Raw genomic sequence first — 288358 nt, 5'->3', positions numbered from 1 at the left:
TTTCAGTAGAATCATTTTTTTGCTCTTTTCTTCTTTGATATTCATCTAGGAGTCTGGTCTTCACAAACTCTAATGTGATGTCTGTTTCAGATCTTGTCTCTAGTGCATTTATTAAAGCAGTGTATGAATCCGGTAAACTGCACAATAATATTGCTGCTACATGGCTTTCCTTAATATCTTCACCAATTGATCTCAGTTGTGACATCACTTCCATCATAGAGAATATATGCTTCTGCATGTCATTGTCTGCACTCAGTCTCATACTGTAAAGCTTTCTTAGCTGAAATAACTTGTGATTTAAGCTGGGTCTTTCATGTAGCTTTCTTAATGCTTCCAACACTCCCTTTGCTGTATCCTGATTCTTTGTGTGGATTAATTGAGAATCTTCCACTAATAGGCTGATAGTAGCTCTTGCTTGTCTATTTTTCTTATTCCATGTCTGATTATAATCATTGGGTTTATCTGTAGTGATTACTTCCCTTAATCATCTTTAGACAATAACATCTTCACTTTGAACTTCCATAACTGATAGTTCTCATTGTTCAGCTTAGCTACTATGAGTTTTAGCTCTGTGCTACTCATCATTTTTAACTCGTCTTACTTGTCTGGAGAAAACTGTACTGAAGAATTCTTCTGCATTCACCAGGGTTTTGCTGGGCTTTCTGATGTCCTGGGTGTCTGGGGTCCTCAGTGCCTGGTATCCTGGGTGCCTGGTATTATAACCTGTTGCAGAGCTTCTAGCTTCCCAGTTGCAGAAGAAACTTCACAGAGCAGATTACATGGGATAACAATCTTTTACTTCTCAGAACATGAGGTAAATATGCACAGTCATTCAGCACTGCACCAGGAAGAGAAAAAACAGGAAGTACAAAAGACTTTTTTTTTTTACAGTACAGTGAGTAACCTGGGTATGGACATTTCAGTCTTCAGCACATACACCTGTGACTGCATGTGGCTAATACTAGACTTAAATATTATATAACCTACTATTTATGTGCAGCTGATAATTAGAAAGCATTTCCTGTCTGTATCTAGAGGAGCTACAAATATTTTAAAAAAAACTGACCTGCACATCCTACAAGTGTGAATAGGAAACATAGCAAATAAAAAATGCATACAGCTGCACACTAAAATGCCATCAATGTATAAGTAAAATATATCTTTGTACCGTGTTAGCTAACATCAATGTATAAGGGAACTCTGGTGAATTGGCCAATGCATGTAGGCCCGGAAACCAACGACAAGGTAAATCTCAATAATCCGGGTACCTAACTAAAATGCCACTATCTAGGTTAAAAACATCCGTGTCTGGACAGCTACACTAAAAAAATCTAACTTGAAATGCCACTATTTGGACTAACTGGAGCAACCAGCGTCTCATTTATTGTTATACCATATAAGGCTATATGCGCACGCTGCAGTTTTAACTGCACCCAAACTGCAATCAAAATTGCACCTTCTCACAGAGAACCTGGAAATGTAAAGAAAAAACGCTTGTAATGGTGGTGCGTTTTTGATGCGATTTTGCCGCTTTTTTGCCACATTTTTGTTAAGGCATTTTTTAAAGGAGAAACAAAATATGATAGGATAATTGATAGATAGCTAGAATAGATAGATAAATAGATAGCTAGATAGAAAGAACATATAGAATAGAGAGAAAGAACATATAGAATAGATAATAAGAAAGAACAGATGGAATAGATAGAAAGAAGTAGCAGAATAGCTTGATAGAGGGATAGCTAGCTTGGCCAGCTGTTTTTTTATTTTTTTTCTTCATTTTTGGGGGTAAAAAAATGATGTGGGGTCCCCCCCCATTTTTCGTATCCAGCAATAGAACAGCACCAGCTGCAAGCTGCAACCCTCAGCTGTCTGCTGTACCTTGGCTGGTAATGAAAAATAGATGAGATGCCACACTTTTTTTTCTGATTATTTTTTTTTTTTTTTAAAAATGATGTGGGCTCCCCCTCATTTTTCTAAAACCAGCCAAGGTACAGCAGATAACTAGGGGATGATATTATTAGGGTGGGAAGGGCCATCATTATTTGGCCTTAATCAGTCTAACAATAGCAGCCCACAGCTGCCCCAGAAGGGGCGCATCCATAAGATGTGCCTATTCTGGAGCTGGACCTGGCTCTTCCCGTTGCCCTGTTGCAGTGGCAATCGGGGTAATAAGAAGTTAATGACAGCCCACAGCTGCCATTAAGTCATAGATTAGTGATGGCAGTTTTCTATGAGGCCTTACCCCCATCACTAATCTATGATAACTAAAGGCCTCCCTGTTGTGAATATCATCAGAGATGGTGCTGTTCCCGGGAGTGTTTCTGCACTCCCTCTGGTGGCTAGTGCTGGTAGTGAGTCTGATTTTGCATCTGTCGCTCAGACAGGTGTTGGAGATGATTGCTGTTTCAGGAAGCCTATGGAGTCCAGTCTGGGGGGGATCTAGGAAGGCAGTCTCTGTCTAACCTTGCCAGTGATAATTGTTTCTGCTTCATGTGAAGATGTCCTGAATTTTGTCCTATAGCCTTTAGGCTTTTGCCTTTCACTTTAATATTTTTGTTTTCCCTTCTTTGCGCCTTTTGGATTCTCCAGGAATGATTTCTACAGAGGTTTTTCGTTCCTTTGCATCGGTTTTGTTCTCATGTCATCCTGAGTCTGCAGCTATGCCTGATAAGTATTTTGTTCTCTTAGTCTGGGCTTGGTTAAAGGCTGAATTTGCACTGATGGGCGTTTCTGCTTAATCTATGTCTTTTTCTAAATTGGTGTTTTAGAATATTCTCTTTGGTTTCTTGCAAGTGAATAAGTGCTTTTCCTACATACACTATTTTTGGAGGGCAATTTATTCCCAGCAAGAAAGGGAGTTTGAACTACCAGTTTGATCAGGAGTTTTGTATTTTTGTTTCTCATGTGTCTTGTAGTTAAGGTCTTTTTTATTATCTTTCCATTTTCTATTTAAATTTATTTGCAAAAGAGTTCCTGATAAAGTGGGAGGAAAGATCGTGTGATCTTCAAGGGAATTTTTGAAAGACATGAACAGTCTATAATTTTAAGGGTAGGTTAATTTTAACAGTAAGAGATAGAATATCCAAAATAAAGTCCAGAAAATCACATTGTATAAATTATATAAATTTATTTGCATTTTGCAGAGAGAAATAAGTATTTGATCCCCTACAAACCATTAAGAGTTCTGTCTCCTACAGACCACTTAAACGCTCCTAATCAACTTGTTACCTGCATTAAAGATGGCTGTCTTAAATTGTCACCTGTATAAAAGACTTGTCCACAGACTCAATCAGTCACTCTAAGGCTATGTGCGCACATTGCGCAAATACATGCAGTTACGCTGCGCTTTGTAGCGCAGCGTAACTGCATGCGTCCTGCGTCCCCTGCACAGTCTATGGAGATTGTGCAGGGGCCGTGCGCACGTGGCGTTTTAGAGCGCAGCGCTTCGGCTACTGCCGAAGCGCTGCGTTCTAAGAAGTGACATGTCACTTCTTCCGTGCGCTTTGCCGGCAGCTCCTGCTCTGTCTACGGCAGGAGCTGCAGGCAGAGCGCATGGAATCGTCTTTTTTTTTTTTTTCACTACGGACATTTCTGCAGCGATTTAAAGCGCACATGTGCTCTGCAGATCGCTGCAGAAATTTCTGCAGTGACTGTACGCAACGTGCGCACATAGCCTAACCTCTACAACATGGGCAAGACCAAAGAGCTTTCTAAGGATGTCAGGGACAAAATCATAGACCTGCACAAGGCTGGAATGGGCTACAAAACCATAAGTAAGACGCTGGGTGAGGAGACAACTGTTGGTGTAATAGTCAGAAAATGGAAGAAATATAAAATTAGTGTCAATCAATATCGATCTGTGGTTCTGTAATGGGATCCACCATTCAGACTGCATCATCAATGTAGAAATGGATTTGAACATTGCTTCAGCACTTGCCCACAAGGGGGCAGTGTCAGACTGTGCAATCACAGACACAGAGTTGGGAAATCCCCTACAGCTGGTGTGTTCTAACCAGGAAGAAAAAGAGCGGGAGGACAGTACAGCCCCGGAGGTCAGCCAGCACAGAGCTACGTGTGGTCTCCCTGAACAGAGGGCTCTTTTGCAACCGGATTCTTGGAAGAATCACCTTGTGAAAGTGGTTTCTGCCATCCCCGGTTTGCAGGACTTTGTTTTCACCGAGGATCTAACCAGACTGCAGAGCATCGCGCCCGGAGTGCATATCCAGGGGCTGTGACAACTTGACTGCAGAGCATCGCACCCTGAGTGCAAGTGCAGGGGCCGTTACCGACACAAGGGAGCCATCCGTGCAACCGTGACCTCCCTTCTTCTGCTCGGTGTGCCCCGGGACTAAGAGACTGACTAGAATCCGTTACCAGCGGGAGAAGATCAAAGGAGAAGACTGAGGAGCTGCATCCCTTCAGCGCTGCACCGGGACCCATTATCGTGAGACCCCAGGCCTGCAACGTGGGAGCGGCATCTTCTTCTGGGATAGACTGGTACGTGATTGTAGGGAAAGTTAGGGAAAGTTGCCGCCATTTCTTTGTGTTTTTCTCTTTTCTTTTTTTTTTCCTTGCTGCGTACCCGGAAGGAGTGAAGATCCGGGGACTCCACCATACACATGTGCGCAGATAGTTCGGTTGACTGTGTTATAAATATGTTTCATAGTAAAGAAATGTTACTACCGGTAAAATCTGAGTATGGGGATTTTGTTGGAATAGAGCATACACACACACCCGCGGCCCTACCACCGGTCGCTTCATGTGGCGTAGTCGGCAGGATGTGTGACCAACAAAATCATCCCCCGGTTGTAACTTATAACCGGACAGCTCCCCCGACGTCTATTGTCAATCAGGTTAGAAAGTTTAACGGACGGAACTATCCTGTAACTGAATGGACTGAACAACTTAAGATAGTGGGGGAAATGTATAACACTGATCCTAAGACCTTAGCAGAAATGGCCATGCTAACATTAGAGGGGGAAGCGTGGACGACAGTCAGGCTGGAGACGGTTAGGGGCCGGCGTACGTTGGATGACTTGGTGCAGGTGCTGGAGAATACCTATGGGCCGACCACATATGCGGGAACATTGCGCTATATGTTCTTCCGGCGTACTCAGCTCGAGTCGGAGGACATTCCTCAATATGCCAATGCCCTTCAAACCGTTGCCCCCAGAACTTTCAAGTTCATCCACGGTCCGATCTACCAGAACCAGCAAGTCATGTCTCACAACAGCGGCCGCCTTTAAACTAGACGCCCCTGCCAAAGAGGCTCACTCGGCAGGGGAGGCCAAAGAGAGGGGTGTGGGAAAACAGAGCCAGCCACGGAACAAACTTGCATCAAATAGCCCCACCCTGGATGTATTACTGGAAGGGATCACCGTACAAGGGTTAATGGATACTGGGTCTCAGGTATCCACCATCTCCGAGCAGTTCTACGAAGAGTGTCTAAAGCCGCGGGTTGCATATGACCCTGATACCGCCATCAAGATCAAAGCAGCCAATAATCTACCCATTCCGGTGACGGGAGTTGCCTGGATCCGAAATCTGTGGCCAAGATCTCGGGAAGAGAGGGATAATTGTGGTCAGGGAAGGCTTTGGATCAGAAACGCCCATGATTATTGGGATGAACATCTTGAAAGACCTGAATCTGGTGTTGTTTACCAAGAGGGGGCCCAAGTACTGGCAAGAAGTGAACGCACATAGGGCCACCCGCCGTGCCTTTCAGCAAGTGGTCCGGACCTGCAACCTCCAGCGAATGACAGAAGAACAACTGCCACTGGCCACGATCACCGTACCCCGCCATACTAGGATCACCTTACCGGCTGGGAAAGAGACAGTTATCTCACTACCCCTTAGCACCACGAGACAGCTTGAAGGCGTGGAGGTGCTGCTTGAGCCGCGCACCCCGAAGGAAGGGAAGCTGAATCCACTAGTCGCTCGAACTCTAGCAGTAGTGAGAAAGGGAAGAATTCCTGTCTGGCTGGGCAACACGGCTAACGTGAGCGTTGACCTAGAAGCCGGGACACAGCTCGCCCGAGTCTACGCTCTAACCGAAGAGGTGAACCCTATGAGCCCCCTCCAGTTTGTACCGTCTACAGAGGGAGATTGGACAGTGACGGTCTCTGCCATGGCCGCTGTCGCGGGTGACACCAACGCGGGGCGAGAACTACGAGAGAAGTGTCAGTTGGACGTATCCCAATACTCCAAACGGGAGGTGTCCCAGGTGGAAGAGCTACTTCAAGAGCATCAGGCGTCCTTTGCCCGGCATGACACCGACTTTGGGTGCACCACCAGTATCAAGCACGAAATCCCCACAGGTGACGCTGCTCGGATCCGTGAAAGGTACCGCCAAATACCTCCCCAGCAATACCAAGAAGTGAAAAATCTCCTGAATTCCATGCTACACGCTGGAGTGGTACGAGAAAGCCAGAGCCCCTGGGCTGCACCGGTGGTGATAGTCAAGAAGAAGGACGGGTCCCTGAGGTTCTGTGTGGACTACCGCCGTTTGAATGCTTGCACCACCCGGGACTCATACCCTTTGCCAAGGATCGAAGAATCCCTGACAGCCCTGAAGAAAGCCAAATACTTCTCTTCGTTGGATCTGACCAGCGGATATTGGCAGGTACCCATGCACGAGAAAGATAGAGAGAAGACTGCTTTCATCCTACCCATGGGCCTGTACGAGTTCGACCGGATGCCCTTTGGTCTGAACAACGCGTCGGGGACTTTCCAGCGGCTGATGGAGCGCTGCTTGGGAGACTTCAACTTTGACTTCACCCTCATCTACCTGGACGACATTGTAGTCTATTCGGCCACATATGAAGAACACCTGCAGCAGCTGGGCCGTGTGTTCAGTAGGTTGAGAGAACATGGCCTGAAGTTGAAACTCAGCAAGTGCCGTCTTCTGCAGCCCGAGATCAATTACCTGGGCCACCGGATCTCAGCCGAAGGTGTTCAGCCGTCTTCAGAGAAGATAGCCGCCGTACGGGATTGGCCACAGCCCACAAACGTCAAGGAGGTCAGGGCTTTCCTGGGGTTGGCCGGCTACTACCGCCGGTTCGTCAAAAACTTCGCCCGCCTTGCTGCACCCTTGCATGACCTGCTTCGAGGGACCACCAACAGCCCCAGAGGACGACCCATCAGCTGGGGACCCAGCCAGGAAGAGTCCTTCCAAGCCCTAAAGGGTGCCTTAACGTCTCCCCCCATCCTGGCATATGCGGACTACAACCTGCCCTTCCAACTACACACCGATTCCAGTCTACAGGGTCTAGGGGCAGTACTTTCACAGGTACAAGAAGGCAAGGAACGGGTCATAGCCTATGCCAGTCGGTCCCTACATGAGGGCGAGAAGAATTCCACCAATTATAGCTCGTTCCGGCTGGAGCTGTTGGCCCTAACGTGGGCTATGGCGGAGAAATTTGCAGGGTACCTCACGGGGACCGAAGTACTAGTCCTGACCAATAACAACCCGTTGGCCCACTTAGAAAATGCGAAGCTCGGAGTCATGGAGCAGCGTTGGATGGCTCGGCACTCCAAGTTCAATTACAAGATCAAATATAGGGCTGGAGCTGAGAATCAAAATGCGGACAGCCTGTCTAGAGTGTCATACCCCTTATTCCCCCGAGACCGGGATGAAGAATTAGAAGGGGACGAGACGCCTGACTTTGCAAAGCTCGCCCAACAGATGATGGATTACCGCCAGTTCGTTGTGGGCGAAGCTGGAACTCCAGTGGGTGTCGCCTTGCCACCCCAGGAGTGGTGCAGGCTCCAGGACCAGAACCCTGAATGGGCTCTACTCAAACAATGGGTGAAGCGGCAGCAGAAGCCTCCCGCCGATATACGGGCACGACTATCTACCGGGACCTTGACCCTGCTCAGTCAGTGGGACCGGCTGATTCTGAGAGAAGGAGTGCTATACCGGAAGGTTCTCTTGTCGCACATGCTGGAGGAATGCACACAAGTTGTGGTGCCTGATCAATTGGCCCGTGAGATTGTGGCCAAAGCCCACAAAAGGAATGGACACTTCGGAATAGACAAGACCTTTCGGTGGATTCAACAGTCCATCTATTGTCCGGGGCTCCGCAAGCTGGTTGAAGACGTCTCCCAAACCTGTCGCACCTGTGAAATACACAGGTCCCCTGAGCAGCGTGCACCTGTCCAGACAATTAAAACATCCAGGCCCCTTGAGCTGTTGATGGTGGACTATCTGCTGATTGGGACGGCGAGCAGTGACTATCAGTACTGCCTAGTCATGGTGGATCACTTCACAAAATTCGCTGTCGCTGTTGCTACCAAAGACCAGACGGCTGAATCGGCTGCACGGGCCATCTGTCGACAGTTCATCCACGTCTATGGGTGTCCGGAGAGGTTGCACTCCGACCAGGGGGCTTGTTTCGAAGGCTGAGTCATCGAAGAGCTGCATCGGATGTATGGGATCCAGAAGTCAAGGACCACTCCTTACCACCCACAAGGGAACGGTGCATGTGAACGCTTCAACCGGACTCTACTCCAGCTGATCCACACCTTGGCCGATGATAAGAAAGACCAATGGCCCCAATTCCTTCCCGATCTAGTATGGGCCTACAACAACCAGGTCCACTCCGTGACTGGTTACACCCCACACACCCTTCTCTTTGGCCGCCCCGGAAAAGGGGTCCATGACCTGAACCTATTCCGCCCTGGAGATGATGTCTGCCATAACTACCCCTCCTGGCTAAATGCTCACCGACAGAAGATGGAGACTGTACACCGGCTAGTGATCCAACAAATCCGGGGCCAGATACATGCTGACCCACTCCCCGTGCAAGAGCACCCCTTGAAGTTGGGACAGCTAGTCCTGCTCCGTATCAAGAAGCCACAAGGGAAACTTCGAGCCAAGTGGGAGACTGAGGTCTACCGGGTAATCGAACGCCCCTACCCCAACGGGCATGTATACCGAGTGCGGGGTGAAGACAGTCGCAGCATCCGCACTGTGCACCGAAATATGTTGCATCCCTGCCGATCCCAGCCTGACTCCCCTACCACAGTACCCGGAGGGGGTGACGCTGCCGACGCGACTGACGTCACGGACGTTTCCCAGCCCAGTGATCACGTCGACTGAGACCGGTGACCCACCTACACAACCCAGTTCTTCCCCCGGAGTGCTGACTGAAGTGGGGCGTGAAGACAGTGACGGGGAGGGGAACAACCGACCCTTGAGACGCACTGACCGCACCACTGCTGGGATCCCGCCCGGGCGGTCTTACAGGGACCAGTATATATGGCCCACTTCTCAACCAACCCCTGTGACATCTGCAGTCATCACTGCCTGGGAACCGACGGTAGTTGACAGGGACTGCCAACCTTTAAGTGGGGGGTATGTAATGGGATCCACTATTCAGACAGCATCATCAATGTAGAAATGGATTTGAACATTGCTTCAGCACTTGCCCACAAGGGGGCAGTGTCAGACTGTGCAATCACAGACACAGAGTTGGGAAATCCCCTACAGCTGGTGTGTTCTAACCAGGAAGAAAAAGAGCGGGAGGACAGTACAGCCCCGGAGGTCAGCCAGCACAGAGCTACGTGTGGTCTCCCTGAACAGAGGGCTCTTTTGCAACCGGATTCTTGGAAGAATCACCCTGTGAAAGTGGTTTCTGCCATCCCCGGTTTGCAGGACTTTGTTTTCACCGAGGATCTAACCGGACTGCAGAGCATCGCGCCCGGAGTGCATTTCCAGGGGCTGTGACAACTTGACTGCAGAGCATCGCACCCTGAGTGCAAGTGCAGGGGCCGTTACCAACACAAGGGAGCCATCCGTGCAACCGTGACCTCCCTTCTTCTGCTCGGTGTGCCCCGGGACTAAGAGACTGACTAGAATCCGTTACCAGCGGGAGAAGATCAAAGGAGAAGACCGAGGAGCTGCATCCCTTCAGCGCTGCACCGGGACCCATCATCGTGAGACCCCAGGCCTGCGACGTGGGAGCGGCACCTTCTTCTGGGATAGACTGGTACGTGATTGTAGGGAAAGTTAGGGAAAGTTGCCGCCATTTCTTTGTGTTTTTCTCTTTTCTTTTTTTTCCTTGCTGCGTACCCGGAAGGAGTGAAGATCCGGGGACTCCACCATACACATGTGCGCAGATAGTTCGGTTGACTGTGTTATAAATATGTTTCATAGTAAAGAAATGTTACTACCGGTAAAATCTGAGTATGGGGATTTTGTTGGAATAGAGCATACACACACACCCGCGGCCCTACCACCGGTCGCTTCAGTTCCATGCAAAATCTCACCTTGTGGGGTATCCAGGATCATGAGGAAGATGATATATCAGCCCAAAACTACACGGGGAGAATTTGTTAATGATCTCATGGCAGCTGGGACCACTGTCACCAAGAAAACTATTGGTAACACATTACTCCGTAATAGATTAAAATCCTGCAGTGCCTGCAAAGTCACACTGCTCAAGAAGGCACATGTGCAGGTCCGTGTGAAGTTTGCCAATGAACACCTGGATGATTCTGAGAGTGATTGGGAGAAGATGCTGTGGTCAGATGAGACAAAAATTGAGCTCTTTGGCCTTAACTCAACTCGCCGTGTTTGGAGGAAGAGAAATGCTGCCTATGGAGTGGCCTAGCCAGTCTCCAGACCTTAAGTTATGGAGGGAGCTGAAGCTCTGAGTTGCCGAGCCACAGCCTCAAAATCTTAATGATTTAGATAATGATTTAGAAATGATCTGCAAAGAGGAGTGGACCAAAATTCCTCCAGACATGTGCGCAAACCTCATCATCAACTACAAAAAAAGTCTGACTGCTGTGCTTGCCAACAAGGGTTTTGCCACCAAGCAATAAGTCTTGTTTGCCAGAGGGATCAAATACTTATTTCTCTCTGTAAAATGCAAATTTATATAATTTATACACTGCGATTATCTGGATTTTATTTTGGATATTCTATCTCTCACTACTAAAATTAACCTACTAAATTTTAGACTGTTCATGTCTTTGTCAGTGGGCAAACTTACAAAATCAGCAAGGGATCAAATAATTATTTCCTTCACTGTAGTACATATACAAAACAAAAAAAAAACCTGTTTGGTTTTCCTTTTGATAGGTCTTTGAAGTCATTTATAATTTGATCAGTAAGGGTAACCATCTCACACACATTAACCTCGTGTGGAAGGGTGACCATATGGCTCCCTGGTGTTGAGAGGTAACCCGTCTCAGGTATGTGTAGCGCCCCTGAACCCATCAGGGTGCTACAAAGTTCTGCATCCCCACCAGGATGCAGGGCCTACCCTCTTAGGGACTCAGAACCCCAGTGCTGGTACCACCAAAAACCCAGGTAATCCCAGTTTTTCCCAACAAATCCCCCATACAATGGTACTTAGCTAGGGTGGGACCAATGGATGGCCGCCTAGAGGTGGAGCCACTCCAGTCCACTAGTTGACCAGGTGGGAGGGGCAGACTGTGGAATGTAGTCAGTAGATAGTGTCTGACAGGCGAGGAGTGAAGGTGGAAGCGAAGTGACACCTTGACTCGGGTTGACGGTTACTTGGTACCCAGGAGAAGTGGTTGCCGGTGGAGTACGGTGGAATACTCCCTAAACTACGCACCAACAGGGTACTGGACCCTAGGACAGGAATGAGCTTCAAGCCGACCTGTTAACTCCTGCACAGCAAAGGGGACCATCAAGGACCTTGCTGACCCTAGAGAATCCAAAGACTCAGTAGCAAAGGGAGAGCTGGGGACAGGACCAGAGACTCCATCCCCACAGGGTTCACACTACCGTCAGGTGGACAGAAGTGGACAAACCACAGAACAGGGACCACCAGTGTTCTTTACCACGGGGACCCACTTACCAGAGACAGGTGCAGGGGAATAAGGTACAAGAGAACCAGACTGGCACTGGGATGACGGGGACCTGGAGGTGAAACCAGCCGACCTCGGGCAACCAGTTAACATCTCAGCAGTGAGTAAACCAGTTGCACTGAATACCTGTCTGGACTCCCTTCTTCCGACACCCACTGCACCATACACCTGCTGGGGCAATACCCTACTTGCGGAGGGACTACCATACTAGCTGCTAATATCACCAGCCCCAGTAGAGACATTCTGAAGTGGTGGCTCCCTACACTTAGCCGCAACACCGCAAGTGGTGTCACAAATAAACTTTATTCAGCAATCCCCTGTAAATATCCCCATTACAAAAAAGGCCCAGGGCTGGATAGTGGTGGCTCCCTACACTTAGGCGCAACACCGCAAGTGGTGTCACAAATAAACTTTATTCAGCAATCCCCTGTAAATATCCCCATTACAAAAAAGGCCCAGGGCTGGATACCGGGTAACGGCCACCATCGTGACATTCCCAAGACGTACGCTGCCCCGGAACCGAGTACCTCATAACCCTGGGTGCTACATTTGAGCCCCTGGTGTGGAGGCATAACCATCTCAGTTGTTGACTCCTAATGTGGATAGGTGACCATCTCAGGTATGACCCCCTGTTGTGGAGGGGTAACCATCTCAGTTATGGAATCCTGGTGGGGAGGGGTTTCCATCTTGGGTATGGCCCCCTGGTGTGGAGGGGTAACCATGTCGAGTATGGACCCCTGTTGTGGAGGGATAACTATCTCAGGTATGACTCCCTGGTGGAGGGATAACCATCTCACATATGACCTCCTTGTGTGGCAGAGTGACCATCATGGTATAACCCACTGGTCTCCAGAAGCATTTATATCTTTTAAGACCCTCTTATGGTAGAGTCCCTGGGTCATGTCAATGATATTTTGCATGCTACCAAATTAATTGGTTCCTCCAAGCCAGAAACAGAGGCTGGAGGGGAGAGGGAGATGAGGTAGGCATGTTGTTTAATATGATCTGTAGCTGCAAAGACCCTCTTTTTTTGTGTGTTTGAGAATTTTGAGGTACAGAGTTTTACTGTTTAAACTGACCAACTTCTGCTTCTTTCAAGGATCTCATTGGGACAAAGCAGTAATCTAGTGCATTAAAATGAAGAGTAATCCACTTAATTTTGGTGCCGTGGAGTCAGTGGGAGTGACTTAGAGGTACTTTTGCATGATGCGACATCGCTAGCATTGGCTAGTGATGCCGAGCACGATAGTACCCGCCCCCGTTGCACATGCGATATCTTGTGATAGCTGCCGTAGCGAACATTATCGCTACAGCAGCTTCACACACACTTATCTGCCCTGCGACGTCGCTCTGGCCGGCGACCCGCCTCCTTCCTAAGGGGGTGGGTCGTGCGGCGTCACAGCGACGTCACACAGGCGGCCAATAGAAGCGGAAGGGCGGAGATGAGCGGGACATAAACATCCCGCACACTTCCTTCCTTCCGCATAGCTGGTGGAGGCAGGTAAGGAGATGTTCCTCGCTCCTGCGGCTTCACACACAGCGATGTGTGCTGCCGCAGGAATCAGGGACATCATCGTATCTCCTATTGGTGCAACATTATGAAAATGACCGACGCTACACAGATCACCGATTTTTGACGCTTTTGCGATTGTTTATCGGCACATCTAGGCTTTACACGTTGCGACGTCGTTACCAGAGCCAGATGTGCATCCCTTTCGATTTGACCCCGACAATATCGCAGTAGCGATGTCGCAGCATGCAAAGTACCCCTAAGAGTAAAGTAATCTAGTGCATTAACACAAAGAACAGTATGCCGATCCCGGGTGCCCTTGAGTCAGTGGGAGCGGCTAAGGATAAAATACTATGAAGTGCCCATAAAATGATTGACAAAGGAGCGTCAGGGTTATTAAGGCTTTAGTAGACTTTCTGTTATAGGTTTATTTTAATTATTATGTCCAAATATTCTAAATGTTATTTAATGGATAGCTATTAATGTTGATGTTATATGTATATAGTTTTCTATGTATGCTTTATTGATCATATAATTCTCTTTACATGTACTCATCATTTTTAAGTTAGCAGTTTGTGGGTTTAAAGAATATGTTACTTCAAAGTGTTTTTTATTATAAAAAAAAACAAAAAAACGTCCATTGGTTCTTATACATAACAGTGGTTTTCTGGAACCAAAAATTGTGAATCGGTGAATTTTTCGAACTGTTTACATTACATGTCACATAATAGTTTTGAGGTATGATAGATGTCCCTATACATGTATTAACACTATGGTTACCTCCTTTATTATGGTTATTTTCCACATTCCCAATTACAGGATTTTAGTGACTTTCTTTTTGCTTTAGTTACCATACACCATCAGTCACAATTTGGAAGAGTTGCATTGTTTAAATTAATCTGTTATTGCTCTGGAATTTTGTCTAAGGCCCCCTTCACACGTCCGTGTCTCCGGTACGTGCTAGGTCCGTGCCCGTATGTACCGGAGACACGGGCACACGTATACCCATTAAAATCAATGGGTATATGTGCATGCACGTTTTCTGCCAGTGGCCTGTGCCTCCGTGTGGAGCAGACGTGTGCCGTGTGCTCCACACGGATGCATGTCAGTGTTTCTCCGGCAGCACGGTCCCGCACACGTACCACACGAAAGTAGTGTGGATGCGGGTGCACGTGACTCGCGCCGGAGAAACACACGTGGAATTGTAAAAAATAAAACACATACTCACCTCCACGAGTCCTGCAGTCTCTGCCACGGCTGTCCCCTGCATCCATCCCCCAGTGAATTTGAACAACGCATCTTCTTCACTGGGGGGCCGGAAGCAGCGTCAGCGGGGCGTGGCCGGTGCCAGACGCTGTCATTCAGCACCACAGACAGCGCCGGATGATGCAGGTAGGCGGGGCTTTCCGTTCTCCGGGTGTTATTACGTATAACACACGGTGAACAGGAATGTGCCACAAACACGGCACACGGGGAGCAAACCACCCCTTTAACACGTACGTGAAAAAACAGATCGTTTTTTTCACGGACGTGTGAAGGGGGCCTAAAACTAAGTCTTTCCATAGCTTTTAGAACTAATTGATGGCTTTGTTAGGCATGGTTGATGGCGGTTTAGTCCATTTAAGGTGTCAAATGGCCTCTTTGGTGGTGGGATAGGAGTCAGGTGGAAGTTGTAGACAAGTTAAGGTGGACTCATTTTTAGGGCTGAGCGGACCCGGACTATAAAAGTCAGGATCCACGCGATTTCAAAGATGCCCTGGTGCCGGACCCGGGCCCGGGATTTCGGGTGTTTGATCCGGATTCGACACTCGAGAAATTTAAAAAAAAAAAAAAAAAAAAGGAAAAATAAAGAAGACTGGAATGAAGCGACCGCTTCATACTCTCCAAGGCTTGGTCTCATGGTGGCACACTGCTTCCGGGTCGCACATTCACTTCCTGTGCCACGATCGCATACGCATGGCTTTTCCTGCTTTCCCCGCCCACCGGCTGTCCTGACGTCTGTGATTGGTTGCAGTCAGACGCGCCACCAGCCTGTGTAATAGTGTTTGACTGTAATCACTGACAGACGCTGTATGCGGGTCAGTATCGAGGTATAAAAATAAATAAAGCAATTGGTGTATGGTCCCCCCGGTATTCTGATACCCAGCAAAGATAAAGCCCATGGATACAGCCCCCCTTATCTTGGCTCTGTATCAAAAGAAGAGAAACAGAAATGCAGTTTTTTGGTTTTTTTTTATGTACATAAATAATTTTCATACCCAGCCATGATAAAGCCAGCTGGGGGCTGGTATTGTCAGGCTGGTGAGAGCCAGCCTAAAAATATCAGCCTCCAGCTGCCCGGAATTGTCGCATCCATTAGATGTGACAAGCCCTGTGATTTACCAGCTCTTCTCAAATGCCCTGATGCGGTGGCAATTGGGGTAATGAAAGGTTAATAACAGCACACAGCTACTACTAAAGCCCAGATTTGTGATGGCACAGGCATCTATGAGATACCAGCATCACATGCGGTTATTCTCAGGCCGGAGTCAAGTCACACTTGCGAGGAACTTGCACAAGTCTTATATCGCATCATCTAGCATGGCCACACACTCTCCTGACAGGGGCGGGTCAGCTGCATCTAGCTCTATGCAGCTGCACGCTCGTGTCTGGAGAGCGTCAGGCCTTGCTGGGTGATGTGATGCGAGACTCACGCAAGTGTGGCTCCAGCCTTAAGGTGCGCTCACAATGACTGTATAACTTGCAGGAGTATTGGATCGCATCACCCGGCAGCCGCACACTCTCCAGACACGAAAGATGCAAGCTCCTGTCAGGAAAGTTCGCAGCTGCCGGGTGATGCGATGCGAGACTCACGCAAGTGTATGACTCTGGCCTTATTCTGTTACACAGGCATTATAAAGCCTGACAGCTGGGGGATTCAGCCTGTAACCGGAGACTTTATATGTGCTGGTATCAGAATATGGGGTCCCTGCGCCGATTGTTTTATTTATTCATTTATTTTACCCCAGGATACTCGCTCGCAGACAGTTGCACTGCTTTCTCCGCCCACCAGCCATCCTGGTGTCTGTTATTGACAAGCTGCCACTCAGGGTGGGGGCGCGTCTAACTGCAATCAATTACACGCGCCGGTGGGCGGGAAGAGCAGTGAATATTCAATGAGGGTTAATTGTGGCTCCGGAAGAGAAAGCTGGTCCCGATTTTCTGTGAGTTCGCCTAGCTCTACTCATTTTATTTAATAGAGGATGCAAAACCTCATAAAGCTGCTTTACACGCAGCGACATTGCTAGTGATGTCACTGGTGAAAGCACCCGCCCCCGTCGGTTGTGCGTCACGGGCAAATCGCTGCCCCTGGCGCACAACATCGCTAAGACCCGTCACACATACCTGCCTAGTGACGTCGCTTTGGCCGGCGAATCGGCCCCTTTCTAAGGGGGAGGTTCGTTCGGCGTCACAGCGGCGTCACTAAGCGGCCGCCCAATAGAAGAAGAGGGGCGGAGATGAGCAGGCGGAACATCCCACCCACCTCCTTCCTTTCTCATTTCGGGCGACTGCAGGTACGGTGATGTTCCTCGTTCCTGCGGTGTCACACATAGTGATGTGTGCTGCCGCAGTAACGACGAACAACCTGCGTCCTGCAACAGCAACGATTATTGCTATTAGAACGACGTGTCAACGATCAACGATTAGGTGAATAATTTTGATCGATAACGGTCGTTCGTGTGTTTCACCCGCAACGACGTCGCTAACGAGGCCGAATGTGCGTCACGAATTCCGTGACCCCAACGACATCTCGTTAGCGATGTCGTTGCGTGTAAAGCCCCCTATAGTGGTGAACAGGCTCGGCTTTGGTGGCCAGCCTGAATGATGTCATAATTGTACCGTCAATCAAGGGCGAACACAGTGGTTAAGCACAGGAGTGAGGATAATAAGGTCATTGGTTGCCTGAATGTTTACTGGCTATGCTTGAATGGCAAGCCAGTGTGTGCTGCCCCCTTTTTGGCTGCCTGGCCTGGTGCTGTATGTCAGACAGTGGGGGATATCACAGTGCTTGTGAATCCTAATGTACGAGCACTTTATCTGACTCCTACTATCATTGTTTGAATCCTGTGATTTAAATAAATCTGTGGCCATTTTTACAACCATTGTAATGTGTTTTGAGTATCTATTCAACTATAGGTTTACTGTAGATATGGTTGATTTAAGGTGGAGTGGGGATCCTTCCCATATCCAAAAGTCAAGAGAGTGCCACATCAGAGGGAATATTTATGCTGATGTATGTGAAGAAGAAATGTGCTAGTTTTGTGATGCTGAGGAGACAAATACCCGAGTGTGAGTAGGCTATTGGACTGCAACAGACTTGTAGACACACTATGGAAGTGGATTGCTGTAAAGATGAAGGACAGCCTGGACTGCTGCCCTGAAGGTGCTCTCAGGATCGCAGCATGACTAAGGAGGGATGCTAAGGCTTAGTGGCAGAGAAGGGGTTAATTTGTGGAGTAGTTTGTGCGGGAAAATTATAGGGTGGAGCTGTAGGGTTAGTTGGGATTGTGGGGCACTCTGATTGGTTATAGGTTGATGCTACGGGGAGCAGTATATAAGGTCAGGTCCCCGGGGGTAGGTCACTTTTACCTTGGAAGGCGACCCGATTTGTTACCACCCACCCGCCCTGTAGCAGTTCGTCAACCAGCATGGAGACATGGAAGGAGAGACTTCGATGCAGCAGCGGGGGAAAGGATGGGGGTATTTGATGGTGGGGTTGTGCACAAAACAGTGAGGGGGGGAACCCAGTCCTGGAACGGATTACCCCTGGGGGGGCATTTGATTGGTAACATGGGTCCTTGCTGGATTGAGTCTCAGCAGACATGGGTTGGGCAACATTCGGCTGGGTGTCTCGAGCCGGTGTGGTGCGTCTGAGGGCAGGTGGTGGAGCCAATGTTGTAATAAAACGGTTTTCTGGTACCTTCATTTACCCCTCTCCTTTCGGGTGTTTTCATCGTGTAATAAAACGTTACTTATGTTCTGGTGTTTTGTTGTTATTTAATAAACGGGGCTGCTGTGGCCTTTTATATCTAACGTCATGCAGTCTTTGTGTTTATTTCAGGTACGAACTGGGGTAGCGAGTGGGGGTGATAGTCAGTTGGACAAGGTAAGGGCCCACTAGTCAGACTTTCTGGAGTCATGACCAAAGAGGGTTTGAAATCAGTACTGAAGTGTACCAAGAGTCAAAACAGAGAACAGGTCTGGTAGATAAATCTGCTTAAAATAATAATAATAATAATAATAATAATAATAATAATAATAATAATAATAATTATTATTATTATTATTATTATTATTATTATTATGTCTTAAAATAATGGCAAATTGGACCTGGCATTTCATTTAACTATTTTATAAACTGTGTGTGGCTTTGTAATATGGCTAATAGAGGCACATCCTGATCAGTAGACATTATTTTTTAACATGCATGTGCCCAAATATGGGTTATCATTGTGAAATTTATGGTTGAAACTTTCAGCTAACAGCTCTCTATATACACTAATAAGTGCAACAAATGATGATATTTAATGGTTTCTGTGATAGTTTCAATTGCATATTTTTCATGTGCATTAGTACTATGAACAGACTCATCTAATCGCCTACACAACTGTTTTATTCCCCATCTCTGCATAACAGCACTTGACAACTGTGGATACTGTAATTACAGGGCAGCCTTTCATGACAGAATATACACTATAAGATATAGATGTGCCGCCCACACGCCTGTAGCAGCCGTGCTTCTCAGATCCGGACCCGCTGTGTGGCTCGAGGGATCCTGCAGACCCGGGGACACGCCAAATGATAAGGGGGGACGTAGTTGTACGAGCTTGGCCGTATTCAGTTTGTGACGCCACCCACGGTGTGTGGTGAAAGATGGCACCACCGCTGCTGTTGTGGGACACCCCGGGGGAGATGTAATGGCAGCTGGATGTTAACCCTTCCGTGGGTAGGGATGGCTGCCCCGGGGTCCAGTGTCTCTGTGCAGGGTATGGCGATGGCAGGGGCCGGCGCCCGGATGTACCAGGGGGTGTTTGGTTACTCACAGTTGAATAAATCACACGAGTGTTTTGGTAAACCAAGGTGCTGGTGGCCGGCCGCTGCGGCTGGTTGTACTCTGTTCCCCCACCCGGGCTGGTGGTCGCCGTCTTTTCCCTCTACACTGTTTTTGCTTGTGTTGGCTTCCCGGTATGGAACACGGGAGTCCGCTCCCGGCTTGCTGTGTACCTGAGGAGCCGTGCCCGCTGACGCTGACCCGTGGGATTTATCGGGCCCTGGTGGTTGCCCTATCTCTCTCTGTGGGTGGTTGTCTGCTTTTGGGACTTTGGTTGGGACAGGACCTAAAATCCTGCCCTCAATTGGTTAATTAGCTAGGCCATTGGTTCCGGTCCTGGCTTCAGGGTCCAAGTACCACCTCTGTGCATGGTTTCCGGATCGGTGCTCCGGTGTCGATAATTGCAGGCTCCAACCCTGTCCCAGTCCACCTCAGATCTCCGGCTGCCGTCTTTCCATCGCCTGCTGACGGGGACCACCATCTGCCACCTAGCCAAGGCACCAAGGCTCCGACCCTGGCGCCTGTCAACTTGAGCTTCAGTTCCGCTGGAGCTACACGTAGCCCCAGCCTCTACTCCTCTCAACTCCTACTTGAACTCTTATTTAAAACTGACTGTTTTCCCGCCCCGGGCTGTCTAGACCCCTGGGTGGGCGTTTCCTAACCACCTGGACCTGCCCACTGGTGTGCCTGTCTTGCCCTGAGGGGGGTGGCTATGGTTTCAGGTCGGCTGTATGTAACCCTGTGAGGGATGGTGTTATGCGGGGGCCTCTTGTGTGACTACCTGGTTTTGCCAGGGCGTCACATACATACAATACAGTTTGGAAAAACAGTGTAGATGTGTAGATTTGCATTAATGTAGGGGTGCCGCCCATATGAACGGTTTAACACGCTACGACTTTAAGAGACAGTGCACCCATGTGGTCTGAGTTTTGTGGACTAGCCGGCAGAGTGATGGGCTGTGAGAGACTTTATAAATAAGAGCCCAGGCCTCTCTGTAAGAAGTAAAAAAATACCTTTATAATACTTACCTCGGGGTCAGTCCAGTCTGATGGGTGTTGCTGCTCTCAGTCCTGCACCTCCTTAATCTTGTGCGATCAGCGTCCTCCTCCCAGCCCCGTGTGCAGAATGTGTCCTGCGTTATTTACAAAGAGGCCTCCATTGCGCATGTAATGCGCAGGCACAAGGAAAGGTCAAAGACCGCCCGTACATGTGCATTAAAGTACTTTCATCTGGCCTCACATGTGGCTGGTCAGGAAGATGGTGATCGCACAAGATGGAGGAGGCGCCGGACCGAGAGCAACAACACCCATCAAACCGGACCAACCCCTAGATGAGTATTATAAAGGTGTTTTTTTACTTTCTACAGAGAGGCCTGGGCTCTTATATACAGTATTGTATAATGCTGTATGTATGGGCTGACTGGTGGTGGCCACAGCTCATAAGGGGAAAAATCTGGTGACAGGTTCCCTTTAAATGGTTTCTTTTCAATAGCCTACCTCCTTCAAAAACCCTAAAATAAAAAACTCATCAGGTCTGGATGGCATAAACTCCCAAGTTCTCCAGGGAATTTAGTACCAAAACAGACCATATTTTTTAAATTTAAGGATTTCATAATCACAAGATATTTTCCTCAGGAATCGGACTGGCACATAGCAATTATGGTGGCAATATTAAAAAAGGGACAAGAACCTGATCCCTGGAAGCTAAAGTATTTTAAGTTTAATCTCTATTGTGGGCAAAATATTTGAAAATTTTCTAAGAGATACCATCATGGATATCTCTAACATAATATAAAAACTCATCCTTCAGCATCAACAAGGGGTTTATGAGGGACTTGTCCTGTCACACTACAGTAGTAAGTTTGAATGAGGAGGTCAGTTCCAAAGTAGACCAGGGTAAGGGCTCATGCGCACGCAACTGCTGATTCTTCTGCAGCGATTTGACAGCACATGTGCGCTTCAAATCGCTGCAGAATGAATGCAGTATATTTCTTAAAAAAAAGCCGATTTCATGCACTATCTCTGCTGCCCCCACCATAGACAGAGTGGGAGCTACATCCAGAACGCACAAATAATTGACATGCTGCTTTTATGAACGCACGGATTTGGGTCAAAATTTTAGCACCCAAATCGCTGCGTTCAAAAAAGCAACGTGCACACGTCTCATGCACAATCTTCATAGATAGTGCAGGGGACGCAGGACGCATGCATTTACGCTGCAGTGCAATACGCAGTGTAAATACATGAAATTCAGCAACGTGCGCATGAGCCCTAATGCTGTCAATGTTGTCTATCTGAACTTTTCAAAGGTGTTTGATATGGTGCCACATAAGTTTAGATAAAAATGAAAATGATGGGATTAGAGTAAAATATAATAAATTTAAAGAAAAAGATGTGCTTATATTTAATGTATTTGTTTTTGTCCCTTTTTGGTCTTTATTTTTCAATAAATATTTGCTACTTTCCATATATATATTTTTTAACTCATTTTTTTTGGGTGATCCTGTATATGAGTGTGACGCCTTGGCCTATCAGGTCGTCACAGGATATTGTGTAATCTGCCCTTCTGTACAATATCCACCTCCTCCTTGGTTACGGGTCCCTGATCTTTGGTGTTGCTAAGAACAAGCTAATCAAAATCCTAGGAACACTCTGCACCACACCCACCAGACACACCAGTGGCTGACCTGAAGGGAATAGGGTTGCCCACTTGGGGGGTTGGTTAAAGGGAGGTCAGGAGTGTTAGGAGCAGGACAGTGTAGTGTTGTAGGTGAAAGTGAGAGGAGGTCAGGAGCTGGGCTCCTTGAGTCTACTAGGTGGCAGACGTTGGTCTGGGCCTGGTAGGAGCTGGACCCCGGTCGCAGGGAATCGTTACAAGGGACACGGACTGTCGAGGAGGACAGCCGGTGGCCTTGTGCCATCACCAGGCAGGGGACAGGGCACGACGGGGTACGTGGTCCCTAGGTCAGGAAGGAGCTTCATGCATCCTGGCAATATACCCGACAAGGACGGAGCCTTCAAGATCCGTTCTACACCCGCTCCAAAATTGGGGTACTAGCGCAATGAGGGGGATACGACTTTTCCAAAACATAGTCCAGAAAATCCCAAGCGTGAACCCTGACAGCAAGCTCACCCAGTTAGCCATACTGGTGAGCGGGACCCGATAGTTGTATACTCAAGGGGCCAACCAGAAAACACAAGGTGCCACGGAAAAGGCCACAGGCTAACAAGCAACACCAATGGGCACGGGATCCAGGTGTGCTCCCTCCCTGCTGCAGCGATATCAAGAACTTTGGTTTACCACGGTTGTCGGTGTCAGCGTTATTGGACTGAGTGAGTACTTAAGTGATCCCTGACCATCCCAACGGCACCTCCTTGTCACCTACACCGAGTCCCGAGGCATCCCCCCTACCCGTGGAGGGGTTAAACATCTGGCTGCCCACACCATCGCCACTGGGTACTCCCCATTGCAGCTTTGGTACTCCATCTTACTGTCGCGGGCGGGGAGTAGGGTGCCGGCACCTCGCTCACCCCTCTGCTCGGGTCCGGCTGCTGCTGCTCAGTGGTGGCTCGAGCGGTGGGCCGGATCCCGGGGGTTCTCGAGCGGCACTCCTCGCCCGTGAGTGAAAGGGGTTTTGTTGGGGAGATTGTCCGTGACGCCACCCACAGTTGTGGTGATTTGTAACACCACCGCTGCTCAATATGGGGATCCCGGGAGTGGTGATGCGGAGCAGCCAGGTGTTGTGTTGCCCCTCCGTGGGTAGGGGGTTGGTGATCCCGGGGCCCGGTGATGGGGTGGAAGGGTGCAGGGCCTGGTGGGCGCAGGGACGCGGGGGCAGCGCCGTGCCTTGCGGCACTGTGGTACTCACTCAGCCTGAGACGTTGACACAGTTTTACGGTAAACCACACGGCTGGAAAGACGGTTCCCACGGACGGCTGCACTTGCTCTCCCAGTAGGTAACGGTGATGTCCCTCTGACCTGCACCTGATGTTTCTAAGTTGGTAGCGATGGGTTCCCACCGGTAACCCGCTCCCCGGCTTGGATATGGGCCGGAGGAGCCCTACTTTGCCCGCAGACGCTGGCCCTGAGGAGCTGGTGCCCTGGCGGTGGCGGTGTTCCTCACTAATGGTTGGACGGTTGTCTTCAATCGGGACTTGCTTGTTGGGGGATCGACGTCCCCTTCACTGACGGATTCGGAAAATTATGGCGACTCCTAGCCTTGCCGGGGTCCGAGAGGTCCCTGCCCTGGTGCTGACTGTCCTTCGTATACTGCTCCAGACCGCCGGGCCACTACTCGACCGCGGTCCTTCCAGCAACCTCCGAGCAGTCCCCCTCCAGACGATCACCGCTGTTGCTGACCTTGCTGACCTGTCCTGCACTTAGCTGGACTCACTTCAGGCCTTTCTACGCTCCCTTTTGTTCCTTTTCTTCTTTTCTCCACTACCACTTCACTTTCACTTAGCTCCTCTACCACTTCCTTCTACTTCACTCCCCCAAACTGCACTGCCTGGTTCTTCCCGCCTCCAGAGCTGTGAACTCCTCGGTGGGCGGAGCCAACCGCCTGGCCCACCCCCTGGTGTGAACATCAGCCCCTGGAGGAAGGCAACAAGGATTTTAGTAGCTTTGGTGTTCCTAACTGGGATGTAGGGTGTGGTGGTGTGATGACCTGTGACCCCTGGCTTGCCCAGGGCGTCACATTACCACGCACCACGGGTGGTGTCACAAACTTTCCACACCATCCCCTGTAAATACTCCCCCTTTATTTCGAGAGGCCGCGCGACCCCAGCCCTCGGGTCTGGAGACCCCTCGAGCCACCGCGGATCTGGATCTGAGCATCCTGGCTGCTGACGCAGGGACGGCACATGAGCACATCTTTTTCTTCTTTGTATTTATTATAGCTTCTTTCCTGTGTTCACAGAGATCCCAGTAAGTGGTGCGCTTTCCCATTAGAGTAAAATATGTGTATTTGGGGGAACAACTTGCTCACTGATGGCCAACAAAAAAAGTGATGGTTAAAAAGTAAGTGCTATTAACGAAAACAGCTGGAGCGTCAATTTTCAACTAAATCACATGACTGTATACTAGGAGTTTCCAACCAGCAGCTCCACACAGTGAATAAGAACAGATCTAGATGGACAAATACTGGTGGGCGAGAGGCTATACATTTAAGCTGTAGGCAGAATGTTGGGAGTGCTTGATGTAAAAATACCGAATGGGGGTAAAGTGGAACCCCTGTATGTAACAATACTGTTGTAAGGGAGAGAAGCACACGGTATTTGTCTGCTTTCTGTGGAGAAGCTTAGGCTGTCATATCAGTAACGGGGGGGTGGGGGGGCTCTAGGTGACACTACTGTGGGGGGAGAGGGGCTCTGGATGTGACTTACAGCCATCTATCAGAGCTGGTTATGACTATCAAGGTAAGAAAGGTTGGGGACAACTGCTGTATACAAAAAGAGCATGTTAGAGAGGCAGTCCCTCAGAAGCAAAGATGGTCAAAGCTTCACCAATTAGTGAACAACTCTCTCTAAAAAATTGTGTAACAGTTTTAGAAAAATGTTTATTATTTGCTAAGCTTTTGCAATATCCCCCCATCTACAGTGTATAATTTCATTACAAGATTCAGAGATCTGTAGAAATCCATGTGTACCAGGGGACAAGACCGATTGGATGCTCTTGCTCTATGGTCCTTCAGACAGCACTGCATTAAAAACATTCATGATTTAGTCATGAAAATCTTGTATGTGTTTAGGAATACTTCCAGAAATAATTGTAAACACCATTCGCCACAAGCCACAAGCTAAGGCACAATCATGCCAACAAAGAAGCCATAAATCAGCACAATCTGACGTCTCTGAGCCAAAGCTTGTGTAAAATGGAATGGGGTAAAATGGAAAACTGTTCCATGGTCAGATGAGTGAAAATTTGAAATTCTTTATGGATACTACAGACTCTGTGTCCTGTAGACTCAAGAGGAGAGAGACCATCTAGCTCGTTGTATACTCATGGACAGTATAGAGATTTTGCATGTACATGTGTGGCGCCCTGGACAAGCCAGGACGTCACAGATACAGCAACAACACACCCCACACCCCGGTTAGCAACACCAGAGTCACACACAAATCCTTGTTGCCTCCCTCCAGGGGCTGATGTCCACACCAGGTGGGGTGGAGCCAGGCGGTTGGCCCCACCCACCGAGGAGTTCACAGTCCTGGAGGCGGGAAAAGGAAGGGAGTTGAGTTTTGAGAGTTGAGGGAAGTGGTAGTGGAGCAGACTGGCCGTGTCCGGGTACGTGGCCCGGGCACAAACAGCAAGGTTGGCAGACGGTGGTGACCGTCTGCAGGCGAGGCCGATTGACGCAAAACCGTAAGGACCGGGGACAGGCGGTGGCCCGCCGGTACCGGACCGGGGAGCGAAGAGAAGCCAGCACCATTCGGCAGGGCCTACGGACCCCGACCAGGCTTGGAGTCACTGTTAAACCGGTCAAATCCATCAGCGACGGGAACCTCCGGGGTTTCCCAGCAGCAAAGACCCGACTGAAGGCAACCGCTCAATCGTGAAGGGAAATACAGCTACCGCCACAGCTAGAGTTCCCAGGGCCAGAGCCTGCGGGCAAAAGGGGCTCCTCTGGCAAATACACCGCTGGGGAGCGGGTCACCGGTGGGAAGCCATCGGGGCCGAAAACACATCAAAGGTGCAGGGAGAGACAGTCACTGCCAACCTACCGGGAGTGCCCACCGCAGCAGTCTGTGGGACCCGTCCGTCCAGCCGTTTGTTTTACCAGAGACTCCGTGTACGTTACTGGCTGAGTGAGTACCACCGTGCCGTCTGGCACTGCGCTGCCCCCGCGACCCTGCACCTCCCCAACTCCTGCCATCCACCCTCCAGTCGCTATCACCGGGCCCCGGGACTACCAAACCCCCCCTACCCAAGGAGGGGCGAGAAACATCTCAGCTGCTCCCTGTCCTCGCTCCCGGGATCCCCGTCCAGAGCAGCGGTGGTGTCCCATTATCACCACAAACCGTGGGTGGCGTCACGGACTGACTTCCCAAACCCAGAAATCATCCCCTTTCACTCACGGGCGAGGGACGCTGCTCGAGTCCCCGGATCCGGCCCACCGCTCGAGCCGCCGAGCAGCAGCGCCGGACCCGAGCGTGGTGAGCGCAGCGCCCTCCCCGCCCGCAACACATGGACAGTACAGAGAGCTTTCTAAACATCTTTTTATACTTACAATAATATCAAGTGGCATTCTCTACATATAGAGGAAGAAAGGTTTAATCATCACAAAAGGCGATCCTTTCCAGTTCGATCAGATTACATTATGAATTTCAAGAAGGGCCTGGATTCCTTTCTTGATAAAAATAACATTACAGATTATGAACACTATACTCTGCGATAGAACGCTGCTTTAAGAAACCAGTCTGATTGGCATGTATGGAGTTGCAAAAAGTTTCCTTTATATGGAGCAATTATCATCTGCATTGTGGGTGATTTACCTTCTTCTGAATCAAGTTAGGTTATAGGTTGAACTTACTGGACTTTTGTCGTCTTCAAACCTTAAAACTGTGATATGTTGCAAACTGTCATCTACAAGAAGAATTAGATTTGTCTGGGTTTTCATCCTTTTGAAGTAAACAACAACATTTCCATTTACACATAGCAAATGTAAACTTTAACACTAGAAGTCCCAGGAATTTCGAGCTCCATAGGGTTCCAATGTTCCAAAGGTCGTCCTAGCTACAGGTGGTGTTTACACAGATCGATCCCCTGGCTGGCTTTAAAAAAAACGGCGCAGGTAGTGGCGCATGCACAGATTGAAATCTTGGCTCATCATTTCCCTGAAGACTACCTGGAGATCAATCTGCACAACCACCGTCCGCAACAAGAACTGCAACAGTGCCAACTTTAAAAAAAAAATAAAAATGATACAGACACTAGATGCAGGTCGGGGCAAAGCAGAAGACCCTACACATATTACTGCTTCATAGTCTTGCCCCAAAGAATCCAAAAGCTTATGAAAAACAATGACAGGTTCTGTTTAAAGGTAATAAATGATCCAAGATTGATTCTGTTCCCTCCCCATAACCCCTTGAAAACCCTGTTATATAATGACATACTTGTAGTAAAACAGTTTTCCAACATTGACTGATAAAGCAAATTAAATTAATACATCTTTTTCCCCTTTGTTATTCATTGCTTTACTACGTACGTTTCTATGCAATAAATATATTTGAAAACTAAATAAAAATTTTAAAAAAATCCCCACATACTTCCTAGACTGGTGCTATTTCAAAGACGTTGACGTTGTGTCTTTAAGCAGTCACATGACACTTTTCTGTCACATGAGCTCTGCAGCCAATCAGTAGCTGCTGATTGGGTCCAGCCTACACTATTCCATCAGAGTGAACGTCCATTGTAACAGAATACTAAGGGGCACTTTGCACGCTGCGACATCGAAGGCCGATGCTGCGATGCCAGGCGCGATAGTGCCCGTCCCCGTCGCAACTGCGATATCCTTGTGATAGCTGCCGTAGCGAACATTATTGCTACGGCAGCTTCACATGGACTCACCTGTCCTGCGACCGTCGCTCTGGCCGGCGACCCGCCTCCTTATTAAGAGGGCGGGTCGTTCGGCGTCACTGCGACGTCACCCGGCAGGTGGCCAATAGGAGCGGAGGGGCAGAGATGAGCGGGATGTAAACATCCCGCCCACCTCCTTCCTTCCGCATATCCTACGGAAGCCGCAGTGACGCTGGTAGGAGATGTTCCTCGCTCCTGTGGCTTCACACACAACGATGTGTGCTGCCGCAGGAGCGAGGAACAACATCGGACTGTCGCATCAGCGTAATCATGGATTACGCTGACGCTGCACCGATGATACGATTACGACGCTTTTGCGCTCGTTAATCGTATCATCGAGCCTTTACACACTACGATGTCGCATGCGATGCCGGATGTGCGTCACTTTCAATTTGACCCCACCGACATCGCACCTGCGATGTCGTAGTGTGCAAAGCCCGCCTAAGGCTGTGTGTGCACAGTGCGTTTTTGATGCTTGTTTTAATTCCGATTTAGTGCAGATTTGTCACCTGTAGCATGTCAATTGTTGGTGCGATTTTGCCTCTGTCTTCAGCCCTTCCACCCATTGACTTCATTAAGAAAAGCGTGACATAATATCACATAGAGGAAAAAGAGGAATTTTCATCCAACGTGATGTCCAAAAGTCTCAGTTATCTTAAAATGTAACTTTTCGCAACAACTTGTCTTTTATAACTCACTGGATTTATGCTGCCTATTTGTAACATGTTTCCTTGTTGTTATGGAAGATAATAAAAGTTACATTTTTAGATACCCAGGGCTATTGGATATCACGCTGGATGAAAAGTCCTCTTTTTAGTCTATACAATGCACTGAGTCCAGATTCCACCCCGATCAGAGCGAACTCAAATGAACATTGACTGCGGTAAGCTGGCAGCGTGGTGCCTTTTATTCATAATATCACATATGCGCCAAGAGATCTGTTGCTGGCGTTGCGGGAACAGTTCCGGTGTGGAAGGTGAATATAAGTTTTTTTCTATTTTCCACGAGAACCTTCAGCATTTAACAAGGGAACATCCAAGTAGTGACAACCCTTTAAGAATTATATTTACAAGTTGTAACACAAATTCAAGACTTTTTTTTTAAAAAAAAAGCGGGTGGTCCTGCAGTTTCTTTTTTTAAATGGACAGAAAGCTGGAGAGGGGAGGTACGCAGTGGACAATTAGAAAGCTGGTAGTTCTGCAGTTTATCTTTTTTTGGGGGCAGGGGAGAATCAGAAAGCTGACGGGCCTGCAATTACTTGGTTGCTGCCCTGCTTTATTGAAGTTCTACCTATCCTACCATCATCTGACTCCTGCAGCCAACCATGGCCTCACTGGTGATGGTGTAAAGTCATTGCAAAACTCCTTTGTGATTTTGCTGCTCACTAAAATAAATAAATAAATAAATAAGAAGACTGATTAGTAATCCAAACAGTTTTATACACATAAAAGGACATTGTGAAGTCATGCTATTCGCTATCATGTGATGTTAAACTTTTGTGTTTAAAGGGATTGTTTCTCTCAAATACATTGTGTTGCCAATAGTGCCTGAGAGCGGTGCTATTGTGGTCCGCTCACCGCCTTTGCATGACCCCTGGGGTCCGTGATCTCTGATGTCACATCAACTGAGGCGGGCCGCAGTCTTCTTGAGTGACTGAGCTGTGGGTGGCATTTCACCACTCATCACTGCCCAGCGTCACAGCGCAGCATCTCCCTACTCTCTGCTTCACTGCACAGCACGCAAGCAGAAGCAACTGCTCAGGAGGAACGTTTGTTGGTTAGAAAATCCAAAGCCAGCCCCTCTTCCACTGCAGCAGAGCTCCAAAAGGCCTGGTCACCTCAAGTCCCTGTGTCAACTAGAACAGTTGTTAGGATTCTGTCTCGAAATGGCCTCCATTGACGAATTAGTGCCCAGAAGCCAACACTAAACAAAACGCAATTAAAAGTCCCACAGCCTGCTAAACAGATGGATGCTGGAAAAGTATCAGAAGGTGGATTTCTCTGATGAATCTTCAGTTGAATTACACCTCAGCCGCTGCAAATACTGCAGGAGACCTACTGGAGCCCATATGGATCCAAAATACACCCAGAAAACAGTTAAGTTTAGCGGTGGAAAGATCATGGTCTGGGGTTACATTCAGTATGGGGGTGTGCAAAACATTTGCAAGGTGGAAGGCAATATCAATAGCCTAAAATATCAAGAAGTATTAGCTACCTCTTACATTCACAATCATAAGAGGGGTCAAATTCTGCAGCAGGATGGTGTTCCATCTCATACATCCATCTCTACAACAAAGTTCCTCCTGGCAAAGAAGATCAAGGTGCTCAAGGACTGGCCAGTCCAGTCACCAGACAGGAACATCATTAAGCATGTTTGAGGTAGGATGAAACAAGAAGCTTGGAAGACAAAACCAAAGAATCTAGATGAACTCTGGGAGGCATGTAAGACTGCATTCTGTGCTATTCCTGATGACTTCATCAATAAATTGTATGAATCATTGTTGAACCGCATGGATGCAGTCCTTCAAGCTCATGGAAGTTACAGAAAATATTAAATATGGCTCTAATAGCACCACAACTTCATTCACCAATGTTATGCAACATATCTTTGTATTAGAAGTTAATTATTTGTTTGAATTTCACATTACTTTCTGTGGGCGACAAAACTTTTGCCTTGCCAAAATCTGACCTTTCTGTGTTCATTAAATGATCAATATTTCAGCTTTGCAGCAACTTTATTTTAATAATCTAAACCAAATTTGGTAGGGTTTCAGCTTTCAAAAGAGTAATTTATAAAACCAATGGATGAATTTAAAGTCAGGTTATATTCAAATTGTCTCTCCAGGAAAGGAGACAAACTCTAGCGCAGCGCCACCTATTGGAAGTAGCGATCCTAAAAGTCAAAAGTGGATTTTTAACAATCCTTTGCATATGACTTAAGGCCGCTTTACACGCTACGACATCGCTCAAGTGATCTCGTTGGGGTCACGGAATTTGTGACGCACATCCGGCCGCTTTAGCGATGTCGTTGCGTGTGACACCTATGAGCGATTTTGAATCGTCGTAAAAACGTTCAAAATCGCTAATCGGTGACATGCCCCCCTATTCCCAATTATCGTTGCTGCTGCGTGTACAATGTAGTTTGTCGTTCCTGCAGCAGCACACATCGCTGTGTGTGACACGGCAGGAACAAGGAACCTCACCTTATCTGCGGCCGCTGGCAATGTGGAAGGAAGGAGGTGGGCGGGATGTTCGTCCCGCTCATCTCCGCCCCTCTGCTTCTATTGGGCGCCCGCTTAGTGACGTCGCTGTGATGCCGAACGAACCGCCCCCTTAGAAAGGAGGCGGTTTGCCGGTCACAGCAACGTCGCTAGGCAGGTAAGTAGTGTGACGGGTCTGAGCGATGTTGTGCGCCACGGGCAACAATTTGCCCATGTCACACAACCGATGGGGGCGGGTACGCATGCTAGCGATATCGGTAACGATATCGCAGCATGTAAAGAGGCCTTTAGGATTTATGCCAGATCAGAATCCCAATTTGCAGACACGGTGTTTTGGGGTGCTTGCCCCTCGTCAGTGCAAAGTATGGGGTGTCTGATCTGGCTCATGAGAAGCTATGTGGGGACCACGGGGGAACACTATTCTCCTTAAGGAGACTTTGCAAGCCAATCTGGCTGCCAGTAAGGGGACTTATAGCTGCCATGCCCCTCGGGAAATATTCAAATTGTCTCTCCAGGAAAGGAGACAAACTCTAGTGCAGTGTCAGGTTATAAGCTTTTATTTACATAACATGGATAAGCGACAGAACTTCTGTCAGGGACTGTATGCTATTTTTCTATTTTCACAACAGCTATATTTTTTGTAGCTTTTATGATTGCAGTTCTACTATGACTATAGTTAAGAAGCTGTCAAAATAGATTGTGTACACAGAAACTAATAGCTGTCACAAGGATCAAAGACTTTGACAGTGGCATTTTTAGGGATGCTGCAAGCAATTTACTTATGGTGAAAGCACCACTGTCAACTCTAGAGGATCGTCGGTCTGGGATACCCTTTAGCCAGTTTCAGGCAGTCATATGAGACTTAAAACTAAAAAGCATCGTTATTGTGATCAAGGTTTGATTCACCAGGACAGATCCGAAAATGTGTCTGTATTAAGGTGTTCCAAACCCAACCTTGGGCTATATCGCTTGTGTATTTATTCTCTTCTGAATACATTTGGTGCTTCAAAAATGCACAAAAGAAAAGTGTAACTGTAATTTTATACTCATATATTTGAATGCAAGAACTAAAATGCCTGATTTAAAGAAAAAAAAACAACAAAACAATTTATACACATAAAATGGGTCTGTATTTCTCTACATTGTATCCACATATAATACAATATATAGTATCCAAATATTATATATCTATTCCACCTTAATTACACTAATTTCTAACAGATTTATTCTATCAATGGCACTCTACTGTAATTCAGAAAAGCAAGAAAAGTTTGATGTTAAGGGTTTGTCTAATGTTAAATATATGCAGTTGAAACCAGAAGTTTACATACACTATCTATAAAGACACATCTGCATGATTTTCTCACTATCTGACATGAAATCAGAATAAGGCCCTGTGCGCACTGGAAAATGGAATTTTCTCAAGAAAATTCCGCAGGTATTCAAAGATTACCGCACCCGCGGTAAAAAACCGCGGCAAACCGCACCCAAAAACCGCATGCGGTTTGCCGCGGTTTGCTGCGGTTTTACCGCGGTATTGTTCGCGGTATTGCCGCAGTTTTGCCGCGTGCGGGTTGGTATGTGCTTTATTTCATTCAATGCAATAAAGCACATTGAAAAAAAAGTCATTTCATTCTGATATAGAGAAATAGACAGAAGAATAGATAGATAGATAGAGGGATAGATAGAGGGATAGATAGAGGGATAGATAGAGGGATAGATAGAAGGATAGATAGATAGAAGGATAGATAGATAGAGGGATAGATAGATAGAGGGATAGATAGACAGAGTCCCTGTGAGCACACTCTGCATTTCTCACGGTCGGCAGTGAGTTCACATTACCGGCCGTGGGAAATGCCCTGGAGTTACCTCTGCTGTCTTGCTGCGAGGCTGCATTCAGCAGTGTCTTTGTCAGTTGCGGCTGGTTGTAAGCCTCGCAGGACGTCGGAGCTGTGGATTACGCCGGAGCTTTGTTTCGGGAGGGGTTAATAAAAGGGTGAACGAGGCTTGTTTGTGTTTTATTTAAAATAAAGGATTTTTCGGTGTGTGTGTGTTTTTTCACTTTACCTACGGGTTGATCATGTCAGCTGTCACATAGACGCTGCCATAATCAAGCCTGGAGTTAGTGGCGGTGATCCACCACCATTAACTCCTTGTATTACCCTGACTGCCACTGCTACACGGCTGCAGGAAGAGCCGAGGACACTCTGGTAGTGCCGCATAATGCATGTGACAGTGCCGGGGCAGCTGCGGCTGATATTCTCGGCTGCGGGAGGGGGAGTCAGGTGGGGGACATTAACCCTGCCCCTCGCCCTCCCCAGCCTGAGAATACCGGGCCGCCACTGTGTGCTTACCTCGGCTGGACGGTAAATATACAGCGGAGCCCACATGTTTTTTTTTTTCTATATTTCCGTTTGATTTCTATGTGTGTTCTATGTGTCTGTGTCTGTGTTCTATGTCTGTGATGTCTGTGTGTGTCTGTGATGTGTGTGTGTGTTTACTCTCTGCTCTGCTTCCTCTTCCTGTAATGACATCACTTCCCTGCAAAACCGCAGGCAAGCGATGTACATTACCGGAGGTAAACCGCGAAATACCGCAGGGAATAACGCAGCAAAACGCAGTGAACCGCACAGAATTTGCTGCCTGCGTTATTCCCTGCGGGATTTCACGATTACATTGGAGTCAATGGAGTGAAATCCCGCAGCAACGTGCGGAAAAGAATTGACATGCAATTGTTTTTGCTGCGGGAATCCCGCAGCAAAACATGCAGCTGTCAAAATCCGCATAGTGCGCACAGGATTTTTTTTCCATTAGGTTTTTCTGGTGATTCACTGCAGAGATGTTATGAACATTTTCTGCAGCGAAACATGCAGCAAATCCGCGGCAAAATCCGGTAAGTGCGTACAGGGCCTAAACCTTTTGCGTTTTAGGTTAATTAGGAACCAAAAGTATTTATATTTGTCAAATGCCAGAATAATGAGAGAGAATGTTTTAAGGCATTTTAATTACATTATATGGCACACAAATCTGCAATTTAATATAAGATCAGTGCTGAATAGATGTAAGCTCAATGCTGGGGATGAGTCATGCATAAAACGTGTGTTCATCAGTAAATCACTTTAGCCTTTGTGCTATCGCAGGAACATACCTATCTTCCCTAGTATAAATAAAACAATAGCTAGAACCTGCGATTGCAGATAAGCAACCTAAAACTTCATAAGACCTCTCAAGACTTTCAAAGATTTAAGGCATATAAAGCATCTGTGTGTAAATGTAAAGTAAGTGACAGAGATGGAAGGCAGATCAGTAAGGAACTTGGTTCAAAGCCATATGCAACGAAAATCAAAAACCATACAAATACCTTTAAGATAAAACATGTAGGGGTTGTTTAAGGACACATATTGCTCAAATATGCTATTAAAGGGAACCTATTGTGTAAAAAAAAAAATGCTATTAACCTGCAGATATGGGGTTAGTCTGGAGGTTAATAGTGTTCTGAGTGACGCCATGTGGCTGCCACACTGAGAGCCCCACTGCCGGGAGGAAGTAAACATTTTCCTCCCGGCAGTCTCGGACTTTCAGTTATAAGGTCTCAAAAGTCCGAGACTGAAAAGTCCTGATGAAGGTGATGCCGAAACGTGCGTGGTTCACATGTGAGCACAGGTCTTCTCTTGTCCAGGTAAAAAACGTTTTCTTTATACCTACCATATCCCCATTTAGGCGGTTTTATATACATCTGCCGTAGTTAACTTTGCACAACAGGCCATACTAATGATTTTTTGAGCTGTGTATGTACACCTTTATAACATTTCTTTACATTGCATAACACAGCCATCATTACTGCACATACTCATGGGAGTGCTGATAACTATGCATATGGTTCTGTCTTTATAACACCCACTATGTCTAGCACTATATGTGTCCATTATTAACCCCTTTTTTATTAAAAAGATACCTGATGGTTAGTTACTGCATATATGCAGTAGACATTATTGTGAACAACTGTGTTAATTTGATATGGTACCATATATCAGATTTTTTCCATAATACAAACCATCAGTTCCAGTATCTCAATACCTGTGCATTGATACCTGTCCTTAACTTTTCAATATTTATACATGTGATGCCTCTGTTTTAGGTTCTCTGCCAGTTGGCATTCATTTTAATAATAAAATTTGTTATACTTTTTGACTAAATCAGTTCTCTTTAGAATTTTTTTGTTCTATATCTCGGTGCCCATCCTTTTCAGTTATAAGGGCACGGCCAGGGCAGCTTCAGTAACTTCTATGTGCACAGTGAGTGGCTGCTGTATCCACACCCCTGACAATGACTGACCATTGGCTCATCATTGTGTCAGTACAAAGGTAGCTGTCAGTCAGTGCTGGGGTATGGTTACAGCTGTTGCTTATTATGCACAAAGCAGTGACAGAAACATGCCCCTATGACTAAAAGCCTGAGCCTGCTTGGAGGAATAAAGACCCCAACTCTTTCGGGCTGTGCTACATGCTAATACTAATAAGCAATGGTGCTATTAAAGAGCTATGTCACTTCATTTTAGGCTGGCCCTACTTCACTTTACTCCAATGGTAGAATGGATGATTATTGACTAAAATGGGCAGACAAACGTAACTCATATATAAACCTTCAAATCATGTATGTGTCTGAGATGCAAAAGTACAAGCAGTGCGCTATATCCTTTAGTTGCACATGTTTTATTTTTTTAGGCTATTGATATTTATACGAATCAATTACAGCAAATTGTTGTTTTACCCCTTGTTATATAATATATATGTGTCTTGCAGGTGGAAGGATGGGTACACTCCTCTTCCTTTATATTGCTGTGTCTCTTCTGAGGACAACTTTCAGCTGCCCTGATGCATGCTCCTGCGTGGACAAATACAATCAACAATTTGCCGATTGCACCTACAAGAAGCTCCAAAAGGTCCCAACTGGATTCCCTTCCAATGTCACCACCTTAAGTCTTTCAGCCAACAAAATCAGCTCTTTAAAGAAATCAAATTTTATTGGTGTGCCTCAGGTGACATCACTGTGGTTAGCTCATAATGATATCAGCTCAGTTGAAAGGGGTACTTTAGCAACGTTGGTGAATCTTAAGAATCTAGATATTAGTCATAACCAACTAGTGGAATTCCCATGGGTGGATCTGTCCAGCCTCCCTTCCCTTCAGCTGCTAAAAATGAACAACAACCGTATGGTCAACCTACCAATGGATGCCTTTGATAATTTAAAAGATCTTAGGTCACTCCGAATAAATAATAATCAGTTCACTATTATTCGGGAAGGAACCTTCAAACCTCTTGTTTCTCTTCTTCACATTCAAATCTACAATAATCCATTCCACTGTACTTGCTCACTCATGTGGCTGAAAAAATGGATAGAAGAAGCTCAAATTACTATAGCAGAGAAGGACTTGATAGTATGTGGCACCCCCGAAGAGCTCCAAGGGAAAACACTTAGTAAAATTCCAGATTTGCAATGTGAGGCCCCTAATGTGCAACTAAGCTACCACCCTAATCTTGATAGCACAGAGTTATATGATGGATTTACTCTCACTTTGCACTGTTTGGTCAGTGGCAATCCCAAGCCAGCAATCCAGTGGAAAGTTCGCAATTCAACCCAAGAGACAGAAATTAAACTGCCCAGTGATGTTGCCAAAGCAGAGTTAAATGGAAATTTTCTGGTTTATCAAAATGGTACACTGGTTATTCCTCACCTTAGCAAGAAATTAGAAGGGGCATATACTTGTATAGCCACAAATGAGTTGGGAAGTAGCCAGAATTCGGTCAACGTCTCTGTTGCAGGCAGTCAAAAATATCCCAAGAAGGTTGAGGATCCAGGTGCAGGAAAGATGCCTACAGACACAAAGAAAACAACAGGTAAAGAATTAGGAAACAGTGTTCTTAAAGTAGATAATCCAGGGGAAAAATTAAATCCTTTAGAAACAACATCAAATGCTGATACTGAGATTAAGAAGATAAATACCTTAGAAAATACAGACTCAAATGAAAAGAAATGTGGACCTAGTGTAGGAGGCCTACATGTTTCCAACCATGCATTCAATGAAAGTAGCAACTTGAAACCTCATGTTTTTGATCTAGGAGTGATAGCACTTGATGTATCAGAGAAAGATGCAAAGGTGCAAATAACTCCATATAATACACATTCTGGAAAACAGAATCTAAAGATGCTATACCTCTGCCAGGAAAGTCCGAAAGGTTATTCTTTGGTTCAGTGGTCTGAAATTGAGGATCGAGTAAACTCCTATTGGTTTCAAGGGCTAACACCTGGCACCAACTATTCTGTATGCTTAACATACAAAGGAGAAGACTGTCAAGTGCAGGTGGTTTTTACCACTAAGAAGGAAGTTCCCTCTTTAATCATTATTGTTATAGTGAGCATTTTCCTTCTGGGTTTGGCCACCATTCCTTTAGTGGGAGCTACATGTTGTCATCTGCTTTCTAAATATCATGGCAAAAATTATAAATTAATAATGAAAACCCACAAACAAGATCCAATGGAGAAGCACATGGCTGCTGATTTTGACCCCAGATCATCTTATGTAGAGTCTGAAAAGAATTTTGACCCTAGTGAAACTGGTGTAGAAGGAGAAGCAGAGGCAGAAACACAACCTGCAGAAGAAGAGGTTGAGAAGGAGGTTGAAGAAAATGTAGTAGATGATGCTCTTCCAAGCTCCCAATCCAAAACCAACCAGGAAGATTTTGAGGTGGGATCTGAGTACAGTGATAAGCTTCCTTTGGGAGCTGAGGCTGTGACCATCTCTGAGGAAATTAACGGTAACTACAAAGAACCTGCCCGCTGATATGATAGGGTGTAAAGAGATCACCTTCATTCAATTCCTTTGATTTATCTGCAATTGTATTCGAGAGTGAGACCTTCTTTAATTCACTAATTCATCAGTATTCCTGTGAAACCCCTGCAAGAACATAAACCTGAACAATCCCTCCAGTCTCCAGAAATGTGAACCTTTTCAAGAATTTATAGGTGAAAGGAGGAGTTTAAAGCAAACACACGAGTTAAGAGGTGCGATGGTAAACTTTACTAACAACCATAATGGCAGTGTTTTCTACCCACTGTTTGCCAGCCGGAGAATATTTCTCACCAGTTCAAAGTCTCATTGACAAGATCCTGCCCACTAGTAGACATCTCTGCTGATGGTTTTGTAACACTGCACATTTGTATGCATGCCCTGTGTGTCGCATATCTGTGTGCATCAAAGTGTTAATGTAGCTATGTCTGTGAATATGCCACAATTTTAGGTTAGTCTATAAAAAAGTGTGTAAGTGTTTTGCCAACAGGTGAGTGCACAGTGCGTATATATTATAGGTAAATGTATATAAAGCAGTTTCTCTGCCGAGAGCACTTATGACATAGCATAGTGTATACCTGTATAAAAACAGCATCTAGAGTATACAGATACCTAGCATCCTAATTATTTGCAAGATACCTTCTTGATCCAAGCATTTACCACACATATACACATTATTTGGATATAATGCGCTACAAAAGATTCTAATGTTGAAAAGATCAAAATGAAATTTTTATTCCATCGATGTCTTGAAACCACCAAAAATAACCAAGAGGATGAAAAAAAGACTTTCAATATGATGAGCTTATAATTCTACACCAGTATCCGAATACTTTCATCTGATCATGACTGCAGCTACCAATCCTAGATGTATAGATAAGCCAAAACTATATATCTTTTCTGTGTTAGCTGATCCGATGCTTCTCCATCACCACTTACAGTAGAAAATCAGATCTATGTGAAACCCAAGGAGATCTAATTACATTAAAGCTGGAGGATTATGGAAGAAAGATGAGTAATACGGCTGCACCTGCTCTGCATCTTCTCTGAGCTATAATACTGTATACAACCGGCTAACAGTGCCTCCCGGGACAACATCAATGTCCCCCGCTGTGAGCCTAAGGGTCCTACAATTAACCGATAACTGCCCTGAAGACATGACAGCACAATATTTCTAATAATCAGTTTTTTGTTATCTAAAGTTTGGGGCTATAAAGTTGTAGTTTGGGGGTCTACATTTTTTAAAGTTATGGATAAATTGAATTAGGAAGTCAGTTTTGGACATTACCTTCAATCTACTAAGGACTTGCAGTTGGTTTTCGTTTCTATTGACTACAAGTATATAACCTTTGTTATAATGTTTTGCGTAGGAATAAGTTACAAATCATAGATTTTTCTTATATGTTTTTTAAACTAATGACGATTTCAGTAATGTTAGATTTTCTATTGCCTCCTGGTTTATATATATATATATATATATATTCTGTAACGTGTCGTTAGCACCTGAATTTAGTCCAGTCCACTATTACAACCAGAATATTCAACAGGGTGGAAAGAATAAATTGAGAAAAAGTTTTAATACAAATTATGATTTACTTTGTAATACTTATTGCTTGACCCATCACCCAGAACTGTAACTTTTTAACACAAACCTAATTAACCTAATTAATTTGACAGTGGCTAGCATCTAAAATGTGAACTTGTTACTACAGGTATATACTATATTTACAGTATAAAAGCATATACATACAATTTGTACAGTGGTGGACGCAGACAAAAAGGGCCTTCGTGAAAAATCAATATATGGCCCTTATAGTCCAACAGTTTTGTCTATGACAGAAGCGGCTTGGTAATTGACCCGCTAACCTCTTGGGCTCCTGTATTACTGCACAGGTTGTACCAATATGTCCCCCCCGAATCTTTATATGTCTATGCTGCACATATTCATGCACTTAATTGTAACGTTCTCAGTGCCTGAACCATTTCCATTGTTAAACATGTACAAGATTTTTACCTTTGTACTAACCTGTTTTTTTGTGGTTTGATACTTTGGATATTTTGGGTGTGTTCTTTTTTATTTTTTATAGTTGTGACTTCTTTGAATACTAAGGAAATATTATAATTCTTACATGGGATAGTTTTTAAAAACATGGTGCTCATTATACTAACTTCTGGAAAACAGAAAAAGAATTGTGAAATCTAGAAGGCCTCAGAAGGTCATTTACAATTATTAAGAGTGTTGCAAAAAATAGCAAGCATGCAATTCATTCTTTTGTGATGTACAGCACCCATTATAGCTATTCAAGTAACATTTTTAATTTGGGCAGAATTACTTACTGGCATCTGCTCAACAGGGTAAGCAGTTTTGTGGATTATAGTTGGCTTAGTAGCATATATACAAAATATTAGGCTTCTGGAGAAAAGCAAATTCAATCTTAGAGGGAACCTGTCACCTGTTGCCTTCTAAACTAAAACTAGCACCTTAAGCAGTGCCTGTGCTGCATTCCACGAAGGTGCACTTTACCCCTTGATCCCTTTTGTAGACCCCAAAAATACCTTTATAAAATCTCCTGCCTGGTATGTAAATTGTCCAGTCTGGTCCAATGGACGTCCTAATCTGCACCAAAATACCTTTATAAAATCTCCCGCCTGGTATGTAAATTGTCCAATCCGGTCCAATAGACGTCCTAATCTGTGCCTACTGTCCCTCCTTTCATCCTCCTCCTGTGCTGATTGACGTGGATGACTCCTCGGACACCATCCGTATAGGCGGGCAAAATCTCCATATTCCCGGTTCACGCAGGCACACTTTGTTCTGCCCTGTTGCGGGCAGAGCCGAAAACAGAGGTGCGGCTGCACAAACCGGAAAGTTCTCTGCACAGGCATGAGATTTTGCCCCGCAATGTGGATGAAGCGGATGATGTCAACTGCGAGAGCCACGTATATGGATATTTTGCCCGCCTACATGGATGGTGTCTGAGGCATCATCCATGTCAGTCAACCCAGGAGCAGGGTGAAAGGAGGGACAGGAGGCACAGATTAGGATGGTCATCGGACCGGACAATTTACATACCGGGCGGGAGATTTTATAAAGGTATTTTTGGGGTCTACAGTGGAGGTCAAGGGGTAACGTGCACCATCATGGAATGCAGCACAGGTCCTGCTTAAGATGCTAGTTTTAGTTTAGAAGGCCAAAATGTGGTGACAGGTTCCCTTTAAAGCTTAGTTTTTAGAGAACCTACAGAATCTAACTTTGTACTTTGTACGTAAATAGACATAAGAATCATATGAGCAGAGCTGACAGGGAAGTTAAGGAAAAGGGAAAAAGTTGACTACAAAAAATCAGTGGTATAGTTTTGGTGGGATTGGTGGAATATATGCCAGGAGTGCAAGGTATCAAATGGGCCATCAAGCCAATCTGTCATGGAAAGGTTTCAGCTTTCATTTAAATAAGAACCTCTGAAAAGTAACCAGTAGAAACTGATTGGTTGTAATGGATAATCGCTCCACATTTTCTCAAGTTTGATACATTGTCTCTAAGGTTTATGAGATGTATGAATATATATAGAGAGATTTATATAACCCTTGGTGCGCTAAGCCCTGTCAAATTCTCATTTTTACAAAGAAAGAACATATGTTGCTTTTTCCTCAAGTTCAACAATAAAAATATATTGCTACTAAACAACACTAAACCATCCATCTTGCTCAAATTAAATCTCGAGTCAGCTCATTTTTCCGTTCCAATGAAAGAAAATTGGCGTGACATGAGTGGAGAAAACGAAGTGCCTCTTGGTATAGGTCATGCATGACTAATGGTAGATCTGGTCCTTATAATAGCTCAATGATCCTCCAATTAACCATGGAATGTCCAAAGTCATACTAGACTGTACTTTGATGTGACATCTCAAGTTCAAGAATCGGTAGAAATCTCAATAAATTATTCATTTGACGAAAGTGCTCAGACAGACAAGAAATGCAGCATGGTGGTATACATCCATTAATTCGCTAAAGGCACAATTGCACCTAATATATATAAAGCACCATCCTTAGAACCTGGAAATAACTGCTATTTCTAGTTTACTATACAATGTACTAAGACTAATTTATTAGAGACTCATTTGCAATTATTCAAATAAGCACAAGTGAATCCACTATTCATAGAATATAAAAATGGCTACCTGTAGATTGTTCCTAAGCGCCTTTATTCCTACATACTGTCGTGCTGTATTAGGGAGTAACCAACCGCATTAGATACATATTGCACCAGAATCTGCAAGACTCTGAATTATGATGCAAATTGTGAATACATTTTTAATCGTTCTTAATATATGGACCAATGACATCAGATTGTTGCTATTCTTGATGAAGTAATGACACTCATTGAAGCTGCTGACAATTTTTTAGAAATTCTTATTGTATGAATCATTGCCTCTCCAATATGATAAACTTATTACAGGGAGCACACTTCTCTAAAAACTGGTAAAAAGTGTTTATTTTTTTTTTCAGTGTCACCACAATGGGCAATTTAATACTTCAAATATCTCCAGCTTCACAAACTTGTGCCCTCCTTTATTCATTCAAATTCTTCCAATAACCGCTCTGCCCAATTTTCAGTAGTTAATTATCCACGCGTTTTGGATAAGGATGCTGCAACATCCGAAAGCGTGGATAATTTACTACTGAAATTTGGGCAGTGCTATTATTGGAAGAATTTTAATGAATAAAGGAGATCAAAAGTTTGTGAAGCTTGAGTTCTTTTGAATTATTGTACACGTCACGGCTAGAGCATTGCTGAGCTCCAAACTACCTCCTGGTGATGCTAACAGTGAGCTGGACATTTTCCTTTGCAATTTGATATTACATAGTTATAATTAGCTTTAAAGGGGCTGTCCGATTACAACACATTATCACCTACTCCAAAAATAGGTGACAACTTGTTGAATGGAGAAGGTCCAACTGCTCAGACCCGCACCGATAGCCTAAACGTTATCTGTTCTCCCTATGTTCTCACAGTGCATCTTTTATTGCATTTTGGTGCATTTTTTGATGTCACAAAGATGCACCCAAATGCATGCATTTCTTTCCCCTAGCAAAGTCTATGAGAATTCTATTTTGCGGTCCACACTGCATCTTTTTTTGGCTGTGTTTTTGAAGATGCAGCATGTCAATTCATTTTGCTTTTTCTAGCATTTTTGAGCCCTTCCAGTCAATAGATTTGACTTAAAAAACGCATTGGGAAAAATGTGGTAAAAACGCGTAAAAAATGCATGCATTTTTTGGTGATTTTTTTGCGTGTTTTTGGGGCCAAAAATGCTGCATTTTTGTGGTTAGAAAAGATGCACTGCGTGAACATAGCCTTAGGGGTACTTTGCACGTTGCGACATCGCTAGCCGATGCTGCGATGCTGAGCGCGATAGTACCCGCCCCCGTCGCACATGCGATATCTTGTGATAGTTGTCGTAGCGAACATTATCGCTACGGCAGCTTCACACGCACTTACCTGCCCTGCAACGTCGCTCTGGCCGGCGACCCGCCTCCTTCCTAAGGGGGCGGGTCGTGCGGCGTCACAGCGACGTCACACGGCAGGTGGCCAATAGAAGTGGAGGGGCGGAGACGAGCGGGACGTAAACATCCCGCCCACCTCCTTCCTTCTGCATAGCCGGTGGAGGCAGGTAAGGAGAAGTTCCTCACTCCTGCGGCTTCATACACAGTGATGTGTGCTACCGCAGGAACAAGGAACAACATCGTACCTGTCGCTGCAGCGAAATTATGAAAATGACCGACACTACACAGATCACCGTTTTACGACGCTTTTTCGATCGTTTATCGGTGCATCTTGGCTTTACACGTTGCGACGTCGTTACTGGCGCCGGATGTGCGTCACTTTCGATTTGACCCCGACGAGATCGCAGTAGCGATGTCGCAACGTGCAAAGTACCCCTTAGTCCTGTTAGAATATTGTGCATGCTCGACTGCCGCTCCTATATCTACAACTTCCCTCGTAATCTTGTAAGGAGGGAAAAAAATTCCACATTTGGAAAAAGAAGTCTCATAGTTGCCAGTCAGTGCAGTTCCCAATGGCGGACGCCCACCGATTAAGTTAAGTTATCATCTATCTTGTGAATAGGTGATGATAAATTGTTTTTTTCCAGTCAATCCCTTTCATGGGTTCATTATATAGAGCTTTATGCCATGGGACTTCCATAGATAGAAGCTCTATGCAGCATGTACAGCCTACTGGCTAGCAGATGAGTCCATTATTCTGTTAGAATTTGCTAACAACTGATAATACTGAGTTACACTCTATACTTTTTACAAATTCACTAGTGAGAAAAAAAGGCTCAGCATTGAAGGAAGGGAGAGGAAGATGTATTTTTGCTTTAAATATTGCTTTTAAGGCAAAAGTAGATAAGTTACAGAGCTGGTTGTAATTAATAGAAAAAGCCAACATTTTGTAATGTTCAAAATTACGACCATTAATGATATTTTAGGAATAACAAATATTGAACAGTGGATCACAATTCACTAGAACATGTCTCCAGATGCTCAAAGAAGCCAATCTTTGACCAAGCATAGTAGTAGTTTGCAAGCAACAAACCTGGGACCATGTATGGTTACAAGTAAACCATCATTTTTGCTAATTTTGCTTACATATTAACTTCTTTCTGCTCAACTGGCCAGAAATCATACAAGTCGATATAAAGGCTTGCTGTAATGCATCATTTACTGATCTCTATTTAGCTCACTTTTTACATTATTTTATTTTTTCATGATTGACTATTTACTATTTCTCTAAAACTGTGTAATGTTATTAGTATGGTGTTTGTCATTGTGAAATGTTGCTTAAGAATACAGAGGCACTGAGATATGTTGTATACAAATCCAATAAAATGCTGTAATAACAGGACGGCTGTGAGCGGACATTATTCTTACCGTGAACTGCAGCATTCACTCCCCTCTCTATTCTTTCTATCCAGCTTTCACCAGTCTTTTATTACCTCCCAATCACACAATGTCATCTTAAAATGTTTTCCTTGTCTCCAGGAGCATTTGACCATATCTTTCCGGTCCAAGTAAATTTACCGCCAACATGTAATTCCGTGTGATTTTCATTCTGTCACACAGTACACAAAGCCAAGTATCAGAATAAAAAGGATAGTGTATAGCATACTGATGTCTTAGCTTTCATTTACACTAGCGGACAATCATTTAAACGATGCGATCGTAACATTAGGACACAATATCACACAAATGTTTATATTGGACGAGAATCGTGAATTAAATAGTTAAATAGCGATCGTTCCTGGTCTAATGGTTGAACGAGCAAACAATATCCATTTACAGAAATTCAAAATCCCATAAATTCAGACTGGTTTGTCAGGTCTCCAAAAGGAGAATTGTCTTCCCCGTGGTCCCCACATAGCTTCTCATAACCCCTGATCAGATACCCACACTTTGCACTGACGAGGGGCAATCGCCCCGAAACACCGTGTCTGCAAATTGGGATTCTGATCTGGCAAATAAATCCTAAGTCTAATGGTGGTGTCACACACAGCGACGGCGACAACAACGTCGCTGCTAAGTCGCCATTTTCTGTGACGTAGTAGCGACCTTGACAGCGACGTCGCTATGTGTGACACATAACAATGATCAGACCCTTGCTGCGAGATTGCTGCTCGCTCTTGAATATCCAAGTTCATTTTTTGATCGCTGCTATCCCGCTGCGCCACATGCATCCTTGTGTTTGACGCCATAGCAACGACAATCATGATGACGCTGAAGGCAGGGACAAGGGCGTGTTTATGCGGTGTATTTTACAACGCCGCCTCGACTCCGATTGGTGGTCACAACAGCGTTCCGATTGGGTAAGTTGCCGAAGACGTTACAGTGATTTTCATTCTTTGTTCCATTCTTTGTTCCACGTAGTAGAGTCTGTGTCGCTAGTGCGTCGTTCTTTGTGGATCTTTCATCAGACCTTGTGATTAAAAAGGTAGGTATGCTTTGTGTTCTTAAATTGTTGTATATAGGATAGAAGTCTTTTATATAGGGGCAGTATTATAGTAGTTATATTCTTGTACATGGGGCAGTATTATAGTAATTATATTCTTGTACACAGGGGCAGTATTATAGTAGTTATATTCTTGTACATAGGGAGCAGTATTATAATAGTTACCGTATTTTTCGCTTTATAAGATGCACCTGATTATAAGACACACCCCCAAATTTGGTGAAGGAATAGAGAATTTTTTAATAAATGGGGTCCATCTTATAATGCCAGTGTCCGTCTAGCAAATCATATAGGGTATATGTCCCTCATAGCCCCCCATCCTAAAATTAACGCCCTTAATCTGGATATGGCCACCTTATATTGAATATAGCCCCCTTGTGCTGGCACACATCCCCCAGTGATGCCACATGTCCTCTATGGCTGGCACACGGCCCCTATGGCTGGCACACGGTCCCCTGTGGCTGGCACATGGCCCACTGTGGCTGGCACATGGCCCCCTATTGCTGGCACATGGCCCACTGTGGCTGGCACACGGCCCACTGTGGCTGGCACACGGCCCCCTATTGCTGGCACACGGCCCACTGTGGCTGGCACATGGCACACTGTGGCTGGCACACGGCCCACTGTGGCTGGCACACGGCCCAAAATTGCTGCACACAGCCCCCTGTGGCTGGCACACGGCCCCCTGTGGCTGGCACATGGCCCCCTGTGGCTGGCACATGGCCCACTATTGCTGCACACGGCCCCCTGTGGCTGGCACACAGCCCACTATTGCTGCACACGGCCCCCTGTGGCTGGCACACATCACCCTGTGTTAGATATCGCCCCCAGGCTGCTGCTTTTAGTAAAATAAAACACTATTTCCTTACCTTCTCAGCGCCGTGGAAGGCTAACAGTAGTTCCATAAGCCTTCCACTTCCGGATGATGCTCCCAACAGTGGAGACTGGTAGGCTCAACTCCTTGGAAAGGGTTTTGTACCCCTTGCCAGCCTTGTGACCCTCCACGATCTTGTCTCTGATGGCCTTGGAATGCTCCTTTGTCTTTCCCATGTTGACCAAGTATGAGTGCTGTTCACAAGTTTGGGGAGGGTCTTAATTAGTCAGAAAAGGCTGGAAAAAGAGATAATTAATCCAAACATGTGAAGCTCATTGTTCTTTGTGCCTGAAATACTTCTTAATACTTTAGGGGAACCAAACAGAATTCTTGTGGTTTGAGGGGTTGAATAATAAATGACCCTCTGAATAAACTTTTCACAATTTAAAAAAAAAAGAAATAACATTCTTTTTTGCTGCAGTGCATTTCACACTTCCAGGCTGATCTACAGTCCAAATGTCACAATGCCAAGTTAATTCCGAATGTGTAAACCTGCTAAATCTGCAGGGGGTTGAATACTACTTGTAGGCACTGTATATATATTTATATATATGTAGACTGTATGCCCTCGCGGGCAGGGTCCTTTCTCCTCTTATACCAGTCTGTTTTGTACCGTTAATGATTGTTGTACGTATACCCTCTTTCACTTGTAAAGCGCCGGAATAAATGGCGCTATAATAATAAATAATAAAAAAATAATAATAATATACACCCCCCGTATATTTGGATTATAAGACGCACCCCCTACTTTCCCCCAAAATTTGGGGAAACAAAAGTGCGTCTTATAAAGCGGAAAATACGGTATATTTATTTATGTACATAGGGGGAAGTATTATAGCTTTTATATTCCTGTACATAGGAATATATATATATATATATATATATATATATATATATATATATATATATTCTCAGCATTGTACTCATGCTGTGCTTTCTCAAGCCGCTGTACTCAATTCTTGTGCGTGTGGCATTTTAATCTTACGTGGCACGCTTGTCAACGGACTGGAACACAGTTTTCCATGACATTCAACATGTACAGTTATAATAATCACGTTATTGTTGAAACTTCTCTCATCTAATTTTTTTTTTGCAGTTTGCACATCATGGATGATGCGCAGCGTGCTGTTATGGTTGCTGCATTGCTGGTTGAGGAAGCTCGGCGACAAGATGAGGCACGGATGTTAGAGAGGCGTTCCAAGCTAAAGCGTTGCATGTGGACCAGATAGTGGCTGCAGAGGAGGTTTGAATTCTCCCACATGCAACTTATAAGAGAGCTGCAGGAGAAGGATCCTCATGATTTCCGCAACTATCTGCAGATGTCTGAGGAATCCTTCAAACTGTTACTGGAAAGAGTTACGCCACTTATTCAACGGAAGGATACAGCTATGCGTGCTGCCGTCCCGACAGATGAAAGATTGGCAGTCACACTGCGATTCCTGGCCACCGGACGCTCCCTGCAAGACTTCCATTTTTCTGCAACTGTTTCAAGGTCCCTGCTCAGCGTTATAATTCCGGAGACATGTAACGTGATTGTTCGCAGTCTACATAGCGATAATCAGTTTTCCAAAATGGAGGAGGCATGGAAAAAAATTGCCAAAGATTTTGAGCAGCTTTGGCAGTTCCCTAACTGTGGTGGGGCTTTGGACGGGAAACATGTGCGGATCACGCAACCACAGAACACTGGATCCTATTTCTACAATTATAAGGGCTATTTCAGCGTCATCATGATGGCCCTTGTTAACGCCAACTGCGAATTCATAAATGTTGATGTGGCGCCCCTGAGGCTTCCGTCGCCACAGGACATTGCACCCCATCCAGCGGTGTGATGCCCCATTCTGGGTGAGGAAAGGAGTGAACGCCGGTCCCCTGGTAAATCTACACAACACCCATTGTTAGGTACATACTGGGACAAGGGAAAGTGGCAGTAACCCTCCCATGCTGCATGCTGGGAGGGGCCGTAAGACCCATCCCTGCTCCTATAGGGTACAGCTTAGCAACTGGGGAGGTGGGAGGATCCACCAGAGAGCAGATAGAGAAAGGAAGGTCAAGTTAGTTGCAGTTTACTTCAGAGAGTGAGAGAGTGAGGAGACAGCATGTAGCTGTGAAAGAGAAAGGAGCTCTGTGAGCTCAGTGTCCGCACAGAGAAAGCAACAGAAGTCTGAGAGAGAGTGGGGAAGGAGGAGGAGGTCTGCAGGAGGCAGGCAAGGAGGAGAGAAGGAAAGACAGCGCAAGTCAGTCAGGAGCTAAGAAGAAGAAAGTGACGCTTCCTGGTGAAGATCCTGGGACTCAGAGGGTCCAGGTGACACCAAGCAGAGAGAAGAAGGGTTTCCAGGGCCACGGATAGCTGTAGAGCTGTGGTGGCCTGTTCCACAGGAACATCGATGGAGGGATCAAGCTGCAACAGGGGACGGTCCCTAGAAACCGGAGGAGTGCAAAATCATCTCCAAACAGTAAAAACCGAGGCCCAGGGAAAGTTGTAAACTCCCCGGGCCACAGCCCACAGCAGAACCTCTAGAAAGCGGACAATCATCCGACAGGTGACCCCCCCAGCCTGGACGCTGTAGTGGAGGCCGAGCAGGTTCATCCTAAAAGAGCTAGGCTTAGGAAGACAGCTGAAGGCAGAGACACCTTTAGAGAGAAGGGTACCGGTTTTTACTCCAAGAATCACCCAGAAACGGCGGAGGTCCCTGACAGTGGGTTCCAGTCGTCTGAGGGCACCAGTGAGCTCCTACCAGGACGTGTGAGTAAAGAACTTGAAACTGCACCCTTGGAGTTGCCTCTGTTATTCCGTCTGCTTAGACTTTCACTACACCATAGACTCTCACAAGCACCAACAGTGCCCCGGGGCATTGCTCCACCTGTGGGGAGCAGTACCATCATTGCTGCCATATCATCACCCCGGAGGCCTTACACAGCAGCGGCGGCTTAATAGCCGCATACCACAGGTGGCGTCACGAACACAAACTTTATTCAAACCCCAAGTCACCAGCCATATTTAAACTGACACCCACCAGGGCCACGGAGTCGGGCCCCGCCACCACTGACTACCCCCGGACTAGTCCGGCCCGGCACCGGGTGTCCCATAGCCCTGGGGTGGGCGAGTCATTGATGTTGGCATGAACGGCAGGGTTTCTGATGGTGGGGTTTTAAAGCACACAATGTTTGGTGAGCATTTGCAGAACGGTGCCTTGCACTTGCCTCCCAACTCTGAGACCACAGGCAACCTTAATTTTGTTTTTGTCAGCGATGAGCCTTCCCGCCTCATGCCAATCTTCTGAAACCGTTTCCACAAAAAACTCTTACGGAGGAAAGACGCATTTTCAATTACCGCTTCTCAAGGGCACGTCGGGTTGTAGAAAATGCCTTCGGGATCATGGCCAACCGCTTCAGAGTTTTCCACACTCCTATTAACCTGAAGCTTGAATCTATAGACTCAGTTGTTTTGGCCTGTTGCACGCTGCGCAACTTCCTTCGTCGGCAAGATGCAAATGCGTACAGTCCACCTGGTTTCGTGGACTCTGTGGAACCAACAAATGGGGAAGTGGTGCTCGGTGACTGGCATGCTAACGATCCCGCAATCGCAGGCCTTCAACCGTTCATACATGGCAGAAACAAGGATGATGCGAAGGCCTGCCGAGACAACTACTGCCGATATTTTAACGGTCCTGGTGCTGTAACTTGGCAGTATCAGATATTATAGTGGCCTACTGAACGCTTTGCTGTCTATACTGTATATAATAATATATTTTTCTTTTAAGATTTTTTTTTCTTTCTGAAGATTATACTGTTTGCATTTGTTTAACTAAATATTGTTATATACTCTAATGGGTGATTACTTTTTTTACACTGACTGTCATTTGTACCAACAACCATTTAGGTCCTCTGTACCGATACCCCATTGGGTATAATCCCATGTGCGCTCTATTCTTCTTCCTATAATAGATATTTAAATCAAAATGGTACCGCTGACAATTTATGCCATCGCTATACCCTGCACAAAGACACTGGGCCCAGGGGCAACCATCCGGTCCGGATCCGAGCAGCGGCGGGTGCTGGCACAGGTGCGGCACAAATGCGTAGTCTGACATGTTAGTGCAACCGCGGTAGTTATAACACTGGCAAAACAGCCCCATCACAGAAAAAAAATATATAGCTTTAAGAATACAGAAATGCAAATCTGCATTGGTCAAAGTGATGATGCTGGAACTTTTATTTGGTGTCATTACAATGACATTTAAAAATATAACAGGCTGTAAAGAACATATACATTTCCACAGTCTTTAATGATATGGGACTGCATATCAACAACAAAATACATAACACAGAAATCCAATAAACATAAATCCATACATTTAAAATACAACATGCACACACCAGCGCTACAGTCAGACCGGAGACGCTATAGCAAGGGAGCGGTACTTTAAGACCGCTGCTGTGACTCGGTTTCAGGCGGGATAGTTAGCATTCAAGTTCACGGACGGGAACGCTGCTGTGACTCGGTTCAAGCGGGTTAGGTGACATTCAGACCGCTAGCTTTGCGAACGGGAACGCTGCTGTGACGTGATTCAGACCGCTTTGCGGACGCTCGTGCGACGCGACGTCATGACGTTTCTCCCGTCTTCTTTGAAGTCTGGTGGGCAGCGTTCATGTTATGTTGTGCTCAGAGGCGGGAACATGGCGGCCAGGAGACGCTGTTCACCCTGGGGGCATGCTGAGGTCCATTACCTCATCAGGATGATTGACAGTAAAGATTATTTTTTTGAGACTCGTCCGATTTTCACGCTCGTGTGAGCGTACCCTTATGAAAAGGCTTGTTTAAAAAGCCACTTATGACTTTTAGGATTGCTACTTCTAATAGGTAGCGCTAGAGTTTGTCTCCTTCCTCTCTGAAGGGATAATTTGCATAAATGCAGTGTCGCTTAATCAATCAAATAAACCATATGAATGCGAAAAAATACGCCTTACATATGGCAATGCAAAAACTCCATGATAACTATGATTGCTGGAGAAAGGCTATGTTCGCACGTTGCGTTTTTTTCCGTGTTTCTGCAGCGTTTTTAGCAGCAGCGTTTTTATGCTAAAACGCATGCGTTTTTGATTTCCAGCAAAGTCTATGGGAAAAGCAGAAATCCTGTCTGCACTTTGCTTTTTTTTCTGCAGCGTTTAATTTGCATATTTGTGGTCAAAAACCATGCTGAAAAAGAAGCAGCATGTCAGTTGTTTTTGCCATTTCTGCAGCGTTTCCTTAACATTGGAGTCAATGAGAAATGGCAAAACGCAACCAAAAGCACAATTCCTGCGTTTTTCATGCTTTTTACCTGCTTTTCCACTGCGTTTTTGGCTCCAAAAACGCATGCTTTTCTGGACATAAATTAATGGGTTCTAATGTTCCTTTACACACACACAATAACCGAAAATTTAAATGTTAAAAAATTATAAATTTCACCTATTTTTCTGATAAAATGTGCATAACCACTATTTTTTCATTAAAATTGATAATTTCCCATATATTTTTATTAAAAGTTAATTTTATACTTTTTTTCTCTTTTTTCATTCTTTTTGACTATTTCAACTTTATTTCTCAGTGTCTTGATCTACAAAACGCATCTGCAGAAACGGAGGTGAAAACGCAGGTAAAAACGCGGTAAAAACGCATGCGTTTTTAGCGCTAAAAAATGGTCAAAAGCCATTTGGTCAAAAACCAAGGGAAGGAAAACGTGCAGAATAAACTGCAGGTACTCCGACGCAACGTGCGCACATAGCCAAAAGCAGTAGAATGCAAAAAACATACATAAAAATATTCAATCAGGAATGGATCCAATATACAAAAAGAGAATAAAAGAAATCCACCACTGAACAGATCATGAAAAATGTCCCTTTGTGGTTATCATTAAGCAAAATGAAGTGCTAGTACAATAATAATTATTGCACTAACTTTATTTTTGTTTAATGATAGCCACACAGGGACATTTTTCATGATCTGTTCAGTGGTGGATTTCTTTTATTCTCTTTTTGTATCTTAGATCCATTCCTTTTTTGTAATTTACATGTGTCAATAAAGATAGAATACTTTTTTTTGCATTCCACTCCTTTTCTCCAGCAATCATAATGTCCATTTACATTACACAGTTTTCAAAAGATGAATGATATTTTTTTTTACTCAGCGAAATGATTTCATGCACAATGAACGATCAACCAATTCACATTGCACAATTATCATGAACGATGGTAGTTAGTGTGGTGCCCTGGACAAGCCAGGACGTCACAGGTACTACAACAACACACCCCACACCCTGGTTAGGCACATCAGTCACACACACAAATCCTTGTTGCCTCCCTCCAGGGGCTGATGTCCACACCAGGTGGGCCGGGGCCAGGCGGTTGGCCCCACCCACCGAGGAGTTCACAGTCCTGGAGGCGGGAAAGGAAGGGAGTTGAGTTAGGGAGAGTGGAAATGGAGGAGCGAGAAGTAGTAGTGGAGGAGCAAGAGCAGACTGACGGTGTCCGGGTACGTGGCCCGGGCACTCAAGAGCAAGATGGCAGACGGTGGTAACCGTCTGCAGGCGAGGTCGATTGACGCACAACCGTGAGGACCGGGGACGGGCGGTGGCCCGCCGGTACCGAACCGGGGAGCGAAGAGAAGCCAGCACCATTCGGCAGGGCCTACGGACCCCGACCAGGCTTGGAGTCGCCGTTGAACTGGTCAAATCCGTCAGAGACGGGAACATCCGGGGTTTCTCAGCAGCAAAGACCCGACTGAAGGCAACCGCTCAACCGTGAAGGGAAATACAGCTACCGCCACAGCTAGAGTTCCCAGGGCCAGAGCCTGCGGGCAAAAAGGGGCTCCTCTGGCAAATACACCGCTGGGGAGCGGGTTACCGGTGGGAAGCCATCGGAGCCGAAAACACATCACAGGTGCAGGGAGAGGCAGTCACCGCCAACCTACCGGGAGTGACCACCGCAGCCGCCTGCGGGACCCGTCCATCCAGCCGTTTGTTTTATCAGAGAGTCCATCTACGTTATTGGCTGAGTGAGTACCACCGTGCCGCCTGGCACTGTGCTGCCGCCCCCGCGACCCTGCACCTCGCCAAACCCCGCCATCCACCTTACAGTCCCCATCACCGGGCCCCGGGACCACCAAAATCCCCCTACCCATGGAGGGGAGAGAAACATCTCGGCTGCTCCCTGTGATCGCTCTCGGGATCCCCGTCCAGAGCAGCGGTGGTGCCCCCAACCTCACCACAAACCGTGGGTGGCGTCACGGACTAAATCCCCAAACCAAGCCACACCCTTTCACTCACGGGCGAGGAGCGCCGCTCGAGGCCCCGGATCCGGCCCACCGCTTGAGCCACCGAGCAGCAGCAGCAGCGCCGGACCCGAGCGTTGGTGAGCACAGCGCCCCGCCGGCCGCGACATTAGCATTAGAATTTGACATATTGTTGTTCAACATGAATGAGCCTTTAATCTTGTTTAGTTGGACTATTTGAGGATGTGGACCATTCTCTAATGATAGACTGTGCATTAGAATTTAGCCAACCAAACCCATTACTATTGTTGATATTCGCTAACTCTCCTATATATATGGGGGCCCTGAAACTCTGCCTCATGAGATGATGTGAGTGAAGATAAGGGGTACTTTGCACGTTGCGACATCGCTACTGTGATATCGTCAGGGTCAAATCGAGAGTGACGCACATCTGGCGCCAGTAACGATGTCGCAACGTGTAAAGCCTAGATGCGCCGATTTACGATCGCAAAAGCGTCGTAAATCGGCGATCTGTGTAGCGTCGGTCATTTCCATAATTTATGGAAGACCGATGTGACGATGTTGTTTCTCATTCCTGCGGCAGCACACATCGCTGTGTGTGAAGCCGCAGGAGCGAGGAACATCTCCTACCTGCGTCCCGGATGCTATACGGAAGGAAAGAGGTGGGCGGGATGTTTACTTACGTCCCGCTCATCTCCGCCCCTCCAATTCTATTGGCTGCCTGCCGTGTGACGTCGCTATGATGCCGCACGACCCGTCCCCTTAGTAAGGAGGCGGTCCGCCGGCCAGAGTGACGTCGCAGGGCAGGTAAGTGCATGTAAAGCTGCCATAGCGATAATGTTCGCTACGGCAGCTATCACTAGATATCGCATGTGCGATGGGGGCAGGTACTATCGCACTCGGCATCGCAAGCATCGGCTAGCGATGTCCCAACGTGCAAAGTACCCCTAAGTGTCAAACAATGCCCAATCCTTTTGTTTCCGGTGTCTGGCAGTAGCTTTCTCTCTTTTTTCCATACAGTATTACAAGCATGCTTGGCAGGGACGCAATCATCATGGTCACACAAGGTGCGACTGCAACCGTGCCTGTGTGGAAGGGGAGCCTGCAATGCCAGTGACTACTTCAGCTGGATGTGTGTCTGAGGAGATACAGTTAGGTCCAGAAATATTTGGACAGTGACACAAGTTTTGTTATTTTAGCTGTTTACAAAAACATGTTCAGAAATACAATTATATATATAATATGGGCTGAAAGTGCACACTCCCAGCTGCAATATGAGAGTTTTCACATCCAAATCGGAGAAAGGGTTTAGGAATCATAGCTCTGTAATGCATAGCCTCCTCTTTTTCAAGGGACCAAAAGTAATTGGACAAGGGACTCTAAGGGCTGCAATTAACTCTGAAGGCGTCTCCCTCGTTAACCTGTAATCAATGAAGTAGTTAAAAGGTCTGGGGTTGATTACAGGTGTGTGGTTTTGCATTTGGAAGCTGTTGCTGTGACCAGACAACATGCGGTCTAAGGAACTCTCAATTGAGGTGAAGCAGAACATCCTGAGGCTGAAAAAAAAGAAAAAAATCCATCAGAGAGATAGCAGACATGCTTGGAGTAGCAAAATCAACAATCGGGTACATTCTGAGAAAAAAGGAATTGACTGGTGAGCTTGGGAACTCAAAAAGGCCTGGGCGTCCATGGATGACAACAGTGGTGGATGATCGCCGCATACTTTCTTTGGTGAAGAAGAACCCGTTCACAACATCAACTGAAGTCCAGAACACTCTCAGTGAAGTAGGTGTATCTGTCTCTAAGTCAACAGTAAAGAGAAGACTGCATGAAAGTAAATACAAAGGGTTCACATCTAGATGCAAACCATTCATCAATTCTAAAAATAGACAGGCCAGAGTTAAATTTGCTGAAAAACACCTCATGAAGCCAGCTCAGTTCTGGAAAAGTATTCTATGGACAGATGAGACAAAGATCAACCTGTACCAGAATGATGGGAAGAAAAAAGTTTGGAGAAGAAAGGGAACGGCACATGATCCAAGGCACACCACATCCTCTGTAAAACATGGTGGAGGCAACGTGATGGCATGGGCATGCATGGCTTTCAATGGCACTGGGTCACTTGTGTTTATTGATGATATAACAGCAGACAAGAGTAGCCGGATGAATTCTGAAGTGTACCGGGATATACTTTCAGCCCAGATTCAGCCAAATGCCGCAAAGTTGATCGGACGGCGCTTCATAGTACAGATGGACAATGACCCCAAGCATACAGCCAAAGCTACCCAGGAGTTCATGAGTGCAAAAAAGTGGAACATTCTGCAATGGCCAAGTCAATCACCAGATCTTAACCCAATTGAGCATGCATTTCACTTGCTCAAATCAATCCAGACTTAAGACGGAAAGACCCACAAACAAGCAAGACCTGAAGGCTGCGGCTGTAAAGGCCTGGCAAAGCATTAAGAAGGAGGAAACCCAGCGTTTGGTGATGTCCATGGGTTCCAGACTTAAGGCAATGATTGCCTCCAAAGGATTTGCAACAAAATATTGAAAACAAAAATATTTTGTTTGGGTTTGGTTTATTTGTCCAATTACTTTTGACCTCCTAAAATATGGAGTGTTTGTAAAGAAATGTGTACAATTCCTACAATTTCTATCAGATAATTTTGTTCAAACCTTCAAATTAAACGTTACAATCTGCACTTGAATTCTGTTGTAGAGGTTTCATTTCAAATCCAATGTGGTGGCATGCAGAGCCCAACTCGCGAAAATTGTGTCACTGTCCAAATATTTCTGGACCTAACTGCACATTCAGTGTGGCTCAGCTCACCACGGGTCCCTACACAGCAATACACGTCATTGACCAATCCAAGGTGTGCTAGTCACAGAAGGCACATAGTAGTGATGTCATGTGTTGCTAATAGCATAGCCATCAAAATCAGCTGCTGGCCTCTGTGTTGGCCATTGAAGAGGACGCTGCACATCAAAGGAGCAGGGCATGGTGCGAGCAATCTTCTTTTTTTTTTTTTTCTTAATGTCTTAGAGAACAGCGACAGAACAGGGAACATTATTACAGAATGGGCCCATAAGGGGAGACATTATAACAGGAAGGGGCCCTGGATAGGGTGCATTATTATTGGCAGGAGAGTGTATGTGGACATTGTACCATTAAACTAGGAAGGGGCCCAGGATGGTGGACATTATGCCAGGATGAGAGACCTTATACCAGGAAGGGACCCAGGCTCATAGCATTACAAAAGGATGGGGGAAAGTATTACTGAATTGGGCTCAGGATGGGGTAAATTATACCAGGAAGGGGAACAGGATGGGAAATATTCTTACTGGAAGCGGCACAGGTTTTTGGACATCACCGACCCAAAGCAGTCACCGACCACTGCTGCCAGTGATTCTACATCTTTCACTGATGTAGCGACAACAGAGCGGTGGCTTCTCATTCGTTGGGCTTTCAGGATGGGCGTCACTGCCAATGTCATGTTGATTGACAGCCGGTTCCCCGCTGCCTAAGGGTACCTTCACACTTTAGCGATGCAGCAGCGATCCGACCAGCGATCTGACCTGGTCAGGATCGCTGCTGCAGCGCTACATGGTCGCTGGTGAGCTGTCAAACAGGCAGATCTCACCAGCGACCAGTGACCAGCCCCCAGCCAGCAGCGACGTGCAAGCGACGCTGCGCTTGCATGGAGCCGGCGTCTGGAAGCTGCGGACACTGGTAACTAAGGTAAACATCGGGTATGGTTACCCTATGTTTACCTTAGTTACCAGCTCACACCGCTTAACTTAGCGTGTGCAGGGAGCAGGAGCCGGCACTGGCAGCGTGAGAGCTGCAGAGGCTGGTAACGAAGGTAAATATCGGGTAACCACCTTGGTTACCCAATGTTTACCTTGGTTACAGCTTACCGCAGGCTGTCAGACGCCGGCTCCTGCTCCCTTCACATTCAAGATTGTTGCTCTCTCGCTGTCACACACAGCGATGTGTGCTTATCAGCGGGAGAGCAACAATAAAAAAACGAACCAGGGCTGTGTGTAACGAGCAGCGATCTCACAGCAGGGGCCAGATCGCTGCTCAGTGTCACACACAGCGAGATCGCTAATGAGGTCACAAAAAACGTGACTCAGCAGCGATCTCAGTAGCGATCTCGCTGTGTGTGAAGTACCCCTAATTGAGGGAGCCAGCTGTTAATCAGCATGACGTCGGCAGTCCTGCACCGTCTACAGAACAGAGCGGAAAAGAAGCCTCCACTCTGTTGACGAAGCCATTGTATTGTCGGCAGTAGTGATCTGTGACGGTGGTGAATGACGCCAGTCACAATATGCAGGTAGGTAGCAATGTTGATTAAGAGGCTGTTCCTCGAAACATATAAACCAGAACAAGGTGTATTTTTTGTCTGTCTCCTCCATGTTCACACTTTATATTTTTAATATGCATTAAATGAGTTAATTTTCAATGCTGGATCTTTCCCTTTTTGTTTGTTCCCTGTTGAGGGTTTTTTCTAATCCATGCACGTCTTGAAGTTGAGCTGGTTTTTCCTTTTTTGCTTTTTAGCAATTACCTACCTGATAGTGCTTAGGCACATTTATTTTTAAGTCATGTGTGACGCCCTGGGCAAGCCAGGGGTCACAGGTCACAACACCACCACACCCTACACCCCAGATGGGAACACCAAGGCTAACCAAAAATCCTTGTTGCCTTCCTCCAGGGGCTGATGTTCACACCAGGGGGTGGGCCAGGCGGTTGGCTCCGCCCACCGAGGAGTTCACAGCCCTGGAGGCGGGAAAACCAGGCAGTTAAGCTAGGGGAGTGAAGGAGAAGGAAGTGGTAGAGGAGGACAGTAAGAGTAGAGACAGTGCAAAGTAACAGTTAAGAAAGCCTGAAGTTGGTCCGGGTGTGTGCCCCGGACTGAGACAGCAAGGTCAGCAGACGGCGGTGACTGTCTGCAGGAGAGGCTGCTTAGAGGTTGCCGGAAGGACCGTGGACGGGTGGTGGCCCGGCGGTACCGGAGCGGTATACGAAGAGCAGTCAGCACCATTGGCAGGGGCCTTTCATATCCCGGCAAGGCTAGGAGTCGCCGTGAATTTGCCAAATCCGTCAGTGAAGGGGACCTCTGGGTCTCCCAACAACCAAGTCCCGATTGAAGGCAACAGTCCAACCGTTGTAGAGAGACACCGCCACCGCCAAGGCACCAGTTTCTCAGGGCCAGCGCCTGCGGGCAAAGTAGGGCTCCTCCGGCCCATAACCAAGCCGGGGAGCGGGTTACCGGTGGGAACCCATCGCTACCATCATCATCTCAGGTGCAGGAAAAGGGACCGTCACTGTCAACTACTGGGGAAAAGCAACAGCAGCCGTCCGTGGGAACCGTCTTTCCAGCCGTGTGTTTTACCGAGAACTGTGTGCCCGTCTCAGGCTGAGTGAGTACCACAGTGCCGTGAGGCACAGCGCTGCCCCCGTGTCCCTGCACCCCACCAAGCCCTGCACCGGCCCTGCCATCCCTCATCCTCCACCTCATCACTGGGTCCCGGGACAACCACCCCCTACCCACGGAGGGGAAAACTAACAACTTTACTGCTCCCTGTCACCGCTCCCGGGATCCCCATACAGAGCAGCGGTGGTGTCCATACAATCACCACAACCGTGGGTGGCGTCACGGACAATAAACTATCCCAAAAACCAATCCCCTTTCACTCACGGGCGAAGAGCGCCGCTCGAGTCCCCGGGATCCGGCCCATCGCTCGAGCCACCGAGCAGCAGCAGGCCGCAGCAGCCGCGGCAGCCGGACCCGAGCAGTGGGAGAGCGCGGCGTCCCCTCCTCCGCCCGCGACAACTTGGCGTCACGAACAGGATCTTACCGCTCTGCCGTTGGGTAGAGGTGCGCCTTGTTACCGCCGGAGGTGTCCGGCCAGAAAATTTCAGAAGCCGCCATCTTTGGCGCGAAAAGTTCCCGCTCGAGCGTCTTCTCGAGTAGTGGAGGCGCGAAGGCCAAGACCCAGAGGAAGGGCCAGAAAAAGGCTAAGGGAGACGGAATGGCGGCCAGCTGCATGTGAGCGCGGTTATAAAAGCAGGGACGCCAGGACCCTGCAGCCATCTTGTTCCTGGGAGAAGCCGCCAGCAACATGTGGATGCCGTCCCGCAGCACCGTAGCCCCCGCGCCTGGAACCGCGGCGTGGGTGGAGATCCGGACCGCGCAGCTCTACCAGAGGCTGCAGGTCAAGATGCAGCTCCTCATGGAGGAGTGGGAGACCGACATGGCGGATGTCATAGCGACCATGCGGAGACGCGAGGAGGAAGCTGAGGAAGGGAGGGTGAGTGACCCACGCCCCGATGCCCTTGAAGGGCCGGTCATCGTGGCTGCGGGACCCGGTCTAAACCCTCTCGCCCTGTTACCTCCCTTGCCACCCGTCTCGGAAGCCGTGACCCCGCCACTAGGCCCGCTGCCACCACAACCAGTAGCGATACCCAGCATGCCCGCCCCGGCGGGCCGACCTGTAGCCGGAGCCCGTAGCAAACCGGAGGTGCTGCCCTGGAAAGCCCCGAAGTCCTGAACCGGAGGCATCCCCCGAGAAAGTCCCCGAGCCGGAGCCGATAGCCCGCTCCGTGCCGAAGGCCCATCCACGGAAAGCCCCTGTGCCCATCCCCCACACCTCGGCTGAGGTTACGCCGGGTTGCCGATGCAAAGCAGCGTCTAAGGCCAAGTCACCGCGGGACCTAACGCCCAGAGTACCAGCAGTGGGCAATGTCTAACAGGTCTCGCGGGGCCCGACCCGTGCGCCGGAGCTCGCAGCAGCGCCATACTGGGACAGGGAGCCGGTACCGTTGAGCCTGGAGATTGAAGAGAGGGAAAGAAAAAAGGCAGAGTTGGTGGCCCGTGCAATCCGGGAAAAAGAGAACCTCCATCAGGCAACTTTCCGTGTCCGGGGCCCGCTGTACGAAGGGCAGGTGAGGCGGTTTGATGTCTGCCGGGGCTATGGGTTTATATATGAACCGGGTCTGGAGGCCGAAGTGTTTATAGCCCGGCGGGATGTGAATGCTCACCTGCCAGAGGAACACCCCGGTCGTAACCTGATGCCGGGCGATATAGTGCAGTACACCCGGCATTGTGGGGAGATTGGGTGGTTCGCGCTGGATGCTAAGTTGAGGGGCAGCCAGGAGACCCGTGTGAGCGCTGCGCCCCCTCCCTCAGGTGAAGACGAGGACTCAGAATGATGGCAGCGGAGCACCGTTGCACAGTCCCCGTTGGGACCACCACTGCGTGTGTTTAAAAAGTTTGAAAGTTGAAATATAAGAAAAATGAGAAAATGATTACCGTGAAAGTAACCTGATTGTCTACTGTGATTGGGAACCGGCCGTTGCCGGCATTGTTGTCCCCGTGGGGACCATCTAGCTGCATAGGAACTCCTATGGACAAGCCCGTGAACTTGCAGGGCAACCACAAACGTTAAGTGGGTTGTAAATAAAAATCTGTTGTTGCAGCTAACCGTTACCGCCTCCGGAGAGGCAGGTTGGAGGGAGGGCCCGCAGTGGAGCAGGCTGGGGCCCAGCCACTACAGGAACCGGTGGCTATCCTCTGGAGGGGAAGGACATATCCCGCTCGGGTAACTGGTTCAGGACTGGGGTCAAGGGGTGCTGCCTGTTTCTTAGGGGCAGCATCAGGGCCAGGTTACTTGGGTGGGAGAGAGCGGCAGCTGCAACCGTTTTAATGTTACCGTTTTGCAACGTTTAAGTACCGAACCTCCCAATGTGGGATGATGTTTTTCTATTTGTATGTGTGTGTTATTCTTTTTATATCTTTTCAGAAATAAAACCGGTGTTGGACGGACAGCCCGCAGACGGTCTGCATTTTGCTAAGGGGGAATGTGACGCCCTGGGCAAGCCAGGGGTCACAGGTCACAACACCACCACACCATACACCCCAGATGGGAACACCAAGGCTAACCAAAAATCCTTGTTGCCTTCCTCCAGGGGCTGATGTCCACACCAGGGGGTGGGCCAGGTGGTTGGCTCCGCCCACCGAGGAGTTCACAGCCCTGGAGGCGGGAAAACCAGGCAGTTAAGCTAGGGGAGTGAAGGAGAAGGAAGTGGTAGAGGAGGACAGTAAGAGTAGAGACAGTGCAAAGTAACAATTAAGAAAGCCTGAAGTTGGTCCGGGTGTGTGCCCCGGACTGAGACAGCAAGGTCAGCAGACGGCGGTGACTGTCTGCAGGAGAGGCTGCTTAGAGGTTGCCGGAAGGACCGTGGACGGGTGGTGGCCCGGCGGTACCGGAGCGGTATACGAAGAGCAGTCAGCACCATTGGCAGGGGCCTTTCGGATCCCGGCAAGGCTAGGAGTCGCCGTGAATTTGCCAAATCCGTCAGTGAAGGGGACCTCCGGGTCTCCCAACAACTAAGTCCCGATTGAAGGCAACAGTCCAACCGTATGAGAGAGACACCGCCACCGCCAAGGCACCAGTTTCTCAGGGCCAGCGCCTGCGGGCAAAGTAGGGCTCCTCCGGCCCATAACCAAGCCGGGGAGCGGGTTACCGGTGGGAACCCATCGCTACCATCATCATCTCAGGTGCAGGAAAAGGGACCGTCACTGTCAACTACTGGGGAAAAGCAACAGCAGCCGTCCGTGGGAACCGTCTTTCCAGCCGTGTGTTTTACCGAGAACTGTGTGCCCGTCTCAGGCTGAGTGAGTACCACAGTGCCGTGAGGCACAGCGCTGCCCCCGCGTCCCTGCACCCCACCAAGCCCTGCACCGGCCCTGCCATCCCTCATCCTCCACCTCATCACTGGGTCCCGGGACAACCACCCCCTACCCACGGAGGGGAGAACTAACAACTTTGCTGCTCCCTGTCACCGCTCCCGGGATCCCCATACAGAGCAGCGGTGGTGTCCATACAATCACCACAACCGTGGGTGGCGTCACGGACAATAAACTATCCCAAAAACCAATCCCCTTTCACTCACGGGCGAGGAGCGCCGCTCGAGTCCCCGGGATCCGGCCCATCGCTCGAGCCACCGAGCAGCAGCAGGCCGCAGCAGCCGCGGCAGCCGGACCCGAGCAGTGGGAGAGCGCGGCGTCCCCTCCTCCGCCCGCGACACATGGATATATATATCTTTTAAGTAATGTGCAGTCTTTCTCTACCACTTTGATTGGAAATTCTTTGAATATGTATATTCTATGACTACACATGGTTTGAGAAAAAGTGCCTGGTACAAGCTAGAGGATTCCTATGATCATATTCATGATTTCTTCATACTTGAAAAAAGCAGTCAGCTATTAGGTATATCGATATTTTCAGATGTGTTATCATTTGCCTACGGGAAATCCAAAACATATTTATTGCAGGATCTGCGGCAGAAACTCAGATCACTACTGTGCAATTTGAGCCTTGTACTGTATATGGCGATTGGCGACCCTCATCTGAATAGGACTTGCCCATTGTCTTTTCAATGGAATAGCCACTAAAGAAAGTAGCATATTTTTTTTTCCTTGGTGTTGACAAAAAATTCTGCAGACATTTTTTATGGTACATATGTTTAGTTACAAAAATCCCATTCATTTGCATTGCATATAGTTATTTAGCAGATTTAATGACAAAATTCTCAATAAATTCTGAATGTGTGAACGGTGCCTTATAGCGTCTTTCTGTTCTTCCCAAACATTCCTTTCCTATTTTCGATTCCTATTGTCAGACCTCATTTTATTGAACACTATTTTCTGTTTCAATATCTCTTGCACATGGGATATGATGTGAATTAAATGTGGAGATAGTTCTGCTCTAGGCCTATGTCTCACACATAGTATTTTCCAGCTTCTTGCACAGAGGCTGAAACCTGTCAGGTCCAGATTGCTATCATGTTGCTCTGTAACTCCAGTCCCACGTGATTCCCAGGGGCACTGTCACTGTACAAGGGCTGGCACTCTACATCCTTTTTTAGGAGTAACCTTGGCTTCTCCCCCTACCTCTTGTCTTCCAATTTCCTTTCACACTGTCTCTCAATTATTCTGTCAAATTCAGGAATGGTGAATAGATGTGTGAAGTCTGCATGTGATACAAGGGTGGCAGATGAACAATTGCTAACAAATCACCTGACAAGAGGCAGAAGGAATTTAAATAAAGACATGGGTGAAGAAGAGATTACAGAGTGACAGATGAACACATCACGTGTCACCTTCTGCGATTTGGTATATTTTGGCTCAGAAAAACAACATTACTATTTCTACTTAATACACACGATGGAGGTTTTTTCAAGACTTAAAGAATACTATCAAGAACGGTATGGATTTCTATCAGCAGGCCTCGGACATTGGTGAGATACTGCCCACTTTCAAGAAACTAACAGGAAGTCTGTGTTTCCATAATCGTACCCAGGTATATACAAAACGTTGGAGGCTTGATTTTAAAAGGAATCTGTTAGCAAGATGAGCCCCCCAAACTGCATATCTAGGTGGATGTAGGTCTTTGAAAAAAATAAAACCATTTACATCTTTATATTGAATTTTTATTATAGCGCCATTTATTTCATGGCGCTTTACGTGTGAAAAGGGTTATATATAATAAAAACAAGTACAATAATCATGAACAATACAAGGTACAGACTAGTTCAGGGGGAGAGAGGACCCTGTCCGCGAGGGCTCACAGTCTACAAATGCTCTATTTGTTGCTTCATTCCTCAGTACTCAGCATTTATATGTGTGGCACCCCTGAGGCTTGAGTCGCCATAGAGGTACTGCAACTCAGCCAGAAGTGTGGTATCCCATCCCTGGGTATGGAGGAGGTCATCCACCGGTTCACACAAAAGTCACAACACCTCAATTAGCAGCTCTCCACCCGTTTAGGGTTAGGGCTTGGTTCCATTAATGCTTTGTAAAGCCACCACACTGCTGGTGATGGTTCCTCCCTCCCCCTACTCTGGCAGGGCCTGGGGGTGGAGTCTAGTGAGTTGGGGACACTGTAGTGTGAGACAGTTAGGAGGAGAAGTGGAGTAGCGAAGACCTGTGGCCTTTAGCTGTTGCAGCTCAACCCGGGCACAAGAAAGAAGGGGTCCTAGAGACAATGGGAAGTGCACTATACTCCCGTGGCCTCGTTCCACATACATCACCGGAGTGGAAGGACTTGGCTGCAGATCGGGGACTAGTCCCTAGGCTAGAGGAGAAGAACCAACGTGTTCCACTAGTAAAACCAGAGGCTGAGGACCATTTAGTACCAAAGCCAAACCCGCACACGAATCCGCTGGAAGGTGACCACATAGGGCCAAGGGATAGAGATTCAAGCCACCCAAAAGGACCCACAGACACCGTCTCAGGGCACTGTGTGCGACGGCGCAGGACAGACGGGAGAGAAGTTAGCGCAGGAAAACAACCAGGGAAGGAACACTAGAAGGGTGCACCGGTCTTGACCTCTGAACTACCCGGGATCAGCTGGAGCACTTCGCAGTGGAACCCAGCACTCCAAGGGCAGTCACTGACATGTCATGTTACGTTTGAACCTGCTACAGTGAGTAAAAACCCTGAGACTGCATCCCTGTGTCGCTCCATTATTCGCCTGCGCCTGCGGCCATGCACCCTCGCCATCGCCTACTGCTACCCCCATCTGCCCTGGGGCCCAGCTCTGCCTGTGGAGAGCTGCACCATCCAAGCTATGTCACCATCTGCCTTAGAGGTCCCCATCTTGCGGCAGCAGCACCTACTTTGCCGCATACCACAGGTGGTATCACAAACTATCATCCCTATCATCTTTGCTTTAACTGACACTGCCTGGGTCACGGAACCGGGCCTTGCCACAGCAGCATCCCAGAAATGGAATCGCGGCCCGTAACCACCATGACACGGCGCAGGCGTGTCATATGCAAATAAAACGTTAAGTGCTATCGGTCTGCCAGAGCACTTCCTGAGCCTTTGTCACCACAGAATGCTTCGCCACCCAACACAAGCCTCTTTAGATTGATTGGCAGCACATTGTTTGATTTCCTTACCAGGCTCCTGGGGTCACAAAGTAAGAACACCCTCCCCCTCACAACGGATATATGAGGATACAGGTCGTTGAAAGATAAGTCAATAAATCCATCGATACCTTTATGTTATATTTGTTGCTGCAATACAGGATACTTAAGTATTTTAATTAATATGCAAATGAGATGTTAAGTGCTATGGGTGTGACTGAGCACTTTCCAAGCCTCTGCTTCCTGAGGTTGCTTCCTCGCCCAGCACAAGCCTCTTTAGCCTGATTGACAGCTCATTGTCTGATTTCCTTGCATAGCTCCTGGTGTCACTCAGACAGTGAGCTATCAAGCTAAATTGAATGATGCTGAGCTAGGAAGCAATCTCAGGATTCAGGGGCTTGGGAAGTGTTCTGTCACACCCTTAGCACTTTATGCCTCATTTGCAAATGAATTAACATGCTAAGTACTCAGAAATGCAGCTAGAAATAGAAAATATAAAGGTACTGATGGATTTATATTCCAGTGACCTATATGCCCATATATGTTGGTTGATAGGTGGAAGGGCAGTTGTCTTAAGGTACTGTCACACTTAGCGACACTCCAGCGATCTGACCTGGCAGGGATTGCTGGAGCATCGCTACATGGTCGCTGGTGAGCTGTCAAACAGGCAGATCTCCACAGCGATCAGAGATCAGCCACCAGCCACCAGCGACCCGTGTAACGACGCTGTGCTTCGTAACCATAGTACACATCGGATTACTAAGCAAAGCGCTTTGCTTATAGTTACCCGAGGTGTACCTTGGCTACGTGTGCAGGGAGCTGGCTGCTAGAAGCTGCGGACGCTGGTAACCAAGGTAAATATCGGGTAACCAAGCAAACTGCTTTGCTTGGTTACCCGATGTGTACCTTGGTTACCAGCGTCCACAGAAGCCGGCTCCCTGCTCCCTGCACATTCAGATCGTTGCTCTATCACTGTTAAACACAGCGATGTGTGCTTCACAGCAGGAGAGCAATGACCAAAAAATGGTCCAGGACATTCAGCAACGACCTGCGACCTCACAGCAGGGGCAAGGTCGTTGCTAGATGTCACACACAGCGACATCGCTAGCAAGATCGCTGTTGCGTCACAAAAAATGTGACTCAGCAGCGATGTCAATAGCGATGTCGCTTAGTGAGACCTGGCCTTTACTGACAGATTCCCTTTAAGGAGTTTACTATTGACCATATATGTATATAGTGGACTGAAATAAATGCTGACACATCTTCTATATACAGTATATCACAAAAATGGGTACACCATTCACATTTTTGTAAATATTTTATTATATCTTTTCATGGGACAACACTGAAGATATAAAACTTTGATACAATGTAAAGTAGTCAGTCTCCAGCTTGTATAAGGCTATGTGCGCACGTTGCATAAATACATGCAGTTACGCTGCGCTTTGTAGCGCAGCGTAACTGCATGCGTCCTGCGTCCCCTGCACAGTCTATGGAGATTGTGCAGGGGCCGTGCGCAAGTGGCGTTTTAGAGCGCAGCGCTTCGACTACTGCCGAAGCGCTGCGCAAAAAGAAGTTACATGTCACTTCTTCCGTGCGCTTTGCCGGCAGCTCCTGCTCTGTCTATGGGAGGAGCTGCAGGCAGAGCGCATGGAATCGGCTTCACTACGGACATTTCTGCAGCGATTTAAAGCGCACATGTGCTCTTCAGATCGCTGCAGAAATTTCTGCAGTGAACTGTACGCAACCTGCGCACATAGCTTAACAGTGTAAATTTGATGTGCCCTCTAAAGTCGGTTTCACACATCCGGCATTTTGCTACTTTGCCGGATCCATCAAACTCCAGTACAGTGCAATACAGTACAATGGCATCTCGGCAAGCTCCAGTCACATGACAGCATGTGACCGGTGCTTGCCGCAATGCCATTGTACTATATTGCACTGTACTGGAGTGTGACGGATCCGGCAAAGTGCAAAATGCCGGATGTGTGAAACCGGCCGAAATAACTCAACACATAGCCATTAATGTTTAAACCTCTGTAAAAAGTGAGTAGACCCCTAAGTGAAAATCATCAAATTTGCCCAGTTAGTCATATTCCCTCCCCGATGCCATGTTATAATCTCTGAATGGAGGAGGTGTGTTAAATTTGATGTTATCGCTGACGCACTCTCTCATACTGGAAGTTCAACATGGCACCTCATGGCAAAGAATTCTCTGTGGATCTGAAAAAACAGAATTGTTGCACTACATAAATATGGATTAGGCTCTGAAAAGATTTCAAACCCCCTGAAACTGAGCTGCAACACAGTGGCCAAGTCCATGCAGAGGTTTAACAAGACAGGTTCCACTCAAAACAGGCCTCGTCATTAGAGATGAGCCATCCCCCTAGTGTTCGAGTTCGGTTCGGTTCGTCGAACGGAGGACAAGTTTGTTGAACGTTCGTCGAACATTCGACGAACCAATTCGAACCCCATTGAAAACAATGGGAGGCAAACAAACACATAAAAACACCTTATACATGTACACATACAGTTAATAAGCATTGCCATTACACTTACAGGTCTCCCGCTGCTTTTCCTTCCGATAATCGCTGCGTCCTCCCGGTTACCAGCACTGATGATAGGACCTTCCGTGATGTCAAAATAGCCATGTGACCAGTCACGTGTCTATTATCTCATTGGCTACAGACTGGTTACATGGCTAAATGTCATGCTAGGTCCTGTCAGTGCATCTCTCTGGTACGCGGTGCTCGTTCCAGCATCTCCGTGTATCGGCGAGATGCTCTGGCACATGGTCGGCTTCCCCGTTTCTGCATGTGGGCGTTCTTTACAGAGTCAGCCCACATGCAAGGACTGGCTGCCACAGCCGGTTAATTGCGACACCAGGAATCACGTGATCGGAGCACCGTTGCTATAGTAACCCACCTGACAGCGGTGACGTCACCACTTACAGCCCGCAGCCTCTGCTCACTCAGTGATTAGAGTGCATGGGAGCAGCAGCGTTCTTCCTCCCATGCAGTGCTGTCTGATGTAGCAGAGCTGCATGGGTTGAAGGAGAAAGAAGACAAAAGACCAGGATCGTGGAGGGATGAGAGGGAGTAATAAACATGGAGTCTCTAAGATGTCTGTGTATTTATTTCTATTAAAGTATTTTTTCTCTGTGTGGTGTCTTTTTTTTAACCCTTTATTGGAGATTCTTAATGGCCGGGTCAAACTTGCCTGACATTAAGAATCTCTGGCTTAATACTAGCTAGTAAAACAAAGCTAGTATTAACTCATTATTACCCAGCAAGCCACCCGGCTTTAGGGCTGCTGGAAGCGTTAGATACAGCGCCAGATTATCGCGCTTCTATGAAAGTGCCATTTTCTGGGGTGGCTGTGGACTGCAATTCGCAGCAGAGGAGCCCAGAAAGCTCGGGCCAACCTGTGCTGAGGATTCCAATCCCCAGCTGCCTAGTTGTACCTGGCTGGACACAAAAATGGGGCTAAGCCCATGTTGATTTTTTTTTTAATTATTTCATGAAATTCATGAAATAATTAAAAACAGGGCTTCCCTATTTTTTTAGTTCCCAGCCGGGTACAAATAGGCAGCTGGGGGTTGGGTCAGCCGTACCTGCCTGCTGTACCTGGCTAGCATACAAAAATATGGCGAAGTCCACGTCATTTTTTTGGGGGGCAAAAAACTCCTGCATACAGTCCTGGATGGAGTATACTGAGCCTTGTACTTCTGTAGGTGCTCTCTGCTCTCCTGAATACACTAGTGAATGGAGCATGCTGAGCCTTGTAGTTCTGCAGCTGCTGTCTGCTCTCCTCCATACAGACAGCAGAAAGCAGCTGCAGAACTACAAGGCTCAGCATACTCCATCCAGGACTGTATGCAGGAGTTTTTTGTCCCCAAAAAAATTACGTTGGCTTCGCCATGTTTTTGTATGCTAGCCAAGTACAGCAGGCAGCTATGGGCTGCCACAACCCCCAGCTGCCTATTTGTACCCGACTGGGAACCAAACATATAGGGAAGCCCTTTTTTTTCAATTATTTCATGAATTTCATGAAATAATAATAAAAAAAAATGACGTGGGCTTCGCCCAATTTTTGTATCCAGCCAGGCACAACTAGGCAGCTGGGGATTGGAATCCGCAGCGCAGGGTGCCCAAGCTTTCTGGGCACCCCTGCTGCGAATTGCCGTCCGCAGCCGCCCCAGAAAATGGCGCTTTCATAGAAAAGCCATCTTCTGGCTCTGTATCCAATTCTTCCAGCTGCGCTGGTGACAGGTGGCTGGCTGGCTAATAATGGGGTTAGGGCTAGCTGTATATTATCAACTGGCCCTAAGCCCGAAATTCATGGTGTCACGCCAATATTACACATGGCCACCATGAATTTCTAGTACAGATAAAAAAAAACACAACACACAGAAAAATATTTTATTAGAAATAGAACACAACACAATTAGTGACTCCATCTTTATTGAAAAAAGAACCCCCCTCCGCAGTAATCCTGGGTCAAGGGTCCTGCACCGTCCATTCTGGATCCAATATCATCTGATCGGTTTGCTGGAAGGCAAAGTGATCTGATGACGTGTCAGGTTCAAGGGCCGGAATCACATGACACAGCAGCTGATTGTATAAACGGCTTTTATACAATCAGCTGATGCACCAGTGCAAAAAAAAAAAAAATAAACTACACAGTTCTGTGCAGAATCCTGTCCGACAGCAGCAGCTGATAGTTTAGCCGGCCGGGCAGTAAAAAGCCGGCCTCACCGCTTGACTTTTAGTGTCAGCTGATGCCGTCAGGTGGCCACATCAGCTGATCATCGCCAGGTCTGAGAGAGAAAAGTGAGAGAAAAGAGAGAGAAAAGAGCGAGAAAAGAGAAGTGAGAGGGAGAGAGAGAGAGAGAAGGGAGAGAGAAGAGGAGAGAAGAGGAGAGAAGAGGAGAGAAGAGAGAGAGAGAAGTGGAGAGAGGAGAGAGAAGAGAGAGGGAAAGAGAGAGAAGAGAGAGAGAGAAGAGAGAGAGAGGAGAGAGACAGAGAAAAAGAGAGAAAAAGAGAGAAAGAGAGAGAAAGAGAGAGAAAGAGATAGAGAGAGAGAGAGAAAGAGAGAGAGAGAGAACAAGAGAGAGAGAGAACAAGAAAGAGAGAGAGAGAAGAGAGAGGAGAGAAAGAGAGCAATGCAGCGTCATTCCGTGAACTGCTCCAATTTTAGAGGTGTTGGCCGCGGCTGACAACTGATGTCCGGCTCCTCCCCTCAGTGCATAATTAAATTAAATTAAATTATAATTATAAATAAATAATAATTATAATTTAAAATTAAATTAAATTCTTTACCCGGGTGGCCAGGACTTGAACTCGTGAACTAATAGCTTCCTAGGCAGTAGCTCTACTCATTGAGCCACTGCCTCTAATGAGAAACATAGGAGGATTTGGTACTCTTGACCTCTGCAATGCAGAGTGAAGTCTCCGGTGACAGCGCGACTCACTTCAGGTGCTGCGTGGAGAGGACACAAAGTGCTCGTGTTCTACGGGGCTCCCTGTCATCTTCATTTAGCAGAGCTGACAGTGTCATGTGGATTACTTCGAACCTGGATTGTTGCTTGGGGATTAATAAAGAGGTAAATGAGGGGTTTTTTTGTCTTTTATTCTAAATAAAGCATTTTTTGCTGTGTGTGTTTATTTCCTTCCACTTACAGGTTAATCATGGAAGGTATCTCGGGGAGACACTTGTCATAATTAACCCCGTTATTACCCCGATTGCCACTGCACCAGGGCAATTCGGGATGAGCGGGGTAGAGTCCCAAAACTGCCGCATCTAATGGATGCGGCAATTCCGGGCAGCTGCTGGGTGATATTGTTAGGGTGGTGGGCTCCCCATAACGTGGCGCTCCCTATCCTGACAATACCACCTTCAGCCGTGTGGCTTTATCCTGGCTGGTATGAAAATTGGGGGGGGGGGGGGGGTACCGCATTTTTTTTTTAATTATTTATTTATTTACTGCACGATATATAGACCCGCCCGCCGGCAGCTGTGATTGGTTGCAGTGAGACAGCTTTCACTCATCGTGGGGGTGTGTCTGACTGCAACCAATCATGGGCGCCGGTGGGCGGGGAAGGCACGGAATATCTGATTGAATAATGAAGCGGCAGCCATTTTCAAAAGAGGAAAAGCCGCCGGAGATTTGTGACAGCCGTGCAGTGAGGCGCCCGTGATTGGTGAGTAGGAAAGAGAGAGGGATTGTGCTGGGGATGCAGGATGCATGCATATACGCAACGTGCGCACATACTTACTGTGAAAAGCCACGCTTTTGGTGATCGAACCGCTCTCGAACGTAACTCGAACTGCCAAACTTTTAGTAAATCGTTCGAGTTCGTCGAACGACTCGAACACCCCCCAAAATCACTCAAACATGAAATTGGTGAACCGTTCGACTCGAACATCGCTCAACTCTACTCGTCATGGTTGACCAAAGACATTGAGTGTATATGCACAGTGTCATATTCAGAGGTTTTCTTTTCAAAATAGATGGGTGAATGGTTCCAGCATTACTGCAGAGGTTAAATAGGGGGGTCAACCTGTCAGTGCTCGGACTATATTCCAAATTCGTCTGCATGGCTAACATCCCAGAAGGAAGCCTCTTCTAAAGAAGATGCATAAGAAAACAGTTTACTGAAGACAAGGACATAGGTGTGTGGGGGCAACCAGATGAGGAGTACAAAGACAATTGTCTTACCTACAGTTAAGGTTTGTGGTATGAGTGTCATGGTTTAGGGGAACATGTGTACTGAAGGCTGTGGGAAACTACAGTTCATTGAGGGAACCATTAATGCCAACATGTACGATGACATACTAAAGCAGGGTAGTAATCCAACATGATAACAACCCCAAACACCCCTCTGAGATGACCACTGCCTTGGTAAAGAAACTGAGGGTAAAGGTGATGGACTGGCCAAGCATGCCTCCAGAACTGAACCCTATTGAGCATCAGTGGGGCATCCTCAAATGGAAGGTGGAGGAGCACAAGGTCTCTAATATCCACCAGCTCTCTGATATCATCATGGAGGAGGATTCCAGTGGCTCCTGTGAAGCTCGAGTGAATTCCTTGCCCAAGAGAGTTAAGGCAGTGCTTGAAAATAATGGAGTCACACAAATTATTAACATTTTTGGCACAATTTGGCCATTTTCATTTCAAGGTATACTCTTGTTGCCAGCGGATTAGACATTAATGGCTGTGTGTTTAGTTATTTAGAGGGCACACCAAATTTACATTGTTATACAAGCTGTACACTGACTACTTTACATTGTATCAAAGTCTCATATCTTCAGTGTTGTTCCATGGAAGGATATGATAAAATTTAAAAAAAAAATGTGAGGGGTGTACTCAGTTTTTGATATTCTGTCATACTCACAGAAATATCATAAGTGTAATCAGCTTTAAGTAGCCTTTTTTATGCGGGGAGTAACTCTCCTAGGTAGTTTAGCCTTTATGTTTATTCATAGTGAAATCTAAACGCCAGCAGATTGTTCTCACCACTGGCACTTATTCAATCTGAAAACTGGCAACGACCCATCAGATATTCAGAGTTTCTTATCTACTCAATAAATCCTGAATGTAGCAAACTTACTATCAAAATTGAACATATTCGATTGTTCCACTTAAAATGATCAATACAGATGCATAATAATCCACAAAAAAACCCCATGAAAATGGTGAAAACGGACCGTATTAGGCTACACCACTGGATCATTTATCTGATATCTGATAAAGTAGTGAATCATTTGCTCTTTATTCAGAATGATTTGTGTGTCTGAACAAATTTCTGATATTACTCTTTACATTTCATGCATTCCAGTAATATTTTAGTAGACGATATTCACCCGGGTTCCCGCTCTATTCCATATCATGATTTCCTCTGTTAAATTAGTCGTCCTCTTCTAGAATTTGCACTGCTGATGTATCAGATGACTCACGCAGTTTTCATGGTTTGGGTAATGGCCTTAGTCATGGCACTTATGTCTTATTTTCTGTCTCTGTATCCCTCCCTTCATCCCTTCCCTCCCATGCAGTCTGGAGTCTCTCATTCCAGTGCCAGTGATTTCAAGCATTGCTCTCCATGTCACTGCACACATCTCTCCTTCTCTTTCGCTTCCTGCATATCAAGCTGGTTTTCCCCACCACTCTGTCAAATCCCCCAGGCTGTGATACTTGGAAAAGCTTTTATCGGAGGTGTGATTATTATCTGACCTCAATCTGACAGCTGAAGAAGGGGAGTGTGGTGGAGTGAGTAGGGGGGATGCTAAGGCCAGGGATGGGTTAAAAGGACAAAGATGAAACATACAAAGATGGAAAATGAATGCAATTAGAACAAAAAAAATGAAAAGCAGATGTTAAAAATGTGAAATATAATAATTTATATAAATAAATTGCTAAATTATATTTCTTTCAGACTAGAGCATGTATGTAATAAATCATGATTGACTTGGAGGCTGCATAAAGCCTCATGTGAACTTTTCAAGTTCCATATTAGACAGATACAGTTGAAACCAGAAGTTTACATACCCTATCTAAATATACACATCTGCATGTTTTTCTCACTATCTGACATGAAATCAGAATAAACCTTTCCCGTTTTAGGTCAATTAGGAACCAAAATTATTTAGATTTGCCAAATGCCAGAATAATGAGAGAGAATGTTATAAGTCATTTTTATTACTTTTGGCAAAGTCAAACGTTTACATACACTAAGGGGTACTTTGCACACTACGACATCGCAAGCCGATGCTTGCGATGCCGAGCGTGATAGTCCCCGCCCCCGTCGCAGCTGCGATCTCTTGTGATAGCTGCCGTAGCGAATATTATCGCTACGGCACCTTCACATGGACTTACCTGCCCTGCGACGTCGCTCTGGCCGGAGACCCGCCTCCTTCCTAAGGGGGCGGGTCGTGCGGCGTCACAGCGACGTCACACGGCAGGCGGCCAATAGAAGCGGAGGGGCGGAGATGAGCGGGACGTAAACATCCCGCCCACCTCCTTCCTTCCGCATAGCCGGCGTGAGCCGCAGGACGCAGGTAGATGTTCCTTGCTCCTGCGGCTTCACACACAGCGATGTGTGCTGCCGCAGGAATAAGGAACAACATCGTAACATCGGTCCTTCCGAAATTATGGAAATGACCGACGCTACACCGATGATACAATTTCGACACTTTTGCGCTCGTTAATCGTATCAAAAACGATTTACACACTCCGATATCGACAGCGACGCTGGATGTGCGTCACTTTCGATTTGACCCCACTGACATCGCACCTGCGATGTCGTAGTGTGCAAAGTACCCCTAAGAGTACTATGCCTATAAACAATATGGGACAGCCCATATGATGATGACATATCTTTGGAAGCTTCTGATAGGCTTATTGGCAACATCTGAGTTAATTAGAGACACACCTGTGGATGTATTTTAATGCACACCTGAAACACTCTGCTTCTTTGTGTAGCATCATGGGAACAGTAAAAGAAATCAGCCAAGATCTCAGGAAGAGAATTGTTGTTTTGCACAAGTTTGGCTCATCCTTGGGTGCAATTTCCAGTTACCTGAAGGTGCCTCATTCATCTGTACAAACAATTATATGCAAATACAAACAATAAGGGAATGCCCAGCCATCATGTAAGGAAATGGGTTCTGTGTAACAGAGATGAATGTGCTTTGGTCAGACGTGCATATATCAACCCAAGAACAAAAGCAAAATAACTTGTGAAGATGCTGGTGGAAGCTGGTAAGATGTATCATTATCTACATTGAAACTACTTATCATTATTATTAGTACTAGATCAACATGGGCTGAAAGGCCACTCTGCCAGGAAGAAGCAATTACTCCAAAAGAAACATGATGGCAAACATTGAGTGTGCCTCAACTATAATGTGCTATTAAACATTAAAGGGGGCTTTACATGCTACGATATTGTTAATGTTTTATCGTCGGGGTCACATTGTTAGTGACGCACATCCGGCGTCATTAACGATATTGCAGCGTGTGACACCAGCGACCTTAAGCAACCTCAAAAATGGTGAAAATCGTTCACCGTGGAGAGCTCGTGCCAAAACCAAAAATCGGTAATGGTTGATTATCGATGTGGTTCGTCGCTCCTGCGGCAGCACACATTGCTATGTGTGACACCGCAGAAGCGAGGACCGTCTCCTTACCTGCCGCCGGCCGCAATGCGGAAGGAAGGAGGTGGGCGGGATGTTACGTCCCGCTCATCTCCGCCCCTCCGCTTTGATTGGCCGGCCGCTTAGTGACGTCGCGGTGACGTCGCTGTGATGCCAAACGTCCTTCCCCCTTGAGGGAGGGATTGTTCGGCAGTCACAGCGCCGACGCCGACCAGGTAAGTGCGTGTGACGCTGCCGTAGCGATAATGTTCACTGCGGAAGCAATCACACGAAATCGCATGCACGACGGGGGCGGGTGCTTTTGCACACGATATCGCTAGCAATTGCTAGCAATATTGTAGTGTGTAAAGCCCGCTTAAGTCACTAAGCCAACCAACTACCAAATATATATGTCTTTATTCATTAAATGACATGGGTTTAACAATGTGTCGCACATGGATATGGCATCACAGAGAAAGCAGGCTCAGTACAGGATTTTATATCACACACTGAACAGCATAGTGACTATTAAGCAAATTACATGTATAATGCTGTGCCAGATGGGACAACTGACAGCACATATACTTTGGTTGGCTTTCAATGTGGTGATGCTTTATGTACTTTTGCTGTCATGGATATTGCACATGGGTAACATTGAGAAGACATTTGAAATGCCAGAGCTCATAGCCTAGGCACACTGAGAACTGTAGTACCATGTAAAGTATACTTGTATAAACACTATTAGGCCGATTCATCAATCAATTTGCTCCAGAAAACTGTGTTAAAAATGTTGTGACGATATTTTTTGCAACCATTGGTGCTTTTATACCAGTTTCAACAACTCTTTTAAAAGTGGGCAAGCCTAAGTGAATAGGGTGCGTGGCTGATCGTGGCCAACACATTCACCACAATCAACGTTATAATAGACATTTGGTGCATTTTACTGCACTGGATTTTTCAGCATGACTTGATTACTAAATGCCAGTCTTGATAAATCGACAGCTAAGTCATGAGGATTGCATCCTCTAAAGAAGAGCATAGCACATGATTCACCATGAAGATGAAGTGCCCCCATAACTGGAAGTCACCACTGCACAGGATCACCAGGATCCCGGATCTCACAGTCTATCACCCCTGGAACTGACGTAATGTCACTGCAATATGGGTGATTCATTTTTGAACACTTCCATCCCTTTTGTGCCCCACAACATGGGCGGACATATACCCACTGCAGCCGATTCAGCTGCATCAGGACCCAGAGGTGGAGGGGGGCCCACACCAGCGACATTCAGCTGTATTGTAGAACAGGGAACCCACTAGCTCCCTGTGTTGCAGTACATGCCACCAGCCAATCAGAGGCTGGCAACTGACATCGACCTGCCACTGGCTGTGGCAAATGATTGTGATGTCATGTGCTGCTGTTACTTGTACATAGTCGTCAGCTGCCGGCTCCAGCTCCAGCTGTAGAAAAGGATGCCACACTGCATGGGCTCAGAAGAAGATGAGCAGAATCTTTTTTTTGTATCTGTGTGTTGGACATAAACAAAGCACATTATCCAAGGGATGGGTCCAGGAGGAGGATGGGGCACATTATACCAGGAAGGATACCATGATGGGTTACAGTATTCAGGAAAGGAACTAGGATGGGGCACATTATGCAAGATTGGGCACATTATACCAGGTGTGGACTCCTGATGGGGTACATTATATCAGAAAGGGGACCTGGATGGGGCAAATTATACCAGGGATGGACTCCGGATGGGGCATATTATACCAGGAAAGGGACCAGGATAGGGCACAATATACCAGGAAAGGAACCAGGATGAGGCATATTATACCAAAAAGGGGAACAGGATGGGGCACATTATGCTAAATAGGGGGCCAAGTTGGGGCATATTATACCAGAAAGAACTCCAGGATGGGACATATTATTCCAAAAGGTTACCAAGATGGGGCATATTATATGAAGAAGGAGTCAAAGTTGGAAGACAATATCCCAGGAGGGGTCCAGTATGGGGAAAATAATTACTGGAAAGGGCCCATAATAGGGAAATTTATACCAGGATGGGATAACAACACCTCCGTTACTAACCACATAATTATAAAGACAGTAAAACACACCAAAAATATTTTATTTTAAAAAACACTCCCTGATTCTTGCCCTGGTTCACCAATTTATTTTAACAAAAAAAGTCATGAAGATCCAAAGTAGTCCTCCGAATCCGACGTAGTCCACAAATGAGAGCCTGAAAGACATAACTGTAGAGAGGTAAAGATAAAGAAATAAAAAAAGAGACAGTCCCTCGTTCATCAATTTATTTAAAAAAAAAAATCCCCACAGCTCCTAGATAGTCCATGTCGTTCCCACAACATCCATCAATTCTGTATTACAACCTATGGAATCTTGTTCTGAGATTGACACTCCATAGGTCGCTCCTGGTTAGATTGTGCTTTGCACATTCTGACCAGTAGTGACTTATGAAGCGTCGTTCTCAGTTGTAATACAGAATTGGTGGATATCATAGGAATGCCATGGGCTACGTGGGAGCTGCAGAATTTTTTTTCATAATAAATTGATGAACGAGGGACTCTTGTTTTTATTTCTTTAAGTCTTTTTGTGTCTTTCAGATTTCCATTTGTGAACTATGTCTGATTCAGTGGACTACTTCGGACCTGCATGGCTTTTTTTAATAAATTCGTGAACCAGGGCAAGTGTCAGGGAGTGTTTTTTTAAAATAAAATATTTGTATGTATGTTTTATTGTCTTTACACTTACTGGGTTAGTTTGATAGACACCTCCCATTATTAAACCCTAAGCTTTATGCCAGCTGTCATTGCATAACTGACATCAACCCCCCAAAATATTGCCACAGCACCAGAGCAATTGGAGAGAGCCTTTATGAAGTGCCATAATTGGCTCATCTAATGTGATGCGCCATGTCCGGGGCTGCAGGCTGGTATCAAAAAATGTTTTTAGCGATGTAAAACCTAATAAATAAATGTAAAAAAACGGTGTGGGGTCCACCTTTTTTTGATAATAAGGCAAGGTAAAGCAGTCAGCTGCGGGCTGGTATTATCAGGCTGGGAAGGTCCATGGTTACTTGGCTCTTCCCAGCCTAAAAATGCAATCCCGTAGCCGTTTCAAAATTGGCGCATAACATTAGATGAGCCAATTCTGGCATTTTAACTAGCTCCTCTCAATTGCCCTGGTGTGATGGCAACCAGGGTAATATTTTTTGGGGGTTGATGTTAGCTATGTAATGTCAATGGTTAGTAATGGAGAGGCATCTATCAGACACCTTCATTACTAACCCAGTAAGTAAAAAGAAAAAAAGACACACTAACAAATAGTATGTTTGAATAAAGTCTCCCCCCACACTATACCTCAATCAACAACTTATTCTAAAAATTGTTCCCTCAAAGTTCCTCTGTCATAGTCCACAATCCACGAAAGCAGCTCCCACTGCTCTGAATAGCTGTAAAGTACAGCTATTCACAGGTGCCGTGTAGTGATGACAATTCTAATCAGTGTCATCAGGTCTCGCAGCATTGAGCTGGCAACTTTGCAAGTTACTAACCGACACCTGTAAATAGCTGTACTTTACTGTTATTCACAGTCGCCTGAGCTCAATTCAGAGATCGTGGACTTCAATGGAGGAACTTCATGGGAAAATTTTTGATAATAAATTGGTAAACTAGGGATAGTGTAGGGAAGTCTTTATTCAATAAAACTATTTTTGTATCTGTCTCTTTTTCTTTTAACTTACTGGGTTAGTAATGGGGGTGTCTGACAGGCGCCTGTCCTATACTAACCCCTGGGCTAGATGCCAGCTGACATTACACAGCTGCCATCATCCAAAAAAAAAAAAATTTATTTAGTTCCCGGCAGTGAACATGGAGTCAGAGATAAATCCAGGTATCTTTACCATCCTGTTACCATTCCAATTCAGCACTGTTTCCATCCATTTCAGTGATTTTCTTGCTTGCCCCCCAGCCTTCCTGGAGGGTCTTCAGGAAAAATGCTCAAGTTCCCCAATGGCTTCCATTAGACTCATTACTTGAATCGAGCCCAACTGAGCATCCAACCTGCTCGAATCAAGAAATGATCATTGGAGCATTTTAGTGCTTGCTCATCATTAACAATGAGCTATCAGAGACTTTTAATAAATGTGTGGGGGAGAATACTGAACAGGGACTAAAGGTATGTGCACACGTTCAGAAAATTCTGCTGCAAATCCTGATATGTTGGCAGCAAAAATGCTGCATAAAATACACGTTTTTACCAATTTTTCTCCACAAAAATAAGCAACGTGTGTATGAGTTTTCAGGAATCTTGTTCATGTTGCTTATAGTGTAAAATTGCATATTTTTCACAACAAATCCACGTGGACAAAAAAAAAAAAGCAACAAAAACACATGTGCACATAGCTTTCCAATGAATTGGGCAGGAGGGGAGTCACAGGGAGATTGATTAGTTTATACAGTAAATATAGGATGGCAGAAATTACAGTTAATGTCGGGCACAAAGCTGGCTTGTCCATTTATATTTTGAATGGTATGTGGCTAATAGTACATTAGATTTTTATTTATAATCAGGAGCGCAGTGTAGTGGATTTTTTATTCAGAGGACAAATGTATATATACAGTACAATATATGTGAGCTTGTAATTTTCGGGGCTGTGGTGATCAAGGGGACAAGATGAGTCATTGCTGAAAGATGCCGGCATAAAGGTCTGACCAGATGGAGAAGAAACAACTAAAAACCAATCAGATGAGACGCCAGCGGTAAATCCCTTTATGTAAAAATCGGGCGGCACAGTGATACTTCACACGGATACAGGAATGTAGCTTTATTATGTATAGCACAGTCTCTTAGTATACTCTCGTAATATATACAGTACTGTCCTTATTTACATAGCTTCCTCCTTTATTATAATTTATATAATATATATATATACAGTGGGTACAGAAAGTTTTCAGACCCCTTTAAATTTTCACTTTGTTTCATTGCAGCCATTTGGTAAATTCAAAAAAAGCTCAAATATTTTTTTTCAGTAATGTACACTCTGCACCCCATCTTGACAGAAAATAAATGTAGAAAATTTTGCAAATTTATTAAACCAGAAAAACTGAAATATCACATGGTCATAAGTATTCATACCCTTTGCTCAGACACTCATATTTAAGTCACATGCTGTCCATTTCCTTGTGATCCTCCTTGAGATGGTTCTACTCCTTCATTAGAGTCCAGATGTGTTTAATTAAACTGATAGGACTTGATTTGGAAAGGCACACACCTGTCTATATAAGACCTCACAGCTCACAGTGCATGTCAGACCAAATGAGAGTCATGAGGTCAAAGGAACTGCCCAAGGAGCTCAGAGACAGAATTGTGGCATGGCACAGATCGGGCCAAGGTTACAAAAGAATTTCTGCAGTACTCAAGCTTCCTAAGAGCACAGTGGCCTCCATAACCCTTAAATGGAATAAGTTTGGGACCACCAGAACTCTTCCTAAACCTGGCCTCCCAGCCAAACTGAGCAATCGTGGGAGAAGAGCCTTGGTGAAAGAGGTTAAAAAGAACCCCAAGATCACTGTGGTTGAGCTCCAGAGATGCAGTAGGGAAATGGGAGAAAGTTACACAAAGTCAACTATCACTGCAGCCCTCCACCAGTCGGGCCTTTATGGCAGACTGGCCTGACGGAAGCCTCTTCTTAGTGCAAGACATATGAAAGCCCGCGTAGAGTTTGCAAAAAAAACGCATGAAGGACTCCCAGACTATGAGAAATAAGATTCTCTGGTCTGATGAGACGAAGACAGAATTTTTTTCTGATAATTCTAAGCAGTATGTGTGGAGAAAGCCAGGCACTGCTCATCACCTGCCCAATACAATCCCAACAGTGAAACGTGGTGGTGGCAGCATCATGCTATGGAGGTGTTTTTCAGCTGCAGGGATAGGATGATTGTTTGCAATTGAAGGAAAGATGAATGTGGCCAAGTACAGAGATATCCTGGAAGAAAACCTCTTCCAGAGTGCTCTGGACCTCAGACTTGGCCGAAGGTTCACTTTCCAACAAGACAGTGACCCTAAGTACATAGCTAAAATAACAACAACTTTGTGACCATTCTTGACTGGCTCAGCCAGAGACCGGACCTAAACCCAATTGAGTATCTTTGGAGAGACCTGAAAATGGCTGTCCACTAACGATCACCATCCAACCTGACGGAGCTGAAGAAGATCTGCAAGGAAGAATGGCAGAGGATCCCCAAATCCAGGTGTGAAAAACTTGGATCATTTCCAAGAAGACTCATGGCTGTACTAACTCTAAAGGGTGCTTCTACTCAATACTGAGCAAAGGGTCTGAATACTTAGGACAATGAGATACTTCAGTTTTTCTTGTCTAATAAATTTGAAAAAATTTCTACATTTCTGTTTTTTTTCTGTCAAGATGGAGTGCAGAGTAGGGATGGTCAAACCCGAACTGTAAAGTTCGGGGTTCGTACTGAAAACATAGTGTTCATGCACAAGGTCCCGAACACGAGTTTTGTGTTACAGTTTGGGTGCAGTTCGGGTCCAGGGGCTGTAAAAAAAAGCCTCTGACGTAGTCCAAAGGTGAGCATCTCTTCAGCTACATTTCTTTTCTGCTGCATCTGAGCGAGGAGACAAACACAGGTCTGCTCACACAGATGAGCAGCTGACCTAGGTAACCACCACTGACTACAGAACCTTCCATGACATCATAGCCATGTGACTAGTCTGGTGTGAATGTTGTTACCTCGTAGGGTACAGGACCTTACATTACGTCATAGCCATGTGACCAGTGTGGCGCCCTGGACAAGTCAGGACGTCACAGGTACTGCAACAACACACCCCACACCCCGGTTAGGCACATCAGTCACACACAAATCCTTGTTGCCTCCCTCCAGGGGCTGATGTCCACACCAGGTGGGGCACATACAGCAAAGTTGGCAGACGGTGGTGACCGTCTGCAGGCGAGGCCGATTGACGCACAACCGTAAGGACCGGGGTCGGGCGGTGGCCCGCCGGTACCAGACCAGGGAGCGAAGAGAAGCCAGCACCATTCGGCAGGGCCTACGGACCCCGACCAGGCTTGGAGTCACAGTTAAACCGGTAATATCCGTCAGCGACGGGAACCTCCGGGGTTTCCCAGCAGCAAAGACCCGACTGAAGGCAACCGCTCAACTGTGAAGGGAAATACAGCTACCGCCACAGCTAGAGTTCCCAGGGCCAGCGCCTGCGGGCAAAAGGGGCTCCTCTGGCAAATACACCGCTGGGGAGCGGGTCACCGGTGGGAAGCCATCGGGGCCGAAAACACATCAAAAGTGCAGGGAGAGACAGTCACCGCCAACCTACCGGGAGTGACCACCGCAGCTGTCTGTGGGACCCGTCCATCCAGCCGTTTGTTTTACCAGAGACTCCGTGTATGTTACTGGCTGAGTGAGTACCACTGTGCCGTCTGGCACTGCGCTGCCCCCGCGACCCTGCACCTCCCCAACTCCTGCCATCCACCTCCCAGTCACCATCACCGGGCCCCGGGACCACCAAATCCCCCTACCCACGGAGGGGAGAGAAACATCTCGGCTGCTCCCTGTCATCGCTCCCGGGATTCCCGTCTAGAGCAGCGGTGGTGTCCCAACCTCACCACAACCGTGGGTGGCGTCACGAACCAACTTCCCAAATCCCAAAATCTATTACCCTTTCACTCACGGGCGAGGAGCGCCGCTCGAGTTCCCAGATCCGACCCACCGCTCGAGCCACCGAGCAGCAGCAGCAGCGCCGGACCCGAGCGTGGTAAGCGCAGCGGCCCCCCTCCCCGCCCGCGACACCAGTCTTGTGTGAATGTGGTTGTGATGTCACTGCAAAACTGCCAAAAATGAGCACTTGTCAGTGGTGGAAGCGGTGACGTCACCTGTGCCCTCGGCTAACTCTGACTCTGACGTCAGCGCTCTCACTGCCGACAAGCGCTCACTTTACAGCAGTGTTGCAGTGCCGTCAGTCAAGGTTACCCGAGGGCACAGCTGACCAGCCTGAGCTGTGCACTAGGGTGAAGTCTCTGACAGCTCTCAACTGAGTCTGTACGACCAGACCAATCTGTCTCCTCACACAGATGTAGCAAACCTGAAGATGCTCACCCGCCTTTGGACTACACTACTTTGGAGGGTTTTTTTTGGTGTAATAAAAATGGAGTTCTAAATGTCTTCTGTTTTATTTCTAATAATTGTTTTTTTCTCTGTGTTGTTGTTTTGTTTTACTGTTAAAATAACAGACAATCTCAGACGCTGTCACAGAATGGGCATCTGTGATTGGATGCTGGCGTAACCTAAAACCAGCCCATACATTGTATCATCTAGAATGTATGGGCAAATCCAGGTTACTTGATTCTGCGTGACAACGTATGTGATTGGCTGTTGGGTCCCTCACACATATAATAGTGTAAAAAATAAACAATTAAAAAAAAGACGAAGCCCGCCGCGGTACTTTTGATTATCAGTGCAGATTAAGCGGACGGGCTGCCACCCCCATCTGCCTGGTTTTACCTTGGCTGGCAATCAAAATACAAGGAATCCCATTAATTTTTTTTTTTAATTATTTAAAAAAATAATTAAAACAAAAATGCGTGTGCTCCCGCCGTATTTTGATCACCAGTCAGGTAAAACCAGGCAGCTGGGGGCTGGGATTCTCCGCAGCTGCCTCTGGAAATGTTGCATTGTTTCTTAGTGCCATTTTCAGGCACTTTGCCTGGCTCATCCAGCGGCCCTGATGGCAGTGGCACGCTGGTTAATAAAGGGGTTAATACCATCTTTGTATTCTCAGCTGGTACTAAGCCCAAAATTCATGGTGTCATGCCAATTTAGACATGGCCACCATGAATTTCTAGTAAACAGTAGAAAGAAAAACACAACACATAGAAACATTTTTTTTATTAAAAATAAAAAAAAAAATTTAGAGATTCCATCTTTATTATAAAAAAAAATCCTTTGTCCAACGTTGTCCACAGGGAGAGCAACGTCAGCTTCACTTCTTCGCTCTGTACCGACAAACATTTATACAGTGCGAGGAGCAGGCTGACAGTGACAGCCAAAGTTCAATCCATGGCTATGCCATGGACTCGGGTGAACCCTGACGTCACCGCAAACACAGCCGAAAACAGCTGAAGACTACCGAATGACGAGCAGTGCAGTGAATACGCAAGTTAATGATTTGACCCGGAAGACAACGGTTGAGCGGGTCTGCAGGACGCATCGCTGGAGCGGTAAGTATAATGACAATGTTTATTATTAACTATATTCTTTATTTTACAGACCCCCCCGCCCCATCCCATAACTTTAAAGTCCAAGTTCGGGGTTCGGATGCAAGTTCGCGTTATCTCAGAACCCGAATTCGAACTTTACAAAAAAATTCGGGCGAGTCTCCCAAACACGAACACTGGGGGGTTCGCCCATCACTAGTGCAGTGTACATTAATGAGAAAAAATGAACTTTTTTAATTTACCAAATAGCTGCAATGAAACAAAGAGTGAAAAATGTAAAGGGTCTGAATACTTTCTGTACCCACTGTACACTGGGTGCAGACTTATTAGGCAAGTTGTATTTTAGCGTATTTTTTTATTATTGATCAACAACTATGTTCTCAATCAACCCAAAAGACTCATAAATATCAAAGCTTAATATTTTTGGAAGTTGGAGTGTGTTTTTTTTTAGATTTGGCCATCTTAGGAGGATATCTGTTTGTGCAGGTAATTATTACTGTGCAGACTTATTAGGCAACTTAATAAAAACCAAATATATTCCCATCTCACTTGTTTGTTTTCACCAGGTAAACCAATATAACTGCACAAAATTTAGAAATAAACATTTCTGACATGCAAAAACAAAACCCCAAAAAATGAGTGACCATCATAGCCACCTTTCTTTATGATGACACTCAACAGCCCACCATCCATAGATTCTGTCAGTTGCTTGATCTGTTTACGATCAACATTGCATGCAACAGCCACCACAGCCTCCCAGACACTGTTCCGAGAGGTGTACTGTTTTCCCTCCCTGTAGATCTTAATTTTATGAGTGACCACAGGTTCTCTATGGGGTTCAGATCAAGTGAACAAGGGGGCCATGTCATTATTTTTTCATATTTTAGACCTTTACTGGCCAGTCACGCTGTGGAGTAGTTGGATGCATGTGCTGGAGCATTGTCCTGCATGAAAATCATGGGGTTTTTGTTAACGATACCGGCTTCTTCGTGTACCACTGCTTAAAGAAGTTGTCTTCCAGAAACTGGCAGTAGGTCTGGGAGTTGAGCTTCACTCCATCCTCAAACCGAAAAGGTCCCACAAGTTCATCTTTGATGATACCAGCCCATACCAGTACCCCACCTCCACCTTGCTGGGTTCTGAGTCGGAGTGGAGCTCTCTGCCCTTTACTGATCCAGCCTCTGGCCTATCCATTTGGCCCACCAAGGGTCACTCATTTCATCAGTCCATAAAATCTTTGAAAAATCATTCTTAAGATATTTCTTGGCCCAGTCTTGACGTTTTATCTTATGTTTCTTGTTCAAAGGTGGTCGTTTTTTCAGCCTTCCTTACCTTGGCCATGTCCCTTAGTATGGCACATCTTGTGCTTTTTTATACTCCAGTAACGTTGCAGCTCTGAAATATGGACAAACTGGTGGCAAATGGCATCTTGGCAGCTTCACGCTTGATTTTCCTCAATTCATGGGCAGTTATTTTGCGCCTTTTTTGCCCAACACGCTTCTTGTGACCCTGTTGGCTATTTGCCATGAAACACTTGATTGTTCGGTGATCACGCTTCAAAGGTTTAGCAATTTCAAGACTGCTGCATCCCTCTGCAAGACATCTCACAATTTTAGACTTTTCAGAGCCTGTCAAATCTCTCTTCTGACCTATTTTGCCACAGGAAAGGAAGTTGCCTAATAAGTATGCACCCCTTATATGGGGTGTTGATGTCATTACCCCACACCCCTCCTCATTACAGAGATGCACATCACCTGATTTACTTAATTGGTAGTTGGCCCTCAAGCCTATACAGCTTGGAGTAGGACAACATGTATAAAAATTATCATGCATTTAAAATACTCATTTGCCTAATAATTCTGCACACAGTGTGTGTGTGTGTATATATATATATATATATATATATATATATGTGTGTGTGTGTAAATAAAACACTGTCTCTTATTATCTAGCATTCCCTCTAGTTATATATGACACTGTCCCTTATGATATAATGACCTTTCTTGTTATATATACGGTAGCACTGCCTCTTACATAACATATTCTCATTATTTTTGTTATTCACAGCATCCCCTCTGTTATATAATCCTCTCCTGTTAGATATAAAATGAATGCTGATGGAGTAACATCTGACCAGTCCACCAGCTTTCTTCATTAGAAAAGAAGCTTTTCCATGTTTTATCAGTAGTAATTTCCTTTTGTTTCTAACAAAAGAAGACACTATGAAATGAAGACAGGTTGGTATAAATAACAATAATAACAAGAGAATCCGATATGTAAGGTACGGTGATATACATAACAAGAGAGTGCACTATGTAATAAGGAACGGCAATATACGGAATGAGGGGAGAGTATGTAATATGTTTAAACACACACACAATATTCATAAACTGTAGCTTGGTCATCACAAAAGAAGAGGTCCAGATACTGTACTCTAGAATGCAGATACATTTCTTGTACAGGGTAGTATCATAGTTTTTAAGGTTGAAGGGAGACTTCAAGGGCGGCTTTGCACGTTGCGACATCGCAAGCCGATGCTGCGATGTCGCACGCGATAGTCCCCGCCCCCGTCACGATATCGTGTGATAGCTGGTGTAGCGAACATTATCGCTATGCCAGCTTCACATGCACTCACCTGCCCTGCGACCGTCGCTCTGGCCGGCGACCCGCCTCCTTCCTAAGGGGGCGGGTCGTGCGGCGTCATAGCGACGTCACACGGCAGGCGGCCAATAGCGGCGGAGGGGCGGAGATGAGCAGGATGTAAACATCCCGCCCACCTCCTTCCTTCCGCATATCCTACGGAAGCCGCGGTGACGCCAGTAGGAGATGTTCCTCGCTCCTGCGACTTCACACACAGCGATGTGTGCTGCCGCAGGAGCGAGGAACAACATCGGAAAGTCGCATCAGCGTAATTATGGATTACGCAGACGCTGCACCGATGATACGATTACGACGATTTTGCGCTCGTTAATCGTATCATCTAGGCTTTACACACTACGATGTCGCATGCGATGCCGGATGTGTGTCACTTTCAATTTGACCCCACCGACATCGCACCTGCGATGTCGTAGTGTGCAAAGCCCGCCTTAGTCCATCTAGTTCAACCCGCAGCCTAACATGTTGATCCAGAGGGTCCCAAAGCAATCAGTGTCTGCCCCTGCCCGAACATCATAAGACTACCCTGAGCAATACGATAGTCCTTTGCTCCCTGCTTAAATGAAGTATGACCGCTCACCTCATCCAACTTCATGATCTTGTGCCAGCTAGAAAGCATCAAACCTTGCACTTGGCCTGTGGCATAGTTGTCTCCAGAAAGTGAAAAAGGAATGCAAAGTCATCATCAGGCACTGACTGGCCAGCCTCAGTACCTTATGTGGGGCCTACTTCAACTTCTGCAACCTCTAAAGTCATAAAACTGTGTTTATGCTTCGTGAACCTAAAGAAACTCACAATAATTGCCATTTCAATACGGCGTAGATAAATGTCTTTGTTAAACATTAAAGTATTGTCAACACTATGATCAAAACATACTATATAGGATGAAACAAAAGCAAAATAGTGTCTGATCAGTGTGGTATGGTGAACCTACAATTAGGATTTCCTCACCGTTGGGGGGTTGTGTCTGACACAATCACTGGAAAAAACCTTGGAAAACCAGCTGCTGCGGACCCAGTATTGAGGATAATTCGTGACAGCCGGTAGGAGTGGAAAGTGTTAATTGCCTCGCTACTGTGCAATAAAGATGAGTGCTTTATCTTCAAGATGGGACTTTATTCTATGCGTTTCGGAGTTGCCCTTCTTCATCAGGATTGATAAATGTGATGATCCTTATGAAGGAGGGTAATTCTTAAATTCGTAGAATAAAGTCACATCTTGAAGATAAAGCACTCATCTTTATTGCACAGCAGAGTGGCAATTATAACCCTTTCCACTCCTATCTATGATCAAAACATAGCATGAGCGCAGTGTCAGTACCATGACATGGCATGTACCCTCTGGAGTAAATAGACCACAAATTTAGAACCAAGGCCTTCTTATAAAAGGAAGATATTGAGAGTATCTTTCTAGTCTTTTGAATATAAAAAAAATGAACATGGTACATAGCATATCTATTTGTATAATTGCTGTATACATTGTCAAATGCCACGTCCTTACATTTTATGTTTTTTCCCAATGAAGTCCTATGAAAAATCCAACTCCAATTGCAGATCCTGTGACTGTTTATCGAGGATATAATTTGGCACAACCATTGTGAAACTTTACTGCAGTTTAGCTATAATTCTTCAAGTACTGAATGTGTAGATATAAGCTTTTGCATTACAACAGCCCTTAGTTATTAGTGTGAACTGCTAAGTTAACATTTTATTGCACTTTAAATTAATTAGAGTCAAGGGACTAAGGGGCTGACTTAATTATTGCTGCTATTTAGTATCACTGGTCAATATTGGCCTATAAATGCACTTTGGGATATAAGCAATAAAAAATGAGAATCCCACTGGAAATGTCAGCAGCTAGTTTATACCGTCCCAAAGGTAGTATAATAAATGCCGTTTCATAATGAATATGCCAAGAGCATGAATGTTACTCGCTTAGGTCTTTTTTGTAAAACACATTCAGCAAAAACAATCCTCATGTTTCCAACTGAGGATTTGTATTATGGGGAGCGCTCCATTTCTAGCAGGAGTTGCTCTATTTGATTTCATCTCCACATTTTGACCCTATGCAAATGGTGTGTGCTGTATGTGTGACGCCCTGGGCAAGCCAGGGGTCACAGGTCACAACACCACACGCACCCCACATTCCCTGCAGGTACACACAAGGTCAAAACTAAAATCCTTGTTGCCTTCCTCCAGGGGCTGATGTCCACACCAGGGGGTGGGCCAGGTGGTTGGCTCGGAGTTCACAGCCCTGGAGGCGGGAGAACCAGGCAGATAGAGTTTGGAGGAGGAAGTGAGAGGAGTTGAAGTCTAGCTGAGGGCTAGAGTGGAGTTGAGCTCAGGCAGAGCTTGAGTGAGAACTGAGAACAGTGAGGGAAGTGAAAGGAGAAGGAAGTGGAGTAGTAGTGGAGCTAAAGTAAGAGCAACAGAGAAAGTGACAGAAAGAAGCCTGAAGTTGGTCCGGGTGTGTGCCCCGGACTGAGACAGCAAGGTTGGCAGACGGCGGTGACTGCAGGCGAGACTGATTGGAGGTTGCCGAAAGGACCGTGGACGGGTGGTGACCCGGCGGTACCGGAGCGGTATACGAAGATTAGTCAGCACCAGGGCAGGGGCCTTTCGGATCCCGGCAAGGCTAGGAGTCGCCGAATTTGCCAAATCCGTCAGTGAAGGGGACGACTGTCTCCCAACAACCAAGTCCCGTTGAAGGCAACAGTCCAACCGTTAAGGTGAGACACCGCCACCTCCAAGTCACCAGTTTCCCAGGGCCAGCGCCTGCGGGCAAGAGTGGAGCTCCTCCGGCTCATATCCAAGCTGGGGAGCGGGTTACCGGTGGGAACCCATCGCTACCAAACAACAACACATAGGTGCAGGGAAGAGACCGTCACCGTCAACTGCAGGGGAAGTCAGCACCGTGAACCGTCCGAGGGACCCGTCCAACCAGCCGATTGTTTACCGAGAACTGTGTCGTGTTTACTGGCTGAGTGAGTACCTCCGTGCCATGCGGCACAGCGCTGCCCCCTGCGCCCCTGCACCTCCACAGGCCCCATACCCGCCTGTCCACCATCCCAACCCCATCACTGGGCCCCGGGATCACCAACCCCTACCCACGGAGGGGCAACACAACAACTGGCTGCTCCACACCATCACTCCCGGGATCCCCAGCCAGAGCAGCGGTGGTGTACATTCAATCACCACAACCGTGGGTGGCGTCACGGACAATAAACTATCCCAAAACACCAATTCCCCTTTTCACTCATGGGCGAGGAGCGCCGCTCGAGTCCCCGGGATCCGGCCCATCGCTCGAGCCACCGAGCAGCGGCAGCGGCAGGCCGCAGCAGCCACAGCGGCAGCCGGACCCGAGCAGTGGGAGAGCGCGGCGTCCCCTCCTCCGCCCGCGACATCCCCTCCTCCGCCCGCGACATATGAATATAGGTAATACATAATGCACTGCGTGAATCGATCATGCTTATTAAAAAGTTCAGCTACAAATGTTTAAATTGTTCAGGATCTATGCGTAAATGTAAAAATAAAAAATGTATGTAATATAAATAAGGATTACATTGTTACGGAGAGACTGGCAAATTAGGATAAGGTGGTATATATCCGTATCACCAGTCGGGGCCCACCATGCTCCAGATGAGAAAGGAGCTGCTGGCAACCCAAAGGTTAGGCAGAGAATACAGAGCTGCGTGGCTCTGAAATAACACAGGAGGCCTGGGAACCGGTCACGTGTGTAGGGACACGTCAGACCGGACGACAACCCTGCTAGTGTTTTGGTGTACCTGTGGCTCTACACTGACCACGTGTGCAGAGAACACATCAGGCCGGGTGGTGACCAGGTAGCGTTGACCGGAAGACCGACGTGAAAGCACCCTGTCGGCCACGTATGTACGACACGTCAGACCGAGCGGTCCCCCGATTAGCATTTCTGACTGGGCTCTCAACTGGCCACGTGTGTACAGGACACGTCAGGCCAGGTGGTCACACCAGTAGCGTTGACTTTACGAAGAGAACAGGTGGCGGATCAGCCGCAGCCCAGTTGACTCCACTGAGCTGCGCTAGCAGGACTGGACAGTAAGAGGTAGAAGCCCGGCGCCTGACCCTACCGTGCTGAGCCATGGGTGACAAACATCGGATGCCTAACCCTGCCTACCATTTCCAACCTAGTGGTTATGGCCGCAAAGAGACTCAGTGCATGGAGGTATGCACAAAGCAATGGCATAAGTAAAGACTGCGCACCTCCATGTTGTCTCCAACCCCATTTATAACCTAGGTCCGCCCCAAACACAGGGTGGACCACAATGGTACCTCCAGGGGCCAATAGCGGAGTGCCACGTCATCAGTGACATCACCAGAGGCCTATCTGGAACCGCCACATCACTGATGATCTCATGGCAGCCATGCCCCAAACACCTCACCAGTCATCGTCTGACGACCAATAGTGGGGTGCTAGGTCATAGGGGCGGGCCTCTGTGAGCCAGTCCGGAGTGTCCACATCAGTTGGACATCTGATGCCTGCTGGCCTATCAGGGCCTGCCACCTCACGGACATGCCTAGTGAGGGCCTTACCGGACCTAGCCTCTGATGCACTAAGTGCCTGAGCATGCTGAGTAGCCTGAACAATAGTCTCAGAAATCAGACTATCTGCCTGACCATGCTCAGTAGGCACAACACAGGACTTAGAAACGGCACAATATCGAAGTACCTGTGCAAAGAGGCTTTTCGCACTAAGTGTAGGAGCATGCTCAGTAACCTGAACCAAGGACTTAGCCTCAGAAATGGCACTATCAGGCTGAGCATGCTCACTAGGCGAAACACTGGACTAGGCTCTGGCTGGGGTAAATCGACACACGCATGCGCACTAGCCGCCTCTTCACACTTAGCCGTGGAGGAGAAAGCAGACAGCTGTATGACCCGAGGCACGGGCCAAAACGGCGGCCGGCGTGCTGGGCGCACCTGAAACCACAGCAGGCTGCTTGCAGGTACAGCAGTTCCGATTTGTAACATACATATACTGTATTTTCAAATGCATCACAACAAGGAAAATCAATGTAAATGATGGCCACTACTTTTTTATAGATTAGTGGGAGTGTAACACCCGAAACATCAGCAAATCAGTTGTTTCCGGTACTAATGGTGGTCAAAGGTTCTCAGATGGTGGCGGAACACAACAGCTCCACCAAAACTCTTGTGGCTGCAGCCAGGTACTGAAGATCCACCCTCTATTCCTTTGAATCGGCAGTGTTCCAACCCTTTTAAAGGGAACCTGTCACTAGATTTGTCGACTATAAGCTGCGGCCACCACCAGTGAGCCTTTATATACAGCATTCCAGAATGCTGAATATAAGAGCCCAGGCTAATGTGTAGAAAGTAAAAAACACTTTTCTAATACTCACCTAAAGGGCGGTCTGGTCCGATGGGTGTCGCTGCTCTGCAGTCCAGCACCTCCTCTCTGCAGCGATCACCATCCTCCTTCTGTGACGCCCTGGGCAAGCCAGGGGTCACAGGTCATCACACCACCACACCCTACACCCCAGTTAGGAACACCAAGGCTAACCTAAAATCCTTGTTGCCTTCCTCCAGGGGCTGATGTTCACACCAGGGGGTGGGCCAGGCGGTTGGCTCCACCAACCGAGGAGTACACAGCCCTGGAGGCGGGAAGAACCAGGCAGTTGAAGCCAGACTAGAGTCTGAGGAGGAGTAAACAGTGGAGTTGTAGTGAGAGAAAAGTGACAGTAGTAAAGCCTGAAGTTGGTCCGGGTGTGTGCCCCGGACAGTGACAGCAAGGTCAGCAGACGGCGGTGATAGTCCATTGATGAAGCGTGAGAGTAGAAAGAGACCGCACTCAATCCGCTGTGAAGGATTTCTTTATTCAAACACGTGCAGAGTGGAGGGCTGGAGTCACACTGTGAGCTGGCTCCTCAAAAATGGACGACAGCTGTTTCGCCCAAATTGGGCTTCCACAGGTCCACATGTGGAGCTACGGCTACACCCCTTTTAAAGGAGTGCTCACAGATTGCCCCAGACCACATAAAAACAAAATAGGAGATTTGTGTATGCATATAAAATACATGTATCCATTTCCATGCATGAATTTACAACAAATTTTAAACATATAAAAGAACACACTTGAATAAAATGAAGCAATGGGTGATAGACAGGCAGAACTATCATAGGAACACAGATAGATCCACACGATCGTTTAACCCTTGGGGGCCCTGTGCCCCATAATTAATAATTAACCTAGCCTCCTCTTGTAGCAACAATTTGTGCAGGTCGCCCCCCTTCAAAGGGAGGGAGACCTTTTTAAGGCCGGCAAAACGCAAAACGTCGGGGTCACCATCATGACAATCCTGGATATGGGAAATTAATCTGGGAGAACCTTTCCCTGATGTTATTGAACTGTAATGTTCCCTGAATCGCACATATAAGCATCTTATAGTCTTGCCTATGTAGAACCTGCCACAAGGGCAGAGCACCACATAGACCACAAACTTGGTTTTGCATGAGATGAATTGATGGACAGTGTGCAAGTGCGGGCCGACTTGTACGGAGCGACCTTTTAAATGCTGGCTGCAAAAACGACACTGACCGCATCGGTAATTCCTTGGTGGGCAGCATTTGTCTAGCCAGGTTGTCGAATTGGTAAGTCTGTTCCTCACAAGTCTGTCCCGCAAATTGCCGCATCGTCTAAACGATACCAAAGGATTGGACATTGTCCTATCAGATAAAGCCGGATCATTCTTCAAGATGTGCCAATTTCTGCAAAGAGCAGTTCTAATGGCATGCTCCAGAGGTCCAAATTTAAAATTAAAGACAAACCTACCCAAATTGTCAACACATTTTCTGGTGCGGTTTTTACGGACAGACGTGGCGCCGTCTGATCTAGCTCTCTCACAGGCTGAATCAATCAGTTTTTTTGGGTAACCTCTTTGATGCAATCTAATCTTCAACTCCTGAGATTGTTGAAAAAAAGATTCCTCTGAACTGTTTGCTCTACGTACTCTCAGGAATTGACTGTAGGGCAAACCCGTCTTAATGTGGAGGGGGTGGGCACTTTGATAATGAAGAAGGGAGTTTGATGCCGTCGGCTTTCTGAACAACCTTGTACAAATATCGCCCTCCTTGATAGAAACCTCAATATCTAAAAAATTGAGAGTATCGCCACCATATGAGGAAGTAAAGGACATATTCATGGTGTTACAAGTGTTGAGATAGGACACGAAATCTGCAAAAAGGACCTCAGTGCCAGCCCACACTATGAATATGTCATCCACATACCTCAAAAAATGGCGAATATATTTCAAAAAAGGGTTGGTGTCAGAAAAAACATATTTGCTTTCAAAGGAGCCCAAAAAAATATTGGTCATGGCACAAGAGACAGGGGTACCCATAGCGGTACCCCTGCACTGCAAGTACCAACTGTCCAAAAACATGAAAGCGTTTTTAGATAAAACGAAATCAAGGGCTTCCTCAATGAAACTGCAAAACAACGCATCTTTTCCAGTCTGCGCCACCAAATCCCTAACAGTCTGTATACCCAAATTCTGAGGAATGCGGGTATACAGACTCTCCACATCAATCGAGGTTAAAGCAAAGCCCTCCTGCCATGTCATACCCTTTAGCAGTGTTAAAAAATCACTGCTATCCTTGACATAAGAGGGGATATGACTCATAATTGGTCTTAACAGCCAGTCCAAATAGTGCGACAAAGGCTCTGTTAAAGAGCCGATGCCGGCCACTATTGGGCGACCAGGTGGATTATCCCTGCTCTTATGTATCTTTGGTATGCAATACCAGTGGGGCTTTGTAGGAAAAGGAGGAATTAGTTTATCAGCCTGTGAGCGAGACAGAAAACCCAGCCCCACGTATTTGTCCAGCAACCGCACCAAAGATTTCTTAAAATCTTGAATAGGATTTGCAGAAAGAGGACAATAGGTAGATCTGTCCATTAATTGTCTATTGCATTCCTTTTTGCAGATTTCGTGTCCTATCTCAACACTTGTAACACCATGAATATGTCCTTTACTTCCTCATATGGTGGCGATACTCTCAATTTTTTAGATATTGAGGTTTCTATCAAGGAGGGTGATATTTGTACAAGGTTGTTCAGAAAGCCGACGGCATCAAACTCCCTTCTTCATTATCAAAGTGCCCACCCCCTCCACATTAAGACGGGTTTGCCCTACAGTCAATTCCTGAGAGTACGTAGAGCAAACAGTTCAGAGGAATCTTTTTTTCAACAATCTCAGGAGTTGAAGATTAGATTGCATCAAAGAGGTTACCCAAAAAAACTGATTGATTCAGCCTGTGAGAGAGCTAGATCAGACGGCGCCACGTCTGTCCGTAAAAACCGCACCAGAAAATGTGTTGACAATTTGGGTAGGTTTGTCTTTAATTTTAAATTTGGACCTCTGGAGCATGCCATTAGAACTGCTCTTTGCAGAAATTGGCACATCTTGAAGAGTGATCCGGCTTTATCTGATAGGACAATGTCCAATCCTTTGGTATCGTTTAGACGATGCGGCAATTTGCGGGACAGACTTGTGAGGAACAGACTTACCAAGTCGACAACCTGGCTAGACAAATGCTGCCCACCAGGGAATTACCGGTGCGGTCAGTGTCGTTTTTGCAGCCAGCATTTAAAAGGTCGCTCCGTACAAGTCGGCCCGCACTTGCACACTGTCCATCAATTCATCTCATGCAAAACCAAGTTTGTGGTCTATGTGGTGCTCTGCCCTTGTGGCAGGTTCTACATAGGCAAGACTATAAGATGCTTATATGTGCGATTCAGGGAACATTACAGTTCAATAACATCAGGGAAAGGTTCTCCCAGATTAATTTCCCATATCCAGGATTGTCATGATGGTGACCCCGACGTTTTGCGTTTTGCCGGCCTTAAAAAGGTCTCCCTCCCTTTGAAGGGGGGCGACCTGCACAAATTGTTGCTACAAGAGGAGGCTAGGTTAATTATTAATTATGGGACACAGGGCCCCCAAGGGTTAAACGATCGTGTGGATCTATCTGTGTTCCTATGATAGTTCTGCCTTTCTATCACCCATTGCTTCATTTTATTCAAGTGTGTTCTTTTATATGTTTAAAATTTGTTGTAAATTCATGCATGGAAATGGATACATGTATTTTATATGCATACACAAATCTCCTATTTTGTTTTTATGTGGTCTGGGGCAATCTGTGAGCACTCCTTTAAAAGGGGTGTAGCCGTAGCTCCACATGTGGACCTGTGGAAGCCCAATTTGGGCGAAACAGCTGTCGTCCATTCTTGAGGAGCCAGCTCACAGTGTGTCTCCAGCCCTCCACTCTGCACGTGTTTGAATAAAGAAATCCTTCACAGCGGATTGAGTGCGGTCTCTTTCTACTCTCACGCTTCATCAATGGACTTTGCCTTATGACCAGCACCCCGCTCTTGGATTGTCGGACCCTCCAGGCTCTCCACCCGAGCACAGGCACAGGCGGTACCGCAAGCGATATTGCAGGTAATCTGCGGTGGTGCAGGACTTTGCTTCTATCCTGCTTTATTAGACGGCGGTGATAGTCTGCAGGGGGACTGCTCGGAGGTTGCTGGAAGGACCGCGGACGGGTAGTGGCCCGGCGGTCTGGAGCAGTATACGAAGAACAGTCAGCACCAGGGCAGGGGCCTTTCGGATCCCGGCAAGGCTAGGAGTCGCCATAATTTGCCAAATCTGTCAGTGAAGGGGACGTCTGTCTCCTAACAACCAAGTCCCGATTGAAGGCAACAGTCCAACCGCAACGGAGAGACACCGCCACCGCCAGGGCACCAGTTTCTCAGGGCCAGCGCCTGCGGGCAAAGTAGGGCTCCTCCGGCCCATATCCAAGCCGGGGAGCGGGTTACCGGTGTGAACCCATCGCAACCATTGTCAATTTAGGTGCAGGACAGAGGGACCGTCACCGTCACCTACTGGGGAAAGCAAGTGCAGCCGTCCGTGGGAACCGTCTTTCCAGCCATGTGTTTTACCGAGAACTGTGTCATCGTCTCAGGCTGAGTGAGTACCACAGTGCCGCAAGGCACAGCGCTGCCCCCGCGTCCCTGCGCCTACCAAGCCCTGCATCTCCCACCTCATCACTGGGCCCCGGGATCACCAACCCCTACCCACGGAGGGGCAGCACAACAACTGGCTGCTCCATACCATCCTTCCCGGGATCGCCATACAGAGCAGCGGTGGTGCCAACAAATCACCACAACCGTGGGTGGCGTCACGGACAATAAACAATCCCCACACCCAAACAACCCCTTTCACTCATGGGCGAGGAGCGCCGCTCGAGTCCCTGGGATCCGGCCCATCGCTTGAGCCACCGAGCAGCGGCAGCAGCAAGCCGCGGCAGCCAGACCCGAGCAGTGGGAGAGCGCGGCGTCCCCTCCTCCGCCCGCGACACTTCTTCTGAGGCCTATGTGCATCACTCGTCCTACGTCATGCACACTAGCCGGCACTGAGGTCCTGCGCAGGCGCAGGAGGCAGATCACAGTATTGTAGTGCGCATGCATGGTCGGTCTTTAACCTTTCCTCGTGCCTGAGCACTACAGTACTTTGATCTGCCCAGATCAGGGCAGATCAAAGTTTGCCTGCGCAGGACCGCAGTGTCGGCCTATGCTGGATTGAAGGAATGCGGAGATCGCAGTAGAGAGGAGGTGATGGACCGGAGAGAGGAGGCGTCGAACCGGAGATCAGCAACACCCATTGGACCAGACCGCTCCCTAGGTGAGTATTATAAAAGTGTTTTTAACATTATACAGTGCAGCCTGTGCTCTTATATACAGTATTCTGGAATGCTATACATAAGGGCTAACTGGTGGTGGCCGCAACTTATAGTCACCAAATGTGGTGACAGGTTCCCTTTAAGTATTAAGTAGTGGTCAACTGCTTTAAGTATTTTGTAAGAAATGTTGTTGTAATCTATAAATTATATTTCGATGGTTCATACTACTTCCAGAATCCCGTGTTCTGTTCTGATGAGACTCTAAAGGTCAAATCAGACTTGTGCACAGATGGAAGCTGCAGTTTAGACATTTCTGTGAAACTATGTAAACAGTATTTTGGAATCAGTTTGCTTCCTTTTGAAGCATAAAGTAATTGTGGACTACAGGCATTGACAGACAGCAGACAGTGGAGGAGGGACAAATACAACAGGCTGCAGAATTTCTGCTTTAACTCTGGATAAAGAATTTTGGGCTGTCCCCAGTCTGCTAGAGGAAGAGAAAAAGAAGGGCTGAGTTTATTTTTGTTATCCGAATAGCGTGGGAGAAAGCTGTATTCAGGTAAGAGGAGTAGGATTGTGCACTGTATATTGTATGACGGTATTGCTGGGAAAGACGTTAGAAACAGATAATTAGGATATAATAAGCCAGAAGTGTGAACAGATTGTACATCAATGTAAACATTCCTTAATAGAGCAAGTGAAGAATAAACTAAATTATTAGCAGTTTCAGCAGGACAGCTACATATATATAGTGATGATCGAGAAAGGCTAAAGGATCAAAGTCTTAGAGAGGTCGTTGTTGTTGAGCGGAAGTGCGAGCTTTCATATCTTCTACTCACAGAACATTTGGTTGTGTCATGTGAAAGGAAAGTGTGCGAACAGGAGTTGGCAAAGATCCTACAGCTCTGTTGCCAAGCCGAGGAATTATTGTACAGCGAAAGACAGACTGAAAGAGAGATGGTTAATATGAAAAAGGGGATAGTTTGAGAAATAAGAAAGAGAATGTTGGTACAACAAATATTAGGACTAGGTTATAGATACTCACCGATAAAACATGCATGGAAAGCGTATGATGGTGATCAAAAGCTTCCGTGTTGTTTGCCATCAAATACACCATGGTACAAAGGCATCTTGAATGTGTGAATGTAGTTAACCTCAAGCAGTCATATATTGCTCTTACCTGACCATTTTGTCCCAAATCTTTTTCACAATTTGTTTTTTCCAGATCATGGCCATCTTTATTTTTTTATTTGCCATTGTTGGATACCCGTGTCTGGTGCCAAGCACATCTTGTCCGGCCACCTGCCAGTGCATTACTACAGCCCGTCCTTCAGCAGACTGCTCATACAGAGAACTATTGCATGTACCAGTAGGTTTCCCTGAGAACCTAAATCAGCTCTCCCTATCCGTTAACAACATCAGTAGACTTAACAGAACCTCATTTGCTAATATTTTAAGGCTGACATCACTGTATCTCACATATAATGAGATAACAACTATCCATCCTGGCACATTCCAGTTTCTAACCAGTTTAATTAGCCTGGACATAAGTCATAACCAGCTTGATGAGTTCCCATGGACAGATCTTTCAACCCTTGAAGATCTTGAGCTTCTAAATCTCAACAACAATCAACTGGTTACTATTCCATTTGGGGCATTCCACAATTCTAGGCGATTGAGATCTCTGCAACTCAGCAGCAATCACTTATATTCTTTGCCCGAAGGTCTTTTTGATCCATTGACCTCTCTGACACATGTTCAGCTTCACAGAAATTCCTTCCATTGCTCTTGCTCCTTGGAATGGCTAATCATTTGGATCCAAAGAACATGGACCACGATCGATAGAAAAAAAGAAATTATCTGCTTATCGCCTAAGGATTTAAAGGATATCTCATTAGACAAGGTGCCTGACTTACAGTGCAGAAAACCACTGGAGATAATTAGTGATAATCCCGTTTGGGATGATACTTTGTTGCTTTGCAAAGAGGTTGGAGAGCCTTACTTCATGATTCAAAAAGATGGAGGCAATCCAAACTACAATGACATTAAGGTATCAATTAGAAAATTTAAGAATGGAAGTGTTGCAGTAACTCCTACTAAGCAGGATACAGCCTATATTTGCCGTGTATCCAACTACACAACAGAAAATACTGGAGAACTTTCAGTCACTTTAGCTCATCATCAAATTTCAGGTTGGCAAGTAGATCCAGAAGAGAAACTTCTCCTTTTTCTGGTGTCTGGAAAAATGGGGTCAATCACAAATGCAGGGTCATCAATAATGGACAGGTCCAGGTTATTATGTCAGGCTTTGGTTATGGTATTATGGCACAAAGTTTCTTGAGAACGATAAAAAAGAACTGTCTTTTTTGGAAGTTTTGGGATATTATGTGATATTACATGTGCAACAGAGGAAACATAATCTCCATATAAACTCCTGTAGTGTATAAACTTGCAGCTTCAAATTCACAATTGGTATTGTGAACACCAGAGAAATATACAAAAGACATAGGAATAATAAAGTAGACAACGCACACATTTAGTAGTACATATAAAAGATATAACAAGGAAGCATAATAAGATTACCGGATGCCTAAATCACAAATGAGGTCATCAGAGTCATGTAAAGCAAGTTATTGATAGAAGCAAATGAAACAGTGCTCTAAAGGAGAAATATATTTTACTAAACTACAAAAATATAGGGGGCCACCATCCCCTTATAAAACCCCACCCTGTCCAGCAGTGCTTCTAGGGGATAGGAGGGAAGTGAGGTCGGAGGTAGACTATGTTACTGGAATGTCACTGGTTGTTGTCCGGGTGCTATTTAGAACGTGTGGGAGATCCATTAATAGTTCTTGATCCTCGATGACTGGCAAGAGATGGGTTGTGGATTAGAGTATATGCAAGACCCCAGCGGGCTCGGGCTACATGAGAACGTGCTCCTTTCAGTGGTCGACCATCTGCTGGCATCAGATGAATTCCTGGACAAAAACAAAAAGTTCTCAGTAATTTGTGATGTGGAATTTAATGGAAAATTGCTGATAGAATTAAGCAAAGAAATCTATTTAAATAACGACTAAAGAGTAGGCTAATTACGGTATGGTTGAAAATGTATTGGTAAGTTGGTATGAATATGGAAATGTTTACTCTCAGGGATAAGATATCTTACATTATATGTATTGCAATATTCTTAGGTGGGAATGCAAAGTTGGCATGAAACGGTAGATGAGAAATATAAAATGAAAGAAATAAATACAGTTGAACAAAGAAATAAAAGTATGATGTCTTGATATTGACAGATATTGTAAATGATTGCGTAGAAAAAGACTGCAGTTATTCATAGAAAAATGATGAGAAAATTAATGCAAATAACCACCATTAGAGAGAATATACAACATTTCCTGTAAGGATCACTAGTAGGGATGGGCAAGTGTACTCGTCACCAGGGCCGGATTAAGGTTGGTGGGGGCCCCTGGGCAGAAAATCTGGTGGGGGCCCCATAACGTTAACATTTTTAGCTATAACAGTAGAGCGCGAACCGAAGCATTTAGATATAAATCCAATGAACATTTATCTTATCCTGTTCTGCCACATTCAGATTTACAGTACTACAATACAGACACAGTCCAGGATAACTCACAGCAGTCACTTATACACAGAAAGTAGAGTTAGGCTATGTGCGCACGTTGCGTTCTGTCCCTGCAGAAATTTCTGCAGCAATTTGAACAGCACACGTGCACTTCAAAACGCTACAGAAAGAGTCCGTAATGAAAAGCCAATTTCATGCGCTCTGAGTGCAGCCCCTCCCATAGACAGAGCAGGGGCTGCATCCAAAGCACATGAAAGAAGTGACACGTCACTTCTTAGAACGCAGCACTTCAGGCAGCAGCCGAATCGCTACACTCTAATACGCCACGTGCGCATGAAATCGGCATTTTTTGTAAAGAAAAACTGCATCCATTATGCAGTGTTTCTGCAGCGATTTGACGCGCACATGTGCTGTCAAATCGCTGCAGAATATTCAGCAGTTACGTGCGCATGAGCCCTTACAGGTATTAATATGGAGAAGTCGCCAGCAGCCTCACTCACCTCTCCCGCTTGTTTCCGTCCAGCTCCTTCAGGACATGTGGCTGTGTTTCACGATGGCTGTCACTAACAGACATGACTGCACACTGACAGCACTGCTGTATATACATCACAGGAGGGGCTGGGGGCTACAATATGTACATTACAAGAGGGGCAGGGGGCATAGACGTTACTGGAGTGGCAAACAGCTCTGGTGGTGTACTCATTACTGGGATGGGTGACATAGCGCTCTGGGGGACCCATATAGTTCTGGGGGGCTGCATAGACTGCTTCTTACACACACAGCTCTGACACACACAGCTCCGACACACACAATGCACCCACCCATCACCCCCTACACACACACACAATGCACCCCCCTTTACCGCCTACACACACACACAATGCACCCCCTATCACCCCCTACACACACACAATGCACCCCCTTTACCCCTACACACACACACACACAATGCACCCCCCATCACCCCCTACACACACACAATGCAGCCCCCATCACCCCCTACACACACAATGCACCCATCACCCCCTACAAACACACACACAATGCACCCCCCATCACCCCCTACACACATACACACACACTCAAATACAATGCACCCACCTTTTCTCCCTACACACACACACAAATACAATGCACCCCCCATTACTCCCCCCACACAAAACACACATACAATGCACCCACCCATCACCCCCTACACACACACACACAATGCATCTCCCCATCACCCCCCCCACACACACACACACACTCAAATACAATGCACCCACAATTACTCCCCCCACACAAAACACACACACAATGCACCCACCCATCACCCCCTACACACACACACACAATGCATCTCCCTTTACCGCCTACACACACACACACACAATGCACCCCCCCATCACCTCTACACACACACACACACACACACAAACACACACACACAAGGCACCCCCCCATTACGCCTCCCCTCACACACAATACAATGCAACCCTCATCACCCCCTACACACACAAATCACACTGCCCCATCCCTACACACTCCTGCCTCCCCCCTCCCTCGGAATACAGTGCTCCTCCTCTGCCTGTCACAAAGCTGTGTTCCACTTCCTTCACAGATGTTCCCCTTTATGTGTCCTCAGCCCCTCCCCACTCATCATCATTAATTAAACCTGTCTCTTCGGCTCCTTCATGGAGCGCTTACCATCTGATCTCCCCTGTGTGCCGGCGCCCGCAGCACTGTGATGACGTCAGCAAGGTGCTGATTTCAACACGTTACTGCACGTCGGGGGCGGGGCCCAGTCCCGGCGCGCTGTTCAAATGTATTTACGTCTGAAAGATGCAAATACATTTGAATAGGAAGAAGGAGGAAGCTGCGAGCACCGGCACTGGCTCCGCTGCGCTCCTCTGCATTGTGTGCATGCCGGGCACACAGCACACAGCAGAGCCGGCACAGCGCTGCCTCCTGCTCCTGCTGCAGCTAGTGTGTCGGGCCTGCATGCACACACTGCGGAGGAGCGTGGCTGCACATACAGCGGCCCATTACACCGTGCCCCTGCTTCTAGGAAGGGGGGGCAGGTGTCCCCCCGCCCCTCGCTGGGTACGCCCATGACGGCCGCAGCACATAGCAGGGAGTTCATTGGCACACCTCTGACCCCGGAAGTACAATCGCTGGTACTTCCGGGGTCATTCAGCGTCCTGTGCCCGCAGTTTGTTTTTGCGTCTTAAAGACGCAGATACAAATAAATGCCGGTGCACCTCCCCCCCCCTCCCCTCCGAAAACACAGCTGATTTATTAGACTGTCTTTACGGAGGGGGAGAGGGTGTGAAGAAAAAAAAAATGCTGACAAGTATGGCCCTGGTGGTGGGGGCCCCCTTAGAAGCTCTTTTGGTGAGGGCCCCTGGGCTGGAGCCCCGCTTGCCCCGCCTATAATCCGGCCCTGCTCGTCACTGCTTGTCACTCGAGCAGCATGCTCAGGTACTTGCATAACTCAGCCGAGTATCGCAAGTGCTCGGATGTGTAGCTCGTGAAACAACGACCACAACGCAAAAGTTTGCTTCACCCCATGTGTGCAGACACCCCAGGGAGAGCCAGTCACAGTCTCTAAATAGCTCTCCTGGGGAATAAAGCGGGCTTTACACGCTGCGACATCGCTAATGCGGAGTCGTTGGGGTCACGGATTTTGTGACGCACATCCGGCCGCATTAGCGATGCCGTTGCGTGTGACACCGATAAGCGATTTTGCATCGTTGCAAAACAGTGCAAAATCGCTAATCGGCGACACGGGGGTCCATTCTCAATTATCGTTACTTCAGCAGTAACGAGGTTTTTCGTCGTTCCTGCGGCAGCACACATCGCTGCGTGTGACGCCGCAGGAGCGAGGAAGCTCTCCCTACCTGCCTCCCGGCCGCTATGCGGAAGGAAGGAGGTGGGCGGGATGTTACGTCCCGCTCATCTCCGCCCCTCCGCTGCGATTGGGCGGCGGTTCAGTGACGTTTCAGTGACGTCGCTGTGACGCCGCACGGACCGCCCCCTTAGAAAGGAGGCGGTTCGCCGGTCACAGCGACGTCGCCGGACAGGTAAGTATGTGTGACGGCTCTGGGCGATGTTGTGCGGCACGGGCAGCGATATGCCCGTGTCGCGCAACAGATGGGGGCGGGTACCCACACTAGCGATATCGGGACCGATATCGCAGTGTGTAAAGTAGCCTTAAAACAATATTCTCGGACGTAGTGTGACTAAAGAAAAAAAGCTGCTGTCCCTCCCCCCCAAAAATGCTCTGTTTATGGCTGGGCGGAGACCCAAACAGGCCAATCATTGACTTTCCATAATGCTCGTTACTCGCGTCAAGCTCTTCTGAACATCTGACCAACTCAAATCGAGTAGCGAGCATTCGAGCATTTTAGTGCTCACCCATCACTAATCACTAGGGATCACTGCCTATTTATGATAATAATAACACTTTTTTTTTATAAATTGCTCAAGTGTATTCTCTACAAATATGGAAACACTAACTCAGGGGTAGAGAATTACAGGGGTTGTCCATTTTAGTCAATGTAGTGGCACATACTAATATATGGGTATTACCTTTTGAGAAATGCTACCCACGTGTTAGTGCAATTTTCTTCACAGACTGTAAAGCTTTTGTTCTCAAAATGGCTGCATGTGACCAGACCTGTTCACCAACCTTCTCCAGTTGAAAAACACTGAATGGGAAAGCTGTTTATCCATTGGAGGAGATTGATTGACTGGTCTGGTCACATGCTCCTCCATCAGCAGCCATTTTGAGAGCAGAAATGCAGCCTGTGAGGAAGGCCGTACTAACAAGTGTATAAGGAGATCCTGTAATACTTGTATATTAATAAATACATTTATTAAAAAACAATGGCTTAGCATATTTCACCTTTAAATAATAGCTAAACTTCCCGATTAAAGTAATTGTTGTACCAGAATCCATAGATACGGTGATACCGATGCTGTGTGCCTTATTTGACTCTAAAACCAGAATATTTTTCATACTAGTAACTATCTAATGGAATAGAGTAGTTCAAATCCTAATCAAATTAGTCTTTTGTAAATGGTTTATTTTTTCGACATGAAGTTAAGACATAACCTCAGCACTGGGAGGGAACGCAGAAGCCCTGATCTCATTTCTAGCTCCATGCTCACAAACTACATTAGTAAGAACTTGCATTAAAGCCGGGTCACTTCTCTTCAAAATAAATTGTTTCTAAATGTAATTTTTATTTTTGTAATATTAAAAAAGTCAGGATACAAGCAAATTAAAACATTGTCCAACAAAGAATACGTCTTCAGCAATGATGTATATGAGGTTTTAATCCTACTGGTTCTATGCTAGCAGGATCCAATGAATGATCTTTCTTTGGTAAATCCACTATGTTTTCTTTTGTTATCCTGTATTGATTTACAATGAGTCTGTTACGTTTTATGTAGACCTCAGTACAACAAAAAGTACAACAAAAACTATGCAAATATATACTATACTCTGCTATAGGTATTTATAGGGGTAATGCGAACAGTGAACATTTCCCAGATTTATTTATATTTTTATTATGATTACTTTAACTGTTAGGTGATGTATCCCAAAAATGATGTTATATTTGGCTAAAATGAGCTCTTAAAGAATACAGAGACCTTTTCTGCCTCCTCCTATGCTATCTTCTTCCAGCAATGATTGACAGGCTTCAAAATCTGCTTTAGGCCTCTTTCCCATGTCTGTGCAAAACACACACGTTTTTCACGGTACGTGTGAGGCCCCCTTCACACGTCAGTGATATACGTGCGTGTTTGGTCCGTTTCCTTATATACCGGAGACACGGCCAAACGTGTACCAATGTTATTTAATGTTTGAGGACACATGTGCGTTTTTCATTAAGGTCCGTGGCGTTTGTGTCTCCGTTTTGCACGGAAGCATGTCCGTTTTCCGCACGCAACACGCAGCACGGACCCAATGGGTCAATGGGTCTGTGCGCACGTCCGAGTGACACGGACGCATCTCTGTTTGCTCCCTTTACGTTTTGTGCTTATTTCATGTGATGTCGGTCTTTTTTCTTTTTCTGTGTCGTTCTCTCCCTCAGTCCGTCGGTTGATTGGTCTCTCTCTATGTCTGTCGGTCGGTCTCTCTGTCTTATCTGTCCTTCTCGCTGTCTGTCGGTCAGTTCCCCCCCCTCTCTCATACTTACTGTTCCCCGATCTCCGGCGCGGCGCTGCACTGCTGTTATAAAAGCTCCGGCTGCTTTTCCTCTTTTGAAAAAGCCGGCCGCTCATTAATCAATCTCGTATTCCCTGCTTTCCACGCCCACCGGCAAATATGATTGGTTGCAGTGAGACACGCCCACACGCTGAGTGACAGCTGTGTAACTGCAACCAATCACAGCCGCCGGTGGGCGTGTCACTATGGAGCAGAGAAATAAATAAATAAATAATTTTAAAAAAAACGGTGTGCGGTCCCCCCTATTTTAATACCAGCCAGATAAAGCCATACGGCTGCAGGCTGGTATTCTCAGGATGGGGAGCCCCATGTTATGGGGAGCCCCCTAGCCTAACAATATCAGCCAGCAGACGCCCAGAATTGCCGCATACATTAGATGCGACAGTTCTGGGACTGTATCCGGCTCTTCCCGATTTGCCCTGGTGCGTTGGAAAATCGGGGTAATAAGGAGTTAATGGCAGCCCATAGCTGCCACTAAATCCTAGATGAATCATGTCAGGAGTCTCCCCGAGATACCTTCCATGATTAATCTGTAAGTTACAGTAAATAAATACACACACACCTGAAGAAATCCTTTATTTGCAATAAAAAACACTAACACATACCCTCATTCACCACTTTATTCACCCCTTTAAAGCCCTCCATGTCCGGCGTAATCCACGGAGTTCCAGCGTTGCCTCCAGCTCTGCTACATGGAGGTGACAAGAGCTGCAGAATACACATCCGCTCCTGTCACCTCCACGCAGCAAATGAGGTGAGTAGTGCGATCAGCTGAGCTGTCACTGAAGTTACTCGCGGATCTGGATCCAGCGGTGGCCGTGAGTTACCTGACTGACCGCAGCTGATTGTGCTACTCACCTCACTTGCTGCGTGGAGGTGACAGGAGCGGATGTGTATTCTGCAGCTCCTGTCACCTCCATGTAGCAGAGCTGCAGGCGACGCTGGAACTCCGCGGATTACGCCGGACATGGAGGGCTTTATCGGGCTGAATAAAGTGGTGAATGAGGGTATGTGTTAGTGTTTTTTATTGCAAATAAAGGATTTCTTCAGGTGTGTGTGTGTATTTATTTACTGTAACTTACAGATTAATCATGGAAGGTATCATCTGACATGATTAATCTAGGATTTAGTGGCAGCTATGGGCTGCCATTAACTCCTTATTACCCCGATTTGCCAACGCACCAGGGCAAGTCGGAAAGAGCCGGGTACAGTCCCAGAACTGTCGCATCTAATGTATGCGGCAATTCTGGGAGTCTGCTGGCTGATATGGTTAGGCTGGGGGGCTCCCCATAACGTGGGGCTCCCCATCCTGAGAATACCAGCCTGCAGCTGTATGGCTTTATCTGGCTGGTATTAAAATTGGGGGGACCGTACGGCGTTTTTTTTTTAATTATTTATTTATTTCTCTGCTCCATAGTGACACGCCCACCAGCGGCTGTGATTAGTTGCAGTTACACAGCTGTCACTCAGCGTGTGGGCGTGTCTCACTGCAGCCAATCATATTTGCCGATGGGCGTGGAAAGCAGGGAATACGAGATTGATTAATGAGCGGCCGGCTTTTTCAAAAGAGGAAAAGCCGCCGGAGCTTTTATAACAGCAGTGCAGTGCCGCGCCGGAGATCGGGGAACGGTAAGTATGAGAGAGGGGTACTCAATTCAGTCACTCTGGGGATTAGCGGTCACCGGTGAGTCCTTCACGGGTGACCGCTAATCAGGACGCGACACAGACAGAGCCGCGGTATGACAATGAAGTCGGGTGAAGTTCACCCCAGTTCATTCTCTCCGCGCGACTCTGTCTGCTGTCAGCGGGTATGTATCTACGACATTGTGCATCACAAACACACATAAATTCACACGGACAACACATACACATGTCCGTTATTTCTCTCACGCATAAACGGACAATCAACATGCACACACAGCTAGCATACGGCATTCACACAGATGGCACACGGACACAAAAAAAGGACACAAAAACGGAAAACGGACCCGAAAAACGGACGTAACACACGTGCGTGTTTTTTCACGGACGTGTGAAGGGGGCCTGAAGGTGCATATGGCCATCTACGTGCCATGAATTTGTCACATATGTGTTCTCCGTATCCTATCCATGATAGCACACGGAGAGCAGGAACCTTTTACTCACCTGTCCCCTGCACTGCTGTCTCCGGTGCTGCTGTTTCTGGGTCTGCGGGGCAGTGAATATTCATGAGCATAATGAGCAGGCTCGGAAGCAAGTGACAGCAGCGCTGAAGACAGCAGCACTGGTGACAAGTGAGTATAAAAAAATCATTTTATTTCAAAGATACGTGTTTTCTCTGATATGTGTCACACTGATGTCACACGGATCACATCAGTGTGCGGTCTTTGTGACATTAGTGCTGCTGGAGAAAAACGGACATGTTGCCGTGTAGAGCACATGGATACGCATGTGCGCCACACGGACACATGTCCGTGAGAAAACATGGATGTGTGCACAGATCCACTGATTTTAATGGGTCTGCGTATGTCCGTGTCTTTGGTACGTGTGAAAACAGACGTCATAGAATTACGGACGTGTAAAGGGGCCTTAAAGTGTTTCTATATTGCCTTGCACAAGTTCTTTAACGGCATTCATGTAATTTCATATTAGAATTGCAGAAATTGTAAATATAGAGGAATTTTTTGTGCCAAACCACAACTTTGAAAAAAAAACATGGATTCCCAGCTTTACAAAAACTATAACGTATGCAGTGGGTCCATGGACATTGTTTAGCATAACATATTTATACAGCTGTTACCTTCCTATTATCAGTTTGGGGGCTAAATGGAAACAGTAGCAAAATGCAAAATTATGTATAAAGTGGAACCTTGGTTAACGAGAACAATCCGTTCTGGGAGTGTGCTTGTTAACCAAGTTACTCGTTCAGCAAAGCAAGATTTCCCTTAGAAAATCATTGCAATGCAGACAATTCGTTCCACAACTTGTTAAATGTTCCATCGTGGTCCCCTATTGTACCATTCCACACACGTACAAACACACACAAACACGCACGCACACACACATATTATGCTCACCTTACCTTCCGTTCCATCGCCGGCCTCCTGGAACTTGCAGTTTGTCGGTACAGAATGTGTATCGGGTAACCATCGCGACGAGGGAGGAACTTCCTCTGCCAGAGCAAGTTCCTCCCTCGTTGTGATGGTTGCTGATACACATACTGTACCGGCGAACTACAAGATCCATGAGGCCGGCGATGGAACGGAAGGTAAGGTGAGCATAATATGTGTGTGTGCGTGCGTGTTTGTTTGTGTGTGTTTGTGCGGACTGCAAGAGTGGGTCAGAGCGTGGTGGATGTATGGAATTGGAAGTGTGTGCGGTGAGCATTTTGCTCGTTCAGCAAAGCTTGCTCGTAAACTGAGTTACAAATTTACAGCAAGCTTTGCTCGTTAAGCGAAATACTCACTAACTGGGTTACTCATTAGGCGAGGTTCCACTGTATTAACATTTGCTTCAACCTGCCCATATGATCACAGGATACACCAAGACTACACAATGACTAAAGGGCACTTTACACTCTGTGATCTCGCTAGCGAGATCGCTAGCGAGCGTACCCGCTCCCCTCGGTTGTGCGTCATGAGCAAATCGCTGCCCGCGGCACACAACATCGCTTATACCTGTCACACGGACTTACCTGCCCTGCGACGTCGCTGTGGCCAGTGAACCACCTCCTTTCTAAGGGGGTGGTTCATGTAGCGTCACAGCGACATCACACGGTAGCTGTCCAATAGAAGCGGAGGGGCAGAGATGAGCGGGTGGAATATCCCGCCCACCTCCTTCCTTTCTCATTGCCGGTGGATGCAGGTAAGGAGATGTTCGTCGTTCCTGCAGTGTCACACATAGCGATGTGTAATGCTGCAGGAACGTCGAACAACCAGCGGCATGCACCACCAACGATATTATGAAAAGGAGCTACGTGTCAACGACCAACGATTTTAGACGTTTTTGCAATCGTTGATCATCGCTCCTAGGTGTCACACGCTGCGATGTTGCTAACGACGCCGGATGTGCGTCACTAACGACGTGACCCCGACGATATATCGTTTGCGATGTCGCAGCGTGTAAAGCACCCTTAAGAATGCTACATGCATCCAAAATGCATCAGTAGATATGGAATATGCACACCCTTTCTTTTTATAATATAATATAAATAGATTTGGGATTTTAATTATGTAGGTGAGGTGCACCTTGTGGTACTTTTTCAGTGGGGCCAGGATGTATTGACTTGCTGTAACAACAAGTCAGTAAACAGGTTTAACTAATTAAGGCACAACCTAGGATAAAAACAAAAGAGCAAATACCCTGCAGTAAGTAAATAAATTGTAATAATACATGTAAATAACTTTTGGGGTACTTAGTTGACACTACTTTGATCAAAAGTGCATAAAAGCTAACCTACCGCAACAAGGTATACCCAATCAGGGTGGTCCCTCCTTTTGCTCTTTGTCATGGTGGGATGGCTATTACACTTTTTTCATCAACATAGTGTCAACTAAGTACCCTATGTTATTTACATGAACTATTTATTTACTTACTGCAGGGTATTTGCATATTTTTTTTCATCCTATGTTCTGTCCGTTAATGGCCACATTGTGAATGTGCACCAACATATTGCACTTGCATTTGGTTCAACTAAGCCATAAGTGTAATACATTATTTTTTTCAGCTTTATTAAAGGGAATATATCAGCATGTTTTGGTATGTAAGCTAAGGACAGCTTTCTGTAAAAGTAAAAACACAAAAAGCAACTGTGCTTCTCTTATCAGTGTGTGAGCAATTGTTTACGTAAACTAAGGGGGTTTCTTACCCTGTGATTACCATTGTAGGACTGCAAACTCACATGCATGCTAGTCAGACACACCCCTTGCTGTGATAGACACCTCATAGTGAATGCACAATCTCTATTGGGAGCCTGGTGTGGGCTGGGGCAGCTCCCTAGGCTCAGCTGTGTTCCTTAAGCCCCTGTCACATTTAACGACTTTCCAGTGATCCTGACAACGATATGACCTGATAAGGATCACTGGTAAGTCACTATGTGGTCGCTGGTGAGATGTCAAACAGTCAGATCTTCCCAATGACGCAGCAACAATACAGCGACCGTAGCGACCTGTATAACGATCTCGGTGGTCGTTGGGACCTGTATGTGGCTGTACGTGTCTGAGCTCTGAGTCGTCAATGAGGTCGTTGGTATGGCGTCAAACACACCAATGCATCCTGAAAAGCAGGACCTCGACGATCAAAAAATGGTCCAGGCCATTCCGACACGACCAGCGATCTCACGGCAGGGACCAGGTCGCTGCTATGTGTCAAACGAATCTGTGACTCAGCAGCGATCGCGCTAGCGATCTCGCTATGTGTGAAGGTACCTTATCTCTACATTCTTTGATTGTATCAGAACGGCTGCACCCAGTAATCTATGTGATACACCACTGTATTTAGAAATCTCATTGCCTACAATCTGTTGCTGTCAGATGAGATAGCAAAACCTGCTGACAGATTCCCTTTAAATAGAAAATAAAATTAATAAATAATTTGCACCCAAAGAATAGTGCAATTTATAACCATGCCAAAGAAATTGGTCTCAATCTTTCAATTTTATTTTTTGGAAAGTGAAGAGAGTGGAGAGTGCAGACATGTCTCACCTTCCTCCAGGTCAGGCTTCTTCCAAATAGGGGGCTTCAGGAGCATACAAAAAGCTGTAACCAGTGGATGACACTCACTGACCTCCAATAGTAAGAAATTACAGTAGTTCCTGTAGCCTGCCATAGCAGGTAAACAAAAATATGGATAAATTGAATAAATTAAGTCAACGAGGACACAAAGAAATAATGAGATTCTCAATATAATAGTATTAATTCTTTCTAATGAGGAACTAGGAAAGGATGCAATGATTTCTAATAATATTGTAAATTAAAAAAATACAACATTTTAGAGCAGTAATCTGTGAATATAACGGCACTTTATACTGCGTTGGGGGTTTCCAACTAAATTTCTGAAAAACATGATTCAGACATAATCCCTGACGCTGTCATTATCACAATGGGGAGTGACTTGGGACTTTGTTTGGTCTCCATTTTGGCAGTGTCTGTCATTTTTAGGAGAACACAAAAGTGTGAAGAACAACAGGCATCTGGATATAGGATGCTTAACACTTGCCTGGATCCCAGCCTTGTACGCTGTGTTGCAGTAAACTCAAGTCCAGACGACAGAAATGGATGATATTAAAAATAACTGAGACCACAAGTCGTGCGAGTGAGAGCAATCCACCTCGTAAGATATTCACCGGCAGGAAGATATATGTCAATATGAAGAGACTTCTCCTAAATTAATGATGGAAAACGTATTTAATGTGCGTATTTATAATATTAAATTATTGTCATAAATCACAACTAGTTATTTTACCCAAATGATTATTGATAAACTTTACAGATGTAGAAGTATAACCAATCCAAACTAACAAACTATTTCCAATAAGTGATAATGCACATGCTAAGCTTCCACCATCACTATCAATATAATAATGGTAATGGTGATTAGGAGTCCAAGAAAGGAGGTAAAGTCCTGTTTTTTTCACGCCGTTCATCAAATGTTTCTTGTAAGGTGATGCTGTCCGCTGCACACACTGTGGTTTTATAGTAAATGAAGGTGAAGTCATTGAGCATTTACATCTGTGCGAGATCATGCAATTTATCATTACCTTTAGGAGATTACTAGGGTTTATACTTATGGTTAAAGGGAACCTGTCATGTTGTTTTTTGATATCAAACTGCCCCCAATGTGTTTTATATGATGCAATGTGCATCACTAACATGGTTTAAAAAAAATATTCCATGTATTTATCTTAAAAAAGACTTTATATTAATGACGTAAGAAAGTATTCATTACTATTCACAGAATAGTACGGTATTCGGGCTATTCGTTATATAGCGAGTAATGGTGTATTCGCCTCGCTATATTCAGATGTCCCGCCCAGCTGTTTTGGCGCCTGATTTACAGCCACTAAACATGCTGAGCGTCTTAACCACTCACAGTAATGCCGCAGCCATCTTGGCTGAAGCATTACTGTGATTGGCTGGCTGCCACCATTTTGTGCACATTACATTGCCAGCGTCTCTCTCTAAGCAAGCGCTTCATACTCACCAATTATGGTGCGGCACAGCTGTCACACTGCTATCGTGGCCTCTCATTCTTCTTCCCTACCAACTCATTAGCCTCATTACATATTCAGTGCTTCCCCCGTACACCGGTGGCCGTGATTGGTTGCAGTCAGACCTGCCCCCACGCTGAGTGACAGCTTTCTGACTGCAACCAATCACAGCCGCCGGTGGGTGGGTCTATATTGTACAGTATAATAAATAAATAATTTTTAAAACATGGCATGCGGTCCCCCCTATTTTGATACTTAGCCAAGGTAAAGCCTCTCAGCTGAGGGTTGGTATTCTCAGGCTGGGGAGACCCACGTTATTGGGAACAACCCAGCCTAAAGGTATCAGCCAGCAGCCGCCCGGAATTGCCGCATCAATTAGATGTGACTTTATCCAGCTCATCCCAAATGCCCTGGTGCAGTGGCAATTGGGGTAATGAGAAAGTTAATAGCAGCCCATAGCAGCCACTAAGTCCTAGATTAAACATGACAGGTATCTCTGAGACACCTCTCATCATTACTCTGTAAGTGAATGTAAATGAATACAAACACCTAAAATTTCCTTTATTTGGAATAAAATACAAAAAACACCCCCTTTCACCACTGTATTAGCCCCCCATACACACCTTCAGGTTGAACATTACGGTGTGTTCAGCCGACCATTACAAACGAACACAGCCAGTCTGAAACATGACAAGGGGTTTCGGAGAGTCATGTATGATTCCACCACCAAATCTACCAACCCCCCTTTCCTAAAAATTACAGACAAGACACCTGTATAGATTACATTGGCCACAGCAGCCTTTTATTAACAAACAACCAGCATAACAATTATTTTAACAAAAAGGAGAATGGTCCTTGACCTGTTACCGATGACATATAAACACCTGAGCTCAGGCTGAATTTTCCTCTAGCCATTTAAGCACCAGCTCAGAGGCACCTGTTAGCCAACCTGGCTCTGTCACCTTAATCCAATTCCCTTGGGCCGTTTTCATTCTTTCATCCTTCACTCGAGAGTTCCCTTACTCGCAGCCAATGGATTGCATTCTGCTTGAGGGGTCCAGAACCTTGTGGGCTCCCCCCCAACGAATCCACGAATAACCACATCCACCAACTTTGAGGACCTTCCCCCTTATTCCACGCGGCTATGACAATAGCAACACATTTCCATTCCTAAATCCAATTCCATCCACTTCAGAAGCAAATATTGAAGCACGTCCTACCATATAGTTGCCGCCAAAAAAAACAACAAAAGAAAAAGGAGGGTGGGTGGGAGACTCCTAAACTGGTCGTGTCTAAAATGGCCTACAAGATGGACGTCAATTTATAAACTCATTACTTTCTCCTCCTTTAGGAATCACCCCAACCCCATAATGACGTCCCCTTATCTTCCTACAATTTTTTAACCCTTGCCATGTCCATATTCCGTTAATCACATAATTTCCCGCCCCAAGCCTTTTATGCCTGTGCCCCAGTACAGCCTCACATGATGTCAGCTGGTTTTTATCTTGCAATGCTGCTATGATAGAATACCATCATAATACGTTTTACAATGGAGCATGTCAAGATGTTTTTTCTTCTGTATTTTGTATCAGTTTGTGCAGTAGGGGGAACCATGTACATAAGGCTTACAGCTATTATTTTGTTAGAGAATAGTAATGTTGTTTTCTGACAATAATCATCTAATAAATAGGAAGCACTTCAAGGTTAAAGGCATTGATGTTATTAATTATATGGTTGAGGTGGTATCTCATGCAGAGATTGGTGTGGGATTCACACATGACCATCTGTACAGAGCAACCTGTCAAAGCATAGACATGGACGTGAAACGTTTTTTTGTCCCATCAATCCTCCCTCAAGCTTCAGTGTGTGTGCACTAAGGAAATATATATTTTCTCTTCAAATATAGCTGTCAACAGTACTGTACATTGAGACATAGAGCTATCAAATACAGTATCTCTATCAGTGAACGATATAGGTTTCCTGACTGAACTGTGGCAGGCGTGTCAGCAGGACATCACAGTCCACGTACTGTATATTTCTAGATGCAATATATTCTGCAGCGCAGTATGGAGAATATAGATGTGTACGGTACCTGTTAGTGGTTTGTCGTGGACTTCCTTGCAAGAAAATGAACCGTGTACAAAGGTGCTGAATTAACGTGACTAGAAACAACAGTAACCAGAATGGCCTGAAACACAAGAAATAAGAGATGATAGGATCTGAAAAGATTGAAATTCAGGAAAACTTGTGAATGTATCAGGGAAATTTGATTTGGATCACATATATTTGATTTAGAGAGACCCCATAGCATATTAAGTAATTATTATGCTATGGGGTTTCCTAGACCACAGAGTGTAATAAATGTAGCATGTTAAAACAAAAAACCTCACCGCTCATCTGTTGCGTTGCCCCCTTCAGCTTTCTTCACTCTATGCTGCAGCTTCCACCTCGACTAGGCCTCTGATTTCCCTTCAAGTTGTGTCATTGCTGCACATGAAGTGACATCATAAAGTGCATCACTCAAAGCCTAGTCAGTGTTCTGGTCCGGCACACAGGGATATCAGAGGCCTAGTAGCACCAGAAGCCACAAACCAGAGAGATGCGGGCCAAAGAAAAAGTACAGGAAGGGGGAAGGTGAAAAGAAACACGAAGGATCAAACATTGAACTGTGGGGGTGGCGGGACAGGTGAACAGTGATGTGGGCATTACATGTATTTTATAACCATTTGCCGACTCTTTAAGGTATAACAAAATGGCAGATAGCTGGCAGCAGATATTGCTGAATTCGTATAGACCAGATGGCAAAAATAAAAATCAGTATTCTAGAGAATAAGAATGTTTGTAAAATTGGCAAATTCAATTCCATTTGAATATATTCACTCATTAATACAAAATATGCAAGTTATGTAAGTGATCATATATATTTAGCTTTCTTAATCTTAAAAGATGTTTCTCTAAATCCACAGTTAACTCCTACATCAACAATATCTCTAGCAAAGTACCATGTTAGCCTATATGTATACAAGCAATATTGAATATAATCTTTATAGAGATATCGTCTTTTAATATTGATGACCTACAGTATCTTAAGGATAGTTCAGAAATATCAGATTGGTGAGGGTCTAACACTTGGTTCCCCAATCAGTTGTTATAGGTGGCATTCGGATGTCAACGGTGAATTATATAGCCCTGTTCACTGTGTAGACGAGAACTGCAGCTCAACACCTTTCCAGTTGCAGTTCTTGCCAGTAACAGTGTACGGAGCTGTGCTATACCGCTCAGTAAACTGTATATATTCACCCACAGCTGATTGGTGGGGCTGCAATGTGTCAGACTGCCCCCAATCGCATATTAATTGCGTATTCTAAGCATAGGTCATCAATATTAAAGTGGACAACCCCTTTAAATTCCTGCTTCTTATGGACTCATGAATAATATGGAAGGTTCTACTCAAGGACTGCCAAGTATTTCTGTATGAACACTCATCTAAAAAATGCTGTCAATCACTGAGAGATTCGCCCATGGGACTACTAAACCCAGAAAGGATCAAGGACTTAGGCGGGCTTTACACGCTGCGACATCGCTAGCATCGGCTAGCGATGTCCAGCACGATAGCACACGCCCCCATCGTACATGCGATATCTGGTGTTTGCTGCCGTAGCGAACATTATCGGTACAGCAGCTTCACACGCACATACCTGCTCGGCGATGTCGCTGTGACTGCCGAACAATCCCTCCTTCAAGGGGGAGGTGCCTTCAGCGTCACAGCGACGTCACCAAACGGCCGTCCAATAGCAGCGGAGGGGCGGAGATGAGCGGTACATAACATCCCGCCCACCGCCTTCCTTCCGCATAGCTGGTGGACACAGGTAAAGAGATGTTTGTCATTCCTGCAGCTTCACACTCAGTGATGTGTGGTGCTGCAGGAGCGACAAACAACATCGTATCTGCAGCAGTAACGACATTATGGTAATGAACGACGTGACACAAATCAGCGATTTTTGTCACTTTTGCGATAGTTCATCATTGCACCTAGGCTTTACAAATTGCGATGTCTCTACCGGCGCCGGATGTGCGTCACTAACGATGTGACCCCGACGATATATCAGTAGCGATGTCACAACGTGTAAAGCCCCCCTTAAAGGAATAAAATACGTCTTTTATGGATTCTTTTCCTGCTCCAAAACATGCTAAACAAAATTTTTAATGTGATACGTTTACTTTGATGGCATTTGCATAGGAATGTTTCACTCAATGGTTATGTATCTGACTGTCATTTTTAGCAGTGCAAATATCGGACAACAGCTGCCACTTGTAAATATTTTATTGTTGCTTTTCTGCTTTTTATGCATGATTGCTAGGAAATTAAGACAATGAATAATTAAGGGGGCTTTACACGGTAGCGATATCGCTAGCAATTTGTTGCGATAGCGAGTGTGTAAGTACCCGCCCCCGTCGCGCATGAGATTATTTGTGATCGCTGCCGTAGCGAACATTATCGCTACGGCAGCGTCACACATACTTACCTGGTTGGCGGCGTCGCTGTGACTGCCGAACAATCCCTCCTTCAAGGGGGAGGGACGTTCGGCACCACAGCGACGTCACCGCAACGTCACTAAGCGGCTGGCCAATCAAAGCGGAGGGGCGGAGATGAGCAGGATGTAACATCCCGCCCACCTCCTTCCTTCCGCATTGTGGCCGGCGGCAGGTAAGGAGACGTTCCTCGCTCCTGCGGTGTCACACATAGCGATGTGTGCTGCCGCATGAGCGATGAACCACCTGGATAAACAACCCTTACCGATTTTTGAGTTTGGGACAACCTCTCCATGGCGAACGATTTTCACCATTTTTGAGGTCGCTTAAGGTCGCTGGTCAGTGTCACACACTGCGATATCGTTAATGATGCCGGATGTGCGTCACTAACAACGTGACCCCGACGATAAAACATTAATGATATTGTAGCGTGTAAAGCCCCCTTTACTGTTTGAAGTAGCAACACATCTCCATAGAACATAATTTTTCATAAAAATATAAATTATTGTGCATACATTACACCTACCATGTTTTCTCTAGCATGCGAAGAATAATCTGGAACTTTCCGTATGCGATTGGAATAATGATAAGAAAGGTAACAACCAGATGAACAAGAAACAGCACCACATGCTGTAGGATAAGACCTTTAGGAACAAGAAGTACAAACACTGCTCATGTAGTTACTTTTACCGAATCATTATCATTAGTTGTTAATGCATTAACTAACAACACTAGGACTAGCCATTACAGTCAGAAAAAGCTACCTGTACAGGTCACCGCAGCCTGGTAACTAATGTGACTCATCCAACTGGCAAGAGCTGGGGGAGATGGATGGAGAGAACGCAGCTTTAGGAAGACCTGAGAGACCTGACCAGCACACAAAGACTGCAGCGCCCATCTATAAAGACAACAAGTGAAGGTAAAGGACAACATACTGTATATGGGAAAGGACGTGTAAGGTCTTGCTCACATCACCATATTAGATGGACAAGTGCTATCTGATGTTTATTGAATAGTACACGCTCCAGTGTTATATTATGGTATGGTGCAGTGCTGATCACTGTGTTTTTCTCATGACGATTCATTCTGAGAAAAATAAAATCACTGCATGCAAATCTTAGATCATGCGCACCCATTCAAGACTATGGGTGCATGGAAAACATTGCACTGATTACATCCAATTGCAGATATATGTACGCTGAGACAGGAAGTTGAGAAGATGGAGAAATTAAAGCGTAACTGTTAATTTAATTTTTACTTCACTGTGAGTGTGCATGGGGCGACAGTTGTGGGAGAGGCACCATTTTCATGAGGCACCTCATGGGGGGTTGTAGTGCTGGCTCGGTGTGTGGACTTGTGAAGAGCAGGTCATGCCTTTTGGCAAGCTGCTTGTCGCCGTTGCATCTGATGAGCCAGTGCCAATCCGAAGTGAAGACACTAGCAGAGGCTAAAAGTTCATAAACAATAGTCTTTTACTGAACAACTTGCAGAAATTTCCAATACAACTTTATATGTGAGACAGTGGGCATATAACATAAAGGGGTTGTCCACTAATTGGGCAACCCCTCCTCATTCCCTTTGCTCGCCCTCATAAAAATAAATAAGACCATACTCACCTCCAGTCTGGCCGCAGTTCCAGCGATGCCTAAAGCCACGTTCCCACATGCCATGTGACATTGTTATGACACGCAAGTCCCGCAACCAATCAGCACCTGGCGTCTATTTCTCCGCTTTCGGACATTTGATCAAGATGTGAGCATTGCGCTGACTTCCTGCTGAAATGTCCAAAGGCTGGGAGAAGGAAGCTAGTGCTGATTAGTCGCGAGGCTCGTGTGTCATAACAATGTCATGAGGGCCCCAGTAACATGGCTTTAGACATTACTGGAACCGAGACCGCACCAAGGTTGGTATATGGTTATATATTTTTATGGGGCAAACATGGGGAATGAGAAGGGTTGTCCAAGTAGTTGACAATACCTTTAAGCACAGTTTCCAGAGTACAAGGCACCATGGGATTCACATCCTTCTCCATCTCCTTAGGTCTTACTTTCCCTGGTATCTCCATTACTTCCTCCATCAACCACCTTTGCATCACAGTACCGTACACAAAAATCATCCTAGTCCACACACGGTTCTGTCTCATCCCATTAACAGGGAGTTGCAATAACCTCAAATCTGCCATCCAGGACTGCATACTCAGTTCACGTATGTCCCCATCTTGGTCTGTTCCCACAGAGCTGTAAGCTACACTGGGCCCTATGCTAAACAGGTGGCAGTTGGGATTAGCCCATGTTGGAGGAGCTAGTGCTGAGGGAGAAAAACAAACTCCATCTTAGAGTTCAGTTAGGAAACGACCATAGTTGAGTGCAGATGTATGGGTATGTCAGGTCGCTTTGGTCACATTATTTGGGTGACGTGTGGAGGTTGCAATGTCAAGACTGAATTAGAATAGCTTAAGGGAGTGAACAGACACACAGAGTGGTTGTAACCCAGAATGAAAAATAGTAGAAAAATCTAGGTTGGTCGAAGGCCGAAGAACCCGTTGTGGGTAGGGTCTGGAGTTTGGACACAAGAGAAGTATGTAGTCCAGTGTAGCAGATCCGAGAGCATCGCTATTCCCTGTTGCTGGGAGAATGCGGAATTCGATTGACTCTCAAGGACAGCTCTGTTGTGTTAAGACGGACTGTGGTAGAAAGTGTGGGAACATCCATAATAATAACTGCTGAGATGAACTTAAAGGAAATGTGTCTGTTGATTATTGATACTAATGAGACGGCGTTATGATATCTGCCCTCTACTTCTCATGTACAGTTGCCATCCAGATACTGTGTAGTAAAGAACTGTTGTTTAATAAGAACTATCAGTCTCTGTCTCCTTTTCCTCCATGATCTGGTCCTTGCCTGCCCAAGACAATGGCGAGAAGAGGCCTCCTGAAAGGTATGAACAGCACCCTACTTATCCCGTGACCCTGCTCTACTTTACCAACATGGCTACATCTATACATTACACTACACCTAATTATACCTTACAAAAATATTACTTATCACATTTACATAGCATCCTACATAGCAATCTTATATATATTTCATGTTATGCCCTATATAACGATCCTATAATTTATCACTATGTATGACAATTCACATTACAAGACATAGACAAAATTGGTGTCTTCAGGGGCAGGAACACACAACCACCTATTTTAATGGCCAGTTCATGTCATTCTCCGCATGTCATTAAAAATATTCCGCTTGGTGAACTTATCAGGTTAAAGCGCAACTGTTCCTGTCCAGAGGCTCTACAAGTGGAAATGGACTGTGCTGTTACCAAGCTCAAACACAGGGGCTACCCGAAATGGTGTCTAGATCGGGCAAAAATTATAGTTAATGAAATAGATAGATCGGATTTATTTAGAGATAACAACAAAAATAAGAACAATTTTAGTAGGAATAATGGTGTGACGTTTAAAACGAATTTTTCTCCCCAATTCCATGATATAGTAAAAATAGTACAAAAACATCTGCCTATTTTACTTAGTGATGATTTATTAAATCGGATTTTCACTAAAAATAAAATTAATTTTGTGGCCAGAAGAGCACCTAATCTTGCCAATATTCTATCCCCCAGTTTGGTTGTAAGCAGCAAGGACAATGCCATCTCTAAAAATTGGTTATCCTGCACAGGTTTTTTTGGCTGTGGGCACAATTTTTGCATCTCGTGCAAACATGCAAAAAAATGCAAATCATTTACATCTAATTATACAGGACTTTCTTATAACATTAACAGCTTTATAAACTGCAATACCCCAAATGTGGTTTATTTGATTGAGTGTATTTCCTGTCACGTTCAATATGTTGGCTGCACGAGTTGTCCCCTCAAACAAAGAATACGCAGACACATGTCAGACACATTAAATACATCTGCGGTAAATGTGTCTGCTGTTTCCAGACACTTTGCCTCTGTTCACAATAGATGTCTGGACAATCTTGTTTTCACAGGCATTGAAAAAGTTTCCAGACCTAAAAGGGGTGGGGATCTTAGAAGAAAGATTCTTAATAGAGAATCTTTCTGGATCTTCAAATTGGGCACGAGAATGCCGCATGGTCTGAATATGAGGAGAGATCTTGTTATGCAGTATACTTGAATTCCAGAATTATTTGTTCTTTATAGGACATACCTTTTCAGTACCAATAACTATATTATATTATACTGTAGTAATTATTGGATATTTGATGGTTTAAGGTTATTCCTTTAGCATTTGAATTGAAATTTTCACTATATAGCAATTTGGACATTAATAAATGTTTTTTTTTTTTGTTTTTTTTTTTTTCTTCCCGTCCTTCTTTTGTCCCTGTCAGGAGGAAAAAAATCTTTCTTGTCTCTAAAGAGCCCCTTCACTATAGATTATACCGGGCATATATATATATTTCTTATCATGTGATCTCTCTGGTTGCTTCTGTTTTTAATCAGTTTATGTATATATATTTTTTGGTGTTTTTTCCTTTATTTTCTGTTGTTGTGCTGACTTTTTGGTGCAGTGTCTCAGCTTCTATTCTTTCACTTTTTTTTTTTTTTTTTTCTCTTCTCTGTGCTCTCCACACTAAATGGGCTGGGTGGTAACAAATCCAATTAATTCAACCTGTTCTTGTTGTGCACAGACTTTAAATACTGTCTTAGAGATTTCCTCTGCGCATTCCATGATTAAGACCTATTCAGGTTGAAACGCGTAGGAAACAGCTCCTCTGTCTTGCCTCTCTATTTTTGTCTTGCTTGGATGGAATATTAATATTTTTATTACCAATAAAGAAACTGTTTTTTAAGAAAATTCTACTTTCTCCTGAAGTTGCTGGAATTTCTTCCTTTCTTCACACAACCACCTAGGCCACCCTCTTACATTATCAATGAATAGTACACATGAAAATAAGTAACTTTGTAATATATCTTATCAGACAAATTTGCTTCTTTTCTGCCAGAATAGATCAGTCATTATTAGAATTATCAATTCTGAGGTAAAATCTGTATTCAGTGAAGACTTTCCTATTGCTGAGATAGGAGATGGCAGCTGTTACTGACGAGATTTATGTAGATAGAAGAGAGAGGAGGGGGAAGAGCTCTGCATCTAGCTCCTCCCTCTGTCTCTAGCTCCTCCCTCTACCTCAAGCTCCTCCCTCTTTTTGTCATCATGGAATCTCATCAGTAACATCTGCCATCTCCTATCTCAGTAATGGGAAAGTCTTCACTGAATACAGATTTTACCTCAGAATTGAGAATTTTGCTAAGATATATTACCAAGTTGCAGTGTAGTATTGATTTATGAAATAAAAATTAAAATGACAGTTATACTTTAAGGGGGTTTCCCACAAACAAAGTTAAATTTAACGTTCTTTTAAATCAATAAAGCCTGGAATAATAATAAGTTCTACAATGGTGTGGTATGATCAGACCATGTCCCTGTACGGTCAGACACGGCCATTACACAGCACATAGCAGGGGCACATATATAATATCATCTCAGCATAGGAAATATTTTTCTAAACACATCCAATTGTGGAAGTTATTTTTATTCCAAGATCTTTTGATTAAAATTAACTTTAAAATTAACTTTGTGTGTGAGAAAACCCCTTTAATCTCTCCATCTTGTCCTGCGCTCAGATTATCGCATGTGAGAGAATCAAAGCAAAGTTGATGACCCTCGGCTCACGCTCGCAGCAGAGTTTGAGCCGATTGTCATTATCATATAGCATCTGATTCTCTCTGATCGGATGTTATACACCATTGTGACCCCGGCCTAATAGGCATGTCATAACCATAACATGAGGGCCTGGTTAAAGAAATTAAAATAGCGGATCTCAATCTCAGATTATATCTCAGTATTCACACAAAGCTTCTGTACTTATAGTTGAGCTCAAAGAGGTTTCACTTTTACTTTTAGATGTCATTATAGCTCTCACATAAGATGAGAACAATTCTTTCCAGTTCACGGTTTTGGGCTTGTAACGGGGTGCCAAGGGCGCCTCTGGGCTTGTAGTCGTGGCCCCTTCTGTCAGGCTTACCCCTGGCTCCGCCGTCACTATCGGGACGGGAGATGTCTTGGTGGGGCAGAGTGTGGTGGTGCAGATGTCGTCCGACGTATAAACACTCTCCAGGCATGGTTCGATGCAAATAAAAGACATTCTTTATTTCACAACTCTTTCCAAAAACCGGCAGTTACAGATGACTTCACGTTCTTTTCTTAGCTGGGGAAAGCCTGCCCTGACGTCTCCTCCAGTGGGGATGTGCCCGGCTACTCTACTTCACCTGGCTCCCACTTATGGCTACCCACAGCCCGGACCCACACCGGGACTGCTTCGCACTATGAGGTTCCGCCCGCTCCTTTTCTCTCCGGCTTCCCTGTTCTTCCAGCTCCCTTCTTTCTTTCTTTCTTTCTGCCCACTCAGCTCCACACTCTGCCCCTGGCTGTTTCTTCTCTCCCGTCCCGGACACAACTGCCTTCAGCACACACTTCCTTTCCCCCTAAGCTGCCGGCTCCTCCTCCCTCCTGTACAGTTTCTATGGGGACAGCATTAACCACTTCAGAGAAAACCTGTGCTTCCTTGTAAGGGGTCTGCCCACCCCTTACATACCTCCCCTCTTTAAGCCTAAGCCTCCCGGCAAGGCACAAATCTAAAATCACATTTTAAAACTAAACAAAGTCATTATAATGAAACTGCGAACATGTTCACCTGAGGGCACCCGCAAGGGCACACCAGTCCAGTGCCCGGAGTTCCTCCTGGAAGCTCCCGGTCTTAGTCGTGCCCGGAGGCCGTCGGCAGGCACTCCCGGTCTTAGTGGAGTTTCTGCCCGGAGGCTTTTGCAGCACTCCCGGTCTTAGACGTTAGCTGGCAGGAACACAACTCGGCAAAAATCTTCTTAACGACGCGGAGGGAGCCCCTGGCTCAGTCCAGCATCAGGCTCTCTTCCGGGCTCAGCAACTTGAATGGTTACAAACAACACACCTTCTTCCGGCTCAAAACAACGCCGGTGTTGAACAAAAACAGGCCCGCCATCTTCCGGTCTTGAAAAGTCACTCCGGATGATATGCACGTTGCCATTCGGCTCATTGGGCCTGCACGTACTCCGACAGGGACTGTCCGGGCAACCGGCGCAGCCTCCGGAAGGGCTCGTAGTTGGCGGGTTGCTCCAATGTCTCGGGTGGGAGAGTTCAGCTAGCACCGGTCTTTGCTGCGACCGCCGCCGGTATTGGCATTCCTCCCACTCGATTTCCTGTTGCCACTGTGCGGCCTCTTGTGTAGTGGGCCGCTCCGGTCCTCCTGGCACAGCCGGTAGGTTAAGGGTGGGTCCTTCCGCAGCCGCAGTCTGCTTCGGGCGTCCTCTGCCCAGGCTAGTCGCTACTAGTGCGGCTACCGCAGCTTGCTGTCTTCCTGGAGTCTCCATCTTGCTCGGAGTCAGCGTTTCTGGTAATGGCGTCGGGGTCAGTGGAGATGCTGGAGGAAGTGGAGGCGGGCTTACTTTTCCCGCTCTTGGGTATACTCCACCCCCAGTCTCACACATCAGGTCGACCCCTACGCGGCGGTTCTTCTTTTTCTCTGGAACACCGCCCACTTCACATATCTTCCTTCGTGCCCTGGGACCGGCACCTCCCCTGTTTGGGCGGAGTACTCCGAACTTCTTTTTCGGCACCGGCCAGCCCCAGGCTCTTCTTTTGGCGTCAATTCTGCGCGCGCTTTCTGTGTCTTCACAGACAACGGCCATCTTGCCGCCATCTTGTGCCCGGTCCAACGCCTTAGGCACTTCTTCCTCTTCCCACCATGGGATCGGGACTCTTTTCCAATAATCTGGATCCAGTGTCCTCGGCATCACTTGATCTCCTTCTTCTTGGAGCGGGACCCTTTGCATGTAATTCGCATCCTGCCGACTACGCCACATGTAACGGTGTGCCAGGGGCGCCTCTGGGCTTGTAGTCGTGGCCCCTTCTGTCAGGCTTACCCCTGGCTCCGCCGTCACTATCGGGACGGGAGATGTCTTGGTGGGGCAGAGTGTGGTGGTGCAGATGTCGTCCGACGTATAAACACTCTCCAGGCATGGTTCGATGCAAATAAAAGACATTCTTTATTTCACAACTCTTTCCAAAAACCGGCAGTTACAGATGACTTCACGTTCTTTTCTTAGCTGGGGAAAGCCTGCCCTGACGTCTCCTCCAGTGGGGATGTGCCCGGCTACTCTACTTCACCTGGCTCCCACTTATGGCTACCCACAGCCCGGACCCACACCGGGACTGCTTCGCACTATGAGGTTCCGCCCGCTCCTTTTCTCTCCGGCTTCCCTGTTCTTCCAGCTCCCTTCTTTCTTTCTTTCTTTCTGCCCACTCAGCTCCACACTCTGCCCCTGGCTGTTTCTTCTCTCCCGTCCCGGACACAACTGCCTTCAGCACACACTTCCTTTCCCCCTAAGCTGCCGGCTCCTCCTCCCTCCTGTACAGTTTCTATGGGGACAGCATTAACAACTTCAGAGAAAACCTGTGCTTCCTTGTAAGGGGTCTGCCCACCCTTTACAGGCTGCTCTACCAAAATGAAGGTCTTTGATCCAATAAACCATAGTACAGTTAGTTTATATACTTGAAAAGACGCCATTTCGGCATGGAAACACATTGTGGAATAACAACCACTTCTTGATCTTCATTTCGGTAGCACAGCCCAAAATCGTGAGCTGTCTTTTCTATCAAGCATCCTGGTGGAGTTCATCCCCCAGCCACCGGGCAGCAGCAACCATTATTGAGCTTTCACAGGCGTTGTGCCTATACAACTCACTCAGGTGAGCATATTACCTGAATTTAATATATCTTTTTATAAGGGTATCACCCTATAGTCTGGTGCGCTCTGTTTCCACAGTTTTTTATCTATTCTTTTCAGACTCCTGACAAGCAAATTTTCTTATTTATATGCTCATTTAATATCATACATGCACTGTTGCATGGCCAGGCAATCTTGCCGGTTAGTGGCCTGGAAATGTAGAATCCCATGGAAAAAGGTATGGCTGCATTTAGGTTATCACCTTGCCTTTCATGATAGAACCAAGAAATGAATGTCAGGGACACAGAATGAGACAGCCCAGGGGGTCACACAGATATCCTGCTGCTACCACCAATAAGTCAGGGTAATAGACTGGGACAGCCCAGGAGATCACGCAGATATCCCTCTGCTGCCACTAATTTGTCACGAAAAGCATTCTGCTGTCTTCAATCAACAAGACAATTATGCAATTTACCAATGATTAATGGACAAGGCCCATTATTGGTGAACTGATAGTGAGTGTATAGCATATACATACCTCGGTACAGTCACTGCCAAGCTCCACAATAACACAAGAAAATACTAGCTGCCACCAGCAACCACTTTACAGGTCGATTGGATACCCGTTACAGGTAGTCTATGGCTTTGGGGATGCAGTTTATAGAGCAAGAGGAACAAAGCTATTAAATTTTATATATTTAATACGAAAGTAGGCAGTGTTTATAAAAATATACAAAAGATGTTACAGATGGGACAAAACAATACAATATATACAATGACATAAAATAAAAACTGGATAAACAAAAGAAAATGACTAAACCTGATGTCACTGCAATAGCATCAAAGTTTTTGGAGAAAGAGAAATTCTTTATTAAAAATGAACAGAACCCACAGTAAGCTGTACCTTGCAAGGACTGATAAAAGACCAAACCCAATTTCTGCCTTTTGTTAAAACAAAGTTACACCCATATACCTCCCTCTGATGTGGGGTGTTCTCAGTCTTCAGAATTTTATGAGATCCCTACTTACAAGATATCTTTGCCTCTCGTGACGTAAGTGAATGCTTCCTGTTCGCCCCTTGACTACAACACCAAAAATCTAACTCCCATAAATATTGGATCGATGCAAAACCCCAATATTCATATCTGAACCCTGGAGACAGAGTGTTACCAATGATGCTTTGATGAGAGGAAGCGTATGCCTGGGAAGACAATTCTCCTCCTCTGTGTAAATGAATCTCAGTCTTGCTGCCTCTTTCCCAGCAAATTAAACCTGTTGTAGTTACCTGGCCACTGGAGGGGGCAATATCTGACCCTTGCAAGAAGCTGCTACTTTAATGGAGATCGAGGGGTTATATCTCCCTCTCTCTTATTTTAATTAGTGTCTTACTTCACTAGTTATAATTCCCCACATTAATGTTAGTATAGGGTAAAGAAGTCTTTTATACAGAGATGTACAATTTTGCTCTATGACATTGAACAACAGCGTTTTAAAGGGAATCTATCAACAGGTTTATGAAATGAAGTCCGAGATCAGCATGAGGGTATGATGTAGGGGCTGACAGCCTTATTGTAGTGATGTGCCATTTATTAGGCTTTGTGTTGCTGTTTTAAGAAAATCAGTGTTTTATCACTCTTAGATTATCAATACAGGACTAGTTGTCTCATGCTTCCTAGTGAACTGTTCTGTATAGCCCCGCCCCATCACTGATTAGCATCTTTCTGTCAATGTACACTCTACAGAACAAACTGACAATTAGTGTAGTGGGCAGGGTTATATAGAGCTCAGCATTCTTAAGCACTGCTAGATTTGCAACACAGAAGACAGTTTGTGTATCTAGATGACAACATGTAGACCAGCAAGTGACAGTCATCCCTAGAATTAGGGTATCAGCACCTACATTATGTTGCTTTCAGAATATATAGCAGAAACCTGGTAATAGATTCCCTTTAAAAACTTGACAGAAAAAAAAATCAAAATGAATATATGCCCATTCAGGGGTATGGTGCAAAGCTTTAAATTCCAGACCAACACCAAGAACAAGCAAGGTGCTATTACCAGAATAAGATGAATCCTCACCTGTGTTGAACCAGTGATCGCAGCAGCATTGCTATTGTAACAGCACAGGACAATACCAGGGCAGCAATGTAACAAACTGTAGGTGCAAAAAAGCAAAGATGTCACATTTACTCACAAAGATAAAACATTATCTACAAATCTCGGAATATAACACAAAGCAATGGTTCTTAAAGGCGTTATCGGGTAATGACAAGTGTGCAGTCACGTTATGTGAATTGTGAGGACTTGTGCACTGTGAGGATTCGCCAATGTCAGAGCCAGGGATGGTGGTCACATGGCCACAGCTATACGATATAGATACGCCTGGCAAGAATCCGACAAGATGAGTGCAGTCTCGCTCGAGGAAAGTTTATAGAGCGAGGCTGCGCCAATCTAATGTGTGTGATGGAAGGATGCACAAGTTAGACTGGACTTCCCCTTTAACACAATCCTTATAACATCCAATAAGTACATGTTTTCTACTTGACTAGTCATGAGAAATTACTTTACTGGGCAGAAAGTAGAAGATCAGCCATTTGTGCTATTATATGTCACAATTGTTTGCAAGATATGCCCTAGTATGTGCTGCAAAAATCACATGTATTACATTCTGTCATTATTATATGAAATCTCCTGGAGATGCATGTAAACTCCATATAAAAGCACATTTATGTAACACTGTTGACAATTCGCACTCAAAAAATTGCAATTGGTCTGTAAAAAAATATGATAAACTTTTATGTAGACAAAAAGAGTGACTTTGACTTATATATACCGTATGAATAAAATGTTTCAACTGGCAACAATATATGCATCATCTTTCATTACCAAACATTTTATTATTTTATTAACATAATATTAAAATGTGCATAATATTAATAATAATTATAAAGTATATAAAGTGTGCATTTACATAATGTCAACATAAAAAATGGAATAGATTTTTTATTTGATCCTGTGGTACGTCCATTATAAAGTCTGGAACAGCATTCAGCTTTCTTCTGGTTGCTAAGAGGTTGATGTCTTGTGAACATACATCCACTAAGGCTATGTGCGCACGTTGCGTACAATCACTGCAGAAATTTCTGCAGCGATCTGAAGAGCACACGTGCGCTTTAAATCGCTGCAGAAATGTCCGTAGTGAAAAAAAAAAAAGCCGATTCCATGCGCTCTGTCTGCAGCCCCTCCCATAGACAGAGCAGGAGCTGCCGGCAAAGCGCACGGAAGAAGTGACATGTCACTTCTTAGAACGCAGCGCTTCGAGCAGCAGCCGAAGCGCTGCGCTCTAAAACGCCACGTGCACACGGCCCCTGCACAATCTCCATAGACTGTGCAGGGGACACAGGACGCATGCAGTTACGCTGCGCTACAAGGCGCAGCGTAACTGCATGTATTTACGCAACGTGCGCACATAGCCTTAGGGGTACTTTGCACACTACGACATTGCAAGCCGATTGCTGCGATGCTGAGCACGATAGTCCCCGCCCTGTCGTAGCTGCGATATCTTGTGATAGCTGCCGTAGCGAACATTATCGCTACGGCAGCTTCACACGCACTTACCTGCCCTGCGACATCGCTCTGGCCGGTGAACCGCCTCCTTCCTAAGGGGGCAGGTCGTGCAGCGTCACAGCAACGTCACACGGCAGTCAGCCAATAGAAGTAGAGGGGCGGAGATGAGCGGGACATAACATCCCGCCCACCTCCTTCCTTCCGCATTGCAGCCGGGACGCAGGTAAGGAGATGTTCCTCGCTCCTGCGGCTTCACACACAGCGATGTGTGCTGCCGCAGGAACGAGGAACAACATCGTAACATCGGTCCTTCCGAAATTATGGAAATGACAGACGCTACATCGATGATACGATTTCAACGCTTTTGCGATCACGTATCAAAAACGATTTACACACTACGATGTCGACAGCGACGCCGGATGTGCGTCACTTTCGATTTGACCCCACCGACATCGCACCTGCGATGTCCTAGTGTGCAAAGTACCCCTTAGTCCTGTTCAATTGTTAGGTTACTGTCACACAGAGTTTTGCACAAAACTCGCCGACTGTCATGGCTTCATCATGCTTTGTTCACATAGTAGAGTCTGACACTCCGTCAGATGGTTTCTCTGGTGTTTCTCATCAACGAAGGCAAACCCGGACGTCGACTTGCTTCTGCTCCTTCATAGACAAGCTAGCAAGAGTTAATCTCTGCTAGCATGTTCATTAGGCTTCATTGATCACATGTTGTAAGAAAGCCAATCACTTCTACTCCTAGTATTTTTAGGCTGGAGGAAATCTACCTACGCCAACTATAGTTTATGCTATGTTGTTTTGTGAGTTTTTGTGTCCCAGACTTGCTGAAGAAAGAGTTATTTTGTGCTTGGTGTTCTTGTAGAATTATCTGACGTCTTATTGTTTCCCCCTGCTCTTGTTTTCCTCCTAGTCTCTTATTGCTTACTAGATCTCTATGTGTGCATGCTGTGTGACAGAGTTTTGGCTTCCCCTGTTTGTCTATTTCTGTGTGTTAAATCACTCTCCTGTCCTGGCCCCCCTCTGTGGGGGTATAAGATCAGGGCTGATCAGAAGCAGGGCCAGGAAGGAGACTCAGACATCCCCACAATTAGGGGTATCTTTGAGAATAGGGATAACACATGGCCCCCTAGTCTGAGAGTCAGCTTAGGGGTCCCACTATTTCCATAGTCTCTCATGACATTTACTTATCAGATGGTCACATTTTGCATTTAACACCTTCAGTGTTTGCCAAACATATTATTTATTATTAGTTGCATTTTTAAGCCTCCTTATTAATATATATTAAGGCACTGTTTGTATTTACACTTTGTTATTATTTATATATTATATTCAAGTGTATTGTTACACTACTATACTCTGTATGGCAGCCATGTTTGCACTTTTATACCCAGCTGTCAGTCAGGATTGTTGTCACACTAGATACAGGGAAGTACTAAGCGAGCAGCAAAAGGTAAGGGAAGGGGACCCCTGTATCTAGGGAAGGGGAGATGGGTATCCCTAACCAAACCTACTGCTGGTCCCGCACCACCCTATAAGCAGATACCTGACCCTAGGTATCGATAGTACAGGACCCTAAATAGGAAATGGGTGAGATGAGCTCTTCGAAAACCCCACTAAATGCTAAAGGAAGACACAAGGAGGTCACACAGGGGAAAGTGCATAATCTAATTATCCACAGATGACTGAGACAGGAGTTCAGCAAAGCTTCAGTAACGATACCACAGATGAGAGCAAGCCACCTGCTTGCAACCAGAGCTAGAATGAACTGAATAAAATCACCAGCACCAGACCAAGGAAGAAGGGAGTATTTAAGCACCAAGGGAGTATTGATGATCAGCAGCTGGGTGGAAGATGAGCTCCTGCTGGGTCCTTAAGGGGGAAAAGTCAAAATCCAGCATGAAACCTACCTATTACAATGAATACTAACAACAAGAACAATAGAAGGTCAGGGAAAATGTTTTGCAGCCAAACATTGTGACTTTCTATTGTCAGAAACCACTAGACTGTCTGTCACCCGTGACAGACCCATGACAAATGTACTGTCAAATTTTACTCAACAATTATGGAGTCTTAATTGATAGGCCAAATGCCTGTAATAGCCTGCATTATATTAAGTGTGACACCTCTTTATATTCACATGTTCTCAGTGTTTTTGGTCTCCTTAACCCATGATGGGGACTCTATCATAATGTGTATAATACTTTAACATGATTGCATTGCAGTTAATAAAAAAATACATGATTTTTAGTTATAATTGATGCCCCTAATTTTCCTTTGCATGTGTTTATAACATAAATTCCACCAGTACAGAACATATTCAGACACTGTTTCAGTTCCATCTAGATTGTTCCTGTTCTTCCTTTCTTGTTCGTTCCAACACAACCCAACCTAACACCACAGTCCAGTCCATGACAATCATGTTCCCTTTCCATTGCTCTATTTGCCCTTCTACATAGAGAAGTATATTGAATTCTGCTCTTCTTTACATTGTAATAAAATAACGTTTTGTTTTTTTTTGTTAAAATACATTATCTCTCACCTTCCACTGCCCAGATGTAGTAAACAATGTAGTCCACTGCTTTTTTCTTATCTTCATCAACAATCACACCAAATCCAGCAAGCATGAGTATAAATTCATCATCAATAGATCTACGTATCTTTTGCACTGTTGGGAGGAAACCTGCCAGAAGAAGTAGCGCCACCTGTAGGTTGCATGGATGAAAGGTAAGTTACATAGTTTGCCCTCCTCTCCAGACAACAAAAGCGTATAACACGTCTGAGTGCTTTGCACTGTTATATCAGATAGCACAACGAAAGCATATAACACGTCCGAGTGCTATGCAATGTTATATCAGATAGCACTTGGATCAGTGTTATATTATGGGGCAGAGCAGATCTGTGATATGTTTCTCATGCCGATTCAGCAGGAGAAAACAATTGGAGCGTGCTGCGAGTGGCTCCGATAATTGCATCACACGCACCCATACAAGTCTAGGGGTGCACGTGAAACATCAGTTGTCTTCCGAGTGCAGTCCGATTACCAAGGACAAAAGCAATGGAGAAGATGGAGAAATTAATCTCTCCATCTTCTCCACACCTATGATCTAATTCTCATATATGAAGGAATCGGATTACAATGAATGATACTCGGGATCACACTCACAGCAAAGTTTCAGCCAAGTGTCATTAGCATGTCACATCCGATGCTCTTGCATGAGAAAATCATTGGATGGTATACATCAGTATGACCCCGGCCTTAAGGCCCCGTCACACTAAGCAACATCGCTAGCAACATCGCTGCTAACGAACAACTTTTGTGACGTTGCTAGCGATGTCGCTGTGTGTGACATCCAGCAACAACCTGGCCCCTGCTGTGAGGTCGTTGGTTGTTGCTGAATATCCTGGGCCATTTTTTAGTTGTTGCTGTCCCGCTGTGAAGCACAGATCGCTGTGTGTGACAGCGAGACAGCAACAACTAAATGTGCAGGCAGCAGGAGCCGGCTTCTGCGGAGGCTGGTAACCACGGTAAACATCGGGTAACCAAGAAGCCCTGTCCTTGGTTACCCGATATTTACCTTTGTTACCAGCCTCTGCCGCTCTCACTGTCAGTGCCGGCTCCTGCTCTGTGCACATTTAGCTGCAGTACACATCGGGTAATTAACCCGATGTGTGCTGTAGCTAGGAAAGCAGGGAGCCAGCGCTCAGTGTGCGCTGCTCCCTGCTCTCTGCACGTGTAGCTCCGTGCGCTGGTAACCAAGGTAAATATCGGGTTGGTTACCCAATATTTACCTTAGTTACCAAGCGCAGCATCTTCCACGCGGCGCTGGGGGCTGGTCACTGGTTGCTGGTGAGCTCACCAGCAACTCGTGTAGCGACGCTCCAGCGATCCCTGCCAGGTCAGGTTGCTGGTGGAATCGCTGGAGCGTCGCAGTGTGACATCTCACCAGCAACCTCCTAGCAACTTACCAGCGATCCCTATCGTTGTTGGGATCGCTGGTAAGTTGCTTAGTGTGACTGGACCTTTAGAAACACCTAAGCCAAATATAACCCCTGCATTTTACCTGATAGACAGATAATACAGATACAGTGACTGCCAGTAAGGATCTTTGTGATAAGCGAACACCTGTGGGAAACAAAAAACTGTAAAGTAGGATATGTTTAATATATTTTTTTTTTATTAAACTTTTTTAAAGATTAAGGGGAATCTGTCATCAGGTGTTTGCCACCTAATCTGAGAGCAGAAAATCCAAGAAAAACTGGAGTTTCCTTAGTATGAAAATATGAATGATCTTTATTTAAACTCAAATACGCATATAAATAATAGTAACCAATAAAAGGGAGAAGACCACAGGTGAAGAAAGAAAGTGGAAAGTGCTTACCAAAGGACAAGGTGAAGGATCGGTAAAACAGCATGGATCAAAGTGAAATGAAAATATATAAGAATTGCACAATGCTGTAGAGTATACAGAGAGAAAATTATATATATATATCAGTTCAGTATTCAAAAATGTATATCTGTATTCTTGCACTATGACCTCACTACATATAAAGCACAGCCCCATAGCACAATGTTCTGATGTAACAAAATGCAGCTGAACAGCCCGTCTACAGTACGTATGACCTCTGTTGATTTGTGTGTCACACCAATTCACATATACAATCTAGTCAATTTAGCAGCAATAGTAGCCTATAATGTGAGTATAGGTTGACAACACATATATCTACAGTAATGAAATACCATCAGATATATAGAATCGCAAAAATAAATAAGCCAGACATGAAAGTTCAGAATCGCAATAACTAATTCAGTCACTAGAGGGCTAAATAACCTTGTGCAATCAACAAACTACGTGTAGCTATGATCCAGCTTACCCATATTGCTCCGTCCTGTGGTAGGGGCAGTCCACGAGGCCCCGACGCACGTTTCTACCTTTTATTGATTACAATTATTTCTGTGTGTAATTTGAGTTTAAATAAAGATCATTCATATTTTCATACTAAGGAATTTGACTCTAGTTTTTCTTGAATTTTATGTGCTTTAGGAGTTTTCTAAAAATTGTCCTTGATGTTACTATGATTTCTTAGATGATATTGATTTCACTAATCTGAGAACAGCATAATGTAGGGGCAGAGATCCTGATTCCAGCGGTGTGTCAGTTAGTGAGTTTTTTGTTGTAGTTTTGATAAAATTATTGTTTTATCAATAGGAGATTATCATTCGAAGACTAGTAAACCTGCAGCCATGTAGTCCTCCACATTCACTGATTGGTAGTTTTCTGTGTACACTGCACATGGGCAGAAAGCTGCCGATAAGCTGTCTGAGAGGGGTTACACAGAGCTCAACATTGGGAGAACTGAAAGATTTACAGCAGAGATGCCTCCCAGTAAATTCACATGTCCTGTAATCATCAGTTAGATGATCCCTTTTTTTAACATGGGAGTCTGTGGAGAACGGATCCGTTAACAGATTGCTATTTATCTTCCATTTGAAAAGGATCTTGTAAGAAAAAAAATGATCTGTTACAAATGTAAGAATCACGGATGACTAAATAGCAATCAGTTGACGGATGAGTTCCCCATAGACTACAATGTTTAAAAAATGGATCCAGCAGGCAGCAGTTATTTAACAATTGACAAAAATGTTGTGTTTGACGAACCTTTATCCAACGGATCTCTGCAGGATCTGTTCTAACTAATGATTACAGAAATTCAAATTGTCTCTCCAGGAAAGGAGACAAATTCTAGTGCCACCTATTGGAAGTAGCAATCCTAAAAGTCAAAAGTGGCCTTTTAACAAGCCTTTTCATATAACCTAGGATATATGCCAGATCAGAATCCCAATTTGCAGACACTGTGTTTTGGGGTGATTGCCCCTCGTCAGTGCGGGTAAGTGTGGGTAACTGACAGGACGTGTGAACTCAGCCTAAGTGGAATCAGGGTCTCTGTCTCCACATAAAACTGCTCCCGGATAGTAGAGGAAAAACCTGGTGACAAGCTGTGGCCGCTGTGTATTTTTTGTGTGGAAGATCTACTGCATTTAACATTTTAAGTAAAGTGGATGGGATGTCATGAAAACTAATGCCTACTATGTGTCTAAAAATGCACCAAAAACATTAGCTTCTATGGGGAGCCTGAAACAAATTGAAAAAATATATGTAAAGGATGCAGATGTGTAAAATAAAAAAACTCACACAAACAAAAATGCTGTGTCAAATATGCCCCTAATACCCATAAAAAGGGGGGGGGGGGAGTAAAAATTATAGCTGATTGTTAAAGCGTATTTTTGTGTTGACACCTGTAGAAAACAAACCGTGGCAAAAAAGTTGTTGCCAATGGGCTTAAAATGATCAGAAAAAAATTGAACCTCTATTATCATGTCAGCAAGTTTATCCCGCATATACATATCGTCAGTATTGTAAGACTATGAAGGAGACATGAAATATTGTACCTGTGGTGGAAGAACAAAGATAGGAGCAGAGGTTAAGTGCCACCTGTGAGCCAATACTCACGGAGTCTTTGCTATAAAACACACAAAAAAGGTAGATTAGTAAGGCATAAATACTTCTAATATTTATTAAATAAAATAAATTAAGAAAAATCTGAAAATTCACACAAGATATACACTGTAATTAGATCGTAAGTTGAAAAAATCGGCAGCATATCTAAAACCATTGTTCTGCAGATCAGATGTGGATTTTGCACCAACCCCTTCAAATCCCCCCGGCGATTTTTCACTTTTCGTTTTTCCACCCCTTCTTCCAAGAACCATAACATTTTTTATTTTTCCGTCAATATAGCCATACGAGGACTTGTTTTTTTGCAGGACGAGTTGTACCTTTCATTGAAACCATTACCTTTATCATATATCGTACTAGAAAACAAGTTCCAAGTGCGGTGAAATTGTAAAAAAAAGTGCAATTGCACGATTGTTTTGGGGGATCTTTTCTTTACCACATTCAGTATATGGTAAAAGTGATGTGTCAGTATGATGTCTCAGGTCGGTACAAGTTCGGACATACCAAACATGTTTACTGTTATCTAAGGGGTGAAAAAAATTAAAATGTTTGTCCAAAAAAAAATTGCATTTTTGTCGCCATTTTCTGAGACCAGTAACGTTCTCGTTTTTCAGGATCTGGGGCTGTGTGATGGCTTATTTTTTGCGTCTTGAGCTGATATTTTCAATTACACCATTTCTGCTTAGATGCGCTGTTTTGATTACCTGTAATTGCATTTTAATGCATTGTTACATTGACCAAAAAAACGTAATTTTGGCGTTTGGAATCTTGTTATCTCTACTCTGTATACCTGTCGGATTAAATGATTTTAGATTTTGATAGATTGGACATTTCTGAATGTAGCAATACCAAATGTATGTATTTTTGTATTATTTTATTTTCAATGGGGCAAAAAGGGCGTGATTTGAACTTTTAGATTTTTTAAATTTAATATTTTTTAAAACCTTTTTTTCATTGATTTTTCTAGTGCTCCTAGGAGACTTAATGACTGTATACTGCGATTGCTTGTTCTTTCATTAGCAGAAATGCAAGTGTTCCTGCGAGCACTGGCGCTCTGTCGGCTCTCACAGGAAGTGAGTCATAGTAGCGTCAGGGGCCATCAGCTGACCCTGCGCTACAATGGCAACACCATGGCACTTCGTGATCACATCATGGGGCCGGGGAACAGTGCAATCTCTGCCATGGCCATTTAAATTGCGCTGTCAGATTTTGAGAGCGCGATCTAAATGGTTAGCATAAACACAATTTGCCGAATCAATTAGAGGTACCCTAAATCAAACCATTAAAACTTAACGTTTAATCTATAATTAATTATAATAGTGACTAGGTATTTTAAAACATTTCTGGAAGAGGGAGCTTATTGACATTCCTATATCATGTGAGGTAACAGGCTGCGAGCCTGTGACTCCTATTTGCTTACTGATGACTCCCTAAACCTGCTTGTTAAACGTTTTCAGCTACTAGCCTCCCCAACATGTTTCACTATGTCTGGCTTCATCAGGGGGCTGAGGCTATAGTGAACCGAAAAAAATACGGCACCCTTTTTAAAGGTTTGGTAGTGATGTCATATCAGAATCGTCCAATCATTATATAGCCACTATTATAATTAAGTATAGAGTAAACATTAAGTTTTAATGGTTTGATTTAGGGTATCTCTAGTTGCTTCGGCAAATTGTGTTTATTGTAATTTAACCCTTTACTAACTTGGTAACAGTGGGGGGTTTTGCGTTTTGACTAAGTGGTTAGCTGGTGCGGGTGGATCTTTGATCCACCCACGCCTGTTAGCCACAAATGTCTCCTGATTGGATCAGCAGACAAGTGTAGGAATTACCATGGGCTCACTGCCGGAGCCCGTGGTAACCAAGGGGACATGACCTTGGACATATATATACGCCCAAGGTTGGGAGGAGGTTAATTGTGTTTCATTCATTCATTGCATTGCAGAGAGAACAATACACATGGAAGAATTACAATTTTACTAAATAAAAGACATGCTGCTGATTTTAAAAATACACAGCATGTGATGAAATCCATTTGGATTTAGTATTCTGACCAAATGTAGTGTGGATATAGCAGATTTCTTATGTGTTATCCTCATAATATCTTGAAATATCCTATATAGCGGTCAAAATAGTCTGACACTTGCTGTTCCTGAAGCTCATGTTACAGCTTCCAATAGGAAGTGAATGACCTGCATAGAGCTGGGAGAATCATAACAAAGGCTACCATCAGTAACACACTACGCCGCCAGGGACTCAAATCCTCTGCTTAAGCCAGGACATGTCCGGGCCCGTCTGAAGTTTGCTAGAGAGCATTTGGATTATCCAGAAGAGTATTGGGAGAATGTCATATGGTCTGATGAAACCAAAGTAGAACTGTTTGGTAGAAACACAACTTGCCGTGTTTGGAGGAGACCGAATGCTGAGTTGAATCCAAAGAACACAATATCTCCTGTGAAGCATGGGGGGGCAACATCATTCTTTGGGGCTGTTTACCTGCAAAGGGACCAGGATGACTGATCCGTGTACATGAAAGAATGAATGGGGCCCATGTATCGTGAGATTTTGAGTGCAAAACTCCTTCGATCAGCAAGGGCATTGAAGATGAAATGTGGCTGAGTCTTTCAGCATGATAATGATCCCAAGCACACCGCCAGGGCAATGAAGGAGTGGATTTGTAAAAAGCATATGAAGGTCCTGAAGTGGCCTAGCCAGTCTCCAGATCTCATCCCCATAGAAAACCTTTAAAGGGAGTTGAAAGTCAGTGTTGCCCAGTGACAGGCCCAAAACATCACTGCTCTAGAGGAGATCTGCATGGAGGAATGGGCCAACATACTACCAACAGTGTGTGCCAACCTTATGAAGACGTAAAGAAAACGTTTGACCTCTGTTTTTGCCAACAAAGGATATACAGTATAACATATTGAGATGAACTCTTGTTATTGACCAAAAACCTATTTTCCACCATAATTTGCAGAACAAATCTTGCCAAATCAGAGAAGGTGATTTTCTGGATTTGTTTTCTCATTTTGTCTCTAATAGTTGTGGTCTACCTATGATGTCGATTACAGGCCTCTCTCATCATTTTAAGTGGGAGAATTTGCACAATTGGTGACCGACTAAATACTTTTTTTTCCAATACACTTCCAGAAAGGGTAATATAATGAGCCTACTATTTTGGTTACCTTTATTTTTATTCTATGAGTGAGGAAGTACATTGTAAATGTGTGTAATTTGCAAAGAGGTGTAGTCTGCATATACTTGTTTTGGCCCCAAAATTTTGCATGGTTGATCCGTATCCCCAAATCTCCCTAAGGACAATTTTCAAAAGTTGATAAACATGAACTAAACACACAAATTAGATGGCTTCATTTTAGAAATCTTTTAAAGCCAAAAACTGAAATAAATTTGAGTAAATTTGGTGTGGTTTACAAACCTAGCCTTGCCTAGGCACTTTCTAAAATCGTCGAAAAGCTTTAACAATGTGGGGCATGGTCAGAATTCTAGGTGTACTTTAGTAAGTATGTCTTCTTTACTATCCCACTTTTTATGTTTACAATAATATACGGTATTAAAACATGAAACTCTCAGAAGTGGTGCTTGGATAGGATCCCAATCCTTAGTGAAAATGATACAAAAATCCGGCACAAAAAGGAAGGTGTGAAACAGATAGATGCTTTTATTGTAGTACTTCAACTAGACTTGTGTATTACAATAAGGGGTACTTTGCACACTACGACATCGCAGGTGCGATGTCGGTGGGGTCAAATTGAAAGTGACGCACATCCGGCGTCGCTGTCGATATCAGAGTGTGTAAATCGTTTTTGATATGATTAACGAGCGCAAATGCGTCGAAATCGTATCATCGGTGTAGCGTCGGTCATTTCCATAATTTCGGAAGGACCGATGTTACGATGTTGTTCCTCGTTCCTGCGGCAGCACACATCGCTGTGTGTGAAGCCGCAGGACGAGGAACATCTCCTACCTGCGTCCTGCGGCTCACGCCGGCTATGCGGAAGGAAGGAGGTGGGCGGGATGTTTACGTCCCGCTCATCTCCGCCCCTCCGCTTCTATTGGCCGCCTGCCTTGTGACGTTGCTGTGATGCCGCACGACCCGCCCCCTTAGGAAGGAGGCGAGTCGCCGGCTGCGACGGGGGCGGGGACTATCGCGCTCGGCATCGCAAGCGTCGGCTTGCGATGTCGTAGTGTGCAAAGTACCCCTAACGTTTCGGTCTATTTATGATCTTCATCAGACATGCACAGTGTTGTCGCAATTCCTATAGCATGGTCATCTCAGTGGTATACCTTGCATGCACAACTCTGTGCATGTCTGATGAAGGTCATAAATAGACCTAAACGTGATGGTTATGCACAAGCCTAGTGGGACTACTACAATAAAAGCATCTTTTTGTTTCATACCTTCCTTTTGAGTGCCGGATTCTTGTATCAATTTAATACTTACAGTCAGTTGTGAAGTCTGAATTATATTTTTTTATTTCTACTACATGCGCCTCAGGGAATGAGTAATAAATTATATAGAATATATGATCAGTGTTTTCAATTGCTAACCTGACAAATCTGAAATATATGTTAGAAATTTAGCGGCCTGTGGAAACATGACAACAGAACAAAAACACCTATTTGCATAACGTCTATTTTCCAGGAATTTACTTAGCATTATCAGACCTAGATTTGGATGCCTTGCGCTTCAGAAGTCCTTTCAGATATCTGAGATAATAATTTCTTTCCGAAATCTAAAAAAAAGAAGAAAAACAATTGAAATGAAAAATATTAAAAAATACTAATGTGATTTCATTATCCCAACTTGTTCTTTAAAAACCACTGTCTCTAAAAATTGAGTTAAATACATTGTAAACTTCCCTGAACTCCCCTGATTCTGACGCTCTTTACCATTTCGTGCTGCGTTATTCCATTGCAGAGATATTTACATTTGTTTTATTCCAGAGCGCAATATGTGAAATCTCTGCTCGTAGCTCAAATGGTCATTTCTTCCAAGTCTTCTCTGTGGGTGTGCACTTTCAGCCCTTCCTCCAGGCAGCCTCTGATCAGTTGACAAGCTGTGATTGGCAGCACCTTGGAGTCAGGGGGAGAAAGTACACAACCCTAGAAAAGACTGAAGAAATTACTTGTTGGATTACAAAACAGAGATTTCACATACAAGAAACGCATGTGAATATCTCTGCAATGGAGTGATGCAGCACAAAATGGAAAAGACGGGGAGAATTAGGGGAGCTCAGGGACTTTTCCAAGATATTTAACTCCATTTTTGTGACCAAGTGACATGTTCTCTTTAAATATACTGGCAACAAGAAAATCAATAATTCTGAAAAACACGTTGTACTGTGATTCTTAAAGGGGTTGTCCATTACTCAAACAAACCCTTCTCAATCACCACAGTTACCCCCTTGTAAAATAATAGCAGCTATATTCAGCTCTCGTATGAGCACCATGCTGGCGGCTGCTGTTCTGTCCCACTAGCTCTCCAGCCAGTCAGCGGCCACGTCCCTCTCATTTCCTTCAGACAAAACTGACACCCGTAGCAAAGCAGAGACCACCAGCAGCTTTCACTTTTCCCAGGTGTTAGTTTCTTCCAAAGAAAGTGAGAGTGAATATGTCCGCTGTTTCACTGCAGGGCTCGCGTGATATAACAATGTCACGTGAGCCCTGAGAGAAAGCAGGTGCCGACATTGCCGGATTGCCACCTGCATTAAAGGTGAGTATAGCTGTTATTATTTTACATGGCGGAACTATGCTGATTGAGAAGGGGCTGTCCAAGCAGTGAACAACCCCTTTAACTCTTTAACAGCCAGGTCAGTTTTTGGTTGTTTCATGCTTTATCTTAAAAGATCCAGGGACATTTTTGGCATAATTCTCAAATAATCTAATGGCTGTGAGGCGCTGCAGTGATTTCTCCTTGCTTATTTCACTGCAATTAACTTTGGATGTCATCAGGGGGCTGTGGTGAAAAAAGCTGTGATAAGTGAACACATCGCTACCCCCTGATGATGGCCTGTTTCAGGGGGTGGTAGATGCTACAGGAACGTGACTGCAGGACCATCCCCCTGATGACATCACGTTTGAGAATCCCAAGTACATGGGACGTGAAAGAAACCTCACCAGAGGTAAGGTAAGAAAACAGATATATGGATTAGCTGTATAGGGAATACAGTAAGTCATTCTCAAATACCATACTTTCTGATTGGCCTACTTTAGGCCAGTATTTTACACAAAAATTTGGCCCCAATTGGTGTGTCTTAAGTCACACCCCTTTATTGCTAAGTCATGCCTCCTGATGAGCGAAGTGCCAAAATTGTCTACAGTACTAAATTAATATGACAGCATGTTCGTCATAATTCTGGATCAAGTAAAGTCAGAATTCTATGTACCCATGCATTATGGTGACGCTCGCCTGGCCGTGCCCGAGGTCATGTAATTCTTCTACAATGAGGCCATTTTAAGTGATTCAAGCAAAGAAAAATACTACAAACGCAACAAAAATTAATTGAGCATTGAATCGATTTGCTCATGTCTAATGGCCTGTTTTATCACATGCTGTATTACAGAGACCTCACTCATGGCACATGGGGTGCGTACACTGTAGGTTTCAGTCTAAGGGGTACTTCGCACGTTGCGACATAGCTACTGCAATCTCCTCGGGGTCAAATTGAAAGTGACGCACATCCGGCGGCAGTAACAACATCGCAACGTGTAAAGCCTAGAAGCACCGATAAACGATCACAAAAGCGTCGAAAATCGGTGATCCGTGTAGTGTCGATCATTTCCATTATTTCGCTGCAGCGACAGGCACGATGTTGTTCCTCGTTCCTGCGGCAGCACACATCGCTGTGTATGAAGCCGCAGGAGCGAGGGACATCTCCTTACCTGCTTCCCGCCTGCAATGAGGAAGGAAGGAGGTGGGCGGGATGTTTACGTCCCGCTCATCTCCGCCCCTCCACTTCTATTGGCCACCTGCCGTGTGACGTCGCTGTGACGCCGCACGACCTGCCCCCTTAGGAAGGAGGCGGGTCGCCGGCCAGAGCGACGTCGCAGGGCAGGTAAGTCCGTGTGAATGTTCGCTACGGAAGCTATCACAAGATATTGCATTTGCGACGGGGGCGGGGACTATCACGCTTGGCATCGCTACAATCGGTTAGCGATGTCGCAGCGTACAAAGTACCCCTAAGATTAGGGTCAGACGAGCTGATTTTTATCCACAAAATCTGTATGATTTTCAATCACATACTGTAACTCTATACCATCCATGTGTTCAAATTTTACACCCGTGTAGCATCACTAATTATACAGCTTACAATGTACATAATCAAACACACTTTTCTAGATTAATAACGGCAATTTATCCATAAAAATCGGATGTTATACTTATAATCCATATGGAATCCATTTGTTTGTTTTTTTTCGCCCAATCCATAGAGTTGTATGATAAATATCCTACACTGAATGAATTTGTGCTAGAGCACAGAAAAAAATCATTGTAAGGTTGGAGTCACACTTGCGAGTGACTTGGTGAGTCTCGCATCGGTATCACCCAGCACGGCCGCACATTCTCCAGACAGGAGCGAGTCGGCTGCGCGTATTTCCATACAGCTGAGGTGCTCGTGTCCAGAGAGTGTGCGGCCGTGCTGGGTGATACCGATGCGAGACTTACCAAGTCACTCGCAAGTGTGACTCCGGCCTAAAGCTGGTGTCACACACAGCGACAACGACGTCGCTGCTACGTCACCATTTTCTGTGACGTTGCAGCGACGTCCCGTTGCTGTCGCTGTGTGTGACATCCAGCAACGACCTGGCCCCTGCTGTGAGGTCGCTGGTCGTTGCTGAATGTCCAGCTTCATTTTTTGGTCGCCACTCTCCCGCTGTGACACACACATCGCTGTGTGTGACAGCGAGAGAGCGACGAAATGAAGCGAGCAGGGAGCAGGAGCTGGCGTCTGGCAGCTGCGGTAAGCTGTAACCAGCGTAAACATCGGGTAACCAAGGGAAGACCTTTCCCTGGTTACCTGATATTTACCTTCGTTACCAGCCTCCGCCCTTGCTGCCAGTGCCGGCTCCTGCTCTGTGCACATGTGGCTGCAGTATGCATCGGGTAATTAACCCGATGTATACTGTAGCAAGGAGAGCAAGGAGCCAGCGCTAAGCAGTGTGCGCGGCTCCCTGCTCTCTGCACTATGACATGTAGCTGCAGTACACATCGGGTTAATTAACCCGATGTGTACTGTACCTAGGAGAGCAAGGAGCCAGCGCTAAGCACGGCTCCCTGCTCTCTGCACATGTAGCGACGTTATGATCGCTGCTGCGTCGCTGTGTTTGACAGCTAAGCAGCGATCATAACAGCGACTTACAAGGTCGCTGTTACGTCACAGAAAATGGTGATGTAACAGCGACGTCGTTGTTGCTGTCGCTTAGTGTGAACCCAGCTTAACTGACACATTGTGATTATCACTAATTAAGGGGCACTTTGCACACTGCGACATCGCAGGTGCGATGTCGGTGGGGTCAAATTGAAAATGACGCACTTCCGGCATCGCATGCGACATCGCAGTGTGTAAAGGCTGGATGATACGATTAACGAGCGCAAAAGCGTCGTAATCGTATCATCGGTACAGCGTCGGCATAATCCATAATTACGCTGACACAATGGTCCGATGTTGTTCCTCGCTCCTGCGGCAGCACACATCGCTGTGTGTGAAGTCGCAGGAGCGAGGAACGTCTCCTACCGGCCTCACTGCGGCTTCCGTAGGATATGCGGAAGGAAGGAGGTGGGCAGGATGTTTACATCCTGCTCATCTCCGCCCCTCCGCTCTGATTGGCCGCCTGCCGTGTGACGTCGCAGTGACGCCGCACGGCCCGCCCCCTTAACAAGGAGGCGGGTCGCCGGCCACAGGGACGTCGCACGGCAGGTGAGTGTGTGTGTGAAGCTGGCGTAGCGATAACTTTCGCTACGCCAGCTATCACCACATATCGCTGCTGCGACGGGGGCGGGCACTATCGCACTCGGCATTGCAGCATCGGCCTGCGATGTCGTAGTGTGCAAAGCCCGCCTAAGGCTATGTCTGAGGATACAGACAGTGCCACCTCCTGGATTCACTTTCTAATGTATATTGCCAATTTTGACACCTGACTTTTTTGTTATGCTCATAATGGAATATTAGTAAACATTTATATAAGAACCATGTTCCTTAAGATGCAAATGTATTCCTGGAGAACAGAGCATAATACTATTGGTAGCATTATCTACCACACTAGACAAAAAACTACGTGCTGTGGCAAAGCGAATGTCTACCCAGCAACAAAGGACATTCATGTGGAAGATTTGTCCGCACTGCAGTTTATAAAGCACAGACACATACAGATATTAGGCTGCTTAGATCCTGGCGACTGCTGTCCAAGCGTCAGTCAAATCCAGCAGATGTCTCTTATGCAAATGATTTCTATTCTGCTGACCACAATTACTGCCACTCAATTAGTGATTTGCAATTGAGTTACAGCTCATATACTGTATCATTTTGCAACTAAAATGAATATTATTTCTAATCGGAAAGCGCACAAATATTTACCTAACTATGTAACAGTATTACACCTACTAATCTGCCCAGAATAATAACTCTGTATATATGACACCCCTGACCTTATCAGGGTGTCACAGGGAACTGCACTCCTTTCTCATATGGTGCAGAACTCATGCTCCAAGGTTCTGGGATCCTAACTCTGGTATTGTCTCCAACAGCACACAAATCCTAACCACACCTCACACCACACTCTGTCAGGCACACCAGTGGGTGGTCTAGCTGGAAAAGTGCCACCCGCCTAGGGGTCAGGCAGACTGGTGGGAGGGACATAGGGAGTTGAGTAGTAGCCCTCAGAGAGTGAGGAGCTGAGGGAGTTGTAGCTCCCTGGGAGACTTTGGTTAGGTCGCAGACGGTGGTCTGGGACCGGATGAATCAGAGACCCGGTCACAGGGTATTGGAGAAGGGTGCCCAGACTTAGTTTTTGAGAACGGTCGGCACCGGACAGTCCAGTAACCAGACCGATACCGAGCATGGCATGATCTAGGATCAGTGAGTAGCTTCACGCAACCTGATAACCTGTGGAGGAGAGTCTCTTTATGAACTTTACCCAAGAGCTCAGAGATCAAAGGCACCAACACAACGAGGGGAATTGTGCTTTCCAGCTGATGTGGCCTACAAAAATCCCAAGTGTCAGCCATCGAGAGCACAGCTCCCCTATCTAAATATAGGGGGCGGTACCCCAACCGCTTCAGGCCAAGGGGTCACTCAGAAACATCTATCTACAAGAGCATGGAGGCATACTCCAGTCCACCAGACAATACCGGCGGGAACGGATTCCCGGACGAGCTTCCCAGAGTGGCAGCGGCACCCAGAGACTTGGTTTACTTCTGTGTCAGAGTCTACTTAACGGTTGCACGAACATTCACACAGCTTGAGTGAGTACACTGTTCCCCCCCTGCATCCTGCCTGCCCCCACAGCCTGCACCACGCTACCCTTCACCTGCTCCCTAGAGTCCACGGGGTCTCTCCTACCCGTGGAGGGAACATCATCTGGCTACCCTGCTCCATCTTCCCCGGGTTCTCCCATCGGCAGCGATGATACTCCCCTTACCGCGAGCCACGGGTGGCGTCATGAACTCTCCCTTGTAAATATTCCCCCCTTTTACACTTCAAAGTGGCTGCAAGTCCCCGGGTCTGAAGACCCTCGAGCCACAGCAACCCCGGATCCGAGCAGTTCGACTGTTGGCAGGGCAGTACATATATGTAACAGTATTACACCTTCTAATCTTTCCAGAATAATGACTCTGTATATGTAACAGTATTACACCTACTAATATGTCCAGAATAATGACTCTGTGTCATGATCCAGGATCGGTATTCTCCGCTCCAGAGTTTCCCAGATCCGGCCTGGTCATGTCAAGGGTTAACTCCCATCAGCCTCGTTCTGGTTTCAGAAGACACTATATATAGTCTCTGAACTTGCATTCCTGTGCTGGTTATAGTTTTTCTCTGCAGCCTGTGACTTGCTGTGGTGAGATTTCCTGTTTGATCTGACTCCTTGTTACTGTGCCCTGACCTGTACCCTTCCCCGCTCGTCCGTCTGTCCCAGTCCCTGACTTCCCACTCCTGTCTGTTGTTGGTGTTTCCCTCTGCATTCCTGATCTCCTGGTCTCCGACTCTGTTCTGTTTTCTGACTTGATTTTGATCCTTCCTTTGCAGTGACTTGAAACTTTTGCCCTGTGTGCTCAGTAATGAGATGACCACAAGGTAAAACTTTCAACACTTTAGTATAAAAATGTTTGACTGTTGTTTTCCACTTGACGCATCTATAAGGGATAAGCAGGTTACCATGCTAAACACCCCCATACCATATCTACCTAAATAAAGACAAGAACCACAACTTTATTGCAGGAATGGCCACAGTTTTATTTACCGTATATATGTATACCAAAAACTCGTGGCCCAACATGCCACTCAATTGTTAAACTTAACCTTATACATATATACCCGTATAACCAGAAACACCGATAGATCCGTCCGAGAGGCCAACCATCATTCCTAACCCCCCGGCCGTAACCTCCAAACCGGCCCAGAGGACCACCTCGGCCGTGACCACCCGGCCCAAGGTGAGGGGTAACAACGTTCCATCGTTGATTACCCCTACCCAGAACCTGCGGGACCTCCGCCCACAAGTTCCCATCCAGTCCGAAGCCACTCCCCTTGAGCGACTTCGTACCAACAAACCGACTGTCGGTACTCCCAACCTCTCTGACGGACCTATCACCCCGCTGTGACAACAACAAAATTGGCAAATCAACCTTGTATTCTCCTTTCTTCCTCTTTTTTTTTTTTTTTTTTGAAAAAACCATCTCCTTTTCATTATTATTTTTTTTTTTTTTATAAACATATACATATACATATATCAGGGCGGGCGGGTGGGACACAACTTTCCGGCGACAAAAGGGGAGGTAATCAGTACACCCCCTCTCTTATACCTCCCACAAACCCCCCACCCCTTCCTTGCTCCCCTCCAATCCCCTTACAGCACCCTTCTACCAATCCTATAGCCCCATATATCCCCTATCCATGTAATCCAATTAACCCCTTCCTAACCTTGCACCCTCCCGATCGTCATGGGGTCCATTCACCCCTATGGGGCTCACTGCCCTTCTTGACGCATCTATAAGGGATAAGCAGGTTACCATGCTAAACACCCCCATACCATATCTACCTAAATAAAGACGAGAACCACGACTTTATTGCAGGAATGGCCACAGTTTTATTTACCGTATATATGTATACCAAAAACTCGTGGCCCAACACGCCACTCAATTGTTAAACTTAACCTTATACATATATACCCGTATAACCAGAAACACCGATAGATCCGTCCGAGAGGCCAACCATCATTCCTAACCCCCCGGCCGTAACCTCCAAACCGGCCCAGAGGACCACCTCGGCCGTGACCACCCGGCCCAAGGTGAGGGGTAACAACGTTCCATCGTTGATTACCCCTACCCAGAACCTGCGGGACCTCCGCCCACAAGTTCCCATCCAGTCCGAAGCCACTCCCCTTGAGCGACTTCGTACCAACAAACCGACTGTCGGTACTCCCAACCTCTCTGACTGACCTATCACCCCGCCACAGCCCGGCCAAGTGACACCCTTACTTGGCCCGGGCCCCCCACACCCCTAGTGCTTGCTCCAGGCCATCCCTCAAACTCAACATCCATAAATCTAGACCCACATCGGTCAGATGAACCCCATCTCTCCTTAGATACTGCTCCGTGGATTCCTCCAATTCCCTATGCCGCACCACCAACCCACCATTTCTCGCCACAAACCTGCCAATTGCCCGGTTCAGCTTGCTCCGAGCCCTATTAATACGGTCCACCGACCTACCGAAACGCCACTGCGTCCGAGCTATAATGTCCGACCAAACAATAACTATGCCCGGGAACGCCCTCCACAAATGTAACAGGTCCAGCTTTATGTCTCTTTTCAATTCCCTCGCCGACCTTACTCCCAAATCGTTCCCACCCACGTGTAAAATTAACACATCTGGGTCACGATCCATACGGCTATAATAAGCCACCTCTGGTCGCACCCTACCCCAGGTCATGCCCCGAATTCCCAGCCACTTTACTCGGGCCTCCATCACCGACACTCCAAGCTGCCGACCATCGCGACGCACATCCGCCCGCAACGCTCCCCAATACACGTAGGAGTGCCCGAGGATCCACACAAGGCAGGGCCCTACAAAATATAAACAAGAACGAATAAAAACAGCAACAGACAAGAAAATTGTCACATACCAGCATCAAAAACGCAAACCAGGAATCCCCCAACCCCTGAGGCATCACCTGATCAAGTGAGGCCTAACGTACAAGCGAAACCTGGAAGACTCCCACCTCCCAATCCGCCGGATACAATCCTCACTCAAACCCCACCTGGCGGCTTCCGTTGCCGCCCCAATCCGGAAGGAGTGAGACCCGTACTCACGTGGCTCCTCCCCCACCCGTGCTAAAGCCATCTTCAGCACCGCATTGAATTGGTAACGTGACAAAGCCAATCCGTCCACATGTCTAAGAAAAACGCCAGGGTAACCGCCGCGCACCCTTAAAAACTCTGACACTTGTACCACTGGGCACAACTGGTGCCCCGGTAAAGCGAACAACACTACTAAGCGCCCCCGGCCCCTCTGATCCGTCTTCGAAAAGCGAAGCCGACATTCCACTCTATCCTCCCCCAGCATTACATCCTCCAACAGCAAACCACCCATCGCTTGCTTATTCGGGCTGACCAATTCACCAATGCGAAAGGCCCCAAAAAACGCCAATACAAAAGCTACCGAAAACAACATCTGCTCATAATGAGACGAACACAACTCCCCTACAATCCCCACTAAACGAACCAACAATGGCAATGACACCGGCCGCCTCCTGTCACGCGACTGGGCCCCTTTCCGAAAACCTTTCATTGCCTGCCGCACCAGAAAATCCTTAGTCGCGTCCCGAACCCCCTGCATCTGAAACAAAAAGGCCAACGCCGCCAACTTGCAACCCATCACCGAAATGGACCGACCTTCCGAGAAGTCCCCACTAATTAACATCAGTAACCCCAACACTCGGCCCTTGTAACCCGACTCCATGAAGTCCCTACTTTCCAACTCTGCCCATTCCTTCCACACCGCCTGATATCGGCACCAAGTAGCCTCAGACACCGATCTCCGAATTCCCTCAAATGCTATACCGATGCCAGGTCCCACAGCCAGTCCAGGCAAGGTTCTCCATCCGCGTCCGCTTCCGGCACCAGCTTCCTGAACCTGCAAAACTGAAACCGTGATAGTGCGTCAGCCACCTCGTTCCGAATCCCAGGCACATGCCGAGCCACCACGCAAATGTTTAACTCCAAGCAACGCAACACCAGATGCCTTAAATACCCCACAACCGGCGGGGATTTTGCCGACAGTGCGTTGATGGAATGCACCACCGCCATGTTGTCACAATGCATGCAAACCTTCGTCCAGAAAAAACAGGGCCCCACAACTCCACCGCTACAATAATGGGAAACAATTCCAGCAGCGCCAAATTCCTTACCAAACCTGCTTCTACCCAAAGCCGTGGCCACTTTCCCACACACCAGCGTGTCTGAAAAATTGCTCCAAAACCTGTCGCCCCAGCCGCATCAGTGTACAATTCCAGTTGGCTATTGGACAATGCCTCGCTCATCCAAAGGGTCCGACCGTTGTACCGGTCCAAGAACTCCTCCCAAACCAACAAATCCCCTTTCATCACTTTCGTCACTCTGATAAAGTGATTTGGAGCTTTCACCCCCGCGGTTGCGTCCGCCAGTCTCCTGTTAAATATCCGCCCCATCAGCATAATGCGACAAGCGAAATTCAATTTACCGAGCACTGACTGCAAATCCCGCAACCGCACCTTCCTGGCCTGGGACAAAAACCGCACCGACGCCTTCAAATCCAGAAGCTTCCCCTCCGGCAACCGGCATTCCATTGCCAGTGTATCAATTTCAATACCTAAGAAACATAGAGCCGTCACTGGCCCTTCTGTTTTTTCTTTTGCCAACGGAATACCCAGGCTCCGCGCGACCCGCTCTAACGTAAACAACAACAAGGAGAAAACCGAAGAGCCCGCCGGACCCACGCAAAAGAAGTCATCCAAATAGTGAATCACCGAATGGACTCCTGCCACCTCCTTGACTACCCATTCCACAAAAGTACTGAATGCCTCAAAATAAGCACACGAAATGGAACAGCCCATCGGCAGGCAGCGATCCACATAGTATGCACCATCCCACATACACCCTAAGAGATGAAGGCTCTCTGGATGCACCGGGAGTAAACGAAAAGCTGCTTCCACATCCGCCTTTGCCATCAGGGCCCCCCGCCCTGCAACCCTTACCAGCTCCAAGGCCCTATCGAACGATACATAACATACCGCCGACAACTCTGCTGATATCCCATCATTCACCGACAATCCCCGTCGGATAAGATAAATGATGAATTAGCCGAAACTTGTTCGGCTCCTTCTTAGGTACCACCCCAAGTGGGGAAATCCGTAACTTGGAGAATGGCGGGTCCTGGAATGGGCCCGCCATCCTCCCCAACTCCACCTCCTTCTGCAGCTTTTCCTTCACCACCGCCCGATGTTCTTTTGCGGATCTCAAGTTTCCCGGGCGAAACACCTGCGCCTCAGATTCAAACGGAATCCGAAAGCCCTCCGTAAAATCACGTGCCAACAACTCCGCCGCCTGAACATCCGGGTATCTATTTAAATACGGAAGCATCGCCTCTACCCTCACTGGCGTCCTCCCTTTCTCCAGACCCCTCCCCCGCCTTTCCTTTCCCTTTCTTGACGCACCTGGCCAAGGGGTGGGACCCTCCACATCCGGAACACTCATGTTTGAACCGACAAGAGGCCCCGAACTTACACAGTCCCTCGTTATATTGCCAACAAGCCCCCTTTTTCTGTCCAGCCGAGGACCCGCCGCTCGCACCCGGGCTCCCGGCACCCCCTCGAAAGGGCTGAGCCGGAGCCGTCATTAACCGCATCCACAAAGAAATATCCTTGTGGCCCCACTGGACACCTGGCCGCAGAGCCTTCCGTTGCCGGAATTGCTCATCATATCTTAGCCACCCTAAACCGCCGTACACCCTATACGCCTCACCTATCGTGTCCATATAACCAAATAGGGCGGAACAATGCTCCGGCTCCTTTTCCCCGATCACGCTGGCTAAGATCGCAAAGGCCTGTAGCCAGTTAGTAAACGTCCTCGGGATCAGCCTATACCTCCGTTTTTCCTCATCCTCTTTCTCCTTTTTTGTATCACTGGGTTTCACCTTATCCAAATTAAACTTCTCCAAGGGAAGCAGGGAAAACATTTCCACGTACTCCCCTTTCCAAATCTTTTCCCTCACCTCCTTTTTCAAATGAACCCCTAACTGACCTTCAAAACAGACATAAATTTCACTCCGTGCCCTATCATCCAAACGCACAACCTCATCCTCTTTTTCTTTTTCCTTTTCCACCTCCTTACTCGCACCCACGCCAGCCGCATCACCAGCCGCCTGTCCTGCACCTACCGCCGAGGTAGGGTCCCGTGTCGCAACCTCGGGCACCGGCGCCTCTGACTGTACCACCTCCGTGGGGCCCACCCACGCCCCCACCGGAGCCCCAGGCCCAGGCCGACTAACCCGCTCCGCAGACAACCCCTGCAACACCCCCAAAAGCTGCCCCCAAAACTCCGGGCCCGGTAAACCAGACTGTCCGACCGCACTCGCCCCCTGTGCAACGCTTCCCGCGACCGAACCCCACCCCCGCCCGTGCTAACCACAGCATGAAACATTTCTGTCGTCCGCTCACCAGGCTGCCGTTGAACCGACGCCGGAACAGCCGTGCCACGATCTTCCTGCTGCCGCTCTGTCCGACCTGCCGCTGCTCCTTCTTCCTCGCCGGAATCAGACGAGCTCCCGAAGTCATCAGGGGGGACCAGCGAGGGGACAGCCCGCACCTGGCGGCCGTCAACCCCCACGGTCACCGCACCCTACTCCTCCGGGCGACTCCTGCTAGACCTCTTCCTTTTTGCCCGCCGTGGCGCCCTGCCGCCGTCCTTCCTCGCTGTACTCATGCCAGACTGCTGCGCCGCCACTTCTCCCATCGCTCTCAGTGGGCTCCCTCCCTGCCGACTGCGGGAAGGCCGTGCGAAACTTGACCCTCGCTGGGAACACCCCCCAGCCCGATCCTCGCTGGGGGGGACCGTAATTATAGATCTCATCCGTGCTTGTGGGCCACCGTACCCCTCCTCCGATCTCCCCACATCGCCGCTCCCATCCGCTCCCGCCCTCCGTCCTGTAGCTCCCCCCTGCGGCCTGCAGGGAGTCTCCTCCGTCAGTCTTGAACGCTGAGCGCCACCCCCGGCCGGCACTTCACCGGGGGCTGCCGTTATCTCCGCTCCGGTCTGGGGCTGTGCAGGCCGCGGACCGGAAGTGGGCCTCGCCGAGGCTCCGCCCACCCCCGACCCGCGGGATGTCCGACGAGGATTCCTCCCTGCGGCCGGCAGCTCCCCCTGGTGAGTTGAAGGGCTCCGCCGCCCCGGAGGGTCCCCGCAGGGGCTCCTGGATCTCATTCTCCCCCTCCCGCTGGGGGAGTAGCGCTCCGGCGGTCGCGCCCGCCGATCACGTAGCAGCGGACCGGGCGCAGGAGCAGCAGGCAGCGCCGCTCCAGCCCCACAGACCGCCGCCAGCTGCTGCCGCAGAGCGTCCACACCCAGGACCTCGGAGGCCCCACGCACCATGTCCAGCAGCTCAGCAAGGTCGGCCATGGCAGCAGGCAGCACAACGTCCTGGGGACACAACTTTCCGGCGACAAAAGGGGAGGTAATCAGTACACCCCCTCTCTTATACCTCCCACAAACCCCCCACCCCTTCCTTGCTCCCCTCCAATCCCCTTACAGCACCCTTCTACCAATCCTATAGCCCCATATATCCCCTATCCATGTAATCCAATTAACCCCTTCCTAACCTTGCACCCTCCCGATCGTCATGGGGTCCATTCACCCCTATGGGGCTCACTGCCCTTCTTTCTTAGTACAGAGACATTATCATCATCATCCTTCATGCACATTTGCTTCTGTAACTGGCTCGTCTCTACAAAGAACAACCTTAATGGAGCGACTTATCTTTCTGTTTCGGACCCACTCCCTCAACATGGTGGAGACTCGTGAGTAGAGTTGAGCGCGGTTCGTGGTTCGTGGTTCTCCAGTTCGCGGCTCGAGTGATTTTGGGGCATGTTCTAGATCGAACTAGAACTCGAGCTTTTTGCAAAAGCTCGGTAGTTCTAGAAACGTTCGAGAACGGTTCTAGCAGCCAAAAAACAGCTAAATCATAGCTTGGTTTCTGCTGTAATAGTGTAAGTCACTCTGTGAATCAAACTATTATCACATTTCAGTGTATAGTGTGCGTGAACAGCGCCTTCAGATCACTGCTGTTTCTATAATGGCGATCGCCATTTTTTTTTTTTTTTTTTCTTGTCTTCCTTCCCTAAGTGCGCGCGTCTTGTGGGGCGGGCCAGCATGTCAGCCAATCCCAGACACACACACAGCTAAGTGGACTTTGAGCCAGAGAAGCAACGGCATGTGTGATAGGATCTGCATGTCACATGTCCCTGCATTATAAAACCGGACATTTTCTTCACGGACGCCATTATCTGCCTTCTGCGTCTTTGGTGTCAGACATCACTGTCGCAGCTCCGTCTTCCTGAGTCCTATAGCCGATACAGCTGTATGCGCTGCATACACAGCGTTAGACAGCTTAGGGAGAGCACTTTATAGCAGTCCTTTTAAGGGCTCCAACCGGCAGGGTCAGAGAGCCATAGGTGACAGGTCCTGCAAACAGCAACAGCGTCTGTGTAGCCCAGGTCAGGGATTTCCTACCTGCATTTCACCATTAGGAGGGAATAGAAAGGCAGGCTTCCATTCCTCTACCCAGAGCACCACAATCCTGCCACTGTACCCTCTTGTCCTCTGCACACTCCAACTGATAACTAAGCCATTATACTAGCAAACACTCAGTGTACCTAGTGGCATCCTATACGTGGCTATTGGACTTTGCTATAGTCCCACTAGTGCAAAGACATTTGCAGAGCGCGTCTGCCTGCATTGCACACTACAACTCATTCTAAACAAGCCATTATACTAGCAAACACTCAGTGTACCTAGTGGCATCCTATACGTGGCTATTGGACTTTGCTATAGTCCCACTAGTGCAAAGACATTAGCAGAGCACATCTGCCTGCATTGCACACTACAACTCATTCTAACCAAGCCATTATACTAGCAAACACTCAGTGTACCTAGTGGCATCCTATACGTGGCTATTGGACTTTGCTATAGTCCCACTAGTGCAAAGACATTTGCAGAGCGCGTCTGCCTGCATTGCACACTACAACTCATTCTAAACAAGCCATTATACTAGCAAACACTCAGTGTACCTAGTGGCATCCTATACGTGGCTATTGGACTTTGCTATAGTCCCACTAGTGCAAAGACATTAGCAGAGCACATCTGCCTGCATTGCACACTACAACTCATTCTAACCAAGCCATTATACTAGCAAACACTCAGTGTACCTAGTGGCATCCTATACGTGGCTATTGGACTTTGCTATAGTCCCACTAGTGCAAAGACATTAGCAGAGCACATCTGCCTGCATTGCACACTACAACTCATTCTAACCAAGCCATTATACTAGCAAACACTCAGTGTACCTAGTGGCATCCTATACGTGGCTATTGGACTTTGCTATAGTCCCACTAGTGCAAAGACATTTGCAGAGCGCGTCTGCCTGCGTTGCACACTACAACTCATTCTAACCAAGCCATTATACTAGCAAACACTCAGTGTACCTAGTGGCATCCTATACGTGGCTATTGGACTTTGCTATAGTCCCACTAGTGCAAAGACATTTGCAGAGCGCGTCTGCCTGCGTTGCACACTACAACTCATTCTAACCAAGCCATTATACTAGCAAACACTCAGTGTACCTAGTGGCATCCTATACGTGGCTATTGGACTTTGCTATAGTCCCACTAGTGCAAAGACATTTGCAGAGCGCGTCTGCCTGCGTTGCACACTACAACTCATTCTAACCAAGCCATTATACTAGCAAACACTCAGTGTACCTAGTGGCATCCTATACGTGGCTATTGGACTTTGCTATAGTCCCACTAGTGCAAAGACATTTGCAGAGCGCGTCTGCCTGCGTTGCACACTACAACTCATTCTAACCAAGCCATTATACTAGCAAACACTCAGTGTACCTAGTGGCATCCTATACGTGGCTATTGGACTTTGCTATAGTCCCACTAGTGCAAAGACATTTGCAGAGCGCGTCTGCCTGCATTGCACACTACAACTCATTCTAAACAAGCCATTATACTAGCAAACACTCAGTGTACCTAGTGGCATCCTATACGTGGCTATTGGACTTTGCTATAGTCCCACTAGTGCAAAGACATTAGCAGAGCACATCTGCCTGCATTGCACACTACAACTCATTCTAACCAAGCCATTATACTAGCAAACACTCAGTGTACCTAGTGGCATCCTATACGTGGCTATTGGACTTTGCTATAGTCCCACTAGTGCAAAGACATTTGCAGAGCGCGTCTGCCTGCGTTGCACACTACAACTCATTCTAACCAAGCCATTATACTAGCAAACACTCAGTGTACCTAGTGGCATCCTATACGTGGCTATTGGACTTTGCTATAGTCCCACTAGTGCAAAGACATTTGCAGAGCGCGTCTGCCTGCGTTGCACACTACAACTCATTCTAACCAAGCCATTATACTAGCAAACACTCAGTGTACCTAGTGGCATCCTATACGTGGCTATTGGACTTTGCTATAGTCCCACTAGTGCAAAGACATTAGCAGAGCACATCTGCCTGCATTGCACACTACAACTCATTCTAACCAAGCCATTATACTAGCAAACACTCAGTGTACCTAGTGGCATCCTATACGTGGCTATTGGACTTTGCTATAGTCCCACTAGTGCAAAGACATTTGCAGAGCGCGTCTGCCTGCGTTGCACACTACAACTCATTCTAACCAAGCCATTATACTAGCAAACACTCAGTGTACCTAGTGGCATCCTATACGTGGCTATTGGACTTTGCTATAGTCCCACTAGTGCAAAGACATTTGCAGAGCGCGTCTGCCTGCGTTGCACACTACAACTCATTCTAACCAAGCCATTATACTAGCAAACACTCAGTGTACCTAGTGGCATCCTATACGTGGCTATTGGACTTTGCTATAGTCCCACTAGTGCAAAGACATTTGCAGAGCGCGTCTGCCTGCATTGCACACTACAACTCATTCTAAACAAGCCATTATACTAGCAAACACTCAGTGTACCTAGTGGCATCCTATACGTGGCTATTGGACTTTGCTATAGTCCCACTAGTGCAAAGACATTAGCAGAGCACATCTGCCTGCATTGCACACTACAACTCATTCTAACCAAGCCATTATACTAGCAAACACTCAGTGTACCTAGTGGCATCCTATACGTGGCTATTGGACTTTGCTATAGTCCCACTAGTGCAAAGACATTTGCAGAGCGCGTCTGCCTGCGTTGCACACTACAACTCATTCTAACCAAGCCATTATACTAGCAAACACTCAGTGTACCTAGTGGCATCCTATACGTGGCTATTGGACTTTGCTATAGTCCCACTAGTGCAAAGACATTAGCAGAGCACATCTGCCTGCATTGCACACTACAACTCATTCTAACCAAGCCATTATACTAGCAAACACTCAGTGTACCTAGTGGCATCCTATACGTGGCTATTGGACTTTGCTATAGTCCCACTAGTGCAAAGACATTTGCAGAGCGCGTCTGCCTGCGTTGCACACTACAACTCATTCTAACCAAGCCATTATACTAGCAAACACTCAGTGTACCTAGTGGCATCCTATACGTGGCTATTGGACTTTGCTATAGTCCCACTAGTGCAAAGACATTTGCAGAGCGCGTCTGCCTGCGTTGCACACTACAACTCATTCTAACCAAGCCATTATACTAGCAAACACTCAGTGTACCTAGTGGCATCCTATACGTGGCTATTGGACTTTGCTATAGTCCCACTAGTGCAAAGACATTAGCAGAGCACATCTGCCTGCATTGCACACTACAACTCATTCTAACCAAGCCATTATACTAGCAAACACTCAGTGTACCTAGTGGCATCCTATACGTGGCTATTGGACTTTGCTATAGTCCCACTAGTGCAAAGACATTTGCAGAGCGCGTCTGCCTGCGTTGCACACTACAACTCATTCTAACCAAGCCATTATACTAGCAAACACTCAGTGTACCTAGTGGCATCCTATACGTGGCTATTGGACTTTGCTATAGTCCCACTAGTGCAAAGACATTAGCAGAGCACATCTGCCTGCATTGCACACTACAACTCATTCTAACCAAGCCATTATACTAGCAAACACTCAGTGTACCTAGTGGCATCCTATACGTGGCTATTGGACTTTGCTATAGTCCCACTAGTGCAAAGACATTTGCAGAGCGCGTCTGCCTGCGTTGCACACTACAACTCATTCTAACCAAGCCATTATACTAGCAAACACTCAGTGTACCTAGTGGCATCCTATACGTGGCTATTGGACTTTGCTATAGTCCCACTAGTGCAAAGACATTTGCAGAGCGCGTCTGCCTGCGTTGCACACTACAACTCATTCTAACCAAGCCATTATACTAGCAAACACTCAGTGTACCTAGTGGCATCCTATACGTGGCTATTGGACTTTGCTATAGTCCCACTAGTGCAAAGACATTTGCAGAGCGCGTCTGCCTGCGTTGCACACTACAACTCATTCTAACCAAGCCATTATACTAGCAAACACTCAGTGTACCTAGTGGCATCCTATACGTGGCTATTGGACTTTGCTATAGTCCCACTAGTGCAAAGACATTTGCAGAGCGCGTCTGCCTGCGTTGCACACTAAAACTCATTCTAACCAAGCCATTATACTAGCAAACACTCAGTGTACCTAGTGGCATCCTATACGTGGCTATTGGACTTTGCTATAGTCCCACTAGTGCAAAGACATTTGCAGAGCGCGTCTGCCTGCGTTGCACACTACAACTCATTCTAACCAAGCCATTATACTAGCAAACACTCAGTGTACCTAGTGGCATCCTATACGTGGCTATTGGACTTTGCTATAGTCCCACTAGTGCAAAGACATTTGCAGCACGTCTGCCTGCGTTGCACACTCCAACTAATTATAACTAAGTTGCATTGTCAGGGATATTTATTCTTTATTATTCTGCTGTTAATAAAGCTAGACCACCACTGCAATCTTCACCACCTCTCAATTTTTACTACCACATTTTCAGTCCACAATCTTGTCGCAATCAACATGAGTGGCAAAATGACAGATGCTGGTGGAAAGGGGAAGAGGCGTGGTGTAAAAGGCAAAAAAGGTTTTGTCCGTGGGGAAGGTGGCAAAGCTCCATTATCATCTGCTGAAGATAGACCATCTACCAGCAAAAGTAAGATGTCTACTACTTACCGTGGACAATCCGATGTGCTCCCTTTGTTACGGACACGAACAACAGGAACAAAGGTAGATGATGGGCAAAAAAGGAAAATGCTTGAATGGATCTCAAGTGGTCCAACAAGTGCCCTCTCTGCCACTTCAAGTACCGCATCCAAAAAACACCAGTCCTCTGAGTTGTCATCCCAATCAAACTTGCTTTCTCCCAGCTCTGAAGTCTCCATCAGCCCTGCACAGTATGGTGGAACTGAGATGGCTGAGTCTGCAGAGCTGTTCAGTCACACTATAGCCTGGGAATCAGAGGTCTGCTCCCAAGCTACAGTGAGTACAGAACAGGAAATGGTCTGCAGTGATGCCCAGAACCTTTGTGACTCAGATTCAGGCCGTGAGGACCAAGTTTCTGAGCATAATGTTGACCCTTTGTCACAAACTGTAACACCTGTGGTTATAGACAATGAGGAACATACTGATGAAGATGAGACGCAGATACCCGATTGGGATGACAACTTAAATATTCGTTCAGGGCAAGAAGAGGCTCGGTCTGAGGGGGAGGGGAGTGCAAACACAACAATTGATGATGACGTTCTAGATCCCACCTACTGTCAACCCCCAGTCAGGCACTCGAGGAGGTCAACAGAGGCGGTGGAGGAGGATGCAACCGACGACGAAGTTACCTTGCGCCTTCCTGGACAGAGTCGGAGAACTGGTAGCACGTCTACAACTGCATCCTCAGCCACCACTCTGCCTATGAGCATTATTCGTGGTGGATCAACAGGTCGCATGGCCTCTAAGCCTTGCCTAGCCTGGTCCTTTTTTCACATCGAAAAAGATCGCCCAACTCATGTGATATGTAACATTTGTCATGATTCTGTTAGTAGAGGTCAAAACCTCAGCAGTTTGACAACTTCTTCCATGAATCGTCACATGACTAAATATCATAAGTCCCGGTGGGAAGCTCACCGTGCTGCAATGCGGCCTAGTGGAGCGAACCATCCACCGCCCGCCCCTTCCACTGCATCCGCGCGCTCTTCATCTTCTAGGACTGTGGGGACAGCTGCCACACCTGTTTTTCCACGCAAAACTTCCACCACTGTAACCGCAACAGGCAGTTTGCTTGTAAGGTCGTCAGTTGGTTTGGAAGGGGAAACAAGTGAGTGTGTACAGCTCTCTCAGACATCGATAGCACCAACGTTGGATGAAGGCAACATCATGTCTCCGCCTGCACTTTCCTCACAAACCTGCATTTTTCCAGGGACACCCTACTCAACACCGTCTACACACAGCAGCCAGATCTCTGTCCCTCAGATGTGGTCAAATAAAAGGCCACTTCCTCCGACCCATGACAAAGCTAAGAGGTTGACTCTATCCCTCTGTAAGCTGTTGGCTACCGAAATGCTGCCTTTCCGCCTAGTGGACACACAGGATTTTAGAGACCTTATGTCTGTCGCTGTGCCCCAGTACCAGATGCCTAGTCGCCACTACTTCTCTAAGAAAGGTGTGCCCGCGCTACACCAGCATGTCGCACACAACATCACCGCTTCCTTGAGAAACTCTGTGTGTGAACGGGTGCATTTCACCACCGATACTTGGACCAGTAAGCATGGACAGGGACGTTACATGTCGCTGACTGGGCACTGGGTAACTATGGTGATAGATGGTGAAGGGTCTGCTGCACAAGTCTTGCCGTCCCCACGACTTGTGTGTCAATCCTCTGTCTGTCCAAGTTCCGCCACTGCTTCTGCATCCTCCACCTCATCTGGGTCCTCCACCTCCGCCCCAAGCCTGCCTGGTCAGGCCACCAGCGTTCTCACTGCGCAGAAGGAATCACGCACCCCTCATTACTATGCTGGCAGCAGAGCGCAACGGCATCAGGCGGTCTTTAGCTTGACATGTCTTGGTAATAAGAGTCACACAGCTGAGGAGTTGTGGTCAGCTTTGCGGTCCGAGTTTAATAAATGGTTGTCTCCACTCAAACTGCAGCCTGGTAAGGCCGTGTGCGACAATGCTGCAAACCTGGGTGCGGCACTTCGCCTGGGCAAGGTGACACACGTACCTTGTATGGCTCACGTGTTGAACCTTGTCGTGCAGCAATTTTTAACACACTATCCCGGCCTAGATGGCCTTCTGAACAGGGCACGAAAACTGTCAGCTCACTTCCGCCGTTCAAGCGCCGCAGCAGAGCGACTTGCATCGCTCCAGAAGTCTTTCGGCCTGCCGGTTCATCGCCTGAAATGCGATGTGGCGACACGCTGGAATTCAACTCTCCACATGTTACAGCGACTGTGGCAGCACCGCAGAGCCCTGGTGCAATACGTCATGACGTATAGCCTGGGCCAACGAGATGCAGAGGTGGGGCAGATCACCCTGATGGAGTGGTCTCAGATCAAGGACCTATGCACCCTTCTGCACAGTTTCGACATGGCGACGAATATGTTTAGCTCTGACAATGCCATTATCAGCATGACGATTCCAGTCATTTACATGCTGGAGCACACGCTAAACACTATTCGGAGTCAGGGGGTGGGACAACATGAAGGGGAGGAACTACAGGAGGATTCATATGCGCAAGGGACAACAACATCACGAAGGTCCAGACGTTCATCATCACCAACGCAGCAGGCATGGGACCATGGGGGACAGGGATCGACAAGGGCGCATAGTAGCAGGCGAAATGTTGAGCAAGGTGCAGGAGAACATGAAGAAATGGAGGACGAACTGTCCATGGACATGGAAGACTCAGCGGATGAGGGAGACCTTGGTCAAATTTCAGTTGAAAGAGGTTGGGGTCAGATGTCAGAGGAAGAAAGAACGGGTAGCACCTCTATGCCACAAACACAGCATGGACTTGGTCCGCATGGCTGCGCAAGACACATGAGTGCCTTTTTGTTGCACTACCTCCAACATGACAGTCGTATTGTCAAAATTAGAAGTGATGATGACTACTGGATTGCCACACTATTAGATCCCCGGTACAAGTCCAAATTTTGTGACATAATTCCAGCCATAGAAAGGGACGCACGTATGCAGGGATATCAGCAGAAGCTGTTACTAGATCTTAGCTCGGCTTTTCCACCAAACAACCGTGCAGGTGCAGGGAGTGAATCTCCCAGTTGTAACTTGACAAACATGGGACGGTCTCGTCATCTTCAACAGTCTACCCATACCAGTAGGACCTTTTCTGGTGCCGGTAACAGCAATTTTATGGAATCTTTTCATAATTTTTTTAGACCCTCTTTTGCAAGGCCACCAGAGACAACAAGTCTGACACATACTCAACGGCTGGAGAGGATGATACAGGAGTATCTCCAAATGAACATCGATGCCATGACTGTGCAACTGGAGCCTTGCTCCTTTTGGGCTTCAAACATAGAAAAATGGCCAGAGCTCTCCAGTTACGCCTTGGAGATTTTGTCGTGTCCAGCTGCCAGCGTTGTCTCTGAACGTGTATTCAGTGCTGCTGGGTGTGTGCTGACAGATAAGCGCACGCGTCTGTCCAGTGACAATGTGGACAGACTGACGTTCATCAAAATGAACAAGTCATGGATCCAGAAGGAATTTACTACCCCTGTGTCATCCTGGGGAGAGTAAATGCTTGTGGATTTGGAATGTGCTTGATGCAAATCAAAACATCCTGTTTGCAACTAGGGCCCAAGTGCTGCCACTGATGTGGTGGGTGTCTGTGTGGCCCAATTTTTGGAAAAAAGGGAGACTCCGCTTGGAGTAACCCTTGCTTGCTGTGTTTTTAAAAGAAGCCAAGATGAACAGAGCTGGGATCAGGAAAGACTTTGCTACCTACCCCGGTGTCATCCTGGGGACGGCTAAGAATAGCGTATTTTTGAATGTGCTTGATGCAAATCAAAACATCCTGTTTGCAACTAGGGCCCAAGTGCTGCCACTGAATGGGTGGGTGTGTGTGGGGCCCAATTTTTGGAAAAAAGGGGAGACTCCGCTTGGAGTAACCCTTGCTTACATTGTTTTTAAAAGAAGCCAAGATGAACAAGTCATGGGTCAGCAAAGACTTTGCTACCTACCCCAGTGTCATCCTGGGGACGGCTAAGAATAGCGTATTTTTGAATGTGCTTGATGCAAATCAAAACATCCTGTTTGCAACTAGGGCCGAAGTGCTGCCACTGATGGGGTGGGTGTCTGTGTGGCCCAATTTTTGGAAAAAAGGGAGACTCCGCTTGGAGTAACCCTTGCTTGCTGTGTTTTTAAAAGAAGCCAAGATGAACAGAGCTGGGATCAGGAAAGACTTTGCTACCTACCCCGGTGTCATCCTGGGGACGGCTAAGAAGAGCGTATTTTTGAATGTGCTTGATGCAAATCAAAACATCCTGTTTGCAACTAGGGCCCAAGTGCTGCCACTGATGGGGTGGGTGTCTGTGTGGCCCAATTTTTGGAAAAAAGGGAGACTCCGCTTGGAGTAACCCTTGCTTGCTGTGTTTTTAAAAGAAGCCAAGATGAACAGAGCTGGGATCAGGAAAGACTTTGCTACCTACCCCGGTGTCATCCTGGGGACGGCTAAGAAGAGCGTATTTTTGAATGTGCTTGATGCAAATCAAAACATCCTGTTTGCAACTAGGGCCCAAGTGCTGCCACTGATGGGGTGGGTGTCTGTGTGGCCCAATTTTTGGAAAAAAGGGAGACTCCGCTTGGAGTAACCCTTGCTTGCTGTGTTTTTAAAAGAAGCCAAGATGAACAGAGCTGGGATCAGGAAAGACTTTGCTACCTACCCCGGTGTCATCCTGGGGACGGCTAAGAATAGCGTATTTTTGAATGTGCTTGATGCAAATCAAAACATCCTGTTTGCAACTAGGGCCCAAGTGCTGCCACTGAATGGGTGGGTGTGTGTGGGGCCCAATTTTTGGAAAAAAGGGGAGACTCCGCTTGGAGTAACCCTTGCTTACATTGTTTTTAAAAGAAGCCAAGATGAACAAGTCATGGGTCAGCAAAGACTTTGCTACCTACCCCAGTGTCATCCTGGGGACGGCTAAGAATAGCGTATTTTTGAATGTGCTTGATGCAAATCAAAACATCCTGTTTGCAACTAGGGCCGAAGTGCTGCCACTGATGGGGTGGGTGTCTGTGTGGCCCAATTTTTGGAAAAAAGGGAGACTCCGCTTGGAGTAACCCTTGCTTGCTGTGTTTTTAAAAGAAGCCAAGATGAACAGAGCTGGGATCAGGAAAGACTTTGCTACCTACCCCGGTGTCATCCTGGGGACGGATAAGAATGGCGTATTTTTGAATGTGCTTGATGCAAATCTAGCTGTGAAGTGTACAACTGGGGCACAACTGCTGCCACTGAAGGGGTGGGTGTGTGGGGCCCAATTTTTGGAAAAAAGGGAGACTCCGCTTGGAGTAACCCTTGCTTGCTGTGTTTTTAAAAGAAGCCAAGATGAACAGAGCTGGGATCAGGAAAGACTTTGCTACCTACCCCGGTGTCATCCTGGGGACGGCTAAGAATAGCGTATTTTTGAATGTGCTTGATGCAAATCAAAACATCCTGTTTGCAACTAGGGCCCAAGTGCTGCCACTGAATGGGTGGGTGTGTGTGGGGCCCAATTTTTGGAAAAAAGGGGAGACTCCGCTTGGAGTAACCCTTGCTTACATTGTTTTTAAAAGAAGCCAAGATGAACAAGTCATGGGTCAGCAAAGACTTTGCTACCTACCCCAGTGTCATCCTGGGGACGGCTAAGAATAGCGTATTTTTGAATGTGCTTGATGCAAATCAAAACATCCTGTTTGCAACTAGGGCCCAAGTGCTGCCACTGATGGGGTGGGTGTCTGTGTGGCCCAATTTTTGGGAAAAAGGGAGACTCCGCTTGGAGTAACCCTTGCTTGCTGTGTTTTTAAAAGAAGCCAAGATGAACAGAGCTGGGATCAGGAAAGACTTTGCTACCTACCCCGGTGTCATCCTGGGGACGGATAAGAATGGCGTATTTTTGAATGTGCTTGATGCAAATCTAGCTGTGAAGTGTACAACTGGGGCACAACTGCTGCCACTGAATGGGTGGGTGTCTGTGTGGCCCAATTTTTGGAAAAAAGGGAGACTCCGCTTGGAGTAACCCTTGCTTGCTGTGTTTTTAAAAGAAGCCAAGATGAACAGAGCTGGGATCAGGAAAGACTTTGCTACCTACCCCGGTGTCATCCTGGGGACGGCTAAGAAGAGCGTATTTTTGAATGTGCTTGATGCAAATCAAAACATCCTGTTTGCAACTAGGGCCCAAGTGCTGCCACTGATGGGGTGGGTGTCTGTGTGGCCCAATTTTTGGAAAAAAGGGAGACTCCGCTTGGAGTAACCCTTGCTTGCTGTGTTTTTAAAAGAAGCCAAGATGAACAGAGCTGGGATCAGGAAAGACTTTGCTACCTACCCCGGTGTCATCCTGGGGACGGCTAAGAATAGCGTATTTTTGAATGTGCTTGATGCAAATCAAAACATCCTGTTTGCAACTAGGGCCCAAGTGCTGCCACTGAATGGGTGGGTGTGTGTGGGGCCCAATTTTTGGAAAAAAGGGGAGACTCCGCTTGGAGTAACCCTTGCTTACATTGTTTTTAAAAGAAGCCAAGATGAACAAGTCATGGGTCAGCAAAGACTTTGCTACCTACCCCAGTGTCATCCTGGGGACGGCTAAGAATAGCGTATTTTTGAATGTGCTTGATGCAAATCAAAACATCCTGTTTGCAACTAGGGCCCAAGTGCTGCCACTGATGGGGTGGGTGTCTGTGTGGCCCAATTTTTGGAAAAAAGGGAGACTCCGCTTGGAGTAACCCTTGCTTGCTGTGTTTTTAAAAGAAGCCAAGATGAACAGAGCTGGGATCAGGAAAGACTTTGCTACCTACCCCGGTGTCATCCTGGGGACGGATAAGAATGGCGTATTTTTGAATGTGCTTGATGCAAATCTAGCTGTGAAGTGTACAACTGGGGCACAACTGCTGCCACTGAATGGGTGGGTGTCTGTGTGGCCCAATTTTTGGAAAAAAGGGAGACTCCGCTTGGAGTAACCCTTGCTTGCTGTGTTTTTAAAAGAAGCCAAGATGAACAGAGCTGGGATCAGGAAAGACTTTGCTACCTACCCCGGTGTCATCCTGGGGACGGCTAAGAAGAGCGTATTTTTGAATGTGCTTGATGCAAATCAAAACATCCTGTTTGCAACTAGGGCCCAAGTGCTGCCACTGATGGGGTGGGTGTCTGTGTGGCCCAATTTTTGGAAAAAAGGGAGACTCCGCTTGGAGTAACCCTTGCTTGCTGTGTTTTTAAAAGAAGCCAAGATGAACAGAGCTGGGATCAGGAAAGACTTTGCTACCTACCCCGGTGTCATCCTGGGGACGGCTAAGAATAGCGTATTTTTGAATGTGCTTGATGCAAATCAAAACATCCTGTTTGCAACTAGGGCCCAAGTGCTGCCACTGATGGGGTGGGTGTCTGTGTGGCCCAATTTTTGGAAAAAAGGGAGACTCCGCTTGGAGTAACCCTTGCTTGCTGTGTTTTTAAAAGAAGCCAAGATGAACAGAGCTGGGATCAGGAAAGACTTTGCTACCTACCCCGGTGTCATCCTGGGGACGGCTAAGAATAGCGTATTTTTGAATGTGCTTGATGCAAATCAAAACATCCTGTTTGCAACTAGGGCCCAAGTGCTGCCACTGATGGGGTGGGTGTCTGTGTGGCCCAATTTTTGGAAAAAAGGGAGACTCCGCTTGGAGTAACCCTTGCTTGCTGTGTTTTTAAAAGAAGCCAAGATGAACAGAGCTGGGATCAGGAAAGACTTTGCTACCTACCCCGGTGTCATCCTGGGGACGGCTAAGAATAGCGTATTTTTGAATGTGCTTGATGCAAATCAAAACATCCTGTTTGCAACTAGGGCCGAAGTGCTGCCACTGATGGGGTGGGTGTCTGTGTGGCCCAATTTTTGGAAAAAAGGGAGACTCCGCTTGGAGTAACCCTTGCTTGCTGTGTTTTTAAAAGAAGCCAAGATGAACAGAGCTGGGATCAGGAAAGACTTTGCTACCTACCCCGGTGTCATCCTGGGGACGGATAAGAATGGCGTATTTTTGAATGTGCTTGATGCAAATCTAGCTGTGAAGTGTACAACTGGGGCACAACTGCTGCCACTGAATGGGTGGGTGTGTGTGGGGCCCAATTTTTGGAAAAAAGGGGAGACTCCGCTTGGAGTAACCCTTGCTTACATTGTTTTTAAAAGAAGCCAAGATGAACAAGTCATGGGTCAGCAAAGACTTTGCTACCTACCCCAGTGTCATCCTGGGGACGGCTAAGAATAGCGTATTTTTGAATGTGCTTGATGCAAATCAAAACATCCTGTTTGCAACTAGGGCCGAAGTGCTGCCACTGATGGGGTGGGTGTCTGTGTGGCCCAATTTTTGGAAAAAAGGGAGACTCCGCTTGGAGTAACCCTTGCTTGCTGTGTTTTTAAAAGAAGCCAAGATGAACAGAGCTGGGATCAGGAAAGACTTTGCTACCTACCCCGGTGTCATCCTGGGGACGGATAAGAATGGCGTATTTTTGAATGTGCTTGATGCAAATCTAGCTGTGAAGTGTACAACTGGGGCACAACTGCTGCCACTGAAGGGGTGGGTGTGTGGGGCCCAATTTTTGGAAAAAAGGGAGACTCCGCTTGGAGTCACCTTGCGGTGTTTTACATGACTTTAGAAGGGCGTGCCATGCCTATATCTGTGTGTCCTCCTCTTTTTCCTTGTCCAGCTGTTTTGTTTTCGCATGAGTACATGTCCTTGTCACTTTCCCATGTGTTTGTGTTGTGTTGTGAGTTGTTTGTCACCTTTTGGACACCTTTGAGGGTGTTTTCTAGGTGTTTTACTGTGTTTGTGATTGCCTGCCATTGTTTCCTATGGGCTCGAGTTCGGTTCGTCGAACGTTCGACGAGCCGAACTCGAGCCAGACCCCCCGTTCGGCGAACCGCCTCGAGCCGAACCGGGACCGGTTCGCTCATCTCTACTCGTGAGGCCTGGTACGCTAGACGGATGCACTCTCTTAATGCCCTCCCACTGCGACTGTGTTCCCTGAAGTAATAGCAGGTGCCAGCCTAAGGAAAGGGCGCCCAACTTCTCCATTGGCGTCTCCATGACTTCACTGGACTTACACTCCACTTCAGACAAGCCCCCTTGGAATATCTCTGCTTCTCTGTTATGTTTTCCTTTTCTGTCCTGTTTTTGTCCCTTCTTCTCTCCACTTCACTCTGCAGTGTTCTCACCCTGGTGGTCCTGTCTTGCTTTTTCTCACTAACTCTGCATCTCCCTATCTGACTGAAACTGGAAGCTGCTTTTTTCTATATCTCTTCCGGTGTTGGTGAGCCACCCTCTCACTTAACTCCTGCTGCACTGTCACTCCCTATCCATCCCTTCTCTCCAAGGAACCCGGGACCCATGACACCTGGTGGCATTCGGCCGTATTACACAGGAGAGATATCGTATGTTAATAAATTTCAATACAATTCAGTTTACACATACAAATAAAATGCAGTTAGTTACCATAACAAAGTCAGGGCGGTAGGTCACTAGTCACCCTATTACAGAACATTGAAGGTTTTTTTGCTAGAAAACTCATACGAAGTGTGCATACATCTGATATGCAGTACTGACACATGATCACTTCAGTCAATAAACTGCCACAGAAAATGATGTCAGGCTGTATGTCACTAGTCCCCATGCCTATATAGAATTCTGATACCCTAACAAGGAAATTTAACATATTTTTGAGTAGCTAAAAACATTTGTTTGGACAATGTAGGAGTGATGTCAGTGCAAACCAGTGCTGTCTGGTTTTTAAGACACAGTTTGCACAGAAAAAAGTAGAATACCCCAAACGATTTCTATGTTGGTGCAGACACGGTTCCTCACCTTTGTTTAAACTGCTGGATCTACGTCATACACACTCGCCGATCCTGCGCAGGACCTGAATGCTGGCGCGTGTGGATGACGTCGGATGCGTCATGCACTGCGGCTAGAGAAGAAGGAGGATAAAGATGGCCGAAAGAGGCGTCGCCGGCCCCAGAGAACGGAGACGCCCATATGGCCCACCGCACGACCGTTAGCTAAGAATTATAAAGTGTTTTTAATGTTCTCACAGCGGCCTGTGCTCTTATATACAGCATGTTAGAATGCTGTATATAAGAGCCCGGTGGTGGTGGCCGCAGCTTACGGTATACGCCAAAAAAGTGGTGACAGGTTCCCCTTAAAGATATTATCGTTACCATTTTATTTATGAATATTAGAGAACACATTAAAAAGGTTTTCCATTGTTCAAGGGTAAGTTCCATTTTAATAACTATCTTATTTATAAGACTACACCCTATTGGGGGTCAGTGCTTAGATGGGGAGCAGGGAACATTTTTTACGAACATTTTGTAGGTGCTTTCAAATGCACAGTATATTGTGTGCTGTGCTATTGTGCTATTTTCCTTGTGGTAATAACATTTCAGAATTATTCTTCGTCTTTGTGCACTCATCCTTCTTGTGTTGAGTTTGGTGTAACGGGGAAACAAGGCTTAGAAATTGTGGAAATTCAATATTATATTCTATTTTTCTCATCTGAGATTCTCCTATTCACAAATGTGCATGTTTATAAGGGAATTAGGAGGGATAGCTGTGGAATGAGTGTTCTGCCAACAGCTAATGCTTAAAGGGAACCTGTCACCAGTTTTTTGACTGTTAAACCAAAAGTGTCACCTTCTGCAGCTCCTGGGCTGCATTCTATGAAGGTGCACCTCATTGCTGACCCTCCCTGCAGATCCCGAAAAGAATTTTATAAAATCCCACTGTCTTGTATGCTAACGATCTGTGTTGGCCAGATGGACGGGCTCTATTTCGGCTCCTGTCCCTCCTTGTCATCTTGTTCGCCGTCCTCCTGTCATGATTGACAAGGATGGCGCCGCCATGATCATCCCACGCTGCCATCCAAGTCTCGCGCAGGCACAGTTCTCTCTGCCCCTATCATGGGCCGAGCATAAAAACAGTTTACCTCACGCCCGCCGGTGATGTATCTGCGCAGGCGTGAGATCATGTTTGGGTATGAGGATGACGCTGCTGTCATGCACAGTGCCGACCATGATCTAGTGCCTGCGCAGATACATTACCGGCGGGCGTGAGGTAAATTGATTTTATGCTTGGCCCGCGATAGGGGCAGAGAGAACTGCGCCTGCGTGAGACTTGGACAGCAGCGTGGGATGATGACGGCGGCGCCATCCTTGTCAATCATGACAGGAGGACGGCGAACAAGATGACAAGGAGGGACAGGAGCCGAAATAGAGCCCGCCCATCTGGCCAACACAGCTCATTAGCATACAACACGGTGGGATTTTATAAAGTTCTTTTTGGGGTCTGCAAGGGGGGGGTCAGAAACGAGGTGGACCTTCATAGAATGCAGCACAGGAGCTGCAAAAGGTGACACTTTTGGTTTAATAGTCAAAAAACTGGTGACAGGTTCCCTTTAAGATGTAAGAGGTCCATGGTACATTAACATGATCAAATTTAGCCATAAAGTTTGTTGTGTGGAATTCAACAACTATGGATGGTTTTAGCCACACCATCATTGTCCGAAACAAGATGGTCATGTATTTTAATCTGATAGTAGATAGTAATTTTATTTTTTGAGTTTGCGTCATATGGCTGATCTGCAAACAAATGTTAAATGAAAGATTTTTTTGTCCTCGATGAAGATCTTCGTGTTTGACTATACATTGGTTGTTGGTGGCCTGAACAGGGAATAGATGGATCACATAGTTAGAATTCAATGCCCAATCCTTTTGATATCCAGCTAAAATAGACACTCTTTACCCCCCAGTAAAAACATCGTCCAAATGCTATTTAATGTGTATAGCCACGATTAGTTTTGCAAGAATGTTCCTTTATTTCTGCCACAATGGAGAAAAAAAGGTGCCTTGTAGATCATTTGACTAATGTGGCTATACAGAACTTCTTTGTTTTTTTTTCCTGGAACTGAGTGATAAGTACAGGTTAGTGATGGTGAGCAGTACAATGCTCGTTACTCGAGTTGAGCCGGTAAGACGCTTGGACGGGCTAGCCTCGACTAACGGGTATAATGGAAGTCAATTATTGAGCAGTTTGGCTTTCCGCCCACATACAGCCAGCCACAAACAGATCATTTCCAGAGGAAGGAGTGCATGTTTTTTTTTTGGGGGGGGACACACTAAATCTGAAAATGTTGTTTTACTCTCACCCTCCCCAGTGAGAGCCATTCAGAGACTGTAAATGGCTCTCATTTGGGTGTCTGCTCACATCATGCAGTACAGCAAGCCTGTGCTTAGTGTTTTTTGCTTCATGGATGACATAACCGAGCACCCGCGATACTTGGCCAAGGACCGCGAGTACCCAAACACCCCTCAATGCTCGATCGAGTACCAAGCAATTCCCAATATTAGTACAGGTACATACAATACTAGTATGTGACCTCAGAGCTATATTCTGGCTTTCATTTTAGCCAGGATGTGATTAAATGATTAGTTTTTTATATGGCTTTGCAGTCTGATGGGGTACTGCTGCTGCATTGTCAAGCGCTATAATTAAAACCTCAGCAATCTCTACCAAGGCCACAGTACATTGCCAGGCCACATGAAGGCAGTTAATTGCTAAGAGCAACTATAACACAAAGCTTTCTGTGTTTCCAAGGAGAAGTGCCCTGAATAGCTAAGACCTTGATGTGCTTGAATAACTATAAGAAATAAGCCATGGTAACACAAACACACACATTCAACTTTACGTAAAGTCTGGATACCTACATAATTGTAATGTGACAGAAGATTGTGTTCACACAGCAATGGAGTTTCATCATTAGGCCCGGAAATGCTAATAATGGAGGCACGAGTAAATCTACAGATCTCTATAGATTCAATGCTCATGGTTTTCAAACAAATACCTTTCAAATAAATAAAAACATACTCTTGTATACTTTACAATGGTAGTAAACATACAAACATACAACAGTATGCAATGTTATAGCATACAGCTGTATGACGATGAACTCCATCATATGGCATCTAATTTTTTTAAGATCCAGTATAATTATTAACATAGAAAACTGTATTTGGCAATAATAATATTTTTAAAATTAAAATTGTTAATGTATAAAATAAATAGCATACAAATGGCGTCAGATGTCTTTTTCTTTTCCTTTTCTATATTGTTGAATGATACAAGAAAATATTATGCTGCCGATTCCCCTCCCACCCCTCTTTTTTTTGTCTCCTTCTTTTTATGTGTTTGGGTGCATTTATGTTTAATTTATGTTGTAAAATAAATAAAAATCTAGTTAAAAAAAATGTAAAAAATGGACATATGGATGACTTACAGACAATAATACACAAGAAAAATCATTTGTTTTATCCAGATGAAAAGTGGACGATTTTTTATGCACATCTGAACCTGGGCTAAGGCTGCAACCGCACTTTGCGTTCACCTACTTGCAGTTATAAACGCAAGTTTTGGGCTTAACTTATTTGACCAAAGTTGCCTTTTTCTGAACTTTAGCGCTGAAAACGCATGCGTATTTACCGCTTTTTTGATGCGTTTTCAGCGCTTTTTACATGCTTTTTCACCTGCGTTTTGACAGATGTGTTTTGAACATCAAGACACTGCTAAATAAAGTTTAATCTGTCAAACATAATGAAAAAATAGAAAAAAAAGGAACAAATCTTTATTAATGGGAAAAATAATGAAAAAATATATATTTCATTAAATTATAGCGGTAATATACATTTTATAGCTAAAATAGCAATAAAAGCATATTTTTCTTAAATTTAATTGTCGGATTATGTGTGGGTGTAAAGGGACATATGAAATCATTATTTTAATGTCCAAAAAGCATGCGTTTTGTTAGTCCAAAACGCATGTTTTCTGCACCTAAAAAGCAGGTAAATCGCAGGAATTTGAAGGATTCTTGGTTTTTGCCATTTCTCATTGACTTTAATGTTAGCAAAACACACCGAAAATGGCAAAAACAATTGACATGCTGCTTCTTTGAACGCATGGTTTTTGCCACAAAATATGCAAATTAAACGCAGCGTTTAGAAGCGCAAAGTGCTGTCTAGAAATCCCCATTTTCCATTGACTTTGCTGTAAAATCAAAACGCATGCCTTTTGGCATGAAAAAGGCGCTTCTCAAAACGGACCTAAAAAGCACCTGAAACGCAGGTGGAAACGCAAAGTGCGGTCGCAGCCTAAGGGTAAGATTCCAAGTAGCAAGAATGCAATGGATTTTCTGTTGCATAGTTAGTGGAGAACATGCTGCAATTTGTAATACCAGCATTGTGTATGAGATTTTAAGATTCGCCAAGCATTCAAAGCAATCATCTAAGTCACGTTCTCTAAATATTCAATGCTCAGCAAGCAGCTCATAAAAGCACGTGCAGAAGCCAAGGCTAATAAGACTGAATTAAGTGCAGCAACTGAGGCAGCACAGAAAAATGAAGAGCTGTAAGTGAATGTGTGACGCCCCAGGGGTGCCGATCCTATTCAGGGACCCCACAGGGCTTGTTCAATATGGCGAACAGGTAATGTCAGTTTTTATATGTCATGACGCCACTCACGGCTTGCGGTCAGAGATGTGAATGACCGCCGCTGCAGGTTTTACGAGCATCTGGGGCTGATGGGGTCTGCAGCCAGATGATGTAGCCTCCTGTGAGTGAGGCAGGCCCCAGGGGCTCGGGTGAGCAGGATAGCGGGTCCCGGAATAACACAGACTGAGTCCAAAAGTCTTTTAACTGGTTTTTACTCACTTTGGATGTTGCGGTGAGCTGACCCGGGCATTGCTGCGATGAACCAGGTAGGACCAGGGCTCCTTCGGGCCAGTCTGAGGGTAACCTGTTAGCTCGCCTTCCTAGCACTCGGTGTTCGGATAACCCCCTGACGTGGAGTACCATGGGGGTCTATCCAGTCGCTGCTGCCTTTTCTCCCCTGTGTTTGGCCCGTTTGCCGGCAGCATGGACCAAGTGAGATGGCTCCAGGCTCTGTCCCCTTATGGGTCCCTGCGTTGCTGCTGAGGCTCGGACTCTGTGAGGTTGGTGAGGTACTTGTAGTTCCCCTCACATCAGGTTTAGCAGGTAGGTAAACTGGAGTCTTCTCTAGGGACCTGTACCCCGTGCGTGCCTAGTCTCCAGGAACACCCCACTGTTTCTCCAGGTGACCGTTCTCCCCCGCTAATGGTTACTAACCCGTGCAGGGTCTGACTAGTGGCAGCGCGCGTATCCACCTCGTGACCGCCGCTCACCACCACCAGACTGGCTCTCTTCCTCCTCAGAACTCGACTCTCCTCCCTTCCTGACAACCTCTGCACTCTAGCTCCCAGCCCCTCCGCTCCACCCCTTGACAAGATTTGAAGGCCAGCCCCCTCCGGAGACTGGCCAAGGGTCCCTTCTACTGGTGTGGGAGAACTGGTTGCTATGTGTCTGTGTGTACAGACCTCGTTCTGGCCCTTAGGGTACCTTCACACTTAGCGATGCAGCAGCGATCCGACCAGTGATCTGACGTGGTCAGGATCGCTGCTGCATCGCTACATGGTCGCTGGTGAGCTGTCAAACAGGCAGATCTCACCAGGGACCAGTGAACAGCCCCCAGCCAGCAGCGACGTGCAAGCGACGCTGCGCTTGCACGGAGCCGCCGTCTGGAAGCTGCGGAGACTGGTAACTAAGGTAAACATCGGGTATGGTTACCCGATGTTTACATTAGTTACCAGTGCACACCGCTTAGCTGTGTGTGCAGGGAGCAGGGAGCCGCGCACACTGAGCGCTGGCTCCTTGCTCTCCTAGCTACAGTACACATCGGGTTAATTAACCCGATGTGTACAGCAGCTACATGTGCAGAGAGCCGGAGCCGGCAGCACAGGCAGCGTGAGAGCTGCAGAGGCTGGTAACTAAGGTAAATATCGGGTAACCACCTTGGTTACCCGATGTTTATCTTGGTTACAAGCTTACCTCAGCTGTCAGACGCCGGCTCCTGCTCCCTGCTCGCTTCATTTGTCGCTCTCTCGCTGTCACACACAGCGATCTGTGTGTCACAGTGGGAGAGCGCCTTTGAAGAAAACGAACCAGGGCTGTGTGTAACGAGCAGCGATCTCACAGCAGGGGCCAGATCGCTGCTCATTGTCACACACAGCGAGATCGCTAATGAGGTCACTGCTGCGTCACAAAAAGCGTGACTCAGCAGCGATCTCGGCAGTGAGCTCGCTGTGTGTGAAGCACCCCTTAGGATTACCTGGAAGTACTGTCCCAGCATGGGTGCAGTAGTCAGTGGCGCCTGACCGGGTCAGGGGCGCCACAAATGCAGCATGCAAAAAAGTAGAAATAGAGACTCTAGAGAAGGAATGCGAGCACGGCACAACCAAAATTAGGCTATGTGCGCACGTTGGATAATTTCATACGTTTACGCTGCATATTGCACTGCAGCATAAACGAATGCGTCCTGCGTCCCCAGCACAATTTATGAAGATTGTGCATAATCCCTCGGCACGTTGCGTTTGAGAGCGCAGCAATTTGCATGCTGAAATTTTGATCCAAATTACGGCGCTCAAAAAAGCAACATGTCACTTATTTTGTGCGCTTTGGATGCGGCTCCCACTCTGTCTATGGGAGAGGCTGCATCCAGAGCGTATGAAATCGGCATCTATTCTGCAGACACACTGCATTCATTATGCAGTGTTTCTGCAGCGATTTGAAGTGCACATGCACTGCCAAATTGCTGAAGATTTTTCAGCATGGACACTACGCAACATGCGCATATAGCCTTAAAGTTCCTGCAACGAGCTACCAGTGGTAGCTGGACTAAGGCTGGACTCAGACGAGCGTATGGCATCCGATGCGATATGCTAATGACTCCTGCCTCAGGCTCTGCTGCGAGCGTGAGCCGAGTGTCATGCGACTGTGACCCGATCCTGCAATCAGGTCACAGCAGTGAAGCTGAGGGTGGGCGCAGCGGAGGAGAGGGAGGGATTAATCCCCACCATCTCCTGAATTGTTTGCCTGTGCGTATATCGCATTGCACTGGGATAACATCCAAGTGCAGTCCGATGTATCTCTCGCACCCATTCACTTGAATGGGTGTGAGGGATACGGCTCTAGCAGAAAATCACAGCACGCTGCCGCTTTTCTCACATCCAGAATCTGGATGCGATAAAAGCTGCCCAACTGCTCTCCCTCATTGACTAACATAGGTCCGAGTGCAATGCGAGATTTTCTCACAATGCAATCGTCCGATTTTCACCTCGTGTGAGGATATAGGGTACATATAGAGACAGCATCACCTTAAGCAAAATGGATGTAAAAGACCCTCTTAAGCGCACAGGCGACTACAAACTGGGCAAAAATAGCAAATTCCTGATTGCTATAATTGTTGAGTACATACATTTCTCCAAAGCAGCAGGACACAATCTTCTACATCATACTCCATTCAAGGTCAGTACAATGCAATGCTGATTCATTTTCTTAAAGCTCCTTTAGGCACCAGGGTCCTGCACCTCAGCAAAGTCAATACAAGATGCCCACATGCAAGCCAATAAGCTGACAAGTCATCCTCTTCAGGAACAAGCTGGGGATATAAAAAAACGCAATAAGGTCTCACCGATGTATAATATGGTGACTTTAAGGCTGGAATCACATTTATGCGTGTAAAATCGGTCCAAGTAGCAGGAAAAAAAGTCGACCAATTTCAGTTCACTTTATGATCAGTGTGCAATGCAACTGCACTGTGATCCCTGTATTTTTCTCATGATTGCAGTGCGTGTGCAACGCGTGTTTGATGCGTATGGGATCCGTTTTTACTATGTCATCTGCCATTCAGCTCTGCTACATGGCCGCTCACAGCAGACACAGACAGAGCCATGTAGCAGAGCTGAATGGCCGCTGACAGAAGACACAGACAAAGCCGCACGATCAGAATGAAGTCGGATGAACTTCACCCGACTTCATTGTCATCCTGCGGCTCTGTCTGTGGGGTATGGCGGAGAAGATTATCTTCAGCTCACCTGCTACCCGGACTGCTGATCCTTGCAGGTGCCTAGAATCCACCGGTGAGTCCCAACCGGTTACAGACAATGGGTGAGGAAAGGAAAGGATCCGGCACAACCTCTTCTTATAGTAAAATCATCATAATTTTATTTGAAATATAAAAAATACCATCCGTGAAAACCGAAAGAGATGTTAATCCAACATCGCTTTCAGTTTTCATGGATGGTATGTTTAATATTTCCAATAAAATTATGATGATTTTACTATAAGAAGAGGTTGTGCCGGATCCTTTCCTTTCCTCACCCATTGTGTGTGGTATGGCTACTGATTTTCAGTCACCGGTGAAGGTCTCACCGGTGACCGCAAATCCCCTGAGTGACTGCAGTGAGCCGCGCGATCAGCGGTGCCGTCACTGAGGTTACCCACAGCCACAGCAGAAGTCCTCCCGCTGAGATCTGTGGCCGCGGGTAACCTGAGTGACGTCATCGCTGATAGCGCGACTCACTTCAGTCGCTATGGGGAGCTCACAGAGAGCGGTCGTGGTCTGTGATTGCTCTCTGTCAGCTTCCGATGTAGCAGAGCTGACAGCGTCGAGGGACATCTGTGGATTACGTCGAGACATGGAAGGGTATTTGGGGACTTGAATAAAGTGGTGAAAGAGGGTTTTTTTTTTTTTGTTATTTATTTCAAATAAAGGATTTTTTGGTGTATGTCTTCATTTTCTTAATATTACAGGTTAATCATGGAAGGTATCTCGGGGAGACGCCTGCCATGATTTATCTAGGACTTAGTGGCAGCTATGGGCTGCTGCCATTAACTCCTTATTACCTCGATTGCCACCGCACCAGGGCAATTCGGGATGGTCGGGTACAGTCCCGGGACTGTCGCATCTAATAGATGCGGCTATTCCGGGCGGCTGCTGGCTGATATTGTTAGGGTGGGGGGCTCCCCATAACGTGGGGCTCCCCATCCTGACAGTACTAGCCTTCAGCTGTGTGGCTTTACCCTGGCTGGTATTTAAACTGAGGGGAACCGCACGCCGTTTTTTTTTTAAAATTATTTATTTATTTTACTGCATGATATAGACCCGCCCACCGGTGGCTGTGATTGGCTGCAGTGAGACAGCTGTCACTCATCGTGGGGGCGTGTCTGACTGCAACCAATCATAGGTGCCGGTGGGCAGGTTAAGCAGGGAATACGAGATTGAATAATGAGTGGCCGGCTTTTTCAAAAGAGGAGAAGCCGCCAGAGCAGTGTGAACGCCGTGCAGCGCCGCGCTGGTGATCAGGGACGGTGAGTATGAGAGAGGGGGGAAAGGAATAGACCGACATGGACAGAGAGAGAGGGACCGACAGAGAGAGCGACCGACAGACCGACCGACAGAGAGAGAATAGAGACCGAGAGGGAGAGACCGACATTGTGAGACCTCACTCATATTTTGTGAAACATGTGTGAAGCCCCACAGGTGGTGTGTCGGTGCATTACCTTCAGGGACTCCACGTAGCTGGATCTGGTCACAGGTAGGGAATCTTCGGTTTTGATCGTGACGCCACTCTCAGTATTGCGGTCAGTGGGGACCGCCACTGCAGGTTAGGGGACGCCTGGGGCTGATGGTGGGTGCAGTCGGATGTAGTAGCCTCCTGAGAGTGAGGCAAGCCCCAGGGCCCTGTGTAGGTTTGTAGTACCACAAGTCGCAGAATGACTCACACAGGCAGAACTGTCTTTCAAGGGCTTTACTCACATTTGATGGCAGGGTGAGTAGCCCGGGCGTAGCTGGGATGAACCAGATGGGAACCAGGTGTCCTTCAGGCTGACTTTATGAGGGTGACTACTGACTCGCCTTCCTTAGCCCTTGGTGGTTTGGGGTGACCCCGACTTTGAGTCCCTATGGGGGCCACCCAGGGAAGATGCTGCAGCCTCTCTCCCCCTTTTGTTTGCCGTTTGCTTGTTCCCCGGACCAGGCCACTCCAGCTGCTTGCCTCCTGTGACCTATGGGCCCGCACTGCGGTTACGTGGCTGCGGCTTTTGTGGTGTTGTGGTGTGGGCTTTGAGAGCCCCACACCGGCAGGTTTAGCAGAAGAAAGCTGGATCTATCTTCGCTTCGGGATCTGCCGCCCGGTTGGGCCTGGTGCTCTCTAGCAGTCCCCTTACTTCCCACTCCGTGCTTTCTCTCTAGCTGAAGCTGGCTTTCAGGTAGCACTCCTAGTTGACCGTTCTCCCCCGTCAGTAGCCACTGCGCGGGCGCTGTTAGACAGCATCAACCCCACAGGTCTGCTCCTCACTGAGCCCTCTGGAGTTCTCCTCTAACTGACTCACTGCCCCTCCTCTCCTGTTCTTGCCTACGCCACCTAGCAACCAGACTCTCTTACCACACCCCTTGAGAGGAGATGGAGGCTTTTGGCCCCCTCCACTATTCCGGTGAAGGTCAAGGCTTTTCCCCCTCCTGGGATCCCCAGGGGTCCTCTCATGGGTACATGTGTGAGAGCTGATTACTATGCGCCTGTGTTCCACACCCCTGTCAGCCTTCTGGATTACCTGTATTGTACTGTCCCCAGCATGGGTGCAGTACTCAGTGGTGCCTGACCAGGTCAGGGGCGCCACATTCCCCCTTAGTTATCACCAGCACGTCCTCGGGCTGCAAGACAACATTTTAAAATGCATAAAACATTAAAACATGTTAAACATTTAAAAGCACCAGGTACCATACATCACCACCCTCCACCCACAAGTCCGTTAACCCACCCAAAACCCTTTCACGTTGGCCGCGACTTCAGCCACTTCTGGCAGGATGTAGAGGCGGCTTACATGGGCTGGTGGTCTTCAGGGTATACCTGGCCTGGTGGATCCGCGCCTTCAGCCTCTTCTGGCAGGATGCAGAGGCGGCCTCCACAGTTGGTGCTGACCAGGTACCCTCTTTGTGGTGGTGAGCCAAGGCCCCATAAACAGGCGTGCTCTCTGGTTGCAGGTGAGCCAAGGCCCTATATACGGACGGGCTCCTCCTGGTTGCAGACGAGCCAAGCCCCTAAACAGGCTGACTCTGGTGGCGGTGGTGCCCTTTGGTGTAACTATTTACACTGCGAGAGTTTGTGGCTATAGCCAGTTCATAGCCTTAAGGTTTATGGTTTTCTCACAATAGTTTTTGTGGGCACATGCTTAAACGTGAACGTTGCAAAACAAACTTTTCAAAACTTTAACTTCTGTACTTCTTTCTTTACTTTACTTTACTCCTCCATTTCACCAGGGCTTTGGCCTGTTGGGCTGCGGCACCTGCTGCTTTCTTGCTCTTTGTCGTCGTCTGAGGTAGTTTCATCTGTAGGTTCCTTGTCTTTTCTCTCTTGATCTTCATCTGTGTCTTTATCTCTGTCTTTTCTTTCTTGTAGCATGGGGTGGCTGTAAGGTTTGCTGGTACATAGTGCTACGTCAAGCGCGTACAGTCCTCTTTCGCCTTCATGCATAGTGAATTGTACTGAATCCCCCATCTTTAGGTTTCTGCCAGGGTGTCCTCTAGGCAGATGAGCGCTCACATCTCTTCTGTTGACAAATATCCCTTCTTTGATACCAGGGGCTACAATAAAGCCGTATCCGCTTTTCAAGTTGAAATCTTCCACTACTCCTCTGCAAAGGGGTCCTCTGGCCTGGGCTCTGGACCTTCTCAGTAACCTTTTCTCCTGTAGGTCTCTGGCTGCAACTTCCCTCTGCTCTGGAGATTGTGGTGCAGGGGACAGCGTTGTTCTGTTGCGACGCCTTGTCTTGCGGCCTGAACTCTGCGTGGTACAGCTTGCAAACTCCCAGGTGAGACTTTTAGGCAGATCTTCGTCAGCGGACGGTGTCAGGTCTTCCTCATCCCAACGGGAATAGGGTAACATCTCCGGCTCTGGGTATGGCTCTGGAGTCAGCTCCTCAGCTTCCTGGCCTCCTCTCCCCCTTAGTTCTTCTTGGCACTCCTTTGGTGGCAGTGCTGGGGATGGGCTTTCTTCAGCTGGTCTGGGCGGTGGACTCTCTGGCGCGGCTGCAGGGGTTGCCTGAATCTCCTTGGGGGTATGCGGAGGGAGCAGATACCGATCCACCATCTCTTGTGGGAACTGGGCCTCTAGGTCAGCCTTCAGCTTCCAGTATTCGGGGTCCTCTCCTATCAGGGTCTTCCTAGCAGGGACCTCTTTGGACTGGGGAGCGGTGTCTGCTCTGGCCTTGCAGGCCGGGGTAAATGATGAGGTAATCTCTTCTTGGCGGGCCGCGCCTGGCATGGCGGCGGCCTGGTCTTGGCGGGCCGCGCCCTGGATGGCGGCGGCCTGGTCTTGGCGGGCCGCGCCCTGGATGGCGGCGGCCTGGTCTTGGCGGGCCGCGCCCGGCATGGCGGCGGCCTGGTCTTGGCGGGCCGCGCCCTGTTTGGCGGCGGCCTGGATCGGCGTCGCAGCTGCGATGGGATCTGTGCAGGCTGGGCTGGACGTCGCTGCAGCAGTCTGGGCTTGGCGGGCCGCGCCTGGCGTGGCTGCGGCCTGGTTCAGCACCTCACTTGCGGCGCGGACGAGCGTTGCTGCGGCGGTGGGGTCTCGGCGGGCCGGGCCTAGCAGGGCGGCGGCCTGGGTCAGCGTTACGCCTGCGACGCGGATGAGGGTCGCGGTGGCAGCCGGTTCTTTGCGGGCCGGACTGGGCGTCGCTGCAGGGACCGGGTCTTGGTGGGCCGAGCAGGGCATCGCTGCGGCCGCTGGGGCTTGGAAGGCCGCACCTGGCGTGGCTGCGGCCTGCTTCAGCGTCGCCACACCGGACGCCTCTTCGGGGACCGCGGGCGTGGCAGCAGGGGTCGGGGCACTTGCGCTGGCCGGGGCATCACTCGACTCACCCACCGGTGGCAGCATTGGGGTCTGCGTCATCGCCGTCCTGTCTGGCACTCGGCGCGCGGCTCTCCTTTCATAGGCCCGAACCGCCGCGGTCATCTCCAGCATTTCCATCCGTTCTTCCCGGATCTGCTCCACGACCCGGGTCTCCAGTCGGTCGCAGAACTGGGCCAGCTCCCGGTACCACCAGGCAGCGGAGCCTGGTTCTGGGTTCCTGCGGTCAGACGCCATTTCTTCTGCGCCGTCTTCTGCACGATCTCCCAGCAGTGGACTCGCCGTTGCCTCTGATAGCAAGCTGTTCAGTTTCTGCTCTGCCTCTTTCAGCAGCTCCTCTCCCAGCAGCAGGCTTGTGGCTCTCTTTCCTTCCCGCCGTCTCTGGACGCTTCCACTCTCATAGCTGGCAAGGTCCGAACTCTGCAGGGGATCTCTGGGTAGCCACACCTCTTCGTGGGCGGTAACTTCTCCCAGTGCGGGCTGCTGTTGTTTTTCAGCGCGCTTTTCATGGTGGCAATATGGCGGCGCTTCCAATTTTTCAAGCGGACCGCCCAGGCACATGGTCACCTGTCTGAACAGGTCTAGTCCTTATCCTGTTCGTGACGCCAGATGTGAAGCCCCACAGGTGGTGTGTCGGTGCATTACCTTCAGGGACTCCACGTAGCTGGATCTGGTCACAGGTAGGGAATCTTCGGTTTTGATCGTGACGCCACTCTCAGTATTGCGGTCAGTGGGGACCGCCACTGCAGGTTAGGGGACGCCTGGGGCTGATGGTGGGTGCAGTCGGATGTAGTAGCCTCCTGAGAGTGAGGCAAGCCCCAGGGCCCTGTGTAGGTTTGTAGTACCACAAGTCGCAGAATGACTCACACAGGCAGAACTGTCTTTCAAGGGCTTTACTCACATTTGATGGCAGGGTGAGTAGCCCGGGCGTAGCTGGGATGAACCAGATGGGAACCAGGTGTCCTTCAGGCTGACTTTATGAGGGTGACTACTGACTCGCCTTCCTTAGCCCTTGGTGGTTTGGGGTGACCCCGACTTTGAGTCCCTATGGGGGCCACCCAGGGAAGATGCTGCAGCCTCTCTCCCCCTTTTGTTTGCCGTTTGCTTGTTCCCCGGACCAGGCCACTCCAGCTGCTTGCCTCCTGTGACCTATGGGCCCTCACTGCGGTTACGTGGCTGCGGCTTTTGTGGTGTTGTGGTGTGGGCTTTGAGAGCCCCACACCGGCAGGTTTAGCAGAAGAAAGCTGGATCTATCTTCGCTTCGGGATCTGCCGCCCGGTTGGGCCTGGTGCTCTCTAGCAGTCCCCTTACTTCCCACTCCGTGCTTTCTCTCTAGCTGAAGCTGGCTTTCAGGTAGCACTCCTAGTTGACCGTTCTCCCCCGTCAGTAGCCACTGCGCGGGCGCTGTTAGACAGCATCAACCCCACAGGTCTGCTCCTCACTGAGCCCTCTGGAGTTCTCCTCTAACTGACTCACTGCCCCTCCTCTCCTGTTCTTGCCTACGCCACCTAGCAACCAGACTCTCTTACCACACCCCTTGAGAGGAGATGGAGGCTTTTGGCCCCCTCCACTATTCCAGTGAAGGTCAAGGCTTTTCCCCCTCCTGGGATCCCCAGGGGTCCTCTCATGGGTACATGTGTGAGAGCTGATTACTATGCGCCTGTGTTCCACACCCCTGTCAGCCTTCTGGATTACCTGTATTGTACTGTCCCCAGCATGGGTGCAGTACTCAGTGGTGCCTGACCAGGTCAGGGGCGCCACACATGCGATAAATGTATTTAGAAAAACGAATGTCACTAGGATAGTGTGAGTGCCGGTCGGTGTGACATCCGTTTATTTACCCGCTCCCATTGAGTTGCAGTGGAGAGACTTGCGCGAGAAACTCTCCAAAACACAGCATGCTGCGATTTTTTTTCTCAGTCCGATTTGGACTGAGAAAAAAATAGCAGATGGGAGCTCCCTCATTGATTAACATGTGTCCGAGTGCAATGTGAGAATTTCTCGCATTGCACTACTGCGAGAAAATCGCAAGTGAGAAGCCGGCCTAAAGGAAACCCCTCACCTGGAAAGGTTGTGAGACTCACAACCAGTATAGAAACATATAACAGCTGCAGCCAATCCCACGTGCCAAAGGCAGAAGCAAAACAAAAACAGGATTGTGGTGTACTCCGCGCTGCTGTGCAAAGAATCACTCCAAATAATAAAAGCAATGTGGGTGGTTTATTCTACTCGTTTCGCAGAGATATTCCCTCTTCTTCCTCAGGAAAATCCACCAATGATTGTATTACTGCTAGTGAAGAGGTAGATCTGCTGATCAAGTGGCTCAGGCCACAATTCACAGAGCAGGTCAATCCAGTGGCCGGCATGATAAAGACTAGAACAAACCTTTGGCAGTAATGAAACCATAGATAATTCATTGATCAAGCGACTACAGGATTTTTTTTTATAAATATCCATTAAGTACAGTTCAAAATTCCAAGATCTCTGTAACCTACTGTTAGAGCTCCAGCTTGCCAAGGTAGACACACACACACTACTTGGACACCGCTTGTGGTGTAAACCCAATAGTTTTTAAGCTACCATATAATATTCAAGAATGCTGGAACACACTTGGGTCAAGACACAGAAGAGAAAATCAACTCTCATTTCCTCTGTTTTACTACTTTTGTAAGTTTATCAAAAATATTGCAGAGTATACGACTGACTCAAGCTTTTCCTATGGAGAACCCAGCGACCCCGCTTTATCCCCTCCTAAGGGTAGAGTCATACTAGCATATGAATCTGATGCAAGAGCATGGATGCAATATACTATTGACCCTCGGCTCAGGCTCTGCTGAGAGCGTAATCCGAATGTCATGCAACTGTGATGTGTTCTTGCGATCGGATCACAGGTGTAGAGAAGAAGGCGAGAGTAATCTCTTCATATTTTCCACTACTTGTCTGTGCGTATATTGCATTGCACTCAGATGTCATCTGAGTGTAGTCCGATATTTTGCACGCACCCATACATTTGTACGGGTGCAAGTGAGCCAATAGTCACAGACAATTGCAGCATACTGCTATTTTTTTCCTCAGTCCGATTACAGCTGAAGAAAACGTAGCAGATCTGAGCTGCAGCATTTACAAACATTAGGCCGAGTGCAATGCGAGATTTTCTCACATTGCACTCATGCGAGTGTGATTCTACCCTCAATATGAGAGTCCATGTTCGAACAACAGAAACTGCCGAGGTCCAGTGTAAAGGCTGCTTTACACCAGACAATCTATCGTGCGATAGATCGTCGGGGTCACGGTTTTTGTGACGCACATCCGGCATCGCTGGCGATGCTGGCCTGTGTGACACCTCCTAGCGACGCAGTATCGCTCACAAATCGTGAGTCGTGTACTGCTCGCTAGGTTCCATAATAACGGTCCTGAAATCGGGCGACGGTTGTTCATCGTTCCCGTGGCATCACACGTCGCTCCGTGTGACACCACGGGAACGATTAACATCGCGTACCTGCCTCCTGCGTCAGCCGCCGGCCCTATGTGGAAGGAAGGAGGTGGGCGGGATGTTTACATCCTGCTCATCTCCGCCCCCCGCTTCTATTGGCCGGCGGCCGTGTGACGTCGCTGTGACGCCGAACGTCCCTCCCACTCCAGGAAGTGGACGTTTGCCACCCACAGCATGGTCGCACGAGAGGTAAGTATGTGTGACGGGGGTTACCGACTGTGTGCGCCACGGGCAGCGATTTGCCCGTGACGCAAAAAGGACGGGGGCGGGTATGATCGATTGTGAAATCGCACAATCGGTCGTACCATGTAAAGCAGCCTTAAGTGAAAAAGACTGATATCCTTCCCACATCTATATCAGCTACAGACAACAGAAACAAAGGTGAAAAGTTTGAAAACCCATTCATTAGAAGCCATGATCCTTTAAAGAAGTGTGTCACCTTCAGAAAGAAACTTCTCTAGGAATGCAAGGGTAGGTTACAGATCTTCTGCTTCTACTGAAGACTACTAAAGTGTCTTGTAGTTATTGGTGAACCTGGACTATAATAGTCTGGATCCGCGAGGGTAACATAGTACCTGTGTGCCTATCCTGGGCCCGGAGTTCTCTTGGAACTCTGGGTAACTATCTGGATTCGGCCATCCAAATAACTAAAAAAAAGATGCAGATTTGGTGCAGAAATATGGTGTATAAATTTCAGCACCAAATTTGCATCTCTAGGCAAAAAAACACACAAAAACGGTTTTGACTCCGTTTCTGTGCGGTTTTCTGCCAGGAGATACAAATATGGTGCAGACCTTTCAGCACCAAATTTGCATCTCCTAGCAGAAAATGGCACCGAAACAGCGTCAAAACTGTTTTCGGGCATTTTTTGCCAAGAGATGCAGATCTGGTGCTGAAATATATACACGTGAATACGATGAATGATCCAGCTTCCAGCAAATAAGATAAAATCCAGACTTTAATAGCAAATTTCTTCTAAAACTCAAATAATCATACACATGTGAATAATGTAACAGGCTTTCAGAGAAAGTATAAGAAAGCGAAACACCAGACACGTTTCGAACAACACCGCTCTTAAGGGTGCTTTACACGCTGCGACATTGCTAACGATATATCGTCAGGGTCACGTCGTTAGTGACGCACATCCGCGCCATTAGCGTCATCGCAGCGTGTGACACCAAGGAACTGTGGCGCCCTGGCCTAGCCAGGTCATCACAGATAACATACAAACACCCCACACCCCCATTAGACAGGGACACCAGCCAAACAAAAAATCCTTGTTGCCTCCCTCCAGTGTCTGATGTCCACACCAGGTTGGGCGGAGTCAAGCGGTTGGCTCCACCCACCGAGGAGTTCACAGGCCTGGAGGCGGGAAAAGTGTCAGTTGAGTTGAGGAGTTGACAAGTCTAGTCCAGGAGGTGGAAGTGAGAGGAGTGAACACTTGGGTGTCTGGGTTTGTGGCCCAGGCACTGACAGCAAGGTTGGCAGACGGTGGTGGCCGTCTGCAGGAGTGGTGGAGCAACGCGGAACCGTAGGACCGGGGACGGGCGACGGCCCGCCGGTACCGACTGGGGAGCGAAGTGAGGTCAGCACACACAGGCAGGGCCATCGGACCCCAACCAGGCTTGGAGCCGCCGACAATAGTCAGATCTGAATGTGACTGGAACTCCAGGGGTTTCACAACAGCAAAAGTCCCGATTGAAGGCAACCGCCCACACCGTGAGGGTATAAAGCTACCGCCTAAGGCTAGAGACCCAAGGGCCAGCGTCTGCGGGCAAACGGGCTCCTCCGGTACCCATACAACAGGGAGCGGACTACCATTGGGAATCCATAGTAGTCAACAGAAGAACATCAAGGTGCAGGGTAAGGCAGCCACCATCACCTGTCCGGGGAGAGACACTGCAGCTGGCTGCGGGACCCATCCATCCAGCCGTTTGGTTTACCGAGGACTTTGTACCCTTCTTGCTGAGTGAGTACACCTGTGCCATCCGGCACCGCGCCGCGCTGTCCCTGCGACCCTGCACCTCACCAACCCTGCCTCCCCGTCACAACATCATCGGGCCCCGGGACCACCGACCCCTACCCACGGAGGGGGAAAACAACATCCCAGCTGCTCCCTATCATCGCTCCCGGGATCCCCGTCACCAGCAGCGGTGGTGCCCATCTTCACCACGACCCGTGGGTGGCGTCACGGACTAAATCCCCCAAACCAACCACCCTTTTTACTCACGGGCGAGGAGCGCCGCTCGAGTCCCCGGATCCGGCCCACCGCTCGAGCCACCGAGCAGCCATCGCAGCAGCGCCGGACCCGAGCGTTAGCGAGCGCAGCGCAGCGGCGTCCTCCCCGCCCGCGACAGAACGACGATCAACAATCGCAAAAACATCCAAAATCGTTGATCGTTGACATCACTCCTTTCCTTAATATCGTTGCTGCTGCAGGTACGATGAACATCTCCTACCTGCGTCCACCGGAAAAGAAGGAAGGAGGTGGGCGAGATCTTCCACCCGCTCATTTCCGCCCCTCTGCTTCTATTGGAAGGCTGCTGTGTGATGTCGCTGTGATGCCGCACGAATCGCCCGGCCAGAGTGACGTTGCAGGGAATGTAAGTGCGTGTGACAGGTGTAAGCGATGTTGTGCGCCATGGGCAGTGATTTGTCCGTGTCGCACAACCGACGGGGGCGGATATGCTCGCTAGCGATATCGATACTGATATCGTAGTGTGTAAAGTACCCTTTAGACTTGATGAGTGACAGTTAAAAGTATACAAAATGAAGTCTGTCCATCCACAAGTCTGGAATGGTGGTGGAAAGGTGAAGAGGCCTTGACTTCAATATCATCATAAGGAATGTCGGCTCGAGCTTGCAAAAAAGTGAAAAGAAGAAGATTGGAAAAGGGAGATTTGGAGAGATGAGACGAAAGTCAATAGACTGGGTGCTGATGGGTGCAAATGGATCTAGAAAAAACAAGGGAAAAAGGCGCTAATAGATAGAGAAATTGAAGGAACTGACTAGTTCGATGGATCGATAGTGGTCTAAATGCTGAGCTATATGTGAGTATCCTACAAGACAAGTTACTTTGTACACTCGAGTACTATGAGTGGGAAAAGGACAACATAGTGTCCCAGCAGGATAATGATCAAAAGTATACGTCGAGATTGGTGAAGAAATGGTTCAATGACAATGAAGTAGAGGTGCTGGATTGGCCCCCACAGTTCCCAGACCTCAACCTAATCGAACACTTGTGGGCAGAGATGAAGAAAAACCTGTATACATACCCCAGTGAGCTGACCAGTATGCACCAATATTGGGAATATGTAGAAGAGACCTGGGATCAGGTTTCAGTTGAGACAGTGTTGAAAGCCAAAAGGTGGATTTACAAAATACTAACAAAATAATAAAAAATGAAATTTAGATTTTTAGGAGCAAAACACTAACAATGCAGTGATGTAACAAGAATCTGAATAACTAATCATATACTAAATTTATGCATGACATAGCCAAGATGATTGTCTATAAACCGTAATTAAAGTAGTCTAACGTTTCTAGCTGTAGTGGATGGTGAGATATGGAGCCTGAAAGTCAAACATTCAAAACATTGCTACTCTTTTGCTTGTCAGTGTAAGTAACACCTCTCTTCTGCCCCAGATAAATGTATGTTATCCATCTTGCTAGCATCATATCTATACATCTCTGGTCCAGAACTGTCTTTTTAAATACTGTTATTGTGCATAACCTCAAGCTAGATTCAGCTAGAAAATAAACCACTTCTTCTGGAGTCGAGTTAAGTTATCTGATTAATCACTTTGTGTGAGTAATGGTCCATATAGACATCCTTAAGGTACCATCACACTAAACAACTTACCAGCGATCCCAACGATACAACTTGATAGGGATCGCTGGTAAGTTGCTAGGAGGTTGCTGGTGAGAGGTCACACAGTCAGACGCTCCAGCAATCCCACCAGCAACCTGACCTGGCAGGGATCGCTGGAGCATCGCTACACGGGTTGCTGGTGAGCTGTCACCAGCAACCAGTGACCAGCCCCCAGCAAGCAGCGACGCACTGAAGCGATGCTGCGCTTGGTAACTAAGGTAAATATCGGGTAACCAACCCGATATTTACCTTGGTTACCAGCGCACGCAGCTACACGTGCAGAGAGCAGGGAGCAGCGCACACTGCTTAGCGCTGGCTCCCTGCTCTCCTAGCTACAGTACACATGGGGTTAATTACCCGATGTGTGCTGTAGCTACACGTGCAGAGAGCAGGGAGCAGCGCACACTGCTTAGCGCTGGCTCCCTGCTCTCCTAGTTACAGCACACATCGGGTTAATTACCCGATGTGTGCTGTAGCTACACGTGCAGAGAGCAGGGAGCAGCGCACACTGCTTAGCGCTGGCTCCCTGCTCTCCTAGCTACAGTACACATGGGGTTAATTGCCCGATGTGTACTCTGCTACACGTGCAAGGAGCAGGAGCCGGCACTGACAGTGAGAGCGGCGGAGGCTGGTAATGAAGGTAAATATCGGGTAACCAAGGACAGGGCTTCTTGGTTACCCGATGTTTACCGTGGTTACCAGTGTCCGCAGAAGCCGGCTCCTGCTGCCTGCACATTTAAGTCCCCTTTACACACTGAGACTTTCTAGCGATCATGCTGCACAGCGGGAAACAAAGGACCAAAGAATGGTCCTGAACGATTTGTAGCGATCAGCAACTTCAAAGCAGGGGCCAGGTCGCTGATGTGTTTCACACACTGCAATGTCGCTGGGGAGGTCGCTATTACGTCACAAAACCGGTGACGTTACAGCGATGTCGTTTGCGATGTTGCAGTGTGTAAAGCCACCTTTAGGAACAGTGTATCAAGAGCCTGGTTATGGAGTCAGAATAGCACAAAACTGGCTTTTAGATCACATTCAGATAGTTAAAATCAGATATTGCATCGGACAGCCAATGGCCCATTGTTCTTCAGTTGGACTTTTAAGATAAGAGTTTTTTCAAATGAACAGTGTCCAATCGCTCTAGTCTTCAATTTGTCAAATGAGAATAACCTATTCAAATCTGTGGGCTAACAAAAAAATGGATAATCCGTATAGCATCTGTTTTTTACAGATACTGTGTAATTCTTAACATGGGAAACAGATGTCATACTGATGTGAAAAACAGACATACAGATGAAATACGGATGAAAATAGCGATAAAAAAACGCTGATTTTTCATATGTATGACCAAACCCTGGCATCAATTGTCATAGTAAAGGCCCCATCACACACAGAGATAAATCTTTGGCAGATCTGTGGTTGCGGTGACATCATGGACATATTGTTCCATTTGTACACAGCCACAAACCTGGCACTGATTGTCCACAATTTCACTGCAACCACAGATCTACCACAGATCTACCACAGATCTACCACAGATCTACCACAGATCTACCACAGATCTACCACAGATCTACCACAGATCTACCACAGATCTACCACAGATCTGCCACAGATCTACTACCGATCTGCCACAGATCTGCCACAGATCTGCCACAGATCTGCCACAGATCTGCCACAGATCTGCCACAGATATATCTCTGTGTGTGACAGGGCCCTTAGGCCTCAATTAGATGTCTGTTTTTTAGATATGTGTTCTATCCATGTGTTTAACAAAAAAACATATACCCATTAAAGTCTATGATGCTATTCGCATGTCCGGAGACATCTCTATTTTTGAATAAAATCATCAAAATTACCCACACAAGTCAGGGGGTCTGTGAAAATACTTGTAATACCAATCAATTGTAATGAATAGGACAAGCATTGCAATTTTATTTATTTATTTATTTTCATCACTAATGAAATGCTAATGGCAAAAACTGACAATTGATGCTTGGAACAATTTTTTTTTTGTTGTGTACTTGAAAAATCACCATCATCTGAATGAGGCCTTAGTAAATTCCCCTTAGGTGTGAATGAAGCCCAGAATGGTGGATGAGTCATTTGGGAATCCTAGAATCTCATGCAATCAGCTTTGAAATTGAAATAATATTTGAGGAAGGGGCAAATTTCTTTAAATAGGTGGCAAAATTGCACCTTTACACAGAGACGTTTCATAAAATCAATAACCTAAACACTGTGATTAAGAGGCCTAGCAGAAATCAATGCTGTGCTCTGAATGGTTTTTGATTTTTATCAATCATTGTAGAGAAAAAGGCAGCTGCAATTAGTGATCAATTGACCTATTTCACTAGTCATTTCATCAGGCTCATTGTTATGAGACACAGGTCATTTTTTTATCCCTCTGTCTTAATCAAGAGCAAAAGCCTCACACAAAGAATAGAATGTATCTGAGGAATATATATATATATCTATATATATATAGACATATATATACCTATTTCTGGTAAATATAATATCAATCCCTCCTTATGACAACTGATTTTGACAACTGATAACCTTAAAAAAATATGAGAAATACATAAAAAAATTATTACAACTTTGAAACTTTTGAAACTGTTTTGTATTATACAAGATATCTGACATTAGACTACATTTCCACAGTGAGTATTAGGGTACGCTCACATGAGCGTGAAAAATGGACGAGTGCAATGCGAGAAAATCTCGCATTGCACTCTGACCAATGTTAGTCAATGAGGGAAAGCAGTTGGTCAGCTTTTCTCGCATCCAGATTCTGGATTCGAGAAAAGTAGCAGCATGCTGTGATTTTCTGCGAAAGCCATATCTCTCGCACCCATTGAAGTGAATGGGTGCGAGAGAAACCTCGGACTGCACTCGGATGTTATCCCAGTGCAGTGCGATATATACGCACAGGCTGACAATGGAGGAGATCTGGGGAATAACCCCTCCCTCTCATCCACAGTGCCCGCCCTCAGCTGCGTAGCTGTGACCTGATAGCAAGATCGGGTTACAGTTGCATGACACTCGGCTCACACTCGCAGCAGAGCCTGAGCCGGGGGACATTAGCAGATTGCATCTGATTCTCTCGCATCGAATGCCATACGCTAGTGTGAGTCCAGCCTTAGGTGAGGTTTTTTGCAGCATTTTTGCAATTTAGGTAAATTAGGTTATTTGCTTTTTCTTTTTTCATTGCAATTTTATGTGGGTTTTTTCATGTGGTTTTTGTGCCATTTTTGTCTCTTTTTGGTATCAAGTTGTTTTGTTTTTTATATTTCTTGGTATTTGGCTTTGACAAAACTTTACTGATAGTTATATGCAGATTATATGCACTTTTTTAGTGCATTTTTGACCATAAAATGTATATGCATTTTTTTACCTGCAGAATTTCCACATCTAATGCAAATCTATGGGGAACATCTGCACATTGGTCTCGCAAGAGAAATTGATGTTACAGATTTCAAACACACACTATAGGTCAGTTTACACTGAGTTAAAATAAAGCATTTTTTTAATCATATCCACTTTTCTGAAACTGTAAAATACTGAATTTTTAGCACAGTGAAAATAGACACTGTAAAAAAAAAACACCTCACCAAAAATCATTGTGGGAACTTAACTAATGTAAGGCTGTACTCATAATATGGCCGAGATTCATCATTTGCATTTGTGGGACTTGATGATATTTTGTTTCATCAAATTCATCGAAATGGCATACCTAGTTCATGTACAAAGTCAATATTGGTCTTTATTTTTGTTTTTCATTTGTCGCAAAGAGTCACGTTTTGAAAACTGGCAGGTAATCTGTGCCATAATATCTAACGCTCATAAAGGTACTCCAGGCTCAAACTGGCATACATTCGAGACTTTTTAAAAAGCCACAATTGATGAATCAGACAAAAATGTCTCCAAACTCTGTCCACAATGGCGAACATAAAAACATGCAAAGAAGCATTAAGGCAAATGAAAACAGACGAAAAATGCAAAAAACACAAATGCAACAATGAATCAAGACCCAGGTTTCTGCAATACTTGAATTGAATACTTATCTTTATTGTAGTCTTGAAAAGAGATGAGCGGACTCATGGAAGTTCAGTTTGGCGGGTTCAGCTGGACTTTAGGCTTCTGCCACACTCACGTGAAATTCACGCACGTGCCGAGAGACACGTATTTCCCCTGCGTGTTGCGTGCAGGTAAGTACGTGTCTCTGGTACGTGCAGGACACGTGTGTTCTACGTGTGCTATCCGCGATAGCACACGTAGAACCGGTAATTAACATACTCACCTGGTCCTTCCTGCTGTCCGCGCTGCTGTCCGTGGTGCTGATCCTCGGTCTCCAGCCCTCCCGTCTCCCCGCTGCTGCTGCTGCCAGGCAGTGAAGTGAATATTCAATGAGAATAATGAGCGGCGGTCGGCAGCAAGAGGCAGCAGCGGCAGAGACAGGAGGGCTGGAGAAGGTGAGTTAATGTTTTTTTTTTTTTCACTGACATGTGTGTTTTCTCCGGCACGTGTCACACGGGACCGCATCCACACTACACCCGTGTGGTACGGGTGCGGGCCGTGTGACACCCGTGCTGCGGGAGAAAACACTGACATGTCAGCGCTTTGAAAAACGCACACACGTACAAACGCACACGGACACACGTTCCGTGTGGTTTTACGTGTGTGTGCCTGCTACAATAGGGTAGCATTGGTTAACGTGTCTCCGTGCCGCCGGTACGTGTAAAAAATGACAAACACGTGCCGGCAGCACGGATGTGTGGCGCTAGCCTTAGACAAAGTTCAGTTCTGAACCCGGACTGGATCTGAACCCCAATAGAAGTCACTTATTGGACAGCTCAGATCTTCGCCCACATACAGCATAAGCAGAACACTTACACCGGAGGGAGGAGGTTTTCTTTTGTGCACACTACATTCGAAAACGTAGCACCGAGCATCCCTATGCTCGATCGAGAGGCTTGCACTCAAACTGCAAACTCGACCACTGATTTTTTTTTTTTTACCAAAGTCCATGTTCGGTATGAACCTCGAACTTTACAGTTCAGGTTCGCTCATCTCTAGTCTTGAAATTTTATAGTAAAAGAATAATGACAAATACAAGATATGAATTGTGATCCAATAAGGAACAGAATATTAACCATAAGTTAATATTGGAAAACATTATATATTTTGTAAACCTCATCATGAAATGTATCAAAGTTGCATTGAGACCAAAGTATTGCAGCGATGTTCCCCATCTCAGGAATTTCTGATACATGTCATGCCATTTGGAGTTGGAGCCCTTGTTAATCTCAACAACTGGGCCTCATCTTGAGCTGCTATGAAAGGAGAGATGATTGTGCATGCACATTGCTCTCTATTTCTTGTCTACTTGAATCCAAAAAATAACCAAGCATGCCACAACTGAACACCATCTTCTACAGCCCCAATATGCAGCACTTGGACCCAGACTTACAATCCTTTCTCTGCTTTTGCTTCTATTACTTTGCAAAAATTACAATGTAATCAAACAATTTTGCAACATGTTCATGTCTCATTGAAAATTTCTGTGATTTGTGCCAGCAAAGAGCCATAGATAGGCGGCCAGTCTAGGGTACAGTAGGCCATACGCAGAAGCTGCAACACTTTTAAAAGAATCCACTGCCAATCTCAGTAAGTAGTCAATTTTAGGGCTCAATCAGACTTCAGTGAGTTTTTCACATGCTAGACCAATTTTTATCCGTGGTTTTGACCAGATTTGTATCAGTGTATCAGAATGTAATATTTTTTTTTCTGCATATGAGCTGGTTTCTCAACTTTTCTTGTACTATGTATCAAAATTGGACAGTACTAGGATGTAACTAGGATGGCATGGAGTGCTGTCTGATTTTTCCACTGGCCTATAGACTTGAATTAGCGAGTTTTAACTGTGACTCAGATCGAAATCTGACATGTCTTTTTAGTTTGGTGTAGACACTCGGTACATTAAAACACTGCCATGTGAACAGCCATATACAGTAGACTATAAAGAGTACTAGTTCTATCTGTGAAAAACATGGATAAAACTTGTATGTACAATATGACATCCTAATGAGGCCTTATTGCCCTCCAAACTCATTACTTAGCCGAATCCTCTGATATCGATTCAGCCAATGTAACCTGGCTCAGGGCAGTAGCTGTGGGCGAGGTAGTCATCTGTTATGCTCCGGGAAGTGACATGAAAGAAGGGTTCCTTGCAGGGTGTGCAAACTTGTGCTGGGTAGACAAAAAGCCTTTTCAGACTTCATGATGGTGATGACCTCGACTGGCCAAGACCGGATCTTAACCAGTTGAAAGAGTGAGACCACCAGTTCTTAATAAACATTGTTTTACTTAACAGACATTTGATGACAACTATATGCAATAGATAGCAGGCAGTGGCGAAGCAAAGGGGGGGCGGAGGGGGCAGCCCCCCCCGGGCGGCACGTGTCAGGGGGGCGGCATTTTGGGGGTAAAAAATGCCGCCCCCATCATCACCGCACACACGCAGGCACCACAGCCCCCACCATCACCACACACACCCAGACACTACCGCCCCCATCTTCACCGCACACACCCAGGCACTACCACCCCCATCATCACCGCACACACGCAGGCACAGCCGCCCCCATCATCACAGCACATGCCGGTACTACCTAAGTGACATCCCCACTGACAGCGCAATTAACTTCAGTTACTGCGTGGAGCTCACAGGAGCGGCGGTGTTCTACTGCTGCTCCTGTCAGCTTCCGATGTAGCAGAGCTGAAAGCATCGTGGGACCTCGTGTGCATTGCGCCGGACCTGGAGGAGTATTTGCGGGTTAATAAAGTGGGAAAAGAGGGTGTTTTTTTTGTCTTTTATTTCAAATAAAGGATTTTTCATTGTTTGTGTTTATTTACTTTAACTACAGATTAATCATGGGGGGTGTCTCATAGACGCCTGCCATGATCAACCTAGGACTTAGTGGCAGCTATGAACTGCCATTAACTCCTTATTACCCCAATTACCACTGCACCAGGGCAATTCGAGATGAGCCGGGTAGAGTCCTGGGACTGTCGCATCTAATGGCTGATATTTTTAGGCTGGGGAGCTCCCCATAACGTGGGGCTCCCCTTCCTGGGAATACCAGCCAGCCTTCAGCCGTGTGGCTTTATCTTGGCTGGTATCAAAATTGGGGGGGACCGCACGCCGTTTTATTTTTAATTATTTATTTATTGTACTGCACTATATAGACCCGCCCACCGGCGGCTGTGATAGGTTGCAGTGAGACAGCGGTCACTAAGTGTAGGGGCGTGTCTGACTGCAACCAATCATAAGCGCCAGTGGGCGGGGGAAGCAGGGAATACAAGATGGAATAATGAGCAGCCGGCATTTTCAAAAGAGGAAAAGCCGCCAGAGCTTTGTGACAGCTGTGCAGCGCAGTGCCAGTGATCGGTGAGTATGAGAGAGGGGGTGAGAGGGAGAGACTGACCGACAGATAGAGAGAAAGACTGACCGACCGACAGAGAGAGAGAGAGAGAGATCGACAGACAGACAGAGAGAGATAGAGAGACAAAGTGACTGCAAAATGCTGGAAAACAATGATCCGGTTTTTTTTTGTTTTTTTTTTACTGTTTTACCGGCGGCAGGCTATTGCTAATGATCAGCTGATCACCCGGCGGCCGATCAGCTGATCGCTCTCAAAAGCCGACCGATCAGCTGATCGCTCTCAAAAGTCGGTTGCCGGGCGATCAGCTGATCGTTCACAAAAGCCGCCCGCTGAGCGATCAGCTGATCGTTCACAAAAGCTGGCCGATCAGCTGATTGTTCACAAAAGCCGGCCGATCAGCTGATCGCACTCAAAAGCCGGCAGCCGGCGATCAGCTGATTGATCGGCCGCATGCGCAGTGAAAAAAAAGGGATTCCGCTGCTCAGAAAACGCTGCATGCTGCGTTCCTACCGCCCGACGGTCAGTCGTTCCACGACTGATCCGTCATGCGGCAGATGCAACGCAGACACGTTAGTCGCAATCCGTCATCCATACAAGTCTATGGGAAACAGCGCAAGCCGTTAACGGATTGCGCTGTTTACCAAAGCGGCGGATTGCGACTACCGCAAGTGTGAAAGTAGCCTTATCGACGGCCAATGGAGGGGGACGACAAATGCCCCGGGCGGCAAAAGCAATTGCTACGCCACTGATAGCAGGTACACAATTTCTTCTGCATTTTGTCTTGGACACAGAGCACCTATAAACACAGTTTCTTTACCTCTTCACACTCACATGTTTCTGCCTCCATTTGTCTCACTTGCTTCACCACAACCCAGCTTAACCCCACATCTCAGCCAATTAAAGATATATCTTTCATCCATGGTTCTGTGACTTGTCCTCTTAAAAGAATTGATTTACCAATATGGCTGAATTTAATCTCTAACTCTCTGATACTAGGGAACTCCTGCAAGGGCACTCACTTCTTCTCAAGCGTCTGTTCCATCCTTAAGGCCTCGGTTTCACTTGCGTTTTCTACGGACAAGCACAATCTGATAAAACATTGGACTGCACTCACACCAGTGTAAAACAATAAGGCAGTGTCCATCTGCTAATTTTTTCTCATGCCATATTGGCATGAGAAAAGAATTGCAGCATGCTGCGTTTGGCAGCAAGTTTCACTTCACAAGCATTCATACCAGTCTATGGGTGTGTGTGAAAAACCGGACTGCACTTGGATGTCATCCAGGTGCAGTGCGATATACTCAAAGACAAGCAGTGGAGGAGATGAGAGATCACTCTCTCCCTCTTCTCCGCAGCTGTGAACCGGTCGCAAGATCACAGTCGCATACTTGGCTCACACCTACAGCAGAGCTTGTGCTGAGTGTTATTAGGATATCACATCCAATGCTCTCGTATCGGAAGTGATACACAAGTGGAACCGAGGCCTAAAGGCCGCTTTACACGCTGCGATATTGTTACCGATATCGCTAGCGTGCATACCCGCCCCCATCGCTTGTGCTACACGGGCATATCACTGCCCGTGGCGCACAACATCGCGTGGACCCGTCACACGGACTTACCTGCCTAGCAACGTCGCTGTGACCGGCGAACCACCTCCTTTCTAAGGGGGCAGTTCGTTAGGCGTCACAGCGACGTCACTAAGCAGCCGCCCAATCAAATCAGGGGGGCGGAGATGAGCGGGACGAACATCCCGCCCACCCTCTTCCTTCCTCATTGCGGGCAGGACGCAGGTAAGGAGAGGTTCCTCGTTCCTGTGGTGTCACACATAGCGATGTTTGCTGCCCCAGGAACGACGAACAACATCGTTACTGCAGCAGCAACGATAATTGAGCTTGGGGGGGATGTCACCGATTAGCGATTTTGAACATTTTTGCAACGATTCAAAATCGCTAATAGGTGTTACACGCAATGACATCGCTAACGCGGCCGGATGTGCGTCACAAATTCCGTGACCCTAACGAGATCGCTTTAGCGATGTCGTAGCGTGTATAGCGGCCTTTTGAGTTATAAACTCTGGGTTGTACTGCTAGATATCCTTTCCCAGGACCCCTCTCCAATAGATCACTCTATCTCTCAGTTAACGCTTTCTCTCCATGATCTCCTATCCAAGGATTTGGTTTTATCTCACCATAGGGACTCCTACATCTTATAGCCTCATCAACTAACCAGACCTTAGGTCTGTCTTTGCTGTTCTGACAGGAAACTGGCATTATCCCCTCAGCCTAGCCCCTCCCACATTAACTTTATCTTATAGTCAAACAACACATCTAAGATGACTAACATATTGTACAATTCACATGGTACATCATTATTACATTACATTAGAATCATCATATCATAACAATAACATTGATGTCTTCAAGGGGGAACATGGGCAATATGTCCATCTGTGACGCCCTGGCCTATCAGGTCGTCACAGGGTATTGTGCAATCTGCCCTTCTGTTCAAAATCCATTTCCTTCTTGGTTACGGGTCCCTGACCTTTGGTGTTTCCAAGAACAAGCTAATCAAAATACTAGAAACACTCTGCACCACACCCACCAGACACACCAGTAGCTAATCTGAAGGGAATAAGGTTGCCCACTTGGGGGGTTGGTTGAACGGGAGGTCAGGAGACAGACAGTTGTGAAGTGACTCTCGAGAGGAGAGGTCAGGAGCTGGGCTCCTTGAGACTACTAGGTGGCAGATGTTGGTCTGGGCCTGGTAGGAGCTGGACCCCAGTCGCATGGGATCGTGACAAGGGGCATGGACTGTCGAGGAGGTCAGCCGGCGGCCTTGTGCTGTAAGACCTGTTAACATTTATATATATATATATATATATATATATATATATATATATATTATATGTTAAAAGACTGTTTGGTGGACTTCCTTGTGTTATGCTGCCACCTGCTGTCAAAACAGAGAACAGCGGGCAAAAGTCCTGCTGCTCGAGTGACTGGTTCAGTTTGGAACAGGAGGAGGAGGAGTCTACATGTGGCTGTGTTTTGCAGAGAGGAGTGTGCTCGAGTGGGCTGTAAGATAGAAGGCCTCAGTCTGCCCTGTTTTCCGAGGTCCAAGTACCTTAGAGTGTTGCGTGGTGTCCCCCCCAAGACACAGATCCAAAGAGGCTGGATGTGGAGCGAGGGGCCAGACAGCACGTGCAAATTACAGATCCAAAGAGGCTGGATGTGGAGAGCGAGGAGCCAGGCAGCACGTGCAAGTTACAGACCCGGGACAAAGACTGAACTTTAGAGGTGTCTGCCGGCGGAATACGGGCCCCAACGGTGACGAGGTACCCCACGCTGAAATCTGCAGTTAAGTGTGCACACTACTTTTAGTTAGGGACAGATAGGAAAAGACTCTGCACTGTGTTATACAAGTAAGATAACAAGGACTCTGCGGTTTTTTTTTTTTTTGCTTAATAAGGATTTCTGTGTTTTGCTTTTGGGAGTACAATCTGAGGCTTCCTATCTTTGACAAGTTATTAAAAGTAGTTGTATGTATATTGCATTATCTCTACTGCTGTGCTCCCTTCCCTCACTTTTCCTCCACCTGTGTTGTGCAATACATTATTACATTTGCATTGATTAACCCCTGGTTACGTGCAGTCCTTGCGTATCCCGTTACCTGCAGGTTATTACATTTGGCGTAGTCGACAGGATACGCAGGCTGGTACGGAACCATGGACGGACAGGGGGGTGTCGCTGATGGAGGTGTTCTAATACAACCTGATGGGGGAATACCAGCAAGGCAACTGTCCCTGGGGGCTATGCTGACCCATATACCAAAATTTACTGGCAGCAATGTACCTCTCCATGACTGGGCGCAGAGAGTGAGGGGCATGTTGAGAGTAGCAGGAGTGACTGCAGAAAATCAAGGGGAGATACTGTTGATTGCCCTTGAAGGCCATGCTCAAGAGACCATTTTATTGCGCCCTGAGAGTGAACGAAAGAAGTTAGAGCAGGTGGTGAAGATTCTTGAGAGAGTGTATGGCGGGAAACCAGAAGCAGGAGATTTACAGGCGCAACTGTTCTACAGGCTGCAGGGTGAAGAAGAAGGTCTGCCACAGTATGCAAATGCACTCCAGAGAATAATGAGACAAATGCTTACAGCAGAGCCAGAGCTAGCACAAACCCTCGGTTATGCTGACCGTACCCTACGAGATCAATTCCTCCGTGGGTTACATAACCCCAAGATCAAAGGTGCCCTCCGTGAACGGCTCAGGGTAGAAAAAAAACTAACTTTCCAGGAGATATTGGAAGAAGCAGTCTCCCACACACAAACTGAAAATTGCGACCCGCAGAACGCCTGGGGTGAAGTTTGTATGCATAAGGTAGTCCCGGGTGAGAAAAACCGAGAACCGAGCCAGCTTGAGGCTAAAGTGGATCAGTTACAAGAGACTGTTACTGCTCTACAAGAGTTGCTGAAGAATATGCAAGCCCCGGCGTCAGAAGTAGGAACTACAGCACCGCGGCCAAATACCCGCACGCATACCTATCAAGAAGAGAGGGGACAGATCGAGCAGAGACGATCGAGACCCGCTGGAGACTACCAGTGTTGGAACTGTGGAAATCGGAACCATTTATTCCGACACTGTCCGGAGAGGAAGACGTCTCAAGAAAAGACACACCCGCAGCGGAAACCTGTGTGTGAAGCCCCGTTCTTGCCAGGAGACCGAGTACTTGTTGCAGAGAAACACCCGAGACACAAGTTGAGTGAGCGCTGGAAAACAGCCGTACATTGTGATTAGAAAAATCTCTCCCCACGGATCAGTATACGAAGTGAGAGGTGAGCGAAGAGGCGACACCCTCATCCTGCATCGTAATATGCTGAGGCCCTGCTATTCAGAAGACAGGACCAGACAAAGTACCTCGGAGACGGTGCCCGTGCCTGTTCCTGTTACCTTCGAAGAGGGCTCTGACGATGAAGAATGGTGGCAGGCCCCGACCAACCCAGCAGACTGGGAGAGATCCACACCCCCATCCTTTCAAGACACAGGTGCCACCCCTGCAGAGCAGGAGTCACTAATCTCCAGAGATGGGGACGGGAATACCGTACTCCCTGATACGGCGCCGACGTCTGGAGAGTTAGCTGTGGTGCCACGCCGGACTGAGCGGGCTAATGCTGGTATTCCCCCTGATCGGTACTTGGCAGATGAATTTGTGTGTTCTGTCACTGAATCCTGTTTTACGACATTGGCTCCCAAGCAACAGGTTGTGAAGCAGGGCAGGAGTTGCCACCGTGTGCCCTTTGCAGAGTGCCTCAGGAGTGTATCGGCCGGGACGGCCGAGGTTAAAGAGGGGGGGAAATGTAAGACCTGTTAACATTTATATTTATATATATATATATATATATATATATATATATAGGTTAAAAGACTGTTTGGTGGACTTCCTTGTGTTATGCTGCCACCTGCTGTCAAAACAGAGAACAGCGGGCAAAAGTCCTGCTGCTCGAGTGACGTTCAGTTTGGAACAGGAGGAGGAGGAGTCTACATGTGGCTGTGTTTTGCAGAGAGGAGTGTGCCCAAGTGGGCTGTAAGATAGAAGGCCTCAGTCTGCCCTGTTTTCCGAGGTCCAAGTACCTTAGAGTGTTGCGTGGTGTCCCCCCCAAGACACAGATCCAAAGAGGCTGGATGTGGAGCGAGGGGCCAGACAGCACGTGCAAATTACAGATCCAAAGAGGCTGGATGTGGAGAGCGAGGAGCCAGGCAGCACGTGCAAGTTACAGACCCGGGACAAAGACTGAACTTTAGAGGTGTCTGCCGGCGGAATACGGGCCCCAACGGTGACGAGGTACCCCACGCTGAAATCTGCAGTTAAGTGTGCACACTACTTTTAGTTAGGGACAGATAGAAAAAGACTCTGCACTGTGTTATACAAGTAAGATAACAAGGACTCTGCGGTTTTTTTTTTTGCTTAATAAGGATTTCTGTGTGAGTACAATCTGAGGCTTCCTATCTTTGACAAGTTTTTCAAAGTAGATGTATGTATATTGCATTATCTCTACTGCTGTGCTCCCTTCCCTCACTTTTCCTCCACCTGTGTTGTGCAATACATTATTAAATTTGCATTGATTAACCCCTGTGGTTCCGTGCAGTCCTTGCGTATCCCGTTACCTGCAGGTTATTACAGTGCCATCACTGGGCAGGGGCCAGGGCATGACAGGGTACGTGGACCCTAGGTCAGGAAGAAGCTTCAGGCGTCCTGAAAATTTACCCGACGAGGATGGAGCCTTCAAGATCCCTTCTCCACCTGCTCCAAAATCGGGGTACTAGTGCAACGTGGAGGATAGGACTTTCCCACTACATAGTCCAGAAAATCCCAATCGTAAACCCTGACAGCAAGCTCACCCATTTAGCCACACTGGTGAGCGGGACCCTATTAGTTTTATGCTAAAGGGACCAGTTAGAAGAAAGGGTGCCAAGGAAAAGGTCACAGATTAACAGGCAACACCAACGGGCACGGGATCCAGACGGGCTCCCTCTAAGCGGCAGCGTTGTCAAGAACTTTAGTTTACCACAGTTGTTGGTGTCAGCGTTATTGGGCTGAGTGAGTACTCAGTGACCATTACTGTCCCAGCGGCACCTCCCCGTCACCTTCACCGAGTCCCGGGGCATCCCCCCTACCCGTGGAGGGGTTAAACACCTGGCTGCCCACACCATCGCCACTGGGTACTCCCAATCGCAGAGGTGGTACTCCATTTTACCACGTACCACTGGTGGCATCATGAACTTTCCACACCATCCCCTGTAATTTAAATACTCCCCTTTTATTCCGATTGGCCGCGCGACCCCGACTCCCGGGTCCGGAGACCCCTCGAGCCACCACGGATCCGGATCCGGATCCGAGCAGCCTGGCTGCTAACGTGGGGGCGGCACATATCTCCTTACACTAAAGGCTGCTTTACACCAGACAATCTATCGTGCGATAGATCGTCGGGGTCACGGTTTTTGTGACGCACATCCGGCATCGCTGTGTGACACCTCCTAGCGACGCAGTATCACTCACAAATCGTGAGTCGTGTATTGCTCGCTAGGTTCCATAATATCGTTTAATTTAGTAGTTCATCGTTTCCGGGGTAGCACACGTCGCTCCATGTGACACCCCGGGAACGATGAACAGCAGCTCACCTGCGTCACGCGGCCGCCGCCGGCTATGTGAAGGAAGGAGGTGGGCGGGATATTTACGTCCCGCTCATCTCCGCCCCTCCGCTTCCATTGGCCGGCGGCTGTGTGACGTCGCTGTGACGCCGAGCGAGGTCGTACGAGAGGTAAGTACGTGTGACGGGGGTTACTGACTTTGTGCGACACGGGTAGCGATTTGCCCGTGACGCAAAAAGGACGGGGGCTGGTACGATCGATTGTGAAATTGCACAATCGGTCGTACCGTGTAAAGCAGCCTTTAGACAGATGATTGCCGGGTGAGTTAATGATGCAGCATGTCCAATTTTGGACTGCTTATCCTGTTGTTCTGGCAGAGGCTGTTTAAAAGTGAACACAAGAGCCCTCAGCAGAGCAAGCACTCCTGAGTATGAGTGAGATAATTGTCAGCTGAATGATTGGCTGAGTCATCATTGAGAAGATAGCTAAATTGTAAAAGGGGATTTTAGGCTCTCATCTCTGTTTATAGAAAGAAAGGTTTTGATAAGTTACATTAAAGAATTTGACATTTTCACTTAGTATGTAACAAGTGCATATTATAACCCTACAATCCAAAACACATGATTCATTGATAGTATGGAAATGTACTTCTGCACTTCAGCATTATGTTAAAAGTTATTTACATACTAAATGTAATGGATGCCAGATTACTTGGGAATATCTTGTACTTTTCATAAGAAATTGTAATAAAATAGAGTCTTCACATATTGAAGCATAGATTCAATGACCTTAGTGCTTGCACAGTACATCACTTATCATTCTGGGTGAAAGGTTTGTGCTCAGTTATTAGGGCTCAGTCACAAATCTACAAGGAGTACCAAACCATGTAGACAATAGATTGTTAAAACATATAACAATAAGAAACAACATTCAGTTGTGCTATCTTTTGTGGCTTTCAGTTTTATACAGGTGGACCAAAAATGCCACAAAAACACTAGATCTTCAACATGCCACAATTTTATTAAAACACACCCAGATGCATGCTGAAATAACCATGAAATACCACAAAAATATTCAGAGCTCATAAACATAGTGATGAGCAAATGTATTCGTTACTATTCGCAGAATCGTGCGGTATTCGGGCCATTCGTTATGTAGCGAGTAATGGTGTATTCACCTCGCTATATTCAGATGTCCCGTCCAGAATGATTGACAGCTGATTTGCAGCCACTAAACATGCTGGGCTTCTTAACCAATCACAGTAATGCCGCAGCCAACTTGGCTGTAGCATTACTGTGATTGGCTGGCCGCTGCCATTTTCTGCACATTACATTGCCAGCGTCTCTCCCCAAGCACTTCATACTCACCAATCACGGTGCAGCGAGGCTGTCACACTGCTCCCGCTGCCTCTCATTCTTCTTCCCTACCCGCTCATTAGCCTCATACATATTCACTGCTTCCCCTAACCAGCAGTGGACGTGATTGGTTGCAGTCAGACTTGCTCCCATGCTGAGTGACAACTGACTGCAACCAATCACAGCCACCGGTGTGCGGGTCTGTATCGTACAGTAAAATAAATAAATAATTTTAAAAAATCGCATGCGGTCCCGCCAATTTTGATACCAAGCCAAGTATTCATTTACTTCCACTTACAGATTAATGATGGAGGGCGTCTCATAGACGCCTGCCATGATTAGTCTAGGACTTAGTGGCTGCTATGGTCTGCCATTAACTCCCTCATTACCCCAATTTCCCCGCACCTGGGCAATCGGGATGAGCCGGATAAAGTCCCGGGACTGTCGCATCTAATGGATGTGGTAATTCCGGGTGGCTGCTGGCTAATATTTTTAGGCTGGGTGGCTCCCAATAACGTGGGTCTCCCCAGCCTGAGGATACCAGCCCTCAGCTGTGGGGCTTTATCTTGGCTGGGTATCAAAATTGGGGGGGAACCATACACCATTTGTTTTTAATTATTTATTTATTTATTTATTTACTGTACAATATAGACTCACCCACCTGCGGCTGTGATTGGTTGCAGTCAGACAGCTGTCACTCAGCTTGGGGTCGGGTCTGACTGCAACTAATCACAGGGAGAAGCAGTGAATATATAATGAGGCTAATGAGCGGGTAGGGAAGAAGAATGAGAGGCCATGGGAGCAGTGTGACAGCCGTGCCAGGCCGTTATTGGTGAGTATGAAGTGGAGAGACAGAGAGAGAGAGAGAGAGAAGAAGTGGAATAATACTGTGACATCCTCATTCCCAAAAATCATATGTCAGACAGAAAAGCATGCAGGCATATTCTCCAGGCTCTCCCCATTCACTTTCATCACTTTCCCATCAATTTCAGCCTTTCCCTCAAACCCCAGACCTCATTACTGGGTCCAGCAGAAATTTGCTTGCATTTTCCATTGACTTGCATTGTACTCACTATTCGTAATGAATACACGAATATTACAAAGTACTTGTTATGAGTATAGCGAATACGATCATCTCTAGATAAACATGACTGTATTGTAGGGAAGCTAACTATACATTTGGGCTTTTAGATTTTATATTGGGTGTTTTTCTCTGGAATTCTATACAAATCTGATAGAAAATGTTGGCATGCTCCATCCATCTATGTATGTACACTTATATATCATGAAGCTTGCACGGTGTGTAAAGCCAATATGCTGCATTCATACTCAGTATTGTGTAGAAGGGGTTGTTGCCTTTCAGAAAACACCCTTAATCAAGCTTCCACAGACAAGGATTGCATTGGCTACTCAGGCTAACAAGTGAGAGGAGAGCATTGGTCTTCACCCTTTAATCCTTGTACAGGAATGTGAATTTACACAGGAACTTTGAGTACAGACCTCTGATTAGCTGATGGCCGATGGAGAAGGATGGCAGGAAAGTCAGTCAGTCAGTCAGTACCAGGAGTACAGATAAGTGACAAATTTATCAGTCAGAAGAAAAGTCTCTAAAAGGGACAAGATCTGAACAGAGGTGCAGGGACGCCACTAGGAATTTCAGGGCCCCATACTGGCAAAATTTTGGAGCCCTTTTGAGACTCTGCCCAGGCTCCACCCCAGCTCCGCTTCCACCCCTCAAACCTTTCACAGCCTCACCGCCATTCTTGGAAAAACGTGTGTGTATATACAGTATATGTGTTAGCACCCTTAACACCGCATCTCTCCATAATATCTCTCCCACACTGCCCCATGTATAATATCCCCCCCCACACACTGCCCCTCTATATAATATCGCTCCCACACACACTGCTCCGCTGTATTAAATCTTCCCCACACACTGCTCCTCTGTAAAATATTTCCCACACATGCTGCCCCTCTGTATAATATCTCTCCCACACACACTGCTCTTCTGTATAACATCCCTCCCACACACACTGCTCCTCTTTATAATATCCCCCTCACACACACTGCTCCTCTTTATAACATCTCCCACACACACTGCTCCTCTGTATAATACCCCCCCACACACACTGCGACTCTTTATAATATCCCCTCCATACACACACTGCTCCTCTGTATAATATCCCACACACACACTGCTCTTCTGAATAATATCTCCAACACACACTGCTCCTATGTTTAATACCCTCAATACACACTGATCCTCTATATAATATCCCCCCACACAATGCTCCTCTGTAGAATATCCCCCCACACACTGCTCCTCTGTAGAATATTCCCCCACACACTGCTACTCTGTATAATATCCACCCCACACACACTGCTCCTCTGTATATCTCCCCCACACACAGCAACCAGCATGGTACAGCTCCTCACAGGTAGAGAAAGGCCCCAGGGTGAACCCCGTTGTTGATAGTGGATGGAATGTTAGTTTAGCGCAGGGCTAGCGGCAGAGACAATGAGTCCAGGACAGAGGGGGATGCAGTCATTTGATGTTTTACTCACAGTTGTCAGTTCCAAGTCAACACGGCCGCCGGTCGAATGCTGCCCTTGGAGCACCGGCTCCTGCTGTGATGGAGATCCAGGCGATCCTGGGGAGTTCAGAGGCCTAAGGCTGATGCACCTTTCTGTTTCCCTTTCCTGGTCATCTTCCTGCGCTGGCTTCGCCCTCCTGCCCTGCGCCTCACACACAGTACCCTGAGCCAGTTCAAGCGGACCCTTCTTTGGGAGGCTTCTTCACTCTGTCCCGTTGGCCCTCTGTGGTCACCTTTTCCGGGAAACCTGCATGTGGTTTTGGTTTCAGCACATGAAGTCACCTCAACCTACGGTTTTGTTAGTTGAGCCTTGTAGTTCTCCACTAGTCTAGGGGCCGTTCCCCTTTGCGGCCAAGTCCCTCCACACTGGTCAGTCGGCTGTGGATGCGAGCCCACGGGTGGAACTCTCACTTCCTGTGTCTCTAGGACACCTTCTTCCTTTTTTTTCTGATCTTGGCCCTAAGGATGAGCTCCTCCAGCTCCAGTCCCCAGGACCTCTCCCCTCCGCTTCCTACTTCATTCTCCATCTAACTCCTCTTTAGTTTCACTTTCCTACTCCACTGTCCGTTCTAAAGTATTCACCCACTAACTAACCCCCTCTCCAGACTGGTTCTGGTACTGTGCTCTCTCTAAAGCCTGCTTTACACGTTGCAATTAGTTGTACAATCGCATTTGCGATGTGACACGCCCAGGTCGCATACGGGATCTTATGAGATTGCACGTAGGTCGTTCATTTGCTGTCACACGAGCATTAGTAGTCTATGTTAAATTGATCAATTTTGTGTGCGATCCTTTAGATCATGTGTTCTGTGACGTATGCATTGGGAACCTTTTTTTTTTTATTTATTGACTTGACAAGCGTGTGTAATGTGTAGGGAGGCGTTTTTACTATGTCATCTGCCATTAAGCTCTGCTACATGGCCGCTGACAGCAGACACAGACAGCCATGTAGCAGAGCTGAATGGCAGATGACAGCAGACACAGACAGAGCCGCACTGTCAGAATGAACTCGGGTGAACTTCACCCGACTTCATTGTCATGCTGCGGCTCTGTCTGTGTCGCGTCCTGATTAGCGGTCACCTGTGAAGGACTCACCGGTGACCGCTAATCCCCTGAGTGACTGAAGTTAGCTGCCCTCTCTCATATACTCACCGATCCCCGGCGCTGCACGGCGTTCACGCTGCTCCGGCGGCTTTTACTGTTTTGAAAAAGCCGGCTGCCCATTAAACAATCTCGTATTCCCTGCTTTCCCCGCCCACCGGCGCCTATGATTGGTTACAGTGAGACACGCCCCCACGCTGAGTGACAGGTGTCACACTGCACCCAATCACAGCAGCCGGTGGGCGTGTCTATACTGTGTAGTGAAATAAATAATTAAATAATTTAAAAAAACGGCGTGCGGTCCCCCCCAATTTTAAAACCAGCCAGATAAAGCCATACGGCTGAAGGCTGGTATTCTCAGGATGGGGAGCTCCACGTTATGGGGAGCTCCCCAGTCTAACAATATCAGTCAACAGCCGCCCAGAATTGCTGCATACATTATATGCGACAGTTCTGGGACTGTACCCGGCTCTTCCCGATTTGCCCTGGTGCGTTGGCAAATCGGGGTAATAAGGAGTTATTGGCAGCCCATAGCTGCCAATAAGTCCTAGATTAATCATGTCAGGCGTCTATGAGATACCTTCCATGATTAATCTGTAAATTACAGTAAATAAACACACACACCCGAAAAAATCCTTTATTAGAAATAAAAAACACAAACATATACCCTGGTTAACCACTTTAATAAGCCCGAAAAAGCCCTCCATGTCCGGCGGAATCCAGGATGCTCCAGCGTCGCATCCAGCGCTGCTGCGTGGAGGTGACCGGAGCTGCAGAAGACACCGCCGCTCCTGTCACCTCCACACAGCAACTGAAGACAGCCGTGCGATCGGCTGAGCTGTCACTGAGGTTACCCGCTGTCACTGGATACAGCGGTGGCCGCGGGTAACCTCAGTGACAGCTCAGCTGATCGCGCTACTCACCGCCGCTCCTCTCACCTCCACGCAGCAAATGAGGTGAGTAGCGCGATCAGCTGAGCTGTCACTGAGGTTACCCGCGGCCACCGCTGTATCCAGTGACAGCGGGTAACCTCAGTGACAGCTCAGCTGATCGCGCGGCTGTCTTCATTAGCTGCGTGGAGGTGACAGGAGCGGCGGTGTCTTCTGCAGCTCCGGGCACCTCCATGCAGCAGCGCTGGATGCGACGCTGGAGCATCCTGGATTCCGCCGGACATGGAGGGCTTTTTTGGGCTGATTAAAGTGGTTAACCAGGGTATATGTTTGTGTTTTTTATTTCTAATAAAGGATTTTTTCGGGTGTATGTGTTTATTTACTGTAATTTACAGATTTATCATGGAAGGTGTCTCATAGACGCCTGACATGATTAATCTAGGACTTATTGGCAGCTATGGGCTGCCAATAACTCCTTATTACCCCGATTTGCCAACGCACCAGGGAAAATCGGGAAGAGCCGGGTACAGTCCCAGAACTGTCGCATATAATGTATGCGGCAATTCTGGGCGGCTGTTGGCTGATATTGTTAGGCTGGGGGGCTCCCCATAACATGGAGCTCCCCATCCTGAGAATACCAGCCTTCAGCCGTATGGCTTTATCTGGCTAGTTTTAAAATTGGGGGGGACCGCACGCCGTTTTTTTAATTATTTAATTATTTATTTCACTACACAGTATAGACACGCCCACCGGCTGCTGTGATTGGGTGCAGTGTGACACCTGTCACTCAGCGTGGGGGCGTGTCTCACTGTAACCAATCATAGGCGCCGGTGGCCGGGGAAAGCAGGGAATACGAGATTGTTTAATGGGCGGCCGGCTTTTTCAAAACAGTAAAAGCCGCCGGAGCAGTGTGAACGCCGTGCAGCGCCGGGGATTGGGGATCGGTGAGTATATGAGAGAGGGGGATAGACTGACATGGACAGAGAGTGAGGGACAGAGATAGTGACCGACTGACAGAGATTAGTGAATGACCGACATTGTGAGGCGCTTCAGAACGCAGCTTTTCAGCTGCGCTCTGAAGTGGACCTTTTTTAAGCTGCGGTGCAGAGCGCACACCTGCGCACATAGCATCAGACACCAAAATCGTATGAGGGATGTCACACGTTACAATTGACTAGGTTCGTGCAACAAAACGCTCAATTCTAGACAAAGATACAATGTGTTTGCGATCAACAGTTTTGCGTTCAATCCTGATCGCACGTAGATGTCACACGCAGATACCTCACTAACGATGCCGGATGTGCGTCACCTACAACTTGACCCCAACGACGGATTGTGAGATATATTGAAGCGTGTATAGCGGGCTTTAGATGCAACTCTCCCTAACCACGTCCTGATGGAGTGTAGCTATACCAAGAGTGTGTGTGTGTGTGTGTGTGTGTGTGTGTGTGTGTGGGTGTGTGTGTGTGAGTGAGTGAGTGTGTGAGACAGTATGCGGCCTCCTCCTTACCCAGGAATGGGGTCCCACACCTCTGGCTGAGGTGCAGTGCCTCTGTGGCGACTGGACCGTCAGGGGCACCACATTTGTATGCCACAAAAAGAAAAAAAAAACGAACATTTTACTCATCCTCCCCAGCTACCACATTGCACGGTGTCCTAAGTTGCGATGCATTTCAGCTGTATGTGCGCCCTCCGATGCGCATCCAGCTGAAGCAAGGCAGGGGCTGGGGTCAATGGGTCCCCACCACCCCCAGCAATCATACCGCTCCTGTCTTCAGCTCACCAAGCGCTGGCTGGCTGCCGCATCCTCTCTACCTCTGCGGCTCTGTTACCTGAAGCAGTGTGATGACTGAGGTCATCACGCTGCTGCATGATGGGCCGCGGGATAACAAACCGGCGTCCTGCTCTGCTCTACTGTCCTTGCCAGCAGCACGTCTAACGTGCATGCAATGCAAATTAGCCAGTGTAGTGGCAGAAGCGACACTACCGCCCCTCTACTGCGATTGTGATTGGGGCTTGGTCAGGGGCCGGCTAGCAAATTTTAGTCTGGGGCATGCACATACAGGTGGCCCACAAGTTGTGGATGTTCATCTTTAAACTGCTTACCTCAGACTGCTGCATAAACAGCAAAGGTAGTAAGGCTTTAAAATGGTGTTCTCATATTGGGATCATAAACACATTTGCAATACCATAATAACATTATACTATAAATAGTTGTCAGTCTCAAACACAGAAAATCATCATTCCAAATACAAATCTAGTGGTTCACCACACTTTAGTCAACACTGAGCGAACTCTATAAATCAGACTCTTTATACAGAAATATCTTTACCAAAGATCCAACACTTAATACAAATATACAGGAATAGAACCAAGTGTACTATGTAGAAAAGGGAACAGAACTGAGCTTACTACAGAGATACGAGATCAAAAATGAGCTTACTACAGAGATACAAGATCAGAACTGAGCTTACTACATAGATATGAAATCACAACAGAGTTTACTACAGAGATATGGGAGCAGAACCGACCTTACTACAGAGATATGGGAGCAGAACCGAGCTTAGTACAGAGATATGAAATCAAAATCGAACTGACGACAGAGATATGAGATCAAAACCAAGATTACTACAAAGATACGGGGGCAGAACCAAGCTTATTACAAAGATACAGGAACAGAACCAAGCTTACAAAAGAGATATGGGAGCAAAACCGAGCATGCAACAGAGATATGGGAGCAGAACCGAGCTTACGACAGAGATACGAGATCAGAACCGAGTGCAACACAAAGTACATGGAGTAGTATGTCCCTAGTATACAGTGCAACACACAGTACACAGGGTAATATGTCCCCAGGATACAGAGCAACACACAGTACACAGGGTAATATGTCCCCAGTATACAGTATAATACACAGGGTAATGTATCCCCAGTATAGAGTGCAACACACAGTACACAGGGTAATATGTCCCTGGTATACAGTGCAACACACACAGTACACAGGGTAATATGTCTCCAGTATACAGTACACAGGGTAATATGTCCCCAGTATACAGTACAGCACACAGTACACAGCGTAATATGTCCCCTATATACAGTGCAACACAGTATACAGGGTAAAATGTCCCCAATTTACAGTACAATACACAGGGCAATATGTCCCCAGTATAGAGTGCAACACACAGTACACAGGGTAATATGTCCCTATTATACAGTGCAACACACAGTACAGAGGGAAATATGTCCCCAGTATACAGTACAGTACACAGGGTAATATGTCCCCAGTATACAGTCTAACACACAGTACACAGGGTAGTATGTCCCTAGTATACAGTCAGCGGCGGACTGGAGTACCTGGGGCCCACCAGGAAAAATCAATCTTGGGGCCCACCAGCACCATGCAGTTACCGTACTGTATATAGCAGGAGTGGGATTCAAATGTTTAACAGGTTCTCTGTAAACCCCGCCCATTTGCAAACCACACCCATTCTATAACCACACCCATTTTGTTAGCCACACCCATTTTCACGCAATTTCCTCAACCAACCGGCTTCCATCCGGTGCATTTGGGCTATTATACCTTAGCACTAGTGGGTAATACACACCGGACGTCTTGCCCATTACTGAAGACTATTGATGTCGGTCTTTATCACTAGGGAAGCCAAACCAATTAAGAAAGAAAATTGACATTATTACCATCTGGATATGATGAAATCCTTGGTTCTTCCCCTGATGAACCCCTAAAAGAAAATATTTAGGGGGGAAACGCGTCGGAATTAGGATTTGCTACAGTGGAATTGGGATTTGCTACAGTGATCCTAGCAGATAAGTTCCCTGCTGGGATTTTTTTGCGACTATTTAATATCACTGGTATATCATTACCAAGTTTCATCTGCATAACTGTGCAGGAATATACCTTTGTACAGTTAATGATTTGGCTATCATATTTATGATGACCAATTTTCAGTCAATATTTATGGATTTCCAAATCTGATGCAAACATACTAACAAGCATCACCTTTTTGTTTTCTCCTTTTCATTATAAAGGATAAGCTGCATCAGTGTTGCCTAGTTGCCTAGGTAACCAGATTATTATAATGACCTTTTGACTATTTTTGCACCTTTTATTCTTGGTGGTGGGTGCTCCTGCGACTTGCGGGCTAAAGGGACAGAATAGGGAGAGCCGACGAGGAGCGGGGGGTACCCAATACCTTATGGTGCACCTCCGCTGGTAGGTAGGCAAAAGAGAGGGTTAGACTATCCTCCTCTCTACACCCCCTAGAATTATAGGGTATTTAGTAAAAACCAAATCATCTGATTTCTGCTACCTAGTACCCTACCTTGAGGGCTGAGACAATAGTTTCCCTCATTTCTTCACTCTGGCTCGAATCTCTTTTGTCCTGTTATTCACCTCACTTGACCAGTGTTTTTCTGACAATATAAGAGTTATTACGCTCTGTACTTTAGAGCATTTTAAAATTTGATATAATAAAGATTGTTTTTAGGAGTTTTTTCTTTAGGTTTTTTTTTTAATATGTCCCTATTATACAGTGCAACACAGTACAGAGGGAAATATGTCCCCAGTATACAGTACAGTGCACAGGGTAATATGTCCCCAGTATACAGTCTAACACACAGTACACAGGGTAGTATGTCCCTAGTATACAGTCAGCGGCGGACTGGAGTACCTGGGGCCCACCAGGAAAAATCAATCTTGGGGCCCACCAGCACCATGCAGTTACCGTACTGTATATAGCAGGAGTGGGATTCAAATTTTTAACAGGTTCTCTGTAAACCCCGTCCATTTGCAAACCACACCCATTCTATAACCACACCCATTTTGTTAGCCACACCCATTTTCACGCAATTTCCTCAACCAAAAAATACAAGTAATTTAAAGTAAAATCTCCTTCCCCTTCCTCTCCTGTCCAGCACCAGTTGTTCCAGTCACTGTCAATCATATTGTATTAAATGATTTTTCTACAGTTTTTAAAAATTATTAGTAAAGGAGCCCTGCTAAAACTGGAAAGGACGACCTTCCCCATACAGATCCCATCCCATCATGGCCTCTTTCCCCTGCAGATCCCATCCCATTATGGCCTCTTTTCCCCTGCAGATCTCATCCCATGATGGATTCTTTCCCCCTGCAGATCCCATCCCATTATGGCCTCTTTCCCCCTGCAGATCCCATCCCATTATGGCCTCTTTCCCCCTGCAGATCCCATCCCATTATGGCCTCTTTCCCCCTGCAGATCCCATCCCATTATGGCCTCTTTCCCCCTGCAGATCCCATCCCATTATGGCCTCTTTTCCCCTGCAGATCTCATCCCATTATGGCCTCTTTTTCCCTGCAGATCTTATCCCATTATGGCCTCTTTTCCCCTGCAGATCTCATCCCATTATGGCCTCTTTCCCCTGCAGATCTCATCCCATTATGGCCTCTTTCCCCTGCAGATCTCATCCCATTATGGCCTCTTTTTCCCTGCAGATCTCATCCCATTATGGCCTCTTTTCCCCTGCAGATCCCATCCCATTATGGCCTCTTTCCCATGCAGATCTCATCCCATTATGGCCTCTTTCCCTTGCAGATCCCATCCCATTATGGCCTCTTTTCCCCTGCAGATCTCATCCCATTATGGCCTCTTTCCCTTGCAGATCCCATCCCATTATGACCTCTTTCCCCTGCAGATCCCATCCCATTATGGCCTCTTTCCCCTGCAGATCACATCCCCTTATGGCGTCTTTCCCCAGCAGATCCCATCCCATTATGGCTTCTTTCCCCAGCAGATCACATCCCATGTGCTCCTTTTCCCATATAGCTCCCATCTTATGTGGCCCCTCTCCCCATAAAGCTGCCATCTTAATGCGGCTCCTCTCCCCATATAGCCACATATAGCTGCCATCTTAATGTGGTTCCTCTCCCCATATAGCCACATATAGCTGCCATCTTATGTGGCCCCTCTGCCCATATAGCCACATATAGCTACCATCTTAATGTGGCCCCTCTCCCCATATAGCCACATATAGCCACCATCTTAATGTGGCCCCTCTCTCCATATAGCCACATATAGCTGCCATCTTAATGCGGTTCCTCTCCCCATATAGCCACATATAGCTGCCATCTTATGTGGCCCCTCTCCCCATATAGCCACATATAGCTACCATCTTAATGTGGCCCCTCTCCCCATATAGCCACATATAGCTGCCATCTTAATGTGGCCCCTCTCCCCATATAGCCACATATAGCTCCCATCTTATGTGGCCTCTCCCCATATAGCCACATATAGCTGCCATCTTAATGTGGCCCCTCTCCCCATATAGCCACATATAGCTGCCATCTTATGTGGCCCCTCTCCCTGCATCTTCGGCTCACTGAGCGCTTACCGTATACCGTACTGTATATAGCAGGAGTGGGATTCAAATTTTTAACAGGTTCTCTATAAACCCCGCCCATTTGAAAACCACACCCATTCTATAACCACACCCATTTTGTTAGCCACACCCATTTTCACACAATTTCCTCAACCAAAAAATACAAGTAATTTAAAGTAAAATCTCCTTCCCCTTCCTCTCCTGTCCAGCACCAGTTGTTCCAGTCACTGTCAATCATATTGTATTAAATGATTTTTCTACAGTTTTTAAAAATTATTAGTAAAGGAGACCTGTTAAAACTGGAAAGGACGACCTTCCCCATACAGATCCCATCCCATCATGGCCTCTTTCCCCTGCAGATCCCATCCCATTATGGCCTCTTTTCCCCTGCAGATCTCATCCCATGATGGCTTCTTTCCCCCTGCAGATCCCATGCCATTATGGCCTCTTTTCCCCTGCAGATCTCATCCCATTATGGCCTCTTTCCCCCTGCAGATCCCATCCCATTATGGCCTCTTTCCCCCTGCAGATCCCATCCCATTATGGCCTCTTTCCCCCTGCAGATCCCATCCCATTATGGCCTCTTTCCCCCTGCAGATCCCATCCTATTATGGCCTCTTTTCCGCTGCAGATCTTATCCCATTATGGCCTCTTTTCCGCCGCAGATCTTATCCCATTATGGCCTCTTTCCCCTGCAGATCTCATCCCATTATGGCCTCTTTCCCCTGCAGATCTCATCCCATTATGGCCTCTTTTTCCCTGCAGATCTCATCCCATTATGGCCTCTTTTCCCATGCAGATCTCATCCCATTATGGCCTCTTTCCCTTGCAGATCCCATCCCATTATGGCCTCTTTCCCCCTGCAGATCTCATCCCATTATGGCCTCTTTCCCTTGCAGATCCCATCCCATTATGACCTCTTTCCCCTGCAGATCCCATCCCATTATGGCCTCTTTCCCCTGCAGATCCCATCCCCTTATGGCCTCTTTCCCCAGCAGATCCCATCCCATTATGGCTTCTTTCCCCAGCAGATCACATCCCATGTGCTCCTTTTCCCATATAGCTCCCATCTTATGTGGCCCCTCTCCCCATAAAGCTGCCATCTTAATGCGGCTCCTCTCCCCAAATAGCCACATATAGCTGCCATCTTAATGCGGTTCCTCTCCCCATATAGCCACATATAGCTGCCATCTTATGTGGCCCCTCTCCCCATATAGCCACATATAGCTACCATCTTAATGTGGCCCCTCTCCCCATATAGCCACATATAGCTGCCATCTTAATGTGGCCCCTCTCCCCATATAGCCACATATAGCTGCCATCTTAATGCGGTTCCTCTCCCCATATAGTCACATATAGCTGCCATCTTATGTGGCCCCTCTCCCCATATAGCCACATATAGCTACCATCTTAATGTGGCCCCTCTCCCCATATAGCCACATATAGCTGCCATCTTAATGTGGCCCCTCTCCCCATATAGCCACATATAGCTCCCATCTTATGTGGCCTCTCCCCATATAGCCACATATAGCTGCCATCTTAATGTGGCCCCTCTCCCCATATAGCCACATATAGCTGCCATCTTATGTGGCCCCTCTCCCTGCATCTTCGGCTCACTGAGCGCTTACCTGCTCCAAGCACCAGTGGCCTCTCCTCTATCTTCCGTCCTCCGCAGCTCTCTGCACACTAAGGGTATGTGCGCACTAGGTATTTTTTTCACACTGCGTTTTTTGTGCGTTTTTGGCTGCGTTTTTGCTCACTGATTTTTTATGCGTTTTTTTATCAGTGAACAAACAGTGTTGAAAAAAAAGGTCTGATGTCATTTCCTTCTTCAATATGTTCTTCATTCTCCACTAGTGTATGAAGGAGAGCAGACAGCAGCTGCAGAACCACAAGGCTCAGCATGCTCCATCCAGGACTGTATGCAGGAGTTTTTTGCCCTCCAAAAAAATGACGTGGGCTTCGCCATATTTTTGTATGCTAGCCAGGTACAGCAGGCAGCTATGGGCTGCCCCCGAACCCCAGCTGCCTATTTGTACCAACCAAAAATATAGAGAAGCCCTTTTTTTTTTATTTCATGAATTTCATTAAATAATTAAAAAAAAATGACGTGGGCTTCGCCATATTTTTGAGTCCAGCCAGGTACAACTAGGCAGCTGGGGATTGGAATCCGCAGTGCAGGGTGCCCAAGCTTTCTGGGCACCCCCTCTGCGAATTGCAGTCCGCAGCCACCCCAGAAAATGGCGCTTTCATAGAAGCGCCATCTTCTGGCGCTGTATCCAACTCTTCCAGCTGCCCTGATGTCGGGTGGCTCGCTGGGTAATAATGGGGTTAGAGCTAGCTGTATATTATCAGCTGGCCCTAAGCCTGAAATTCATGGTGTTACGCCAATATTAGACATGGCCACCATGAATTTCTAGTAAAGATTAAAAAAAAAACACAACACACAGAAAAATATTTTTATTAGAAATAAAACACAACACAATTAGTGACTCCATCTTTATTGAAATAAAGAACCCCCTCCGCAGTAATCCTGGGTCAAGGATCCCGCGCCGTCCAATCCAGATCCAATATCATCTGATCGGTTTGCTGGAAGGCACAGCGATCAGATGATGTATCAGGTTCAAGGCCTGAATCACATCACACAGCAGCTGATTGTATAAAAGCAGTTTATACAATCAGCTGATGCATCAGTGCAAAAAAAAAGAAAAAACCCCACACAAAAAAGAAAAAACCCCCACGGTCAGACCGATCAATGCAGGACCCGGCTGTAATCAGCTGATAAAGCCGCCTGACGGCATCAGCTGATAGTTTAGCCGGCCGGGTAGTAAAAAGCCGGCGTCACCGCTGTCAGTATCACTGTCAGCTGATTCCATCAGGTGACCGCATCAGGTGATCAGCGCCAGGTCCTGCAGCTATCGGAGGTGTCCCGGCCGTCTGCACACAGCTGGAGCCGCGGTACCGGGAGCGGACATGGCACCGGGAGGCTGCAGACAGGTGATTATGAGGGGCACCTGCTCACTCCCCGGGACCCCGCACCCCCTCTCCGGGGCCCCCGTACACCCTTCCTGGGCCCCTGCACTCCCCCCCCGGGGCCCCTGCTCGCTCTCCGGGCCCCCCACCCCCCCCCTGGGGCCCCTGCTTGCTCTCCGGGCCCCCGCACCCCCCCCCCGGGGCCCCTGCTCGCTCTCCGGTCCCCCGCACCCCCCCCGGGGCCCCTGCTCGCTCTCCGGGCCCCGGCACCCCCCTTGGGGCCCCTGCTCGCTCCCCGGGCCCCCGCACCCTCCCCTGGGGCCCCCGCATTCTATACTCACATGCTGCTGCAGCCAGTGGGGTGACGCCGGTCCGTCCTCCGCAGCGCGCAGCTGTCACTGTCAGTGAGTGGAAACATTCCTGATCAGCGTTTTGGATGCATTTTTGACAATGAAATCCCACTCACTTCCATTCACTGACAGCAAGCAGACGTGTTGGGGAATGTTTCCATTCAATGACAGCAAGCAGAGATGATGGGGAATGTTTCTATTTATTGACAGCAAGCAGAGATGATGGGGGATGTTTCTATTTATTGACAGCAAGCAGAGCATAGAGCATGGCTGGCTGCGAGACAGAGCCGCGCAATCAGAATGAACTCGGATGAACTTCACCCGACTTCATTGCCATCGCGCAGCTCTGTCTGTGTGCCGCGGCCTGATTTGCGATCACAGATGAAGGACTCACCGGTGACCGCAAATCCCCTGAGTGACTGAAGTAAGCCGCGCGATCAGCGGTGCCATCACTCAGGTGACCCGCGGCCAGCTGCAGTCCTCCACCTGAGAGCTGTGGCAGCGGGTCACCTGAGTAACGGCACTGTATTGTACGGCCACTCTTGTCAGCTTCATGTAGGAGAGCTGGATGCGTCGTGGGACCTCGTGAGGATTATGTCGGACCTGGAGGAGTATTTGGGGATTTTAATAAAGTGGTGAAAGAAGGTGTTTTTTTCATCTTTTATTCCAAATAAAGGATTTTTTTGGATGTATATGTTTATTTACTTTCACTTACAGGTTAATCATTGGGGGTGTCTCATAAACACCTGCCATGATTAACCTAGGACTTAGTGGCAGCTATGGGCTGCCATTAACTCCTTATTACCCCGATTGCCACCGCACCAGGGCAATTCGGGTTGAGCCTGGTAGAGTTCCGGGACTGTCGCATCTAATGGATGCAGCAATTCCGGCCGGCTGCTGGCTGATATTTTTAGGCTGGGTGGCTCCCCATAACGTGGGGCTCCCCATCCTGAGAATACCAGCCTTCAGCCATGTGACTTTATCGTGGCTGGTATCAAAATTTAGGGGGACCGCACACCGTTATTTTTTAATTATTTATTTATTTTACTGCACTATATAGACCCGCCCACTGGCGGCTGTGATTGGTTGCAGTGAGACAGCGTCACTCAGCGTGGGGGCACGTCTGAATGCAACCAATCATAGGTGCCGGTGGGCGGGGGAAGCAGGGAATATGAGATGGAATAATGAGCGGCCGGCATTTTCAAAAGCTGTAGAAGCCGCCAGAGTAGTGTGACAGCTGTGCAATGCTGCGCCGAAGATTGTTCAGTGATCGGTGAGTATGAGAGAGAAGGGAAGAGGGAGAGACCAACAGTCAGAGAGAGAGACCGAAAGACCTGCCTTCTGTTTGTCAAGAAAGCGATTACTTTGGTTTGAGAGCTGTTCTGGCGACTAAGTAAACGCCACGTACTGCTCTAAGCACGTTATTCCAGGACAACTGAAATGCAGTCAGGCACCTTCTACAGGCTGTGCCCATACTGTTTCTGCCTTCTCCCATCCACTTCAGCCTTTTCCTCAGTCACCACAGCTTGCTGTTAGGTCCTACGTGAAATTATTTGAGTTTCCCATAGACTTACATTGCGTATCGAATATTCGCGAATAGTCGAATAGTGCCGACCTATTTGTTGGATATTCGTCGAAGTGGATATTTTGGTATTTGATCATCCCTAATAATAACCCTTAACTTGTGAAACAGCACATTACTTTATTAACATAGCCATGTATAACGTAATCTTACAAGTTATGAATTATTACATACGTACAGGATCATAACTAATAACAGTACAATAATAAATCACCAGAACCACAAGCAGTACAGAAAGACAGCATAATAACACTCATCAGTACAGAAATACATCACCAGAACCATCAGTATTACAGTAATTCACCATCAGAACATCAAGCAGTACAGAAATTCATCATTAGAAGCTCCAGCAGTACAAATATTCATCATCATAATCACCAGCAGTAGAGAGATACATCCATATAACCCCCCCTTATTAACCCCAACATGTGATCCAAAAGGTAACCAGCAGGCTAGCAGAAATTAACTTCTGCTGGCCCGATAACTAATGAGTAGACAGCTGGTTGACGCCCAATTCTGCTTGTGCAACTCAGACCACCAGAGAACGCATATAGTGTGGAGCATGGGTCCCCAATTCCAGTCATCAAGGGCCGCCAACAGTGCAGGTTTTCAGGACTTCCTTAGTATTGCACAGGTGATAATTTAATCACCTGCACAGTTGATGATTCCAACACCCATGCAATGCTAAGGAAATCCTGAAAACATGCACTGTTGGCGGCCCTCGAGGACTGGAGTTGGGGAACCCTGGTGTGGAGTGTCAGAGTCTGTAGTCTGAACAGCCTCTAAAGCCACCATGTCCATGACACTTGGTGAGTTTAGAGCCAAACACCGTGTGACATACATAGGAACATACCCTTAGATGACTTGCACCCATTGAGTATTTAGTGAGTTTTTTACCTCAGTATTTATAAGCCAAAACGAGGAGTGAAACAATTAGAGGAAAAGTATACAGTGGCATGTAAAAGTTTGGGCACCCCTGGTCAAAATTACAGTAATGGTGAACAGTTAAGCAAGTTAAAGATGAAATCATCTCTAAAAGGCATAGACTTAAACATGACACATTTCCTTTGTATTTTAGGTAAAAATATACAGATATATTTTCATATTTACCTTTTAAAAATTACAAAAAGCAAAACGGGCTGATGAAAAAGTTTGGGCACAATTGGAGATTTGTGTGCTCAGATAACTTTGACCAAAATTTCAGACCTTAATTAGCCTGTTAGCATTATATCTTGTTCACTATCACCATTAGGAAAGGCCAGTTGATGCAAATTTCACAGCTTTATAAAAACCCAGGCTCCGTTCACCTTGTGCCAAAAACACAGCAGCCATAGGTTCTTCTAAGCAGCTGCCTAAAACTATGAAAATGAAAATAATAGAAGCCCACAAAGCAGAAGAAGATTATAAGACAATAGCAAAGTGTTTTCAAGATGCCCTATCCTCAGTTGGAAATGTAATTAAGAAATAGCAGTCAACAGGAATAGTGGAGGTCAAGATAAGGTCTGGAAGACCAAGCAAAACTTCAGTGAAAACAGATCATAGGATTGTTAGAGAGGCAAATCAGAAACTCCGCTTGACTGTAAAAGACCTTCAGAAATATTTAGTAGACTCTGGAGTTGTGGTACAGTGTTCTAGTGTTCAGAAACACCTACATATATATGGACATCCTCTAAGAGTCATCAGAAGAAAACTTCTCCTGCATCATCACAATAAAATTCAGTTAGAAGTATGCAAAAGAACATCTAAACAAGCCTGATTCATTTTGAAAACAAGTCCTGTGGACCGATGAGGTTAAAATAGAACTGAAGTCAATAGAACTGAGGACAATAATCATTGGCACATGTGGAGATAAAAAGGCACGAAATTTCAGGAAAAGAACATGTCGACAACCTTTAAGCATGGGGGTGGATCAATCATGCTTTGGGGTTGTGTAGCAGCCTGTGGCACAGGGAATATTTCACTGGTAGAGGAAATAATGGATTCAGTTAAATTTATACAAATTCTTGATGCACCATCTGTGAAAAAGCTGAAATTGAAAAAAGGATGTCTTCTACTAATAATTCTAAACACAAGTCAAAATCCCCAATAGACTACCTCAAAAGGTGCAAGCTGAAAGTTTTACAATGGCCCTCACAGTCCCCTGATCTGAACATCATTGAAAATCTGTGGCTAGATCTCAAAAGAGAAGTGCATGCAAGATAACCCAGGGATCTCACAGAACTGGAAGACTTTTCCAAGGAACAATGGATGAAAATCCCTTAAACAAGAAATGTAAGACTCTTGACTGGCTACAAAAAGCTTTTACAAGCTGTGCAACTTGCCAAAAGAGGGTTCTTCTAGGTACTAACCATGCAGGGTGGCCAAATTTGGATCTGCCTATTTTCCTTTTTTGTTAATTTTAAAATGTAAAAGATGAAAATATATTTTTTTTGCCTAAAATACAAAAGAAATGTGTCATCTTTAACTTTATGCCTTTTACAGATCATTTCATCTTCAACTTGCTTAACTGATCACAATAGCAGTAATTTTTACAACTTGTGTCCAAAATTTTACATGCCACTGTAATACGGGCATCACACGAGACGATCTATCATGCGATATGTCGTCGGGGGTCACGGTTTTCGTGACGCACATCCGGCATAGTTTGCGACGTTGTTTCGTGTGACACCGACGAGCGTCTCAGAACGATCGCAAATCGGTTACAAATCGTGTATCGTTTACACGTCGTTTATTTTTAAACAATCATTTATTTTTCTTTGCGCTGGTTGTTCATCGTACCTGGGGTAGCACACATCGCTCTGTGTGACACCCCGGGAACAATGAACTGCAGCTTACCTGCGGCTGTCGGCAATGCTAAAGGAAGAAGGTGGGTGGGATGTTTACGTCCCTCTCATCTCCGCCCCTCCGCTTCTATTGACCGGCGGCTGTGTGACGTCGTTGTGACGCCGAACGTCCCACCCCCTTCAGGAAGTGGATGTTCGCCGCCCACAGCGTCGTCGCTCAGCAGGTAAGTACGTATGACGGGGGTTTAACGACTTTGTGCGACACGGGCAGCGATTTGCCCATGACGCACAAACGATGGGGGCGGATACGATCGCTCGTGCGATCGCACGATAGACCGTATCATGTGACGCCCGCATAAGGCCATGTGCACATGTTGAGCATTTGGTGAGTGTTTTGCCTCACTACTTGTAAACCAAAACCAAGAGTCGAACAGAAGAAACAAAACATGTTACCACTTCTGTATTTATCACCCACTCCAGGTTTTGGATTACAAATACGGAGTTAAAAAACTCAAATACTTAACATGTGCATGTGGCTAAAGCCTGGACCATTTCTGCATTTTTTACCCACTCCTTGTTACCTACTCCTGCTTTTGGCTTAGAAATACAAAGGTAAAAAACAAAACCAAATACTCAACGTGTACATGTGGCTATACACTAAAAAAATGTTTCCTCCTCCGCTCAAAAAAAGGAAGGCTTTAAATTTGGCATATGTGCCTTTCATGCTTATTGGAAACATTTTGTGGTCTTATCCATATTTACATTTACCTCTTCTTTTTTACTTAGTATTTTATATTATTGTCTGGAACTAATTATATGTATTTTCCGACTTCATTATCAGGGGAACACGTATCAATATCATTGCATAAACAAGGTTATATAATTTTAGATGTTAAAAGGACCGGACTACAGACAGTAGTGATTTACCTTCACTACAAATTGAAGTGCAGTAAGGATGGACACAGCGTGAGAATGGTACCTGATGTTAAAGAGGTGTGGATGGTGGGGGTAGTGATGTACTAAGAAACAGGGACCCCTGCTGAATGTCCATGACAACCACCAAGATACCAGAAAATTGCTCAGCCAGTTACCGGCACCTATCACTACTTGTGAATTGGAATTGAAATGGGTTATGTAGGTATTGAGAAAAATCATCAGTGAGGCTAACAAGACGCAGCATATTTAGCGGTTGTGGTTGGTAGACTTGGGACTTGCTTTTTTGCTTTTTTTTTTTTTTTTAATATAGAACAATATGCTAATTATGTGAATTGAATGGCATTTTGAAGCATTTTTCTCTGCTGACACAGTAAATGGCTGAAAATATATTTCAATAAATATTCAATAGAGAGGGTTCGTGGATTGTTTGTTGTCCTTTTTCTCTTTTTTTTTCATTTTCTCCGGGACTCGTCAATATGACAACTAAATATGAAGATCTGCTTATCAGTAATTTATGTCTATTAGTACTTTGCCGTATTATAAAGAATGAAACATGAGTGAGACAGAAGCAACAGTAAAGGGTACGTTAGTTGTAGAAAGAAAACAGACTGTTCAAAGGCCGAGGCGAAATTGCGAATAGCACCGCTATCAAAGCGTTTTTATAAGGAAAATAGTCCAGGGAAATATCCATGCTTTCTTTAGCATACTAAAATCAACAAAGAATCCAAGACCGGACCTATGTACTACTTTCAGAATTGATATTGCAAAAAAACAAAAAAAAAACAACGAATGGAAAAACATTTAGTAACCTGGCGATTACTGAAATGCAATGGAACAACAACCTGAATATACAGTACAGTATATGGAGCCTGCTTAGCAGACAGAGGTGATATAACGGTGTTAAGGGTGCTTTACACTAGACGATCTATCGTGCGATAGATCGTCGGGGTCATGGTTTTTGTGACGCACATCTGGCATCGTTTGCAACGTCGGGCTGTGGGACACCTCCGAGCGACGCAGTATCACTCACAAATCGTGAGTCGTGTACTCGTCGCTCGGTTTTATAATCTCATTAAATTAAGATGGCGCCAGTTGCTCATCGTTCCCCGGGTAGCAGCTTACCTCCGTCCCGCGCCACCTGCCGGCTATGCGGAAGGAAGGAGGTGGGTGGGATGTTTACATCCCGCTCATCTCCGACTCTCCGCTTCTATTGGCTGGCGGCTGTCTGACGTCGCTTTGACGCCGAACGTCCCTCCCACTTCTAAAAATGTGGACGTTCGTCGCCAACAGCGAGTTTGTACGTCACGGGCAGCGATTTGCCCATGACGCAAAATCGACGGGGGCGGGTACGATCGATTGTGAAATCGCACAATCGGTCGTCCCGTGTAAAGCAGGCTTTAGGCCTCATCCAGTGTGCTTGTAGTTATAAGGGATCGGATCCGGACTTCGTTCTCAACCCGCCGGACCCGGATTTTTCACTATCCGCTCAACTCTAGTGGTGAGGGCTCCAGTGCCGGCAATGGTGTAACATGGCGCGAGGCAGTAGCGATGGGTAAGATACTCATCTCTTATACCATTACATGAAGATGGGGGTCCTGGCTGGGTGGGTAGACTCATGCTATGGAAGAGCTCTAAGCTCTTGCAGGCCGCACAATGGTAATTACTTTGGTTGGCCAGGACCAGATGTTGAACAGTTCAATGAGAACTCAAAAATAAACTTTTTACTGAAAGATAACTTGCTGAGGATTATGTACAGGGGATAGAGGGTAAAGCACTTAAAGAATATTTCCTTCATAATAGAAAGCATTTCCACACACAGTTCCTTTCTCTTAACTCACTTAAAGGGAACCTGTCATGTTATTTTTTATATTAAACTGCCCCAATGTGTTTAAATGATGCAATGTGCATGTTACCAAATTACACGCCGTGTTTACCACACATCATAAAACTTTGATAAGCTGCCAACTACCCCTGATGATTCTTGGCAGCAATAATATACAGAGCACAAGCACTTAATTCACTATAGTTTGCCAAATTGCATTGTATAAAAGGGACTCCTAATGGATGGACTATGTCAACCATATAGTTTGCTGACATGAGTGTGAGGGTATGGTTCCACTTGCATTTTGCACGGATGAGTGGAATCCCATAAAACATCGGATTGCTCTCACTCTAGTGCAAAACTACGGGGAAGTGTCTATCTGCGATTGATTTCTCGTGCCATATCAGCATGAAAAAAGAATCGCAGCATGCTGCGTTTGGCAGCGATTCTCGGCTCACACACTCCCAAACAATTCTATGGGAGCGTGTGAAACATCACACTGCACCCGCATGTCATCTGACCGCAGTGCGATGTACACAGAGACAGACCGCGGAGGAGATGGGGAGAAAGTGCTCCCTCCCTCTTCTCTGCAGCTGTGATCCGATCGCAAGATGCTTTTGTTTTTTTCTTTTCTTATTGGACTTGAACACCTGTAAATCGATCCATAATACTATACAAAACACCTTCAAAAACAGACACACCCAAAACAATCGCTTAAACGGAACCTGACAGCTAATACATGCTGCCCGATCCTTGAGCAGCATACATCAGACACTTGTTGCAGGATCATAGCCATATACTGTATTTTTACCACTGAATGAAACACTGTGAGTCCTGACGGCTTCTCCTCGACCGCTGCCCTGCCATGTCTCTTTTAATAGATTCATGCAGGAAAAAACCTGTCAGTCACTGGCAACAGTCAGAGAGAAGCCGCCGGGGACCCACTTGTCTGACTAGTTGGACAGCTCGGTCGCCGGTGGTGTCTTTCTCTAAAACATCACAATGTTTCCGAGTTAAGGCCCTGTCACACACAGAGATAGATCTGTGGCAGATCTGTGGTAGATCTGTGGTTACAGTGAAATTGTGGACAATCAGTGCCAGGTTTGTGGCTGTGTACAAATGGAACAATATGTCCATGATTTCACTGCAACCACAGATCTGCCAAAGATTTATCTCTGTGTGTGACGGGGCCTTTAAACATATGTGGCTGCAATCATGCGGTCAGTGTGTGATACATGCTGTTTGCAGAATATGTATCAGTTGTCAGGTTCCCTTTAACATGACCATTGAGGAAGGATTCTCCAGTCGTGCTGTATGTGTGTTACCCACCAATACCATCTGTAAATAATACACGAACTGCATGTGACTTGGTTTAAAATTGGCCACAGCAGCCTTTATTACCTATTATTTACATACTAACACAAGGGGGCGCCGTCCAACGGGCGACCCCAACAAATAACAATAGGTAACACAGTAACCAATACAGTAAATATACAACCCTGAGTAGGCCCAGTCCAGGAACCACTTCTCACCCCAGTATCCCTGGCCGCAACACACCGACCCAGAGATGAGGTATTAATCACCTACGGATTAACCCCCCAACTTTGCAGAACCCCGTGCCTGCAACATCCCGGAACCTGGAGCCACCATACCAAGATGGTGACTCTCTGTCCAGTTACCATTGCCTTCAACCGCCTCTGGACCAGACCTACCCCCCGCTGCTGTGACAAAGAAACAACCCAGACCAAATTCCCCTTGGCATTATACACAAGGGAGGGAGGGCGGGGATCGTTCCATATCCGGAAGTCAGAGAGAGGGGGTAAGTCAAAGTCCTTTACTTACACCCCTCAACTGTCCCACCTCTTCCTCCAGGGAACTCCTCCTACCCACCAATCCCTCTATTCTGCCTTATAAACAAACCATTCCTGTTTCCATTAACCCCATCACTCCTTCCCTTCCCTCTAGTCATGTCGCCCCTCCACCCTATGGGTTCCATGGCTTTCTAAACCCAAACCACAATAATTTTCAACTGGATTCAGGACAAGCCAAGATTCACTCAAAAAGACACTTCAGCTAAATGCTAGGGGTTCCTGAAGCGGTTTCCAAACTTTGTCAATTTCAGCCAAGTGAGAAAATGTTGTGTGAACATGCTCTTACATGCAATAATGAAAACCTGGGACTGAATGATGACTTAATTGTTAGGATACATCCACAAGGGACAGAAAATACTGCAGATTCCTCAGGGAAGTATTGTACCAGCATCTCATGTGGATGAGATTTGTTGCATAAGGCTGAACTCACACTAGCGTATGGCATCCGATACGAGAGCATCGGATGCAATACGCTAATGACCCCTGGCTCAGGCTTTGGTGTGAGTGTGAGCCGAGTGTCATGCGACTGTGACCCGATCTTACAATCAGGTCACAGTTGTGAAGCTGAGTTCGGGCGCTGCAGAGGAGAGGGAGAGCTTAATCCACCCATCTCCTCCATTGTCAGCCTGTGCGTATATCGCACTGCACTGGGATAACATCCGAGTGCAGTCCGATGTATCTCTCACACCCATTCACTTGAATGGGTGCGAGGGATACGGCTCTAGCAGATAATCGCAGCATGTTCCCGCTTTTCTCGCATCCAGAATCTGGATGTGAGAAAAGCTGACTAACTGCTCTCCCTCATTGACTAGCATTGGTCAGAGATTTTCTCGCATTGCACTCTTCTGTTTTTCACGCTCGTGTGAGCGTACCCTAATTCACATATATTGTCTTGTGGGGCATATATTAAAAATCGGAAACATGCCAATTTCTGTAGTGGGCTTTACTGCAGATTTCATCCCTTTCAATGTATAAGAGTAATGCCGGCTTCACACGGGACGATCTATCGTGCGATCGCACGAGGAATCGTACTCGCCCCCGTCGTTTGTGCGTCACAGGCAATTAGTTGCCCGTGGCGCACAATGTCGTTAACCCCCGTCACATGCACTTACCTCCCGAGCGACGTCACTGTGGGCGGCGAACATCCTCTTCCTGAAGGGGGAGGGACTTTCGGCGTCACAGCAAAGTCACACGGCAGCCGGCCAATAGCAGCGGAGGGGCGGAGATGAGCGGGATGTAACATCCCGCCCACCTCCTTCCTTCTGCATTGCCGGCGGGATGCAGGTAAGCTGTGTTCGTCGTTCTCGGGGTGTCACACGGAGCGACGTGTGCTGCCACGGGAACGATGAACAACCGGAGCACAGAAGGAGGACCGACATTGTGAAAATGAACGACGTGTCAACGAGCAACGATAAGGTGAGTATTTTTGCTCGTTCACAGTCGTTCGGAGGTGTCACATGGTACGATATCTCTGATGATGTCGGATGTGCGTCACTAACGACGTGACCCCGATGACTTATCGCACGATATATCGTACCGTGTGACGCATAAATCCAAAGACACATCTAAATATTCCCAATCTTTTTGAGTCCTGTGGTGTCTTATCCTTATTGTTTTATTGTTCTCCATCGATCTATTAAAAGCAAAGGGAATATGTAGGTGTAGTATGAATGGGTCACATCAATGCTTTGGTGCTATATTATTTGCAGTTCATGTTGCACAATTATAACTATTAGAAATTAAGAATAAGGATTGTTATAAAATAAATGTTCACTTAGTCCTATTGTGCTAAATGTTTGCCTGCCCAAAGCTGTGCTTTATGCTTCAAGGGAGCACTAACACTCATGAAACAGCTGGCATAGCAATTTTCATGCCCCACGCGGCACAGCCCGTCACCCACAATTATTAGAGGACAGGTATAATGCAGTAAATGATGCATATATTCTGCCAGCAGGACTATTAGTGAATGTATGCTTCCAGGGAAAATGACTGATGGGTGTCTTGCATCTGCATAAGGAGGGGGATAATAGAACTCATGAGGAATTCAATTATGAAAAACAAATAGAGCGACGGGTTAAATAAAGCTTGGTAAGGGTTAAGGACTCTTCAATGGATGTTCCAAAATGCGCAAAAAAATGCATTTAACGAGGCGGAAATGTGAAAATTAGGTACGTGTAAGTATCTCAAGTAAAAGCTTTAGCCATAGTGTAGGAGGATGCATGATTCTACGAGATGGAAAAATCCCAATTTGCACCAAAATGATAACAATGGCTCACTTGTCATAAGGCGGCACATCCTAAGTGGCATGTTTGGCACATATTTATGCCACCTAACCATTAAACCATACATTTGGTACGGTTTATGAAACTTATTAGCCAATCCTCAATCTCTCTACACTTAGGGGCACTTTGCACACTACGATATCGCCTGCGACGCCGGATGTGCGCCACTTTCAATTTGACCCCACCGACATCGCACCTGCGATGTCGTAGTGTGCAAAATGCCCCTTAGATGTAAAAGAGCACATACTGAATTTAGTGCCAATGACATACTCTAGTGAATTGGCAGCAGATTTCTGGTACAATGTGATTGGTAAAGCTCATTGTCTGATGGGGTTAATGTAACATGCACCTAGAAATCAGGATAGGACAGGCATTCAGAGGTTAAAAAAACACAATAACTGTAGAATTATAAAATAATTAAGTACATTTACAGAAATTACAGAAAAATGAAAGGCTTTTGAAAATCACCATAAAAAACATTTATCAGAAATATTCAAAGAATAGAGAAATAAAGAAATGTATAAAGTTCTATATTTTATATAAATGTACCCTAAACTCGCACCCATCCAGTATAGTCACATCACCTGATAATTAATCAGATAAAGTCTGCGTTAAGTAACGTCCGGTCACCATGGGAACCAGGCTGATTAATCACATGGGACAGATTTTTGGGACAATGAGTCTATTCAGTTGGACTTCATTCCCCACTTGAAATCCCTTTACACGGACACAACTTAGGTAACATCTAAAGTGGGCTGCAGCGATGCCAAGTTTCCCTCAGACACAGTGTGCCAGGACTCAGGATTGTAAGAGGGCGCAGTGTGTAGTTATATGTCCGCTTCTATCTACAGCAGGAGTTAGTCCAGAATGTATCCTGCACTCGATAAAATCACCTAAAGTAATGGAGATCACTCAAGTCCACCATGAAATGTACCATGTGGGTAAACTAAACGAAGAGAGGCATCATAAATCAATTATAATTAGGTCACTATCATCATTCCAAAGTGAATGATATCAATGTCTTCTAAGTCATCACTAAAGATGTAGCAAAGGTGACCTTGACCCAGATAACACCGAACATTAATATCATGGTACAAAAAAATGCAATTTGGCATCTAAGTTGACATCAGTCAGTGAAGGGGAGGACATAGCATTGGTGCAACCTGGTGCCCAAGAGGTAGGAGGCCACTACCTCCTCCAAAGCAGGTAAAATTGCATACTATGATGAGCTATTGAATGGAAAAGGGTCTATATAGTTCTTACACAGGGACCCTCTTCTGTCTGTGTCAATGGCGTGGGCAATTTTAAATTACAAGTGACAATTATAAAGATTGCGTTGTGAGTTATGATAACCTCTGCCACATCTGTATATTAGGTGGCATTAGGGCTGCTGATGATAATAATGATCTGTAGCTGCATTGTGATGGTGGTGCTGTGACGGGCTCTGTGATAAGGTCACTGTGCTTTCACCATTATAGGGGCATTGTGACTGGCACTGTAATATATGTAGCTTGGTAGACTGTATAAAAGGAGCAATGAGGCTGGCGCCATAATGGGGACACAGTGTGTGGCTCAGCTACAGCATGTGTGCACTCTTTCTGGCCACCGAAACCAACCTCTATCTCAAGAATGCGTTTTACAGCTATGATATAATACAACCGAACCTTCCAAATTGCAGAACGTACAAATAGGCAGAATAGGCAAGGAGATAAGAGAAGGCAATTTGTATGTCTAAACACGGTATAACACTTTACAGAAGATAGCTGCCTTATGATTTGATGTAAGATTTTGCCTTAGTAATTGATAAGTTAGGACGTTTTTACTACAAATCATAGAGCAGGAAATCCAACACTTTACACACCATACACCTCGCCAATAATTATCCTAAATAGTGAAGTGAGTACATTAACATATGTGAACAATAGTCAAGCATTAAGAAAAAAAATAACAGCATCCAACAACCCAATCCCTCCATTAATACCCACAGCAGGACATGACTCAGTTGGTGCCAGCTCAAACTAAACCCCTCTATTTTTATACAGAGCGGAGAAATCTTGCCAGACATCTTTTCAGGCTGTCAGTCATTCTTAAACTCAGCATGGCACATTGCATACAGTATAAGCCTTTATTCTAAGCACTAAATCTAAGCAGAAATGAGATTGCTACTTACCTGCTTGGCATGAGAGGGCTGGCGCACTTTTTGAAGGAGAAGCGTAGGGTAGATGATGCTTAGCAGAAGGAGACAGCAGATCTGTGGCACAGTTGCTAATAAGGTGTAATATCTGTAGAACTGAGAATGAAAGGAGAAGGGAACCATTAGATTTGTTAGTTATGGTGCAGAGATAGGCTTCTTCAGACACTGCGGGTTATTCTTGCCACAAGGCAGTGAAATGAACACCATAAAATCCATGCAAGCTCACCACGAATTACTGCAGCTATGGCACTAGCATATGTGGTGCTCACTAAATCATCTAACCATATCACATCACATTGAAACCAGATGTGTATTTTTGGTTGTGAGGTTCTAGGCTACATGGTAAAAACTGTGGCTCAATGGCTACATAAATATGCAGTAATTCTAAAAATAGCCTTCTGTATTAAATTGACACTAAAGCTACATCCTGAAACAACTGACTAGCTATGACAGCGATCATCTTGAAATATTTGAGATCAAGATCGCTACTAACCTCATATATCTGGTCTGCAAGCTTCTTGTCTAGAGATGAACGGGCCCATGGAAGTTCGGTTGGCGGGTTAAGCTGGACTTTAGATAAAGCTCTTCTCAGGTCCTGCACCTGACCTGAACCCCAATGGAAGTCACTGATTGGGCAGTTCGGCTCTCTGTCCACAAGCATCCAGCCATAGACCGTGAACGACTGGAGGAGGGAGGGCGTTTTTTTTTGGACACACTAATCCGAACACATTGTTTTTGCCCCCAGAACCACATGTGACTTGCACTGGGCCAAGTACTGAGCGTACCTGAGCCCAGCAATGCTCTCTCGAGTGGTTAGCAGACATATAGCCACCAAACTCCGAACTGGAACACTAATCTTTTTTAAGAGTCCGTTATCGCTACAAACCCCAAACTTTACAGTTCAGTTTCACTCATCTCTACTCTTGGTCCCATGCTTATATTTTTTATATCATGGTATAAACAAAGATTTGTTAAAGTGTAATTTTTGTGTGGCACCACCTCTTGTCTACCTGTAGTGTGTTGTCCTTTGTAAACTTTAATTTTTGATGGCCAGAATGTCATTGATCAAAAAAAAAAGAAAATGAAAAACCATCCTTGCTTTATAAAGATATCCATGTGATTATCTTAATTTTTCTTCCTGGAAACAGGAGTAACTGCAGCATCATGAACCCACTTCCTAGCACTAGGAGTCATGCATTTGTCATTGCGAGATTATTCTCTATGTTTAGTCTAAGTATTCTATTAGTAATTTAGAATTCTGCTTACCATAGTTTTCCACTTCAGTCCATTTATCTAGCAATGGTTTATATTCTTTAGTGTCTTACCTGTGGTGTCTGTGGACACTCTGCCTTCTGCCATATTAATGCCCCACAGTGCATCCATGATAAGATGGTGCCAGCTACATAACCAGGGATTTTTTGCACACTGTGACTTGCCAGAAGTGGGAAATACAGTGCAGGGTAATAGAAAAGAGCAAAGATTTTCCATAGTTCTGCAGATACATAATATTATATCGTATGAGAAAATAAAAACACAGAGGCCAACAAAAGTTATAAGAAGAGCATCTGTATTTAATTGCTTCATCAGAATGTTTATCATGCATTAAATAGATGTTCCTGGAAATGAAAACCTGATCACCGTTGCAGTTTGTTATAAAATAACAAATTGTGTTTTACTCCCCCTCCCCCGGTCCAGGCTGAGTCTCTGACACTAGTCCCGGTGTCTGTTCATCAAGTTGTCAGTGGCACAGCTAATAACTGGACTTGGCAGCTCCGAGTGGCTCGTACTATCATCTTGGGCATAGCCATTCAGCTTAGCTGCTCACAGAAGCACTGTCTATATGATGTCAATGCTGCAGAAAATAATAGGCACTGGGAGCAGCATCGGTGATTCATCCTGGACCAGAGGAGGTTGAGTAAAGGACAGTTTGCTATTTTAAAACAAATTACAGCTGGGGAACAAGACTTTTCCAACAGAAATTCCCTTTACTCAGTCTTACACTAATGCATTTATTGATGACTTGTAACCAGGCTTGGACTGGCCCACAGGAGAACTGGAGAATCCACTGGTGGGCCCTTTGAAGTAGTATGGCACTTAGCCCTCCAACATAATCAGTACTTGGCACAGGCACAATATACTTGTATTACTATGTAGTGATAAAGGAAGCATCTCATCATTCATTTTACAAACTACCCAGTATATTATTATATAGAGGCATAGGTAAATTTGTGAATGTAATATTTCTATGCAGTTGATCAGTGGGCCCCCAGAGTCAATGTTACTGGTGGGCCCCCCTGCGCCCCAGTCTGACACTGCAGTGCACATAACATTGATTTATTTCATACAATTTCTGTTTTTGAGAAGAATGTTTAGATCAATTTTTATTCAAAATATGTAGTATACACGTATTAGAAAAGTACACAATAAACAAAATATTCAACCCCCATTGCAAATTAGGTTAATTATCAAAATGTAGCTACATTCTGCTCTTACAATAAACTAATTAAACAAGATTGAATACCTCAACACAACAAATTCAAATTCACAAGCTTCAAAGAATTAAACAAAAAATAGAATTGTGGCAAATTGATTCACTGCAAAAAGTAAGTACTCCAAGTGCCCCGAAAAGACATGTATAACACTCTGAAATCTTTTTGAGCTATATCAAATCTATTTTCTTCTTTTTAATGCAAACACAGCTATTAGTAATATCAAAGTATATGGCGATGTGTAAACGTATTATAATGATTATCTGTAATGTTTAGTCGCTGTATCATGGCTTTCTCTCACTATCTCTAAGCGGTGAGCTGTGATATTCTCTCACTATCCAGATATACCCCAAAATGTCTGCTGTCATCCCTGCCTCAGCTTTTATAGAGGCTCCGGTAGTCCTTCATGATTGGGTGTGCTACACCTAATCATGTGATAGCTGCAAGACATTAGGGGGAAGTCCACTTTCCTGCATCAGAGGTCATTTGTGCCTTCTAAGGGGTACTTTGCACACTACGATATCGCAAGCCGATTGCTGCGATGCCGAGCGCGATAGTCCCTGCCCCCGTCACAGCTGCGATATCTTGTGATAGCTGCCGTAGCGAAAATGAACATGCACTTACCTGCCCTGTGACGTCGCTCTGGCCGGCGAACCGCCTCCTTCCTAAGGGGGCAGGTCGTGCGGCGTCACAACGACGTCACACGGAAGGCGGCCAATAGAAGCAGGGGGGCGGAGATGAGCGGGACGTAAACATCCCGCCCACCTTCTGCCTTCCTCATTGCAGCCGGGACGCAGGTAAGGCAATGTTCCTCGCTCCTGCGGCTTCACACACAGCGATGTGTGCTGCCGCAGGAACGAGGAACAACATCGTAACATCGGTCCTTCCGAAATTATGGAAATGACCGACGCTACACCGATCATACGATTTCGGCGCTTTTGCGCTCGTTAATCGTAGTAAAAAGGATTCACATACTCCGATGTCGACAGCGAGGCCGGATCTGCGTCACTTTCTATTTGACCCCACCGACATCGCACCTGCGATGTCGTAGTGTGCAAAGTACCCCTAAGGCTGATGCAATGTTATGTAATTTGTAAAATGGCAGAACTCATTTTTAAGATTTACACAAATTAAATGATAAATTGTTAGAATTCCCAGGGTTCAGTGAATCCCTAAAATTAAACCGAGGCATATAACATTATTTTTTTCATCTCTAATAAGTGATTTCTCCAGTGCAAAATCCCATTTTTAATTATTAATACTGTCTGAGAATTATACACACCCTTCATGACAAATGTCATTATTACTTAGGAACCGTTTGGCTGTTAGGACGTTCTACTAATGTGATGTATAGCCAGACATCAGCTTCTGGCAGTGCTTCTGAGGAATCTAAGCCCATTCCTCATGTGCAATATCATCCAATAAGCTAATATTATTGCGTTTTCAACAGCAACCACATTCTTAAAATATCCTCACAAATTGGCTCCAAGCCAGGCGACTGTGACAGTCCATTCTTCCATGACTTCTTCTGAAACTGAGCCTTGGTAGACCTTGAGGTATGCTTGGTGTCATTGTCCTGTTTTAGGGGCCAATGACAGTCAATCATCAGCTTCCTCACAGAAAGCATGATATTTTCTTCTAGGATTTCATGAAACTTGATTGAACCTATCTCACCTTCAAAATCTGTAGGTTTCCTGTGCTAGAAGAAGCAAAGCATCCCCAGAGAAGAACACTGCCACCACCATGCTTTACTACAGGCAGTGAGTTATTTTTGGTATATTATTATTATTATTATTTATTATTATATGCTTGCTTTTTCCTCCTTCCAAAATGACACTGACCCATAGGTCCAAATAGTTTTCGTTTTGTTTCATGTTTCACCCAAACAAAACCCCAAAACTTTTTTGGCTTATCTGAATGGTTTTTAAGCAAATTGGTTCCACGTTTTCTTGTAATTTTGCATCAGTAAACTTCATGTCTTAGAGTTTAGATGAATTTAGCATTCAACTTACAGTAGTTAACAATTCTTGCTGAAGGTCTACTGAGCTTGTTTGAGAGTATCTGACCACGTTCTTCTTTCTCCCAGTTCCATAGTGTAACCAGTGTCCCTTTAACTTTAAAATTGTGAACAATGCATCCTACTACATCTCTTGATTTCAATGCTTATTATGAGGAAGAAGTGGGGAATCACTTTTTTGTTCACAAAACGGATTGGACAATCATCTCATTTACAGCAGCACAGATTGAGTTACGTTTGTCAAGTTCCTATCTACTAGATCTCTAAAAACATTCAATTTTCAGAAAATGTCCTGGAAGATTCTGAAGTAGCTGTCACAGTCACCTGACTTGAACGCCACAGTAAATTTTTGTAGCACACAAACATAAGACTATTAGTGAACCATGAGGTATGGACTAAAGTCCAAAAGAAATATTGCCAGATATTGCTATCTGATTAAGCATCACATTTACAGCAGTTCATACCAGTTAAAGACTCATCTACTAAATAAATATTAAAGATGTTTGTTATGAAGGGTTGAATAATACTGAGATTATGGTAAATTGGCTTTTTGTGATGACTTTGGTGAAGCCACTTGTTATATTAGTTGTGTAGAGGTATTTACATTTTTCTTGTTTGATTGGTTTATTAACTAGAAATCGAAGAAAGTCTGTAAATGTTACTAATGATCCTCATTTGCAGTGAGGGTTGAATAATTTTCATTATAACTATATATTGTATTTTACTAACATAATCTACAATTTTCAATCCCAAGAGAGGTAAGCATATTTATATTTATAAAGATGTGGGGGGGGGGGGCGGTGGCAAATGGTATCCATTTTTAAAATAAGGCCAAATTCCTAGATGTTGGAGCCAATTTTGACTGCTACCTCTTCAATCTCCATAATAAAGACAGAAGAAGGCACCTGGGCAAGAACAATATACAGTATAGGCCCTTTGTCGTCCAATAGCTCATCAAAATGTACAATTCCATTTGCTTTGGAGGTAGAAGTGGGCCCCTTTACCTTTTGGGCCCCTAGCAACTGTGCAAGCTGTACCGATGATATGTCTGCCCCTGGACCATCTCAAGGAGACCAGTGTTATGCGATTCCTGGCAAAGTTTGTGAAATTAGATCCTTATTGTGAATACCTTTATAAGACTCATCACTGTTTGGCATGAAGTTGAGAGCAGTAGGGTCCAAAAGCATCCGAACGATTGAAGAAAACAGCAACCCAAAAGCTGCACAGGGGACCCAGTTGTTGCCAGAACCTTCTAGGAGATTCAAAGGGCTATAAAGATAATGGCAAATAAGAAAAACATGATGAACTATGTAGAAGAAAATAGACTGAATGGAGAATTGGTTTATACCAGGGATGAAGATAGTAACAACAAAATACCTTAGAACACCAGGGATGCCCCAACACAAGGAAGTGCACAGTTTCTGCCTTCGAACCAGGAAACTTAGAAGCAGCAATGTACATAGCTAGAAGGAGATATATGGTGCATAATGATAACAATATAATATAAAATCAAGAAAAGTTGATGCCAATATAAAAATTAAATTAAGTTCATATAGAATACTAAATAGTTTTAAAACAAGTATCTTCTAAATATAGTAAATGACATGGAAAAATTCTTAACGCAATCTGTCAGTAGGATCAACCATCCTAAGCCATCTATATGGACCTCTAGGTCATAGGAAGCTGAATACAATTATACCTTGATATTTGCAACAATATTTTAACCCCTTCATGACCGGGCGATTTTCTGTTTTTCGTTTTTGATTTTTGCTCCCCTTCTTCCGAGAGCCATAAATTTTTATTTGTCCGTCAATCTTGTAATATAAGGGCTTGGTTTTTGTGGAATGAATTGTACTTGTAAATGAAACCAGAAGTTTTACCATATAGTGTACTGGAAAATGGCAAAAAAATTCCAATGCAGAAAAATTGCAAAAAAAAAAAGTGCGATTGAATGAATGTTTTTGGGATATGTTACTCACTGTGTTCACTATATGGTATATGGTAAAACTGATGTGTCGGTGTGATGCCTCAGGTGGCTTTGAGTTCGTAAACACCAAATATGTATAGGTTTACTTTCATTTAAGGGGTTCAAAAAAATCAGAAGTTTGTCTAAAAAAGTGGCATACTTTTTGTGCCATTTTCCGTGACCCGTAGCGTTCTCATTTTTTTTATATGGGGCTCACTGATGGCTTGTTTTTGTATCTCAAGGTGCCGTTTTGATCACCTGTTATTGCATTTTGTGATAAATCTGCGACTAGCAAAAAACGTAATTTTGGCATGTAGATTTTTTTTACCACTACGACATTTACCGATCAGATTAATTGATTTTATATTTTGATAGATTGGGTATTTCTGAATGCAGCAATACCAAATGTCTGTATATTATTATTTTTTTTAACCCTTTAATTATCAATGGAGGGAATGGGGGATGATTTGAACTTTTAAGGTTTTTTCTTTTTTTTAAGTTTATTTAAAACATTTTTTACTTTTTTTATTTTACTAATTTCTCTAGGGGGCTATAAGGATCAACAGTCTGATCGCCATTCATTTCTCCTGATCAGAGCAGCATCGCTCTGATCAGGAGAAATGCTCTGTTCTTGTTACAGCTGCTGCTCTGCCAATTGTAACAGGAGTTATCACATGACCCTGTGCTACCATGACAATCATCAGCTCTCCGTGATCGCTAACCGGGGCCTCCAATAGCGGCGAGGTAAGGCGCGTTTCCCGCTGTGGCAGTTTAAATCATGCCGTTTGGATCACAGATCCACCTGCAACTGTGAAGCACACATGTCTACTGTTCAAATTAGCAGACATGTGCGGGTATCACCACCGGCTCACCGCAGCAGCCGGTGTTGATCATCCCTTCATAATGTAGGATGTACCATTACATCCTCGATCGTGAAGGGGTTAATACAGAAAATGTCACATTTTTCTTATATGTAAATGAGCTGTTCTGGGGTATGGACAGGACACCGATTTTCCTGAGAATCTGCCTCCAGAGCTTATTTTAAATCTAAGGGGAGTTACCATTGTGTTATGTGATGACCGCTTTCTGTTCTTCTGATCTCACTGAGGAGCAGTGTGTGACTTTAACTGACACATCCGCAGGTTCCTCTCAGCTTCAGCCTCCATCTCACAGGCAGACAGGGTTACAATACTGTTGCAATAGCTGTGAGAGCTGCAGAAAATGTATTTATAATGAGAGGAAGTTCAGTTTTCTTGTTCTGTGTTAATTACATATCACACTGGTAATACCACCTTTTATTAAAAATAAGCTCTGGAAACAGATACTCTTGCAGCTCAGTGCCCATTGCCTGTAACAGCTCATTTACATTTAAGTAAAACATGGATTTCTTTGGAATAAGAAATCAGATCAAGATAGCATTTCATTCAGCTTCCTATGATCTACATGCCCATATAGACGGCTTTGGAGGTTGATCCTACTGACAGATTCCCTTTAAAGTATAACTGCATTTTTTAAAAAGCTTGACATATCAAAGAGACATGTCAAGAGAAGTGCTAAATGGAAGGAGCAGAAACTGTCAGATGAATGCTGCTATCGTCTGGTAAAACTACAGATTAGACAAAAGGTAGAAAAACTCGCTGATGTTGGATGGATCGACAGACAGTGTGATATATGATATACAGTCATATGAAAAAGTTTGGGCACCACTATTAATGTTAACCTTTTTTCTTTATAACAATTTGGATTTTTGCAACAGCTATTTCAGTTTCATATATCTAATAACTGATGGACTGAGTAATATTTCTGGATTGAAATGAGGTTTATTGTACTAACAGAAAATGTGCAATCCGCATTTAAACAAAATTTGACCGGTGCAAAAGTATGGGCACCCTTATCAATTTTTTGATTTGAACACTCCTAACTACTTTTTACTGACTTACTAAAGCACTAAATTGGTTTTGTAACCTCATTGAGCTTTGAACTTCATAGGCAGGTGTATCCAATCATGAGAAAAGGTATTTAAGGTGGCCACTTGCAAGTTGTTCTCCTATTTGAATCTCCTATGAAGAGTGGCATCATGGGCTCCTCAAAACAACTCTCAAATGATCTGAAAACAAAGATTATTCAACATAGTTGTTCAGGGGAAGGATATAAAAAGTTGTCTCAGAGATTTAAACTGTCAGTTTCCACTGTGAGGAACATAGTAAGGAAATGGAAGAACACAGGTACAGTTCTTGTTAAGCCCAGAAGTGGCAGGCCAAGAAAAATATCAGAAAGGCAGAGAAGAAGAATGGTAAGAACAGTCAAGGACAATCCACAGACCACCTCCAAACACTTGCAGCATCATCTTGCTGCAGATGGTGTCAATGTGCATCGGTTAACAATACAGCGCACTTTGCACAAGGAGAAGCTGTATGGGAGAGTGATGCAAAAGAAGCCGTTTCTGCAAGCACGCCACAAACAGAGTTGCCTGAGGTATGCAAAAGCACATTTGGACAAGCCAGTTACATTTTGGAAGAGGGTCCTGTGGACTGATGAAACAAAGATTGAGTTGTTTGGTCATACAAAAAGGCGTTATGCATGGAGGCAAAACAACACGGCATTCCAAGAAAAGCACTTGCTACCCACAGTAAAATTTGGTGGAGGTTCCATCATGGTTTAAGGTTGTGTGGCCAATGCCGGCACCGGGAATCTTGTTAAAGTTGAGGGTCACATGGATTCAACTCAGTATCAGCAGATTCTTGACAATAATGTGCAAGAATCAGTGACGAAGTTGAAGTTACGCAGGGGATGGATATTTCAGCAAGACAATGATCCAAAACACCGCTCCAAATCTACTCAGGCATTCATGCAGAGGAACAATTACAATGTTCTGGAATGGCCATCCCAGTCCCCAGACCTGAATATCATTGAAAATCTGTGGGATGATGTGAAGCGTGCTGTCCATGCTCGGCGACCATCAAACTTAACTGAACTGGAATTGTTTTGTAAACAGGAATGGTCAAATATACCTTCATCCAGGATCCAGGAACTCATTAAAAGCTACAGGAAGCGACTAGAGGCTGTTATTTTTGCAAAAGGAGGATCTACATCAATATTAATGTCACTTTTATGTTGAGGTGCCCATACTTTTGCACCGGTCAAATTTTGTTTAAATGCGGATTGCACATTTTCTGTTAGTACAATAAACCTCATTTCAATCCAGAAATATTACTCAGTCCATCAGTTATTAGATATATGAAACTGAAATAGCTGTTGCAAAAACCCAAATTGTTATAAAGAAAAAAGGTTAACATTAATAGTGGTGCCCAAACTTTTTCATATGACTGTATATTGAGGCCTCCCAACTTCCCCTGAGAGGTTAGGAGGGAGGAAAGAAGGATACTATGGTTTCATTTTTAGCAGATGATCCTTACGTTTGTCCGGTAAATAAGTCACCATCAGGAAGTCTTACAGTAAATTGCAAAGAGAGCACAGGAGCACTCAGTAAGCCGAGCATGCCCGTGATTAAGAAAATCAGGAGATCCGGCTGTTGGGCAAGCTATCGTTCAGCCAACAGTTATACAATGTATATGGCCAGAATTAAAACAGACTTAATAGAAAGTATAAAGCTGGAACCTCAACCCTGGTTGTGGTTGAGGCCGGCATGACTATGGGTTGGAGGGAAGTGACATTAGTGCAAGTGGTGGGGACAGGCTAATTATAAAGGGTTTATATAGGGTAGTTTGGGGGTGGAGTAATCATTAGCCTGCACTCTACACAGGGTTCAGTCCTGCCCACCCTCCCTACTTGGAGGATCAGGGTCATGGTGGCTTTTGGCAATTGGAGGGTTATCGAAGGTGGCTATAAGTTGACCTTGGGGATTCAATAAGATATGAATCCCTTAATTGTGTTAAGGTTGGATGGTGGTCTGGTGATATTGGGGGACCGGCAGCAATGGAATGTCGGCTTCCCCTTAGTTGGTTATTGGAATACAATCCCCCCTTTTGTTATGGTTCCCCTAGCTGTGAGGTTACGGCTGGGAGTAAGTATAGTTCTGGGAGTGTGGGGGGTGTTCTTCTTGTTAATCACTAGGTTTTAGAGCATCAAGGACCTCACCAATCTTGTTGACGGAAGGGGGTTCTTCACAAGGGAATAGAGCTCAAGTCACTGACTCATCGACAATACCAGAGTCAAGAGTCCTTTCTCAATGTCAGGAGGAGTGGAGTACTTCTGCTGTATAGTTATAGCAATATGTGGAGGCCTCAGCACCTGTAGCCCAATTGATCAAAACTTCTGACATGTATCTGTGCTGTGTATTGTGCATTTACACTTATACTCTGGGTCTCTAATGAAATGTTCTTGCTATTAGACTAATAAAGATAAGGAAATAAGCTTTACTTTTTGCAGTCCCTCTGTACTGTTGTGTAATACTCTATGTATAAAGTATGTATGCATTATCACATTTACAGTTCAGACAGTATTATTTTAAAGGGAGTCTGTCACTGCCACGCCACTGACAGCTTTCTGTGTACACTGTGCATAAGACGAAAGCTGTCAATCAATGCTGGTGGTGTGGCTGTACGGAACTTATGGATATGGATGACTATATGGTCTGTTTACTAGACCTCTAGTGAAAGCAACCCAGTAAGTGCACATTTCTGTATTCAGGGTCTTTGCCCTTACATTTGCTGCTGTTAGATTTGGAAGCAAAAATCTGGTGATAGATTCACTATAAGAAATCCAAAAAAGGAACAAAATGAAAACTGTTGGAGATTGAAACCTGCTGCTATAGTTTCTAGAATATGAGATGCAAAATTGGAGTAGTAATACCCCAAACACTCCCAATAAATCTGCCCTTGCTAAAACATATATATATATATATATATATATATATATATATATATATATATATATATAAAACTTTATGATTAAAAGGGACCTGTCACCAGTTTTCCCCATATAACTTACGGCCAGCACCTATAAGCCCTCTTTTAAAGTATTCTAAAATGCTGTATACATGTCCGTCCCCAATCTGCTCTGCAAGGCAAAAAAATAGCTTTTATTATCCTCATCTACAGGGCGGTCCGGTCCTATAGGCGTCTCTGATTTTGATCCGGCACCTTCTCCCTGCTAGCGATCACCGTCCTCCTTCCTTCATGTGGATGACGCCTCTTACGTCATCCACACAGAGTCCTCCATTGCGCTCCTGTGCAGGTGCACTTTTCTCTGTCGTGCAGAGGGCAGAGCAAAGTGCTCTAGTGCGCAGGTATGGGGAAAGGCCGAAAAACGTCATCACTTGCATAGTACAATACTTAATTCTGCCCTCAGCAGGACAGAGAGAAGTGCACCTGTGCCAAAGCGCGATGAAGGGACACTGTGTGGATGACATTGGACACGTCATTCACATGAAGCAGCAAGGAAGACGGTGACCATAAGAAGAGGAGGCACCGCAGGGGTGGGATTCAGCTGGTTTTGTCCGGTTCAGGAGAACCGCTTGTTAAAATAGCAGCCGGTTCCCCGAACCGGCAAGAAACAGCTCTGGCGATCCGGTTCCCTGTATTCACTTGTGTTAGTGTCTTTAAGACACTAGCACAAATTAATCCCCCTACCTCCGTGCCGCACTTCCGGGTACAGTGGAGCCTGTCTGCTCCCTGACCTGGCATGCAGCAACGTGCTGACGCTGCAGAGGTCACGGCAGTGTGTGGAGGTAGCTCCTCCTACTGCCGCCTGCCAGCGTCAGTGTGCAGAGTGCCGCGGAGGAGGATGGAAGACAGAGAAGCTGCCGGTGCTTGGAGCAGGTAAGCGCTCAGTGAGCCGAAGATGCAGGGAGATGAGCCGCATAAGATGGCAGCTATATGGGAAGAGGAGGCCGCATAAGATGAGAGCTATATGGGGAGAGGAGGCTGCACAGATGTCAGCTATATGGGGAGAGGAGGCTGCATAGATGGCAGCTATATGGGGAGAGGAGGCTGCATAGATGGCAGCTATATGGGGAGAGGAGGCTGCATAGATGGGAGCTATATGGGGAGAGGAGGCTGCATAGATGGGAGCTATATGGGGAGAGAAGGCTGCATAGATGGGAATTATATGGGTAGAGGAGGCCAGATAGATGGGAACTAGATGGGGAGAGGAGGCCGCATAAGACACTAGCACTTATTAATCCCCATACCTCTGTGCCGCACTTCCGGGTAAAGTGGAGCCTGTCTGCTCCCTCACCCGGCGTGCAGCAACACGCTGACGCTGCAGAGGTCACGGCAGTGTGTGGAGGTAGCTCCTCCTACTGCCGCCTGCTAGCGTCAGTTTGCAGAGTGCCGCGGAGGAGGATGGAAGACAGAGGAGAAGCCGCCGGAGCAGGTAAGCGCTCAGTGAGCTGAAGATGCAGGGAGAGGAGCCGCATAAGATGGCAGCTATATGGGAAGAGGCGGCCGCATAAGATGGCAGCTATATGGGGAGAGGAGGCTGCATAGATGGCAGCTATATGGGGAGAGGAGGCTGCACAGATGTCAGCTATATGGAGAGAGGAGGCTGCATAGATGGCAGCTATATGGATAGAGGAGGCTGCATAGATGGCAGTTATTTGGGGAGAGGAGGAGCACTTGGGATAAAATCTGCTGGGAAAAGAAGCCATGATGGGATCTGCAGAGGAAAGAGGCCATAATGGGATGGGATTTGTAGGGGGAAAGGAGCCACATGGGATGGGATCTGTAGGGGAAAAGAGGCCATAACGGGATGGGATCTGCAGGGGAAAGGGGTCATTATGGGATGGGATCTGCAGGGGAAAGAGACTACATGAGATGAGATCTGTATGGGGAAGGTTGTCCGTTTCAATTTTAGAAGGGCTCCTTTAGTAATAATTTTTAAAAATTGTAGAAAAAACGTTTAATACAATAAGACTGCAGTGCCTGGAACAACTGGTACTGGACAGGAGAGTGAAGGTATAGGAGGGTAAGAAGGGGAAAGAGATTTTACTTTAAATTACTTGTATTTTTGGTCGAGGAAAGTGCGTGAAAATGGGTGTGGCTAACAAGATTTGTGTGGTTACAGAATGGGTGTGGGTTTTCAACTGGGCGGGGTTTACAGAGAACATGTTGTTAAAAATTTGAATCCCACCCCTGAGGCACCGGACCCAGATCAGAGACACCCATCAGACCAAACCACTCTGTACTTTGAGCAAAACAGATGAAATCCTATAATTAAGCTTCTGTCACTACTTGGAGAAAATTTTAAACACTCTAAGCAATTACATATTGTAATTAGATGACACTTTTATTGCATTTAGCCATTAGGAAATATTAATATTATTATTATTATTATTATGAGCTCTCATCACAAAAATTCATCAAGTTACATGTTAATACTAACGTCAAGCTTAGAAGGTGCCATTTAAGAAGTCATATATGTGGCCTTCTATCCCATAAGACAAGGAAAAGTACTGTAATAGCCAAGGAGTTACCCTAATGTCCCAGACATGACAAAGTAATAGTACCTATAATTTGAACATAATAAGAATAATAAGGAAAAAATAGTGAAAATGTTATCCACTCACTGATACAGGTGCAAGGATAAGGTGGTATAATCCATCAGACATGGTTGGAAAACACGGCAAGATAACTCTAGGGGAAAATTAAACTTTTGATATTAATCACTTAATGTTAGATGATGTTAGGAATCATCTAGAATGGTTTGTAATAATATAAAAAAATATGATCAAAGCAGAGAAAAAAGTTTCACTTACTCATGGGGTGGTACTGTTGGTTCTTGGGGCTCATCGAGATACCAGTTATCATCATAAAGCAGGTCATCTTGTCCCGGCTCAGGGCTTGCCTCTAAACTTGACATGTTTCCCACTTACTGCTCCTGAAACTGGACAAGAAAGAGCCCACCTTATGTAACCGCGCTCAGCTGACTGCCGGCACAGCATCCTTTTGTTTAGGGGATTACATACATTCCCTCAGAATAATAGCTGGAATAACTAATGATTGGGATAACAGAGAGACTGGTAGAAAACTATAGGGTTTGGAAGTATAAGAAATGTGTCGATATAGTCAATGCACAATGGACACATCAATGTAGGACACATTAGCAGTCATATGTGTGGGACTCTATGGCAGTTGTGTAACACTAACTTGAACTTTTCTACCCCCTTTCACATGCCTAATCCTCTTTTACAATGGCAGACCAATGTGACCCCCAACAGCTTATTAGTAATATGAGAGTGCTAATTAATACAGTTGTCCATGTCACATGAGGGCAGATCTGACAATGACATCCTAACAATGACTGATTCTTCAGGATCGCTCAGCCTTATTGCTCTGTTATCATCCAGTTATTGAACACTTATTACTTATCTTTACAGATATTGGCGTCTGTGCACACCTTGGTGTATAGACTTGATATTCCCCATAGCTATAACCTAACTTCTCTTTGTTTTTTTAACATTTGATGATTACCTGGTATGTCAAGCAATTGTGTATAGAGGAATCTGAGCGGGAAGTGAGTATGGCAGCTAGTCTAGGCTTGCAGCTTCCTCTGAATCAAGGTAACTATAGTACACTGCATTGATGCGAATTTAACTATCAACCGTAGATTTCCCTCCAGAATTAACTCCTTAAGGACTTGGCGACTTTTCAGTTTTGCACTTTTTTCTCCCCTTATTCTAAGAGCCATAACCTTTTTTTTTTTCCTTCAATATAAACATTCGAAGGCTTGTTTTTTTTGCTGGATGATTTGTACTTTTGAATGACATTATTCGTTTAATCAATACGGTGTAATAGTAGGCAGGAAAAAAATAAAAGTTTTTGGGATCTTGGATTTTTTGCACTCCAAGGTGATGTTTTTATTGATATTATTTTGGGGTATTTATGTTTCGTTGCCTGTCACTATATGTGTCTCCAAGGTTGCAATTCAGGAGTTTTATTTTTTTTTTCTCGTTACACTGTTTACCAATCAGATTAATCTATTTTATATTTTGATAGATCAGACTTTTATGAATGTAGTGATACCAAATATGGGTTTTTTTAATTAATTTTTAATGTGGTAAAAGGGGGGTGATTTGAACTTTTATAATTTTTTTTTTCATATTTTTTTAAAACACTTTTCCTACTTAGTACCCAGAGGGGACTTGAGTCTGCAATTGTCTGATCACTTGTTCTATATACAGCAATGTCACAACATTGCTGTATATAGAAGAAATCACAGTCTCCTATGAACGTCCACCACGGGCTGGTTTTCCCAGGTCATCAGATGACCCCTAATGTTAGAATGCATGGCACTTCTGATGTTAAATGGGTGATCTGGTAGGGTCCAACTCCATAGAATACTGATATAATTGAGACAGGCATCAATTTGATGAAAGTATAGATGGCTTTTATTAACAATAGCAAAACAGTTCACGAACTGTTTTGTTGTTGATAATAAAAGCCATCTGTACTTTCATCAAATTGGAGTGCATAGCTCAGTTATATCAGCTGACCCCTGGCTGTCATGACACCTCATCGGCATCCCGCCTCCACCGAAGAGTGCTTAGAACAGTGTGCCTACCCGTCAGTGTTGTCAGAGATTGACATAGACATTTAACAGGTTAACAGCTGTGGGCAGAGCACTGCTTCACCTGTGGCTGTTAGTGGTAGAGGATGGCTGAATGATTCAGCCTTCATCTGTAGGGAAAGATGTGCATCAAAGGCAGGGAAATGATTCATGAAGTATATTACATTTCAATAGTCCTAATGGGGTTAAGCAGAATAGAAGTGTTCGTAGGGTTTGGACTGATGGAAGATGCTCTCATGGGTCAATAATGCCCAAGTGTTTACATGGTAGGTATAAGAAATTGCCTTTAAAATTGCCTATTGCCTTCAATAGCCAGGAGTTTCTCCATTTGCAGTGTCATGAATTTGGTAGAATATGATTAATTATACGAACCTGTGAAATAGAAGTTACATCATATTCACTATGAATTTACCTTTACTAATCTTATTATTCTTTTATTGTACCCTTTTATGTTTAGATTATAGCCAACCAGATTCTGTCATTTGAAATAAATGGACTAAGATCTTCAATGCCTTTAAATAATCATGTGCTATGTATTCCCATTTGCAAATTATTTGTACATTATCTTGAGGTATAGTTCAGCTCCTGAGTATATTCTTGCTATAGTCATTGTAATACATGCCATATTCTAATCTACGGTAAATCAATGAATATTATAGGAAAAATCCTCATGTGTTTAGTATTCTGTAAAATGCGGCTCACGTACAGACTCCTGATTACCACTAAGTGATGTAATTGGTACTGTACCGTTGCGGGAACTATGTTATCTCTCATTGTCCGCTAATGCTGCTACGGCCTGGCTTTCTTACATCTCTCAACTAATATAATGGTGCCCATTCTGGAAGTGAATGTTCTCTTATTTGTGAATTTATGAGGAACCTTTATATTACCCCTATCTATCACCACCAGGGAGCAGCCCCCCTACTATTTATTGACATCCCCTCCCCTCTTTGGGGGGGATAAGTGTTAGGCTTTTAATAAAATAGGTTATAATTCTTTCAAACACTGAATGTTGGGGTGAGAGGCCATCTGAGGTTGGGGGAATATGCATGTGGATTTAAAGAATATAAATATAAGACAAGAAATTGGAAATATTTCACTTGATAACTAAAAAGTATTAGACTGAAAATTTCCAGAATTTGTTACATATTAGTGGGACCAAAAAATCTTGGCATTTCGTGCAGTTTGTTTTCTGAAGTCAAGCAGCATTACGAGATATATACAGTATATACATATATATATATATATATATATATATATATATATATATATATATATACACAGTATATATATTTTATATATATATACATGCACACATATATACCATCATGAAAAAAAATAATGAAAATAAACAAAAAAATGAAAAAATATTCTTATATTAATGGTGCAGAATGTAAATCTTTTCTTGCTGTTAGGTGTATTGTGTATCAGGGTAATCATACAAAACATGGAGAGCTCCATTATAAATATATCTTCATAGACCAGATTCATGGTGATTTGGACTCTACTCTGAAGAATGCCAGATGAGACTACATAATTATATGAATGCTTTATATGAAGTTGTGTTTTCCCACAGAAATATATCATACATTTTCTTGCTATTACATGATTGCCTTCATATTTCTTTTAAACTAATATTATAACCAAATTGCACTCCTTTTACCATACCAGCTCTTACTATAGGGAGGTCCTGGGTATCCAAACAGCTAAAAAGTTAGGAAAGCGAATGGTCTGTTTTCTAACAATTTCACTTTCTGTTATTTTTCAGTAATTTCATAGGACGTTATGCCCTTTCAACATACAGGTAACTGATTACAGTCTATTTCTAAGTTATATAATGTGTTAGGCTACATTCCGACATTCCCATGATCAGTATCTGTTGAGTTTTTGACTTTCCGCATCTTAGTTTACTTGTATTTTTTTATTGCGTACTTGTGTGAATTTTTTACTCTGCTTTTTCACTGCTTTTTTGACTTTGCATTTTTTTGTCTCTCTTTGGTGTGTCATCTTTTAAATAAAGCTGTTTTGTGTTTGACACTTCCCGGTATTGACGTCATTAGGTGCTGAATACATGTGTTTAAATTGCGTAAACGCACCAAAAGCGCACGTGTAATTTTTGCATCTAATGATAGTCTATGGGGAAATTCTGCATAGAAAACTCAGCATACATGCTAAGCAGGTGAATTTACATAGTGTAAAAAAGAAGCCCGGAGCCCAGTGCACATGACATTTCTATTAATCCCATCCACTTTGCTTGTAAGGTAAAATACACAGAGTCATCTCATCGTTGGCACGCACCCATAGTATCAGGTAAGATCTATAACATCAGAGTGTGCAGTGAGTACAATGTAACAACTTGTAAAGTTTCTTAGAATCTCTGCCATAAGCCACAATGTAACAGATCACCCTTACCCCACTGTGCTATCTTTTCCTTTACTGTACTCTTCCTCAGAGCCAAAGAATCAAACCAACTTTACCATTTTTTTTATGATTTGAATATGTATCCACCTGGCAAGAAAAAAAATGACAAACCTTTTGTCCTATGGTGGATGCGGCCCTTCCTCTATGCTGCAGGTGCTGAGCAGCAGAGACACCTGTATCCTGATAGAAGGAAACTATGTGCACGCTCTCCTTACTTCTCTGGTCTGGAAGTGATTGGGGGGGTGATTTATCTGAGATGAGGAGGTGGGGGAGAGCGCCCAGACAGAGCAGGCAAAGTTCAGTGGGAGGGGGGAGAACTTTACACCCCGCACAGCAAGTAGGTAATGGATGTTATCCAAGAAAAGGGGGTGTGGATGTTGGTAGTGGGACTCGTACGGCTACATCAGCAGCATTAATAACTTCCTAACATACCTCGAGTCTTTGTGTAATCCATAAAAACACTTTATTGTCTACCTGAATCTTGTCCTTTTGATCCATCTGATACTGTGCTTGTGTCTGAGTAATACGCTCATTCAGCTCAGTTAATAGAACACTGCACTCATTAACCAGTTATTTCCCTTCTATTAGCTGCCTGCACAACTCTGATTTCATTGACTTTTAGCTTCTCTTAGTAACATCACTGTATTTGATACAAGGGACCTCCAGGGCTAACAATTAGCGTTACAGTTTGTTCTATTTACCCCCGAGATCTACTAAAGATGTATTTATTTCATGGAGTAAATCTGGCCATATATGTTAGGTGACTGTTGGTCGATCATACGGCCGATAGTCAACTTAGCTGATTCTGCCATACACAAGAGCACTCAATTGTTCGAGCGCTCCTGTGTTCTCTATGAGAAAGATGCCAAAGAAAAGCTGTCCATTCAGATTAGATAGCTGTGTTCACCGAACGATGCTTTGTCTGATCATTCAGCCAACAGGCAACTTAGTGTAGACTATTCTCCCATACACACGAGCATCCACTTGGTCAAGTGCTCCTGTTTCTCTATAAGAAAGTTGCTACCTGACACATTTGTCGATGGCTTATATCCAGTAGTACAATGCAATTGGCAGTCCAAAATCGGACAGACGCAGTTGACCACCAGTCGGCTGGAGCTCCCATACACATTAGACTGTTGACCAAACTCATCTATATACGAGGGTTGTCTGAGTGGTTGGCCAACAGCCAGCTCAGCGTAGCCGATTCTCCCAAACACACGAGCTTTCACTTGGCTGAGTGCTCCTGTTTCTCTATAAGAAAGTTTCCGGCTGACACATCTGTCAGTGGCTTATCTCCAGTAGAACAATGCGATCGGCAGTCCAAAATCGGGCATGTGCAACCATCAACTGGAGCCCCCATATACATTAGATCATTGACCAAACTTGTCTATATAGGAGGGTTCATCAGACATTAATCAAATATGTATGGGGCCTTAAGTCTACCTATGTATTCAGTGGATGGACTCCATATAAACATATAAAGAAGCACCTACAGGCGAGATTTGTGATAAACAGCTGCCAGAGCTATCCAACAGTGGCTTTAGGGGGTGAACATATCATTGGTTCAATCTGTGCATCCGCACAGGGGCCCAAGAGATAAAGGGGCCCATTTCTATCACCAAAACAGGTGGAATTTTGCATTTCAATGAGCTATTGGACTGCAAATGCCCAATGTACTGTTCTTGCACAGGCGCCCTCTTCTGTCAGTGTCCGCCATTGGCGGATTTCATATCTCCTCTAAAAGCAAAAGAATTGCACACTAAAGCGGGCTTTACACGCTACGACATCGCTAGCAATTGCTAGCGATATCGAGCATGTAAGCACCCGCCCCCGTCGTGGATGCGATATCGTGTGATCGCTGCCGCAACGAACATTATCGCTACGGCAGCGTCACACGCACATACCTGGTCGTCGTCGTCGCTGTGACTGCCGAACAATCCCTCCCTCAAGGGGGAGGGACGTTCGGCATCACAGCGACGTCACCGCGACGTCACTAAGTGGCCGGCCAATCAAAGCGGAGGGGCGGAGATGAGAGGGACGTAACATCCCGCCCACCTTCTTCCTTCCACATTGCGGCCGGCGGCAGGTAGGAGACGTTCCTCGCTCCTGCGGTGTCACACACAGCGATGTGTGCTGCCGCAGGAGCGACGAACCACATCGATAATCAACCATTACCGATTTTTGGTTTTGGGACGACCTCTCCATGGTGAACGATTTTCACCATTTTTGAGGTCGCTTAAGGTCGCTGGTAAGTATCACACGCTGCGATATCGTTAATGACGCCGGATGTGCGTCACTAACAACGTGACCCCGACGATAAAACATTAACGATATCGTAGTGTGTAAAGCCCCCTTTACATTTAAACTGCACAATCTATCTCTACCTCAATATCATCTATTGGGGGACAGTCATGGGCTCCCAATACACATTAGTCTGATGTATATGGAAACCTTGACGCTATGAGACTAAATCCCTACTCCTTTTATATAGAAAATGGCAAATACAATAGAATTTCTAAAACAATTCTAAATCACTTAGTCATACCCGCTCTCACAGTTCTGTATTTCTCTCATAAACCCTCCAGCTGTCAGAGAATTAAAACTGCAGCTGCTTTTCATATAGTCTATCCCATCTAGAAGAAATACTCCTCGTCTACGGTTGATACCATGTAGAGGTTTTGTCCCATTGATTGATACAATACAAAATGTTTAGAGGAGAGCATATTACTGAGCATTGTAATCTACAAAATAATAAAACACACAGTTTATGAGTGCTAAATGCAAAGCAAACAGATTTCTGATAAAGCAGTGTACGAAAAGTTAACCCTTAGAGTTCTGTCTAAATGCAAATTGAAATAATGTAATAGAGATTAAAATATCTGCCTCACAATCATATATCAGAACTCACCTGCATGAATACTCCAGGTCATAGCACAAAAGGTTGGTTGTGTGTAACAATTTATGTATGAAAATAAAAAAGTCAGTTTTTCCATCATAAGTCTGGTGCGAAGCTCTATGTTCCATTGTACATTGCGGATAGGTCGTCAAATGCTTGATTGCTCTCTATCTTACCTCATAAAACCATAGACCTCTGTTTCTAGACCATGATTTGTGGAGTCCCTCAGCTAACTGACTAGGCTCTGCACATGCAGAAAATGTATTGTTAATGTGAACTTGATACTTTATGACTCATACAGACTTTAGTGTGGAATAAACTGCTGTAATGTTGCACTCTAAAAGGTGCCCATTTAATTAAGGCAGAGATGTAATCTGTGACTCCAGCTTCACTACAATGTCTACAGGGAGTCTGAGGTAGTCTGAGATCCACCTACTGTCTCAGTGTTGGTTCTGGCTTCTGCTCTCCCCGCCCCCCTTAAGCTCTGCCTTTTCAGATTGGAGCTCACTAAGCCATTTTGGAGGAGCTGGATGAAAATGGATAGGAAACGCTGACAATCCTTTGCTGACTTCCTAAGCCCCTGTGATGACGTCATTTCCATCTCCAAAAAGCTTGATGCCAAAGGGAAGCATGAAGTGCTCCAAAATTTCCTGGTAGACTGCTGTGCTGACTGATTTTGAAAAAATACACAGTGGACCTACACCAGCAGATCACATGGCTCCCCAAACCATCACTGATTGTGGAAACTTCACACTAGACCTCAAGCAGCTTGGATTGTGGACTCTCCACTCTTCCACCAGACTCTGGGACCTTGATTTCCAAATGAAATGCAAAATTTACTTTCATCTGAAAACAACACCTTGGACCACTGAGCAACAGTCCAGTTTTTTTTCTCTTTGGCCCAGGTAAGACGCTTCTGGCGTTGTCTATTGGTCATGAGTGGCTTGACATAAGTAATGCGACACTTGTAGCCCATGTCCTGGATCTTGAAGCACTGACTCCAGCAGCAGTCCACTCCTTGTGAATTTCCCTCAAATTTTTGAATGTCCTTTTCTTAACAATCCTATCAAGGCTGCGGTTATCCCGATTGCTTGTGCACCTTTTTCTACCACACTTTTTCCTTCCACTCAACTTTCCGTTAATATGCTTGGATACAGCACTTTGTGAACAGCTAGCTTCTTTAGCAATGACCTTTTGTGGCTTACCCTCCTTGTTGAGTGTGTCAATGACTGCCTTCTGACATCTGTCAAGTCAGCAGTCTTCCCCATGATTGTGTAGCCTACTGAACAAGACTAAGGGATCATTTTAAATGCTTAGGAAGCCTTTTCAGGTGTTTTGTGGTAATTATTCTAATTTTCTAAAATAATGACTTTTGGGTTTGTATTGACTGTAAGGCATAATCATCAACATTAACAGTAGAGATGAGCGATGTTCGAGGTTCGATTTCATGTTCGAGTGATTCTGGGGGGTGTTCGAGTCGTTCGCCGAACTCGAACGATTTGCTAAAAGTTCGGTAGTTCGAGTTACGTTCGAGAACGGTTCGATCACCAAAAAGCATAGCTAGTTACTAGCTGGCTTTTCACTGTAATAGTGTGAGTCACTGTGGATCATGATATTATCAAAATTCAGCGTATAGTGTACAGGGGGGCGGTGTTTAGATCAGTGCTGCTGCTGAGTGCTGAAATAATGGAAATCGCCATTTTTTTTTTTCCTAACCGCGCGTACAGTGGGGTGGGCCAGGCTGTCAGCCAATCACAGACACACACACAGAAAAGTGGATTTTTGCCAGACAAGCAAGGGCATATGTCATAGGCTGTGCATGTCACATGTCTTTGCTCTATAAGACCCGGCCATTTTCCTCGTCGTTGCCATTACCTCTCTGCTGCGGGTGGGTGACAGTCACCGCTCCCACTGCTGCTGCTGCTGTGTGCGCTATAGACATACAGTGCAAGCTACACAGTGCTTTAGGGATTAGGGACTACTTGTAATTTCAGCCCTTTTCAGGGCTGCATTACAGCCGTTTATAGGCATTTTTGCTAGGCAAGTCCGTGCCAATGCTGTGCAAGGCTTTAGATAACAGCGTCCGGCTACATCAGCTCAGGCAATTCCTTGGTGCATTTTTTCACTGGCAGGGATAGAAAGTGAGGCTTCCTTTGTCCAGCTACCTACAGCACCTGTGCATTCTACACACCTGCCCATTTTTGCTATGCAATTTTAATAGCAAACAGTGTTGAAACTTAGTGGCATACTAAAAGTGTCTGGCATACTTAAGGCTGCTTTACACGAGTCAATCCATCGTGCGATTTATTTGGCAAAGTCTTTTTTTTTTTTTTGTTTGTATCGCTGATAGGTAGTTGTCCATGTGTCACACGTTGAGTGTTGTCAAACAACCACAAAGCGCTCATCGATATATTGATTGGCCATGGCAGACGTCCAAAAGGCTTCACACATGTTTTCCTTTGGTCAATCTGTCTTTTGTATGGGCGTGATTAGGCAAACTATACAGCCCTCCGTGACGTTGTCTGGATTGTTGCACGCCCTGAATTCTTCTGACCTGCTCAATCCAGTTCTGCTAATGTGGTTGATTGGTTACATCCCATATATATAGTTTCTCTTCTGCGTCTGTCTTTGTTGCCTCGTGTGTCCTTAGCATCAATCTTGTTTGTTGTTTGTGGTCTGGTTAATGTCGATTTTGATCCAAAAAGGAAAGATTGGCATATAACAACTTACCACAAAAAAGGGATAACAAGGAGTGAGGGCGGAAAATCCAGCGAACAAACAAACGTAAGAAAAATTAGGAATAATGCACTATAAAACACTGTGCATGACGCCAAGGCTGAATGTTCACACATCATGACTACAGCTCTGTATTTTATAACAGTAATAACCAATCAAAACGCATCTGCTACAACCAATCCGATTAGATTAGGCGTGATTATTTAAAACCACAAATACGCCCTGAACCTTTACTGACGTCACAAACAACTATGAGGATGGCCGATTACACGGTGTCACACTTTGCAATGTGTCGTTCATTAAGACTAAACTGACCGATTTTATGGAATTAAACGATGAGTACACGATGGCCGAATTTCAAATGATTAGGCATCGGTTGGACTCGCAAGGAGCTGTCACATGAGGAGATGTCGTTACGAATGACGGAAGTGCGTCACAAAATCCGTGACCCCAACGATGCATCGCACCATAGATCGACTCGTGTAAAGCAGCCTTAACTTAGTGTTCCTCTGGTGCCAAGCAAGGTACACCACCTGTGCATTCTACACACCTGCCCTAGATTGTAAGCTCTCACGAGCAGGGTTGTCTTTTTTTTCCCCTCTAAATATTGTATTTTCTATAACTGTTACTTGTTTGTATATGATCCTCCTGAATTGTAAGGCGCTGCGGAATATGTTGGCGCTATAGAAATAAAGATTATTATTTTTATTATTATTTTTGATACACTGTTTTAAATTGCAGTCAGTGTCGGTTCTTCAGCTGTCAATAAAGCTAGACCACCTCTGCATTGTACACCACCTCTCCATTTTTGCTATGACATTTTAAGTGTCCAATCTGGTCACAAACAAAATGAGTGACAAAAGGACAGATGCTGGTGGAAAGGGGAACAGGCGTGTTGGAAAGGGAAAAAAAGTTTGAGTCCGTAGGGGAGGTGGTAAAGCTATAGTAACATCTGCTGAAGAAAGACCATCTTCAAGCAAAAGTAAGCTGTCTACTACTTTCCATTGACAATCTGATGTGCTCTCTTTTTTACGGAACCGAACTACTGTAACAAAGGTAGATGATGCACAAAAAAACATGCCTGAATGGATCTCAAGTGCTCCAACAAGTGGCCTCTCCTCCACCTCAACTTAAACATCCAAAAAACAACAGTCCTCTGAGTTGTCACCCCAATCGCACTTGCTTTCTCCCAGCTCTCAAGTCTCCACCCACCCTGCAGAGTATGTTGTAACAGAGATGGGTGAGTCTGCAGAGCTGTTCAGTCACACTATAGCCTGGGAATCAGAGGTCTGCTCCCAAGCTACAGTGAGTACAGACCAGGAAATGGTCTGCAGTGATGCCCATAAGCTTTGTGAGTCTGGTTCAGGCCCTGATGACCAAGATTCTGAGCATAATGTAGACCCTCATTCACAAACTGTAACACCTCTTGGTGTAGACAATGAGGAACATGCTGATGACGATGAAACTCAAATACCTGATTGGAATAACAACTTAACTATTCAGTCAGGGCAGGAAGAGGTTAGGTCTGAGGATGAGGGGAGTGCAAACACAATGGTTGATGATGAAGTTCTAGATCCCACTTACTGTCAACCCACAGTCAGGCACTCGAGGAGGTCAGCAGAGGTGGTGGAGGAGGATGAGACTGACAAAGAGGTTAGCATGCGCCTTCTTGGACAAAGACGAAGTACTGGAAGCACGTCAACAACTGCATCCTCAGCCACAACTCTGCCTCTGAGCACAAGTCGGGGTGGCTCTGCAGGTCGCATGGGCTCTAATAGTTGCATAGCCTGGTCTTTTTTTGACATCACAAAGGATCACCCAACTCATGTGATATGTAGGATTTGTCGCCAATCTGTAAGTAGAGGCCAACAACTCACTAGTTTGACTACTTCGTCCATAAACCGTCACATGAATAACAAGCATAAGTCCCACTGGGAAGCTCACTGTGCTGCAATGCGGCCTAGCGGAGCGGGCCAACCACCTTCAAGTGCATCCGCGTGCTCTTCATCCTCTATGACTGTGGGGACAGCTGTCACACATGTTTTTCTATGCACATCTTCCACCTCTTTAACCGCAACAGGCAGTTTGCTTGGCAGGTCATCAATTGTTTTGGGAGGGGAATCAGGTGCTGGTGTAGATCTCTCTCAAACATCGAGAGCACCAACTTTGGATGAAGGCAGTATCATGTCTCCGCCTGCACTTTCCTCACAGACCAGCAATTTCCAGGGACACCCTACTCAACACCGTCTCCGCACAGCAGCCAGATCTCGGTCCCTCAGATGTGGACAAGTAAAAGGCCATTTCCTCAGAGCCATGACAAAGCTAAAAAGTTGACTTTCACCCTCTGCAAGCTGTTGGCTACAGAAATGCTGCCTTTCCGCCTGGTAGATACAGAGGATTTTCGAGACCTGATGTCCGTCGCAGTGCCCCATTACCAGATGCCCAGTCACCACTACTTCTCCAAGAAAGGTGTGCCTGCGCTACACCAGCATGTCGCACACAACATCACCGCTTCCTTGAGAAACTCTGTGTGTGACAGGGTGCATTTCACCACCGATACTTGGACCAGTGAGCATGGACAGGGGCGTTACATGTCGCTGACTGAGCACTGGGTAACTATGGTGCGAGATGGAGAAGGGTCTGCTGTACAAGTCTTGCCGTCCCAACGACTTGTGCGTCAATCCTCTGTATGTCGAAGTTCCTCCACTGTTTCTGCCTCCTCAACCTCGTCTGGCTCCTCCACCTCCCCCCCAAGCCTGCCTGGTCAGGCCACCCGCGTTGTAACTGCGCACAAGGAATCCCGCACACCTCCTTACTATGCTGGTCATTATGTTGAAATGTCTGGGAAATAAGAGTCACACAGCTGAGGAGTTGTGGTCAGCTCTGGAGACCGAGTTTAGTAAATGGTTGTCTCCACTCAACCTGCAGCCAGGGAAGGCCGTGTGCGACAATGCTGAAAACCTGGGCGCAGCCCTTCACCGTGGCAAGGTGACACACGTGGCTTGTATGGCTCACGTGTTGAACCTTGTTGTTCAGCAATTTTTAACACACTATCCCGGCCTAGATGGCCTTCTGCACAGGGTACGGTCACTCTCTGCTCACTTCCGCCGTTCCATCGGCGCAGCTGACCGACTTGCATTGCTCCAGAAGTCTTTCAGTCTGGCGGTTCATCGCCTGAAATGTGATGTGCCGACACGCTGGAATTCGACTCTCCACATGTTACAGCGACTGTGGCAGCACCGTCGAGCCCTGGTGCAATATGTTATGACGTATAGCCTGGGCCAACGAGATGCAGAGGTGGGGCAGATCACGCTGATAGAGTGGTCTCAGATCAAAGACCTATGCACCCTTCTGCACAGTTTCGACATGGCGATGAATATGTTTAGCGCTGACAATGCCATTATCAGCATGACAATTCCAGTCATTTACATGCTGGAGCACACTCTAAACACTATTTGGAGTCAGGGGGCAGGACAAGAGGAAGGGAGGAAGTACTGGAGGATTCATATGTGGAAGGGATACCAACATCTACAAGGTCCAAACGTTCAGCATCACTAAGGCGGCAGGCATGGGACGGTAGGGGAGAGGGATTAACAAGGGCGCATGGTAGCAGCCAAACTGTTGAGGTAGGTGCAGGAGCCCAGGAAGAAATGGAGGACGAACTGGCGATGGGCATGGAAGACTCAGCAGATAAGGGAGACCTTGGTCAAATTTCGGTTGTTCGAGGTTGGGGGGAGATGTCAGAGGAAGGAAGCATGGTTATCACCTCGCCGCCACAAACACAGCAAGGACTTGGTCCGCAGGGATGCGCAAGACACATGAGCGCCTTCTTGCTGCACTACCTACAACATGACCCTCGGATTGTCCGAATTAGAAGTAATGATGACTACTGGGTTGCCACACTATTAGATCCCTGGTACAAGTCCAAATTTGGCGAAATAATTCCAGCAATAGAAAGGGACGCACATATGCAGGAGTATCAGCAGAAGCTGTTACGCAATCTTAGCTCGATTTTTCCACCAAACACCAGTGGTGCACAGAGTGAATCACCAGTTGTAACTTGCCAAACATGGGACTGTTTCGTCATCATCAGTCAAACCATACCAGCAACACCGCATCTGGTGGTAACAGCAATTTTATGGAATCGTTTCATAATTTTTTTAGACCATCCTTTGCAAGGCCACAAGAGACAAGAAGTCTGACACATAGTCAACGGCTGGAGAGGATGATACAGAAGTATCTCCAAATGAACATTGATGCCATGACTGTGCAACTGGAGCCTTGCTCATTTTGGGCTTCCAATCTTGAAAAATGGCCTGAACTTGCCACTTACGCCTTGGAGATCTTGTCGTGTCCCGTAGCCAGCGTTGTCTCTGAACGTGTCTTCAGTGCTGCTGGGTGTGTGCTGACAGATTAGTGCACGCATCTGTCCAGTGACAATGTGGACAGACTAACGTTCATCGAGATGAACAAGTCATGGATCAGCACAGATTTTGCTACCCCGGTGTCATCCTGGGAGAGTAAAGGCTGGCGTATTTTTGAATGTGCTTGATGCTAATCAACATGTCCAGTTTGCAACTGGGGCTCAAGTGATGCTACTGAAGTGGTGTGTGTTGCCCAATTTTTGGAAAAAAGGGAGACTCTGCTTGAAGTCCCCTTGCTGTGTTTTTTACAATGATCCAAGATGAACACGTCATGATTCAGCAAGGACTTTGCTACCCCTGTGTCATCATGGGGACAGTAAAGGCTGGCGTATTTTTGAATGTGCTTGATGCAAATCAACATGTCAAGTTTGCAACTGGAGGACAAGTGATGCCACTGAAGTGGTGTCTGTGGCCCAATTTTTGGGAAAAAGGGAGACTCTGGTTGGAGTCCACTTGCTGTTTTTTTTTAAATGTTCCAAGATGAACAAGTCATGGATCAGCAAGGACTTTTCTACCCCTGTGTCATCCTGGGGAGAGTAAAGGCTGGTGGATTTGGATTGTGCTTCATGAAAATCTACCTGTCAAGTTTGCAACTGGGGGACAAGTGATGCCACTTGAGTTGTATCTGTGGCCCAATTTTTGGGAAAAAGGGAGACTCTAGTTGTGGTCCACTTGCTGTGTTTTACATGATTTTCGAAGGGCATGACATGCCTATATCTGTGTCTCCTCGTCTTTTTACTCGTCCAGCTCTTTTGTTTTCATATGAGTATATGTCCTTGTCACTTTCCCATGTGTTTGTGGTGTCTTGGGAGTTGTTTGTCACCTTTTGGACACCTTTGAAGGTGTTTTCTATGTGTTTGTATGTGTTTCTGTTGCCTGCCATTGTTTTTAATGGGATTCGAATGGTTCGTCGAATAGTTCCTCTGTTCGACGAACCGAACTCGAACTCTAGGGGAGTGGCTCATCTCTAACAGAAATAAACACTTGAAATAGATCACTCTATTTGTAATGACTCTATATAATATATGCGTTTCCCTTTTTGTATTGAATTACTGAAATAAATTAACTTTTTGATGATATTGTAATATATTGAGATGCACTTGTATGTCACATGCTGGGAACGGTTTAAATTCTTGCAATACAATTTAAACTTAATAGTTCCCTCAAAATTATAGATCAATGTGTTCAGCTTCACCTGCTCTATACCTAGTGGCATAACTAAATGGGTACCTGCAATGTCTGATAATGTTACTAACCAGCAGATATGTGGTTAATTTGCAGGTTAAAAGCATTATGAAGCTACTCATCGCAGTACTAAAAGTACAGCAACCAGGAGAAAATTAACTTTATTTCTCCCAGGAGCCCCTGACTTTCAGCCTTGCAGTCATGTCCACAGCAATGACAGGTACTGCTTATGTCACTGATAGCAGCGGCTGTAACCACACCCTGGTACTGATTGACAGCCGGCTCCACAGTGCAGAGCATGCTTACAGCTGCTGCTCTCAGTGCCATGAGCAGTGACTGTAAGTGCCCCAGACATGTCTGCATGACTGAAAGCAGGCAGTGCCAGGGATAATTAAAGTTACTTTTCCTTCAGCAAAATGGCTGGATACCTTCTTAAAGCTATTAACCTTCATATTAACCCCATACCTGCAGGTTAATATTGTTATCTGACATGACAGATGCCCTTTAAAGATTATGAACCCCGAAACTCCCAATATATACTGAACTTTCACAGGTGTTTAATAGTACTATTCTTGTTGCATTGGCCAAAGTGGCTTTTTGAGCTCCAAGGGTTGGGTGCAACTGCAACCCCAGCCCCCATGATGGTTTCCCCCCTATCTATACCATACTATTAGCAAATAGGACAACATTAAAGTCATTAAAGGAGGAGACCATCTTCCAGAAACTACTATTACATTATACATTGTTTTCATGGATTGCTTTTATTTGCCCTGAATCTTGATCAGAGTCCTGTTCACACAGCTTAGTCCTGGAAAAAGAAATAGTCAGCAGTCTGAAGAAGTGTTTACATCCATGTGCTGCTATTAATGACACATCGACTATCTAGTTTATTAACTTAGACTTTGACAGTTGATACGGACAGTTCTCCTCCCTGCTATCAGCCATGGGATCTGATATATGCCCCCAACCTTCCTCCACTATGGTAAAAGCTAGATTCCATTTGTTGATATACATAATACAATGATCTCCTTGAGAATGTAATAGAACTCCAATTTTTATTATATATCTATATTTTCTATTATTGACATTGCTGTATATAAAGTTTTCTTTCTACAAGGTCTAGTTTTACTCTGAATTGTTTTACATTTGTAATAATATTACATTACTTAAATTAGATGTCAATTTTAATAAAAATTAATAATGACAACACTTGGTAAGAACTCATCCAAAACTTTAGCAGCAAGTTGTGCTGGGGGAAATATAGGACATGCAATGCTCCCCAGGGAATTTCAATGTGCAAATAACCTCTTTATAGAAGAAGTCATCAGGATTTCTAATGCTAGCTACTAGACGCAGCAATCCTAAAAGTCAACACTTTAGGCTATGTGCGCACGTAGCGTTCTACCCTGCAGAAATTTCTGCAGCGATTTGAACAGCACACGTGCGCTTCAAATCGCTGCAGAAAGAGTCCGTAATGAAAAAAAAAGCCAATTCCATGCGCTCTGAGGTCAGCCCCTCCTATAGACAGAGCGGGACCTGCAGGCAGAGCACAGGAAAGAAGTGACATGTCACTTCTTAGAACGCGCGCTTCGGGCAGCAGCCGAAGCGCTGCGTTCTAATACGCCACGTGCGCACGTCTCCTGCATAATCTTCATAGATTATGCTGGGGACGCAGGACGCATGCAGTTATGCTGCGGTACAGATCGCAGTGTAACTGCATGCAAATACGCAAAGTGCGCACATAGCCTTAAACAGTTTTGCCACTGGTCACACCAAACGGTTCATTTACAGACACGTCTTTTGGAGTGTTTGCCCCTTAAAGCAGAAGAACTGGTTTGGCTATGTAAGAGGCCTTTGAGAAGATATTTACAGGGTTTTTCCTTGGGGGGACTTATAGGCCATGCAAGCAAGCAAAATATTTACCTCTCAGACTACTTATCAAAATTCTCTCACCCAGCCAACTCATTCTCCTGCTGTGCACTTATAGTTGTCATGATCCAGGACCAGTACTCCTTGCTCCAGAGTTTCCCAGATCTGCCCTGGTCATGTCAGGAGTTAACTACCTTCAGCCACGTTCTGATTTCAGGAGACACTATATCTGGTCTCTGCACTTGCATTCCTGTGCTGGTTATACTTTTGCTCTGCAGCCTGTGACTGGCTCTGGTGAGATTTCCTGTTTGATTTGACTCCTTGTTACTGTGCCCTGACCTGTACCCTTCCCCGCTCGTCCGTCTGTCCCAGCTCCCGACTTCAAACTCCTGTCTGTTGTTGGTGTTTCCCTCTCCATACCTGATCTCCCGACTTCCAGCTCGGTTCTGTTTTCTGACTTGATTTTGATCCTCCCTTTGCAGTGACTTGACTTTCCTGGCTAGACCCTGACTGCTTGACTTCTCTGCTGCCCCCTGGTAGTTCTCCTGTGAACTGCTTGCTGAAGTTACTCTGCTGTACTTCAACTGCCTTTCTGTTACAGTGTTACTCTGACTTTCTTTCACTACTCTGCTGCCACCTAGTGGGGAATACCCTGTACTACGTCTTACTAGCACTTTGTACAACTTGAGAATAAGTTATGCAACAGTCCCTGTTCTCTTCTTTTCTGAAGAAGCTATTTGCATATAAAATATAACAGTTCTATATGAGTGAAGAGTGGCCAAGCCAAGAGAGTGAAGAATATAAAATGTGCACTGTGAACCACTAGCAATGACATCTGGATATTAGGAAACATTGGTAAAAGTCAGCTAAAGTTCTACCTGTTCACATAAACTGTCATATTTGTGTGTGAAAAGCGGCACACACAGCCCAGTGTTGAGGGTAAGGGAATACTGTACCGCCCCGTGGCCTCGGCTTCGACCGCCAAGCCGCTCGGGTCCGTGCTTGTACTGCGGGTGGTGGCTCGAGCCTCTCACGGACCTGGGGTCACGTCGCTCTGCAAGGGGTAGTGGCGGTGCATGCAGGGGTTTTGGGTGGTTGGTGGATTTAGCAAAGTTCGTGACGCCACCCACAGGTTGTGGTGATTGTATGGTGGACACCACCGCTGCCGTTGACTAGGCCTCCTGGGGACGGTGTTATGCAGCTTGGTGTTAACCCCTCCGTGGGCAGGTCCCGGGAAAGGTGAGGGCAGGGCGCAGGGTCACGGTGCAGCGCGGTGCGGTGCCTGACGGCACTGGTGTACTCACTCTGACACAAGATAACGGAGTCTCTGGTAAACCAAACGGTAGAATGGACAGGGCCCACAGCCGACTGCGGTGTTCTCCCTGGACAGGCTGGTGATGGCTGTCGTTTCCCTGCACCTGTGTTATGTAGTTTTGACTCCCGTGCCTGGACACCGGTAGTCCGCTCCCCAGCTTGTAAGTGACGTAGGAGCTCGTTTGCCCGCAGGAGCTGGCCCGTTGGATCTCTGGCCTCTGGCGGTGGCACTTATCCGGGATGGTTGGGCTGTTGCCGTCAATCGGGACTTGGGTGGGAATGAACCCCTGAGGTCCAGACCGCAATCAGTAAATTCGACTATCAGGGCGGCTTCTAGCCTAGTCGGGGTCTGAGTACCCTGCCTGGTGCTTGGCTCCAATCGGCTCCCCGGTTCGGTACCGGCAGGCCACCGCCCGACCCCGGTCCTACGGTTCCACCGACCGTTCACCAACTCCTGCAGACAGCCACCACCATCTGCCGACCTTGCTGGAGGTGCCTGGGCTCCGACCCAGACACCTAAACAGTCCGTGGTAGGCCTGGTCCCAGGTCTGCCCTTGACTTCTCCTCCTCACTCCTCCACTGCACTAACTCAACTCCACTTTCTGAACCGAACTGTTGTGTTTTCCCGCCTCCAGGCCTGTGAACATCTCGGTGGGCGGGGCCAACCGCCTGGCTCCGCCCCACCTGCTGTGGACATCAGACCCTGGAGGGTGGCAACAAGGGTTTCTGTTTGACTGTTGTCACCTATCCGGGGAAGGGGTGTGTGTGGTGTTATGTCTGTGAGTACCTGGCTAGTCCAGGGTGTCACAATACCACATAAAAGTAATCAGGAGTAATCTGGAGGACCTGAGTACTGCAAGACTAAGCGTGATCTGATTTGAGAACTGTAGGAAAGTTGACACAGGAGTGAATAATGTTGGTGACCCTGTTTTAAGCACGATGGTCCTAATGTGACTAATGGGTAATATTCCATTCTGTAAGTAGTGTCTAATTAAAAAAAAGCCTTAATTCATATTATACATTACCTGAATGTGATGTTTAAACATTTCTATTAACACTTTGCATTTTAAAATATGTTTTCATAAATTCATGGCAAAGATCATTTCTTGGCTGCAGGTTTTTAGGCATATAAATAAATTCCAAATGAACAGGGCATTAATGGATTAATGATGTTGATGACCTTTCCTTATGATAAATTATCAATGTCAGACTGGTGGATGTCCAACACCCAGCACCCCATCCCCCACCAATCAGCTGTCACCAGCTCTGACAGATGTTAGCACTTGAACGGAAAACAGCATCCAAAATGTTGTGGCCTCTGCAGCTCTTACTCAAGAGCTCCATTCATTGTTGTACTTGTATATATATTATTAATAGCCGGCAAACACCGAAGGTGACAACAGCTGATCGGTGGGAGGACGTGGGGACACAGGATGAAACAGGCCCCTGAGCAAGAATGGTATATGGGCAATTTGCAGTCCATTTGCTCATCATAATGCACAATTCCACCTGCTTTGGAGGTGAGTGTGCCCCTGTCGCGGGCGGGGAGGGAGCCGTCGCTGCTGCGCTCTCGCTGGCGCTCGGGTCCGGCGCTGCTGCTGCTTACTTGGTGGCTCGAGCGGTGGGCTGGATCCGGGGACTCGAGCGGCGCTCCTCGCCCTTGAGTGACAGGGGTGATTTGGTTAGGGGATTTGGTCCATGACACCACCCACGGGTTGTGGTGAGGTTGGACACCACCGCTGCTGTTGACGGGGATCCCGGGAGCGATGGCAAGGAGCAGCTGGGATGTTGTTTCCCCCTCCGTGGGTAGGGGGTTGGTGGTCCCGGGGCCCGGTGAGGTGACTGGGAAGCAGGGTTGGCAAGGTGCAGGGGGGCGCTTGGACTGCGCAGCGCGGTGCTGGACGGCACGGTAGTACTCACTCAGCCACAAATGGAGGCACAGTCTTTGGTAAAACAAACGGCTGGATGGATGGGTCCCGCAGCCGGCTGCTGTGGTTTCTCCTGGACGGTTGGTGGTGGCTGCCTTTCCCTGCACCTGTTGTGTATCTTCGGTCCCAATGGCTTCCCACCGGTAACCCGCTCCCCGGCGTGTATATAGGCCGGAGGAGCCCTTTTGCCCGCAGGCTCTGGCCCTGGGAACTCTAGCTGTGGCGGTAGCTGTATTTCCCTTGTGCTGTTTGGACGGTTGCCTTCAATCGGGTCTTGGCTGTTTGGAAACCCCTGGGGTTCCGGTCACTAATGGATTTGACCTTATTAACAGCGACTCCAAGCCTGGTCGGGGTCCGCAGGCCCTGCCGGTTTGTGCTGGCTTCACTTCGCTACCCGGTTCGGTACCGGCGGGCCACCGCCCGTCCCCGGTCCTACGGTTCCGCGTTGATCTGCCTCTCCTGCAGACGGCCACCACCGTCTGCCAACCTTGCTCTTGGTGCCCGGGCCACGTACCCGGACACGGTCAGTTTGCTCCTCTACTACTACTTTACGGCTCACTCTTTCCCTTCCCTCACTTCACTCTTCTCTGACTTCCTTTCCCGCCTCCAGGACTGTGAGCTCCTCAGCGCGTTGGGCCAACCGCCTGGCTCCACCCCACCTGGTGTGGACATCAGCCCCTGGAGGGAGGCAATAAGGATTTGTGTCTGACTGATGTGCCTATCTCGGGGTGGGGTTGTTGTGTTGTAGTACCTGTGACGACCTGGCTAGTCCAGGGCGCCACATTCCCCCTTGATTAAATGCAGACCGTCCGCGGGCTGCCCGTCCATCACCGGTTTTATTTTTTTTTCTCAAAACTGCAAAATGTAAAAACACATGAAAACATTCAATAAAGCATATTTATGAACTTCCCTTAATGGGAGGCACGGTACTTCAACGTTACAAACGGTAGACATTTTTATTAAAACGGTCGGCTTCCGCTCTCCCACCCAAACAACCTGGGCCTGATGCTGCCCCTAAGAAGTGGGCAGCACCCCTTGACCCCAGTCCAGATCCAGGCTGCCCGAGCGGGAACGGGTACGGTGTTTCGCACCCTACGGTCACTTCAGGGGACCCCACGTCCATGGGGGACCTCTGACCCCCCGGAGGATGGCCACCGGTCCAGGTGGTGGCCGAGCCCCAGCCTACTCTGCTGCGGGCCCTTCCTCCAATCTGCCTCTCCGGAGGCGACAACGGAAACATGCCAACATATTTACATTTCCACTAGTTTGTGGGTGCCCTGCTAGTTCTCAGGCATGTCCATAAGCAGTTTCTTATGCACAGTAACAAAGGATCCCTACGGAGACTACTTGCCGACAACGGCCGGGTCAATCACAATCGACAATCAGGTGACATCTTCGGTCGATTAGTTTCCATTTAACAGGTTAATGGTACTGGTGGTCCCAACGGGGACAACAGTGCAACGGAGGGACTGCTGCCTTCACTGCTCACTCTCATCCTCCTCACCCGGCCCCAGGTGAAGAAACACGGGTACCTGCCCTTCCAGCGCACGGCAGGCGCGACGGGGAAGGGCCGCCCAATATCCATTATTCCCGCTCCGTGGGATGTAAGTGGCCTCCATGTCATGCAAGGCGACGACTCCCTCCTCCTCTGAGACAGGCTCTGTGTAAGGCCCGGAGTCACTATCATCCGTTCCTGCGCCAGGCGGGTTGCCGCCAGCTGCCGCAGTAGGGTCATCACCTCACTCATGCAGTGCTCCATCAGATTAGTCCCTAGCACTACCTTCGGGTTATGATCGCTGGGTTCATTCATTATCACAATCATTCCCTGGTGCTGCAGTTCAGCCCGGCCCACGGTCATGGCTACTTGTTTGTACCCCACTTGGGTCAAGGGGAGTCCGTCGGCTGCGACCAGCATCATGCTACCATCTGGAGGGGCAAGTTCATCAATTCCCCAATACCGCTGATACAGTGTGTAAGGTATCGTGGTTACCTGGGATCCAGTGTCTAGGAGTGCCATCAGTGGGATACCGTCCACTGCCAGAGGGATGAAGGGCCGGGCTCCAATGTACTGGTCCCGCCAGTCGGGGGGGCCACTGGGTTCTACTCCTAAGGACTGGCCCTTGGCCCCAGGGGTTGTTCGTTTAACGGACACCGTCGGGAGTAGTGGCCGGGCTTGCTGCACCTGTAACAAATTGGAGGTCCATACCGTGAGTCATTGGCCCTTCTCCGCTGCATCCAGGGGACGTCCTCCGGGCTGTCGGCGAGCTGCATCCTCCCCGGGGGCTTGGGTCTCGTCGGAGACTGGAGTGCGGCGAGGATCTTGGCAAGGTCTCCATCCATGCGACGGACCTGGGCAGCCAGCTCCTCCATCATTCCGCCAGGGGCTGCAGGCGCCGAGGGAGCTGGGAGAGAAGGGGCTACCACGATGGGAGCAGTCTCAGCGGGCCATGGGGCCGCTTCCGGGACATCGGATGCTGGGGGTTGCAGAGCTTTGATGGCCCGTTCTTTCAGCACGGCAAAGTCCACATTAGGGTGTTCTAGGGCCCACAGCCGGAGCTGCTCGCGGTCCTCTGGGGATCCCATCCCCTGCACGAACTGCTCGACTGGCATTTTGTTGCTGTCTGCATCACTAATGGCACCCACCCGCTTCAGTGTGTGGAGGGAAGTTTGCAGGCGCAGGGCATAGTCTCTAATACTGTCTGCAGGCCGCTGTCGGCATTGGTAAAACTGCATCCGCAGCTCGGCTTCGGTGCGGGTCTCGAAGGCAATCTGTAGCTTTTCAAAGATGGTGGCCACGGAGGACCGGTCCCCCTCGGTCCAGGTCTCCGTCTCCTGCTCAGCTGCGCCGGTTAGCTGCCCCAGCACTACTGCGGCACGTTGTTTATCGGTCAGGGGATATAGTTCTAGGACCGGGTTAAGCTTCTTCCGGAAGACCTGCAAAGCGTCAGGTTTTCCGTCGTACTGCGGCAGCCAGGTAGCTCCGGGCACATAGGGCAAGGAGAACGGCATCACCTGGGCAACGGCGGGGGCCGCGGCCTCCCCTGCTCGTGCGGCCAGAGCACGGCCTGGCCCATTCTCATTCACGGGCGCTGCTGCGGCTGCGACCGCCGCTCCTCCAGTGGCCTCGTCGGGTGCAGACATCTTGTTTCCGCCCCCCCTTGGTCTTTTCTCAGCACCTCCTCTTCAGGGGCGGAGCTTCGGCTTTCGTGCCTCCACTGCTCGAGAAGACGCTCGAGCGGGAAAATCTTCGCGCCCAAGATGGCGGCTTCTGAAATTTTTTGGCCGGACACCGCCGGCGGGACACAAGGCGGTAGAACGGTAAGATCCTGTTGTCGCGGACGGGGAGGGAGCCGTCGCTGCTGCGCTCTCGCTGGCGCTCGGGTCCGACGCTGCTGCTTGCTTGGTGGCTCGAGCGGTGGGCCGGATCCGGGGACTCGAGCGGCGCTCCTCGCCCGTGAGTGAAAGGGGTGATTTGGTTAGGGGATTTGGTCCGTGACGCCACCCACGGGTTGTGGTGAGGTTGGACACCACCGCTGCTGTTGACGGGGATCCCGGGAGCGATGGCAGGGAGCAGCTGGGATGTTGTTTCCCCCTCCGTGGGTAGGGGGTTGGTGGTCCCGGGGCCCCGTGAGGTGACGGGGAAGCAGGGTTGGCAAGGTGCAGGGGGGCGCTTGGAGTGCGCAGCGCGGTGCCGGACGGCACGGTAGTACTCACTCAGCCACAAATGGTGGCACAGTCTCTGGTAAAACAAACGGCTGGATGGATGGGTCCCGCAGCCGGCTGCTGTGGTTTATCCCGGACGGTTGGTGGTGGCTGCCTTTCCCTGCACCTGTTGTTTATCTTCGGTCCCGATGGCTTCCCACCGGTAACCCGCTCCCCGGCGTGTATATGGGCCGGAGGAGCCCTTTTGCCCGCAGACTCTGGCCCTGGGAACTCTAGCTGTGGCAGTAGCTGTATTTCCCTTGTGGTGTTTGGACGGTTGCCTTCAATCGTGTCTTGGCTATTTGGAAACCCCTGGGGTTCCGGTCACTAACGGATTTGACCTTATTAACGGCAACTCCAAGCCTGGTCGGGGTCCGCAGGCCCTGCCGGTTTGTGCTGGCTTCACTTCGCTCCCCGGTTCGGTACCGGCGGGCCACCGCCCGTCCCCGGTCCTACGGTTCCGCGTTGATCTGCCTCTCCTGCAGACGGCCACCACCGTCTGCCAACCTTGCTCTCGGTGCCCGGGCCACGTACCCGGACACGGTCAGTTTGCTCCTCTACTACTACTTTACTCCTCACTCTTTCCCTTCCCTCACTTCACTCTTCTCTGACTTCCTTTCCCGCCTCCAGGACTGTGAGCTCCTCAGTGGCTGGGGCCAACCGCCTGGCTCCACCCCACCTGGTGTGGACATCAGCCCCTGGAGGGAGGCAACAAGGATTTGTGTCTGACTGATGTGCCTATCTCGGGGTGGGGGTGTTGTGTTGTAGTACCTGTGACGACCTGGCTAGTCCAGGGCGCCACACCCCCTTTACTATAGCTTCCCATGTTGCTCCAATGATACATCTGTCTGGGTTGGGCTGCTGAGTATTGGACCCCACCAAACTGATATTGATGACCTATTGATTATCAATATCATTAGCCAGGATAGATATTTCAATTGTTCTATTTTTTACAAGGTTACTTCCTCCATAACGTCAGGTTTAGAATATATTGTGGTAGAAGACAACAATTGTAAAAAAGACAAAATATAACATCACTATTCCAAAAGCAATGTGACTGTTACTGCTAAAGAAGCATGTGGCTATCATATATAAAAGGGTCATTTTGACTGTCATTGCTATTAGGAGACAAATGGATATCACTGTTACAGGCAGCGTCGGACCTAAGAGCCCTCCAGTAACATTGACTCAGTGGTTCAGCTACAGGCAAATATTATATTACCCGCATTCACAAATATTCTTCTAGATAATAAACTGGTTAGTTTGTTAAATGAATGATGAGATGCTACCTTTGTCTGTGCCGCCCCTGCGCCAGCAGCCGGGCCGCTGCTCGGATCCATGGTGGCTCGAGAGGTCTCTGGACCCGGGGGTCACGCGGCCACTCGATGCAAGGGGGGGTATGTACAGGGGGGATCAAATGTCCATGGCGCCACCCACGGTGTGTGGTAACGTGAGGTACCACCGCTGCGGTTGGGGAGCCCGGTGACGATAGTGCGGCAGCCTGATGTTTAACCCCTCCGTGGGTAGGGGGTTCGTTTCCCGGGGCCCGGTCATAGTGTGGTGCTTGGGTGTCGTAGGGAGTAGGAACAGGGGCTTTCAGCGTACTCACTCAGTCCAGATAATAACCACAACAACAGCTTGTAAACCAGAATTCTGAGCACCACTGCAGCTGGTAGGGAGCACGCTTGGGTCCGTGCCCTTGGTGTTGCTGTTGGTCTGTGGCCCTGTCCTTGGCACCTTTGTCTCTGTTGGACCCATTGGTGTAAAACTGTACGGGTCCCGCTCACCCGTATGGCTAACGGAGTGAGCCTGCTCTCAGGGTTCACGCGTAGGATTTCTTTGGGCTGTATTGGGAAAGTCCTATTCCATCGGTGCGCTAGTACCCTGATTTTGGAGCGGGTTGGGGATGACACTTGAAGTCTTCACCCCTGTCGGGTAAATTACCGGAACACGTGAAGCTACTTTCCGGCCTGGGGTCCACGTACCCCGTTGTGCCCTGGCCACTGCCCGGTGATAGCTCAAGGCCGCCGCCTGCCCTCCTCGGCTGTCTGTGCCTCCTGACACTATCCCCTACGACCGGGGTTCAGCTCCTACCAGGCCCAGACAAACGTCTGCCACCTAGTACTCAGGAGCTCTCCTCCGTGGCCTCTCCTCTCGAGAGCCACCACTCCACATCCTCTCCTCTCAACTCTCAACTCGACTGACACTTTCCTCACTTTTCCTCACCAACCCCCCATGTCGGTGGCCCAATTCCCTTCAGGCCCCCCCAATGGTGAGTCTGGTAGGTTAAGTGGGAAGTGTTCCTAGGATTTTTGATTGGACAAGCTGTTAGCAACATCAAAGGACCAGGACCTGTAACCAAGGAGGGTGGATACTGTGCAGAAGGGCAGGTTGCACAATACCCTGTGACGACCTGATAGACGAGGGCGTCACATGTCTAGTGTAGTGTTCCCCAACTCCAGTCCTTAAGAGTTACCAACAGGGCATGTTTTCACCATTTCCTTAGTATTGCAAAGGTGTTGTAAGTATAACATGTGCAGGTGATTAAATTATCACCTGTAAATTACTTAGGAAATCCTGGAAACATGCAGTGTTGGTAACTCTTCAGGACTGGAGTTGGGGAATATTGGTCTAGAAAATCAAGTTTATTGGGCCAACCAGGGTCAGACTGGCTACTGGAGAAACCGCCAGTAATACCAGTTCTGGCTGTGGTTACCTGCATTGAAATCCGGAGCTCTCAACTGAGCTCCAGAGTGCAGCCTAGACTGAACAGTGGGTTTGCAGGACTGAACTGCAAGCACCAACTGAATCCCTGGAGATTGCAGTTCAGTTCATGACAGCTGCAGACAGGCTGAGCTGCACTCCGGAGCTCATGTGAGAGCTCCAGATTTCAAAGCAGGTAACCGCAGCCAGGACTGGTTTTACTGGTGGTTTCTCTGATAGCCAGTCTGACTCTGGGTCCAATAGTAGTTCATTTATAGAAGTTTGGTAGCCTAATCCTGCACAGGGGCTCCCTGAGAGTCACCTGTTCCCTAGTGGACGTCATAGTCTGATTACAAGAGTTATTTTGGCTTTAAACTTCCTATTTTAAGATATCTAAACAAGCACTCTGGTTAAAACTTATGCTGTGATCCTTGGAAGGAGTGCATTGCAGAATATGGCCCTTGACTACAAAACTGAACCAGAATTGCACTGGGTATGAAAGACCTTACTGCATTTGTTTCTATATTTGCCCAAGGAAGTAGTGTTAGAATATATTCCTAAAATTGCAGTACTACATATCTAAAGCTTGACTGAAACATATTATATTCTTTTTAGAATATCAAAAACATGATACTGGGTCGCAGTGAATTTATAACATTTATATCATACCTACAGATAAAATGCACAAATATTGGAATTGGAATACAATTGAAAATTCACATAATTGTACTTAATCAAAACATGGTTAAAAATACACATTATTCAAAAATTTTGGATAGGAGAGTTTTAAAACTTTCCTATCCAAATTTTTTAAATAATATGTACTTTTAACCATTTTTTCATTAAATAAAATTATATGCATTTTCAATTGTATTCCTTGTGCACGTATTATATTCTGTTTTAAAGGCCATATGCACACATCCACGTGTCACACTCCAAGTCCAGACTGCGATGCATATAATAACCCGAAATGAATCGCTTAATATATGCCTATAAGATTGCTAAATCCCAGTCACAAGACCTGCGGCCGGCGCATGAATCATAGACCGTGACACAAACGTGTGAATGTGGCCAAAAGCTGCATTCTTTTCTTTACTGAAATCAATTGGGGGGAAAACACAACTGAAGAATCATCACATGCCCATCAGAACAAGAATCAAGGAAGACTGGCCATGATTACGGTCAAGACTGTGATTAGAGACTTCAGATGTCACAGTTACAGCATTGCCTTGATGACTACTGAGATAAGCAGTATTAAATCTTTATTTTCTCTCTTCATGTAAGACTGCTGATTGCCACATGGTCATCTATGAAAAAGTATCTACAAGCACTGATACATGGTCTGAATAGTTTTATAGCAAAAATCTAGCTAACAGGTCCCTTTTAAGGGGTTAATAAACAACATTTCTAAGACTACTGTTCTATCTCAGAATTTTGTTTGATAAGGGCAATCACTGTAGTTCCTAGAAGACATCATATTCTCATTTCTGGAAACCTTCCTTTTGTAATGAGTCACGGCCTAATGCTGACTTCACTCTATATACCATCATTGGGGAGTTGGCGTCATTGAAGCTCCCATTGTCCTGATTCCAAGGTTATTTCTTAAAGATCGCATTTTTTACATTCCTTAAGAAATTGTTACATATTTTATTAGGCATCAGCTTGTTACAATTTGTATAGGCTTGAAAAAAAAAAACATTGTTTGTCCCAAAACACATTCAGTGGCAAAAGTGAAAATTGGAAAGTATTAAAAATAATAAATGGAACCTGACAGTATTATTTACCCCCATAATGTATCATGAGATTTGTATCAGCCGCCTAATAAAGTTTGTAAGAAAATCTTTATTATAAATAAGAACCTTTGTAGTTCCTGCAAAATTGAAATGTCATCTTGGTGTTACTGTGCCCAGACTAGTCCAGGAGCACTGGTACTCATCTCATCATTTTGCTGATATCATGCTCACAATAGAGTAACTGACAAACAAGGGTGTGCTGGAGGAACAGGGAAGAAAAGAACAAGTCCTCCCCTCTTTCTCTCTGCTCTCATTGCAAATGTTAGTTTTTCAATCCCCCAACCACAGGACAAAACACTAAACAGGCAAATTTCCATACTGCGTGCACTGAACATGTTGCTGTTTAGGCTTGAGGACATTGAAGCTTTCCGCAAACATCCCTCGGTACTCAGAGATGGCCATCCTTCGTTACTCAGTCCCCAGCCACCACTGTTTTTTTAAGTGTGCCATCACCACTTTACACCAGCACGTGTCTCAAAACATCACCTGTGCCTCGATCAACGATGTTATTGGGAAGGCCCACTTAACCCTGGGAGGGCACACATGCTACCAATGCCAAAGATTGCGGGTCTTAGTTCCATCAGGGTTTCCTTCACATCCTACACCAGTTCTTCCACTCCCTCCTTCTCCTCATACTCAATCTCCAAATTGTCATCTCCAGTGGCCATTGATGTCTGACATCTGTGAAGTTCCGTGCTGGCTGAATTTGCCTGTGTTTGCCGAACATATTCCAACCTCATTTAATTTAATGGGAGGCAAAAACAAAGACATAGACAACACTGTCAGGAGGGTCCAAAGCTGACAAAACAGCTCAAAGCACAGCCATTAGCTTCCTAGACTATTAACATAAGAAATATTGAGGTGGGTGAGTGACCGGTGTAGGCCTGGTGGGCTTGGAGCCCTCATACCTCATGCAACGGGTTAAACTGATTTTCTGCTTAGCCACACTCAAGTGGCAACAATATTAGCTTCATAGACTGTTATTGCTAGACACATTTAAGGATAGTAAGAGGGGTCGATGAGTGAAAGGTAGGTACATGCCTGCCAGTCTAGGAACCTTACTGCTACAGTCAACACAAAACACAGACACCCAAATAGGAGTCCCTTTCCCCATTTCCCAAAATTAGGGCCAAACACAGGACAGTAGCATCAATTGCCCCAGAGTACCCTTAGTGTTGTGGCATACCACATAGGCATGGGCTATGCAAAAGACAGGGTCTAGGCAAATATTTACCACTTTCAAATTAAGTTAAAATCAAGAGGTAGATGAGTGACAGGTGTAGGTCTGGTGCTCTGAGTCTCCTGCCACTACAGACAACACACAACTTAGAACCCAACTTGGAGTCTCCACATTTCCAAAAATTAGAGAGAGACACCAGGAAATGTGGCATCAATTGCCCCAGGGTGCAAATAGTATAATGGTGCATCATGGAAGCATAGGACAGGGCCTGGAACAAAACCTTGCCCAGCGTTTCTAGCTTAAACTTTGATCAGTAACAGGTGGATGAGTGACAGATGTATGCCTGGTGCTCTAATATCCCTGCCACTACAGACACATAACTTGAAGACCCAACTTGGAGTATCCACATTTCCAAAAATTAGGGGCAGACACCAGGAAAGTAGCATCAATTGCCCCAAAGTAACGATAGTGTTGTGGCTCAGCAATTAGGCATGGACCATTGCAGGGGCCAGGGTCTGGGTCAGCTTTTACAGCTTTCAAATTAAGTAAGAGGTGTATGAGTGACAGATGTAGACTTGGAGCGCTGAGACTCCTGCCATTATAGGCAAAACACAAGAAGGAGACCCGAATGAAAGTATCCATTTACAAAAAAATTGGCTTGTTGTGACTCAGGAGGAAGCAAAAGGCGGAGAAATAGGAGGAATATTAGGTGCGTCATACATAAAAAAAGCCAAATTGTAAGGGTGGCTTTGCACCTTGCAACATCGCACGTGCGATTTCGGTGGGGTCAAATCGAAAGTGACGCACATCCGGCGTCACTTTCGACATCGTTGTGTGTAAATTCTAGATGATATGATAAACGAGCGCAAAAGCGTCATTATCGTATCATCGTTGCAAGCTCCGACTTTTCCATAATTTTGCTGCAGCGATGGTACGATGCTGTTCCTCGTTCCTGCGGCAGCACACATCACTGTGTGTTACGCCGCAGGAGCGAGGAACTTCACCTTACCTGCCGCCGGCGGCTCTACGGAAGGAAGGAGGTGGGCGGGATGTTTACATCCTGCTCATCTCTGCCGCTATTGGCCGCCTGCCGTGTGATGTCGCTATGACGCCGCACGACCCGCCCCCTTAGGAAGGAGGCGGGTCGCCGGCCAGAGCGACGGTCGCAGGGCAGGTGAGTGCATGTGAAGCTGGCGTAGCGATTATTTTTGCTACGCCAGCTATCACAAGATATCGTACCTGCGACGGGGCCGGGGACTATCGCGTGCGACATCGCAGCATCGGCTTGCGATGTCGCAACGTGCAAAGCCCGCCTTAAAGTAACAGCAATTTACACACTGTTTGATTATTCGCCACCAAGGTACTTGTTAGTAACATCAGCTGCAAAAGCAACAGCAGCCACAGAAGTAACGACAAAGGTGTCACAGACTGCAATAATGCAAGATCAATGCAGCCCACTGAACACTACACCATTGCCTAGTCTTCATAGTTTGCGACTGGGGTGGATAAGTCATTGTTGATCCATGACTTGTTCGTCTTGATGAAAGTTAGGTGGTCTACACTTCCAGGGAACAGCTGGATGCACCTATTTGTCAGGACACCACCAGCAACGCTGAATACACATTCTGAGAGAACACTGACTGCCGGGCATGACAAAACCTCCCAGGCATGACTGGCGAGCTCAGGTCACTCTTGCATTTTTGCAGACCAAAATGCAAAAGGGTCCAAACTCCCCATGATGGCATCGATATTGAGCTATAGATACTCCTGCACCATCCTCTCTAGTCATTCACTATGTGTCAAACTTGTACTCTGTTCTGCTGATGCACGGGATGGTCTAAAAATGTGTGGCACAATTCACAGAAATTGCTTCTGCCACTTAAACTGCTGCTAATGTTTCTGCGATGACGACTCGACATTCCCAGAGTTGGAAGTCTAGAACAGCGATGCACAATGTGTGCCTCATTGCTGTGTTGGGGAAATCATCATATTCTCTATAAGTGTGTTTTGATTAGAGTTGAGCGCGGTTCGCGGTTCGAGGTTCTCCAGTTCTAGGCTCGAGTGATTTTGGGGCCTGTTCTAGATCGAACTAGAACTCGAGCTTTTTGCAAAAGCTCGATAGTTCTAGAAACGTTCGAGAACGGTTCTAGCAGCAAAAAAACAGCTAATTCCTAGCTGGCTTTCCGCTGTAATAGTGTAAGTCACTCTGTGACTCACACTATTATGACATTTCAGTGTATAGTGTGCGGGAACAGCGCCTTCAGATCACTGCTGTTTGTATAATCGCCATTTTTTTTTTTTCCCTTGTCTTCTTTCCCTAAGCGCGCGCGTCTTGTGGGGCGGGCCAGCATGTCAGCCAATCCCAGACACACACACAGCTAAGTGGACTTTTAGCCAGAGAAGCAACGGCATGTGTGATAGGATGTCCATGTCACATGTCCCTGCATTATAAAAACGAGTATCTGCCCGTCCGGACGCCATTATCTCTTCTGCGTCCTTGGTGTCAGACATCACTGGCGCAGCTCCGTCCTGAGTCCTATCGCCAATACTGCTGTATACACAGCGCTGGACAACATAGGGATAGCACTTTCCATCAGTCCTTTTAAGGGCTCATACCGGCAGGGTCAGAGACTCAGAGCCATAGGTGACAGGTCCTGAAAACAGCGACAGCGTCTGTGTAGCAAAGGTCAGGGATTTCGTCGCTGCATTTCCCCATTAGGAGGGAATAGAAAGGCAGGCTTCCATTCCTCTACCCAGAGACCCACAACCCTGCCACTGTACCCTCCTGTCCTCTGCACACTCCAACTCATTATAACTAAGACATTATACTAGCAAACACTCAGTGTACCTAGTGGCATCCTAAACGTGGCTATTGGACTTTGCTATAGTCCCACTAGTGCAAAGACATTTGCAGCACCTCTGCCTGCATTGCACACTCCAACTCATTATAACTAAGCCATTATACTAGCAAACACTCAGTGTACCTAGTGGCATCCTAAACGTGGCTATTGGACTTTTGTCTAGTCACACTAGTGCAAAGACATTTGCAGCACCTCTACCTGCATTGCACACTCCAACTCATTATAACTAAGCCATTATACTAGCAAACACTCAGTGTACCTAGTGGCATCCTAAACGTGGCTATTGGACTTTGCTATAGTCCCACTAGTGCAAAGACATTTGCAGCACCTCTACCTGCATTGCACACTCCAAATCATTATAACTAAGCCATTATACTAGCAAACACTCAGTGTACCTAGTGGCATCCTAAACGTGGCTATTGGACTTTTGTCTAGTCACACTAGTGCAAAGACATTTGCAGCACGTCTGTCTGCATTGCACACTCCAACTCATTATAACTAAGCCATTATACTAGCAAACACTCAGTGTACCTAGTGGCATCCTAAACGTGGCTATTGGACTTTTGTCTAGTCCCACTAGTGCAAAGACATTTGCAGCACCTCTACCTGCATTGCACACTCCAACTCATTATAACTAAGCCATTATACTAGCAAACACTCAGTGTACCTAGTGGCATCCTAAACGTGGCTATTGGACTTTGCTATAGTCCCACTAGTGCAAAGACATTTGCAGCACCTCTACCTGCATTGCACACTCCAACTCATTATAACTAAGCCATTATACTAGCAAACACTCAGTGTACCTAGTGGCATCCTAAACGTGGCTATTGGACTTTTGTCTAGTCCCACTAGTGCAAAGACATTTGCAGCACCTCTACCTGCATTGCACACTCCAACTCATTATAACTAAGCCATTATACTAGCAAACACTCAGTGTACCTAGTGGCATCCTAAACGTGGCTATTGGACTTTTGTCTAGTCACACTAGTGCAAAAACATTTGCAGCACGTCTGTCTGCATTGCACACTCCAACTCATTATAACTAAGCCATTATACTAGCAAACACTCACTGTACCTAGTGGCATCCTAAACATGGCTATTGGACTTTTGTCTAGTCCCACTAGTGCAAAGACATTTGCAGCACCTCTACCTGCATTGCACACTCCAACTCATTATAACTAAGCCATTATACTAGCAAACACTCAGTGTACCTAGTGGCATCCTAAACGTGGCTATTGGACTTTTGTCTAGTCCCACTAGTGCAAAGACATTTGCAGCACCTCTACCTGCATTGCACACTCCAACTCATTATAACTAAGCCATTATACTAGCAAACACTCAGTGTACCTAGTGGCATCCTAAACGTGGCTATTGGACTTTGCTATAGTCCCACTAGTGCAAAGACATTTGCAGCACCTCTACCTGCATTGCACACTCCAACTCATTATAACTAAGCCATTATACTAGCAAACACTCAGTGTACCTAGTGGCATCCTAAACGTGGCTATTGGACTTTTGTCTAGTCCCACTAGTGCAAAGACATTTGCAGCACCTCTACCTGCATTGCACACTCCAACTCATTATAACTAAGCCATTATACTAGCAAACACTCAGTGTACCTAGTGGCATCCTAAACGTGGCTATTGGACTTTTGTCTAGTCCCACTAGTGCAAAGACATTTGCAGCACCTCTACCTGCATTGCACACTCCAACTCATTATAACTAAGCCATTATACTAGCAAACACTCAGTGTACCTAGTGGCATCCTAAACGTGGCTATTGGACTTTTGTCTAGTCACACTAGTGCAAAGACATTTGCAGCACCTCTACCTGCATTGCACACTCCAACTCATTATAACTAAGCCATTATACTAGCAAACACTCAGTGTACCTAGTGGCATCCTAAACGTGGCTATTGGACTTTTGTCTAGTCACACTAGTGCAAAGACATTTGCAGCACCTCTACCTGCATTGCACACTCCAACTCATTACAACTAAGCCATTATACTAACAAACACTCAGTGTACCTAGTGGCATCCTAAACGTGGCTATTGGACTTTTGTCTAGTCACACTAGTGCAAAGACATTTGCAGCACGTCTGTCTGCATTGCACACTACAACTCATTATAACTAAGCCATTATACTAGCAAACACTCAGTGTACCTAGTGGCATCCTAAACGTGGCTATTGGACTTTTGTCTAGTCCCACTAGTGCAAAGACATTTGCAGCACCTCTACCTGCATTGCACACTCCAACTCATTATAACTAAGCCATTATACTAGCAAACACTCAGTGTACCTAGTGGCATCCTAAACGTGGCTATTGGACTTTTGTCTAGTCCCACTAGTGCAAAGACATTTGCAGCACCTCTACCTGCATTGCACACTCCAACTCATTATAACTAAGCCATTATACTAGCAAACACTCAGTGTACCTAGTGGCATCCTAAACGTGGCTATTGGACTTTTGTCTAGTCACACTAGTGCAAAGACATTTGCAGCACCTCTACCTGCATTGCACACTCCAACTCATTATAACTAAGCCATTATACTAGCAATTGATGCTGCCAGTTTAAGGGCCGTAGTTGCATTGTCAGGGATATTTATTCTTTATTATTCTGCTGTTAATAAAGCTAGACCACCGCTGCAATCTACACCACCTCTCAATTTTTACTACCACATTTTAAGTGCACAATCTTGTCGCAATCAACATGAGTGGCAAAATGACAAATGCTGGTGGAAAGGGGAAGAGGCGTGGTGGAAAAGGAAAAAAAGGGTTTGTCCGTGGGGAAGGTGGCAAAGCTCCATTATCATCTGCTGAAGAGAGACCATCTACCAGCAAAAGTAAGATGTCTACTACTTACCGTGGACATTCCGATGTGCTCCCTTTTTTACGGACACGAACAACAGGAACAAAGGTAGATGATGGCCAAAAAAGGAAAATGCTTGAATGGATCTCAAGTGGTCCAACAAGTGCCCTCTCAGCCACTTCAAGTACCGCATCCACAAAACACCAGTTCTCTGAGTTGTCATCCCAATCAAACTTGCTTTCTCCCAGCTCTGAAGTCTCCATCAGCCCTGCACAGTATGGTGGAACTGAGATGGCTGAGTCTGCAGAGCTGTTCAGTCACACTATAGCCTGGGAATCAGAGGTCTGCTCCCAAGCTACAGTGAGTACAGACCAGGAAATGGTCTGCAGTGATGCCCAGAACCTTTGTGACTCTGATTCAGGCCGTGAGGACCAAGTTTCTGAGCATAATGTTGACCCTTTGTCACAAACTGTAACACCTGTGGTTATAGACAATGAGGAACATACTGATGAAGATGAGACGCAGATACCCGATTGGGATGACAACTTAAATATTCGGTCAGGGCAAGAAGAGGCTCGGTCTGAGGGGGAGGGGAGTGCAAACACAACAATTGATGATGAAGTTCTAGATCCCACCTACTGTCAACCCCCAGTCAGGCACTCGAGGAGGTCAACAGAGGCGGTGGAGGAGGATGCAACTGACGACGAAGTTACCTTGCGCCTTCCTGGACAGAGTCGGAGCACTGGTAGCACGTCTACAACTGCATCCTCAGCCACCACTCTGCCTCTGAGCACTAGTCGGGGGGGCTCAGCAGGTCGCATGCCCTCTAAGCCTTGCCTAGCCTGGTCCTTTTTTGACATAGAAAAAGATCGCCCAAATTATGTGATGTGTAAAATTTGTCGTGATTCTGTTAGTAGAGGTCAAAACCTCAGCAGTTTGACAACTTCTTCCATGAATCGTCACATGAATAAATATCATAGGTCCCGGTGGGAAGCTCACTGTGCTGCAATGCGGCCTAGCGGAGCGAACCATCCATGGCCTGCCCCTTCCAGTGCATCCGCGCGCTCTTCATCTTCTAGGACTGTGGGGACAGCTGTCACACCTGGTTTTCCACGCACAACTTCCACCACTGTAACCGCAACAGGCAGTTTGCTTGGTAGGTCGTCAGTTGGTTTGGAAGGGGAAACAAGTGAGTGTGTACAGCTCTCTCAGACATCGATAGCACCAACGTTGGATGAAGGCAACATCATGTCTCCGCCTGCACTTTCCTCACAAACCTGCATTTTTCCAGGGACACCCTACTCAACACCGTCTACACACAGCAGCCAGATCTCTGTCCCTCAGATGTGGTCAAATAAAAGGCCATTTCCTGCGACCCATGACAAAGCTAAGAGGTTGACTCTATCCCTCTGTAAGCTGTTTGTTACCGAAATGCTGCCTTTCCGCCTAGTGGACACACAGGATTTTAGAGACCTTATGTCTGTCGCTGTGCCCCAGTACCAGATGCCTAGTCGCCACTACTTCTCTAAGAAAGGTGTGCCCGCGCTACACCAGCATGTCGCACACAACATCACCGCTTCCTTGAGAAACTCTGTGTGTCAACGGGTGCATTTCACCACCGATACTTGGACCAGTAAGCATGGACAGGGACGTTACATGTCGCTGACTGGGCACTGGGTAACTATGGTGATAGATGGTGAAGGGTCTGCTGCACAAGTCTTGCCGTCCCCACGACTTGTGTGTCAATCCTCTGTCTGTCCAAGTTCCGCCACTGCTTCTGCATCCTCCACCTCATCTGGGTCCTCCACCTCCGCCCCAAGCCTGCCTGGTCAGGCCACCAGCGTTCTCACTGCGCAGAAGGAATCACGCACCGCTCATTACTATGCTGGCAGCAGAGCGCAATGGCATCAGGCGGTCTTTAGCTTGACATGTCTTGGGAATAAGAGTCACACAGCTGAGGATTTGTGGTCAGCTCTGCGGTCCGAGTTTAATAAATGGTTGTCTCCACTCAACCTGCAGCCTGGTAAGGCCGTGTGCGACAATGCTGCAAACCTGGGTGCGGCCCTTCGCCTGGGCAAGGTGACACACGTACCTTGTATGGCTCACGTGTTGAACCTTGTCATCCAGCAATTTTTAACACACTATCCCGGCCTAGATGGCCTTCTGAACAGGGCACGAAAACTGTCTGTTCACTTCCGCCGTTCAAGCGCCGCAGCTGAGCGACTTGCATCGCTCCAGAAGTCTTTCGGCCTGCCGGTTCATCGCCTGAAATGCGATGTGGCGACACGCTGGAATTCAACTCTCCACATGTTACAGCGACTGTGGCAGCACCGCCGAGCCCTGGTGCAATACGTCATGACGTATAGCCTGGGCCAACGAGATGCAGAGGTGGGTCAGATCACCCTGATGGAGTGGTCTCAGATCAAGGACCTATGCACCCTTCTGCACAGTTTCGACATGGCGACGAATATGTTTAGCGCTGACAATGCCATTATCAGCATGACAATTCCAGTCATTTACATGCTGGAGCACACGCTAAACACTATTCGGAGTCAGGGGGTGGGACAACAGGAAGGGGAGGAACTACAGGAGGATTCATATGCGCAAGGGACAACAACA

General features: G+C 46.4%; 3 protein-coding genes across 9 annotated transcripts in view; 2 read left to right on the top strand and 1 right to left on the bottom strand.

Annotated features, from left to right (window-relative positions):
• LOC142303813 (immunoglobulin superfamily containing leucine-rich repeat protein 2-like) overlaps positions 1–41205 on the top strand; it is a 118542-nt gene extending 77337 nt beyond the window's left edge. For all 6 annotated transcript variants that reach the window (XM_075345566.1, XM_075345567.1, XM_075345564.1 and 3 more), the window contains one exon: positions 36045–41205. In XM_075345566.1, the coding sequence (XP_075201681.1) occupies positions 36053–38083 (2031 nt within the window). In that variant the 5' untranslated portion in view covers positions 36045–36052 and the 3' untranslated portion in view covers positions 38084–41205. The remainder of the gene's footprint in view (positions 1–36044) is intronic.
• Positions 41206–99458: 58253 nt separating this feature from the next.
• Positions 99459–102831, top strand: LOC142303812 (immunoglobulin superfamily containing leucine-rich repeat protein 2-like). Its single transcript, XM_075345560.1, has 2 exons — positions 99459–99541; positions 100208–102831. The coding sequence occupies exon 2, from the start codon at positions 100211–100213 to the stop codon at positions 101321–101323; it is 1113 nt and encodes a 370-aa protein (XP_075201675.1). The 5' UTR covers positions 99459–99541; positions 100208–100210; the 3' UTR covers positions 101324–102831.
• On the bottom strand, positions 101641–257348 carry STRA6 (signaling receptor and transporter of retinol STRA6). Of its 2 annotated transcripts, none has more exons than XM_075345559.1 (18): positions 257247–257348; positions 250107–250234; positions 249918–249984; positions 241801–241886; positions 241553–241692; positions 237243–237409; positions 235894–236013; positions 143074–143141; positions 138322–138392; positions 135935–135996; positions 134413–134575; positions 130371–130446; positions 120270–120403; positions 120032–120149; positions 117065–117160; positions 113982–114145; positions 113468–113584; positions 101641–101960 (listed from the first exon to the last, which is right to left on the bottom strand). In XM_075345559.1, exons 2-18 carry the CDS (start codon positions 250208–250210, stop codon positions 101800–101802), a joined length of 1914 nt encoding a protein of 637 aa, XP_075201674.1. In that variant the 5' UTR covers positions 250211–250234; positions 257247–257348; the 3' UTR covers positions 101641–101799. The 2 variants fall into 2 exon arrangements, with proteins under 2 accessions (XP_075201674.1, XP_075201673.1); XM_075345558.1 differs by lacking the exon at positions 257247–257348 and adding an exon at positions 254450–254546.
• Between the last annotated feature and the right edge of the window lie 31010 nt (positions 257349–288358).

This window comes from Anomaloglossus baeobatrachus, chromosome 4, assembly GCF_048569485.1.
Source record: "Anomaloglossus baeobatrachus isolate aAnoBae1 chromosome 4, aAnoBae1.hap1, whole genome shotgun sequence".
NCBI lineage: Eukaryota > Metazoa > Chordata > Amphibia > Anura > Aromobatidae > Anomaloglossus > Anomaloglossus baeobatrachus.
This window is presented reverse-complemented; position numbering and strand designations above follow the sequence as displayed.

What these genes read in the sequence shown, in the direction of transcription:
- LOC142303812 (XM_075345560.1), top strand. Translation starts at nt 100,211, where the DNA reads ATGGCCATCTTTATTTTTTTATTTGCCATTGTTGGATACCCGTGTCTG.
- STRA6 (XM_075345559.1), bottom strand. Translation starts at nt 250,210, where the DNA reads ATGTCAAGTTTAGAGGCAAGCCCTGAGCCGGGACAAGATGACCTGCTT. An exon ending in TTATCCTTGCACCTGTATCA is followed by an intron (nt 241,887 to 249,917) that starts GTGAGTGGATAA and finishes ATCTCCTTCTAG; the next exon opens with CTATGTACATTGCTGCTTCT. An exon ending in CGCAAGGCATCCAAATCTAG is followed by an intron (nt 138,393 to 143,073) that starts GTCTGATAATGC and finishes TGTGTTTTATAG; the next exon opens with CAAAGACTCCGTGAGTATTG.